This window comes from Anolis carolinensis, chromosome 4 (assembly GCF_035594765.1).
Source record: "Anolis carolinensis isolate JA03-04 chromosome 4, rAnoCar3.1.pri, whole genome shotgun sequence".
Taxonomy (NCBI): domain Eukaryota; kingdom Metazoa; phylum Chordata; class Lepidosauria; order Squamata; family Dactyloidae; genus Anolis; species Anolis carolinensis.
The window spans coordinates 155250000-155538357 of NC_085844.1; the positions used below are offsets into that span (position 1 = coordinate 155250000).

General features: G+C 41.6%; 4 protein-coding genes across 16 annotated transcripts; 1 reads left to right on the forward strand and 3 right to left on the reverse strand.

Moving 5' to 3' along the window:
- Positions 1 to 6345: 6345 nt before the first annotated feature.
- LOC100557949 (calcium-activated chloride channel regulator 1-like) lies at positions 6346 to 47646 on the reverse strand. Of its 8 annotated transcripts, none has more exons than XM_062978058.1 (14): positions 46671 to 47643; positions 45539 to 45679; positions 43778 to 43928; positions 36560 to 36668; positions 31826 to 31994; positions 31087 to 31308; positions 29414 to 29638; positions 27840 to 28017; positions 26117 to 26223; positions 20891 to 21121; positions 20352 to 20622; positions 19671 to 19838; positions 17698 to 17787; positions 6346 to 7068 (listed from the first exon to the last, which is right to left on the reverse strand). In XM_062978058.1, the coding sequence occupies exons 1-14, from the start codon at positions 46824 to 46826 to the stop codon at positions 6674 to 6676; spliced, it is 2613 nt and encodes an 870-aa protein (XP_062834128.1). In that variant the 5' UTR covers positions 46827 to 47643; the 3' UTR covers positions 6346 to 6673. The 8 variants fall into 8 exon arrangements, 3 of the variants coding, with proteins under 3 accessions (XP_062834128.1, XP_062834129.1, XP_016848478.2); XR_010005345.1 differs by having other exon boundaries at positions 6933 to 7068; positions 19802 to 19838; positions 46671 to 47646; XR_010005349.1 differs by lacking the exon at positions 19671 to 19838 and adding an exon at positions 20080 to 20177 and having other exon boundaries at positions 7021 to 7068; positions 46671 to 47645.
- Positions 47647 to 55601: 7955 nt separating this feature from the next.
- Positions 55602 to 96176, reverse strand: LOC100558144 (calcium-activated chloride channel regulator 1). 2 transcript variants are annotated; one of them, XM_062978060.1, is made up of 14 exons: positions 94932 to 96167; positions 93755 to 93895; positions 92004 to 92154; positions 87521 to 87629; positions 84869 to 85037; positions 84129 to 84350; positions 82069 to 82293; positions 79818 to 79995; positions 78116 to 78222; positions 64173 to 64403; positions 63633 to 63903; positions 60987 to 61154; positions 57978 to 58271; positions 55602 to 56324 (listed from the first exon to the last, which is right to left on the reverse strand). In XM_062978060.1, exons 1-14 carry the CDS (start codon positions 95085 to 95087, stop codon positions 55930 to 55932), a joined length of 2817 nt encoding a protein of 938 aa, XP_062834130.1. In that variant the 5' UTR covers positions 95088 to 96167; the 3' UTR covers positions 55602 to 55929. The 2 variants fall into 2 exon arrangements, with proteins under 2 accessions (XP_062834130.1, XP_016848479.2); XM_016992990.2 differs by lacking the exon at positions 55602 to 56324 and having other exon boundaries at positions 58136 to 58271; positions 61118 to 61154; positions 94932 to 96176.
- A 2727-nt stretch (positions 96177 to 98903) lies between these two features.
- Positions 98904 to 152393, reverse strand: LOC100558339 (calcium-activated chloride channel regulator 1). Its single transcript, XM_062978062.1, has 14 exons — positions 150740 to 152393; positions 149307 to 149447; positions 147606 to 147756; positions 144264 to 144372; positions 138913 to 139081; positions 138154 to 138375; positions 127240 to 127464; positions 125628 to 125805; positions 123908 to 124014; positions 121253 to 121483; positions 120101 to 120371; positions 119130 to 119297; positions 104681 to 104968; positions 98904 to 99610 (listed from the first exon to the last, which is right to left on the reverse strand). The coding sequence occupies exons 1-14, from the start codon at positions 150893 to 150895 to the stop codon at positions 99153 to 99155; spliced, it is 2874 nt and encodes a 957-aa protein (XP_062834132.1). The 5' UTR covers positions 150896 to 152393; the 3' UTR covers positions 98904 to 99152.
- Positions 152394 to 170746: 18353 nt separating this feature from the next.
- On the forward strand, positions 170747 to 234384 carry odf2l (outer dense fiber of sperm tails 2 like). Of its 5 annotated transcripts, none has more exons than XR_010005350.1 (18): positions 170747 to 170895; positions 173755 to 173925; positions 174867 to 175030; positions 177924 to 178050; positions 185284 to 185415; positions 192229 to 192291; positions 193496 to 193567; positions 199154 to 199270; positions 203216 to 203401; positions 208213 to 208322; positions 212205 to 212340; positions 212974 to 213084; positions 215185 to 215289; positions 215406 to 215564; positions 218143 to 218228; positions 218320 to 218482; positions 225269 to 225456; positions 225923 to 226048. XR_010005350.1 is itself a non-coding variant. In XM_008109297.3 (18 exons), the coding sequence occupies exons 1-18, from the start codon at positions 170803 to 170805 to the stop codon at positions 228106 to 228108; spliced, it is 2250 nt and encodes a 749-aa protein (XP_008107504.1). In that variant the 5' UTR covers positions 170747 to 170802; the 3' UTR covers positions 228109 to 234384. The 5 variants fall into 5 exon arrangements, 4 of the variants coding, with proteins under 4 accessions (XP_008107504.1, XP_008107507.1, XP_008107506.1 ...); XM_008109297.3 differs by lacking the exon at positions 225269 to 225456 and adding an exon at positions 227980 to 234384; XM_008109301.3 differs by lacking the exon at positions 225269 to 225456 and adding an exon at positions 227980 to 234384 and having other exon boundaries at positions 170763 to 170938.
- The last annotated feature ends 53974 nt before the right edge of the window (positions 234385 to 288358 follow it).

Consider the following 288358-nt stretch of genomic DNA (forward strand, 5'->3'; position numbering starts at 1 on the left):
GCTGAAATGGTTAATTTTCTTAATAACTTTGACTTAATAGCTCTGCAAGAATCGTGGGAGGTTGACGGGGGTGATCAGTTACAGCTACCTGGCTATGACATTTGGTATAATAACGCCCAAAAATCAAAAAATAAAGGGAGAGCATCTGGGGGTCTAGGGATTTTGCTGAAGACAGAACTAAACTGGAAAGGTACCAAATTATATGAGGAAGATGACTTGCCACAAGTTCTGGTTGTAAAGTTCAGTTACAGGAATAGTGACCTAATAATGATTAATGTGTATATTCCACCTTTCACATCCCCATATCATAGACCTGAAATATGGGTGCAGTTAGAAGCCATGATTCTAGACATCTCACTCCTTCACCCACACACTGTAATTATTATGTTGGGGGATTTTAACGCCAGACTAGGCCCTTCACCTAAGACCTTTGCGTCCTCTATAGGCTTACCCAGTCCCTCTGCAAGCGGGATACCCTGTTGGTCTTCCTGCGACACAAAGACCAATGCAGCAGGTGCAAAACTTTTGTCACTAATCAGCAAATGCAGCCTGCTCATCCTAGGGGGCAATGATCCTAACTTCAAATACCCCTACACTTACCATGGCATACACACAAGTAGTGTACTTGATTTCATCTGTGTCTCTGCTGGAAAAGATTATCTCTTTTCACAAATTGAAGTTCTTCCCAGAGCTGATAGTGATCATCAATCAGTCAGTGTTAAGATCAGGGTACCATCGGACCTTAGATTTACTAATGAGCTGGATCAACGGATTACAAACAACACCGAGGTACAACTAAACAAAAGAATCAGGTGGCATAAGGTCAACACTAATGAGATAAACAAGTCCCTTAATTCCTCAGACTTTGATCATTGGTCAGCTACAATACAAACCTCCTCATCCGATTGGATGGCAGTTGGAGAATATATGCGGCCAACTAAAAAATCATTTAACTGAGAATGCTACCCCATCAATTACCAAAAGATATAGAGCGGATTGGTTCAATACTGAGTGACAATCCATTAGGAAAAGACTTAAGAGCCTAATGAGAAAGGCGTAGGGGTCTCAGTCTAAGACTAACAACAATAAAGCTCCTGGAGAAGACTTTTTACCACCAGAGATTTAAATCCAACCCTGACTGGTGGGCCCCCCTAATAGCAGGTCTATGTAATCATATAAATAACACTGCCAACATTCCTACAGATTGGAAATTGGCAATAATTATCCCTATTTACAAAAAAGGGTGCAAAAAAGATTTTTTAAAAACAGCCTAATAGATATAGTGGCCAAAATCTACTCTAAAGTACTTCTTTCTAAATTAGAGCTTTGGGAATATGAAAATAAAATCCTATCAGAAGAACAAGCTGGCTTCAGATCAGGACGATCCACCATGGATAACTGTTTTATCCTAAACCACCTAATATATAAACATCAAAAAAGAGAGTAGACTTTATGTTGCTTTCATTGATCTAAAAGCAGCCTTTGACAGCATCAACAGAGAGCTCATCTGGGAAAAACTAACTAACTAACTAATAATAATAATAATAATAATAATAATAATAATAATAATAAACTTTATTTATACCCCGCCACCATCTCCCCAACGGGGACTCGGGGCGGCTTACATGGGGCCATACCCAGAACAATACAATATAACAGAATATAAAAAGAACAACAAATCATAACACATTGAACAATACAATAAATGATAATATGCATTACAACGCAACGGTACATGGAATAGACCATAGATTACTACTCCTGATCAAAAGTTTATACTCCAACAACCATATCCAGGTTAGGACAGGAATCAGTGGTGCCTTGACAAAGAGAATTGACTCCTGCAAAGGTGTAAGACAAGGCTGTTTATTAGCCCCTTTACTTTTCAACTTTTATATCAATGACCTGCCAGACAACCTCAGCAGCTCCGAGGGCCATAGGCCTATAATTGGTAACAGACACATAAATACTCTTCCATATGCGGATGACATGGTTCTGATGTCTAATACCCAAATAGGTTTACGAAGATTACTGATTAAACTTAACATCTACACCCACAAAAACGAGCTGACAATAACCAAAACCAAGTCAAAAAGTTCGGTGTTCGGAAAGTTTATAAAGCAAAAATCCTCCCCATGATACTATATGGAGCAGAAATCTAAGCCTAAGCAAACTACCAATACTAGAACAAACACAATCAAACTTTTTAAGACAGATACTTGGCGTTGAAACTAAGACCACCGCTGCCGCAGTTAGAGCAGAGTTAGAAATACATTCTATCGAAGGTCTTGCCAAAATCAGGGCCTTTAACTACTGGTCTAAAATAAAAAAATCTCGAAAACAACAGACTGCCAAAATTGTGCTTCTTAGAACAATCTAATGGCTTTAACCAAGACTCCTGGGCAAAAAAACTATCCAGGTTTCTTTGCCCCTGCGGATTACAAATTACTTCCATTATCGGCTGGGTTCGGGGCTCTCTGGTTAAGGGTGAACTACAACTCCCAGATCCGAGGTCAATCATCCTCAAACCAGGCCTGTATGCACAGTTGGCCATGTTAGGTCTGTGTGCCAAGTTTGGTCTAGATCTGACATCAGCTGGGTTTAGTGCTTTCTGGATGTAGGTAAGCCATAACTCCCAAAATCAAGGTCCATTCTACTAACCCCATGCAGTATGTTCAGTTGGTCATGGGGCTTCTCTGTGCCAAGTTTAGTCCCAGTCTATTGTTGGTGGGGGCCACAGTATCAGTGAAGGTACTTCAAGTCTCATTATCCATGGCAAGTTTGGTCTAGATCCATCGTTGGTTGGGTTAACAATGCTCTCTGGATGTAGGTCAAGTACAACTCTTGTAAATCATTGTGAATTCTCCCCAAACCTTTTGTTCAGTTGCTGATCAATTCCTCTGTTAACTGTGGGCCATAGCAAAGGGTAGGAAAGGGTAAAGGTAGAGGCAGTGGGCGGGGTCATGCAAATTAAGGAACCATGAGACCTCCATTCTGGAGGAAAAACAGAACAACTAGGGTTAAATTGTCCTTGCATGAAAGCTTTCACTTGGGTGGGGGGCAGAATGGTATTTGTGGAGGACACTGGCAGGGTTTAGGTTACATGTCCATGGCGCTCACTATAACCTGCATGTCAGTGGAGGAAGTGCCATTGGTCTCCTGCTCAGTGGGAACTATAGCTGTTTGTGGAGGCACTAGGTTGTCTGCGTAAGTAGACACCTCTGCCACATACACACATACACATTTTTCACTTTTATTATGTGTATAGATTTTCCATTCTGCAGAATGCCCAAATTAAAGGCTGGTTGATCTATATATATAAAAGAGTGATGGCATCACGGCAGCGGACAAAACAACAAAAGTAAACACCCCACAACCTCGAAAATTGACATCACAACCCCTCATCCATGCCTCTAGGTTGATACAACAAAAAGAAAAGAAAAAGAAATTCCTAATTAGAGGGAGAGGAATAATTGTTTTTATCCAATTGCTGCCAGTTAGAAGGCTAAGCTCCGCCCACTTGGTCTCCTAGCAACCCACTCAGCCCAGTGTTAATAAAATAATGATAAAAAAATAAATACAAATATTTATTGATTGACGGGCGGCAAGGCGGGGCTTGTGTGGGCAGAGAGAGGCCTGTGAGGCCACAGACAGTATAATAATATATAATAATGCTATAATATAATCATATTATAATGAAAAATAGTTATAATGCTACACTATATGATAGAATAATTTAACCATTGCGATACATGAGAATTCCTTCCTTCGTGACGGACGGCCCAGCCAAGCCCGCTTCCCTTCCACGGCCTCACGTGATTATTTTACAATGGAATATATTTTTATGTTATAATAGAATTGTTATGTTTTAGAAGTACAGCAGAGTCTCGCTTATCCAAGCTAAATGGGCCGGCAGAAGCTTGGATAAGCGAATATCTTGGATAATAAGGAGGGATTAAGGAAAAGCCTATTAAACATCAAATTAGGTTATGATTTTACAAATTAAGCACCAAAACATCATGTTATACCACAAATTTGACAGAAAAAGTAGTTCAATACGCAGTAATGTTATGTTGTAATTACTGTATTTACGAATTTAGCACCAAAATATCATGATATATTGAAAACATTGACGACAAAAATGGCTTGGATAATCCAGAAGCTTGGATAAACGAGACTCTACTGTATATATTATTATTATTATTATTATTATTATTATTATTATTATTATTATTATTATTATTATTATTATTTATTATAATATATTTCAATATTATTTTATGATAAATATATTATAATTGTATTATATATTATGTCATTATAATATATTACTATTATTATACTAGGGGCCCCTGGTGGCGCAGTGTGTTAAAGCGCTGAGCTGCTGAACTTGCAGAGCGAAAGGTCCCAGGTTCAAATCCCAGGAGCAGAATGAGCGCCCGCTGTTAGCCCCAGCTCATGCCAACCTAGCAGTTCGAAAACATGCCAATGTGAGTAGATCAATAGGTACCGCTCCGGTGGGAAGGTAACACTGGCACTCCATGCAGTCATGCCAGTGGCCACATGACCTTGGAGGTGTCTATGGACAACGCCGGCTCTTCGGCTTAGAAATGGAGATGAGCCCCAACCCCCAGAGTCGGTCACGACTGGACTTAACGTCAGGGGAAACCTTTACCTTTGACTATTATTACACTATCATCTATATATATAAAAGAGTGATGGCATCAGGGCAGCGGACAAAACAACAAAACTACAGGCCCCCCAACCTCGAAATTTGACAACACAACCCATCATTCCCGCCTCTAGGTTGATACAACAAAAAGAAAAGAAAAATAAAGTCCTAATTACAGGGAGAGGAATAATAGTTTTTATCCAATTGCTGCCAGTTTGAAGGCTAAGCTCCGCCCACTTGGTCTCCTAGCAACCTACTCAGCCCAGGGGACAGGCACAGTTAGGCCTCACTTAGGCCTCTTCCACAGATTATCAGATTTTAACTGGATTATATGGCAGTGTAGACTCAAGGCCCTTCCACACAGCTATATAACCCATTTAGAATCTTACATTATCTGCTTTGAACTGGATTATCTTGACTCCACACTGCCATATAATCCACTTCAGTGTGCATACTAAACATAAAGACTACCATACAACAGACATTCAATACCACCACTACCTCAACAATTTCTCACCAACACCACCAGACAAGGCCACAGCAACGCGTGGCCGGGCACAGCTAGTTTCCTATATTTTGAGGGGTTATTTTTTTAATCCAAAAGTACACTTCAACAGTTGTAAAAGCTGGACAGTGAGGAAAACTGACACAAGACTGCTAAAAGAACAACTAAATGGGTGCTAGAGCAAAATCAAGCCTGAACTCTCCCCAGAAGCCAAGATGACCAAACTCAAACTGCTGAACTTTGGCCATATCACGAGAAGACATCACTAGGAAAGACAAGGTTTTGGAAGTTCATAGGCAATAGAAAAAGAAGACCACATTCCATGTGGATAGATACAGTCAAGGAAACCACAGCCTGGAGTCTGGAAAACCTGAGCAACGCCGTTGATGATAGGGTGACTTAGAGGTCTGTCATTCATAGAGTCGCCAGGAATCAAATTGATAACAACAATGTAAACTTCTGGTTCTTATGTCACTGAATGAGATGAACATAAGCCATATGAGAGGGGAAATAAGAACCTCCAACAGAAAGAAGATCACAATTAAATAGGACACTAAATACGTTAAGCCAATCCCAATATTTATCAGAGTTCGGTCCCCCTGGTGGTGCAGCAGATTAAACTGCTGAGCTGCTGAACTTGCTGATCGAAAGGTTGGCGGTTCAAATCCGGGGAGCGAGGTAAGCTCCCGCTGTTAGGCCCAGCTTCTGCCAACCTAGCAGTTCGAAAACATGCAAATGTGAGTAGATCAATAGGTACCACTCCGGCGGGAAGGTAATGGCGCTCCATGCAGTCATGCCAGCCACATGACCTTGGAGGTGTCTAAGGTCTTTGGTCAATGCCGGCTCATCAGCTTAGAAATCGAGATGAGCACCACCCCCCAGAGTCGGACACAACTAGACTTAACATAAGGAGAAACCTTTACCTTTATCTTTAGCAGCTAATACTTAGATGATTTCTTGTCACCAAAACCAGAGTTTGCATAAATAAATTAGCATCAGAGATATAAATAGAGTGGGGAAATTTTAACTACCTCACACTGATATACTAAATAACTTTAATATTAAACCCATAAGTCAGGGAACAGATAATATAAGATTAGTCCCAATTGCTTTAAATATAAAATGTCTTGACCCCCTTGGCATTATTTCATTTAATGATGAAACTTAATTCACAAAATTAATTAGCAGTTTATTTTTGTAACTTTGAAGAAATTTTGTTCCTACAACAATTCTTAAAACAAACTCAGGTTTTTTTCCTTTAATTAAATTTTCCATTTAATTTTTTTAAGTTTTAGTCTAAAAAGAAGAAAGATTTTATGTCTAGGCAGTGCCTTCATAGTGTGAATTTAGTCATACATGCAGTCATTCATGAGATTATACATAAAAATACAGATGAGCTTCATGCTGCTGATCTGTTGTTTTTTACACAATGTATGTAGAACCACCAATGGAAGGTAAACATGTAGTATTCAATTAACATTTCTACTGGTCGCAGTTTAATCCATGCTAACCATGCTCTCACTACGACTTTCTTTCCACTTATGTAAAGCATATAATGCTATGCCAAAAACAGCACACATAACGGCAATGCATATAATAATCACAATGAAAGGTGGGGTAGAAGTACTAGGAGGCTCAGCACGAAGGAGCAGAGTGGCCCTTGCAATATTGGATACTTCTCCAACATTGTCGCTTGCATCGATGGCACGAATGGCAAAGTAGATTAGGGTGCCATTTTCTTTTGCGAGTTCATCTGGCTTATACCGAAAGGTTTGTTTGACTCCAGAAAATTCAGGTATCAAAGCAGAAGTTTCCAAAGAGGTGGCACTCGCAAAGTTAGCCTCTGTTAAGTCCAATGGGTTTCCGCTCATTTTTATTTCATATCTGTCAGCTGAAAAACATGGGAGAGATGACACATTCCCATTAGGCTAAAAATACTTAATTATGATTCTAAACCAGATGTGGCCCTCCAGATGTTTGGGCCTTCAACTCCCAGAAGCCCTAGCCACCTGATCCAATTGCCAGAAACTCTGGCACCTGAAGTCCAGCACACCTGGAGGGCCACAACTCTGACACCATTGCTCTAAACAAACTGTGAATTAACAGTAGTACAGTAGAGTCTTGCTTATCCAACCTTCGCTTATCCAACGTTCTGTATTATCTAACGCAGTCTGCCTTTTAGTAGTCAAAGTTTTTGTAGTCAATGTTTTCAATACATTGTGATGTTTTGGTACTAAATTCGTAAATACAGTAAATTATTACATAATATTACCGTGTATTAATCTGCTTTTTCTGTCAATTTGTTGAAAAACAAAATGTTTTGGTGCTTAATTTGTAAAATCATAACTTAATTTGATGTTTAATAGGCTTTTCCTTAATCTCTCCTTATTATCCAACTTTTTTGCTTATCCAACATTCTGCCGGCCTGTTTATGTTGGATAAGCGAGAGTCTACTGTACTGAATTTCCCAAAAAATAAGACCAGGCCTTATAGCAATTTTTGCTCGAAAAGATGCATTAGGGCATATTGCTTTAAGCAGGCGGTAGTAAAGCCGTTATTAAAAAAGACCTCCTTAGACCCATCTGTATGTAACAACTACAGACCAATTTCCAACCTCCCATTTTTGGGCAAGGTTCTGGAGCGGGTGGTTGCCACGCAGCTCCAGGAGTTCCTTGATGGCACTGATTTTCTGGACTGCTCGCAGTCTGGCTTCAGGCCTGGGTACAGCATCGAGACGGCTTTGGTCGCCTTGGTGGATGACCTCCGCAGGGAGCTGGACAGGGGGAGTGTGACCCTGCTGGTTCTCTTGGACATCTCAGCGGCTTTCGATACCATCGACCATGGTATCCTTCTGGGGAGGCTCGCCGGGATGGGACTCGGTGGCACAGTTCTGCTGTGGCTTCAGTCCTTCCTGGAGGGCCGTTCCCAGATGGTGAAGCTGGGGGAAACCTGCTCGGACCCCTGGCCATTGACCTGTGGGGTCCCGCAAGGGTCTATCTTATCCCCCATGCTATTTAACATCTACATGAAACCGCTGGGAGAGGTCATCCGGAGTTTTGGAGGGCGTCGCCATCTCTACGCGGATGACACGCAAATCCACTACTCGTTCCCATCTGACTCCAAGGAAGCCCCTCGGATGCTGAACCAGTGCCTGGCCGCTGTGGCGGACTGGATGAGGAGGAACAAGCTGAGGATCAATCCTGACAAGACAGAGGCTCTCCTGGTCAGTCGCTCATCTGATCGGGGTATCGGGTGGCAACCTGTGCTGGACGGGGTTGCACTCCCCCTGAAATCACAGGTCCGCAGTTTGGGGGTCCTCCTGGATTCAGCGTTGACGCTTGAGGCTCAGGTGTCGGCGGTGGCCGGGAGGGCTTTCGCACAACTCAAACTTGTGCGCCAACTGCGACCATACCTCGTGAAGTCTGACTTGACCACGGTGGTCCATGCCCTAGTTACCTCTAGACTGGACTACTGTAATGCGCTCTACGTGGGGCTTCCCTTGAAGACGGCTCGGAAATTACAACTGGTCCAACGCTCGGCTGCCAGATTAATAACGGGGGCGAGTTACAGGGAGAGATCTACTCCCCTGTTTAAGGAGCTCCACTGGCTGCCGTTCACTTTCCGATCCCAATTCAAGGTGCAGACCATCATTTATAAAGCCCTAAACGGTTTGGGACCCACCTACCTTCGTGACCGTATCTCCTACCATAAACCTGCCCAATCTCTTCGATCATCAGGGGAGGCCCTCCTGTCGCCACTGCCTGTATCCCAGACCCGCCTGGTGGGAACAAGGGAGAGGGCCTTTTCTGCTGTGGCCCCCCGTTTGTGGAACTCACTGCCCATCGAAATCAGGCAAGCCCCCACTCTTTTAGCCTTCAGGAAAGATTTAAAAACCTGGCTTTTCCGATGTGCTTTCGGAGAGTAACTATTACACACTTCTTTTGTTACTCCCCCCAACATCTATCCTCTAGATTGTTTTTCTATCTTATGTCCCTCTTCCCCGTGGTTGTATTCTTATCCTTTTCTCACCCCAAGTTTTAACTAAGTGTCTCATGTGGCCCGCCCTGTTATATTGGTTTTTTTTTATTTTGTGTTGCACTGTACATGATTATTTATTGTATTGTTTAATTGTATTATGATATGTTGTTTTTATATTTTGCTATATTGTACTGTTCTGGGCATGGCCCCATGTAAGCCGCCCCAAGTCCCCGTTGGGGAGATGGTGGCGGGGTATAAATAAAGTTTTATTATTATTATTATATGATATTTTCAGGGACTGTCTTGCTTGTTCATGTACAAAAAGCTACATTTATTCATGTACAACAATCTACATTCATGTCAATTTCTTCTGGAACACCGTTGCAATATTATATCAATAATATTATTTATATTGAACTAGCTGTGCCCGGCCACACATTGCTGTGGCGAAATATGGTGGTATGGGAAAGTATTGAGGAATTGGTGGTAGTTAAGGTTAAGGTTAAGGTTAAGGTTTTCCCCTGACGTTAAGTCCAGTCATATCTGACTCTGGGGGTTGGTGCTCATCTCCATTTCTAAGTCGAGGAGCCGGCATTGTCCGTAGACTCCTCCAAGGTCATATGGGATGACTGCATGGAGCGGCGTTACCTTCCCGCCGGAGCAGTACCTATTGATGCACTCACATTTGCATGTTTTTGAACTTCTGGGTTGGCAGAAGCTGGGACTAACAGTGAGGGCTCTCTCCGCTCCCCCAATTCAAACCTGTGGCCTTTCGGTCCAGAAGTTCAGCAGCTCAGCGCTTTAACACGCTGCGCCATCAGGGGATATTATTTCCTAAAGGTTGTGAATATACAATATTTCTGATTCGTTTTTTTTGTCTGTTGGAGGCAAGTATGAATGCTGCAATTAGGAAAAATGATTAGGATGTAATGGCCTTGCAGCTTTAAAGCCTGGCTGTTTCCTCCCTGAGTGAATTTTTTGTTGGGAGGTGTTAGCTGGCCCTGATTGTTTCCGGTCTGGAATTCCCTTGTTTTCAGAGTGGTGTTGTTTGTGATATTTTATGTGCTTCTACTGTCTGTGGCCCTGAGAAAACAGGATTTTCCAGACTTTGATGATGGGAATACTTTGTTGGGAGGTGTTAGCTGGCCCTGATTGTTTCCTGTGTGGAATTCCATTGTTTTCAGAGTGTTGTTCTTTATTTAGTGTTCTGATTAAAGAGATTGTATTGTTCTGTTTTATTATACCACATTAATTTTTATATATTCAGATTTTAGTGTTTTTGAATACTTGGAGCCAGATTGTATTCATTTTCACAGTTGACCGCAACACAATAATAATAATAATAATAATAGTAATGATAGTAATAATAATGACTTTGGTAATACACAGTGCTTCACTCCCTTCTCAGCTTCCTTTCTGGAAGAATCCTTTCTTGGGAGGTGTTAGCTGGCCCTGATTGTTTCCTTTGTGGAATTTCCAATTTCCCTGCTTTCAGACTGTTGGTCTTTATTTACAGTCCTGGTTTTAGAGATTATATTGTTCTGCATTATTCTATCCCAGTAATTATTTTGTATTAAAATAGAATCTCACTTATCCAACATTCGCTTATACAGTGTTCTGGATTATCCAACGTAGTCTGCCTTTTCATAATCAATGTTTTTGTAGTCAGTGTTTTAAATTCATTGTGATATTTTAGTGTTAAATTTGTAAATACAGTACAGTAGAGTCTCACTTATCCAACAAATGGGCTGGTAGAATGTTGGATAAGCGAATATGTTGGATAATAAGGAGGCATTAAGGAAAAGCCTATTAAACATCAAATTCAGTTATGATTTTACAAATGAAGCACCAAAACATCATGTTAGACAACAGAAAAAGTAGTTCAATACGCAGTAATGCTATGTAGTAATTACTGTATTTATGAATTTAGCACCAAAATATCACGATATATTGAAAACATTGACTCCAAAAATGCGTTGGATAATCCAGAACATTGGATAAGCGAGTGTTGGATAAGTGAGACTCTACTGTAATTACTACATAGCATTACTGCGCATGGAACTACTTTTTCTGTCAAATTTGTTGTATAATATGATGTTTTGGTGCTTAATTTGTGTAACATTACCTAATTTGATGTTTAATCGGCTTTTCCTGAATCCCTTCTTATTATCCAACATATTCACTTATCCTGCCGGCCTGTTTATGTTGGATAAGTGAGACTCTACTGTATATTGATAATCTTATATTATCTGCTTAGAACTGGATTATGAGGCCCCTTCTTCACAGCTGTAGAAAATGCACACTGAAGTGGATTATATGGTAGTGTGGAGTCAAGATAATCCAGTGCAAAGCAGATAATATAAGATTATAAATGGGTTATATAGCTGTGTGGAAGGGCCTTGAGTCCACACTGCCATATAATCCAGTGCAAATTAGATAATCTGTGGAAGAAGTCTAAGTGAGGCCTAAATCTGCCTGTCCCCTAACTGAACCCTGGCTGTCCCTTGGTTGCTAGGAGACCAAGTGGGCAGAGATTAGCCCTCTAAACTGGCAGCAATTGGATTAAAAAAATTATTGCTCTCCCTCTAATTAGGACTTTATTTTTCTTTTTTGTTGTTGTATCAACCTAGAGGCATGGATGATAGGTTGTGTTGTCAAATTTCGAGGTTGGGAGGCCTGTAGTTTTGTTTTTTTGTGAGTTGCCATGATGCCATCACTCATTTATATATATAGATTATATATTATTTTATAATTCAATTCATCTCTCGTGTGTCTCAATAGATGTCCTACTAGTTAATACATCTGACTGGCAATTTTAACTGGGTCTTATTTTTGGGATAGGGCTTATTTTCAGGGAAACAGGGTAGTAGTAGTAGGTGTAATAGTAGTAGTAGTAGTAGCAATGATAATGATAATAATGATAATTGTTACCTGCCTCTCCTTACGGCTCAGAGCAGGCTACAACACAATTAAAATGCCCAGAAAAAAACATAATATTATAAAATACAAAGAGATGACAGCCACATTCTACAGAATAGTGCAGGGGTCCTCAAACTTTTAAAGTTGGGGGCCGATTCATGGTCCCTCAGATTGTTGAGGGGCCGAATTATCATTTGAAAAAAAAAATGAACAAATTCCTATGCTCACTGCACATGTCTTATTTGTAGTGCAAAAAAAAAGCCCCCAGCAACAATTACTTATTTATTTATTTACTACATTTATACCCAACCTTCTCTCACCCTGAAGGGGATTCAGAGCGGCTTACAAGTTGTATGTAGCATTATATAATACTACTAGCTTTGCCCATTGCTGTGGCTTATGGGAATCCTTTGTTGGCCAAGTGGAATAGCAGTGAATAGCCTTGCAGTCTCAAAGCCTGGCCGTTTTCTGGAGTAGCTGGAGCTTTTTGTTGTATGAATGCAGAGGCATGGATGAGGGATTGTGCTGCCAAGTTTAGTGTTTCTGGGATGTGTAGTTTGTTGTTTTGTCCTAGGCCGAAATTTCATTACCCTTTTATATATATAGATATTGTACTATACCATTATACCGTAATATTATTAGTAATATTACATTTAATATATAATATATAATTAATATTATTATATTATACAATATTATTATATTGTATTATTATTATTATTATTATTATTATTATTATTACAGTAGAGTCTCACTTATCCAACATAAACAGGCCGGCAGAATGTTGGATAAGCGAATATGTTGGATAATAAGGAGGGATTAAAGAAAAGCCTATTAAGCATCAAATTAGGTTATGATTTTTCAAATGAAGCACCAAAACATCATGTTAGACAACAAATTTGGCAGAAAAAGTAGTTCAATACGCAGTAATGCTATGTAGTAACTACTGTATTTACGAATTTAGCACCAAAATATCATGATATATTGAAAACATTGACTACAAAAATGCGTTGGATAATCCAGAACGTTGGATAAGCGAGTGTTGGATAAGTGAGACTCTACTGTATTATTATTATTATTATTAGACACCCTGAGTCCCCTATTGGGTGAGAAGGGCGGGGTAGAAATACTGAAATAAATAAATATTATATTATCAATATTATATGTATACACAATACATTATATTATTACCATATCATTCACTTACAATATTTCATTTACAATATTAGTAAATGAAAGAACAATACAATACTTAAAAATAAAAATAATTTTAACCAACATACTGTAAACTTATCAGGATTTCAGTGGGAAGTGTGGGCCTGCTTCTGGCCAATGAGATAGTCAAGTTAAGCAGGGTTGTTGTTCTTGTGTGCCTTCAAGTCATTTCAGACTTTGGGCGAGCCTAAAACTGAGGGCGGGGGCCAGGTCAATGGCCTTGGAGGGCCGCATCCGGCCCCCGGGCCTTAGTTTGGGGACCCCTGGAATAGTGGATAGTACAATTATAAGCATCTCTTTTTTTAAAAAAAATATTTTATTATGGATATATAAAAGGGAAAAAGGGGTGGGGAATGGGGGATGGAACAGGAAGGGAAAAGATGGGGGTATTTTTTTAAACAGGTAAAATGGGAGAACAATAGTATTATAGGAAAGTAGGAAATCTATAAAGAAAAAAAAAAGAAAAAAAGAAAATTATATGTGTATATGTATGTATATATATGTATGTGTGTGTGAAAAACATTAATAATAATAATAATAATAATAATAATAATAATAATAATAATAATAAATACTGGTATTGACTTCCATCTAGCTTTTTGCGATTTTGACTTTAACTATATATATATGGTCTATTTTGAGGATAGAAAAAAATATTTAAAAAACCTAGAACAATGGTAAATCGGCTCTTCTTGTTTCTTACTTTGAGGAGGAAAAGATGTCCACTCTAATAATTCTTTGATTTCCCCTTTTTTTTCGTATTCCTCTATTTTGGACCAATCTGTGTACTTAATTGGGTTTCCCGTATTTTTTTTTTAATAAAAAGGTTAATTTGTCCATGTCATTAATCTCTCTCAATTTCTTTCTCCATTCATCTTTGCTGGCAAATTTCATGAATTTTCTCCCAGTACATTTTGGCTTCTTTACAAGTCCACCAAATATGAAAGAAACCACCCTTGTGTTCCTTACATTTCGAACATTTCTTTGTGTGTATTTTTGTACATTAAACTTAATTTTCTTGGTGTAATATACCAGCGGTGGAACATTTTTAACCAATTCTCCTTCAAATCCATTGCATATGTATATTTTAATTTTTTATTCCAAATTAATTCCCATTCTGAGAGAGTTATTGTTCTTCTCAGGTTTTCTGCCCATTTGATCATGCAGTCTTTTACTGTTTCCCCTTCTGTTGACCACTCTAATAGTTTATTATAAACCTTTGTAATTGTCTTGCTTTCACTTTCTAAAATTTTGTCCCAGAATTGCTCACTCTGAGTAAAGCCTATTATTCTATCTTTATTATAAAGATCCTTGATCTTTTGGTGGATTTCAAACTTTCTTTTCTCAGGAAATGCTGCTGGTTTTTAATGAGCATTTTAATGTATGTGTGAGGGGTATGTGTGGGGTACTGACATTGAGGCTCCTTCTACACTACTTTTATATCCCAGGATCTGATCCCAGATTTTCTGCTTTGAACTGGATTATATGAGTCTACACTGGCAGATAATCTGGGATAAGAAGATAATCTGGGATCAAATCCTGAGATATAGGGCAGTGTAGAAGGGGCCCAAGAAAGCAAGAGAGGGAGAATTCTTTCACTCTACATGGGGCCCTATCTAAATTCATTTCCATTAGCTTCCATATCATATATCCCTGAAGCATGACCTGAGTGGCAAGATATAATGCACATACCTAGTTCACACTAAAGGGTCCTTTGTTTCTTATTTTTCCTTCCATTGGCCATACAGGCTTCCCAACTATTACAATTCAAAATAACCCCATTTCATGGCTGTAACCGAACAGTTCCTTGCATTTTGAATAAATAAGCTTGCCACTAGAACAAGTAATGGGCTTCTTTCTTCCTGTGTGCCCACCTTTCCTTCTTTTTTCTGCGTCTATATATCTTTAATCTTGATTTAACCAATTCGTCAAAAAGTTTCTAAAGAATTTGTTTCCTGAAGATTCTCAGACCATACTTGAATAGCATGTTGAAACTGAATCCAGACAAGACAGATGACCTCCTGGTCAGTCGTAAGGCTGAACAGGGAATAGGGTTACAGCCTGTGTTGGACGGGGTCACACTCCCCCTGAAGACACAGGTTCGCAGTCTGGGTGTTCTCCTGGACTCATCGTTGAGCCTGGAGCCCCAGGTCTCAGCGGTGGCCAGGAGAGCATTTGCACAACTCAGACTTGTGCGCCAGCTGCGCCCGTTCCTTGGGAGGTCTGACTTGGCCACGGTGGTCCACGCTCTGGTTACATCTCGTTTTGACTACTGCAACGTGCTCTACGTGGGGTTGCCTCTGAAGACAGCCCGGAAGCTCCAACTAGTACACCGGGCAGTAGCCAGATTAATAACCGGGGCAGCTTACAGGGAGCGCACCACCCCCCTGCTAAGGCAGCTCCACTGGCTGCCGATATGCTACCAAGCCCAATTCAAAGTGCAGGTCCTGACCTATAAAGCCCTAAACGGTTCTGGCCCAATCTACTTGTCCGAACGTATCTCCTCCTATGAACCAGTAAGATCACTAAGATCATCTGGAGAGGCCCTGCTCTCGGTCCCACCTGCCTCACAGGCGCGGCTGGTGGGAACGAGGGACAGGGCCTTCTCGGTGGTGGCTCCCCGGCTGTGGAACGCCCTCCCTGGAGATATCCGACAGGCTCCTACCCTGCTGGGATTCAGAAGGGCTGTGAAAACATGGTTATGTGACCAAGCTTTTGATGAGTAAATGACAAAGTTGACATGGCCTGATTTAAGGATGAAGCATGAGGATCTCGGACGAATTGAATTAGTTATATATACGTTTTTAAGATTTTTATAATGTGTTTTAACAATGTTATTAATGGATCTGTTTATATTGTTTTGTTTTTATGATTGCATTTTGGGCATTAAATTTTGCCAATTTTTGTAAGCCACCCTGAGTCCCCTCAGGTGAGAAGGGCGGGGTATAAATGTTGTAAATAAATAAATAAATGTTATGGATTCCAGGGATGCTTCCAGACAGGGCCTAAACCCATGACGATGCAGGTTTCAGAAACCTGCTTTGTCATGGGTTGAAGTTCCCATGCCCTTCCAAAAAACCTGGGTTTTCCTGTGGGGGAGTGTCACCATGCTCTCCCAGTAACTACCAGCAGGGCATGGGGTCACCCCAACGCCACCGAAAAGACTTTAAAATAAAAGAAAACTTACTGGGCCACTATTACTCCTCTCTAGCAGGCCTCCTGGCATGTAAAAATGATGCACCGAGAGACTGGGGAGGGGGGGGCACCTCCTGGCACATCATTTCTACACACAAAGAAGCAAGATGGGAAGTGGGGAGTGACTACTAGATACAATTTTCTTTATTTTACTTCCAATTTTAGTTTTGTGTATGTGTGCGTGGCAGAAGTGGTGATGAGTTGTTCATCCCCATCCCACGGTAAACCCAACTTCCCTTCCAAGTAGCACTGGACCAACTTGAAGGTTAATATCTATTATATTATTATTACTGTTATTGATATTATAATAACAATTATTATCATCATCATCATCATAATCACCATCATCATTTTACTTTTTCTCTTCAAAAAAATACATCCAAAATGGCTCACAATAAAACCAAGTACAGGCAGCCCCCAATGGTGAGACAACAGAAAGTGAGAAAAATATACTCATCAGAAGGGATATTCACTCCTGAAAGAGTTACCATGGGGAAAAGGCGTCTCCACTGAAGCTTTATCACCAATCCTGGTTTCCACAACAAGCCATGTTTTTCAAAATCTAATTCTCACTGGGACAAAAAGAGGGGCGAAATCTTCTGAACGGGGGAACAGGGAGCAAAACAAACACCACAGGGCATTAACCTTTCCCTATGCTATCCAAAGCCTGTGTGTGTGTATTTAGCTGGAGTTACACTTAAAAATGTGCCTGTTCTGACTTAACATGCAAATTCAACTTAAGAACAGACCTACAGAACCTATCGTATTCATACCTTGGGGACTGCCTGTACATTATAGTTAAAACTTAAAGACTTCAATTAAAACTACAGCAACAGTATAATACTACTCTTAAATGTTAAGGAAATTGAATAATTAATGTAAATAGAACTGAAAACAGTATTTCCTCTTTATAATGCAAAAAAGTCAACTTATTGAACTGATGGGCTCATAAGTTCAACCGAATCAGAATTGTACATACCTTGCCCAAAATCATAATTGTCCCCAGGGGCTGTCCAAGTCAAAACAAATACATCATTCTCATTGAATATTACTTCAAGATCGGTGATTTTATTTGGTGGGAAGACATCTCTGTATGTACTTCCTCCTCCTCCTCCTCCTCCTCCACCACCACCACCACCTCCTCCTCCTCCTCCTCCACCACCACCACCTCCTCCACCTCCTCCAGCAGGAACACCTGTTACCATAAAACTACCTGCTGATGATATTCTGTCAAAATTTCCTAAGCCAAAACTGGTATCCGTAACATTAATCACAGGTCTTGGTGGGTTCAGAACTATTCCACCTGTGTGAAAAAAAATGGAAAAACCTTCATTTTTCTACCTGATTATTTCCTTTCATGGATTTTTTTTTTTGATAATGTCAATTTTGCAGATGACAAATTTTGTTACATTTTGCTCTCGCCCCACAAATGTTGATTCTTCAAAAGCATTACTAATAATAAGGATGAACTAGTTTCATATCTAGTCTCATTATTGAATATGTTATTGTAAATTTATTTCCCACATGCTTAAAATTCCAGGGCAAATGCTACTGTTTCTTTCATTTTTGTAAAATATATAAAGCTGTGAATCTCCACATGATGAGAAGTTTTTCTGGAAGTAGAAGATGATTGGAAATCAAAAATACATGCAGATCATTCAAGAAGACCACCATTATGACACCAAAATTTAAAAGCAATTCATTTATTTATCTTTGGAACCATTGAACTGCTTAAATAAGTCCATGACTGTAACATTTCAAGCTTATTTCTGTGTAATCCTGTATATCTTCCGCACTCTTCCGGTAGCTGTAGCTGAAACATTCATTTAGCTATATTGCTCATGTTTAACATGTCCACGGGTAACTGTGCACCAAAAATACCTCAAAGATTAAAAAACCCTTGCTCAAATCTTGCAAAAAAAAACCCTACATTTTGATTAGATAACTAAAAGATTTGCTAAAAAATACGCTCACAAACATTGACAAGTGTGTCATGAAATATAGAATTATGATCAGTCAGAAACATTAAATTTTCATACAGCAGTACTAAAATTGTGGGTTTTATTTTCATTTTAGTTTGTGAAAAATTATTTTAAAATGAACTTTTCAGTTACCCCATTCTGATAAATGTTTTTTCCTTTATTGTCAATTTTAAATCTTACTCACTGAAAATCATTTTAATAGAGATAACATTTGGCTCGAACAGGTTTTATGTGGAGGGTTTGGAGGCAATTACAAGCAGTCCCCCAGGTGATGAACAGTTAAAACCATTAAAACAGATATTTAAAAAGCATTCATAGCTAAAACCACAGCACCCCTTGACTTGATCTTTTTAAATTTATTTTTGAAAATAAATTTGGCCATTTTGAGAATTTTAAGTTGGAAATGGAGGGGGATTGAAAGAGTGGGAGGGCACATTTACACATTTGCTTCACATCGGAAGGTAAGGCCTACCCATGTCAAGATGCAGCATGCATCATTTGCTGTTTATGGCATCAGGGATATCTCCACTTTGCAAGGGGGGATAAAGGCCTCCAGAGGCCTGGGTTGGCCACACACTTAGCCACATTTTGCCCACTTTTTATTTATGCCATTGTTACCTGGCCCAAACCACAATACAGAGAAAATTTGAACTAGACCTTTGGCTGGCAAATTGACACAGAACACCTGACTATTAGAAAGAACCTCCTGATAGTTAGAACTGTTCGGCGGTGGAATATGCTTCCTCAGAATGTGATGGAGTCTCCTTCTTTTGAAGATTTTAAACAGAAGCTGGATGGTCATCTATCGAGAGTGATTTCACCTTGTGTGTTCCTGTATGGCAGGGACTGGATGGCCCTTGTGGTCTCTTTCAGCTATGATTCTGATTCTACAGCTCTTTAGAAAGGCAAAAAGGCTGCCAGAATATTATTTTGAAACACATGTAAGAATGAAGGAAATGTTTAATTGAAACCCTTCCAACATATTCATTTGGCATGCATTATTAGAAAGCACAACTAATAGGATTACAACAGACCGAGTGTATGCTCACCCTTGTTGCAAAATCAAATCTATACAAAATCAACCAAGGAAATTGGAAAAGGAATGGTAAAAAGCCCCTGCATTTCCATAAGGATTTCACACCCTCAGAATTTCTATTGCCATTACGATAATGCTCTACAGTTTTCCTAGAATTTGGTTACTTACCAGTACTATCTACATAACCCGATACATAAATAGCTTGATTTTGCCTATGGATCCTTCTAGAAGTTTTATCATGCCCGTGAACACTCACTTTGATACTGTATCTGCCATTGTCACTGAAAGCTATGAAATACCTTGAATAGATCCCGTCATGCTTTATAATATCAGCACCTTAATACATAAAATAATGAGAATTAATAATTATCTATGTACATTTTAAAGTCAAAATATCTACATATTTATGTATGTAACTATGAATGTATTTTTCAGAGTGGCTCCTACATCCAGAGAGCGCTGTGACTGAGCTTAAGCAATTCAGGAGCAGAGTCAAGATTAAAAGTTATAAAAGACATTATTCAGGGAACTACATATCCAGACAGGAAAGTTAAAAGGACCTTGCTATTTAACTCACCGCAGATATCTTGTCTCTCCATGTTCACAGGAGAAGAACAAAAGAAAAACGAAATGGAGGACTCTAGCTTTCATGTGCTCAGAAAAAGAGGCCTGTCCCTGAAATGTATCAATCATAAGAAAGATGAGGAGAGAAAAGAAGACAGGCAGATGGAGAGGCCAATGGGAGAAGGACTTCTCATTGCCAACAAACTCATCTGCCTATCTAAGTTCTAGGTGAGGACGACAGGATGTTTCAATAATTATAACACAAGCACTTGAAAATAAACTTACCTGCACCCTCATCATATAGCGCTAACTCTACAGGTTTACCAGATGTGGATTCAACTGTGGCCATGACTTTGGCTCCAATAACTGGCAAAAATCCTTGGCTGACAACTGCATAAATGATCATTGGATTAGGAAAACTGTTGTTACTGTTACTAATGTAGGTCTTCACAGTTACTGGAGGAACAGTGGCAGATGCTGCTCGGGTGGTGACCGTTAGCGAAATGACTTGATCTGCTGAGTCAGTATTCTTAATTGAATAAGACCAGTTTCCTGTCTGCAAATCAAAGTGTTGAAATATGAAATCTTGCATGTGAAACTTTTGGAAGTAGTTATCTCCCATTTATACAATCTGTCATGGTGTTTTATCTGCAGCTAGCAAAGCTGTAATTCCAGAAGTTTTGCAAGACATATGTACACTTAATTTAATATCCATTATATATAGTCATTTTAATTACTGAATATTAAATTAAATATACATATACAGTATATAAATGTTCATTCAATGTAATTGGAATAAAATTGAAAGAAAACCCTATTTTTACCTTTGCAGTTCCAGAAATCTTCAGCACAGCTGTTCGGATATTGGAATTTTCAATTCGGAAGTCTTTATTTAAGTACTTTTTTTCTTTGGGATCTGTCAGGGAAATTTCTGGTGTACTTGTACTTGAACTCCATGCAATCAGAAATAAAGTGTCCTTTCCCACAGTTTTATCAATAGTAACAACACCTTGCAGCCATTTCATATAAGCGATTTTTTCTGCCTTACTTTCAAGCTGTTGCGGGGGAGGAGAGAGAAAAGTGTTTTAATATAGGGGAAAAGTGAGCACACTGATACCTCCCTCGTGTGTGTGTGTGTGATCAGGACATTGGCTCAGTAGACCCTATTTGCACGTATGGTTGTATCAAGACAAATAGGTTGATATCCAGCCTGAGGCATGCAACAGTTGGCTTTTTGCCCCCTCCCTCCTTTTTTTTACAGCTTTGCCCAGTGATAAAGACATGCTTTGGGTGGTTTTCCCAGCACTGCGAAGCAAATTTTGTGGTTTGTGAACCTGAAGCAAGGAGAAGGGATTATGCCTGGTCTAGTGGTTCTGGATTCTGCTCTGCAGAAAGCTAGTTGGAACATATCCCACAATGTTCAAACATACATAAATGCTGATATGGCAGCCATGAGATTTGTCTTGTGCTGCGCAAATTCCATTTGTCCAACAATGATCAAACTTAAATCATATAGCAAATAGACTGAGATTGGTTATAGAAGGAATAATAAATGAGGATATAGAATAGCTAAAAACAGATACGAAGAAAGTAGAGGAAGAAATCTGGAATATTTTTAAAAGAGTTTACAAGAAAAGAAATTAGGGAAATTGATAACCCAATATGTATGAGATATATGGAACAAATATAAGAGAAAGTTAATCGTGGATGGTTCATTAATAACCCCAATTATAATGGAAAGGAAATTTCCAAAAAATCTAAAAAACATAATGGATAAAAAATTAAGGGAAAATTATGGATAAAATAGGGGATTGGGTAAAGGTTGAAATGAAAAAGGAAAGAATTATGAAAAAATTCAGGGAAATAAAATTGTCATGGTTCCACTGTATACAACTAGAGCAATGGATCAAAAACTGGGTAAAAAATAATAAAAATGATAGTAAACTTAATCAGTTTGAACAATTAATACAAAATGGAAGAGACAGAGAGGAACATAAAAATGTGAAAGTAATAGGGTTGTTGTATGTCTTTCGGGCTGTGTGGCCATGTTCCAGAAGCATTCTCTCCTGACGTTTCGCCCACATCTATGGCAGGCATCCTCAGAGGTTGAAAGTAATAACCAGTAAAATATATAAGATAATAAATGAAATCAATAAAGGAATAATAAAAAATAAAAATCTCAAGGAGATTTAGAAGGAAGATTTAGGGACAAAAATAAATAAAATGGAATGGTCACAGTTATGGAGGCAGAGAAATTTGAAAAATTTATAAATACAGGTTAAAGAAAATAATTATATGTTGATAAGTAAATGGTATTTAACACCAATAAAAATAGCAAATATAAACAAAAACTATTCAAGAAATTGTTGGAGAGGATGCCAAAAAGTGGGTACATATACATATGTGGTGGCAATGTAAATATGTAAGTGAATTTTGGGGAAAGGTATTTAAAGAGATGGAGGAGATAATGAATATCAAGGTAGAAAGAAGCCCTAGTATAGCTTTATTATCTTTATATACAAATAAACAGTTGAAAAAAGAAGAAAAAGATGCAATATCAAATTTATTAATAATAGCAAGACTGTTGATAGCAAGGAAATGGAAAAGAGAAATAAATATACAAATAGAAGAGTGGTATAAGGAAGCATGGAAATTAGCAAAAAAATGATAAGCTGATATGTTAATTAAAAGTTTAAAGAGGGTTATGGAAAAAATAATAATTTTGATGTTGTATGGAGAAAATTTATTGAAAGAGGACTTAAAAAGAAGGATGGAAAATTACCTCCACAAGAGGAAATGAAATTTTGGACAGATGATGTGTAAAAGAAATTGCTCGGGGGGGGGGGGGGGGGAGCATGGTGTTGTGGGATTATAGATAGATAGATAGATAGATAGATAGATAGATAGATAGATAGATAGATAGATAGATAGATATAAAATAACAGTGGATGCAAAAATGTGTTGTAGAATTGTATTGAATATTGAAAATTGAATAGTGATTACTATGGGTTAGCTGTATAACAAATGATGTATAAATTTTTTTAATAAATATTATTTTAAAAAAACGCTAAAATCATATAGAATCATAGAGTTGGAAGAGACCCCAAGGGTCATCCATTCCAACCCCCCTGCCATACAGGAAAAGAACAATTAAATCAACCTCAACAGAGGGTCATCCAGCCTCTATTTAAAAGCCACCAAATAAGGAGCCTCCACTACACTCCAAAGCTCTTCCTAATGTTCAAGTAGAATCATTTCCCCTTATAATTTGAACCCAATGCTCTGGGTTCTATTCTCCAGGGCAGTAGGAAAAAAAAAACCCTGCTCCCTCTTCCTTATGACATCCTTTCAGGAAGAAAGTTGTGATTCATTTCAGGTTTTACTCCAGACTTTATTGGCATTCCCCAGGCTGCTGAGCCTTAAGGCTCATCCAGACAGTCCTTAAAACCAAGACGTGTTTTACCGGAGGCGTACTAATGATGCCTCCGGTAAAACCAAATTAATTTGGAACAAAACAGGGTTTATGGAGACTGGTATGTTTCAAAAAGTTTTAAGGGATTATTTTGGGAGACTTTGGGTGGCTGCATGCCATCCCGTTTTTTACCAGGATGGCATATACCGTAGACCCCCTCCAGGGTCTAGTATGAAAGTGCCCTTAATTATAAAGAGATTCAGCATCCTGGATAATTCCTTAAAAGATGGAATGGGTTCATTGCTCTAACTGACATAGGAAACATCGGCTGCCACTGCCTTAAAGCTAAACATAGGTAAGCTGTTGAGCAGCCACATCCAATATCTAAGAACTGTTGCAAATGTATTCCAATACCATTACTTCTAAGCTGATTTAAGTAATATTTTTCTGTACTGCTATAGTTTCTGTATCATCATGTGTGGAGCCCCTGATGGCACAACAGGTTAAACCGCTGAGCTGCTGAACTTGTTGGCCAAAAGATTGGCAGTTTGAATCCAGGGAGCGGGGTGAGCTCCTGCTGTTAGCCCCAGCTTCTATTCTACCAACCTAGCAGTTCAAAAACATGCAAATATGAGTAGATCAATAGGTACTGAGTCCCCCTGGGGGAGAAGAGCAGTATATAAAATAAATAAATAAATAAATAAATACTGCTCTGGCGGGAAGGTAACACGTGCCATGCAGTCATGCCGGCCAAATGACCTATGGACAATTTGGACAGAAAAACAAGAAAACTCATGACCATTCATCATTCACTGCACCCTCGCAGTGATGTTGACCGGCTATATCTGCCCTAGAAGATCAGGGGGCAGAGGACTCTTACAAGTCAAACAAGCAATCAAAGAAGAAGAACATGCCCTGACAGGATATGTAAAGCAAAGTGAAGAACCTGCTTTGATTGAAGTCAAAAATCAGAAACTCCTCAAAGCACAGCAGACAAAAAACCAGTACAAGAAAACCGCATTACAAACTAGAGCTGACAGCTGGCACAACAAAACATTGCACGGAAAGTTCCTTGACAAAATTGAAGGAAAAGCTGATAAGGAGAAGACCTGGCTCTGGCTCACAAATGGGACCCTGAAGAAGGAGACAGAAGGCCTGATCCTTGCAGCCCAGGAGCAAGCCATCAGAACAAATGCAATTAAGGCCAAGATCGAAAAATCAGCTGATGACCCAAAATGTAGACTGTGCAAGGAAACCAATGAAACCATTGATCATATCCTCAGCTGCTGTAAGAAAATCGCACAGACAGACTACAAACAGAGGCACAACTATGTGGCCCAAATGATTCATTGGAACTTATGCCTCAAGTACCACCTCCCTGCAGTAAAGAACTGGTGGCATCACAAACCTGCAAAGGTTGTGGAAAATGAACACGCAAAGATACTGTGGGACTTCCGAATCCAGACTGACAAAGTTCTGGAACACAACACACCAGACATCACAGTTGTGGAAAAGAAAAAGGTTTGGATCATTGATGTTGCCATCCCAGGTGACAGTCGCATTGACGAAAACAACAAGAAAAACTCAGCCGCTATCAGGACCTCAAGATTGAACTTCAAAGACTCTGGCAGAAACCAACGCATGTGGTCCCGGTAGTGATGGGCACACTGGGTGCCATGCCAAAAGATCTCCGCCGGCATTTGGAAACAAGAGACATTGACAAAATCACGATCTGCCAACTGCAAAAGGCCACCCTGCTGGGATCTGCGCGCATCATCCGAAAATACATCACACAGTCCTAGACACTTGGGAAGTGTTCGACTTGTGATTTTGTGATATGAAATTCAGCATGTATATCTTGTTTGCTGTGTCATACAATAAAATAATAATAATAATAATGCGTTGTTGAAGGTTTTCATGGCCAGAATCACTGGATTGCTGTGAGTTTTCTGGGCTGTATGGCCATGTTCCAGAAGTATTCTCTCCTGACGTTTCGCTCACATCTATGGCAGGCATCTTAAGAAGTTGTGAGGTATATTGGAAACTAGGCAAAGGAAGATCCAGGTGCTGCAAGACTTTTCAATGTTAACCAAGATGATTAATTGCAACATTCACACTTGCCTCCAACAGAAAATAGTTCTTTCTCCCATCCTGGACCTTCCACTGATATATATAATTGAATAAAACTAATAGACATATAAAACAACAACTTAAGACTCAAATTTAAGCAAATATACAAAATATTAAACAAGTAACTTAGCAGAATGTTTCAAAGGTATCAAGCACTACACATGATAACAGTAATATGCAAAAATTAAAACAGGCAAGACTTCCAAACTGATGCATTATTTAGGTCATGTAATGACATAAAAGACATAACTTTCAGGAATAGCATACAATTACAAATGTATGCATTAAAATGTGTAGCTTATCTCTTAACAAGCAATATATCAAAAACTGGACTATGGAATTATTATTATTATTATTGTTATTATGTTAGTCACATACCCTCATGGCTTGTGGCAGGGACAGCTATGGTTTAATGTTTGCTCACTACCTAACAATTGTAAACATGCTGCTAATAATCACTAAAGCTACCAACAAACCCTACTTAATTTCAAATCTTTGAAATTCAGACCTGAATAGATTGTTGACTGGCATCTCCACTTCCAGATGAAATCCCACCGAAAGCATCTATGAGGCCATTGGAATCCAAACTATCTGTGGCATAAAATGTCTTACCTCCTGAAATAGGATTGGAAGAATAAACGAGAACAGGTTGCAAACTGGAATAAAAGATATGTTTTGTAGTAGTAAAACCAAAACAACTTATACAAGCATAACTACCCTATTCCCCAGCAGTCCAAAGTCCTCATCAATGGTTCTCATCTCCCATGTCTGTTCCCAATGCTAATTTTCCTCCAGGTGTATTTTAGATTGTGAATAAAGGCCAGACCTAACTGTTCTTAGTAAAGCATCATGTACATACTGAGCCTCCCTCACCTTCCTTTCATTCTCTCTCTATCCCAACACACAGACACAAAATATCACTTCATTTCCCACCTGTATCTTGAGTTGTGATAAACTGAAAAGGACATGCAGTATTATCAGAAATCACACAGAGCACACGCTTCCCATATGTTGGTCCGTCCAAGGACATAATATATGAGCTGGAGGAACTCTGCAAGTCCTCATGCAAAGCCACAGACTCCCAAGTCAGTGGAAAGCATGGAAACATCCAAAGCAAGGATGTGTAATTTGAAGAAAAGGTGCTTAATTTTAAAAAGGATATACTTCTGTATTAAAAATCTGGATTCAAAACAAATATAGGAAATATATGGTGGTAAGGCTCCTCTTCCCAGTACGCTTAAAGATATTGTTTCTCAGGAGTCCAGATTCAAACTCTCAGTGGCAGCATCTGTCCATTTCTACAGCAGAGATCTCAAAGGATGTAGAACACCAAATAAGAAGGCCAATAAAGGTTCTTAAGGTAATAAATAACACTGCTTTAACAATGCAGAAGAAAGACTGGTGTAAAATTATTTTATAGCAACAACAAGGATCACCACAGTCCCAATTCAGGCTGGAAGTGGAGACACTGACGTGAAGAAATCTAATGTCATTTATTCAGCTATTTTATTTATTTAATTTGCACCCTGCCTTTCTCTCAATCTGAGATTCACAGTGGCTTTCACAGTGAGTTAGAACAGAAGATTCTACCAAATACAGGGGAGGAGGAGAATTGCATGGAAAAACATTAATTTTAGACAGTTTACGTAAAAAGACTGTTGAAATGATAAAAGATACAGCATACCCCAATAAAAAGACCTTCTGCTCCAAACTGGACATACAAAGGCCTGAGAAATCAGAAAGGCCTTCTCTTTCCATTAGACTGTGAGCAGAGAAAGGGGGCAAACCAACTTCTTACAGCAAGAAATTCCAAAGTTATGGAATAGCCACCGAGATTATTTTCTCTTGAGAATTCACCAGACATGCCTATAATGTTGGTGGTATCAAAAGAAAGCTTTCACTTAAAAGATCCTAAAACGCAGACAGACAAATTTCAGAAAAAAATGATTTTCAGGTAGTCTGGTCCTTAATTTGTGATACTGATGTGAATCACTTGTCTCAATCTGTACCAAAAGTGTTTCCATACTTTTTTGTGCTCAGAATCTGATGCACATCTGTATTTTCCTTCAGCAACTGGACATCCCATTTTTTATCATGATTGTTAGGAATTGTTCCATGTGTGGACAAGGACATTGTGAAGTACATTGAAACAATGGCTGGGTAGCAACCTACCCAGCTGGCATTATAGAGCACAGAAGAAAAAGCCTTTGATACTTGGCTTGCTCATTCACCTGTCATATCTGCCAGCTTTTCTAGTTCATTTGAAGCCTTTGAACCAAAAGCAATGGTATGAATGATAATCTCTTGGCTTTGATTCTTAGAAAGACAAGGGCTAAGGTCCGAACCTTCACCATTTGTCAAAAGTACAATTTCACAGCCTTCTGTACTCGTTAATTTTTGCGAAAATACCTAGATGGAAAAAAAAGACATAGACTTTTAGCAGCAATGGAAAAAATGTAGGAAGCCAGTTGAAACTCAAGTATTAGAAAAACATTTCAACAATGTATTGCATGATGTGGTTTGCACATGAAATAAGGAGGGTGACTTTACCTCAGAACAAGCAGCAAAGTGGATTAGTCTCAATTTCCCCACCTCCCCTCAACGTAGTGGTGAGTTGCAATCCTTTTCTAAGAAAAAGAAGTGGCTCCTCATTTGCCTCCACTGCTCTTACTTTCTCTTTGCCACTGGGTTGCCTCTGTCCATTTCCCTCATTTCGCTGTGAAAACCTCACAACAGCTTCATGGTGAAGCTACATTTCTCCCTCATAAGTGAGTGAAATGAACAGCACAATGTTCATGGTTTTTCCTACCATTCTCTGTGTTTTTAGCCCTGTTTTTAACCATTTTATGTTGTGCGCTGACTTTTATAACAGTTTATTGATGTTATGTTTTTATTGATGCAACATTGTTTTATTGCCGATCTTGTTTTATTGTTTTATTGCTGTTATTGTATTGTTGTCGGGCATGGCCCCATGTAAGCCACTCCGAGTCCCTCTGGGGAGATGGGGCGGGATATAAAAATAAAGTTGTTATTATTAATATTATTATTATTATTATTATTATTATTATTATTATTATTATTACCAGGGGAGGATGAGATGACAGAGGTAACCCATAAGCAGAGAAAAAAAAACGGAAAGTCATGTTTCTCACAAGCCCTCACAAGAGCACAGTGCAGAGCTGGCAGTTTTGCCACCAGATGAGGAGACAAAGAGAAAGGAAAAACGATGGAAGGAAGAACTACCCCCTTCTTTCTCTAAACCAACCAATGCAATGTTAGTCAAATATAACCTGGGGCCCAAGAATCCAACCTACCTAACTAAAAATTTAATACCCCTTAACATTTCATATCCACTCTCCATTACGCCAAACTGAGTCCAACAATCTTCCCAGGCTGCGTTTACATCCTCACTAGATCTATTGGTGGTACTCCCTTTGTCACAGGTTAGTTTGGCAACTTTGGTACATGCAGAAAGGAAATGTGTAAAAGTAAAATACTTGGAGGTTCCGAGTTGGTTGCTTCCGATTGCTACTCTGCATTTGTGCTGCATGTGACCTCCCTCTCTAAGGCTGAGGCTCAAAGCTTCTGCGAGCTGCAGAGGCTGCCCTTCATCAACATACTAAAAGTGAGAGAATCACTACTGCTGGAAACTCACAGGGATATTCTATGGCTCTTTCAGTCAACCTTCATAGAATAGGATGCAATTGCTAGGCTTTAAAATTCCCTTGAGTGCTCTTCCTTGGGTTCACCTATTTTGCAGTAAGGTGGGATGTACACAATGCTTTTGAAAAATCTCCTCCTTCACCTGAAATGCTGCATTCACTCCCTCACATATGTTACAATCTCCAGCAGCTGTGGTTGGAAGATGGCTTGTAAGACCTTCACGTTCTATGTCACTGAAAATCCTTTGCAACCCAGCCTGGATATTTCCTTTGCTATTGAATGTTACAATTCCAACCCAGGATCCTTTTTCAATAATATGGAGAAGAAATAGTTTTGCAGCTTGAATCAGCCGACTAAGGCGATTGTCCTGCATGGGGATGGGGGTGCATAAAAGGAAATTAATCAAATTTAGACAACTCCATAACCAGTATGTATATGCTACATAATTTAACCTATGTTGCAATTTGTGTCAAAAACATGTTGAACACTTTTCCAATATAGTATCTATGTGTCCATTGCTTTACTCATTACATTCTCTCTTGTCTGTTGTCCTCATCAGCCACATTTAAGAATGTAGCTGGTGGCTTCTGTATCAGTATAACTGAGTCATTAGTCTTTGCTAGTTGCTACACTTCAACCTGACACAAACAGAGATATGAGGCCACTTCCCAACATGCTATCTTCCTCCTTTGCAGTGTACACTTTCAAAATAGTGGCTGTTGGTGGCTTCTGTGACAGTAGAGTGGGGCATCTGCTCTATAATTTAGCCACTTGTCCTTCCATCAGTTCAATCCCAGCTGCTGGTGGACAAGACATGACTGAGCTGTGTCTTTCTGGCTGCCCCCCCTTCACTCATATCTACATCTACATCTATATAGAGAGCTTTGGATAGGGAAGGGTTAACACCCTTGTGGTGTTTGTTTTGCTATCTGTGCCCTGTTCAAAAGATTTCACCTCACTTTCTGTCCCTATGACAACTGGATATTGAAAAGTATTAGCTTGTTGTGAAAACAAGGATTGGTAATAATGCTTCAGTGGAGACATCTCTTCTCCATGATAACTCTTTCAGGAGTGAATATCCTTTTTGAGAGGTAGATTTCTCACCCCCATTCTTAACTATGAGTCGGATGTAAGTCAGATGTTTGTTACTCAGGAAAGCACTTTTGATCTGGTTCTTAAACATCAAAAGGCACTTTCAAGGAAATATTATTATCCTGTGTTGCCCCTGAATTCTAGTGGCAAATCCTATAATGGTGGTGAGATCTGGAGCAACTAAAATAGAGGGAAGGAGGCCTAAATAGCCCATGGGCAGATGTTCCCACCTCATCTTAGGGGCTCTTATTTCCTCCTGCCCCACAAAACTTCTGACAATAAGACAGTTTGCCTTTTACTCATAAATGAGGATTGCAAATATTCTAGCTGTTTATTACCAAAGAGCTGGATTATCTATCGCACCCATTTAGTACCGAAGAAACTCTATGAACTTCATGGGGTCACTGTAATGCAAGGGGTGATGTGAAGGCACATGCACACATGAAACATCACTGGGTTGATATCCTTAGAACTAGGAGTTGATGGTGGCTGATATATCTAAACATTACCATGGTGACAATACTATTTGGGAAATAACATTTAGCACATGTTTGGGGAATTTAGCACCTTGAATAGCTTTAAAATTTAGGATAAACCTGAGTGGACTTACTACTTGACTATTGCCTAGAACAATTCTTTTGTACATATCTATCACTGTATCCAGAACAGCATATCCAATCAGATACAGAAGCAGTAGACACAAACAATAGGAGATAAACTTACCTTTCCCATCTGTGCAGAAGCATCGAGTACTAGACACACAATTCTCTCCTGCGTTTTCATCAAATGAATTATGGGGTCAGGAGGAGGAGCACCTAATGGACGTGAACTAGCAAAATCGGCGGAGCCTGAAATCACTTCCCATGTACTTTTGTAGCTGCACATTTTGTTCTGCATGTTTGGTGCCATAAGGTTATGATTACTTTTGTCACAAAACTGAGAAACCTAAATAGGCAATAAGAGTAGGACATGATTGCGGCCTCATTAGGAATTCCTAGTTTAAAAAAACTGTCCCTATTTTATAAAATAATAGTACAAATATGGAAAATCTGTGCCACACAAACAAGCTACAGAGACTCTGTGGATTTTTAGTTTGAAATATGCTATGTCTATGGTCATATAAAAATATAATGAAAAAAATTTGTTCCAGTTTACCTAAAGTTCTGAAATCCCACAAAAAACTACTTCAAAAAGAAAGAGAATTGCATGAGAAGGAATGGGGAAATCTAGAAAGAACAAGAGAAAAAGAAGGCAAACATGATTTAATATCTGTGATTATTAATAAAAACGTCTAGAAAGCTCTGCTTCCAAATTTGCATTAGCTGCACAATTTCATGCTTTAGTCACCTGAAACAATGAAACAAGTTTCCATTTGGCAACAAGTTGGACAATATTTTCTATTTTTGAAGACAGACATTAAACAAATTCCTATAGTAACCCCACAAACAATAGTCATACTTACTGAAGACAGACTTTGCATGAACATTATCGATGCCAGTGAAGTTTGCTTTTTATAGGGAATAAACAGGCATCCAGGCTCATAAAGCTCAGTGTGGCTTTCAATTCTGCATTTTCTGGTTCTGCCTCCAGTAGTTGCGAATATATATTGGCCAGTGATACTAGCTGAGCATCTGAAGAATATTAAAAAATACAGTTACTGTATACAGTCATATATAAGTTGAGGGCATGTTTGAAGATCAAAATTATGGGTTTTGAAATGACACGTGGATAGGTCAAAAGTGGAGAGGAGAAAACATCAATGTTGCCTCCGGGGTCCAGCGGTCCCTGGCAGCTGCTACTATTTCCCTGCACAGTCATTCAAAAAGGCCAGGAATGGCTTCATGATGGAGAAAGTAGAGGGGGGCTCTACGTCTTTTAGATCCTCCCAGGATGAACTAAGGCCCTTTCTACACTGCCATATAACCCAGATTATCAAAACAGATAATCCACATTATCTGCTTTGAACTGGATTATATAGTAATAATAATAGTAGTAATAATAATAATATACTTTTATTTATACCCCGCCACCATTTCCCCAAGGGGACTCGGGGCGGCTCACAGAAGCACTACGAAGTACCACATATAAATAAATAGTAACATAAGCATATAAATAGCAACATAAATTTTAAAACAACAAACACACATAAAATCCCATCTGATAACAGTGTAAAATTCCTAAAATGCAGTAGAACCTGCGAATAACGCTGGCTGTCTACAATAACAGATCAAAGTGCAAAGTGAAGCAATTGGTGGATCTTCGAATCTGGCCATAGATTACAACAGGTCAAAGGCCTGCCTAAAGAGCCATTTTTTTAAACTAGCACAAAAGGCTTGTAGAGAGAGTAGAGGGGGGGCTGTACTTCTTTTAGATCCCCCTAGATGAACTAAATTTTTGCTTTTTGCCATTCTATTCAAAGAGTATAGTTCCTTTTTTCTGTATGTGTGGAGGTACAGTATTCACAGTGACCCATAGATAAGTCACCCCAGGCTTTTTGACTAAATTTCTAGACTTATACATGAGTGTGTATGATAGCTTATTAAAAAGTCAAGAGATGATGACTTTCTAGCATAAATAGAATACTTTTGCTTTTGACAAAAATCCTGATAATATATAATAATAATAATAATAATAATAATAATAATAATAATAACAACTACTTTATTTTTCTACCCTGCCCCATCTCCCCAATGGGGACTCGGAGTGGCTTACATGGGAACCAAGCCCAGAACATACAACAATAAAATGATAATACAATTAATCCAACAGTAAAACATCAATATCAATAAAACCATCATAGTAGTCAACATATAGCATAAAATATTAAAAGCAGGAGAGTAAAACAAGGATCTGGGCCAAGGTGCAAAATATATCAAAATGGGAGAGGTAGTTTCTCAGTAAAGTGCAAAATAGTAGTGGCAGAAAAACCTGTAGTTGAATGGGCAGATAGTTCAACCTAATAATTAGTCGTCGAAGGCCTTTTGGAAGAGCCAGGTTTTTAGGCTCTTCCGGAAGGAGAGGAGGGTAGGGGCCTGCCTGATTTCCCTGGGGAGCAAGTTCCAAAGTCGGGGGGACACGACAGAGAAGGCCCTCTCTCTTGACCCCACCAACCGCAACTACGAAGGTGGTGGAAGCGAGAGGAGGGCCTCACCCGACGAGCGAAGAGAACGTGCAGGTTCATAGGGGGAGATGCGGTCTCTAAGGTAGGTGGGTCCCAAACCGTTTAGGGCTTTGTAGGTGATAACCTGCACCTTGAATTGGGCCCGGAAAGTAAACGGCAGCCAGTGGAGCTCCTTGAACAGAGGCGTAGAATGCGCCCTGTAATTCGCTCCGGTTAGAAGCCTGGCTGCCGAACGTTGTACTAATTGTAATTTCTGGGCCGTTTTCAAAGGCAGCCCCTCGTAGAGCGCATTGCAATAATCCAGTCTAGAGGTAACTAAGGCATGGACCACCATGGTCAGATCAGACTTCTCGAGGTATGGTCGCAGCTGGCGCTCAAGTTTTAGTTGTGCAAAGGCCCTCCCGGCCACGGCCGACACCTGAGCCTCAAGAGTCAGCCTCAAGTCCAGGAGGACCCCCAAGCTGCGGACCTGCGCCTTCAGGGGGAGTGCGACCCCGTCAAGCACAGGTTGCCACCCAATACCCCGATCAGACATACGACTGACCTGGAGGACCTCTTTCTTGTCAGGATTAAGTCTCAGCTTGTTCGCCCTCATCCAGGCCAACACAGCAGCCAGGCACTGGTCTAGAATCCGAGGGGCTTCATTGGATTTTGGTGGAAAAGAGTAGTAGAGTTGGGTGTCATCCGCGTAGAGATGGCACCGTACTCCAAAACTCCGGATGACCTCACCCAGCGGTTTCATGTAGATGTTAACAAGCATGGGGGACAGAATAGAACCTTGCGGGACCCTACAGGTCAAAGGCCAGGGGTCCGAGCAGGTATCCCCCAGCTTCACCAACTGGGAACGGCCCTCCAGGAAGGACTGGAGCCACTGTAGAACAGTACCCCCAAGGCCCATCCCGGAGAGCCATCCCAGAAGGATACCATGGTCGATGGTATCGAAAGCCGCTGAGATGTCCAAGAGAACCAGCAGGGTCACACTCCCCCTGTCTAGTTCCCTGCGGAGGTCATCCACCAAGGCGACCAAAGCCATCTCGGTACTGAAACCAGGCCTGAAGCCAGACTGCGATTGGTCCAGAAAATCCGTATCTTCCAAGAAACCCTGGAGCTGAGAGGCGACCACCCGCTCCAAGATCTTGCCCAAAAATGGAAAGGTTAGAGATTGGTCTGTAATTACGGAGGTCAGGCGAATCCAAAGAGGCCTTCTTCAAAATCAGCCTAACCACAACTTGTTTGAGGCTGGATGGAAATTTGCCCTGCGCCAGAGAAGCATTGATTATCGACACAAACCAACTAACCCCCCCACTGGCCTGTTTTAAAAGCCAAGATGGGCAAGGATCCAGGGCACAGGTGGTCGCCCTCACCTCTCCAAGAATCTTATCCACATCATCAGGCTGCACAAGCTGAAACGAATCCCACAAGATCGAACAGACATATGCCTCGGTTACCTCACCTGGCAATGCATCAAGGCTGGCTTCTAAGTCGGAACGGATCTGAGCGACTTTGTCTGCAAAATGGTGAGCGAACTCGCTACACCGAGTTGCCGAGATGTCAGGTGCCCCCCCATCCCCGGGAGGGTGGAGGAGCTCCCCATCAATCCGAAACAACTCTGAAGATCTGTTAGTTGCAGACTGTAACTGTATAACTGTAAAGATGTAACACAAAAATCGTAGGTGAAGGTTAATGTTGAACTGTTGATCAAATTGTGCAAGAAAATGATTAATCTTCAGTCTAAATATATTTGAAAGAGTTGTTCACAAAGATCTTTGCTGCATTAATGACATTTGGTGATAGTGTAATAAACTCATACTTTTACCCATCGCAAATCCTTTTTTGTTCAAAAACGGAATGTTACACTGAGCACCCTGTGGACTAACTGATTAAACTCTAACATAACCATTTACATTCCATTGCAGCACCTCTTAGAAGCAAAGCAAGTTGGAACTGCTATAATTATTGTCTTTTGCATGTAATGTGAATTATTATACATACAATATACTGATTTTAGTTTGCATTCTAATTCTGAAAATCAAACACATTAATAGTTTCATCTTTTCTACCAATATGTTTTAGCCTTGGTACCAATTTTAGAAAAACCAGTGTGGTGTTGTGGTTTAAGCATTAAACTGTGACTCTGGAGGTCAGTGGTTTTGTCCATGCTTGGCAGAGGGGGCAAAAGCATAACACCCTCTGAACAAATGTGGTCAAGAAAATTGTGTAATAAGTTCACCTTGAAGGCACATGACAACTACCATTTTTTAAATTACTGGCCAAAGCAGTTTGATGACTTAAAAAAAACTATGATGACTCTTCTGAGAGAATTTAAAAAAATTGTTTGGCTTTCTTCCCTTCTTTCTCACCTTGTCCTGCCACTTTCCCCTCTTTTTCAGGTCTCTTTTTAGTCCTCTTGTCCTTCTTTCCCAACTTGTTGCATTCACACTGTCATCTGACTACCTCTCCTTCAAGACAAGGAGCAGGAAGAAAGATGAGATAAAGCAAGGAGAGAGTTGGGGCAGCAAGGCAAGATGGGGAAGAGAAAAAGTGGCAATTGGAGACCCTAACTTCCCATTATAAAATTATTTTTTTCTAAAAATAAAATTATACCAAAACCATAATGGAAAACAACAGATTATCTGGAACATAAATTCTAGTTACTGTGCTGCACTTCTACACTCCTTTGTTGTATCCCATCTTTTTCATTCTAATGTTTGCACAGGAGCCCCAACCTCCAGATGTGGACAAAACCTGAAGTATGAAATTCACAAATGTGTTGCATACAAACCATTGTCTTTGTTCATATCTCTGCTAATGGGTTAGACTTTGTGAATATAACTCAATCCAGCCATTTCTCTTCCTTTGTAATTTCCTTGTTCAAGGATGACACATTGGCCCTCAGCTGTGGCCTTTGAACAGGGTTGCAGCCCTTGAACAAGGAAAGTGGATTCATAGTCAAAAATGCTCTTACAAAAGTAAAAATCAGTTACTGTTAAAGCTGCTCCCACATTTCTTTTCTCTCCATTCCTTCCTGCTTTTTAATACTACAAGGGAATAACATGGCTAATTCTTGTATGGTACCTTGTTGCTTCAATTTTGTTTATTCCAGTAGAATAAAAAGGTGCATCATAACTGTATTCTTCAAAGACACCCCATCTGAGATGAGCCCATTCATGAACTAAGATTCTGCCTGTGAAAAGCCAATAAAAACAAATCTAAGTAGAGCAGCGTTATTGCTGTTACATATTCTCCTGCAACCTCCCTCCAAAGATCTAAATAAGATTGGAAATTAATTTGTACCAGAAACTAAATAGCCATGAGATGACAAACAGTCAGATGCCTCCTTTTACTTTAACGTATGTGCTCTAAGACAATATTGGAAAGCTAATCTATACTTCCATTATTCAAGAGACAGATACATTTCAAAGTAACAGTCAAAATCCTTTAAACTACTAGAATAATGCAAATGTACACAAGTAAAGTTACTCTGGATTCCAGTGCTGTGAAATAGACATCATGTGCCTGTACTCATTGGGCAATTTATTTTATTTCGTGTCAAAAGTATTGTATAAAATATGTTTAAAACTGATAAAATAAAGGAATCACAAGAAGCTAAGTAGTTTTAGACCAATTGGGCAATATAATCAGGGGTAGCCATGTTGGCCATGAAGTAAAATGAAACAAAAGATAAATATAAAAATCCACAAAAGAGTGATACCTTTATTGCCCAACCACAATGTACTTGGAAGCTTTCTAAGCTAGGCTGGCTTCTTTCTCAGGACCAAGATATTAGGGAAATAATGTAGTTATGAGCTAGATATCCCTTTTTGGAGCCCTCTCCTCCTCCACCATCTCCCCTACCACAAGTCCCTCTCAAACCCTCCTGCCACTCTTTTTTCTCTCTTCCCTGCCCTTCATTTTTTTCTCCACCTCCCTATGATGTAACCACCCTTTGGATGGCCTATAATACAAGCCTCAATGGCATTGGCCGAGGGAATCATCCTTTTCATGACAGATCCTCAGATTGGACGGACCAGGTGTCCATTGTAAGGGAACAAGACACACACTCTCTGTGTGCTGAGGGATGTCTCCCCCCCCCCCCTTTCTGGTAGTGCCACAAAGCAGTGGTAGTGGGCAATGGGATTAAGTCGAATATCTGCTTGGAGATCAGTAAACTCAACCCTAGCTTTCAGGAAAATAAAGAGGGGTTCTCTGGTATGTCTCACAGTTAAGATTTTTACTTCTAAAAATTTACAGTTGTTATACGGTGCGGAAGTATGGGGACAGGGTAACACAAAGCAGGTTGAGTGTATCCAGAATAAGTTTGTAAGAGCTCTTTTAGCACTTCTCCCAGGGACATCATCTGCCTTGTTAAGACTTGAATTGGATTTTCCTCACTTAAGGCCAGAATACATATGCTCAATATCTCATATGGGAGGAGACTTTTGGAAATGGAGGATGAGAGTATAACAAAGCAATGCTTGATGGAGCAATATAAGCGGGGAAGCTGGGCTCAATATTGGTTGACCCTGCGCCATCAGTATTTTGATGGATCAACAACAAACATATTGCAGTTGGACAAGGAGGCAATTAAAGATAAAATCTTTGAGATGGATAAATCTGACAACGTGCTGGCTAGTAAACCGCAAGATTTCACTACTTGGTATTCCCTAATAAAGAATGCCCAATATAGCCAACAATATCTTCAAGACTTGACGTTTGTAGTCCTCAGGAAAGCATTTACAGACCTGCGCTTCCAGACAATGCCATCAGGCTGGCAAGAAGTGAAATATAGAGGGATCCTGCTTGCATTTGTGGGTTGGGCAAAGAGAAGATTTAATATATTATCTATTACATAGCCCTTTGTATAATGACCCCAGAAACAATCTCTTGGGAGTCCTTCTGGAAGAAAGTGCAGCATGGTAACTATCAGCAATTATCTGTGACCTGTTGGCAGATTATTCCAAAAATATAACATTAAAGGTTGCCACATTTGCAGTTCCAGCCCAAAAAAATCTGAGCTAAATTTGTAAAGTCCACAGTGGAGGCTAAAAATGGAAATGGAAACAGTTTGGGATAATACAAATCCCCCTCGATGGATTGTCACCTTGACGTGGTGAGAGGGCTTGCGTGTTCCAATGAACCTGTGGGCACAACCACGGGAGTCACGCACTCCCAGGAGTGGTCACAGGGGAGGATCCAGACCAATCGAACCAATCCGAAGACCCAAAGACCTCAACGGCGGAGCAGGCGGAGGATAACATGGTACATGTTACAACGGCTGTGAAGGCAGAAGAAGGCTGCAACAGACTGAGAAGCCACTCTCATTGTGTTAATCACACCACTGCTGGGACCTCAATCTGTGAAGACTGTGTGTTGACCGGCCGTGCACCGACCTCCACCCCTTTAAAAAAAAATCACGCACAGGCGTCTTCCAAGAAATGGAGGACCGTCATCTTCGAACTACGAGGGATCACCTAAGTAAAGTAAGTAAGTAATACAAATCAGATTTTGTTATTGTTATCATGCCTACAGGGATTGTCACTGCTACTGTAATTTAGAAGAGCTAGTTTTTAGAAAAAGTTTTAATGTTTATATTGGAAAGTGTATACTGTACCTTTAAAAATGGTATATTGTTTGATGTCATGGCCTAAGGCTAGTATAATAAACAACTGTTCATAAGTCAAATGGGGCCAGAAAGGAGGAAGAGAGGGGACGCTTTGGGTGACTCCCTCAAGCAAAAGTGGAGGCTAGGGATGGGGGCAGGAGCGTGTGTACGAGGCAGAGGCAGCACAAGCATCCCCTTCATCAACCACTGATGAGGAGAAAGAGGAAGGGAGGTAACAAAAAAAATGGTGTGGTTTGGGGGGAGGAATGAAATGGATTAATAGCATTTCAGTTGAATTTAATGAGGAAATCTAATTGGATATACGAGGAAACTGAGTAACGAATTTGGTCACAAAACAAATTAAACTTGTTTGTCATGGTGTTACCGTACAAGGCTTATGGATATGATGTCTAGCTTTAAAATGTCATTTAACCTTTCTCCAGCCTTAGAGCCACAAGAGCTTTTGGGTTGCAATTCCCATCATTTCCAGTTTGCATGGTGACAAAAAATAAACAAAAAGGATATCAATGTAGGCAGAAGCCTCTTCCCTTTTGTGAGAATGCGGGGAGTGAGACAAGTTTATATGATTTTAAACATTGGAACTTCAAAGTGTGCATTATTGAACAATGGTCAATTATCTCCTTCTCCCAAGCTAGTCAAAAGTGTGATAAAGAGTTGTTAAATGTGCTTGCAACAAGTTTGGATTCACTAGAGACCACACATATGTAACTGATTGCACAACTATTTTCATACTAGTATAGCGGTAAATACGATCCCTGGGGAAGGCAATGGCAAACCACCCCAGTATTCTTGCCATGAAAACTACGTGGATCAGCACAATCAGAGAAATGTCAGTATACCATCGGAAGATAGGACTCCCAGGTCGGAAGATGGTCAAAATGCTACTGGGGAGGAGCAGAGGACTAGTCCAAGTAGCCCCAGATGTGATGACGCAGTTAGCTCAAAGCCGGAGGGAAGGCTAACGGCCGACGGTGCTGGAGGTGAAGGACAAATCTGATGTTCTAGAGATCAACACACTATAGGAACCTGGAATGTAAGATCTATGAGCCAGGGCAAACTGGACATGGTTATCGGTGAGATGTCAAGATTAAAGATAGACATTCTGGGAGTCAGTGAACTGAAATGGACTGGAATGGGCCACTTCACAAAAGATGACCACTAAATCTACTACTGCGGACAAGAGGAACAGCGAAGAAATGGAGTAGCCTTCATAGTTAATAATAAAGTTGTGAAAGCAGTGATTGGATACAACCCAAAAAATGATAGAATGATCTCAATTCGAGTTCAAGGCAAGCCGTTTAACATCACAGTGATCCAAATATACGCCCCAACCACAGCTGCTGAAGAAGCAGAATTAGATCAGTTCTATGAGGATCTGCAGCACCTACTGGATAACACACCAAAAAGAGACATTATTCTCATTACAGGAGATTGGAATGCTAAGGTGGGCAGTCAAATTATAACTGGGATCACAGGCAAGCATGGTCTGGGACAACCAAATGAAGCAGGACGTAGGCTGATAGAATTTTGCCAGGAAAACTCTCTGTGCATAACAAACACTCTCTTCCAACAACCTAAAAGACGGCTTTACACATGGACTTCACCAGATGGTCAACACCGAAATCAGATTGACTACATCCTCTGCAGCCAAAGGTGGTGGACATCCATCCAGTCGGTGAAAACAAGACCTGGAGCTGACTGTAGTTCAGACCACGAACTTCTTATTGCAAAATTTAGAATCAGACTAAAGAGAATGGGGAAAATACACAGACCAATTACATATGATCTCACAAATATTCCTAATGAATATGCAGTGGAAGTGAAGAATAGATTTCAGGGACTAGACTTGATAAATAGAGTCCCAGAAGAACTATGGACAGAAGTCCACAACATTGTTCAGGAGGCAGCAACAAAGTACGTTCCAAAGAAAAAGAAAACCAAGAAGGCAAAATGGTTGTCTGGAAGTAGCTCAAGAAAGAAGGAAGGCGAAAGGAAACAGCGATAGGGGATTGTGCAATTAAATGCACAATTCCAGAGGTTAGCCAGGAGAGACAAGGAACTATTTTTAAACAAGCAATGCATGGAAGTGGAAGAAGACAACAGAATAGGAAGGACAAGAGACCTCTTCCAGAAAATCAGAAACATCGGAGGCAAATTTCAGGCAAAAATGGGCATGATCAAAAACAAAGATGGCAAAGACCTAACAGAAGCTGAAGAGATCAAGAAAAGGTGGCGAGAATATACAGAAGATCTGTATAGGAGGGATAAAAATATAGAAGATAGCTTTGATGGTGTGGTGAATGAACTAGAACCAGACATCCTGAGGAGTGAGGTTGAATGGGCCTTAAGAAGCACCGCTAACAACAAGGCAGCAGGAGACGATGGGATACCAGCTGAACTGTTAAAAATCTGGAAAGATGATGCTGTCAAGGTGATGCATGCCATATGCCAGCAAATATGGAAAACACAAGAATGGCCATCAGATTGGAAAAAATCAATTTACATCCCCATACCAAAAAAGGGAAATGCTAAAAAATGTTCAAACTTCCATACAGTTGCACTTATTTCCCATGCCAGTAAGGTAATGCTCAAGATCCTACAAGGCAGACTTCAGCAATACATGTAGCGAGAGCTGCCAGATGTCCAAGCTGGGTTCAGAAAAGGCAGAGGAACCAGAGACCAAATTGCCAATATCCGCTGGATAATGGAGGAAGCCAGGGAGTTTCAGAAAAACATCTACTTCTGCTTTATTGACTACTCTAAAGCCTTTGACTGTGTGGACCATAACAAACTGTGGCATGTACTTGGTGGTATGGGGATACCAAGTCACCTTGTCTGTCTCTTGAGAAATCTGTATAAAGACCAAGTAGCCACAGTAAGAACAGACCACGGAACAACAGACTGGTTCAAGATTGGGAAAGGAGTGCGGCAGGGCTGTATACTATCGCCCTACCTATTCAACTTGTACGCAGAACACATCATGCGACGTGCTGGTCTTGACAAATCCAAGGCTGGAGTTAAAATTTCTGGAAGAAACATTAAGGTATGCAGATTATACCATTCTGATGGCTCAAAGTGAGGAAGAGCTGAGGAGCCTTATCACCAAGGTGAAAGAAGAAAGTGCAAAAACCGGGCTGCAGTTAAACATCAAGAAAACCAAAATCATGGCAACCAGACCGATTGACAACTGGCAAACAGAAGGAGAAAACGTGGAGGCAGTGACAGACTTTATATTTCTAGGTGCAAAGATCACTGCAGATGCAGACTGCAGCCAGGAAATCAGAAGACGTCTACTTCTTGGGAGGAGAGCAATGCCAACCTCGATAAAATACTGAAAAGCAGAGACACCACACTGGCAATGAAGGTCCGCATAGTGAAAGCAATGGTATTCCCCATAGTAACCTATGGATGCGAGACCTGGACCATAAGGAAGGCTGAGCAAAAGAAGATAGACGCTTTTGAACTTTGGTGATGGAGGAAAATCCTGAGAGTGCCTTGGACTGCAAGAAGATCCAACCAGTCCATCCTCCAGGAAATAATGCCCGACTGCTCACTGGAGGGAAGGATATTAGAGGCAAAGTTGAAGTATTTTGGCCACATCATGAGAAGACAGGAAAGCTTGGAGAAGATCACGATGCTGGGGAAAATGGAAGGAAAAAGGAAGAGAGGACGACCAAGGGCGAGATGGATGGACGGTATCCTTGAAGTGACTGGCTCGACCTCGAAGGAACTGGGGACGGTGACAGCCAACAGAGAGCTCTGGCGTGGACTGGTCCATGAGGTCACGAAGAGTCGAAAACGACTGAACAAGTGAGACGACGACGATAGCGGTCCAACAGGATTCTAAACAACATATATATATATATATAGTCAAGGAAAGCAAAGGGAAGTGTTTGATGACTTTAGATTAAGATGTGCCATGGAAAAGGCAGAAAACTACATGGACGCATTCTGTTTTTATCACAATAGTGACCTCATCATATTAATCAGGCCATCCCGCTTTGCCTGGCATCCAGAAGGATAGACAAAGCAGAGGGCCAAATCTGTCTCCGCACAGACAGCTCCCCCTCAAGCGATGCTTTCCATATCACAAGAGGAAAACGTTGTCATTGTGGAGAGGCCCCATGCTAGTTCCAATGGAGCTCCATTGGAGCCAGCAGAACAAGGGAAGCCTCCCATGTTGAAAGTGAAGTGTCCAACGATGCTTCCACTTCAGTTGGAGGAGAGGCTTCAATAGGAAGCTCCTCTGTTTCATCTGATAGGCGGCATGCCCATCCAACTTTCAGCTGGAGTGGAAGCGTTGTAAGACACAATTCTGTCTATCAATATCATGCTGAAACACCTTGCTCCTAGCACATCATGTGCGCAATGATAGGTGTGGCCAAATCATTGCCTGGCAATGATTGTTGTTGTTGATGATGATGATGATGATTATTATTATTATTATTATTATTATTTATTTATTATTTATATATATTATTATTTACCACTTGCAAATGTATTGAAGAATCAAATTATGGAATATTGCTAGTCCATGCTACATTTAGTATCCTTTAGAGAAAGGACAGAATGTAAGATGAAATTTGTTTTCATGGCTTTCCTAATTCTGTGATTTTTTTTTGAAACCTTGACTATAAGCCAGCATTTGAGCTTGAATTAAGAGATACTACCTCGTGACCCATAGATGTTGACCAAAGAGTCATTTGTCAGGAAGTTAGAGGTGAAATGAATGTAGCGTCCCTTTTTGCCACACCCTCCATATTGCGAAGTGTAAGGTTCATCTCCATATTTCACAAAAGGTTCTGCCACTATGATATCAGCCTAAAACAAAATAGGACCCATTTTAGAGAACACCATCACAAATAGATGTATAAGTAGCAGATGCCAAAGATGAGGAGGATGAAGACAATGATAACTATGAATACTTGTTTAGAATAATGTGTTCAGTTTATATCCAAATAAGAATCACAATGTTTGAACTTAAGACAAGTCTTGCAAAATCAGGTTAAGAGTAAATAAGTCAGCATCTAGTTTTCTTTCTTTTCTTTTTTTAAAAAAAAGTTATTAAAAAGCTTTTAAAAGTTACATAAACAATAAACTGACTCATGACATTAAATTTGAAAAGGGAATATGGAAACAAACTTATTTTTAAAACGTATGGGTTTTTTTCGTGTCAGGGACAACTTGAGAAACTGCAAGTCGCTTCTGGTGCGAGAAAATTGGCTGTCTGCAAGGACATTGCCCAGTGGACACCCGGATGTTTTTTGAGATTTTACCATCCTGTGGGAGGCTCCTTTCATATTCCCGTATGGGAAGCTGGAGCTGACATATGGGAGCTGACCCTGCTCCCTGGATCCAAACCGCCGACCTCTCAGTCAGCAGTCCTGCCAGCACAAGGGTTTAACCCATTGTGCCACCGGGAGCTCCAACATATGGGGTAAATTTATTGAGTTTATATCCACTGAAGGAAAGGGGAGTAAACCTGACACAGAAACAATTACATTTTGGATTTAAAGAATGAGATGAGTTGGTCCAGGTGGAGGAGGTACAAGAAAAGTGTAAGGGATAAGGGAAAGGGAGGAATAAAACAAAATGTACTTAAGTGGATGGAAGATTGTAACAGAATTATAAGCATAGTATGTCTTAAGCGGGGAAAGTTCTAAACTAGATAAGAAGCATTTAATTATTATGTTTATTGTTATTTTAGATTATCAACTATGTAAAATATTAACATTCTTAATAATTTTATGTATAAGCTGGATTAAGACATCAACAATTCCTCTTTTCTTTTTTTTAAAAAATACAATGTACTTTCCTGACTTAGGTACCGTTCTCAAAATGGTTGATTGTATATGCTGTTGGAAATAAATTAATTTAAATTTTAAAGTTACATGAAAAGTCAAAAATGAATCAAAAAAGAAATATAGAGTAAAAACGCAAAAAAAAAAAAAAAAAAAGGGGGGGGGGGGGGAGAACAAGTAGATGACCTCAGATCCATCATCACTTAAAACTAGTCAAAGCAAAACTAGTAAATAAACTTCTTGTTTCCAAGATACTTTTTGGACAAGTGTAAATACAATTTGAAACCTACCAGTACTTCCCTATTTTACCTTAGTAACTGATCTTTAGAGGCATATGGACCCTGTGTAAACCTGGAAGTTATCTTTTGTTGTTTTGGCTTCAAAGATGCCTATTATCAATACTCTATTCATTGATCTGATGAATCCTTCTTTAAAGCTATTATCACATCCATAAGAACATTATATTGTTCACAAACCAATTCTCTCTATACTTACTATAAAGAAAGTCCCCCTGCAATCAAAATATTATAATGCTATCTAGAATTCTTATTTTATTCTGCCATTCTCCAATATAGGGACAACAATAATGGGGCAAACATTGCATATAGATTTGAAAGGATTTCCACTTACATTCGCGTAAGATTCTCTGGATGCCCGTTTATATTCAGGTTTTGATGCCCATGTTAGAGGTATTACAATTTTTACAGTCCTGAAATAAAACCTCCGTTGTGAAGCAAGGAAGAGATAAGACGAAGCCTCTTTCAACATATCCTAACAAGAACAGACGGGGGGGGGGGGGGGGGGAGGGAGGTTGTAGAGTGAGTCACATCTTTGCATCTCATCCTTCTAGTAGATCCCTTATAACTTTGACAACACAAAAAATTACACAAAGCTGCTCCTGATATCAAGAAAATTGGTGGGAAGAAACCATTTCTGATAGTTGAGCTACCACCCCATCTATACTAACCATTTAATGCAGTTTCACCCGCGTGTATTAAGGGCTCTATTTTGTGGAGGGTTTGTTCAAACTGCATTAAATGGTCAGTATAGATGGGGCCTCTGTTACCACACTTACACCCATCCTCAAAATCCTCATGCTCTGTGGCCAAAGATCAGTCAACAACTTGTAGAAAATAAGAGGAGAGCAAAGAAGTGGCAAGAAAGTGTGGCAAGAGAAATGGAATAAATTGCCTTGGGACATGGCTGGCTGACAAAAGAGTGCACAGAATATTATTTTGCTGCAGCTTTGTGTTGCAGGCCCTACTTATGGCTTTAGGTGACTGTGGGCACTTCCACAGATTCCTATATCCCAGAATATCAAGGCAGAAAATCCCACATTATCTGTGGACTCAGATAACCCAGTTCAAAGCAGATATTGTGGGATTTTCTGCCTTGATATTCTGGGACATGGGGTTGTGTGGAAGGGCCCTGTGAGAGGATTTACAGTAACAGCCCAAAACACACATCTGTGGTGACTGAACTTGTGATGATGATGATGATGATTATTATTATTATTATTGCCCCCCTCACCTTGTGGTTCCAGTTAGCTAAAGGGCCCTTCCACACAACCACATAATCCAGAATATCAAGGCAGAAAATCCCACAATATCTGCTTTGAACTGGGTTATCTGAGCCCACACTGCCATCTATTCCCATTCAAAGCAGAACATGTTGGATTTTATTCAGCTGTGTGGAAGGGCCCAAAGTCACCAGTGGCTACTCTGCTACAAGTCAAGACATCAACAAAATGTAGTGAAATTACCTTTATGCTGTTAATGATTTTGGCATTTTCCGCTATTTTAGGGTGAATTCCAATCACAACATCTTCATATCCACCATTGTGGAGCTTTACAAGGCTCCCCTTCACGTCAAGGAGCAGCAGCAAGGCCACGAAAAGGTCCCACCATTTCCGCTCCATCTTTGCTTGTGCCAGGCTGTGTCTTGGGCAGAAGTGGTGTCGTAGAGGGGTAACGTGGGTGTAAACACGTACAAAGAGACACCCTCAGTTACGTTTAATCAGTGTTTCACAACAGACTTTGTTCCATCAACACAGTTCAGGCACTTGCTCCTGTCACAAATACACCTGTCACCATTCCTTAAGAATATCTCTTAGGAAAATGAAGATAAAACCTCCGCCTCCCTTGGCTTCCTCTGCTGGGTGCTTTGGAGCGGCCCTGAGGCAGACTTGTGGCCGGCCTTGCTTTCTATCTCCATGAGGCTGATGCTGAATCTGGCCTGTGGTTTGCCCCCAATCTCTATGCTGCTGAGGGGAGGCCGGCCGTGGGGGACCGGGGCATGGGTAGGCCTTGCAGGCTCTGCAGCCCCTGCTCGCCCTCCTACTGGGAGGAGTGTGGGGAGCCTCAGGCCTTGCAGGCCTCACTAGGCCCCTCCTAGGCCTGCTGTCTTCACAGTGGGCCACATGGGAAGGGCGAGAGAGAGAGGCCCCTGTCCTGCCTCAGGTTCCCAGCCTGAGAATTTCTCCAAAAAGGCTTCTAGGAATATATACCTAGGGTTCATCTATACCAGGCATGGGCAAACTTTGCCCCTCCAGGTGTTTGGACTTCAACTCCCACAATAAATCTACAACTCCTACACTTCCATAGTAATGATCCTGGGCAGTTCAAGTAATGGGTAGTTGTGCATTTTCCGGGCTGTATGGCCATTGTCCAGAAGCATTCTCTCTTGACATTTCACCCACATCTATGGCGGGCATCCTCAACTACTACTACTGCTACATCACACAGTCCTAAACACTTGGGAAGTGTTCGACTTGTGATTTTGTGATACAAAATCCAGCATATATATCCCATTTGCTGTGTCATACTATGTCTTTGTGTCAATAAATAATAATAACTATTTTTGTACCCTGCCTCCATCTCCCCGAAGGGACTTGGGGTGGCTATCATGGGGCCAAGCCCAGATAATTACAACAAACTGAAATAAAATTAATACATAATACACATCATCAGCAGATAAAATACGTCAAGATAAAAACAATTATACACAGAAATATAGTAAAATACTAAAATAGTAACAATAGCATAATAAAAAATTATTTAAAACCAGAACAAGAACAAGAAAACTTAAGGAAGGGAGGTTTATATATCTGTGTAAGGTCCAGGATGGGAGAAAGAACTCTTGTCTGTTGGAGGCCAGTGTGAATGTTGTAATTAATCACCTTCATTAGCATTAATGGCCATGCCAGCTTCATTCCTGCCTGGGGGGATCCTTTTTGGGTGAGAAGGGCAGAATATAAATATTATAATAAATAAATAAATAAATTTGTTCTGAGCTGTTAGCTGCCCCTGATTTATTTATTTATTTATTTATTCATTTCTATCCTGCCCTTCTCACCCGAAGGGACTCAGGGCGGCTTACAAAACTGGCAGAATTTGATGCCAATATACAACAATACAAAAGAATAAAACATAAGCAATATTCATGTCTGTATTCCTCTGTTTTCAGAGTGTTGTTCTTTATTTACTGTTCTGATTCCCCCAGGCAGGAATGAAGTTTGCAAGGCCATTAATGCTAATCAAGGTGATTAATAATTGCAACATTCACACTGGCCTCCAACAGACAAGAGTTCTTTCTCCCACCCTGGACCTTCCACAGATATATGCTGTTTTCCAATATACCTCACAATTTCTGAGGATGTCTGCCATTGATGTGGGCGAAACGTCAGGAGAAAATGCTTCTGGAACATGGCCATACAGCCTGGAAAATGCACAACCCAATGATTCCGGCCATGAAAGCCTTCGACAACACAGTTCAAGTAGTGTCAAACGGCATTAATTCTGCACTTAATCTTCTAGGACTATACACCTAGGGTATATAATTAACGCAGTTAGTTACCATGGCTCGATGGTATTAAATTACGGGAGTTTGGTGAGACCTCAGCATCCGCTAGCAGAGGTTAAAGAAATTGTAAAACTACAACTCCCACGATTCCATGGTATTGATGCAGGGCAGTTCAAGTGGTGTCAAACTACATTAATTCTGCACTCTTCTTCAGCATTTGTCCAGATCAAAGCTTTTCCAACTGTGTTTCATGATGTCTTAGTGTGTTGGCTGCAGTGTGTCACATTAATGTCCGTTATTATATTAGAAATCACATTAAAATACTGTATGAATGGAAGGTTTGCATGAGATATATTGTGTCCCCATATATACGGTCATTACAATTTACATGTGGGCCCATATATCTTTTAAAGGGTTGGCTTAACCTCCGGTTTGCTAAAAGAACTGAATTACTGTGTTGTGAAATGATGCATGCCTAAAAAGTGTATCACTAACATGAAATATTTGGAAAGCTCTGGTCTAGATAATGGAATAAGATTACCTCAGATATGCATTATATGTAGCTCGGTCATATCTATGAAATTTGTAGGCCACATGTATTGTAGGAGTGTGGGAAAGCATGACACTTTTAATACTACATTTCTTTCATTCTTAGACACACTTTTCCCCATACAGACATCCCTAATAACTGGTGCAATTTAGGCGTCTTCTACACTTCCATATAATCCAGATTATCAAATCAGATAATTCATTATCTGCTTTGCACTGGATTATATGAGTTTACACTGCTATATAATCCAGTTCAAAGCAAATAATCTGGATTTTATATGGCAGTGTAGATGGGGCCTTAGAATCACAAGGGCTATATATAAATATACCCTTTCCCCTGTTGGTGGTACTGCATTTTGTGTGTGCCTTACAATTGATGGTGTCTTAGAATGGAAGAAATACGGTATTACTAGAGTGGAGAAATTGTAACTGTCTCACACTGATATACTACCGTAAATAAAGGTAAAGGTAAAGGTGAGCTGTTTTGAGTTGTTAGGACAGAAAAAGCCAGAATCTCCAGATGGGAAAGAGCAGAGCTCCAATGAAATTATAATTCCTGGCTTCGACAGCCGGCAGAGGAGTGTGGAGGAGTGCCAGAGTCCAGATAAACCGAACTTTTAACTTTTAACATTGTTTTCAGAACGTTTTAAGAATTTTTAAAAAGTTTTTTTAAAGAATGGTTTATACAAGGAATAACTACAGGGAGAAAGCCTTACCTTTGCACAGCTCAATACAAACACTTGCAGCTAAGAAGCCACAGCTTGCCAAGGTAGATGGGGAGAGAGAGAACTTTGTCAAAGGAGGCGAAACAAAAAACCACAAGTACTCAGCCAAGACAATCTAGGAACTACAAACGAGGCCTAAAGAAATAATTTGCACTCATCCCACCCTCAAACCCCACTGCAATGGGTAGGAGAAAAAGTAAAAAAAAAAAAAAGTACCCCGAAGCTAAGAAATAGTGCCATTAGACAAGGCAAACTGGACAGCTCCAGACCAACAAATCCAGGGTACCAAAAGATCAACAACATGGCAACACAAACCCACTGGATTAACCAGGAAATCAATATTTTTTAAACAGGTTCCTATCCAAAAGGTCCCCGATGACACAATGTCAGCAGAGCCACAGGGCTCGGGCTGTGGCGCAGCCTGGAGAGCAAGCCAGCTGTAACCAGCTGCAATGAATCACTCTGACCAGAAGGTCATGAGTTCGAGGCCCGCTTGGAGCCTATGTTTGTTTTGTCTTTGTTCTATGTTAAAAGGCATTGAATGTTTGCCTATATGTGTAATGTGATCTGCCCTGAGTCCCCTTCGGGACCTCATAGAAAGGTTGGAGGTGCTAAGTTGTCTTTTGAAGAAAATTAATATAAAATGCCAGTACTCAAATGAAGAAGGTCTTAAGGAAACAATTGAGCAGCAGAGAGCAGTTCCAGATAGCACAAACTGGCTAGAGATGAGATTTTTATATCCTGAGGAGAAAGATGAGACCATCACTAAACACTTCCCACTGTCCCTGAATATCAATATTATGAAAACCCAAACTACTAACCCCTGTGTTTACACTGAAAATTCCTTTATCATACATTCAGGCGAAACATCCCTAGATAGTGAAGTAATGGGCAAGGGGTCAAGCGTGGAAATAGCTTGAAAGCTACACAGCCACACGGGGTCCCAGGAGACCTCCCATCCAAAGATCATCCCCTGGAATGAATGACATGAAGATCCTGTCGTGGAATGTGGCTGGGGAGGGGGTAAATTCAAATGCAGAAATGGTTAATTTTCTTAATAACTTTGACTTAATAGCTCTGCAAGAATCATGGGAGGTTGACGGGGTGATCAGTTACAGCTACCTGGCTATGACATTTGGTATAATAACGCCCAAAAATCAAAAAATAAAAGGAGAGCTTCTGGGAGTCTAGGGATTTTGCTGAAGACAGAACTAAACTGGAAAGGTACCAAATTATATGAGGAAGATGACTTGCCACAAGTTCTGGTTGTAAAGTTCAGTTACAGGAATAGTGACCTAATAATGATTAATGTGTATATCCCACCTTTCACATCCCCATATCATAGACCTGAAATATGGGTGCAGTTAGAAGCCATGATTCTAGACATCTCACTCCTTCACCCACACACTGTAATTATTATGTTGGGGGATTTGAACGCCAGACTAGGCCCTTCACCTGAGACCTTTGCATCCTCTATAGGCTTACCCAGTCCCTCTGCAAGCGGGATACCCTGTTGGTCTTCCTGCGACACAAAGACCAATGCAGCAGGTGCAAAACTTTTGTCACTAATCAGCAAATGCAGCCTGCTCATCCTAGGGGGCAATGATCCTAACTTCAAATACCCCTACACTTACCATGGCATACACACAAGTAGTGTACTTGATTTCATCTGTGTCTCTGCTGGAAAAGATTATCTCTTTTCACAAATTGAAGTTCTTCCCAGAGCTGATAGTGATCATCAACCAGTCAGTGTTAAGATCAGGGTACCACCGGACCTTAGATTTACTAATGAGCTGGATCAACGGATTACAAACAAAACCGAGGTACAACTAAACAAAAGAATCAGGTGGCATAAGGTCAACACTGATGAGATAAACAAGTACCTTAATTCCTCAGACTTTGATCATTGGTCAGCTACAATACAAACCTCCTCGTCCGATTAGATGGCAGTTAATTCGGCGATGGAGAATATATGCGGCCAACTAAAAAATCATTTAACTGAGAATGCTACCCCATCAATTACCAAAAGATATAGACCGGATTGGTTCGATACTGAGTGACAATCCATTAGGAAAAGACTTAAGAGCCTAATGAGAAAGGCGTAGGGGTCTCAGTCTAAGACTATACATAACAATATGTTAGAACTGAGAAGGAAATATAAGCAAACCATTAGAGCAAAAAAGACAACCCATCCATCTGAATGAGTTAGAACTCGCTGCTAAAGGGAGGAACACAGTCCTCTTCTGGAATTCAGTAGCTGGAATTCTTAAAGAAAGGAAATATGCATTTGATGCCCCTATTCCTGCAGCAAATTGGCAGATCCACTTTTCACAACTGTTTGCCCCTTCCAAAGGAGATCTTACTCCTAGTATAGACAGCCCCAAAAATCTGCCAGACTGGCCCTGACTACCGTATAGGAAATAAAGAGTATAATTGAAAGCCTTAACAACAATAAAGCTCCTGGAGAAGACTTTTTACCACCAGAGTTATATAAATCCAACCCTGACTGGTGGGCCCCCTTAATAGCAGGTCTATGTAATCACATAAATAACACTGCCAACATTCCTACAGGTTGGAAATTGGCAATAATTATTCCTATTTACAAAAAAGGGTGCAAAAAAGATTTTTTAAAAAACAGCCTAATAGATATAGTGGCCAAAATCTACTCTAAAGTACTTCTTTCTAAATAAGAGCTTTGGGAATATGAAAATAAAATCCTATCAGAAGAACAAGCTGGCTTCAGATCAGGAAGATCCACCATGGATAACTGTTTTATCCTAAACCACCTAATATATAAACATCAAAAAAGAGTAGACTTTATGTTGCTTTCATTGATCTAAAAGCAGCCTTTGACAGCATCAACAGAGAGCTCCTCTGGCAAAAACTAACGGTAATAATAATAATATTAATATTAATAATAATAATAATAATAATAAACTTTATTTATACCCCGCCACCATCTCCCCAATGGGGACTCAGGGCGGCTTACATGGGGCCATGCCCTGAACAATACAATATAACAGAATATAAAAAGAACAACAAATCATAACACATTGAACAATACAATAAATGATAATATGCATTACAACACAACGCTACATGGAATAGACTGTAGATTACTACTCCTGATCAAAAGTTTATACTCCAACAACCATATCCAGGTTAGGACTGGAATCAGTGGTGCCTTGACAAAGAGAATTGACTCCTGCAAAGGTGTAAGACAAGGCTGTTTATTAGCCCCTTTACTTTTCAACTTTTATATCAATGACCTGCCAGACAACCTCAGCAGCTCCGAGGTCCATAGGCCTATAATTGGTAACAGACACATAAATACTCTTCCATATGCGGATGACATGGTTCTGATGTCTAATACCCAAATAGGTTTATGAAGATTACTGATTAAACTTAACATCTACACCCACAAAAACGAGCTGACAATAACCAAAACCAAGTCAAAAATTATGGTGTTCAGAAAGTTTATAAAGCAAAAATCCTCCCCATGATACTATATGGAGCAGAAATCTGAGTCTAACCAAACTACCAATACTAGAACAAACACAATCAAAAATTTTAAGACAGATACTTGCTGTTGAAACTAAGACCACCGCTGCCGCAGTTAGAGCAGAGTTAGAAATACATTCTATCGAAGGTCTCGCCAAAATCAGGGCCTTTAACTACTGGTCTAAAATAAAAAAATCTCAAAAACAACAGACTGCCAAAATTGTGCTTCTTAGAACAATCTAATGGCTTTAACCAAGACTCCTGGGCAGAAAAACTATCCAGGTTTCTTTGCCCCTGCGGATTACAAATTACTTCCATTATCGGCTGGGTTCGGGGCTCTCTGGTTAAGGGTGAACTACAACTCCCAGATCCGAGGTCAATCATCCTCAAACCAGGCCTGTATGCACAGTTGGCCATGTTAGGTCTGTGTGCCAAGTTTGGTCTAGATCTGACATCAGCTGGGTTCAGTGCTTTCTGGATTCAGGTAAACCATAACTCCCAAAATCAAGGTCCATTCTACTAACCCCTGCAGTTTGTTCAGTTGGTCATGGGGCTTCTCTGTGCCAAGTTTAGTCCCAGTCCATTGTTGGTGGAGGCCACAGTATCAGTGAAGGTACTTCAAGTCTCATTATCCATGGCAAGTTTGGCCTAGATCCATCGTTGGTTGGGTTAACAATGCTCTCTAGATGTAGGTCAAGTACAACTCTTGTAAATCATTGTGAATTCTCCCCAAACCTTTTGTTCAGTTGCTGATCAATTCCTCTGTTAACTGTGGGCCATAGCAAAGGGTAGGAAGGGGTAAAGGTAGAGGCAGTGGGCGGGGGTCATGCAAATTAAGGAACCCTGGGACGTCCATTCTGGAGGAAAAACAGAAAATCTAGGGTTAAATTTCCTTGCATGAAAGCTTTCACTTGGGTGGGGGGCAGAATGGTATTTGTGGAGGACACTGGCAGGGTTTGGGTTACATGTCCATGGCGCTCACTATAACCTGCATGTCAGTGGAGGAAGGACCATTGGTCTCCTGTTCAGTGGGAACTATAGCTATTTCCTATGATTTCCTATATTTTGAGGGGTTGTTTTTTAATCCAAAAGTTCACTTCAACAGTTGTAAAAGCTGGACAGTGAGGAAAACTGACACAAGACTGCTAAAAGAACAACAAGATGACCAAACTGAAACTGCTGTACTTTGGCCATATCACGAGAAGACATCACTAGGAAAGACAAGGTTTTGGAAGTTCGTAGGCAATAGAAAAAGAAGACCACATTCCATGTCGATAGATACAGTCAAGGAAACCACAGCCTGGAGTCTGGAAAACCTGAGCAACGCCGTTGATTATAGGATGACTTGGAGGTCTGTCATTTATAGAGTCGCCAAGAATCAAGTTGATAACAATAATGTAAACTTCTGGTTCCTATGTCACTGAATGAGATGAACATAAGCCATATGAGAGGGGAAATAGAAACCTCCAACAGAAAGAAGATCACAATTAAATAGGACACTAAATATGTTGTTAAGCCAATCCCAATATTTATCACAGAGTTCAGGCCCCCTGGTGGTGCAGCGGATTAAACTGCTGAGCTGCTGAACTTGCTGATTGAAAGGTTGGCGCTTCAAATCCAGGGAGCGAGGTAAACTCCCGCTGTTGGGCCCAGCTTCTGCCAACCTAGCAGTTCGAAAACATGCAAATGTGAGTAGATCAATAGGTACCACTCCGGCGGAAAGGTAACGGCGTTCCATGCAGTCATGCCAGCCACATGACCTTGGAGGTGTCTTTGGTCAATGCTGGCTCATCGGGTTAGAAATTGAGATGAGCCCCATCCCCCAGAGTCAGACACAACTAGACTTAACGTCAGGGAAACCTTTACCTTTATCTTTAACAGCTAATAGTTAGATGATTTCTTGTCACCAAAACCAGAGTTTGCATAAATAAATTTTCATCAGAGATATAAATAGAGTGGAGAAATTTTAACTATCTCACATTGATATACTAAATAACTTTGATATTAAACCCAAAAGTCAGGGAACAGATAATATAAGATTAGTCCCAACTCTGATTGCTTTAAATATAAAATGTCTCGACCCCCTTGGCATTATTTCATTTAATGATGAAACTTAATTCACAAAATTAATTAGCAGTTTATTCTTGTAACTTTGAAGAAATTTTGTTCCTACAACAATTCTTAAAACAAACTCAGGTTTTTTTTCCCCTTTAATGAAATTTTCCATTTAATTTTTTTAACTTTTCAGTCTAAAAAGAAAGATTTTATGTCTAGGCGGTGCCTTCATAGTGTGAATTTAGTCATACATGCAGTCATTCATGAGATTATACATAAAAATACAGATGAGCTTCATGCTGCTGGTTGTTGTTTTTTACACAATGTATGTAGAACTACCAATGGAAGGTAAACATGTAGTATTCAATTAACATTTCTACTGGTCGCCGTTTAATCCATGCTAACCATGCTCTCACGACGACTTTGTTTCCACTTATGTAAAGCATATAATGCTATGCCTAAAACAGCACCAATAACGGCAATGCATAAAACAATCACAACGAAAGGTTGGGTAGAAGTACTAGGAGGCGCAGCACGAAAGAGCAGAGTGGCCCTTGCAATATTGGATACTTCTCCAACATTGTCGCTTGCATCGATGGCACGAATGGCAAAGTACATTAGGGTGCCATTTTCTTTTGCAAGTTCATCTGGCTCATACCGAAAGGTTTGTTTGTCTCCAGAAAATTCAGGTATCAAAGCAGAAGTGTCCAAAGAGGTGGCACTAGCAAAGTTAGCCTCTGTTAAGTCCAATGGGTTTCCACTCATTTTTATTTCATATCTGTCAGCTGAAAAACATGGGAGAGATGACACATTCCCATTAGGCTAAAAATACTTAATTATGATTCTAAACCAGATGTGGCCCTCCAGATGTTTGGGCCTTCAACTCCCAGAAGCCCTAGCCACCTGATCCAATTGCCAGAAACTCTGGCACCTGAAGTCCAGCACACCTGGAGGGCCACAACTCTGACACCATTGCTCTAAACAAACTGTGAATTAACAGTAGTACAGTAGAGTCTTGCTTATCCAACATTCTGTATTATCTAACGCAGTCTGCCTTTTAGTAGTCAAAGTTTTTGTAGTCAATGTTTTCAATACATTGCGATGTTTTGGTGCTAAATTCGTAAATACAGTAAATTATTACATAATATTACCATGTATTGATCTGCTTTTTCTGTCAATTTGTTGAAAAACAAAATGTTTTGGTGCTTAATTTGTAAAATCATCACGTAATTTGATGTTTAACAGGCTTTTCCTTAATCTCTCCTTATTATCCAGCATTTTCTCTTATTCAACATTCTGCCGGCCCGTTAATGTTGAATAAGCGAGACTCTACTGTACTGAATTTCCCAAAAAATAAGACCAGGCCTTATAGTAATTTTTGCTCCAAAAGATGCATTAGGGCATATTTTCAGGGACTGTCTTGCTTGTTCATGTACAAAAAGCTACATTTATTCATGTAAAACAATCTACATTCATGTCACATCTTCTGGAACACCGTTGCAATATTATATCAATATCATTTATATTGAATTATATATTATTATTTTATAATTCAGTACATCTCTCGTGTGTCACAATGGATGTCCTACTAGTTAATAAATCTGACTGGCAATTTTAACTGGGTCTTATTTTTGGGATAGGGCTTATTTTCAGGGAAACACAGTAGTAGTAGTAGTAGTAGTAGTAGTAGTAGTAGTAATGATAATGATAATAATGGACCAACTTGAAGGTTAATATCTATTATATTATTATTACTATTATTGATATTATAATAACAATCATCATCATCATCATCACCATCATCATATTACTTTTTCTCTTAAAAAAAAAAGAGATCCAAAGTGGCTCACAATAACACCAAGTACAGGCAGCCCCCAATGGTGAGACAACAGAAAGTGAGAAAAATCTACCCCTCAGAAGGGAAATTCACTCCTGAAAGAGTTACCATGGGGGAAAGGTGTCTCCACTGAAGCTTTATCACCAATCCTGGTTTCCACAACAAGCCATGTTTTTCAAAATCTAATTCTCACTGGGACAAAAAGAGGGGCGAAATCTTCTGAACGGGGGAACAGGGAGCAAAACAAACACCACAGGGCGTTAACTTTTCCCTATGCTATCCAAAGCCTGTGTGTGTGTATTTAGCTGGAGTTACACTTTAAAAAATGTGCCTGTTGTGACTTAACATGCAAATTCAACTAAAGAACAGACCTACAGAACCTATTTTGTTCATACCTTGGGGACTGCCTGTACTTTATAGTTAAAACTTAAAGACTTCAATTATAACTACAGCAACAGTATAATACTACTCTTGAATGTTAAGGAAATTGGATAATTAATGTAAATAGAATTGAAAACAGTATTTCCTCTTTATAATGCAAAAAAGTCAACTTATTGAACTGATGGGCTCATACGTTCAACCGAATCAGAATTGTACATACCTTGTCCAAAATCATAATCATTCCCAGGGGCTGTCCAAGTCAAAACGAATTCATCATTCTCATTGAATATTACTTCAAGGTCGGTGATTTTATTTGGTGGGAAGACATCTTTGTATGTACCTCCTCCTCCTCCTCCTCCTCCTCCACCACCACCACCACCACCTCCTCCTCCTCCAGCAGGAACACCTGTTACCATAAAACTACCTGCTGATGATATTCTGTCAAAATTTCCTAAGCCAAAACTGGCATCTGTAACATTAATTACAGGTCTTGGTGGGTTCAGAACTATTCCACCTGTGTGAAAAAAATGGAAAAACCTTCATTTTTCTACCTGATTATTCCCCTTCGTGATTTTTTTTGATAATGTCAGTTTTGCTGATGACAAATTTTGTTACATTTTGCCCCCCCCCCCCAAATGTTGATTCTTCAAAAGCATTACTAATGATAAGGATGAACTAGTCTCATATCTAGTCTCATTATTTAATATGTTATTGTAAATTTATTTCCCACATGCTTAAAATTCCAGGGCAAATGCTACTGTTCCTTTCATTTTTGTAAATTATATAAAGCTGTGAATCTCCACATGATGAGAAGTTTTTATGGAAGTAGAAGATGATTGGAAATCAAAAATACATGCAGATCATTCAAGAAGACCACCATTATGACACCAAAATTTAAAAGCCACTCATTTGTTTATCTTTGGAACCACTGAATCGCTTAAATAAGTCCATGACTGTAACATTTCAAGCTTATTTCTGTGTAATCCTGCATATCTTCTGCACTCTTCCGGTGGCTGTAGCTGAAACATTCATTTAGCTATATTGCTTATGTTTAACATGTCCTCAGGTAACTGTGCGCCAAAAACACCTCAAAGATTTAAGAACCCTTGCTCAAATCTTGCAAAAAATAAAACCCCTACATTTTGATTAGATAACTAAAAGATTTGCTAAAAAATACGCTCACAAACATTGAAAAATGTGTCATGAAATACAGAATGATGATCAGTCAGAAACATTAAATTTTCATACAGCAGCACTAAAATTGTGGGTTTTATTTTCATTTTAGTTTGTAAATGGGGCCTCAGGTGGCACAGTGTATTAAAGCGCTGAGCTGCTGAACTTGCGGACCAAAAGGTCCCAGGTTAAAATCCCGGGAGTGGAATGAGCGCCCGCTGTTAGCCCCAGCTCCTGCCAACCTAGTGGTTCGAAAATATGCAAATGGGAGTAAATCAATAGGTACCGCTTTGATGGGAAGGTAACAGCACTCCATGTAGTCATGCTGGCCCCATGACCTTGGAGGTGTCTACGGACAATGCCGGCTCTTCGGCTTAGAAATGGAGATGAGCACCAACCCCCAGAGTCGGTCACGACTGGACTTAATGTCAGGGGAAACCTTTACCTTTACCTAGTTTGTGAAAAATTATTTTACCCCATTCTGATACATGTTTCTTCCTTTATTTTCAATTTTAAATCTAACTTACTGCAAACCATTTTAATAGAGATAACATTTGGCTTGAACGGGTTTTGTGTGGAGGGTTTGGAGGCAATTACAAGCAGTCCCCAGGTGATGAACAGTTAAAACCATTAAAACCAATATTTAAAAAGCATTCATAGCTAAAACTACAGCACCCCTTGACTTGATCTTTTTAAATTTATTTTTGAAAATAAATTTGGCCATTTTGAGAATTTTAAGTTGGAAATGGAGGGGGATTGAAAGAGTGGGAGGGCAAATTTACACATTTGCTTCACATCGGAAGGTAAGGCCTGCCCATGTCAAGATGCAGCATGCATCATTTGCTGTTTATGGCATCAGGGATATCTCCACTTTGCAAGGGGGGATAAAGGCCTCCAGAGGCCTGGGATGGCCACACACTTAGCCACATTTTGCCCACTTTTTATTTATGCCATTGTTACCTGGCCCAAACCACAATACAGAGAAAATTTGAACTAGACCTTTGGCTGGCAAATTGACACAGAACACCTGAATATTAGAAATAACCTCCTGATGGTAAGAACTGTTCAGCAGTGGAATATGCTTCCTCAGAATGTGGTGGAGTCTCCTTCTTTTGAAGTTTTTAAACAGAAGCTGGATGGTCATCTATCGAGAGTGATTTCACTGTGTGTGTTCCTGCATGGCAGCGACTGGATGGCCCTTGTGGTCTCTTTCAGCTATGATTCTGATTCTACAGCTCTTTAGAAAGGCAAAAAAGGCTGCCAGAATATTATTTTGAAACACATGTAAGAATTAGGGAAATGTTTAATTGAAACCCCTCCAACACATTCATTTTGGCATGCATTATTAGGAAGCACAACCACCCTGTTTCCCCTAAAGTAAGACATCCCCAGAAAATAAGACCTAGTAGAGGTTTTGCTGAATTGCTAAATATAAGGCCTCCCCCGAAAGTAAGACCTAGCAAAGTTTTTGTTTGGAAGCATGCCCACCAAACAGAACACCAGAGCATGCAGGATCGGTAAATGTACGTACCATAGATGGTTGTACATAGAAATAATGGTAGTAACAAGAAATTCTTGATAGGATTCACAGCTTATCTGGTTATGCTGGTTTGTGATGACAACTACTGTACAGTATATAATAAATGTTCATTATTTTTGTTCAACAATAAATCTGAATTCTTCTTCATGGAAAAATAAGACATCCCCTGAAAATAAGACCAAGAGCATCTTTGGGAGCAAAAATTAAAGTCTTATTTTTGGGGAAACACGGTAACAGGATTACCACAGACATGTAAGAATTAGGGAAATGTTTAATTGAAACCCCTCCAACACATTCATTTTGGCATGCATTATTAGGAAGCACAACTAACAGGATTACAACAGACCAAGTGTATGCTCACCCTTGTTGCAAAATCAAATCTATACAAAATCAACCAAGGAAATTGGAAAAGGAATGGTAAAAAGCCCCTGCATTTCCATGAGGATTTCACACCCTCAGAATTTCTATCGCCATTACGATCATGCTTTACAGTTTTCCTAGAATTTGGTTACTTACCAGTACTATCTACATAACCCGATAAATACATAGCTTGATTTTGCCTATGGATCCTTCTAGAAGTTTTATCATGCCCGTGAACATTCACTTTGATACTGTATCTGCCATTGTCACTGAAAGCTATGAAATACCTTGAATAGATCCCGTCATGCTTTATAATATCAGCACCTTAATACATAAAATAATGAGAATTAATAATTATCTATGTACATTTTAAAGTCAAAATATCTACATATTTATGTATGTAACTATGTATGTATTTTTCAGAGTGGCTCCTACATCCAGAGAGCCCTGTGACTCCTGCCAACAATGGAACTTGGCACGCAGACCTCCCATAATCAACAAAAAAATACTACAGGAGTTTGGGAGTTATAATTCATCCCACATCCAGAGAGCATTGGGACTACTACCAACAATGGATCTGGACCAAACTTGGCACACATGCCCACCATGACTAACCTTAAATACTGGTAGGGTTTGGGAGGGGGTGCTTGACCCTGAATGATGGGAATTGTAATTCATCCACATCCAGAGAGCATTATGAACTTCCCAAAGATGGATCTGGACCAACCCTGGCACCCATACTCATCATTACAATTTTAAAATACTGGTGGGCTGTTTTTTTTGGGGGGGGGGAGAGGGGAGGGGAGGGGAATTGACCCTGGGTGATGGAAGCAGTAGTCCAACCAACATCACTGGTGTATATTCTATATCTGAAGAGCCGTATGTATTTCTAATGGGACCGCTCATAAAATCCACAACCAAACAATGACCAATTCTAATATTTATCATTTTAAAATACCTAACCCAGGCATCGCTGGGTACCTAAGCTAGTCTACAATAAACATCTTACTTATGGTCAGTTTTAAAAAATCATATCAGATGTATGATATGTTCACATCATGGTATCTTCTCCTGTTTTCAGGGAAATAAAGAACAAATAATCGTTAGGGGTAATTTCCGAAAAAGAAAAACCATTCAAAAATAGTAAAGCAGCAAAAACAGTAGTAGCAGCAGCAGTTCAGCAGCCTCTAGTGCCAGTAATAGAGCGACTGAGCTTAAGCAATTCAGGATCAGAGTCAAGATTAAAAGTTATAAAAGACATCTCTACGCGGATGACACCCAACTCTACTACTCTTTTCCACCTAAATCCAAGGAAGCCCCTCGGATTCTGGACTAGTGTCTGGCCGCTGTGTTGGCCTGGATGAGGGCGAACAAACTGATTTAATCCCGACAAGACAGAGGTCCTCCAGGTCAGTCGTACGTCTGATCGGGGTATTGGGTGGCAACCTGTGCTTGACGGGGTCGCACTCCCCCTGAAGGCGCAGGTCCGCAGCTTGGGGGTCCTCCTGGATTCGGGGCTGACGCTTGAGGCTCAGGTGTCGGCCGTGGCTGGGAGGGCCTTTGCACAATTAAAACTTGTGCGCCAGCTGCGACCATACCTCGAGAAGTCTGATCTGACCATGGTGGTCCACGCCTTAGTTACCTCTAGACTGGACTATTGCAATGCGCTCTACGTGGGGCTGCCTTTGAAGACGGCCCAGAAATTACAACTAGTACAGCGTTCGGCAGCCAGGCTTCTAACCGGAGCAAATTACAGGGCGCGTTCAACGCCTCTGTTTAAGGAGCTCCACTGGCTGCCGTTTACTTTCCGGGCCCAATTCAAGGTGCAGGTTATCACCTACAAAGCCCTAAACGGTTTGGGACCCACCTACCTTAGAAACCGCATCTCCCCCTATGAACCTGCACGTTCTCTTCGCTCGTCGGGAGAGGCCCTTCTCTCGCTCCCACCACCCTCACAGTCGCGGTTGGTGGGGACGAGAGGGCCTTCTCCGTCGTGGCCCCCCGGCTTTGGAACTCACTCCCTAGAGATCAGGCAGGCCCCCACCCTCCTCTCCTTTCGGAGGAGCCTGAAAACCTGGCTCTTCCAGAAGGCCTTCGATGATTGACCCTTGTAGGTTCGACCTATTTGCCCACTGAGCATAGACCCATAGGTATGCCTTCTCAGTATTACACTTAGCACTTTAATGACTACGTCAGCTGGTTAACTACCCCTCCCTGATGACTTCTACATATTTTGCACTTTGGCCCAGATCCGTGAATTCAACTCATGTTTTTAATACCTATTTTGTATGCTGACCTTTTATGACTGTTTTTATCTGTTTTGTTGTTTTTATTGTTGATTGATTTGTTTTATTGCATTGTTCGCTTTTATATTGTTATGTCTGGGCATGGCCCCATGTAAGCCGCCCCGAGTCCCTTCGGGGAGATGGGGCGGGGTATAAGAATAAAGTTGTTGTTGTTGTTGTTGTTGTTGTTATTCAGGGAACTACATATCCAGACAGGAAAGTTAAAAGGACCTTGCTATCTAACTCACAGCAGATATCTTGTCTCTCCATGTTCACAGGAGAACAAAAGAAAAACAAAATGGAGGACTCTAGCTTTCATGTGCTCAGAAAAAGAGGCCTGTCCCTGAAATGTATCAATCATAAGAAAGATGAGGAGAGAAAGGAAGACAGGCAGATGGAGAGGCCAATGGGAGAAGGACTTCTCCTTGCCAACAAACTCCTCTGCCTATCTAAGTTCTAGGTGAGGACGACAGGATGTTTCAATAATTATAAAACAAGCACTTGAAAATAAACTTACCTGCACCCTCATCATATAGCGCTAACTCTACAGGTTTACCAGATGTGGATTCAACTGTAGCCATGACTTTGGCTCCAATAACTGGCAAAAATCCTTGGCTGACATCTGCATAAATGATCATTGGATTAGGAAAACTGTTGTTACTGTTACTAATGTAGGTCTTCACAGTTACTGGAGGAACAGTGGCAGATGCTGCTCGGGTGGTGACTGTTAGCGAAATGACTTGATCTGCTGAGTCAGTATTCTTAATTGAATAAGGCCAGTTTCCTGTCTGCAAATCAAAGTGTTGAAGTATGAAATCTTGCATGTAAAACTTTTGGAAGTAGTTATCTCCCATTTATACAATCTGTCATTGTATTTTATCTGCAGCTAGCAAAGCTGTAATTCCAGAAGTTTTGCAAGACATATGTACACTTATTTTAATATCCATTATATATAGTCATTTTTAATTACTGAATATTAAATTAAATATACATATACAGTATATAAATGTTCATTCAATGTAATTGGAATAAAATTGAAAGAAAACCCTATTTTTACCTTTGCAGTTCCAGAAATCTTCAGCCTAGCTGTTCGGATGTTGGAATTTTCAATTCGGAAGTCTTTATTTAAGTACTTTTTTTCTTTGGGATCTGTCAGGGAAATTTCTGGTGTACTTGTACTTGAACTCCATGCAATCAGAAATAAAGTGTCTTTTCCCACAGTTTTATCAATAGTAACAACACCTTGCAGCCATTTCATAGAAGCAATTTTTTCTGCCTTACTTTCAAGCTGGTGGGGGGGGGGGGGGGAGGAGAGAGAAAAGTGTTTTAATATAGGGGAAAAGTGAGCACACTGATACCTCCCTCGTGTGTGTGTGTGTGATCAGGACATTGGCTCAGTAGACCCTATTTACACGTATGGTTGTATCAAGACAAATAGGTTGATATCCAGCCTGAGGCATGCAACAGTTGGCTTTTTGCCCCCTCCCTCCTTTTTTTTACAGCTTTGCCCAGTGATAAAGACATGCTTTGGGTGGTTTTCCCAGCAGTGCGGAGCAAATTTTGTGGTTTGTGTACCTGAAGCAAGGAGAAGGGATTATGCCTGGTCTAGTGGTTCTGGATTCTGCTCTGCAGAAAGCTAGTTGGAACATATCCCACAATGTTCAAACATACATAAATGCTGATATGGCAGCCATGAGATTTGTCTTGTGCTGCGCAAATTCCATTTGTCCAACAATGATCAAACTTAAATCATATAGCAAATAGACTGAGATTGGTTATAGAAGGAATAATAAATGAGGATATAGAATAGCTAAAAACAGATACGAAGAACGTAGAGGAAGAAATCTGGAATATTTTTAAAAGAGTTTACAAGAAAAGAAATTAGGAAAATTGATAACCTAATATGTATGAGATATATGGAACAAATATAAGAGAAAGTTAATCGTGGATGGTTCATTAATAACCCCAATTATAATGGAAAGGAAATTTCCAAAAAATCTAAAAAACATAATGGATAAAAAATTAAGGGAAAATTATGGATAAAATAGGGGATTGGGTAAAGGTTGAAATGAAAAAGGAAAGAATTATGAAAAAATTCAGGGAAATAAAATTGTCATGGTTCCACTGTATACAACTAGAGCAATGGATCAAAAACTGGGTAAAAAATAATAAAAATGATAGTAAACTTAATCAGTTTGAACAATTAATACAAAATGGAAGAGACAGAGAGGAACATAAAAATGTGAAAGTAATAACCAGTAAAATATATAAGATAATAAATGAAATCAATAAAGGAAAAATAAAAAATAAAAATCTCAAGGAGATTTAGGAGGAAGATTTAGGGACAAAAATAAATAAAATGGAATGGTCACAGTTATGGAGGCAGAGAAATTTGAAAAATTTATCAATACAGGTTAAAGAAAATAATTATATGTTGATAAGTAAATGGTATTTAACACCAATAAAAATAGCAAATATAAACAAAAACTATTCAAGAAATTGTTGGAGAGGATGCCAAAAAGTGGGTACATATACATATGTGGTGGCAATGTAAATATGTTAGTGAATTTTGGGGAAAGGTATTTAAAGAGATGGAGGAGATAATGAATATCAAGGTAGAAAGAAGCCCTAGTATAGCTTTATTATCTTTATATACAAATAAACAGTTGAAAAAAGAAGAAAAAGATGCAATATCAAATTTATTAACAATAGCAAGTCTGTTGATAGCAAGGAAATGGAAAAGGGAAATAAATATACAAATAGAAGAGTGGTATAAGGTAGCATGGAAATTAGCAAAAAAATGATAAGCTGATATGTTAATTAAAAGTTTAAAGAGGGTTATGGAGTTATGGGGGGGAGCATGGTGTTGTGGGATTATAGATAGATAGATATATAGATAGATAGATAGATAGATAGATAGATAGATAGATAGATAGATATGAAAATAACAGTGGATGCAAAAATGTGTTGTAGAATTGTATTGAATATTGAAAATTGAATAGTGATTACTATGGGTCTGCTGTATAACAAATGATGTATAAAAATGTTTTAATAAATATTATTTAAAAAACCGCTTAAATCATATAAAATCACTAGCTGTGCCCGGCCACGCGTTGCTGTGGTGTTGTCTGGTGGTGTTGGTGAGAAATTGTTGAGTTAGTGGTGGTATTGAATGTCCGTTGTATGGTTGTCTTTATGTTTAGTATGTATTTGGTTGTTTGTGTAATGTGAAAGTGGTGAGAGTAGAGGGAGTCTTTGTCGCTGTGTAGTATTGTATAGTATGCATACGTTGTCCAAGTGTTGTGAATGGTTAGATTGTGTCTTGGTGCATAGTAGAAAGGGTTGGGGTGGATGGCCGTTAGGGGTGTCTCCAAATTATTGGATGGTATAGTTCTATGATTATTATTCTTATTATTGTTGCTGTTATCATCATGATTATTATCTTTATTATCATCATTATTATTATATATTGGGTGGATGGCCATCTGTCAGGAGTGTTTGGATTCTGTGGTATTGCATGGTAGAAGGAGGTTGTACTGGATGATTCTTAGGGGTGTCTGCAAACATTAGGATTCCATGATATTGTTATTAGTATTATTATTATCAAGAGGCTGTATGGCCATCTGTTGGGAATGTTTGGATTGTGTTCCCGAAGGCAGGAAGGGGTTGGACTGGATGGGCTTTAGGGGTCTCTCCTATCTCTGTGACTGTAGGATTTTATTATAGTTTTAATGGTGGAGATTGTGGAGATATTGGATGGCCATCTGTCATGCAGCCAGATCCCAGGGCTGAATTTCCAAGCCCTGAATCTGACTTCATAACATAAACATGCGAGCACCTGGCGGGAGAAGATAAAATGAGCCTGGGAACTCAGGGGTGAAAGTATAAACAATTATAATTGCTGTAGTGTGGGGGGGATAGAAACCTTGGTGGAAATGTGATCCAGAAGGTGGGGTTTGATGATGATATTTGCGTGTGATATTACGTTGCATCAGAAGTGATAAAATTAGATGTATGTAAACATTAGGTCATTCTCGACTTTTCCAAAGTCATGTATTCTTCAATAAAGATTGTGTTTGAGAGCAGCTGTCTTTGATCTGCGTTCAGACTGGTCCTTTGAAGTAAGCCTGACATTAAAGTCGAGAATCCCATTTCTCACCCTCCTGCGGAATTCGCAGTGAAGTGATAATGAGCGAGGAAGAAGATCAAAGCCCAAATGAGGCAGAGAGGCCTTTGCAAGGGGCCCGGCCGAAGAGAGAAGAGACGCTGCAAGCCATAGCTTCCTCTACGGGGTACCCCAAGCCGAACGGCGTGACCCAGAGAATTCCCAGGCTCGGAAGAGGCGTCTCTGCAGCTGCAGAAACCAGTTGGGGATCTGGAGGAAGTATGCCGGAGACCGTGGCCCTGCGGTTATCCATCCTGGAAACTAATTTATCCAGGCTGTCGGAAACCGTGGGGAGATTGGTGCCATTATTGGAAGAGAATCTCCAGAAGGAGGCCAGCCGATATGGCGCCGAGAGAGAACCAAGCAAAGAAGGAGATTGGAGCCAGAGGGGCCAGCGGGCGTCAACGCAGAGCCCCGTGGCGGCAAGGGACGAGGGAGATGAGGAATACTGGCAGGAGCTGCAGTTCCGGGACAGCATGGCGCGAGAAGTGGAGCGTCAGCGGGCCCTGGGGACCCTGAGGCCGCCGTCTCCAACAGAGCTCCCAACCCCCCGAATGGGCGTCGGGGTGGAAAGGCCACTGGGGCCAGGGATCGGGTCCAGTGGATTCGCAGACGAAGGCGGAGAGGAGCGGGGGGTCCAGGAAGAGGAGGAGGATGTGCCGTACGACGAGGAAAGGCGAGATGAGGGGGCTACAGCTAGGCCAGTATGCGGATGGGCGGAAGAGCCAACAGCGGCGGCAGACTTCCAGGAGCCGCGCAGAATGACCACCGGAGTGGGGCGCGGCGTGTTCCAAGGAGCCACCCGAGGAAACCTGATGCAACCCTTCCCCATGCCGCCCAGACAATATCAAAGGGCTGCAGAATGGATGCCTAGAAGGGAAGATCTCAAGCTGGAATACGGAGGGGAATCAGAGGAACTGAACTTTTTTCTAATTAGCATTAGAGGATACATGGAAGACAACGCACACACATTTCCCTCCGAAGCAAGCAGGGTTCGAGCCATCGGCAACACACTAAAGCGAGGAGCAGCCAGCTGGTATGTGCAATTGCATGCCAGACGCGACCCATGCCTGAGGTCAGTGCCCCGCTTCCTCGCCGCACTGGAGAACCGGTTCAGAGACCGGCTAGAGCAATTGAGGGCTCGAGACCAGCTGAAAGGAATAAAACAGAGGGACAAAACGGTGCCCGAGTACGCAGAGGAATTCCTCCACCTCGCGGAAAGGGTACCGGAGTGGTCTGAAGTAACCAAAGTGGAACTATTTAAAGAGGGACTACGCCCCGAGATTTTCAGCTGGGCAGCGCACAGAGACGACCCCGAGACGCTCCAGGGATGGATTCAACTAGCGGGGCGCGTCGAATCTACCCTGGCACAAGTAAAGCGCTTCAGGAGCAGCAGCGGCCAGCAAAGACCGGTGGCGAGAGGTCGAGGAGAAACGAGGAAGCAAGAAAGACCCGGAGGGAGGCCGGGGATTCCCTCCAGAGGAGACGACAACAAACCTAAACCGGGATGCTTTGTATGTGGGAAGACGGGCCACCGAGCAGCGGAATGCTGGGCCCGGAAGGGGGAGCCGCCAAAAGCCCCAAAGCCCAAGCCAGCAACCGGGAGGCGTGCGGAGGAGGAGGTGCAGGCCCCAGAATCTTCGGAAAGATTGGTGAGTCGGGACAAACGCATGATAGTAGTACCAATTTGCCTCTCGGGGCTAGAAAATCGGGCCACCTGCAAGGCGTTTGTAGACTGCGGGTGTTCTAGGAACATTATAACCCCAGAATTAGCAGGAGCGCTGAAATGCCAGCAGATGGCACTTGACTCCCCAATTGCATTTTCGCAGCTAGATGGATCAGTCGCTGCTGGGGAAGTATCTACAAAGGAATTACGGGGAGTTCCATGCAAAATAGGCAAATGGGGAGGAAGAATATCCTTTGTGATAGCCCCTATTGCCACATACCATGTAATATTGGGGATACCATGGCTCGAACAAGCGAATCCTGAAGTAGATTGGAGAGGAAAAAGCTTAGCATTTAAAGAACAGCAGATGCAATGGGAAATAAGCAAAATTGCAGAAGAGGAGGACGAGGAAGACGAAGCAGGGGAAATAGACCCACAGCTATTGCCACCTGAATACAGAGACTTTGCGGATGTTTTCAATCAGAAAGAGGCCAGTAAATTGCCTCCCAAAAGAAATATAGAAGTAGGGATTGAAATAACCCCAGGAGCAGACTTACCAAAACCAAAAGTGTATCCCATGTCTGTGCAAGAGAAGGAGGAATTGAGAAAATACATTGATAAAAACCTGGCTCGAGGCTTCATTAAGCCATCTAATTCTCCTCTCGGGGCTCCAGTGTTATTTAGGAGAAAGAAAGACAATTCCCTAAGATTGTGCATTGATTATCGAAATTTAAACGCAATTACCAAGGACAATAAATACCCTATGCCCTTAGTCAAGGATTTAATTACCGTATTGAAGAAAGGGAGCATATTTACTAAACTGGATTTAATTGAAGCGTATCATAAATTAAGGATCAAACCGGAGGATACTTGGAAAACCGCATTTTCCTGCGCATTCGGCCATTTTGAATACGAAATTTTGCCTTTCGGGTTAAAAAATGGAAGCGGCTGCTTTATGCAGCTTATAAATGAAATACTACACCCGTTATTGTACAGAGGGGTGTTCATATTCCTTGATGATATCTTGATCATTTCTGAAGATAAGGAAAAGCACGTAAAATTGGTCCGGGAAGTTTTGCAGAGACTAAGAGAAGCAAAGCTGTACGCAAAACTGTCCAAATGTGAATTTAATAAAACTCAAATTGACTTTCTGGGATATCGGATGTCTCCAGAAGGGTTAGCTATGGATCCAGCTAAAGTAGCAGATGTGAAAGAATGGGGAGTGCCTCAAACAAGGAGGCAATTACAATCATTTCTGGGGTTTGCAAATTTTTACAGACCCTTCATAAAAGGCTTTGCACAAATAACCGCACCCCTTACAGAACTTTTAAAAACAAAAGGGAAAGGGGAGACAGCAAAAGTGAAAGCTCCCGGCGCCAAACTGAGTTGGACGCCAGAATGCCAAAAGGCATTCGAGACATTAAAAGAATGCTTCACTGAAGGACCCATCCTAAAACACCCTGATATCAGGAGCCCTTTCATAATCCATTGCGATGCCTCAGACTGTGCGTACGGGGCAGTGCTATTGCAAAAAGATCAAAATGGGAACTTAAAACCCTGTGGATATTTGTCACGGAAGTTCAGCGAAACTGAAAAAAGTTGGCCAATATGGGAAAAAGAGGCATTAGCCATATTAAAAGCCTTAGAATGCTGGCGACACTTCCTCGAAGGAAGCGGAATCCCATTCGAAATTTGGTCTGACCATAAGAATCTCCAGTATTTAAAGTCTCCTAGAAAATTGTCCCCCAAACAAATCAGATGGGCGCAATACTTCAGCAGATTCGATTTCCAATTAAAGTTTTTTCAAGGGAAACAGAATGTCTTGGCAGATGCTCTTTCACGCATGCCTCAACACGAAGGCCTAACCACAGCAAAGGAGGGGACAATATTCTCTGACAAACAATGGGGCTTAGCTGTCAGGACAAGAGCACAAACCCAAAAGGAGGACACGGCTTTTGTCGAACTCGGCGGGGAAGATAACTGGGGAAATGAACTAAAACAGTCTTATAAAGGAGATCAATGGATCGCGTCCAACGCAGAAAAGGGGGACCAGAAGGGGGGATTTTGGTTTGTAAACAAGAAACTGTATATCCCAGCAATATTAAGGATTAAGATTCTGCATCGTTTTCACAACAACCAGAGCGCTGGTCATACAGGAATTACCAAAACAACAAAGGCAATAGCAAAACATTGTTGGTGGCCAGGAATGAGGAAGGACATAAAGAATCATGTTGTCCAATGTGATGATTGTGCCAGAAATAAATCGGGAGGAGGGAAGCCTATGGGATTGTTACAGACAGTAGCGGAACCTACCAGGCCTTGGGAATGTGTAGCTATGGACTTTGTGGGAGAACTGCCAGTCAGCAAAGGACATCGTTATATTTGGACAGTATTAGACCTGTTTTCTAAACAGGCCCACTTTATAGCACTGACGAAGCTACCATCGGCTGAGAAACTAGCTGAATTGTACATAAACCATATTTACAAATTACATGGATGTCCAAGTAGAGTAGTCAGTGACAGAGGAGTACAATTCACAGCAAAATTTTGGGAAAAATTCTTGGAAATGCTAGGAGCAGAAAGGAGTTTAAGTTCTGCTTTCCACCCCATGACAAACGGGGCGGTAGAACGTACTCAGCAAACGCTTGGGCAGTTCCTTCGAATGTACTCTAACATGAGACAAAATGACTGGTCTAGGTGGTTGGCGTTTGCGGAACTAGCCTTTAATTCAACTATACATTCAGCAACAAACAAAACCCCCTTTGAAGTAGTTTACGGGTATGAAATACAACCTTTACCCCAATTGCCGAGGTGGACAGAAAATGAAGGAACAGAGGCAGGGAAATGGAAAACGCAAATGATGGAATGTTGGAATCAAGTGACTGCTTCGTTAAAAGAAGCACACAAAAAGTATAAAACGTTCGCAGACAGAAAGAGGGTGGAAGGCGATAAATTAGATAAAGGAGATCTAGTGTGGTTAAGTACCCAAAACATCAAATTGGGGTTACCTTCAAGAAAACTGGGCCCCAAATATATTGGACCATTCAGAATACAGGGTGTTATCAATGAAGTGACTTTCCAATTGGCATTGCCAAAAAGTTTAGGGAAAATACACCCAGTCTTCCATCGCAGCTTGCTGAAAAAATATATGGGGACTTTAGACAAAATGGACCCATAGAGTTATTGTTTGATTTGTTTCAGGACTATGGTGAAAGAAGAACCGAAGAGGAGGACGAAGAAAACGGGGGCGCCATGTCATGCAGCCAGATCCCAGGGCTGAATTTCCAAGCCCTGAATCTGACTTCATAACATAAACATGCGAGCACCTGGCGGGAGAAGATAAAATGAGCCTGGGAACTCAGGGGTGAAAGTATAAACAATTATAATTGCTGTAGTGTGGGGGGGATAGAAACCTTGGTGGAAATGTGATCCAGAAGGTGGGGTTTGATGATGATATTTGCGTGTGATATTACGTTGCATCAGAAGTGATAAAATTAGATGTATGTAAACATTAGGTCATTCTCGACTTTTCCAAAGTCATGTATTCTTCAATAAAGATTGTGTTTGAGAGCAGCTGTCTTTGATCTGCGTTCAGACTGGTCCTTTGAAGTAAGCCTGACAGCCATCTGTCAGGAGTGTTTGGATTGTGTGGTCTTGCATGGTAGAAGGAGGTTGTACTGGATGATTCTTAGGGGTGTCTGCAAACATGAGGATTCCATGATATTGTTATTAGTATTATTATTCTCAAGAGGCTGTATGGCCATCTGTTGGGAATGTTTGGATTGTGTTCTCCAATCCAGGCAGGGATTGGACTGGCTGGCCTTTAGGGGTCTCTCCTATCTTTGTGACTGTAGGATTCTATTATTATTTTTATGGTGGAGATTGTGGAGTTATTGGCTGGCCACGGAAGATGGGCGGGCGCTAGGACCCAGGGGACAGCTTTTCCCATTGCCTGCCTTTCCTGTTGCCGGCGGCCATTAAGCTTTCTCTTTCCCTCCCTCCCGGCATGGCTCCTGATGTGCGGTGGGTTCTGTCCATGTGGAGGTGCGTGAAGTGATTTTGTGTTGTTTCAACCTTAAGGCGTGGATGATGGGTTGTGTTGTCCAATTTCGAGGTTGGGGGGCCCGTAGTTTAGCTGTTTTGCTCGGTGCCGCGATTCCATCACTATTTTATATATATAGATAGAGTTGGAAGAGACCCCATTCCAACCCCCCGCCATACAGGAAAAGAACAATTAAATCAACCTCAACAGAGGGTCATCCAGCCTCTATTTAAAAGCTACCAAATAAGGAGCCTCCACTACACTCCAAAGCCGTCCGGCGGAGCTGTTTCGAGTTGTCAGAGGTTTGTTATATCCCGCCCCCATGGACGGGATCCCTGACAACTCGGCAGCCTGCTGTGAAGCATTTGCTCGATTCTTTGTGGACAAAGTAGCTTCGATCCGCTCTAGCTTTGACGCCATATTAACGTCAGTCTCTGGGGATGTAACATGAGCACCTGCTTGTCCCATTTTGATGGATTCTTTTCAATCTGTTCAACTCGAGGACGTGGACAAGGTGCTTGGAAAGGTGAGGGCTACCACATGCATCCTAGACCCCTGCCCATCCTGGCTGGTGAGAGAAGCCAGAGGGGGATTGGCCGAGTGGGTGAAGGTGGTGGTGAATGCCTTCCTTCAGGATGGCATATTTCCAGCGAGCCTCAAACTGGCTGTGATCAAACCGCTGTTGAAGAAGCCATCACTGGACCCCACTCAATTGGAGAACTTTCCAATCTCCCCTTTTTGGGCAAGGTCGTGGAACGTGTGGTGGCTGCACAACTCCAGGCATTCTTGATTGACACTGATTTTCTAGATCCAGCACAGTCTGGCTTCAGGCTGGGGCATGGGACCGAGACAGCCTTGGTCGCCTTAGTCGATGATCTACGCCAGGAACTGGACAGGGGGAGTGTGTCCCTGCTGGTTCTGCTGGACCTCTCAGCAGCCTTCGATACCGTTGATCACGGTATCCTTCTGGGGCACCTCGCTGGGATGGGGCTCGGAGGCACTGTTCTGCAGTGGCTCCAGTCCTTCCTGGAGGGGCGTTTCCAGATGGTGTCATTGGGGGACACAACTATTGTCTTGTGGGGTTCCGCAGGGGTCAGTACTGTCCCCCATGTTGTTCAACATCTACATGAAGCCGCTGGGAGAGATCATCCGGAGTTTCGGAGTGCGGTGTCATCTGTACGCAGATGATGTCCAGTTCTGTCACTCCTTCCCACCTGTCACTAAGGAGGCTGTTCAGGTCCTGAACCGGTGTCTTGCCACTGTGTCGGACTGGATGAGGGAGAACAGATTGAAATTGAATCCAGACAAGACAGAGGTCCTCCTGGTCAGTCGTAGGGCTGAACAGGGAATAGGGTTACAGCTTGTGTTGGATGGGGTCGCAGGTTCGCAGTCTGGGTGTTCTCCTGGACTCATCGCTGAGCCTGGAGCCCCAGGTTTCAGTGGTGGCCAGGGGAGCATTTGCACAACTAAGATTTGTGCGCCAACTGCGCCCGTTTCTTGGGAGGTCTGACTTGGCCATGGTGGTCCACGCTCTGGTTACATCTCGTTTGGACTACTGCAACGCCCACTATGTGGGGTTGCCTTTGAAGACGGCCCGGAAGGTCCAACTAGTACAACGGGCGGCAGCCAGATTAATAACCGGGGCAGCTTACAGGGAGCGCACCACCCCCTTGTTAAGCCGATATGCTACCGAGCCCAATTCAAAGTGCTGGTATTGACCTATAAAGCCCTAAACGGTTCCGGCCCAATCTACTTGTCCGAACGTATCTCCTCCTATGAGCCAGCAAGATCCCTGAGATCATCTGGAGAGGCCCTGCTCTCGGTCGCACCTGCCTCAGAGGTGCGGCTGGTGGGAACGAGGGACAGGGCCTTCTCAGTGGTGGCTCCCCGGCTGTAGAACTCCCTCCCAAGAGAGATGCGTCAAATTCCAACCCTGTTGGGCTTCAGAAAAGCACTAAAAACATGGCTGTGTGCCCAGGCTTTTAATCAATAAATGGTGAAAATGTCACGGACTGAACTATAGGCAAAGCATGAGGAAGAACGGATCTGATTTTATGTTTGAAATGTATATTTTAATTCATAATATATTTTAATAGTTTTAACTGTTTTATGTGCTGTTTTATATTGGTTTGTATGGGTATCTAATTGTTGCCACAGTTGTAAGCCGCCCTGAGTCCCTTCGGGTGAGAAGGGCGGGATATAAATGTGAGAAATAATAAATAAATAAATAAATAAATAAATAAATAAATAAAAGCTCTTCCTAATGTTCAGGTAGAATCATTTCCCCCTATAATGGGAACCCATTGCTCTGGGTTCTATTCTCCAGGGCAGTAGAAAAAAACAAACCCTGCTCCCTCTTCCTTATGACATCCTTTCAGAATGAAAGTTGTGATTCATTTCAGATTTTACTCCAGACTTTATTAACATTCCCCAGGCTGCTGAGCCTTAGGGCTCATCCTTTAAACCAAGTCCTTTAAACCAAGACCTGTTTTACCGGAGGCGTCCTAATGACACCTCCGGTAAAACCAAATTAATTTGGAACAAAGTAGGGTTTATGTAGACTGGTATGTTTCAAAAAGTTTTAAGGGATTATTTTGGGAGACTTTGGGTGGCTGCATGCCATCCCGTTTTTTACCAGGATGGCATATAGACCCCCTCCAGGGTCTAGTATGGAAGTGCCCTTAGTTATAAACAGATTCAGCATCCTGGATAATTCCTTAAAAGATGGAATGGGTTCATTGCTCTAACTGACATAGGAAACATTGGCTGCCACTGCCTTAAAGCTAAACATAGGTAAGCTGTTGAGCAGCCACATCCAATATCTAAGAACTGTTGCAAATGTATTCCAATACCATTACTTCTAAGCTGATTTAAGTAATATTTTTCTGTACTGCTATAGTTTCTGTATCATCATGTGTGGAGCCCCTGATGGCACAACAGGTTAAACCGCTGAGCTGCTGAACTTGCTGGCCAAAAGATTGGCAGTTTGAATCCAGGGAGCGGGGTGAGCTCCCGCTGTTAGCCCCAGCTTCTATTCTACCAACCTAGCAGTTCAAAAACATGCAAATATGAGTAGATCAATAGGTACTGAGTCCCCCTGGGGGAGAAGAGCAGTATATAAAATAAATAAATAAATAAATAAATACTGCTCTGGCGGGAAGGTAACAGCGTGCCATGCAGTCATGCCGGCGAAATGACCTATGGACAATTTGGACAGAAAAACAAGAAAACTCATGACCATTCATCATTCACTGCACCCTCGCAGTGTTGTTGACCGGCTATATCTGCCTAGAAGATCAGGGGGCAGAGGACTCTTACAAGTCAAACAAGCAGTCAAAGAAGAAGAACATGCCCTGACAGAATATGTAAAGCAAAGTGAAGAACCTGCTTTGATTGAAGTCAAAAATCAGAAACTCCTCAAAGCACAGCAGACAAAAAACCAGTACATGAAACCGCACTACAAACTAGAGCTGACAGCTGGCACAACAAAATATTGCATGGAAAGTTCCTTGACAAAATTGAAGGAAAAGCTGATAAGGAGAAGACCTAGCTCTGGCTCACAAATGGGACACTGAAGAAGGAGACAGAAGCCCTGATCCTTGCAGCCCAGGAGCAAGCCATCAGAACAAATGCAATTAAGGCCAAGATAAAAAAATCAGCTAATGACCCAAAATGCAGACTGTGCAAGGAAACCAACAAAACCATTGATCATCCTCAGCTGCTGTAAGAAAATCGCACAGACAGACTACAAACAGAGGCACAACTATGTGGCTCAAATGATTCATTGGAACTTATGCCTCAAGTACCACCTCCCTGCAGTAAAGAACTGGTGGGATCACAAACCTGCAAAGGTTGTGGAAAATGAACACGCAAAGATACTGTGGGACTTCCGAATCAAGACTAACAAAGTTCTGGAACACAACACACCAGACATCACAGTTGTGGAAAAGAAAAAGGTTTGGATCATTGATGTTGCCATCCCAGGTGACAGTCGCACTGACGAAAACAACAGGATAAACTCAGCCGCTAACAGGACCTCAAGACTGAACTTCAAAGACTCTGCCAGAAACCAACACAGGTGGTCCCGGTAGTGATGGGCACACTGAGTGCCGTGCTAAAAGATCTCCGCCGGCATTTGGAAACAATAGACATTGACAAAATCACGATCTGCCAACTGCAAAAGGCCACCCTACTGGGATCTGTGCGCATCATCTGAAAATACATCACACAGTCCTAGACACTTGGGAAGTGTTTGACTTGTGATTATGTGATATGAAATACAGTATGTCTATCTTGTTTGCTGTGTCATACAATAACATAATAATAATAATAATAATAATAATAATAACAACAACAACAATAATAATAATAATGCGTTGTTGAAGGTTTTCATGGCCAGAATCACTGGGTTGCTGTGAGATTTCTGGGCTGTATGGCCATGTTCCAGAAGTATTCTCTCCTGACGTTTCGCCCACATCTATGGCAGGCATCTTAAGAAGTTGTGAGGTATATTGGATACTAGGCAAAGAAGGTTTATATATCTGTGGAAGATCCAGGTGCTGCAAGACTTTTCAATGTTAACCAAGATGATTAATTGCAACATTCACACTTGCCTCCAACAGACAAGAGTTCTTTCTCTCATCCTGGACCTTCCACAGATATATATAATTGAATAAAACTAACAGACATATAAAACAACAACTTAAGACTCAAATTTAAGCAAATATACAAAATATTAAACAAGGAACTTAGCAGAATGTTTCAAAGGTATCAAGCACTACACATGATAACAGTAATATGCAAAAATTAAAACAGGCAAGACTTCCAAACTGATGCATTATTTAGGTCATGTAATGACATAAAAGACATAACTTTCAGGAATAGCATACAATCACAAATGTATGCATTAAAATGTGTATCTTATCTCTTAACAAGCAATATATCAAAAACAGGACTATGGAATTATTATTATTATTGTTATTATGTTAGTCACATACCCTCATGGCTTGTGGCAGGGACAGCTATGGTTTAATGTTTCCTCACTACCTAACAATTGTAAACATGCTGCTAATAATCACTACAGCTACCAACAAACCCTACTTAATTTCAAATCTTTGAAATTCAGACCTGAATAGATTGTTGACTGGCATCTCCACTTCCAGATGAAATCCCACCGAAAGCATCTATGAGGCCATTGGAATCCAAACTATCTGTGGCATAAAATGTCTTACCTCCTGAAACAGGATTGGAAGAATAAACGAGAACAGGTTGCAAACTGGAATAAAAGATATGTTTTGTAGTAGTAAAACCAAAACAACTTATACAAGCATAACTGCCCTATTCCCCAGCAGTCCAAAGTCCTCATCAATGGTTCTCATCTCCCATGTCTGTTCCCAATGCTAATTTTCCTCCAGGTGTATTTTAGATTGTGAATAAAGGCCAGACCTAACTGTTCTTAGTAAAGCATCATGTACATACTGAGCCTCCCTCACCTTCCTTTCATTCTCTCTCTATCCCAACACACAGACACAAAATATCACTTCATTTCCCACCTGTATCTTGAGTATTGATAAACTGAAAAGGACATGCAGTATTATCAGAAATCACACAGAGCACACGCTTCCCATATGTTGGTCCGTCCAAGGACATAATATATGAGCTGGAGGAACTCTGCAAGTCCTCATGCAAAGCCACAGACTCCCAAGTCAGTGGAAAGCATGGAAACATCCAGAGCAAGGATGTGTAATTTGAAGAAAAGGTGCTTAATTTTAAAAAGGATGTACTTCTGTATTAAAAATCTGGACTCAAAACAAATATAGGAAATATATGGTGGCAAGGCTCCTCTTCCCAGTACGCTTAAAGATATTGTTTCTCAGGAGTCCAGATTCAAACTCTCAGTGGCAGCATCTGTCCATTTCTACAGCAGAGATCTCAAAGGATGTAGAACCCCAAATAAGAAGGCCAATAAAAGCTCTTAAGATAATAAATAACACTGCTTTAACAATGCAGAAGACAGATTGGTGTAAAATTATTTTATAGCAACAAGAAGGATCACCACAGTCCCAATTCAGGCTGGAAGCGGGGACACTGACGTGAAGAAATCTAATGTCATTTATTCAGCTATTTTATTTATTTAATTTGCACCCTGCCTTTCTCTCAAACTGAGATTCATAGTGGCTTTCACGATGAGTTAGAACAGAAGATTCTACCAAATACAGGGGAGGGGGAGAATTGCATGGAAAAACATTAATTTTAGACGGTTTACGTAAAAAGACTGTTGAAATGATAAAAGATACAGCATACCCCTATAAAAAGAGCTTCTGCTCCAAACTGAACATACAAAGGCCTGAGAAATCAGAAAGGGCTTCCCTTGCCATTAGACTGTGAGCAGAGAAAGGGGGCAAACCAACTTCTTGCAGCAAGAAATTCCAAAGTTATGGAATAGCCACCGAGATTATTTTCTCTTAAGATTACACCAGACATGCCTATAATGTTGGTGGTATCAAAAGAAAGCTTTCACTTAAAAGATCCTAAAACAGAGACAGACAAACTTCAGAAAAAAATGGTTTTAAGGTAGTCTGGTCCTTAATTTGTGATACTGATGTGAATCACTTGTCTCAATCTGTACCAAAAGTGTTTCCATACTTTTTTGTGCTCAGAATCTGATGCAACTGGACATCCCATTTTTTATCATGATTGATAGGAATTGTTCCATGTGTGGACAAGGACATTGTGAAGTACACTGAAACAATGGCTGGGTAGCAACCTACCCAGCTGGCATTATAGAGCACAGAAGAAAAAGCCTTTGATACTTGGCTTGCTCATTCACCTGTCATATCTGCCAGCTTTTCTAGTTCATTTGAAGCCTTTGAACCAAAAGCAATGGTATGAATGATAATCTCTTGGCTTTGAATCTTAGAAAGACAAGGGCTAAGGTCCGAACCTTCACCATTTGTCAAAAGTACAATTTCACAGCCTTCTGTACTCGTTAATTTTTGCGAAAATACCTAGATGGAAAAAAAGACTTAGACTTTTAGCAGTAATGGAAAAAATGTAGGAAGCCAGTTGAAACTCAAGTATTAGAAAAACATTTCAACAATGTATTGCATGATGTGGTTTGCACATGAAATAAGGATTAATGAATGTGCTACTTGTAACAGATGTAATGTTTGATGAGACAGCTGAATATGATGGACTGCCAGTTTTGTTAAATTAACGACATGGAGCATTTCTCCATATTATGGATCAGGAAAGCCTTCTAAATAACTCTTCACAAAATTGATTTCCCAGCCCTTTCTCCCTAGTTGGAGTCCCCGTGTATAGTATCTAGATCTGGGGAAGTCATGCTACCCCTCTATTTTGTCTTAGTCAGATCACACCTGGAATACTGTGTCCAATTCTGGGCACTGCAATTGAAGGGAGATGTGGGCAAGCTAGGATGTGTCCCGAAGAGGGCAACTAAAATGATCAAGGGTCTGGAGAACAAGCCCTATGAGGAGCGGCTTAAAGAACTGGGCATGTTTAGCCTGCAGAAGAAAAGCCTGAGAGGAAACATGATAGCCATGTACAAATATGTGAGGGGAAGTCATAGGGAGGAGGGAGCAAGCTTATTTTCTGCTGCCCTGGAAACTAGGATGAGGAACAATAGCTTTAAATTACAGGAAAGGAGATTCCACCTGAACTTTAGGAAGAACTTCCTCACTGTGAGAGCTGTTCGGCAGTGGAACTCTCTCCCCCAGACTGTGGTGGAGGCTCCTTCTTTGGAGGCTTTTAAGCAGAGGCTGGATGGCCATCTGTCGGGGGTGCTTTGAATGCGATTTCCTGCTTCTTGGCAGGGGGTTGGACTGAATGGCCCATGAGGTCTCTTCCAACTCTATTATTCTATGATTCTAGTTGTTCTTCTGCTACAACTGCAATACAAGATTCCTGCAGTCTCCTGTCTACATGAGTGGACATAAAACAGGGCACATTCCCTTGACCAGGCTTGCATAAAATGGCAGTAATAAGGGGCTGAAATTAAATAGACTAAACCTCTTTGGACTGCAGATAGGTTTTTAGCACTTTACTTGGGGTTTGCAGGAGGGTGACTTTACCTCAGAACAAGCAGCAAAGTGGATTAGTCTCAATTTCCCCACCTCCCCTCAACGTAGTGGTGAGTTGCAATCCTTTTCTGAGAAAAAGAAGTGGCTCCTCTTTTGCTTCCACTGCTCTTACTTTCTCTTTGCCCCTGGATTGCCTCTGTCCATTTCCCTCATTTCGCTATGAAAACCTCACAACAGCTTCATGGTGAAGCTACATTTCTCCCTCATAAGTGAGTGAAATGGACAGCACAAAGTTGAGGGTTTTTCCTACAAGGGGAGGATGAGATGACAGAGGTAACCCATAAGCAAAGAAAAACAAGGAAAGTCATGTTTCTCACAAGCCCTCACAAGAGCACAGTGCGGAGCTGGCAGTTTTGCCACCAGATGAGGAGACAACAGAGGCAAAGAGAAAGGAAGACAGCTGAAAGGAAGAACTGCCCCCTTCTCTCTCTAAACCAACCAATGCAATGTTAGTCAAATATAACCTGGGGCCCAAGATTCCAACCTACCCAACTAAAAATTTAATACCCCTTAACATTTCATATCCACTCTCCATTACGCCAAACTGAGTCCAACAATTTTCCCAGGCTGCGTTTACATCCTCACTAGATCTATTGGTGGTACTCCCTTTGTCACAGGTTAGTTTGGCAACTTTGGTACATACAGAAAGGAAATGTGTAAAAATAAAATACTTGGAGGTTCCGAGTTGGTTGCTTCCGATTGCTACTCTGCATTTGTGCTGCATGTGACCTCCCTCTCTAAGGCTGAGGCTCAAAGCTTCTGCGGGCTGCAGAGGCTGCCCTTCATCAACATACTAAAAGTGAGAGAATCACTACTGCTGGAAACTCACAGGGATATTCTATGGCTCTTTCAGTCAACCTTCATAGAATAGGATGCAATTGCCAGGCTTTAAATTCCCTTGAGTGCTCTTCCTTGGGTTCACCTATTTTGCAGTAAGGTGGGATGTACACAATGCTTTTGAAAAATCTCCTCCTTCACCTGAAATGCTGCATTCACTCCCTCACATATGTTACAATCTCCAGCAGCTGTGGTTGGAAGATGGCTTGTAAGACTTTCACGTTCTATGTCACTGAAAACCTTTTGCAACCCAGCCTGGATATTTCCTTTGCTATTGAATGCTACAATTCCAACCCAGGATCCTTCTTCAATAATCTGGAGAAGAAATAGTTTTGCAGCTTGAATCAGCCGACTAAGGCGATTGTCCTGCATGGGGGTGGGGGTGCATAAAAGGAAATTAATCAAATTTAGACAACTCCATAACCAGTATGTATATGCTACATAATTTAACCTTTGTTGCAATTTGGGTCAAAAACACATTGAACACTTTTCCAATATAGTATCTATGTGTCCATTGCTTTGCTCATTACATTCTCTCTTGTCTGTTGTCCTCATCAGCCACATTTCAGAATGTAGCTGGTGGCTTCTGTATCAGTATAATTGAGTCATTAGTCTTTTCTAGCTGCTACACTTCAACCTGACACACACGGAGAGAGATATGAGGCCACTTCCCAACATGCTGTCTTCCTCCTTTGCAGTGTACACTTTCAAAGTAGTGGCTGTTGGTGGCTTCTGTGACAGAAGAGTGGGGCATCTGCTCTATAATTTAGGGCCTTCCACCCTGCTCTTTATACCAGGATCTGATCCCGGATTATCTGCTTTAAACTGGAATATATGAGTCCTCACTGTCAGATGACCTGGGATAAACAGATAATCTGGAATCAGATCCTGGGATATAGGGGCAGTTTGAACTTTTAAAAGACATCAATTAAAGGATCTATCAATGTTGCCCTCTTTTCTCCATTCTTTAAAGATCAGTGTTTTAACTGTTAATATCAAACCCACAGGCAGTCCCCAAGTTATGAACAAGAAAGGTTCTGTAAATTTGTTCTTAAGTTGAATTTGTATGTAAGTTGGAACAGGTCCATTTTTAAGTTTAATTCTATGTGTGTCTGTGTGTGTGTGTATGTGTATATATATTTCATACATACATACACACATATACTTTTATTCCTTTCAGATTTGTTGTCGATCCACTCCTTTGTGCTTCACACAAATCTACTATTTGTCAAAATGTATCATCCTGTGCTATTCTTTTCAATTTCTGGCCGAATAGTTTAAATTCAGGTAATATTTTGACTTTAGTATTTTAGTAGTTTTGCAGCAGTGTCGTTTGGGTTGCTAGCCCTTGCAACCTTACAGCCCAGGCATGAGCAAACTTTGTCCCTCCAGGCATTTTGGACTTCAACTCCCACAATTCCTAACAGCCTACCAGGTGTTAGGAATTGTTGGAGTTGAAGTCCAAAATACCTGGAGGGCCAAAGTTTGCCCATGCCTGTTATAGCCACTTGTCCTTCCATCAGTCCAATCCCAACTGCTGGTGGACAAGACATGACTGAGCTGTGTCTTTCTGGCTGCCCCCACTTCAATAATATTTACATCTACATCTATATAGAGAGCTTTGGATAGGGGTTAACACCCCTGTGGTGTTTGTTTTGCTATCTGTGCCCTGTTCAAAAGAGTTCACCTCACTTTCTGTCCCTATGACAACTGGATATTGAAAAGAATTGGCTTGTTGTGAAAACAAGGATTGGTAATAATGCTTCAGTGGAGACATCTCTTCTCCATGATAACTCTTTCAGGAGTGAATTTCCTTTTTGAGAGGTAGATTTCTCACCCCAATTCTTAACTATGAGTCGGATGTAAGTCAGATGTTTGTTACTCAGGAAAGCACTTTTGATCTGGTTCTTAAACATCAAAAGGCACTTTCAAGGAAATATTATTATCCTGTGTTGCCCCTGAATTCTAGTGGCAAATCCTATAATGGTGGTGAGATCTGGAGCAACTAAAATAGAGGGAAGGGGGCCTAAATAGCCCATGGGCAGCTTGAATAGCTTTAAAATTTAGGCTAAATCTGAGTGGACTTACTACTTGACTAATCCCTAGAACAATTCTTTTGTACATATCTATCACTGTATCCAGAACAGCATATCCAATCAGATACAGAAGCAGTAGACACAAACAATAGGAGATAAGCTTACCTTTCCCATCTGTGCAGAAGCATCGAGTACTAGACACACTATTCTGTACTGCGTTTTCATCAAATGAATTATGGGGTCAGGAGGAGGAGCACCTAATGGACGTGAACTAGCAAAATCGGCGGAGCCTGAAATCACTTCCCATGTACTTTTGTAGCTGCACATTTTGTTCTGCATGTTTGGTGCCATAAGGTTATGATTACTTTTGTCACAAAACTGAGAAACCTAAATAGGCAATAAGAGTAGGACATGATTGCGGCCTCATTAGGAATTTCTAGTTTAAAAAACTGTCCCTATTTTATAAAATAATAGTACAAATATGGAAAATCTGTGCTACACAAACAAGCTACAGAGACTCTGTGGATTTTTAATTTGAAATATGCTATGTCTATGGTCATATAAAAATATAATGAAAAAAATTTGTTCCAGTTTACCTAAAGTTCTGAAATCCCACAAAAAAAACTACTTCAAAAAGAAAGAGAATGGCACAAGAAGGAATGGGGAAATCTAGAAAGAACAAGAGAAAAAGAAGGCAAACATGATTTAATATCTGTGATTATTAATAAAAACGTCTAGAAAGCTCTGCTTCCAAATTTGCATTAGCTGCACAATTTCATGCTTAAGTCACCTGAAACAATGAAACAAGTTTCCATTTGGCAACAAGTTGGACAATATTTTCTATTTTTGAAGACAGACATTAAACAAATCAATTCCTATAGTAACCCCACAATAGTCATACTTACTGAAGACAGACTTTGCATGAACATTATCGATGCCGGTGAAGTTTGCTTTTTATAGGGAATAAACAGGCATCCAGGCTCATAAAGCTCAGTGTGGCGTTCAATTCTGCATTTTCTGGTTCTGCCTCCAGTAGTTGCGAATCTATATTGGCCAGTGATACTAGCTGAGCATCTGAAGAATATTAAAAAATACAGTTACTGTATACAGTCATATATAAGTTGAGGGCATGTTTGGAGATCAAAATTATGGGTTTTGAAATTACACGTGGATAGGTCAAGAGTGGAGAGGAGAAAACATCAATGTTGCCTCTGGGGTCCAGCGGTCCCTGGCAGTTGCTACTATTTCCCTGCAGAGTCATTCAAAAAGGCCAGGAGTGGCTTCATGATGGAGAAAGTAGAGGGGGCTGTATGTCTTTTAGATCCTCCCAGGATGAACTAAGGCCCTTTCTACACTGCCATATAACCCAGATTATCAAAACAGATAATCCACATTATCTGCTTTGAACTGGATTATATAATAATAATAATAATAATAATAATAATAATAATAATAATAATAATAATAATATACTTTTATTTATACCCGCCACCATTTCCCCAAGGGGACTCGGGGCGGCTCACAGAAGCACTACGAAGTACCACATATAAATAAATAGTACGTTAGCATTTAAATAGCAACATAAATTTAAAAACAACAAACACACATAAACTCCCATCTGATAACAGTGTAAAATTCCTAAAATGCAGTAGAACCTGCGAATAACACTGACTGTCTACAATAACAGATCAAAGTGCAAAGTGAAGCAACTGGTGGATCTTCAAATCTGGCCATAGATTACAACAGGTCAAAGGCCTGCCTAAAGAGCTATTTTTTTTAAACTAGCCCAAAAGGCTTGTAGAGAGAGTAGACGGGGGGGCTGTACTTCTTTTAGATCCCCCCAGATGAACTAAATTTTTGCTTTTTGCCATTCTATTCAAAGAGTATAATTCCTTTTTTCTGTAAGAGTGGAGGTACAGTATTCACAGTGACCCATAGATAAGTCACCCCAGGCTTTTTGACTAAATTTCTAGACTTATACATGAGTGTGTATGATAGCTTGTTAAAAAGTCAAGAGATGATGACTTTCTAGCATAAATAGAATACTTTTGCTTTTGACAAAAATCCTGATAATATAACTCTAAAGATGTAACACAAAAATCGTAGGTGAAGGTTAATGTTGAACTGTTGATCAAATTGTGCATGAAAATGATTAATCGTCAGTCTAAATATATTTGAAAGAGTTGTTCACAAAGATCTTTGCTGCATTGATGACATTTGGTGATATTGTAATAAATTCATACTTTTACCCATCGCAAATCCTTTTTTGTTCAAAAATGAAATGTTACACTGAGCACCCTGTGGACTAACTGATTAAACTCTAACATAAACATTTACATTCCCTTGCAGCACTTCTTAGAAGCAAAGCATGTTGGAACTGCTATAATTATTGTCTTTTGCATGTAATGTGAATTATTATACCTACAGTATACCAATTTTAGTTTGCATTCTGATTCTGAAAATGCAACGCATTAATAGTTGCATCTTTTCTACCAATATGTTTTCGCCTCGGTACCATTTTTAGAAAAACCAGTGTGGTGTTGTGATTTAAGCATTAAACTGTGACTCTGGAGGTCAGTGGTTTTGTCCATGCTTAGCCATGGAGATCCAGTGGATGACCTTGGGCAAGTCATGCTCCCTCAACCTCAGAGCGGGCAAAAGCATAACACCCTCTGAACAAATGTGGTCAGGAAAATTCTGTAATAAGCTCACCTTGAAGGCACATGACAACTACCATTTTTTAAATTACTGGCCAAAGCAGTTTGATGACTTTAAAAAAACTATGATGACTCTTCTGAGAGAATTTAAAAAAATTGTTTGGCTTTCTTCCCTTCTTTCTCACCTTGTCCTGCCACTTTCCCCTCTTTTTCAGGTCTCTTTTTAGTCCTCTTGTCCTTCTTTCCCACCTTGTTGCATTCACACTGTCATCTGACTACCTCTCCTTCAAGACAAGGAGCAGGAAGAAAGATGAGATAAAGCAAGGAGAGAGTTGGGGCAGCAAGGCAAGATGGGGAAGAGAAAAAGTGGCAATTGGAGACCCTAACTTCCCATTATAAAATTATTTTTTTCTAAAAATAAAATTATACCAAAACCATAATGGAAAACAACAGATTATCTGGAACATAAATTCTAGTTACTGTGCTGCACTTCTACACTCCTTTGTTGTATCCCATCTTTTTCATTCTAATGTTTGCACAGGAGCCCCAACCTCCAGATGTGGACAAAACCTGAAGTATGAAATTCACAAATGTGTTGCATACAAACCATTGTCTTTGTTCATATCTCTGCTAATGGGTTAGACTTTGTGAATATAACTCAATCCAGCCATTTCTCTTCCTTTGTAATTTCCTTGTTCAAGGATGACACATTGGCCCTCAGCTGTGGCCTTTGAACAGGGTTGCAGCCCTTGAACAAGGAAAGTGGATTCATAGTCAAAAATGCTCTTACAAAAGTAAAAATCAGTTACTGTTAAAGCTGCTCCCACATTTCTTTTCTCTCCATTCCTTCCTGCTTTTTAATACTACAAGGGAATAACATGGCTAATTCTTGTATGGTACCTTGTTGCTTCAATCTTGTTTATTCCAGTAGAATAAAAAGGTGCATCATAACTGTATTCTTCAAAGACACCCCATCTGAGATGAGCCCATTCATGAACTAAGATTCTGCCTGTGAAAAGCCAATAAAAACAAATCTAAGTAGAGCAGTGTTATTTCTGTTACATATTCTCCTGTAACCTCCCTCCAAAGATCTAAATAAGATTGGAAATTAATTTGTACCAGAAACTAAATAGCCATGAGATGACAAACAGTCAGATGCCTCCTTTTACTTTAACATATGTGCTCTAAGACAATATTGGAAAGCTAACCTATATTTCCATTATTCAAGAGACAGATACATTTCAAAGTAACAGTCAAAATCCTTTCAACTACTAGAATAATGCAAATGTACACAAGTAAAAGTACTCTGGATTCCAGTGCTATGAAATAGACATCATGTGCCTGTACTCATTGGGCAATTTATTTTATTTCGTGTCAAAAGTATTGTATAAAATATGTTTAAAACTGATAAAATAAAGGAATCACAAGAAGCTAAGTAGTTTTAGACCAATTGGGCAATATAATGAGAGGTAGCCATGTTGGCCATGAAATAAAATGAAACAAAAAATAAATATAAAAATCCACAAAAGAGTGATACCTTTATTGCCCAACCATAACGTACTTGGAAGCTTTCTAAGCTGGGCATCTTTCTCAGGACCAAGATATTAGGGAAATAATGTAGAGTGCATGTGTCAAACTGAAGTCCCACAGTCCAAATTTGGCCCTCCTTGTCATTTTATGTGACCCTCCAGATGCTGGATTACAAGTCCTGTATCATTAGATGTGAATACCAGGGTTGATGGCGGTTGTGATACAGTAATATCTGTAAGGCTGCAGTTTGCTCTGTTTAGGTAGGATAGTAGGCTTTGAATTTACCGTGATACCTTGACTTATGAGCAACCCAACTTAAGAGGTGTTTTGAGATATGAGCAGTCGCTCGTCTCATTTTTTGCCTCGGAATACAAACGGAGATCCAAATTATGAGCTAGATATCCCTTTTTGGAGCCCTCTCCTCCACCACCATCTCCCCTACCACAAGTCCCTCTCAAACCATCCTGCCACTCTTTTTTCTCTCTTCCCTTCCCTTCATTTTTTTCTCCACCTCCCTATGATGTAACCACCCTTTGGATGGCCTATAATGCAAGCCTCAATGGCATTAGCCGAGGGCATCATCCTTTTCATGACAGATCCTCAGATTGGACGGACCAGGTGTCCATTGTAAGGGAACAAGACACACACTCTCTGTGTGCTGAGGGATGTCTCTCCCCCCCTTTCTGGTAGTGTCACAGAGCAGTAGTAGTGGGCAATGGGATTAAGTCGGATATCTGCTTGGAGATCAGTAAAATCAATCCTAGCCTTCGGGAAAACAAAGAGGGGTTCTCTGGTATGTCCCATAGTTAAGATGTTTACTTCTAAAAATTTACAATTGTTATACGGTGCGGAAATATGGGGACAGGGTAACACAAAAGCAGGTTGAGTGTATCCAGAATAAGTTTGTAAGAGCTCTTTTAGCACTTCTCCCTGGGACACCATCTGCCTTATTAAGACTTGAATTGGATTTTCCTCACTTAAGGCCAGAATACATAAGCTCAATATCTCATATGGGAGGAGACTTTTGGAAATGGAGGATGAGAGTATAACAAAGCAATGCTTGATGGAGCAATATAAGCGGGGAGGCTGGGCTCAATATTGGTTGACCCTGCGCCATCAGTATTTTGATGGATCAACAACAAACATATTGCAGTTGGACAAGGAGGCGATTAAAGATAAAATCTTTGAGATGGATGCATCTGACAACGTGCTGGCTAGTAAACCGCAGGATTTCACTACTTGGTATTTCCTAATAAAGAATGCCCAATATAGCCAACAATATCTTCAAGACTTGACGTTTGTAGTCCTCAGGAAAGCATTTACAGACCTGCGCTTCCAGACCATGCCATCAGGCTGGTAAGAGGTGAAATATAGAGGGATCCTGCTTGCATTTGTGGGTTGGGCAAAGAGAAGATTTAATATATTATCTATTACATTGCCCTTTGTATAATGACCCCAGAAACAATCTCTTGGGAGTCCTTCTGGAAGAAAGGGCAGCATGGTAACAGTCAGCAATTATCTGTGACCTGTTGGCAGATTATTCCAAAAATATAACATTAAAGGTTGCCACATTTGCAGTTCCAGCCCAAAAAAATCTGAGCTAAATTTGTAAAGTCCACAGTGGAGGCTAAAAATGGAAATGGAAACAGTTTGGGATAATACAAATCCCCCTCAATGGATTGTCACCTTGACGTGGTGAGAGGGCTTGCGTGTTCCAATGAACCTGTGGGCACAACCACGGGAGTCACACACTCCCAGGAGTGGTCACAGGGGAGGATCCAGACCAATCGAACCAATCCGAAGACCCAAAGACCTCAACGGCGGAGCAGGCGGAGGATAACATGGTACATGTTACAACGGCTGTGAAGGCAGAAGAAGGCTGCAACAGACTGAGAAGCCACTCTCATTGTGTTAATCACACCACTGCTGGGACCTCAATCTGTGAAGACTGTGTGTTGACCGGCTGTGCACTGACCCACACACATTAAAAAAAAATCACGCACAGGCGTCTTCCAAGAAATGGAGGACCATCATCCTCGAACTACGAGGGATCGCCTAAGTAAAGTAAGTAAGTAATATAAATCAGATTTTGTTATTGTTATCATGCCTACAGGGATTGTCACTGCTACTGTAATTTGGAAGAGCTAGTTTTTAGAATAAGTTTTAATGTTTATATTGGAAAGTTTACCTTTAAAAATGGTATATTGTCATGGCCTAAGGCTAGTATAATAAACAACTATTCATAAGTCAAATGGGGCCAGAAAGGAGGAAGAGGAGGAAGAGAGCAGACGCTTTGGGTGACTCCCTCAAGCAAAAGTGGAGGCTAGGGATGGGGGCAGGAGCGTGTGTACGAGGCAGAGGCAACACAAGCATCCCCTTCATCAACCACTGATGAGGAGAAAGAGGAAGAGAGGTAACAAAAAAAATTGGTGTGGTTTGCGGGGAAGAATGAAATGGATTAATAGCATTTCAGTTCAATTTAATGAGGAAATCTAATTGCACATACGAGGAAACTGAGTTACGAACTTGGTCACAGAACAAATTAAACTTGTTTGTCATGGTATTACCGTACAAGGCTTATGGATATGATGTTTAGCTTTAAAATGTCATTTAACCTTTCCCCAGCCTTAGAGCCACAAGAGCGTTTGGGTTGCAATTCCCATCATTTCCTGTTTGCATGGTGACAAAAAATAAACAAAAAGGATCTCAATGCAGGGAAGGATCTCAATGTAGGCAGAAGCCTCTTCCCTTTTGTGAGACTGCGGGGAGTGATTTTAAACATTTTTTACCGGATGAAGAAAACATTGGAACTTCAAAGTGTGCATTATTGAACAATGGTCAATTAGCTCCTTCTCCCAAGCTAGTCAAAAGTGTGAGAAAGAGTTGTTAAATGTGCTTGCAACAAGTTTGGATTCACTAGAGACCACACATATGTAACTGATTGCACAACTATTTTCATACTAGTATAGCGGTCCAACAGGATTCTAACCAACATATATATATAGTCAAGTAAAGCAAAGGGAAGTGTTTGATGACTTTAGATTAAGATGTGCCATGGAAAAGGCAGAAAACTACATTCTGTTTTTATCACAGTAGTGACCTCATCATATTAATCAGGCCATCCCGCTTTGCCTGGCATCCAGAAGGATAGACAGAGCAGAGGGCCAAATCTGTCTCCGCACACACAACTCCCCCTCAAGCGATGCTTTCCCCATCACAAGGGGAAAGTGTTGTCATTGTGGAGAGGCCCCATGCTCGTTCCAATGGAGCTCCATTGGAGCCAGCAGAACAAGGGAAGTCTTCCATGTTGAAAGTGAAGTCTCCAACGACACATGTTTCAACTTCCATGTTGAAAGTGAAGTGTTCAGTTGGAGGAGGGGCTTCAATAGGAAGCTCCTCTGTGTCATCTGATAGGCGGCATGCCCATCCAACTTTCAGCTGGAGTGGAAGCGTTGTAAGACACAATTCTGTCTATCAATATCATGCTGAAACACCTTGCTCCTAGCACCTCATGTGTGCAATAATAGGTGTAGCCAAATCATTGTCTTTTACATAGTTTGAAGACATATGATAAGGTATCCTGGCAAACAAGGCAAATCCACTTGGCTTGAAGATGATGATGTTGTTGTTGTTGATGATGATGATAATTATTATTATTATTATTTACCACATGCAAATGTATTGAAGAATCAAATTATGGAATATTGCTAGTCCATGCTACATTTAGTATCCTTTAGAGATAGGACAGAATGTAAGATGAAATTTGTTTTCATGGCTTTCCTAATTCTGTGATTATTTTTTTTTGAAACCTTGACTATAAGCCAGCATTTGAGCTTGAATTAAGAGATACTACCTCGTGACCCATAGATGTTGACCAAAGAGTCATTTGTCAGGAAGTTAGAGGTGAAATGAATGTAGCGTCCCTTTTTGCCACACCCTCCATATTGCGAAGTGTAAGGTTCATCTCCATATTTCACAAAAGGTTCTGCCACTATGATATCAGCCTAAAACAAAATAGGACCCGTTTTAGAGAACACCATCACAAATAGATGTATAAGTAGCAGATGCCAAAGATGAGGAGGATGAAGACAATGATAACTATGAATACTTGTTTAGAATAATGTGTTCTGTTTATATCCAAATAAGAATCACAATGTTTGAACTTAAGACAAGTCTTACAAAATCAGGTTAAGAGTAAATAAGTCAGCATCTAGTTTTCTTTCTTTTCTTTTTTTTAAAAAAAAACTTTATTAAAAAGCTTTTAAAAGTTACATAAACAATAAACTGACTCGTGACATGAAATTTGAAAAGGGAATATGGAAACAAACTTATTTTTAAAACGTATGGGTTTTTTCGTGTCAGGGGCAACTTGAGAAACTGCAAATCGTTTCTGGTGTGAGAAAATTGGCCGTCTGCAAGGACATTGCCCAGGGGACACCCGGATGTTTTTTGCGATTTTACCATCCTGTGGAAGGCTCCTTTCATATTCCCGTATGGGAAGCTGGAGCTGACAGATGGGAGCTGACCCTGCTCCCTGGATCCAAACCGCCGACCTCTCAGTCAGCAGTCCTGCCAGCACAAGGGTTTAACCCATTGCGCCACCGGGAGCCCCAACATATGGGGTAAATTTATTGAGTTTATACCCACTGAAGGAAAGGGGAGTAAACCTGACACAGAAACAATTACATTTTGGATTTAAAGAATGAGATGAGTTGGTCCAGGTGGAGGTGGCACAAGAAAAGTGTAAGGGATAAGGGAAGGGAGGAATAAAACAAAATATACTTAAGTAGATGGAAGAATGTAACAGAATTATGAGCATAATATGTCTTAAGCAAGGAAAGTTCTAAACTAGATAAGAAGCATTTAATTATTATGCTTATTGTTATTTTAGATTATCAACTATGTAAAATATTAACATTCTTAATGATTTTATGTATAAGCTGGATTAAGACCTCAACAATTCCTCTTTTCTTTTTAAAAAAAAAAATACAATGTACTTTCCTGACTTAGGTACTGTTCTCAAAATGGTTAATTGTATAATGCTGTTGGAAATAAATTAATTTAAATTTTAAAGTTACATGAAAAGTCAAAAATGAATAAAAAAAGAAATATAGAGTAAAAATGCAAAAAAGGGGGAAAAAAGAACAAGTAGATGACCTCAGATTTATCATCACTTAAAACTAGTCAAAGCAAAACTAGTATATAAACTTCTCGTTTCCAAGATACTTTTTGGACAACTGTAAATACAATTTGAAAGCTACCAGTACTTCCCTATTTTACCTTAGTAACTGATCTTTAGAGGTATATGGCCCCTGTGTAAACCTGGAAGTTATCTTTGGTTGTTTTGGCTTCAAAGATGCCTATTATCAATACTCTATTCATTGATCTGATGAATCCTTCTTTAAAGCTATTATCACATCCATAAGAACATTATATTGTTCACAAACCAATTCTCTCTATACTTACTATAAAGAAAGTCCCCCTGCAATCAAAATATTATAATGCTATCTAGAATTCTTATTTTATTCTGCCATTCTCCAATATAGGGACAACAATAATGGGGCAAACATTGCATATAGATTTGAAAGGATGATTTCCACTTACATTCGCGTAAGATTCTCTGGATGCCCGTTTATATTCAGGTTTGGATGCCCATGTTAGAGGTATTACAATTTTTACAGTCCTGAAATAAAACCTCCGTTGTGAAGCAAGGAAGAGATAAGACGAAGCCTCTTTCAACATATCCTAACAAGAACAGACCGGGGGGGGGGGGGGGGGGGTTGTAGAGTAAGTCACATCTTTGCATCTCATCCCTTATAACTTTGACAACACAAAAAATTACACAAAGCTGCTCCTGATATCAAGAAAATTGGTGGGAAGAAACCATTTCTGATAGTTGAGTTACCACCCCATCTATACCAACCATTTAATGCAGTTTCAAACCCATATTGAAGAAAGCAGTGTCACTTTGCAAATGATTACATAGGAAATCCTGAAACCAGTTTTAGTCCTTGATGGCGGTGCCACAAATCACAGAGCACCCGCGTGCATTAAGGGCTCTCTTTTGTGTAGGGTTTGTTCAAACTGCATTAAATGGTCAGTATAGATGGGGCCTCTGTTACCACGCCTACACCCATCCTCAAAATCCTCATGCTCAGTGGCCAAAGGTCAGTCAACAACTTGTAGAAAATGAGAGAAGGAGAGCAAAGAAGTGGCAAGAATGTGTGGCAAGAGAAATGGAATAAATTGCCTTGGGACATGGCTGGCTGACAAAAGAGTGCACCGAATATTATTTTGCTGCAGCTTTGTGTTGCAGGCCCTACTTATGGCTTTAGGTGACTGTGGGCACTTCCACAGAGTCCTATATCCCAGAATATCAAGGCAGAAAATCCCACATTATCTGAGTGTGGACTCAGATAACCCAGTACAAAGCAGATATTGTGGGATTTTCTGCCTTGATATTCTGGGACATGGGGTTGTGTGGAAGGGCCCTGTGAGAGGATTTACAGTAACAGCCCAAAACACACATCTGTGGTGACTGAACTTGTGATGATGATGATGATGATGATTATTATTATTATTGCCCCCCTCACCTTGTGGTTCCAGTTAGCTAGAGGGCCCTTCCACACAACCACATAATCCCACACTGCGCCCACACTGCCATCTATTCCCATTCAAAGCAGAACATGTTGGATTTTATTCAGCTGTGTGGAAGGGCCCAAAGTCACCAGTGGCTACCCTGCTACAAGCCAAGACATCAAAAAAAATGTAGTGAAATTACCTTTATGCTGTTAATGATTTTGGCATTTTCCGCTATTTTAGGGTGTATTCCAATCACAACATCTTCATATCCACCGTTGTGGAGCTTTACAAGGCTCCCCTTCACGTCAAGGAGCAGCAGCAAGGCCACGAAAAGCTCCCACCATTTCTGCTCCATCTTTGCTTGTGCCAGGCTGTGTCTTGGGCAGAAGTGGTGCCGTAGAAGGGTAACGTGGGTGTAAACACGTACAAAAAGACACCCTCAGTTACGTTTAATCAATGTTTCACCACAGACTTTGTTCCATCAACACAGTTCAGGCACTTGCTCCTGTCACAAATACACCAGTCACCATTCCTTAAGAATATCTCTTAGGAAAATGAAGATAAGGTCTCCATGAGGCTGATGCTGAATCTGGCCTGTGGTTTGCCCCCAATCTCTACGCTGCCGAGGGGAGGCCGGCCTTGGGGGACCGGGGCATGGGTAGGCCTTGCAGGCTCTGCAGCCCCTGCTCGCCCTCCTACTGGGAGGAGTGTGGGGAGCCTCAGGCCTTGCAGGCCTCACTAGGCCCCTCCTAGGCCTGCTGTCTTCACAGTGGGCCACATGGGAAGGGAGAGAGAGAGAGGCCCCTGTCCTGCCTCAGGTTCCCAGCCTGAGAATTTCTCCAAAAAGGCTTCTAGGAATATATACCTAGGGTTCATCTATACCAGGCATGGGCAAACTTTGGCCCTCCAGGTGTTTTGGACTTCAGCTCCCACAATAAATCTACAACTCCTACGCTTCCATAGTAATGATCCTGGGCAGTTCAAGTAATGTGTAGTTGTGCATTTCCCGGGCTGTATGGCCATTGTCCAGAAGCATTCTCTCTTGACATTTCGCCCACATCTATGGCGGGCATCCTCAGGTTGTGAGGTATACTGGAATAATACTAATAATAATAACTACATCACACAGTCCTAAACACTTGGGAAGTGTTCGACTTGTGATTTTGTGATACGAAATCCAGCATATATATCTCGTTTGCTGTGTCATACTATGTCTTTGTGTCAATAAATAATAATAACTATTTTTGTACCCCGCCTCCATCTCCTCAAAGGGACTTGGGGTGGCTATCATGGGCCCAGATAATTACAACAAACCAAAATAAAATTAATACACAATACACATCATCAGCAGATAAAATACATCAACATAAAAACAATTATACACAGTAATATAGTAAAATACTAAAATAGTAAAAATAGCATAGTAAAGGTAAAGGTTTCACCTGACGTTAAGTCCAGTCGTGACCGACTCTGGGGTTTGGTGCTCATCTCCATTTCTAAGCCCAAGAGCTGGCGCTGTCCATAGACATCTCCAAGATCATGTGGCCGGCATGACTGCATGGAGTGCCGTTACCTTCCCGCCGGAGCGGTACCTATTGATCTACTCACATTTGCATGTTTTCAAAATGCTAGGTTGGCAGAAGCTCGAGCTAACAGCGGGCGCTCATTCCGCTCCCGGGATTTGAACCTGGGACCTTTTGGTCCGCAAGTTCAGCAGCTCGGCACTTTAACACACTGTGCCACCAGGGGCCCCCAACAATAGCATAATAAAACATAATTTAAGACCAGAACAAGAACAAGAAAAGTTAAGGAAGGGAGGTTTATATATCTGTGTAAGGTCCAGGGTGGGAGAAAGAACTCTTGTCTGTTGGAGGCCAGTGTGAATGTTGTAATTAATCACCTTGATTAGCATTAATGGCCATGCCAGCTTCATTCCTGCCTGGGGGAATCCTTTGTTCTGAGGTGTTAGCTGCCCCTGATTTATTCATGTCTGTATTCCTCTGTTTTCAGAGTGTTGTTCTTTATTTACTGTTCTGATTCCCCCAGGCAGGAATGAAGCTTGTAAGGCCATTAATGCTAATCAAGGTGATTAATAATTACAACATTCACACTGGCCTCCAACAGACAAGAGTTCTTTCTCCCACCCTGGACCTTCCACAGATATATAAACATCCCTTGCTTAGTTTTCCAATATACCTCACAACCTCTGAGGATGCCTGCCATTGATGTGGGCGAAACGTCAGGAGAGAATGCTTCAGGAACATGGCCATACAGCCTGGAAAATGCACAACAACCCAGTGATTCCGGCCATGAAAGCCTTCGATAACACAGTTCAAGTAGTGTCAAACGGCATTAATTCTGCACTTAATCTTCTAGGACTATACACCTAGGGTATATAATTAACGCAGTTTGATACCATCTGAACTGCCATGGCTCGATGGTATTCAGTTACAGGAGTTTGGTGAGGCCTCAGCATCCTCTAGCAGAGGTTAAAGAAATTGTAAAACTACAACTCCCACGATTCCATGTTATTGATGCTGGGCAGTTCAAGTGATGTCAAACTGCATTAATGCTGCACTCCTCTTCAGCATTTGTCCAGATCAAAGCTTTTCCAACTGTGTGTCATGACATCTTAGTGTGTTGGCTGCAGTGTGTCACATTAATGTCTGTTATTATAGTAGAAATCACATTAAAAATACTGTATGAATGGAAGGTTTGCATGAGATATATTGTGTCCCCATATATACGGTCATTACAATTTACAGTTTCCTAATAAAACTGAATTACTGTGTTGTGAAATAATGCATGTCTAAAAAGTGTGTCACTAACACGAGATATTTGGAAAGCTCTGGTCTAGATAATGGAGTACGATTACCTCAGATATGCATTATATGTAGTTCGGTCATATCTATGAAATCTGTAGGTCACATGTATTGTAGGAGTGTGGGAAAGCATGACACTTTTAATACTACATTTCTTCCATTCTTAGACAAACTTTTCCCCATACAGACATCCCTAATAACTGGTGCAACTTAGGCCTCTTCTACACTTCCATATAATCCAGATTATCAAATCAGATAATTCATTATCTGCTTTGCACTGGATTATATGAGTTTACATTGTTATATAATCCAGTTCAAAGCAGATAATCTGGATTTTTTATGGCAGTGTAGATGGGGCCTTAGAATCACAAGGGCTATATAAATACAGTAGAGCCCGGTTAACTGAGCTCTGGTTAACCGAGGCTCTGCGTTATCCAAGGCACCGCCGGGGCACCCCTCCCTCTCCCTCTCCTCTCTGGTTTGAGAGAAGGAGAGGGAGAGGGAGGAGGAAGTGGCCAGTGATCCCTGCTGTCTAGCAGCGATGGCGAGGCGTTTCCCAATGGGCGAGGTCCCACGGAGGGACGTCCCTGGACGAGACTTTGGCCCAGGCAAGCCCCTCGCAATTGCTCCTGCCTAGACAGGAGCGATGGCGAGACGCTTCCCAAGGGGCGAAGTCTCACGGAGGGACGTCCCTGGGAGAGACTTTGGCCCAGGCAAGCCCCTCGCTATTGCTCCTGCCTAGACAGGAGCGATGGTGAGGTGCTTGCTTCCCAAGGGACGGTCTCATGGAGGACGTCCCTGGGCAAGACTTTGGCCCAGGCAAGCCCCTCACTATCGCTCCAGCCTAGACAGGAGCGATGGTGAAAGGCTTCCCAAGGGGCGAAGTCTTGCGGAGGGACGTCCCTGGGCGAGACTTCGGCCCAGGCAAGCCCCTCACTATTGCTCCTGCCTAGACAGGAGCGATGGCGAGAGGCTTCCCAAGGGGCAAAGTCTCGCAGAGGATGTCCCTCCGCGAGACTTCACCCTATCCGAGCCATTCAGTTATCTGAGATGGGGCCTGCCCCTTTATCTCGGATAACAGGGGCTCTACTGTATACCTTTTCCCCTCTTGGTGCTACTGCAATTTGTGTGTGCCTTACAATTGATGGTGCCTTAGAATGGAAGAAATACGGTATTACTAGAGTGGAGAAATTGTAACTATCTCACAATGATATACTACCATAAATAGCTTTTATAATAAACCCCTAAGTCAGGGCACTGAGAATTTAAGAATAGTCCCAACTTTGATTGCTTTAAATATGAAATGACTTGATCCCCTTGGCATTATTTCATTTAATGACGAAACATAATTCACAAATTCAATTAGCAGTTTATTATTGTAACTCTGAAGAAATTTCGTTCCTGCAACAATTCTTTAAACATATGCCATCACTCTCCTCTGAGATTTGATTTCTAGGCAGTGCCTTCACATTGTGCATTTAATGATAAATACAGCCATTCATGAGATTATGCATTTAAAAAGCAGACCAGCTTTAAGCTGTTGATGTTTTGTACACAATTTATGGAAACTCACCAATGGAATGGAAACATGTAGATATTCACAGAACATTCATTTGTTCCACGCTAGTTATAGTGTGAGTGCTTGCAGGATGCCTTTTTTTACGCTTATTTAAAATATATAATGTTGTGCCAGCAATGGCAGAAAGAATGACAATGGTGCATACTATGCTCAAAATTATGGTAATGTATTTGGATAGACCACGGGGAGTAACAATAGTTGGGGTAGTAGGAGTAGTAGGTGGTGCATCAAGAAACAGAGTGGCCCTTGCAATATTGGATACTTCTGCAACATTGTTGCTGCCATCGATGGCACGAATGGCAAAGTAGAAAGAGGTGCCATTTTCTTTTGAGAGTTTTCCTGGTTTATATCGAAATGACTGTTTGGTTCCAGCATTTTCAGGTATCAAATCAGAAGTGTTCAAAGAGGTGGCAATAGGAAAGTTAGCTTCCGTTAAATCTAATGGATGTTCACTCATTTTTATTTCATATCTGTCAGCTGAAAAACATGGGAGAGATTACACATTCCCATTAGGTTACAGGCGCTCAATCATGACTCTAAATTAACTGTGAAGTAATAGTGGTACCATATTTCTCCAAAAGTAACGTATCTTAATTTTTGCTCCAAAAGACGCATTAGGGTTTATTTTCAGGGGATGTCTTTTTTTCATATACTGTACAACAATCCACATTTATTCATGTATTCAAATACAGTCATGTCATCTTCTGGAACATCATTTTAATATTACATCAATTATATTATTTATTTATACTTAATTATATCTTAATATTATTTTATAATTCAATAGATCAGTTGTGTGCTGCAATGGGTGGACTTAATTTTGGTGTTGGGCTTATTTTTGGGAAAACTACTACTCCTAATAATAATAATAATAATAATAATAATCTATATATATAAAAATGTAATGTGACCCTTTATTATGGAGTAAACAGCAAAACCAGTGAACCCAATCACACCAAATTTGGCCACAAAAGACATAGTCATCGAACCTGTGTTTTTCAGTCAAAACGTTCTAGAAAAATAAAGTCCAAATTAGAGGACAAGGAAGAGCCATTGTCATGCCACCAGAAGGCTCTCACCCTCTGCCCTGTCCCTTTAAGGTTCTAAGGGTGCGGAGCTTAGCCTCAGCACCTGCCAGCTTCCAAATAGCAGTTATTTTTGTCAGTTAGGATTTGTCAGTTAGTGTAGCACTAGAAGGAAGCATAGGAAGCTAGAAGGAGCACAGAAATTCACGTCATGTCGGATCTGTATTAACTGAAGTCATGTCTGAACTGTATTAATTCAAGTCACATCAGAATTGTATTCAAATTAGATTAAAAAGCCATATAAGACAGGGATACATAAAGTCATGTCAACATTGTATTAAATTCAGTGCAAAGATATGTAGAATTCAGTCATGTCGGGACTTTATACTGTGTAGCAATAACTATCCAGAACTGAATAGACTTCAAAGATTTCCTTTCCTCAGACTTTTGATTTCCCAAATACAGTCTCCAATCTGTCCTTTGTGCTATAGTGCCTTCCAGTTCATTTAGTTAAGCACAGAGGCAGAATAGCTGTTCTCCCCCTTGCTACCAGTCAGAAGGGTAGGCCCTGCCCCCACACTGCCTATAAAATACAGATTTTCTGATTTGAACTGGATTATATGGCAGTGTAGACTCAAGGCCCTTCCACACAGCTATACAACCCAGAATGCCAAGCCACATAATCCACAATATTGGCTATGAACTGGATTATCTTGAGTCCACACTGCCATATAATCCAGTTCAGTGTGGATTTTATATAGTTGTGTAGAAGGGGCTTCATATAATCCAGTTCTAAGCAGATAATATAAGACTATAAATATAATATATAAAATTACTGTGATATAATAAAACAGAACATTTAAAAACTCTAAAACCAGGACTGTAAATAAAGAACAACACTCAGAAGACAGGGGAATTCCAGACAGGAAACAATCGGGGCCAGCTAAAATTTCCCAACAAAGGATTCCTCCAGGCACGAAGGAGCCAGGCTTTGAAGCTGCAAGGCCATTAAATGCTAATCAAAGTGACAAATTACAGCATTCATACTTGCTGCACTGAGACTATTAATTGCCATTCAACCTGGGCAACCAAGGATTGCACAAGGTAGAAAGTGGTCAAGCTTACAAGCTGTGACTATTCAGTGCAATTCAAGCTGGCCAAACAATAATTCCCCTACAAAGCAAATAGCCATGCTTTGATTGAGGGTGCTATTCCAGCTTGCCAAACAAGAATTCTCCTAGCTATAACATAATCAGGCATTGAAGCTATTCAGTGCAATTCAACCAGACCAACAGAGGATTAACCTTGGTAGAAGACGGCCAGGCTTTGAAGCAGCGATACTACTCTGTACTATTGAATCTGACCAACCAAAGATTCCCCTAGGTAGCAAGCAGCCAGGCTTTGAAGTAGTGAGGCTATTCATTGCAATTCTAGCAGCCCAAAAAACCATTCCCCTAGAACACAAGTACCCAGCCTTCCAAGCGTCAAGCCTATTTCATTGTATTTCAGCTCACCAAACAAGGATTCCCAAAAGAAGAAAACAGCCAGGCTTTGAGGCTGCAAGGCTATTCACTGCTATTCCACCTGGCCATCAAATGATTCCCATAAGCCACAGCAACGCGTGGCCGGGCACAGCTAGTAATAATAATAATAAATTGCTTGTTATCTGCCTCTCCTCATGGATCAAAGGGGCCTACAACACAGTTAAAATGCCCAGAAAAAAATAATGTCATAAAATACAGAGAGATGCCAGCCACTTTCTGCATAATCAGGGCAATACAGTCATAAGCATCCCTTTTGGTGGATTTCAAACTTACTTTTCTCAGAAACTGAAGATTTTATAGTATGTTTTAAGGTGGAGTGGCATACTGACATTGAGAAAAAGAGAGAAAAAGAGAGAGAGAATTATTTGTTTACTTAGGGCCCTATTTAAAGTTATTCAGATCAGCTGTCATATTATACAACCTTAAAGTGTGACCTGAGTGGCAAGGCATAATGCACATACCTAGTTTCCGCCAAACAGAGCCGGCCCTAGGTATTTGGTGCGAAGGTGGGTCTGCGCCGGCCGGAAAGCCCAGCACGGGCACTAGGAGGCCCAGCGTGGCCGCCGGAAGGCCCAAAAAGAGAAGGAGGTGGAGAGTGGTGCCCTCCTCTCAGGACGATGGCGCCCCTGGGACGATGGCGCCACAGGCAAGTGCCTAGTTCGCCTTATGGTTAGACCGCCTCTGCCGCCAAAGAGTTCTTGGTTCCTTTGTTTTTTCTCTCAGTGACCATACATGCTCCTAACTATTACAATTCAAGTAAGCCTATTTCATAGGTGAAACTAAACAGCACTTGGATTTTGAATGGATAAGCTTGCCACTGGCACAAGCCATGGGCTTGTTTTTTCGTTTGTGCCTACCTTTCCCTCTTTTCTCTGTGCCTTTTCTGTATAGTTTTAATCTTGATTTAACCAATTAGCACAAAAGTTTCTAAGGAATTAGTTTCCAGAAGATTATCAGAGTATACTTAAATAGTGTGTTATAGACTCCAGGTCTCCATTCAGATGGAAATGATTCTGTTGTTGTGGGATATCCCAGGGATCTTTTCCAGTAAGAGATCTTTTCTAGTAAGATTTCCTGCCAGGGATCTTTTTCAGTAAGTTTTGGAGCCTCAGGGGAGGGGGTGGGAGCTATCCCACTCCTCCAGACTTTTCAAAGCCCAAAGAAGCGAGATGGTAGTGAGTTCCCACAGGCCCAGCACCTCATTAGACCCAGGCCTTTCAGGAAGGCCCAGATTTAATGAGGTATTTAATAAGTATGGAATAAACCAAAGAAACCTTAGTTTACTCCACATTAATTCACTTTTTCCGGACACCTCCAGTAAAACTGAGAAAGGCTCCGCTTTTTGGGCCTGCCTGGATGGGCCCTAACATGATGTTCCCTGACTCTGAATTGAGGAGACTATAAAGTACAGCCCACAGCATAAAGAAAACACACCCCGAACGGCAGCAAGCAACACCTCCAAAAATAATTTAACTGTGAGATGAAACCATTTGCCCTCTACTAAAACAAATGAGGATATCTTTGGCAGGTCTGAAGGACTACAACTTTTGTTCAAAGGAACCCATCATATGATGCAAACCTCCTCATCCCTACCCCATTGTCACAGAACACTGAAAACTGAAACTAAAAAATCTGTTTCATAAATACAGGCAGTTCCAAAGTTACAAACAAGATGGTTTCTGAAGGTTTATTCTTAAGTTGAATTTGTTTGTAAGTCGGAACACGTATCATTCAACTATCTATAAATATCTATATATCTCTATCTATCTATCTATCTATCTATTAGCTTTGGATAGCATAGGGAAGGTTAACACCCCTGTAGTATTTGTTTTGCTGGCTGTACCCTTATTCAGAAGATTTCACCTCACTTTCTGTCCCTGTTATAATTGGATTTTGAAAAATTTGGCTTGTTGTGGAAACAAGGATTGGCAATAAAGCTTCAGGAGAGACATCTTTTCCCCATGATAACTCTTTCAGGAGTGAATTTCCCTTCCTAGAGGTAGATTTCACTCACTTCCTCTTGTCTTACTCCCCTTTCTAACTATGAGTTGTTTGTAAGTTGAATGTTTGTAATTCGGGGACTGTGTATAGTCCATTTTAATTTTAACAGAATTCACTTAGAATCATAGAATCGTAGAGTTGGAAGAGACCTCACGGGCCATCCAGTCCAACCCCCTGCAAGAAGCAGGAAAACCTCATTCAAAGCATCCCCGACAGATGGCCATCCAGCCTCTGCTTAAAAGCCTCCAAAGAAGGAGCCTCCACCAGTCAGAGAGTTCCACTTCCGAACAGCTCTCACAGCGAGGAAGTTCTCACTAAAACATTTTATAAGAGAAACACACCTACTATGTTGATCTTTGTACCCTGTATTTTGGTGTAAGTGTTCATACTGGTGTGTCTTTGTATGTATATTATGTTTATATGTTTTGACTTTGTTGTACTCTGTCTCAAGCCATTAGAAAGAGGCAGGTAAGAAATGAAATGTATTTTTTGTTGTTGTTTTTGAGGAAGAGAGGCCGACCAAGGGCAAGATGGATGGACGGTATCCTTGAAGTGACTGGGTTGACCTTGAAGGAACTGGGGGCGGTGATGGCCGACAGGGAGCTCTGGTGTGGACTGGTCCATGCAGTCACGAAGAGTAGGAGACGACTAAACAACTGAGCAGTTGTTACCAAAGTACAATTTTCTTTATTTTAGTTCAAATAATTTTAAGTGTGTGCAATGCTGATGGGTTGTCCACCCCATCCCACAATAAACCCAAGTTTACTAGCAAATAATTCTGAACCAACCAACTTGAGGGGTGAAACCCTTTTTTTACAGCAACAATGCAATACTCCTTTAGGATGCTAAGGAAAGGGAATAACTAGTATAAATAGAAAATACAGAAAACAGTATTTTCTCTTTATACTGCAGAAAAGACCACCTATTTAACTGATGGGCCCATAAGAGAATTCAGTTTGAATCCAAATTGTACTTACCTTGTCCAAAATCATAATCATCCCCAGGGGCTGTCCAAGTCAAAATGAATTCATCATTCTCATTGAATATTACTTCAAGATCGGTTATTTTATTTGGTGGGAAGACATCTTTGTATGTATCTCCTCCTCCTCCACCACCACCACCACCACCACCATCTCCTCCACCTCCACCAGGAACACCTGTTACCATAAAACTACCTGCTGATGATATTCTGTCAAAATTTCCTAAGCCAAAACTGGTATCTGTAACATTAATTACAGGTCTTGGTGGGTTCAAATGTATTGTACCTGTGTAAAAAGGTTGAAGAAAAGGTTAACAGAATAAGTAACCGAAAGATTTGCTAACAGGAAAGCTCACAAGCGTTGTTAAATGTATCATGGAAATATAGATTGATGATCACTCAGAAATATTAAGTTTTCATGCAGCAATAGTAAAATTGTTGATTTTATTTATTTTCATTTTAGTTTGAGAAGAATACTTTTAAATGCTGTCATCAGCTATCTCATTCTGATAAGGTCAAATTGCTAACCTGTAACCATGTTTCTTCGAGTGTACTCTGTGAATTCACACTAATGGAGAGACTGCGCCTGCGTGGGATCCAACGGAAAACTCTTCCAAGGTAAAGTTTTGTAAGGGAACAGCGAGCTGTCCCTATTTCTTACCAACCGGGATCTTGCTGAATCGCTATGGATGACCATTCAGAGCCTTTCATGACCATCACCCCATTCCTTTTAGAAATTATGAGACAAGACAATGGTCAAGAATTGACCAAAGCACAAAGTCAATTTAGAGCTTTTTTTTATCCGGAAAAAAAATCAATGGGTTTTCACTTGTATTTAACTCCTCGGGGAATTCTTTAAACACATGCCAACAAAAATTTTATTTCATATTTTTTTGGTAAAGTTTCTCCCTGTCTGTTCTGGGAACAAGCACCATGCATTTTCAATGCCAACATGTAGGAGTCAGCCAGAGACAAAAACTCCCATCACGATTAGCATTAATGCCGCACGGTGGATGGTTGAAATTTAGACAAGTTTGACAATAACAAAAATCCCTTTTTGGTCGAAGTGTTTTACATTCAGTCCCATGACTATTTGTCTCATCCAAATCATTCTGTTGTCCATTTCGACCAGACAAACAATCTCAAGACAATGGAAAGTGACTTGAAACATATAAAATATATCTAAGCCCATCTATCTTTTAAACCCATATATCTTATTATCTTTTCATTATTTCTCATTAAATCAACTCACTCATGCAAACAACCTCATAGTATTATTATTTTCTCACACATGTATATCTTCACATGTTTCATCTACATTTTTACACATGTACCCATCTATATATGCATATATCCACACATGTATACATTCACACATGCCGGCATATCCATTCTACATTTATTCACCAAGTTTAATCAACTAAAACATTCGCACTTATTTTATCTTGAACATTTCACAACACATAAAATCCACACTTTCTAAAGATACACAGGCACTACAACAAAAGAAAGTATTTCCCCCCTTCTTTTTCAAAATCACAACCACACAGCAATCTAGTGATTTTAACCACAAAAACCCTCAATCGTATCCTTATTGTTCCTGGAAAACCAAATATATCTTTTTTTTTTGTTCTATTATTTAACACTAGGTTTTTGTCCTTAATATATGTAAGACTTAAATTGCCACTAAGAGACAAACAACAACACACAACAACTAGATTATAAACCTGACAATTGACAATATTTGCAAGCAAACTTTTATCCACTGAAAAGTCGACTTCCTCTTTCTATCCTATCAGCTCTGCTAGAAACAGACAAACAACAAACTTTTCATAAACTCTATTTTCTAACACTATTTTTCCACATTCTTTTTTCCAACCTTACAGCCATTTTTACTTTTTCTGTATATTTATTTTGCTGATGTTTATCTAATTTCTTATCTCTATCAAAGATGTTTTTCCAACATTTCTCAAATCCCTATCTGTAAATTCATCAAAAAGTGGAAGTTGTCCTCTATCAACAGATAAACTCTATCTAATCTGTCACTGATCCTTTTCTAACATCCACCAACCTTCTTACAACATCCATTGTGCACTCATTTTTCCAATGTCCTTCCTGATGGCATTTAGCACATTGGTTTGGTCCCAATGGCAGTTTGCTTCTTTCTCGACCTCTTTGTCCTCTCTCTTGCCTGCTATCTCTCTGACCTAGCCAACTGGGTCCACCATCCTGCCTCTCTTGAAATCTTGCCAGCGCTATCTCATCCTGAGCCAACCCAGTTGCTATCGGGCCCCAAGAGATAAGGCCTCCTAGCCCTGTGGCCATGTCTTTTTCCTTTCCAATTTCTTTCTAGTGCTCCTTTTCCCTGTCCTTCCACAACATTTGCTGTGCCCTCATTTTTCCAGTGACCCTGCTTGTGACATCTTGCACACTCATTCGGTCCCAAAGGGGGCCTGTGGCACCCTCGGGCTTTCTCCATCTTACCTAGTCCTTTTCCTTTCCATCCTGACCCATCGGACTCCCTTTCCTGACCCTGTTGCGATGTAACTGTCAACAACCTTGCTTTCCTACACACCGTCGCTTTCTCCTGTTTGTCCTGAGTCACCTCACATGACATGTAAACTTTATTTGCCACTTTTGTCATCCTTTTTAATGTCATATATTCCAACCCAGGGTCTCTCTGGAGCTTTTCCTGAATATCTGGAGCACACTGACCAACAAAGACACTCTTTAACATCACTTTCCCTTTGGCACAACCATCCTGATCATCCATATCATAAGGAGAATATCTCCTGAATGCCTTTTTCAACCTTTTCAAAAACACTGCTGGACTCTCATCTTCTTCCTGCTTCATCTCAAAAATCTTTCCCAAATTGGGGATCCTTGGGGATCCCTTTCGCAAGGCTCGAACAACCAACTGCTGATACAACTTCAAAGAATCCCTATGTTCTCTCTCATTAGGTTTCCAGTGGGGATCCATCCTCACTGGATACACCTCTTCCTGATATACATCTGCTGCAGTCTGACTCTGTATGCAAGCATGTTCCCTCAAGGCTTCCTGTTTTCATACCTGCGTCAACAACACTCGTTCTCCTGCTGTTAGCAACATTTCCAACAATTGTTTCAAATCCAGCCAACTAGGATTGTGAGTCTGAATTATGCCTTCTACCAAATTTGCCATTCCTCTTGGATCCTCTGTCCAGGAAGGTCGTGATGCCTTCCAGTTCAGAAAATTGGAAGAAGAGAAGGGCAAATGCTGATACACTTCTCTGGTCTCAAACTGTGGTCTCCCTTGGTTGTCTGGGGACATGGGAACAAGCTGAGGAACCATTCTTATAGGGCACAATGCCTCAGCTCCCTGCAACTTTTCTGTTCTGAAAGCCTCCTGTTCCTTTTTCTTGATAACCCTTGTAGTAAAAGACACAACTGCCGGTCTTTGACCATAGGGGACATTACACAATTATTCTCTATTTTTATCATTCCTGGAAAGACAAATTCATCCTCTCCTCTTGTTATTATCACTCCAAGTTCCTCCCTCGGGGGTAGGTTTGGTCCAAAACTGGAGTCCAACCTGGGCTCCTGCGAAGGCAGGGACATAGTGGCGGCTCCAACCACACCCAAACCCAGTGGAGGTGACAATGGGGGATAAAATGAAATAACAAACAAAATAACATACAACCGAGCCAGCTGGAGCTTATCCTCCCCCCCCCCCCCCAAATTTTCTCTTTAGTGTTCTAAATACCCACTGGAGATAACTAACAACTCTATTTAGAATCCTACTTATCTAAACTTATATTTTAAAGACAATTTGTAACATTTCTACTAAATCTCCAAAACACTAAATCTCCCCTGGAGATGTGGCAGGGAGGAATCTTTTTATCCCACCGCTGCCACCAAATGTGGAGATCTCAGGCAGAGAGGAAATTTTTTTTCTTTATTCTTTTATTCTTTCTTATTCTTATTCACATTAGATGGTAGCGTTACTTAGTTTTGAATATAGGTGATAGAGACTTGGATATTGAAGAACAAAAACAAGTTTATTTCAGGCACAGAGCTTAGTGGTTACAGTAGCTTCTTTAAAGGCACTTAGATAATGGTTGCAAAGTTGTTAACTGATCACTTTGGATCTAACTGGGATTGCTTTCCCTTCCTACTCAGACGCTACAAATAAACCTAAACACGTCACCTAACTTGCTTAATTTAACACCACTAGAGATCTGAGTTCCCCTGGTTTCCCTAACCTGGAACCAGTGTCTTCCCTGTGACTAAAATCACAGACTGACTTAAAATAAGTCACCACTTATTTTAAAATTGACCCAAAATGTCCAATCCTTTGAGGCACCGTGATCCCTTAACCAGAATCAGTCTCTCTATACCTCATAAGGGCACCGACTCTAAAACTAACCTTCCCTGTGGTTTACTGACCACAGACTAAACTGTTTTTTAAAACATTCCTTCCTTTTTCTTCAAACGCCGGTTGGCTCCGCCCTCGTTACTATGGCAACCTGCCTCAGAATGCTGAGCTGGTTACCATCCCCCACGCACTGGTGACTAATACCCTTTTAAACATAGTAAAACTTGACTTTTAAAACGAAATTAAACATGACATCTATAAATCAAAATAAAAACACACTTCTTTACTTTTCATATGAACCTTTTGATAAGGCAACTTAAAATTTAACAATTTTAAATGAAAATCCAATCTTTATCTCAAAATTTGAGTTTCAATTACAAATAAGCTTTAAAGAAGATGCTAAAAAGGGATTCAATCAAGAACGGGGAACATGGGAAATTATAATGAAAAAAGACCAAAAGTTAATAAAAATATTATACCAACAACTACTAGAATGGGCAACAGAAGAGGAATACATAAAAGAATGTATGATAAAATGGGCAAAAGACATAGGCCATAGTTTGAATTTGGAACAATGGGAAAAAATTGGAAAGAGAAACTAAAATATACAGCTGCAACGGATATTAAAGAAAACTGGTGCAAGATGCAATACAGATGGTATTACACCCCAGAAAAATTATCAAAATTTAATAAAAAGAAATCTAATATATGTTGGAAATGTGGGAAAAATTGGGACATTTTATCATCAGTGGTGGACTTGCGAGAAATTAAAAGAATTTTAATACAATACATCAAATAACACAGGAAATCGTAGAAATCAAATTTAAATTAGAACCTGAAATGTATTTACTAAGTTTTACAAATTCAAAATTTAAAAAAAAATGAGGACAGAATATTTTTCTACATAAGCACAGAGGCCAGACTAACAATAGCGAAAGTCTGGAAAGGGAAAAAACTTCCTACTCCCGAGGAATGGTTAATCAGAATCTTGGACATGATACAAATGGATAAGCTAACACAAAAAATAAGAGAGGGTAAAAATAAAACAGACTGGACAAACTTCATAAAATTCTTGATAAAAAGAAGAATGGACTTCACGATAGACTTATCTACAATATAAAACAGTTTAAGCGAAAAGAGACTAAGGGAAAATACCAATATGTAATCAACGAAAGAGAAAACTCCAAGGTCAAGATGGGAAGTCAACCATTTTTTTAAATTCTTTTTTTTCTTTTTTTTCTTCTTTCTATTCTTTTCTTTTCTTTCTTTCCCCCCCCCCTCCGTTTTTCTCTCTTCACCTACTTTCAGAACCCCTTCACCTCCCTCACTTTCCTATCAATATATTGTTCCACCACTTTCGATGTATTATGTTTCTTTACAAAATAAAATAATGAGTAGAAAGAAAGAAAGAAAGAAAGAAAGAAAGAAAGAAAGAAAGAAAGAAAATTTGAGTTTCTTGTGTTTGAAGTGGTTCCCAAGTGGCCATCCTGGGAACCCCTTTCAAAATACTGGTAATTTAACACATACACACACACACAATTTTTTTTCTTTCTCTCTCTCTCTCATGCACAGTAAGCAACTTCTTAAATTGTTTCAAATTATTTACTCTATACCGAAGGAGGAAATTTCCCGTTTTAACCTCATAAACAAAAACCTAGAGCTCTGTTCCTAACTTTTGTTCCTCCTTCAGCCATGACTTAACTGTAGGTTACCCTTCCAAACCTAAACCTTAGAGCTCTATTCCTGCCCTTTGGGGATTTATGACGTTTTCTTGTCCACCCAAACAAAGGGTTTCAACCGGATCACTGGACTCCCAACATTTTTACCCAGGCACACACTTTCAGACTCCCAAGGACCCCTCTCACAGGTATTTATCCCAGGCCTATTAAAGTGTAAGAAGACACACACTTTCGGACCTCCAGGTACCCCTACCACAGGTAATCTATGCCGGGCCTAATAATGCATATCAAGAAATTCCACTTGCCTGTTTTCACTTTTGTCCAGGTCCCTTGGCGGCCGTCCTCCCAGATGGTGGTTGTTTCAAAACTCTTTGCTTTGGAAGAAGGGGACACTCACCCTTCCTCGAGTGCCTCGATGGGAACCACCGGTTTATGTTGATGTGGCCGCTTCTCGGTGCGAACCGATCGATGCGCCCCGGGAGGGCAACACCTGTTCTCAGCTCCCAAGAGCAGCTCCGAAATGGGATCGCAGCGAATCTTCAGCTTCTGGGTTCCCGGTCAGGGAACCAGGAAATGTAAGGGAACAGCGAGCTGTACCTATTTCTTACCAACCGGGATCTTGCTGAATTGCTATGGATGACCATTCAGAGCCCAAATTGAGTTAAGAACAAAACACCTTTATTGGCAGACAGACAACATATCCATTACATTTTTATGTTGTAGGCTAAGCTGCCGCCCCGAGCATCTGAACTCAGGGTTTCTTGTATCCCAGTTGTTTACTACCTAAAGTTCCTCTTTTCTGGTATCAAACATTACAAAGTTTAGCAACTACTTCCTTTGACGTAAACAACACCCGCTGCAAAACATATATTTATTTATTTATTTTTTATTTGCGCCATTTATATACCGCCCTTCTCACCCCGAAGGGGACTCAGGGCGGTTTACAAGTATATATACATACAATATATTATATTATACAACTATATCGCAATATTATTAGTAATATTGCATGTAATATAAATATACAATTATAATAGTGAATTATAATTATTATTACATTGTATTACATCATAATATTATTATTAATATTACATGTATATACAATGTATTATAATATTAGTATAGTACATTTATTGCGTACATTTTCCAGTAAGTAGCTGACCATAATCGGCCGACCACAAACTGTCAGAACATTCTTGTGACACTTGCCTTTCCTCTGGAGAAGGCAGGTTGCAATCTTTAATATTAGACTTTTAAAGCATACATTCTAATATTCAAGCAGGCAACAATAGACAAAATGGAGACACTTTGGTTGACTGTTCTTCACTGCTCCCTTCAGTTTGAATTTTGGCGGTAGCCACGCCCCTCTCCCCACTGGGCATATAAGGCAGCCCTGGGCATCCGCCGCAAAGGCAACAAGAAAGGAAGAGGTTTGCCAGCGGGGATGGAAGGGCGGGCTTGTGTGAATTCACAGAGTACACTCGAAGAAACATGGTTACAGGTAAGCAACCTGACCTTTTTCTTCGTATACTCTGTGAATGCACACTAATGGAGACTAGCACGCTGAGGTCCAGGACGGTGGGACAGAGCAAACCCGACAATGAGTTGAATGTCCAAACCCAATTTTTATTAGGACACATCAAAGAGAAATAGGCACAAAGTGAAAGGGAGGTCAGGATATCTACCAAGTGCATAAAACATGAGACATAACCATGTTGAGATGTATCCCTGTTAAATGGGCAGTAAGATAGCCCAGGGAAGAAGGTGCAAATAGAACAACAGTATCTCCTGAGGGAGAAAAAAACACAGTGTAACCTGTCCTAGAAAGGGACCGAAAGTAAACAGACCTCTAACAGCGTAAACCATTGCATAAGAGAAAAGAGCAATGTGAGAAACATTGGCATAGTGCAATCACATAAACAACGTGAAAGAAGAGCGAGAATAAAGCTTGTTATGTAAATAGTAACACCTGGAATGAGATTAATTCACTTCCTCCCATTCCCACTGTATGCATGTCCCCTCTTATCCTCTCTATTTTTACAGGTAAGTATTCCATAGTGAAAAACCGATGTCCTCTAATATAAGCAGGAGGACAAAACCGATCTAGCAAAAGCAGAGTCCTTTTGGGCCCTCGAGTCCATTCTATAGTGGGAAACGAACGTCAAAGGGTTCGACCAATTCGCTGCTTTACAAATGGAGTCAAGAGGGATGCCCCTGAGAAAAGCAGTAGAGGTGGAAAGGCCCCTCATTGACCTTGGACGAATCGACGGGGGAGGAGGGCGCTTAGCCAGTTCATAAGCAAGTTCAATAGCTTGTGCAATCCAGTGGGAGAATCTCTGGGAGGAGATTGGATTACCCAATTTGTCCGGGGCATAAGCGACAAAGAATCTTGGTGTTTTGCACATTGCCCTAGTACGGTCTCTACAGAAAAGAAGTGCTCTCCTCACATCCAGGAAGTGAAGTCTCCGTTCAATAGAACATGAGGGGTTGGGGGAAAAGGCTGGGAGCACAATGTCCTGGTTTAGATGAAAAGCAGAGACTACCTTAGGAAGAAAGGTGATATCCAGACAGAGGACAGCGCGGTCATGGTGGAAGCGAAGGTAAGGTTCATCCACTCTAAGAGCTGCCAGTTCTGAAGGCCTACGGGCCGAGGTCACAGCAACCAAAAAAGCTACCTTCCATGAAAGTAGGTGAAGGTCAGCTGACGCCAGTGGCTCGAACGGCGAGGATGTGAGCTGGGAGAGCACGAGCTCGAGGCTCCAACCAGGTGTTGGTGGCTGTGTCGGAGGGCAAAGATTGTTGCAGTCCTTCAGAAAGGTCTTTATGAGATTATCACTAAACAGGGACGGCTGACCGTGGCGTTGGAAGCACCAAGATAGGGCAGCTAGATAGGACTTCATAGAGGCGAGGGAGAGCTTTCGCTCTGCAAGGGTCAGCAGGAAGTCCAGGACCACCGATACCGAGGTCGGAAAGGTGTTGATGTTTCAGGACTGAAGGAAAGTACGAAACCGAGAGATCTTATAGGCATAAGCTCTGGTTGTAGCCGGCTTGTGTGCTGCACGGAGAACCTGTTGGAGATCCAGGTGGAGGGAGTTAAGCAAGAATCCTCCTAGCAGTGAGATGTAGAGAGGAGAGGTCCGGATGAAGGATTTGACCGTTCTCCCTGCACAGAAGATGCGGCAGAAGCGGAAGAGAGCAAAAGGTCCCTCTGGAGAGATGAAGAAGGGCTGGGTACCACGGTTGTCGCGGCCATGCTGGGGCCGTGGCCGAGGCCAGACGAAGTCTCTCTAGGACCCTCGGTATCAGAGGGAAGGGAGGAAATAGATAGAGTGGTCCCGATGACCAGTCTAGAAGAAAGGCGTCCCCGAGGCATCTGGGAAATGAGGCCGGAGGGAGCCTCACTCTGCATCGAGGTAGCTGCACGTTCTGAGGAGAGGCAAAGAGGGTAGGCCATCTCCAGTCGCGAAAGAGATCATGGAGAGTGTCAGGATCGAGCTGCCACTCGTGGGAGGAGCTCGTCATCCTGCTCAGGGCATCAGCTAGGCCATTCTGGAGACCTGGGAAATGGAGTGCCAATAGGTGGATCTTGTAGCCTACACATCAGTGCCAGAAGTGGGTGGAGAGAAGCATCAGCTTGCTCGAGCCCATGCCACTCTGTTTGTTGATGTAGAATACTGCCACTGTGTTGTCTGTTTGAATGAGAACAGTTCTGTGGAGGATCAAGCGGGCAAAGGCCTTTAGGGCCTTGAAGACGGCTAGGAGTTCTAGGAAGTTTATATGACTGTCCTTCTCGCGAGGGGACCAGGTCTTGGAAGGTGAGGCTGTCCATGTGAGCTCCCGAGGCATAGTTGGAGGAGTCGGTGGTTATGGTAATCGACGGGCGAGCGGGATGGAATGGTAAATCTTTGCACACGTTGGATCAGGATTTCCACCAAAGAAGGGACCGATGGATGTGAGACAGTACGGAGAGGAACTTTGAGCTGGGGTGGTGAGAGGGTTTGAAATTGAACCACCTTTGTAGAGGCCTGAGGCGTAGTCTGGCAAAGTCTGGCAAAGAGGGTAACCAGAACCGTAGATGCCATATGACCGAGAAGAACCTGGATGGATCGGGCCCGAACCCTCTGGTTGCCTTTGCAAAGAGTGAGGTGATGATGGAGGGAGAGAAACCTGTCGGATGGAAGGGAGACAGTCTGGGCGATGGAGTCAAAGAGGGCACCGATGAAGCGGATTTCCCTCGATGGAATGAGGAGAAACTTCTCGGCACTGAGCTGGAGGCCAAGTGAGTCCAATAGTTGGAGGATGTGATCAACATGGCGCCGCAGCATGACTAAGTCGGGCCCAACAAGAAGCCAGTCATCCAGATACGGGAAAACCGTGAAGCCTTGCAGTCTGAGGTGCGCCGCAACTACGGCCACCACCTTGGTGAAGACCCTCGGTGCCGTGACAAGACTGAAGGGTAAAACGGTAAACTGGTAGGTCTGGTTGAGGACCTTGAAACAGAGAAAGCGTCTGTTGGCTTTTCGTATTGCGACGTGGAAATACACATCACGTAAGTCTATGGACACAAAATAGTCTCCTCACTGAAGCATCGGGAGAATGGATGCAATGGACACCATCCGGAATTTTGTTGGACGAACGAAGAGGTTCAGGGCTCTTAAGTCTAGGATGGGACAGAGACCCCCTCCTCTCTTTGGGACCGTGAAGTATCTGGAAAAGAAGCTTCGAGGGTCCTGTTCGGATGGAGAAAGCCGAATAGCCCCTTTGGCAAGGAGGGAATCGATTTCAGCGAGGATCTCTGGGGAGGGGTTGGTGAGGAGAACCTGACCTGTAGGAGGGAGTTCTTCGAATTCTAAGGCATAATCCTCTTGGACAATGCGGAGAACCCAAGCATCTGAAGTAATAGACTCCCACTGGTGGTAGAAAGGAGCTAAACCGTCTGTGAAGAGGCAAAGGTGTGGAAGCGGCGGGACAGAGGGTTGTAGAGGCAACATGTTGGCTGCACCGGTACCGAAGGTGGAGGTTGGGCAGGGAGGTACGGCGTCAGGTACGACAATGGGCCTGAGCAGGGGCAGAGGTGGCTCGACCGCGCTGCTTTTGAGCTTGAGCAGAGCAGCGAGGTTGGTGCTGGTTTTGGTGGTTCGAACTCAAAGGCTTGCTGTCGAAAGGGCTGAGGTGGGAAACGGCGAAAACGATGAGGGAACCATCGAGTGCGCTGGGTGTGAGGTTATTCGACTCCACACTTTGAAACCAGAATTTTAAAATCATGGTTGGATTTAAGTTTGTCATCAATGCCGGCGTTGAATAGACCCAACGCATCGAAGGGTAAGTCTTCAATGACCTGTCCAGAAGAGGAGGAAAGACCCGACGACCTGAGCCAGGAATGACGACGGATGGCAACCACATGGGCAATCATTTTGCCAGCAGTGTCCCCAGTATGCTTAGCCCTCTGGATCTGATGATGGGCTAAGGAGTCAGCTTCTTGTTGAAGCGTGGTAAGGACCGACTGATCTTCGTCAGAGAGCTTTGCAAAGAAGGGCTGGGCCTTTTCCCAGAGGATTTGCTGGTAGGCGCCCATACAGGCCTCATAGTTAGCCATCCTACAGAGTAGGAGAGCTCCAGAATAAAGTTTTTGACCTACGGCATCGAATCTTTTGCCCTCTCTATCAGCTGGAGTGTTGGACTGACGACCTGAAGACTGAGAGGCCTTGACGACCATAGAGTTAGGGTTGGGATGGTGCTTGAGCCATTCCATAGCATCGTCGTCGGTATGGTATCAGGCCTCGATCCTTTTCGAGGTAGGTAGTATCGAAGATGGCGTTTTCCAAGAAGCTTGGATAACGTCCAGTAGATACGGTAAAAATGGTAAAAGGGTAGCCGGAGGAGCTTGGGCCTGGACCCTTTTGAAGACAGGGTAGGTCACCACCTCAGAGGTCTGCTTGATTTCCATCCCTAGGGTGTCAGCCATTCTGACCATGTGATCAGAGAAAGCTGGACATTATCTGTCGGAGAAGGAGGGTCGACTTCGTAGGCATCGTGAGGAGGAGAAAGGTCAAGGCCCAAAGAGACGACAGAAGCCGAAAGTACGGAGTCTGGTCGATCGACATCGGTCTCATCATCCTCGGCCCCTTGAGGGGACCGAGGGGAAGATGAAAGCACAGTCTCTGGAGGAGGCCTAACCTCAAGAGCAGGAGCAGCTGGTGGCCGAATGTCTTTGGAGGCCGAGGCTTGAGCCGCTCAGGCTAAGCGGGCCATCTGTCTCCCCCGCTCCAGAGTCAAGGTTGGGAGAAAAAGTTGTTGCCAAGATTGTTGGCGGCCTATGACGGGTTCAACCATCTGTACCCTGACCACTGTTTGGATGGACTGGTGGGGTGAGTTCTGTATTTCGCCTTCAGACAAGTGCTGAGGGGAGGGACTGAGAGACATCCCGAGACTGCTGGGCTGGTTCAATCGGCAAGGATTTCCTTGACGAAGTCACTGAGGAAGAAAGAACATCTCTCCTCGAGGAAGCCGAGGAGGAAGAGTGTTGGGTCATCCGCCTCTTAGCTGGCGGCTGTTTAGAGGGCGCCCTCATCGATTTGCCTGGTGTCGGAGGAACTGCTGTTGAGTCAAACTGGGCTCGACAAAATTCCTCTTGGGCCCTCTTAAAAGCGATCTTCATCGCCGAGGTCGAGGAGGGTCCCACGTTTCCGGACTGAGTCGACACCGTAGCCATGGTCAGCATGTATGGCAGTTTAGAGGGCTTGGCCACTCTAGAGGACCTTGAGGCCCTGGAGGAGACCGAAGAAGCCTTAGCGGCTGGCGCCGACATCGCTCTCAAAGTGGAAGGAGTAGGGTCTGGCGCGAGCGAACTCTCGTAGAGCACCGTCCTCAGTCTTGCCGCTCTGTTTTTCCTCGCCTGTGCCGTGAGAGCTAGGCAAAAGTGGCAGGTAACGACAACATGGGCCTCGCCAAGGCAAAGGAGACACTTAGCATGGCCGTCTGAGCCGGGAATCTTAGCAGCGCACTGAGTGCAACGCTTTAAGCATGTGGTAGACATAAGAACGAAGAGTCCGAAGTGAGCCTTGCGGCGGAAAAAAAGTAACTGGAGAGCGGACACACAGGGCTGCCTTATATGCCCTGCGGGGAGAGGACGTGGCTACCGCCAAAATTCAAACTTTAGCTTGGAAGAGTTTTCCGTCGGAGCCCGCGCAGGTGCAGTTTCTCCATTAGTGTGAATTCACAGAGTACACAAAGAAAAAACATTTTTTGTTTTTTGTAATTGTCTGCGTAATTTGCCCATTTTAATCAGAATAGGAGTTTACTGATGATGGAGTCCTGGCCTTCAGCTTTCCTACAATTTCCCAAAGCCCTGGGATTACAGAAATAATAGCAAAGACAAGAGCAAGGAGCTTTCCTGTCTGCTCCCTTAAAGCCCTGCTTAAGATGGTGGGTGGCATACTCTCAGGCTCTCACGCTAGCTCGTAACTGGGCTTGCATATTAAAGTAAAAAAATGACTGAGTGACAGCTTGTATCTCAAAAACTCGTAAGCTGATTCACTTGTAAGTCAAGGTTTCACTGTATATATTTAAGAAGGGACTGGAGCAAGCAAGGAAGCATGGAAGAAAGAGGTGGGAGTATTAACAGGTGAGGGACAAGATTTTAAGCTGGGAGTAGAGGGGGGTCGATGGGGCGGGTACATTTCTACATTTGTTCCACATAAAAAGCAAAGACTTGTCCATACAGTGGTGTAGCATGCATCATTGGCTGTTTAAGACATCAGGGATTTCTGTACTTTGCAAGGAGGATAAAGGCCTCCAGAAGACTAGAATGGCCATACTCTTGGCCACATTTTGCCCACTCATATTTCAGTCATTGTTGTTTGGGCCTAAACAGCAAAACAGAGACAATCTGACCTAGACCTTTGGCTGGCAAATGGACACTTAACTTTTAGGAAGACCTTCCTGGCAGTGAGTGCTGTCCAGCTATGAAATATGCTTCCTGGAGAGTTTTAAATTGAGGCTGGATGGTCATCTGTTGGCAGTGCGTTAACTGTGTGTTCCTACATGCCAAGGACTAGATTGCTCTTGTGCTGCCTTCCAACTATGATTCTATGATGCTAAAGTGCTTCAGAAACGCAAAGAAAGGTTGGCAGAATATTCTTTTAAAACCCATGTAAGAATTTTAAAAATGTTTGATTGACACCCTTCCAATATTCTGAGTTTGGGACACTATGGTATGAAGCACATGACTGATAGGATTACAACAGGCTGTGGGTATGTATTGGATTTATACAAAATCAGCCAAGGAAATTGGTAAAGGAATGGTAAAAAAAGCTCCTGTATTCACATAAGGATTTCACACTCTTGGAATTTTTATCACCACTAACACCATACTCTGCAGTTTTCAAAGAACAGAATACTATTAGAGTACTTACCATCATCTCCTATAAAACCCGGCAAATATATAGCTTGACTTTGCCTATGGGTCCTTCTAACAACCTTGTCTTCTCCATGGACACTCACTTTGATGCTGTATCTGCCATTATTTTTGAATGATGTAAAATACCTTGAATAGATCCCATCATACTTTATTATATCAGCACCTTAAGACATAAAATATTGAGAATTAATATCTATCTATCTAAGAAATATATCCATGTATGTATGTATGTACGCACGCATGCAAGTATGTATTTTTCAGGGTGGCTCCCACCTCTAGATAATTGTGTGGCTCCCACTGACGATGACTCTGGACCAAACTTGGTACAAATATCCCCACAATTAACAGAAAATACTGGAAGAGTTTGGGGATACACTGTTCCCTCACTACTTTGTGGTTCACTTTTCGCGGATTCGCCATTTCATGGTTTTTCAATAAACTCTAAAAGACTATTATGAATTATAAAAAATTACAATTTACAGCCTAAGGAAGGGAGGAAGGAGAAGCCAAAAGGAGAGAAAAGGAGTCCAAGCGGCAACAGGAGGAGGAGGAGGCGATTTATCAACACACAATTGGTTGATAAAGACTTAAAATAGTGTATAACTACTAATGTATAAATATTGAAATAAATATAGCGTCCCTACTTCACGGATTTTCACTTATTGCGGGTGGTCCTGGAACCTAGCACCAGTGATAAGTGAGGGAACACTGTATTGTATGTATGTATTTCATAAAATTTCATTCTTAAAATCCAAATGCAAACAATGACCATTTTAATATTTAACATTTCAAAATACCTAACCCAGGCATTGCTGGGTACCTAAGCAAGTTTACAATAAACATCTTACTGTTTGTCATTTTTAAAAAATCCTATCAGATGTATGATATGTTCACACATGATATCTTCTCCTGTTTACAAGGAAATAAAGAACATATATTAACACAAGCACTTGAAAATAAACTTACCTGCACCATCATCAAGTAGCTTTAGCTCTACAGGTTTATTAGATGTGGATTCAACTGTGGCCATGACTTTGGCTCCAATAACTGGCAAAAATCCTTGGCTGACTTCTGCATAAATGATCATTGGATTAGGAAAACTGATGCTACTGTTACTCATGTAGGACTTCACAGTCACTGGAGGAACAGTGACAGATGCGGCTCGAGTGGTGACCGTTATGGAAATGACTTGAGCTGCTGAGTGAATATTCTGAATTGAATAAACCCAGCTTCCTGTCTGCAAATCAAAGTGTTACAATATGAAATGCTGCATGTAAAACTTCTGGAAATAGTTACCCCGCATTTATACAATGTTATGGTGTTTTACCTGTAGCTAGCAAAGCTGTAATTCCAGTAGCTTTGTAAGATAGATAGATAGATAGATAGATAGATATTGCAATACTTAGTCACAATGCTTCATATAAGAACAAGCACATTTTAATTATTAAACTAGCTGTGCCCGGCCACGCGTTGCTGTGGCGAAGTATGGTGGTATGGGAAATAAAGTATTGAAGAATTGGTGGTAGTTAAGGTAAAGGATAAAGGTTTCCCCAGACGTTATGTCCAGTCATGTCTGACTCTGGGGGTTGGTGCTCAACTCCATTTCTAAGCCGAAGAGCCAGCGTTGTCCGTAGACTCCTCCAAGGTCATGTGGGATGACTGCATGGAGCGCCGTTACCTTCCCGCTGGAGCAGTACCTATTAATCTACTCTCATTTGCATGTTTTTGAACTTCTGGGTTGGCAGAAGCTGGGGCTAACAGTGGGGGCTCTCTCCGCTCCCCCAATTCAAACCTGCGACCTTTCAGTCCAGAAGTTCAGCAGCTTAGCGCTTTAACACGCTGCGCCATCAGGGGATATTATTTCCTAAAGGTTGTGAATATACAATATTATTCCTCTCCCTCTAATTAGGACTTTGTTTTTCTTCTTTTTGTTGTATCAACCTAGAGGCATGGATGATGGGTTGTGTTGTCAAATTTTGAGGTTGGGGGGCCTGTAGTTTTGTTGTTTTGTCGGTCGCCATGATTCCATCACTCTTTTATATATATAGATAGTAAATTAAACACATTTATGAATGTATGTTCAATTGAAATAAAACAGAAATAAAACCCTGTTTTTACCATTGCAGTTCCAGGAATCTTCAGCCTAGCTGTTCGGATGTTGGAATTCTCAATTACAAAATCTTTTTTTGTGTACTTCTTTCCTTTGGGATCTGTTAGGGAAATTTCTGGTGGATTTGTGCTTACACTCCATATAATCAGAAAGAAAGTGTCTTTTCCCACAGTTTTATCAACAGTAACAATACCACTCATCAATTTCATACCACCAATGCTTTGTGCCTTACTTTCAAGCTGTTGGGAAGAAGGTGAAAAATAAAAAGTGTTTTAATATAGTGAAAAAGTTGAGTATAGAGACCCACCCAACACCCCCCCCCCCCCGGCCCACACACACACACACACATGATCAGGAGATTGCCTCCGTGGACACTCTTTCCGCATTCTGTTAGAAATGTGGAAATCCAGCATGAGGCATGCAACAGTCAACTTTTTGGCCCTTATCCTGTTATCTGCAGCTTTTCCCAGTGATAAAGGCATGCTTTGGGTGGTTTTCCCATCACTGTGGAGCAAGTTTTTGCAGTTTGTGGACCTGAAGAAAGGAGAAGGGACTGTGTCTAGTCCAGTTATGCTGGATTCTACTCTACAATCAGAAAGGCTTGGTGTTTCCCAAGATGCTAAGCCTTAGTCATAAACAGATTTGGCACCTTGAATAACTCCTTAAAAGCTGGAATGGATTCATTGCTCCAACTAAAACTGAATCTACACTGCCCTATAACCCAGGATCTGATCTCAGATTATCTGCTTTGAACTGGATTATATGAGTCTACACCACCAGATAATCTAGGATAATCTGGGATCACATTCTGGGATATAGGGCAGCCTGACATGGGAATCATCAGCTGCAACTGCCTTACAGCTAAACATAGTTAAGATGTTGAACAACCATATTTGGCACCCAGAAGCTGTTACAAATGCGTTTCAAAACCATTGTTTCTAAACTGACTTAAGTAATATTTTTCTGTATTGCTATAGTTTCTGTGTTTATACATTATTCTCATCTATAAGGTCTTGTAATTTTCAAAGCAAAAGTTGGAGAGATATTTAAGCAAATATACAAAATGCCAACCAACGACTTTAGTAAAATGTTTCAAAGGTACATGCTAATTACTACACATGATAACAGAAATGTGCAAAAACAGGTGAGACCTCCCAAGTAATGCATTATTTAGGTTATTTAATGATTTAAAGCACATGTTTTTTGGGGATAGCATAGAGTCACAAATGTATGCACTAAAATGTGTAACATGTATGTTAATAGAATGAAACAAGCAATAGTAGCAAAAACTGGACTATGGAATTATTATTATTGACACAAAGACAAAGTATGACACAGCTTAGGCGATCCCTTGTAGTTCGAGGATGATGGTCCTCCATTTCCAAAAAGACGCCTGTGCGTGATTTTTTTTTTAATGTGTGAAGGTCGGTGCACAGCCGGTCAACACACAGTCTTCACAGATTGAGGTCCCAGCAGTGGTGTGATTAACACAACAAGAGTGGCTTCTCAGTCTGTTGCAGCCTTCTTCCGCCTTCACAGCTATTGTAACATGTACCATGTTATCCTCCGCCTGCTCCGCCGTTGAGGTCTTTGGGTCTTCGGATTGTTCTTGGTCTGGATCCTCCCCTGTGTCCACTCCTGGGAGTGTGTGACTCCCATGGTTGTGCCCTCAGGTTCACTGGAACATGCAAGCCCCCTCACCATGTCAAGGTGACAGTCCAACGAGGGAGATATATATGCTGAATTTCGTATCACAAAATCACAAGTCGAACACTTCCCAAGCGTTGAGAACTATGTGATATATTTTCGGATGATGTGCGCAGATCCCAGTAAGGTGGCCTTTTGCAGTTGACAGATCATAATTTTGTGAATTTTAATTGTTTCCAAATGCTGACTGAGATATTTTGGCACAGCACCCAGTGCAACAATTACTACTGAGACCACCTGTACTGGTTTATGCCACAGCCTTTGCAGTTCGATCTTGAGGTCTTGATTATTATTATGTTACCCACCTATCCTCATGGCTCAAGGCGGGAACAGCTATGCTTTAATGTTTGCTAACTACCAAAAATTGTAAACGGGCTGTGGCACAGGCTGGTTAGTAGCCAGCTGCAATAAATCACTATAACCAAGAGGTCATGAGTTCAAGGTCAGCCCCTGTCAGAGTGAGCACCCAACCATTAAAAAAAATAGTACTACTCGTTGTTGACCTAAGCAACCCGAAAGATAGTTGCATATATCAAGTAGGAAATTTAGATACCACTTATGTGGGGAGGCTAATTTAACTAATTTACGACACCATAAAAATCAGCCAGCAGCCTTTGGAATGAGGAAGTATCCAAGGACTAGGCATCACAGTGGATGATGAAGCAGCTGCTCCCCCTGTGGCCAGAATTGAGCATACCCTCAGAAAGCTGGAGAAGGTTAAATTGCCTCTGTGTCTATGTCTTAAATTGCCTCTGTGTCTGTGTCTCTCTGTTCATATGGCATTGAATGTTTGCTATGTATGTGTACATTGTGATCCGCCCTGAGTCCCCTTTGGGGTGAGAAGGACGGAATATAAATACTGCAAATAAAATAAATAATAATAAATAAACATTATGCTATTTATCACTACAGCTACCAACATATCCCAAATCCTTCCAAAGCCTTGATATCCAGACCTGTATAGATTGTTGACTGATATCTCCACCTCCAGATGAAATCCCACTGAAAGCATCCATGAGGCCATTGGAATCCAAACTATCTGTGGCATAAAATGCCAAACCTCCTGAAATGGGATTGGTAGAAGAAATTAGAATAGGTTGCAAACTAGTATAAAAATAACGTGTTTTGTAGTAGTGAAACCAAATGAAGTTTTACAAGCATAACTGTCCCATTGTCCAAAAGCCTAATGTTTCTCACCTCCTGTATCTATCTATCCCCAATGCTCATTTTCCTCCATGTCTAGTTTATATTGTGAATAAGGGCCATACATAACTGTTCTTAATACAGCATCATGTACATACTGTGTTCCCTCCACCCTCCTTTCCTTCTCTCTCTATCCCAACACGCAGAAACAAAATATCACTTCACTTCTCAACTGTATTTCAAGATGTGATAAACTGAAAAGAATAGGAAGTATTGTGAGAAATTACACAGACAACACTCTTCCCATATTTTGGTCCATTCATGTCACAATGACATAATATATGAGCTGGAGGAACTCTGCATCCCATCATGCAATGTCACAGACTCCCATGTCGGAAAGCATGGAAACATCCAGAGCAAGGATGTAAAATATGAAGAAAAGGCACTTGAGTTTAAAAAGGATGTACTTAGTATTAAAAATCTGACTCAAAACAAATATAGGAAATATAAGGTGGTAAGGCTCCTCTTCCCAGTATACTTAAAGATATTGTTTCTCAGGAGTCCAGATTCAAACTCCCAGTATCAGCAACTGTCCATTTCTGAAGCAGAGAGCTCCAAGGATGGAGAACCCAAAATAAGAAGGCCAAGAAAGGTTCTTAAGGTAATAAATAATACTGCTTTAACAATGCAGAAGACAGATTGGTGTAAAATTATTTTAAAGCAACAACAAGGATTACCACAGTCTCGTTTCAGGCTGGAAGCGGAGACATTGACGTGAAGAAATCTAATGTCATTTATTCAGCCATTTTATTTAATTTGCATCCTGCCTTTCTCTCAGTCTGAGATCCAAAGTGGCTTTCAGAGTGAGTTAGAACAGTAGATTATACCAAAGATAAGTGCGGGGGAGGGGGGCAACTGCATGGAAAAACATTAATTTTAGAAATTTTAAAAGGCTGTTGAAATAATAAAAGACAATGCATACCCCAATAAAAGGGCCTTCTGCACCAAATTGAACATACAAAGGCCTGAGTAATCAGAAAGGTCTTCCCTTGCCATTGGACAGTGAGCCAAGAACAGGGCAACCCAACTTTTTGCAGCAAGAAATTCCAGTTATGGAATAACCACTGAGATTATTTTCTCCTGAGATCTCACCAAACATGCCTATAATGTTGGTGGGATCAAGAGAAAGCCTTCACTTAAAAGATCTTAAAGGCAGACAGGCTCATTTCGGGAGAAATTGGTTTTCAAGCAGTCTGGTCATTAATTTATGATATTGAATGAATCACTTGTCTCAATATGTATCAAAAGCGCTTCCTTACTTTTTTGTCCCCAGTATCTGATGCACATCTGTACTTTTCTTCAGCAGCTGGACATCCCATTTTGTTAACATGATTGCTAGGAATTGTTCCATGTGGGGACAAAGTAGCAAAGACATTGTGAAGTACATTAACACAATGGCTGGGTAGCAGCCTACCCAGCTAGCATTGTAGAGCACAAAAGAAAAAACTTTTGACACCTGGCTTGCTCATTCACCTGTCATGTCTGCCAACTTTTCTAGTTCATTTGAAGTCCCTGAACCAAAAGCAATGGTATGAATTATAGACCCACTGTTCTGAATCTGAGGAAAACAAGAACGTATGGCCGGATCTTCACCATGTGTCAAAAGCACAATTTCACAGCCTTCTGAACTTGGATATTTATTCAGAAATACCTATTTGGGAAAAAAGACTTAAGAGTTTTAGCAGCAATGAAAAAAGTAATATAGGAAGCTCGTTGAAACTCAAATGTTAGAAAAAACATTTCAACAACTTATTGCATGGTGTGGTTTGCGCATTATGGATCAGGGCAGCTTTCTAAACAACTCATCACAAAATTGATTCCCCAGCTCTTTCTCCCTAGCTGTTCTTCTGCTACAACTGCCATAGCAGATTACTGCAGTCTCCTGAAAGACAAGAATCTACACGAGTGGACATAAAAACAGGCACATTCCCTTGACCAGGCCTGCACAACATGGCAGTAGTAAGTGGCCAAACGTAATTAGGCTAAACCTCTTTGGGCCGCAGATAGGTTTTTAGCACATTACTCAGGGTTTGCAGGAGAGCTCTTTCCTTCAGAGCAAGCATCAAGGTGGATTAGTCTCAATTTCCTCCCTTCCCCTCAGTGTAGTGGTTAGTTGCAATCCTTTTCTGAGAAAAATAAGAAGTGCCTCAGCTCTTGCCTCCACTACTCTCCCTTTCTCATTGCCTCTGGATTGCCTCTCTCCATTGACAGCCCCACAACAACATGCTGAAGTTACGTCCTCCCTCACACAGGAGGGAAAGAAATGGCAGGGAGTTGGTGATTTTTCTTACTGGAGGAGGAATAGACAACAGAGGCAATCCTTAGGCAAAGAAAAAGGAAGAGCAGTGAAGCCATGTTTCTCACAAGCCTCCACAAGCGAAGGGTGCGGCATTGGCAGTTTTGCCATCGGATGAGACGAAAACAACAGAGGCAAAGAGAAAGGAAGAGTGACAGAGTCAAGAACTGAGTTCTTTCTTCTTTAGCGCCTTCTTCTCCCTCTAAACCAACCAATCTAATGTGAAATTTGAACATATCTGAAGCCCAAGAATCCAGACTCCTTGACTAAAGATCTGATACCACTTAACATTTCATCCCCATTCCCCATTATGCCAAACTGAGTTTAACAATCTCCATCTTGGCTCTATCGGTGTTGCTCCCTTTGTCACAAAATAGTTTGGCAACATGGGTGCATAACGAAAGTAAATGTGTAAAGTACTTGGAGAAAGGAATCGTTTTCAATTGCTACTCTGGTGTTGTGTTGCATGTGACCTCCGTCTTTAAGGCTTAGACTCAGAGCCTCTGCGGGCTCCAGCCCCTAGGTCACATGTTGTGCAGGCCTCCCCTTGACCAACATATTAAATGGGAGAAAATCACTACTGCTGGAAACACAAAGGTATATTCCATTGCTCTTTCAGTCAACCTTCACTGATTAGGATGTAGTTGCCAGACTTTAAAATCCCTCTGGGTGCTCTCCATTGGGTTCATCTATTTGGCTGAGGTGACACATATGGAGCTTGCAAAAATCCTCTTTTTTGCAGTAGAGTGGGATGTATACAATGCTTTTGTAAAAAATTTCCCCCTTCACCTGAAATCCTGCAAGCACTCCATCACATATTTTACTTTCTCCAGCGGCTGTGGTAGGAAGATAGCTTGTAAGAGTTTGGCGCACTCCGTCATTGACAATCTTTTGCAATAAAGTCTTGGTGGCTGCTTCGTTATTGAATGTTACAATTCCAACCCAGGATCCACTTTCAATAATCTGGAGAAGAAACAGTTTTGCAGCTTGGTTCAGCCGACCAAGGCGATTGTCCTGCATTTGGGGGAGGGCGATGCGTAAGAGGACATTAATCAATTTTAGACAACTCCATAAGCATTCATTTCAGTGAGACATGGAATGTGCTTTTGTAAACTCTTTTCCAATATACTATCTCTGTGTTCATTGCTTTGTTTGGCACATTCTCTCTTATCTGTTGCCCTTATCAGCCAAATTTCAGAATGTAGCATATGTTAGGTTCTTTTTATTCGTCTCACACAGGCTTCTCCTAGGCCATGGTCAATGGATCTGTTGGATCACAGTTTCCATAATTGCTACTTAATGCTGGTTGGGAATGAGGAGCACAATAGTCCAGGGTGAAAAATTGAGGGGACGTCAACTTAGGAAGGGTAACCCCACAATCTTTTAGTTAGCTTTAAAGATTTATACTCAACCTTTCAATTATGATACCCTAACCCAGAGATGTCAAACTTGTGGTCCTCCAGTTGTTTGGGCTTCCAGCTCCCAGAAGTTCAATGGCCAGCTTATCCAATGGCCAGGAATTCTGGGAGCTGAAGTCCAAAATTCCTGGAGGGCCATATATTTGAATAAAGGAAAAGCAATATAATTAAGTTATTCAGACTATTGACAGACGCACTCTCTGTCTCTAACCAGGTTCTATTTTCTGCTATGTTTCGCAAAGACCTTTCTAGCGATTGTGGAACTTCCTTCCAAGTTCTTTTTTTAAATAATATTTTTATTGAATATTTCCAGATTTTTTTCACACCAGAGGGGAAAATGGAACTGTTGGGGGAAAAGCAAAAAAAGAAGGGTGGGGTAATTGAGTTATTGTTAGTAGGTTAACTCTTTACAAATAGCTAGTATGTCGCTGGGGAAGAGGGAGGGGGTTGAAGGGATGGAGGGAAAGACATTGTACAAAATTATAGTTGTTACATCTAATTCTTCATCTCTATTACCCTTACACATATTACTTCAAGTATTAAAACTGTCACAAATTCCATATTTTGTCTATAACAAAAAGAGATAGTATTGTCCTCTAATTAAAAAAACTCAATAGTCGTATCTTCTTATATTTTCTGTATTATTCCATGTTCTTCTTGTCTTCTTCTTCATTAAAGGTTCGTCTTAATTGATCTTATTTAGATTATTTTTAAATCTTTTAACTCTTTTATCAAATTGTAATTATTTTCTAAATAATCTAAATATTTAGTTTAATCTGCTAGTTAGTAAATTATCATTGTGCAGATAAAATTTTACTATGTATCACTATAGGACCCCCCCTCCCCCAAACAATCCAAATCTAGTTAGAGGACACCAACTTCTCTATTATCCAGAGATTCTTAAGTGAGGGGTTAATAAGTATTATAAAGTGCATATGTAGGGTAATAATAGTATTTTTTTAGCCAACAAGTCCTGAAATCTCAATATTCTTGAAATTATTTTGTGTGTTTATTAGTTTTATTGCTGAAATTAGTTTGTCTATTTCGAGCATTTCACAAACTCTTATACTCTATCCAAAGTCTTTCAAAATTAGTTTTCTTGACATCCATTTTTACATGATCCCCTTGTTTCCATCTGAGGATGAGTCTCTTAATCTCTTCTTGACAGACAGCCATATCTCTAAACATTTTTTTCTTATAGCGAATTTGCCCCAAAAGATCTGGTCTGTCTGTTTCTCCACATCAAGTTCTTGAGTTCCCCCCCCCCCCCCAATGAAATTTTCCAACTTTTCCAACTTTGAGCCACATCAGGAGTGCCTCCCAGTCTGACTTGAGACTGCTCCTGCAGACCATCCAACCACTTAATCTGTACTTTTCCTTGCAGAACTCCCATTTCGGGATCACTCTGCTGTTGTTCCAATTGGTCCCTTTCTACTTAATTTTGATCTTGTGTGTCATCCATTTGATCTTTCATTATCTCCACCTCATTCGGTTCCCTCCTCGCATCCTACTGCATCATCTTTGGTCAGTTTCATGAACTAGAGATTCCAGCTCGATGTCTACTGATTGCCTCTTATTGGAGATAGCATCTAGTATGTCCAACCTATTATTAACTCTGTGTTGTCGAAGGCTTTCATGGCCGGGATCACAAGGTTGTTGTATGTCTTTCGGGCTGTGTGGCCATGTTCCAGAAGTATTCTCTCCTGACGTTTTGCCCACATCTATGGCAGGCATCCTCAGAGGCTCTGAGGATGCCTGCCATAGATGTGGGCGAAACGTCAGGAAAGAATACTTCTGGAACATGGCCACACAGTCCGAAAGACATACTACAACCCTATTATTAACTCTGTTCACCAGTTCATCAGAGTTTCAAGCTGTTGCCTCATGAACTGCATCCAATCATCTCTCTCTCTCTCTCTCTTGCTCTCTTGAGCCTTGGAATTAGTCATCACGTCAGTGTTGGAGTGTTTGAAGAATAATGAGACTGAGGACCCATCCAGACAGGCCCAAAACACAGGATCTGTCTCAGTTTTTACCGGAGGCGTACAAACAGCATCTCCAGTAAAAGTGAATTAATTTGAAATAAACCAAGGATTCCTTGGTTTATTCCATATTAATTAAATACCTCATTAGATCCAGGCCTTCCAAAAGGGATTGCATTCTGTGACACCAGGGATCAATCCACACAGCCATCCTGCACCTTTGGGCTCATGGAGCCAAAGATGTGAGATAGCACCCACTTCATCCCCTCCAGTCCTCATTTAGGCCACCAAACTCACCTGAGAGGCCTGCCGGCAGCAGAGGCCTCTCCCTACAGTCCTTCTGATGTGAGAAAATGGTGCTTCAGGAGGTGTGTGTCGGGGGGGGGGGGGGGGAATGGCTGGTGGTGGCTTCTATGACAGTGGAATGGGAAGTCCACTCTGTGTTTTAGGCCCTTTCTACACTGCCATATATGTGATGAACCATGGGCCTTGTAGTCCTGCTCAGGACATTGTAATCCCTGATGAAGATGAAAACTTGGGTTTTTTACCTTCCCAGTCTGAACTGGATTCCTCTCAGCCAGATCCTTCCCAGGCAGATCTGGAAACCTTGCACCTGCAAGAAAGTTGTGCCCCAGAAGTATGTCAAACAACCCCAGAGCCTACTTCTCCCGTGTTCTTGCGCCGGGAGTTTTGTAAACAACAGAGAAGTTTGGATTCAGCTTCGCGCAGGAGTGCGAGGATAGCAGCTAAGAATGTTGCCAATTAACATTGGTTCTCGTGAGAATCTTTAAGGAGTTTAACATCTGGTCTCAGAGTTTAGCTTTCGTTTCTGATTCCCAGAGAACCGCTTTGGTGAGAAAGTTGGACTCTATATAGGTGTTTTGCCCGCGTAGCAACTTCGCGGAGTCAATTCGTCAGCCTACGGAGCGAGTTGTGTTTGGACAGCGCGCTCCGATTCAAGCCTCGCTTCAGCTCAAGCCTTGCCTTGCTATCCAGCCTTCGCCTTGCTTCCCAGCCTTTGTTTACCTACGGACTTTGCCTTGTTTCCCAGGACTAATCCTTGCCTTGTTTCACGGATTTTACCAAGTTATTCCACGGACCTTGTTCTTGTTCTTAGTTACCTTGTTCCACGTTCAAGCCTTGTTTCAAGTATCAAGTTATTTCCTAGCCACGCTCAAGTTTTATGGACTAAGGACCTTGTCATCTCCCCTCACTTTGCTTGGCAAAGTGAGTGTTTCGGTTATTGGATTACAACTTTGGACCTTAATATTTCTTATTGGACATTGCTTTTTTGGACTAATTCTGACCTTTCCTGAAGGGTCTAATTCTGGACTATTTTCTATACTTGTTTTTATTAACTTTATATATTCCTTCAATAAAGATATTAGTTAGATTCTGGCCTCTGTGTATGGTTATTGGTGCCTCTGCCGCCTGGGTCGTGACAGTTTGACTCCGCCACCCATAAGCACCAACTAACCGAGGCCAGGATGTCTACCGGAGCCGCGCCGGCTGGACAGCCGCTCAGCTACACCATCAGCAAGGACGAAGTGGACCGCATCCGTGACAGACTCAACGCGCAGGATGGAGAAATAAAAGGGTTGAGGGAGCGCGGAGTTCGCCTCCCGGCCATGGCGTTGCCTACCAAGTTTTCTGGAGAAGCTGCTAAGGTTCATGTTTTCCGCCGCCAATGTCAAGCTTATCTAGAGGCCCGTGATGCCGAGTTTCCCCAAGAAGACATCAAGGTGGCGTGGGTCTACAGTCTTCTAGACGGACCAGCGGCTAGCTGGGCGACGGCCCTGTTTGATCAAGCCTCCCCCCACCTAAGTTCAGCACAACGCTTCTTGGATCACCTTAAGGAGACCTGGGGAATCGAGGACAATTTGGAGGCAGCCGGTCACAAACTCCGGCGCCTCCTTCAAGGAGACAGACCCATGTCTCAGTACATAGCCGAGTTCCGCGTGCTGGCCCACAACACCGGCTGGAACGATGTAGCCCTCAGAGGACAATTTCGGGAGGGTCTCAACATTGAAATGCTGGAAGAAATCTCCAAGGTGGATCCTCCCCAGACCCTCGAGGCACTCATTGATCAATGTTTACGGGCTGAAGTCATGATTGCCAACAGGAAACAATGGGTTCGAGGCCAGGGCGGTAGAGCCGGGGCAAAACCCCCCGCTCCCGCCAGTGTTCAGCCACGTCCGGTGTGGAGACCCCCGCCGCCAACCCCATACCCCAGAGGAGGCGAGGAGGTGCCGATGCAGTTGGGCAATGTGCGTCCCAGACTAGATGCCGCCGAGAAGGCCCGTCGTCAACGCTTGAACCTCTGCTGGTACTGCGGGAACGGGGGCCACTTCGCCAGAGAGTGCCCAGCCAAAGGGAAGCCTGCCGCCCGTCTTGCGGCGGCGTCCTCCACGGAGTCGAAGGCGTCTGAGCCGACTGGCACACAGCCGGCGGGGGAAGCCAACGACCGGGTGTAGAGAGGCTCGCCAACCCGGTCAAAAAATCCATCCAAGAGCCGCCAACCGGGGTCCTGTTCCTTCTCGTGGTCACATTATGGTCAGCAAAAAGGGGACCCGTCATGATCCACGCCATGATAGACTCTGGAGCTACCAACAATTTCATCGATAGAGAGTATGCCGACTCTCTGGGATTACAATATCATGATTTCAAGAATGCCCGTGTGGTGCAAGCCATAGACGGCCGTCCCCTCAAGACGGGCCCCGTAAGCCAGTGGTCGGAACCCACCAGGATGTGGATAAGGGAACATATGGAAGAGATTTCCTTCTTTGTTACCGAGGTTCCCCATTTCCCTGTGATTTTGGGAATTCCATGGCTGACACTCCACGACCCTAACATCTCCTGGTCCAACAGAGAACTGCAGTTTGCTTCACCGTACTGCCAAAACCATTGCCTCGTAGCCAAGGTATGCCATGCCACAGACTCCGAGCCCATCATCACCTTGCCAAAGAAGTACTCCGAGTATTGGGATGTATTCAATGAGAAAGAAGCCGAAAAATTACCCCCACATAGACCTTATGACTGTGCCATTGACTTGGTGGAGGGGGCCCCGATCCCGCGAGGGCATCTCTACTCCCTGACTGAACCAGAGCAAGAAGCTCTCAGGGAATTCTTAGAGACAAACCTTCGCAAGGGGTTCATCAGACCCTCTCAATCCCCAGCCGCCTCCCCAGTGATGTTTGTGAAGAAGAAGTCAGGGGAATTACGCTTGGTGGTGGACTACAGAGCATTGAACAATATCACCAAGCGGAACAGCTATCCCCTGCCCTTAATCTCGGATCTACTGGACCGACTTCGAGGAGCCAAGGTCTACACCAAGCTGGATCTTCGGGGGGCTTATAATCTAGTTCGCATCAGAGAAGGGGACGAGTGGAAGACCGCCTTCCAGACTAAATTCGGATTATTCGAGTCCCGAGTTATGAATTTCGGTTTATGCGGAGCTCCCGCAACGTTCCAGCATTTTGTCAACGATATTTTTCAGGACTATCTAGACAGATTCTTGATAATCTACCTGGACGATTTTTTGGTGTTTTCCAGATCACAATCAGAACATGAGAACCACGTCAAAATGGTGTTGCAACGACTGCGGGATCATGGACTTTATGCCAAGCTAGAAAAATGCGCTTTTGATCTACAAGAGGTAGATTTCCTTGGCTACCGCATCTCGCCTCTAGGGCTTTCCATGGATCCAGCCAAAGTTTCAGCAGTATTGGAATGGCGGGCGCCAACTAACAAGAAAGAGGTGCAGCGTTTCTTGGGGTTCGCGAACTACTACCGCAAGTTCATTCCAGATTTTGCCCGCTGGTCCGACCCCATCACTAGCTGCATCCGTGGAAAGCAGCCTTTCCGCTGGACTGATCAAGCAGAGAAAGGGTTCCAGCAACTGAAGAAACTATTCACCTCCCAGCCAATTCTACAGCACCCAAATCCTGGAACCCCTTTTGTGGTGCAAGCGGACGCCTCTGATGTGGCAATTGGGGCTGTACTCTTACAACCGGTGGGAGATCACCTCCACCCCTGTGCCTTTTATTCTCGTCAACTAACCACACCAGAGAGGAATTACACCATTTGGGAAAAGGAACTACTGGCCATAAAGGCAGCCTTTGAAACTTGGAGACATTGGCTAGAAGGGGCCAAATTCCCCATTGAAGTCCACACTGATCATCGTAATCTAGAACATCTAAGAACTGCCCGCAAACTAAATCAGAGGCAGCAACGTTGGGCTTTATTCTTTGAACGTTTCAACTTCCAGATCCATTATGTGACCCCAGCTCAAACCAAGCAAGCAGACGCCCTGTCACGTAAACCGGAATACGCTGCAGGACGCAAGGAGACCTTTGAATCCCAACTGCTACAACCTGAGAACTTTGCCACGCTCACAGTGGGGAACACCAAATCCAGTCCCATTGGTTCAACTTCCCCTACTCCAGGACCCATCTGTGCTCAAGAAATCAGGGCTAGTCAGCAAGCAGATGCCTGGGCGCAGGACCAACTTCGCCAAGGTCTGCATTTTCCCTTTTCGCTTAAAGATGGGCTGCTCTGCTATAGAAATCATGTTTATATCCCACCCGGACCGGGCAGGGAAAAAGCGCTTCGTCTGTGTCATGACTGCAAACCAGCAGGACACTTCGGACTATTTAAAACCATGCATTTGATCCTAAGAGATTTTTGGTGGCCCAAGATCCGCAAGGATGTGGAAAAATATGTCAACACCTGCCCAGTATGCCAGCGCTCCAAGATACGAAGGGAGAAGCCCTCAGGGCTTTTGCACCCCCTTCCTACCCCATCTCGCCCATGGGAAATAATTTCCGCGGATTTCATCACTGACCTACCACCTTCCTGTGGATTCACCACGATCTTAGTGGTGGTGGACCTATTCACCAAGTTAGCCCATTTCATTCCCTGCGAAGGCCTCCCCACGGCCAAAGAAACTGCGGATCTATTTCTTCAGCATGTTTTCAGACTACATGGATTGCCCAAGAGTTTAGTCACAGACCGTGGATCTCAATTCACCTCTCGTTTTTGGAAGGCACTACAAAAACTACTGGGCATAGACTCTCGTTTATCTTCAGCTCATCATCCCCAAACAGATGGGCAAACGGAGCGCACCAATGCCACTTTGGAGCAGTATCTTCGCTGTTATGTAAACTACCAACAGGACAATTGGGCTTCTCTGTTACCACTGTCTGAGTTTGCCTACAATAATGGAGTTCAAGCTTCTACAAAAGAAACGCCGTTCTTTGCAAACTACGGTTTCCATCCACGTTTCTTTCCCCCTGTCATTGAAACTTCAGAAGTTCCCGCAGCAGAGGATTGGCTGCAGGAACTCACAGCGGTGCAACAACTTTTGCTCCAGCAACTGGACCAAGCCAAGGAGGACTATAAACGCCACGCTGACAAGCACCGCCAGCCGGGCCCCGAAATCAAGGTAGGAGATCGGGTTTTTCTGTCCACTCGCTTTCTGCCCTCCCACCGCCCATGCCGGAAGTTAGATGCCCGCTTCATTGGCCCCTATCCAGTGGTGGCGCAATTAAACCCCGTGACTTTCAAACTCCAACTTCCGCGTTCAATGCGCATTCACCCAGTGTTTCACCGTTCCCTGCTCCTTCCGGCGGATGGTGTGCGTCCTGATACAGACCAACCGGCCCCCCCTCCTGTTTTGATGAATGGGGAGGAGGAGTTCGAGGTTGAGGACATTTTGGATTCTCGCTTTCATCGCCGCCGCCTACAATATCTCATTGACTGGGTGGGTTTTGGGCCTGAGGAACGCTCTTGGGAAGACGCCTCCACAGTCCATGCTCCTGATCTAACCCGTCGCTTCCATCTGACCTATCCCACCAAACCGCGACCTCGCGCCTCGGGGAGAGGACCCCAGTTTGGGAGGGGCCCTGAGGAGGGGGATAGTGTGATGAACCATGGGCCTTGTAGTCCTGCTCAGGACATTGTAATCCCTGATGAAGATGAAAACTTGGGTTTTTTACCTTCCCAGTCTGAACTGGATTCCTCTCAGCCAGATCCTTCCCAGGCAGATCTGGAAACCTTGCACCTGCAAGAAAGTTGTGCCCCAGAAGTATGTCAAACAACCCCAGAGCCTACTTCTCCCGTGTTCTTGCGCCGGGAGTTTTGTAAACAACAGAGAAGTTTGGATTCAGCTTCGCGCAGGAGTGCGAGGATAGCAGCTAAGAATGTTGCCAATTAACATTGGTTCTCGTGAGAATCTTTAAGGAGTTTAACATCTGGTCTCAGAGTTTAGCTTTCGTTTCTGATTCCCAGAGAACCGCTTTGGTGAGAAAGTTGGACTCTATATAGGTGTTTTGCCCGCGTAGCAACTTCGCGGAGTCAATTCGTCAGCCTACGGAGCGAGTTGTGTTTGGACAGCGCGCTCCGATTCAAGCCTCGCTTCAGCTCAAGCCTTGCCTTGCTATCCAGCCTTCGCCTTGCTTCCCAGCCTTTGTTTACCTACGGACTTTGCCTTGTTTCCCAGGACTAATCCTTGCCTTGTTTCACGGATTTTACCAAGTTATTCCACGGACCTTGTTCTTGTTCTTAGTTACCTTGTTCCACGTTCAAGCCTTGTTTCAAGTATCAAGTTATTTCCTAGCCACGCTCAAGTTTTATGGACTAAGGACCTTGTCATCTCCCCTCACTTTGCTTGGCAAAGTGAGTGTTTCGGTTATTGGATTACAACTTTGGACCTTAATATTTCTTATTGGACATTGCTTTTTTGGACTAATTCTGACCTTTCCTGAAGGGTCTAATTCTGGACTATTTTCTATACTTGTTTTTATTAACTTTATATATTCCTTCAATAAAGATATTAGTTAGATTCTGGCCTCTGTGTATGGTTATTGGTGCCTCTGCCGCCTGGGTCGTGACAATATAAAATCCAGATTATTTGCTTTGAACTGGATCATATGGCAGTGTAGACTCATATAATGCAGTTCAAAGCAGATAATGTGGATTATATGCCTTGATATTCTGGGTTACAGTATATGGCTGTGTGGAAGGGCCCTTAGTTTGAACTTTTAAAAGACATCCATTAAAGAAGCCATCAAGGGTTGCAAAGCAGTCTTTTCCCCATTCTTCAAATATCACTACTTCAGATTGTTGTAATCAGTTATACTTCAAACGGAAGCACTTTTGATCTGGTTCTTAAACATCAAAAAGCACTTACAAGGAAATAATGTTATCCCGTGTTGCCCCTGCTCTACTGAATTTTAGTGGCAAATCCTAAAATGGTGGGAGAGATCTGGAGCAGCTAAAATGGAGGGAAGGGAGCCCATGGGCAGAAGTTCCCACCTCATCCTAGGGACTCTTCTTTCCTTCTGCTCCACAAATCTTCTGACAATAAGGCTCCTGCCATATAATCCAGATTATCAAAGCAGATAACCAACATTATCTGCTTCAAACTGGATTATATGACTCTGCACTGACATATAATCCAGTTCAAATCAGATAATCGGGATTTTATATGGAATGTAGAAGAGGCCTTCCACACTTCCATATAATCTAGGTTGAAGCAGATAATCCACATTATCTGCTTCCAACTGGATTATATGAGTCTACACTCCTATATAATCCAGTTTAAAGAAGATAATCTGGATTTTATATGGCAGTGTAGAAGGGTCCTAATGCCCAAATCAGACAGGCATCTTGCCTTTTACTCATAAATGAGGATTGCAAATATTTGGGAAATAGCATTTAGCACATGTTTGGGAAATTTAGCACCTTGAATAGCTTTAAAATTCAGGCGATATCTCAGAGTGGACTCACTACTCGACTAAGATGGAAATCACTGTGTGTTTGTACCTAGCGCAGGGGTCCTCAAACTAAGGTCTGCAGGTCAGATGCAGCCCTCCAACATAATTTATCCAGCTCCTGCCCTAGACTTAGGGTCGCCCAAGGTCTGAAATGACTTGAAAGCACACAACAACTAATTTACATGACTATCTCATCAGCCAAAAGCAGGCCCACACTTCCCATTGAAATACTGGGAAGTTTATGTTGGTTAACACTGTTTTTCGTTTTAAATATTGTATTGTTCTTCTATGGTTTTTCCACTACAAATAAGATATATGCAGTGTGCAAAGGAATTTGTTTACATTTTTTTTCAAACTATAGAACACCTCTCTAACAGTATGAGAGACCATGAACCAGCCCTCTGCTTAAGAGGCTTGAGGACCACTGGTCTAGAACAACTCTTTCGTATATATCCATTGCTGTATCCAGAGTAATATATCTAATCAGAAACAGAAATAGTAGCTTCATATAATGGGAGACAAACTTACCTTTCCCATCTTTCCAGAAGTATCAAGAACTAGACACACAGATCTCTCCTGCATTTTCATCAAATTAATTGTGGGGTCAGAAGGAGGAGCACCTAATGCGCGTGAACTGACAAAATCAGCAGAGTTCATAATCACTTCCCATGTGCTTTTGTAGCTGCACATTTTGTTCTGCATGTTTGGTGCCATAAGATTATGATTACTTTTGTCACAAAACTGAGAAACCTAAATAGGCAATAAGAGTAAGACATGATTGCAGCCTCATTAGGAATTCCTAATTAAAAACAGCTGTTCCCATTTTATAAAATAATACTACAAATATGAAAAATCTGTGCCATGCAAACAAGCTACAGACACTCTGTGGATTTTTAATTTGAAATATGCTACATCTTCAGTCATATAAAAATATAATATAAAAATCTGTTCCAGTTTACCTAAAGTTCTGAAATTTCATAGAAAACTACTTCAAAAAGAAAGAGAATGGCACAAGAAGGAAGGGGGAAATCTAGGAGAAGGAACAACAAGAGAAAAAGGAGAAGGTAAACATGACTGTATATCTGTGATTATTAATAAAAACATCTAGAAAGCTCTGCTCCCAAATTTGCATTAGCTAGATAGCTACAGAATTTCATACTGTAGTCACCTGAGGCAATGAAACAAGATTCTATTTGGAAACAAGTTGGACAATATTTTGTATTTTTGAAAACAGACATAAAACAAACGAATTCCTATAGTATCCCCACATACAGCAGTCGTACTTACTGAAGGCAGACTTTGCATGAACATTATCGATACCGGCGAAGTTTGCTTTATATGAGGAATAAACAGGCATCCAGGCTCATAAAGCTCAGTTTGGCGTTGAATTCTGCAATTTCTGGTTTCGGCTGTACCAGTTTGAAATCTATATTGGCCAGTGATACCAGCTGCACATCTGAAGAATAGTAAAAAAAATAGTTAGCGTGTGTATAGTCATGTATAAATTGCCCTTATGCATACATTGAGGGCAGGTGTGGGGATCAACATTATGGATTTTGATATGACATGATAGTTCAAGAGTCATTCTGTGGAGAGGGGAAAGGATCAGTGCTACCTCAGGGGTCCATCTGCCACTATTTCCTCATCTAACATATGAAAAGGCCTGGAGTGCCATCATGATGAAGAAAGTAGAGGAGGCTGTACTTCTTTTAGATCCTCCCAGGATGAACTAAGGCCCTTTCTACACTGCCATATAACCCAGATTATCAAAATAGATAATCCACATTATCTGATTTGAACTGGATTATATAGTAATAATAATAATAATAATAATAATAACAACAACAACAACAACAACAACAACAACAACAACAACAACAACAACAACAACCGACAGGTCCAACCAAGCTAGAGAAGTCTCAGCTGAGGAGTGGAACTAAGAGCACCTAACCCATTAGCATTATGGAGAATCAAACCAAAATGAAGTCTATACTGGCTCGGTCGTCGCCCAGGATAAAAAGGACCGTGGTGGATGCTGCTGATTCTGGACATCCATCGACAAGTGGGCTATGGAATCAAAATACAAATGAACAGTCACAGAAGCGGCAGAAATATACAATGCCAGAAAACCGCACAGTTATGAAATGCTATTACAAATCTGAACCTCAAAAACGTGGCTACCAAAAAAGGATGCATCAACTGTGGAAATAAGAATACCCTGACTCACAGATAACAGAAACCGACTGGCTGACCAACGAAGATTCATAATCAGAAACAAAGTGTTCAGTAAAGTTGAACTTGAAGAAATCCAGTAGATCTGCAAAGCAAATTACCATCAGGTCACAGCACAGACAGCAGCAGAGACTCCAGCAACACTTGGAATCGTGGAACAGATTGAACCAGAAGAAAGTGTGGAGCTTTTGCAAGAAATTGAAGAACCAGCACTTGAAACACCTGTTGAACCACCAGGAACCTTGACAGCAAGACAACAAGAGCTCAAGGATAAGATCATGGCTCATGCTGCAGCAAATACAGTAAGAAAGCGGCTCCCAACTCTAAAAACAATGCCGAAGAGACACCTGGCACCTCTCATGAAAGATGTGAATACAGTACTCTTCACTGTCCAAATAACATCAATTGAACAAACAAACCAGTATGCCTACAGTGCAGCAGTGATAGTAACAGAAGAGCTTGGGCTCCTACAACCAAGGCAGCCCCAAAGAAAATCGACTGGAAAACCAAAGTGGAAGGTCAGGCTAGAGTTGAAAATCAAAAAACTTAGATCAGATGCAAGTAACCTGAAAAATATGAAAAAGAAAATACTGAAGAATGACAAAATCAAGCAAGACCTCATCAGAAAGTACAACAACACAACCACACCACAAAACCACAATCCAGACACACAAAACTCACAACAACACATTATGACTATAACAACACAACTAAAGGCCCCAGAAATACAAAACTTGGCAACACAACACAAAAGCCTTGCCTCCCGGTTGTAACAACACAACCACACCACAAAACCACAATCCGGACCCATAAAACTCACAACGCATCGTGACTATAACAACACAACTAAACGCCCCAGAAATATGAAACTTGGCACACAACTAAACGCCCCAGAAATACGAAATTTGGCAACACAACACAAAAGCCTTGCCTCCTGGTTGTAACAACACAACCACACCACAAAACCACAATCCAGACCCACAAAACTCACAACAACGCATCGTGACTATAACAACACAACTAAATGCCCCACAAATACGAAACTTGGCAACACAACACAAAACCCTCCCTCCTGGTTGTAACAACACAACCACACCACAAAACCACAATCCGGACCCAAAAAACTCACAACAACGCATTGTGACTATAACAACACAACTAAACGCCCCAGAAATACGAAACTTGGCACACAACTAAACGCCCCAGAAATACAAAACTTGGCAACACAATGCAAAAGCCTTGCGTCCCGGTTGTAACAACACAACCACACCACAAAACTACACTGGACCCACAAAACTCACAACAACACATTATGACTATAACAACACAACTAAAGGCCCCAGAAATACAAAACTTGGCAACACAACGCAAATGCCTTGCCTCCCGGTTGTAACAACACAACCACACCACAAAACCACAATCCGGACCCACAAAACTCACAACAACACATTGTGACTATAACAACACAACTAAACCGGATAGGTTTGGGTGGGTTCTTCCTCCATGAGGAAAAGAAAGAAAGGGGTTGGACTGGATGCAAACTACAAATTCCAGCACCCCATGGCATGGAGTCCATGCATTTCAATTAGAGGCCTCTTCCTTCTCCCTTTTCCCACCATCCAACCCACTGACCCAGTTCCATGGCTCCGCAGGCAGGAAAGGCTAGATAGAACGGATAAAACGAAGAAAGGAGGGAGGGAAGGGAAGCAAAGGAACGCCAAGGACAAGAGCCCTCCCTCTCTGCCCGGAAGGCCAAGAGCAAAAGGGAGAGAAAGACCATTGATCCGATTATATTTACCCTCCTTTCTGACCGGTGAGTTTTTATCAGCGAACTCAGGATCAGAGCAGAGAAAGGGAACAGCATAGGAATAAAGGAAACAAGGAAAGCACCCACTCTATCTCTATCCATCCACTCATCTATCCATCCACTCACCCACTAATAATAAACACCTACACAGGCAAGAATGAGCCACGCACTGAGGCTACAAGGCCATTCAGTGCTCATCCACCTCCCCAATCCCTACATTCGCACTTGGCCTCCAAAAAAAACCAATTACAATAATAACAATGACAACAACAACAATAAGAACCAACACCATCACAGGCAAGAAGCAGCCAGGCACTGAAGCTGAGAGGCCAGTCAGTGCTACATTGGGCCTCCAAAAAACAAGACAGTAGCATCTAACTTATCCAACCTTCAGGACCACTACAACAACAACAATAATAAACACCTACACAGGCAAAACAAAAAAAAGACTATTGTACCACAATAAAAATATAAACCGCACTCAGCAAAATCAGACATCACAATCAACAACAAACCAAAGACAACAGGGATCTCAAGCAATTATCAATCAACAGAAAAAGGTAACAGACTTCAAATACTACTACTAATGTGAGTATAAAGAAGGGTGGAGGTCACAGCATAAATACAATCTAATGTAGACTGACCAACACCACCAGACTAAGCCACAGCAATGCGTGGTCGGGCACAGCTAGTGATAATATATTTTTATTTATACCCCACCACCATCTCCCCAAGGAGACTCGGGGCGGCTCACAGAAGCACTACGAAGTACCACATATAAATAAATAGTACATAAATTTATAAATAGCAACATAAATTTAAAAACAACAAACACACATAAAATCCTATCTGATAACATTGTAAAATTCCTAAAACGCAGTAAGGTAAAGGTAAAGGTTTCCCCTGACGTTAAGTCCAGTCATGTCTGACTCTGGGGGTTGGTGCTCATCCCCATTTCTAAGCCGAAGAGCCGGCCAAGGTCATGTGGCCGGCATGACTGCATGGAGCGCTGTTACCTTCCCGCTGGAGCGGTACCTATTGATCTACTCACAATGGCATGTTTTCGAACTGCTAGGTTGGCAGAAGCTGGAACTAATAGCGGGCGCTCATTCCGCTCCCCAAATTCGAACCTGGGACCTTTCGGTCTGCAAGTTCAGCAGCTCACCGCTTTAACACACTGTGCCACCGGAGGCTCCCTGAAACGCAGTAGGACCTGCGAATAAAGCTGGCTTTCTAAAATAACAGATCAAAATGCAAAGCGAAACAATCGGTGGATCTTCGATTCTGGCCATAGATTACAACAGGTCAAAGGCCTGCCTAAAGAGCCATGTTTTTAAACTAGCCCGAAAGGCTTGTAGAGTGGGGGCTAACCTAATCTCTCTAGGGAGAGTATTCCAGAGCCAGGGAGCCATGACCAAGAAGGCCCTCTCTCTCATCTCCACCAACCATGCTTGAGATGGTGACAGGACTGAGAGAAGGACCTCCCCGGCAGATCTTAATGCCTGCACCAGTTCATAGAAGGAGATGCAGGTTGGACCCAAAGCATTCAGGGCTTATATACGCCATATAGTCCAGTTCAAAACAGATATTCTGGATTTTATTTTATTTTATTTGTCAGTGTAAAAGGGGCCTCAGTTGTTGCCTTTTGTCATCCTATTCAACAACAACCATTTTTTAAAAATTACTAGCCAAAGTAGTTTGGTGACCTTTTTTTAAAAAAAAAAAACTGTAAGGACTCTTCTGAGAGAATTAATATAAATTGTTCAGTTTCCTTTACTTCTTCCTCACCTTGTCCTGCCACATTTCCTGTTTTTCACCTTCGCCCATCTACTCCATCTCCCACTGTCCCTCCCTTCTCTCAACTTACTGCTACGCCATGCCATCCTCAAGTGCATTTTCAGCCCTCTTTTCCTTCTCTCCCACCTTTTTTCACTTCACATTGTCACCTGCCTACTTCTTCTTCAAGGCAGGGAACAGGAAGATAAAAGGGGCAAAACAAGGAGTGAGTTGGGCAGCAGGGCAAGATTGGGGAGAGAAAGAGTGGCAATAGGAGACCCTTAGCTTCCCATTATAAAATGGGATGTTCCTATAAATAATTTAGTATATCAAAAAAGGAATGGAAAACAACAGATTCCCTGGGACATAAATACTAGTAACTGTGTTGCATTTTTTACACTGCTTCATTGCATCCCACCTTTTTCATTCTGTTCGCACGGCAGCCCCAACCTTCAGAATAACCAACCAACCACAAGAATTAAAATTACGAATGTGGAAGTCTGTTTGTATAAATATATATGGTGTATTGTGAAACCATTGTCTTTGTTCATATCGCTACTAAAGGGTTAGACTTTGTGAATATAATTCAATTCAGCCATTTCTCCTCCTTTGTAATTTCCTTGGTCAAGGAACACACCCTGGTCCACGGTTGCAGCCCTTGAACAAGGAAAGTGGGTCCTTATTCACAAATGCTCTTACAAAGATAAAAAAGCAGTTACTGATAAAGGTGCTCCCACATTTCATTCTCCCCCTTCCTTCATTCTTTTTAATACAAGGGACTATCATGGCTACTTCTTTGAAAACAACGCTTTTAGTATGGTACCTTGTTGCTTCAGACTTGTTTGCTCCAGTAGAATAGAAAGGTGCATCATTACTGTATTCATCAAAGACACCCCATCTGAGATGAGCCCACTCATGGACTAAGACTCTGCCTGTGGAAACCCAATAAAAATCTAAGTGGAGCAGCATTATTTCTATTACATATTCTCCTGCAACCCCCTTCAAAGATCTAAATAAGATTGGAAATTATTTAGACCATAAACTGAATAGCTATGAAACAAATAGACCACCAGATGACTTTTGTTTTTAACAGAATGCAAATGTACACAAGTAAAGTTACTCTGGATTCCAGTCTTGTGCCATCACGCGCCTGTACTCACTCACTGGGCAATATATTCAGGGCTAGCCATGTTGGCCATGAAGTAAAATAAATCTGAAAAATAAATCCACAAAAGTGTGATACTTTATTGCTCAACAACAATGTACTTAAAAACTTTCAGAGCTTGACTGGCTTCTTCATCAGACAAAATATGCTAAAAAAATACTCAAGGCCTGGAGGTCAAATTGGGCCATTATATCATTTTATGTGACCCTCCAAATGTTGGATTATAACTCCTATATCATGAGACATGAAGACTAGAGCTGATGGGAGCTGTGATACTGTAATGTCTGGAAGGCTGCATTTTGCTCTGTTTAGTCAGAATATTGTGTTTGAATTTAGATACAAGGCTAGTGGGTAGGATATCTGACTTTAAAATGTCATTTAAGCTTTCCCCAGCCTTAGAGCCACAAGATCTTTGGGGTTGCAATTCCCATCATCCCCAGTTTGCATGGGGGATAAACAAAAATTGAGCTGTCATTTAATAACATCTAGGGACCCAAATTGGGTGAAAACTAAAGAACACTGACTACTATGATACAAAATTATAGTTGGCTCCCTATATCAATAGATTCTCTGTCCATGGATTCGGTGGCCTTTTGAAGTCAACCATAAGGCTCAGGTGGCCCTTGGTGAAAATGAGTTTGACGTCCAAATGACGGCTGAGGTAAAAGCGAATTCATTCGGCACAAAGCAGGAAAAACCTGCTTTTTGCCAAATTAATTTGACACCTCCTCGCCCCCCCCCCCTCCTTTCCTCTTGCGCATCATTTCTACGTGCCAGGAGAGGGCCAGCAACAGAGTAATGGTAACCATGTAAGTAATTTTTTTTAACTTTTTAAGACTTTTCGGGGGGGGGGGGTGTCTGGATGTCCTGCCAGAAGGTCCAACAGGACATCTGGACACCCTCCCAGGAAGGTGTAGGCTTTTTGCCAGTGTGGAGACAGAAGTCCGGCCTGACCGGACATGAGTCAGACACGACTGGATTTAATGTCAGGGAAAAACTTTTACCCTTTACCTTAACTACCACCAATCCATTCATCCAATGAATGGCACACAAACAGATTCCCAGAGCATGGAGGAAAACTAAGATAATTGCCATCTTAAAACCTGGTAAAGATGCCTCCAATGCCAGGAACTATCGACCAATCTCCCTCTTATGTCATCTATATAAAGTCTATGAGAGGATGCTATTAAATTGACTAGGACCTGTTATCGAACCCAAGCTTATTGCACAACAAGCAGGTTTCAGACCAGGGAAAAACTGTTCAGGTCAAATTCTTCATCTGACTGAACATATTGAGGAAGGCTACGAGAAAGGCTGCATCACGGGAACAGTTTTTGTGGACCTCACGGCAGCCTATGACACGGTGCAACATAGAAAAATGCTGCATAAAGTCTACCATATCACCCGGGACTTTGACTTTACAAAAACTGTCCAGACCCTCTTAGAAAACCGCAGCTTCTATGTGGAGTTTCAGGGCCAGAAAAGCAGATGGAGGAGGCAAAAGAATGGTTTACCCCAAGGCAGCGTTCTTGCACCAACCTTATTTAATATCTTCACGAACGACCAGCCACAACCACCACTCACAAAGAGCTTTATATATGCTGATGACCTTGGCCTTACAACACAAGCAAAAGATTTTGAAACAGTTGAAAAGCAACTCACCAATGCCTTGAAAGATCTCTCCAGCTACTACAGAGAGAACCACCTGAAGCCTAACCCTGCCAAGACACAAGTGTATGCTTTCCACCTACGTAACCGCGAAGCCAACAGGAAACTGAAAGTTACTTGGGAAGGCCAAGAGCTCGAACACTGTTTCCATCCTAAATACCTTGGTGTCACCTTAGACCGAACACTAACATATAGGAAACACTGCATGAACACCAAGCACAAAGTAGCTGCACGCAATAACATCCTGCGGAAACTGACTGGCAGCGCATGGGGAGCAGACCCACAAGTAATAAGAACATCATCCCTGGCCTTGTCTTTCTCAACTGCAGAGTATGCCTGTCCTGTTTGGCACAAGTCTGCCCATGCAAAGCAGGTGGACATAGCACTGAATGAAACATGCAGAATCATAACGGGATGCCTTAAACCTACACCTATTGATAAACTCTACAAGTTAGCTGGCATTGCCCCTCCTGACGTGCGACGGGAAGTTGCTGCTAACGGTGAGAGAAAAAAGGTTGAACATTGTGAAAGCCACCCACTGCATGACTATCAGCCTCCTCCCAGTAGACTCAAATCAAGGAAGGGCTTCATGAGAACCACTACTCCTCTTGATGTTCCTCCAGCAACAGCAAGGGTGTCTCTCTGGGCAGCTAAACCTGGCAATTCTAACTGGATGGCCCCCCAAGAGGGTCTTCCTCCAGGGGCAAACCAGGAATGGGCAACTTGGAAGTCCCTGAACAGACTCAGAAGTGGAGTGGGCAGATCAAAAGACAACTTGGCAAGGTGGCACTACCTGGAGGAATCCTCCACCTTGTGTGACTGTGGAGCTGAACAAACAACTCAGCATATGTATGCTTGCCCACAATGCCCTGCCTCATGTACGGAGGAGGAGTTGTTTAAAGCTACAGACAATGCGGTTGCTGTTGCCCGCTTTTGGTCCAAAACTATTTAGTTGCTTGTGATTTCTTTTCTTTTCTATTTTATTCCCATTATTTGAAATGTATTTGCTGTACCAATGCTTTTGACACGAAATAAATAAAACTACCACCAATTACTCAATACTTTATTTCCCATACCACCATACTTCGCCACAGCAACGCGTGGCCGGGCACAGCTAATATAATATAATATTAAAACATTTCTTGAGACTCCACAAGAAACCTTTGCTTCAAAAATGGTTCAGGGGCAGAAAACGTTTGGGAACCCCTGTTTAGAGAAAGGACAGATTGTAAGATGAAATTGTGTTTTCATGGCTTTTCTAATTCTATGATATATTTTTTGTTGAAAACTTGACTATAGGCCAGCATTTGAGCTTAAATTAAGAGATACTACCTCGTGGCCCATAGATGTAGACCAAAGATTCATCTATCAGGAAGTTGGAGGTGAAATGAATGTAGCGTCCCTTTTTGCCACACCCTCCATACTGCAAAGTGTAAGGATCATTTCCATATTTCACGAAAGGTTCCGCCACTATGATATCAGCCTAAAACAAAATAGGACCTGTTTTAGAGAGCACCATCAAAAGTAGATGTACAAGTAGCAGATGCCAAAGAAGAGGAGGAAGAAGACAATGATAACTATGAAAATTTGTTTAGAATTAAATCTCAACGTGATAAGGACAGTGCTTGAACCTAAGGTAAGCCTTATAAAATCAGGTTAAGGGTGTAAATAAGACAGGATCTTGTTTCCAAGATACTTTTCTGGACAACTGTAAATACAATTTGAAAGCTACCTCTCCACCCTTTCTCCTCACCTCCCACGCTGTCCAGGCTCTTATCCTTGCTAACCAGATCCTTTCCCCCCGCCTTAAGTACTGCCCAGACGCTTTTCCTTTCCACCAAGACCCTATGTTCAGCAACAGACAAGAGGGACCCAAACACAAATCAAGGAACATGAAAGGCACTGCCAACTAATTCATCCAGAGAAGTAGATCACGTGATGTTAATGGATCACGTGATGTTAATGGATCATGTGATGTTAATAGTTTTAATTGTGTTTTAATTGTATTTTAATGTATATTTTAAATGACTTTCTTTGTATTTTGTTTTAAAAGGCATTGAATTACTGCCACATTGTCAAGCTGCCCTGAATCCCCTCTGGGGTGAGAAGCATGGGGTAAAAGTATAGTAAATAAATAAATAAGTCAGCCATAGCAAAGCACTTGATGAACCAACCTGGACACAGCAGATTATTTGAAAACGGAGAAATGCTGGACCACTCTAACAACCACCAAGTCAGACTACACACACAAGGCATTGAAATCCAAAAGCACGTGGACAATTTCAACAGAAAAGAGGAAACCATGAAAATAAACAAAATCTGGCTACCAGTATTTTAAAAAACTCTATAAATCAGGACAGTAAATAAAGAACAACACTCACAAAAAGGGGAATTCCAAACAGGAAACAATCAGGGCCAGCCAACACCTCCCAACAAAGGATACCCCCGGGCAGGAAGCAGCCAGGCTTTGAAGCTGCAAGGCTATTCAATGATAATCAAGTTGGCCAATTGCAACATTCACACTTGCCTCAAATAGACAAAAGTTCTCTCCCACACCCTGGACATTCCACAGATATAAACCCCACTGGCCTGGTTTTCAACAGACCTCACAACCTCTGAGGATGCCTGCCACAGATGTGGGTGAAACGTCAAGAGAGAATGCGCCTGGAACATGGCCATATAGCCCGAAAAATTCGCAGCAACCCAGTGATTCCAACCATGAAAGCCTTTGATAACACATACTTCTCCACTGTTCCCCATTTTACCCTTGCAACTGATCTTTAGAGGCACATGGCCACTATGTAAACCTGGAAGTTATCTATGGATGTTATGGTTTCAAAGATGCTTATTATCAATATTCTATTAATTGATTTCATGAATCCTACATTAAGGCTGCTATCAAATCCCCCTGCATTCAAAACATGATAATTGTATCTATAATTCTTGATTTTTATCCTGTCTTTCGTCCGATATAGGGATTAAAACAACAAGGGAAACATTACATTTACATTTGAACAGATGCTTCTCACTTACATTCTCATAAGATTCTCTGGATACCCTTCCATATTCAGGTTTGGAGGCCCATGTTGAAGGTATTACAATTTTTATAGTCCTGAAATAAAACCTCTGTTGTGAAGCATGGAAGAGAAAAGATGAAGCCTCTTTAAACATCTCCTAACAAGAACAGGAGAAAACATTATAGAGTGAGTAACATCTTTGTATCTCATTTCTTTCCTAGCATGATATATAACATCATTCTGTTTGTATTTTAATATCATTGCTGGCATTTTTTTTAGTCATGACCTCTTTTTAAAATGATATGAGTTGGCCTGGTCCAGGTATAGGGAAAAATTGAATATCAGTTAACAAAAGAATCATTTTAGAATCATGGAATCATGGAATTGGAAGAGACTCGGGGCCATCCAGTTTAACCGCCTGACTTACAGTTAAAACACAATCAAAGCACCCACATAAATGCCCATCTAGCCTCTGTTTAAAAGCCTCCAAAGAAAGAGTCTCTACCACACTCCGAGGCAGTGAGGCTAGATCTACACTGCCATATAAGTCAGTTCAAAGCAGATAAGCAGGATTTTATATGCCAGTGGGGCCTAAGTTCCACTTTGAACAGCTCTTATGGCCAAGAAGTTCTTCATAATGTTCAGGTGGAACGTCCTTTCTTATCATTTGAACCCATTTGCTCCGAGTCTTAATCAAAGGGGGCTATTTGTACCGTTACCCCAAAAATAAGACATCTCCTAAAAATAAGACCTAGTAGAGGTTTTGCTGAATTGCTAAATATAAGGCCTCCCCCAAAAGTCAGACCTAGCAAAGTTTTTGTTTGGAAACATGCCCACCAAACAGAATAACAGAGTATACAGGATTGGTAAATGTATGTACCATAGATTGTTGTACATGGAAATAATGGAGTAACAAGAAAATCTTGATAAGATTCACAGTTTGTCTGGTAATGCTGGTTTGTGATGGCAACTACTTACAGTATATAATAAATGTTCAAATTTTTTTGTTCAACAATAAATGTGAATTCTTAATGGAAAAATAAGACATCCCCTGAAAATAAGACCTAGCGCATCTTTGGGAGCAAAAATTAATGTAACACACTGTCTTATTTGCGGGGAAACATGGTATTTTGCCATATAAAATCCATATTATCGGCTTTGAACTGGATTATATGTAGGTGTAGACTTCTATAATCCAGTTCAAAACAGATAATGCAAATTAACTACTTTAATAATCAGCATGCTTTAATAATCAGCCTATGAGAGGATTTACAATAACAACCTAAAACACCCATCTAGGGCCACTTAATCTTGTGGATTAAGTAATAAATAATAAATGATGATGATGATGATGATATATTTATTACCCTCTTCTCCTTGTGTCTCCAGTTAGCTAAAGTCACCAGTGCTGCTACAAGTCAAGACATCAACAAAATGTAGTGATATTACCTTTATGCTGTTAATGATTTTGACATTTTCCGCTATTTTAGGGTCAATTCCTATCACGACATCTTCATATCCACCATTGCGGAGCTTTACAAGGCTCCCCTTCACGCCAAGGAGCAGCAGCAAGGCCATGAAAAGGGGCCACCCTTTCTGCTCCATCTTTGCTTGTGCCAGGCTGTGTCTTGGGCAGAAATGGTGGCACAATGGAGTAACCGAGGCAGCTGTGTGTGCACAAACACATACAAAAAGAAACCCTTGGTTTCATTTAACCAGTATTTTACGACAGACTTTGTTCCGTCAACAATGTTCAGGCACTTGCTCCTGTCACAAATCCTGTCACCATTCCTTAAGAATATCTCTTAGGAAAATGAAGATAAGGCCTCTGCCTCCCTTGGCTTCCTCTGCTGGGTGCTTTGGAGCAGCCCTGAGGCAGACTTATGGCCGGCCTTGTCTTCTGTCTCCATGAGGCAGATCCTCAATCTGGCCGGTGGTTTGCCACCAATCTCTATGTTGCTGAGGGGAGGCCGGCCTTGGGGGACTGGGACGTGGGTAGGCCTTGCGGCCTCTGCAGCCCCTGCTTGCCTTCCTATTGGGAGGAGTGTGGGGAGCCTCAGGCCTTGCAGGTCTCTCTAGGCCCCTCCTAGGCCTGCTGTCTTCACAATGGGCCACGCGGGAAGGGCGAGAGAGAGAGGCCCCCTGTCCTGCCTCAGGTTCCCAGCCTGAGAGTTTCTCCAAAATGTCTTCTAGGAATATATACCTAGGATGCATCTATGCCAGGCATGGGTAAACTTTGGCCCTCCAGGTGTTTTGGACTTCAACTCCCACAATAAATCTACAACTCCTACGCTTCCATAGTATTGATCCCGGGCAGTTCAAGTAGTATCAAATGGCATTAATTCTGCGCATGAGACTTCTAGCAATATAGAACTAGAATATATAATTAACACGGTTTGATACCATCTGAACTGCCATACCTCAATGGTATGTAATTACAAGAGTTTGGTGAGGCATCAGCATCCTTTAGCAGAAATTAAAGAAATTGTGAAACTCCAACTTCAATGATTCCATGGTATTGATGCAGGGCAGTTCAAGTGGTATCAAACTGCATTAATTCTGCACTGTAGATGCACTCCTCTTCAGCATTTGAGTCCCCTCGGGTGAGAAGGGCGGGGTAGAAATGTTATAAATAAATAAATATGTCCAAATCAAACCTTTTCCAACTGTATTTCATAGCATGTCCACTTTTTGAAAAGAGTTAAAAACGTGGATGTTCCACTGTGCCTCTAAGTAGACAACTCATAGCTAGCCCCAGATGGGACCAAAAACCTGTCCTCGCACTTTACTATTGCTCTTATCTTTATTGCTGCCATATGACCTATGCACTTGTCTTATTAAAGGTAAAGGTAAAAGTTTTCCCCTGACGTTAAGTCCAGTCATGTCTGATTCTGGGGGTTGGTGCTCATCTCCATTTCTAAGCCGAAGAGCCAGCATTGTCAGTAGACACTTCCAAGGTCATGTTACCTTCCCGCCGGAGCGGTACCTATTGATCTACTCACATTGGCATGTTTTCAAACTACTAGGTTGGCAGGGCAGAAGCTGGAGCAACAGCGGGCGCTCACTCCGTTCCCGGGATTTGAACCTGGGACCTTTCGGTCTGCAAGTTAAGCAGCTCAGTGCTTTAACACACTTCACCACCGGGGCTCTTGTTTTATTAGCCTATCCTAAATCATTGTTGCACTAGTCCGTCCACCTATGACAATAAGTGAAATTGATTTTGGTTGCTGGTTTGATGGCTTTTTATATATTGTTTTAATGTTATTGTCTTATTTTGTCTTACATTGATGTAAATGCATCTTTATGTAATTACATTTAAAACTGTGTTGTTCGGGCTTGGCCCCATGTAAGCTGCCCATCTTTGGGGAGATGGAGGCGAGGTACAAAAATAAAGTTGTTGTTGTTGTTGTGAGGCGAGGTACAAAAATAAAGTTGTTGTTGTTATTATTATTATTATTAGAAACACAACAAGATGAGTCCACAGCAGATACTCTGCTGGCTGTTGTATTGGATCACATGTCGGACATTTCCCAAGTGTCTAGGACTGTGTGATGTATCGGCGAATAATGCGTGCAGATCCCAGTAAGGTGGCCTTTTGCAGCTGACAGATGGTAATTTTGTCAGCGTCGATTGTGTTTAAGTGCAGGCTAAGGTCTTTAGGCACTGCACCCAGTGTGCCGATCACCATTGGGACCACCTTGACTGGCTTGTGCCAAAGTTTTGTAATTCGATCTTTAAATCCTCATATCGTGTCAGCTTTTCCAGTTGTTTCTCCTCAATCCTACTGTCACCTGGGATTGCAACATCGACAATCCATACTTTGCTTTTTTAACACGATCGTGAGGAGTATTGTGCTCCAAAACCCTGTCTGTCTGAATTCGGAAGTCCCAGAGTAGCTTGACATGTTCATTCTCTGTAACTTTTTCCGACTTGTGATCCCACCAGTTCTTGGTCACAGGCAGACAGGCCCAGCCCAACACGGCACGCTGACCACGCCCCCGCATTGGGCGCTACCTTCCCAGGGGCGCTATTGAGCCCCTGGGAGGCGGGGCCACACCTGGCGGAGGCGGGGTCGTGTGATGCGGGAGGCGTGGCCAGGTCTGGCCCCGCCTCCCGCGGGGCGTGCCCTGGCGCAGCCAGGCTGCGTGTGGCGGCAGTCCTTCCAGGCCGCGACAAAGGCCACGGCCTGGAAGGACTCCCACCGCACGCAGCCTGGCTGGGAGGCGGGGTCGCGCGCCGTGGGAGGCGTGGCCAGGTGTGGCCCTGCCTCCCGCGGGGTGCGCCATGGCACAGCCAGGCTGCGTGTGGCGGCAGTCCTTCCAGGCCGCGACGAAGGCCGCGGCCTGGAAGGACTCCCGCCACATGCAGCCTGGCCGCCCGGCCAGAGAGCATCCCACAGGAGGCAGGACCGGCCACGTCTCCCACGGCGCATGCCCGCTGTGGAGGGAGTCCTTTCAGGCTGCGGCCTGGAAGAACTCCCGCCACAGCCTGGCTGAGCCAGGCCGTGCGCCGCGGGAGGCGGGGCCACGTCTGTCCCCGCCTCCCGCGCCGCGCACGCCCTGTCTCCGCCTCCCGCGCCACAGGAGCCGTGGCCGCCCGGCACGGGAGGCGGGGTTAGGGTGCGGGAGGTGGGGCCAGTCCTGGTCCCGCCTCCCGCGGCGCGGGGGAGGGGGCGCAAAAAAACTTTTTGCGTACCCCTTTAAATTTCCTCAGGCAGGCAGATGGTATTTGTGGCACAAGTTCCAATGAATCATCTGAGCAACGGTGTTATGCCTCTGCTTGTAGTCTGTCTGTGCGATCTTCTTGCAGCAGCTGAGGATGTGATCTATTGTTTCATCTGCTTCCTTTCAGAGTCTACATTTGGGATCTGTTGTCGACTTTTCAATTTTGGCTTTGATGGCATTGGTTCTAATGGCTTGTTCTTTGGCTGCCAGAATCATGCCCTCCGTCTCCCATTTGTGAGCCACAGCCATGTTTTTTCTTTGTCAATTTGGCTCTCAATTTTTCCCATGAACAGTCTGTGGAGAGCCTTCTTTCAGCAGTTTTCTCTTCTCTGGATTTTGTTTTTACGGTATTCACTCTTTGTCTTTTGCACTTGAAGCAGTTTACTACTATTGACTTCCCTCAACGTTGGTTCTTGACTGCCTTTCACATAATCTGCCAGGGCATGTTTCTCTTCCTCTACCATTCGTTTCACTTGCAGAAGCTCTCTGCCTCCTGATTTTCTGTCTGTCGACATCACTACGCGGGTGTAATGAGTAGTGGATTGTCATCAGTTTTCTTGTTTTTCTGTCCAGATCATCTAGCTCTGTTTGTGTCCAGTTTACAATTCCAGCAGTATATCTAATGATGGGTGTGGCCCAGGTGTTGATAGCCTTGATCGTATTTCCGTCATTTAATTTGCTCTTCAAAACCTTTCTGATTCTTTAGATATATTCCCAGGGCAAGCACCCCCAAATCTTGCCAGTATTCACAGTTGGCCATATTGGATGTGTGTGCCAAGTTTAGACCAGATCTGCTGTCGGCTGGGTTCAGGGCTCTCTGGATAAGGGTGAACTACAGCTCCCAGATCCAAGGTGAACCACCCCCAAACCAGGCCTGTATGAACAATTGACCATGTTGGGTCTGTGTGCCAAGTTTGGTCCAGATCTGACATCAGCTGGTTTCAGTGCTTTCTGGATGCAGGTGAACTATAATTCTCAAAATCAAGGTCCATTCCCACTAATCCCTGCAGTATATTCAGTGGGCCATGGGGCTTCTCTGTGCCAAGTTTGGTCCCAGTCCATTGTCAGTGGGGGTCACAGTATCAGTGAAGGTACTGCAAGTTCCATTACCCATGGCAAGTTTGGTCCAGATCCATCGTTGGTTGGGTTAACAGTGTTCTCTGGATGTAGATCTACTGCAACTCTTGTAAACGATGGTGAATTCTCCCCAATCCTCTTGCTCATGGTGAATTTCACTGTTAACTGTGTGTTATAGGAAAGGGTTAAGGTATAGGCAGTGGATGGGGTCATGCAAATTAAGGAACCCTGGGATGTCCATTATAGAGGAAAAACAGAACATCTAAGATGAATTTGTCCTCACATGAAAGTCTTTACTTTGGGGGGGAGGGATGATGTTTGTGGAGGACACTGGCAGAATTTGGGCTACATGTTCATGGTGCTCACTATAACCTGCATGTCAGTGGAGGGAGGGCCATTGGTGTCTCCTGCTCAGTGGGAACTATAACTGTTTGTGGAGGCAGTAGGCTATGTAAGTGGACACCTTCTCCATATACACACATACACACTTTTCACTTTATTATGTGTATAGATATCCCCATATACTTTGTCATTACAATTTGTCTCCTGAAGGATTAATTTAACCTCCTGTTTGCTAGTACAAGTGAATTACTGTGCTGTGAAATGATGCATGTCTAAAAAGTGTGTCACCAATGTTACCAGGGCAGGGTAGGTTTTCCCCCAACACGCCATGCTACTTTGAAAGCCAGGAAACATGGCCAGATTTGAAGACAATAACAGAAGTTTTATTCACTTGGCCAGATGGATGTCACACAGCGTAATCACTCCAAATAACTGACATAACTCTTACTGAAAAATGCAGCACATTTTATACAGTTTGGCAGCTATTCAAACCTCCTGCATCCTCCCCTGGCTGGTCAGGAAATGCCTGTCATCAATGCTCTTTTAATTGATCTGATAATGATGTGCTTCCTAGGATCTGCCTTCTCATTGGCTGAGACTTCCTCCTGACATCACAGACTGAGGCGGAGAGGAAGAGAGAAGAACTGGGATTGATGGGGATTAAAATTAAATGTCTATTGCTGTGCTCACCTTTGAGGCATGTGGGCCTTATTTGTCCAACTAGAAAGAGCGTATTTAGCACTAATGAACTTTGGAAGCTTGGAATAATCTCTACACAATGAGTGAGGAAACCAGAAAGTGATCCAAGTAGGTAAACAAAGTCCTTATTGAGTTCTGGGTCCTGGGGGTTGCTGGCAAGCAGTCTCTCAGCAGTGTAGATCCATCCTGAGAGCACATTACAGCTGTTTTGCAGTGGCCTGATCTGCAGACCTTTGCTTCAGTTAGATCAGTGATTCCCAAAGTGTGCGCTACCGCCCCCTGGTGGGCGCTGCAGCGATCCAGGGGGGCGTTGATGGCCACAGATGCATTTGCCATATGCATTAATACATATATCTTTCTGTTTAATTGCTATTAAAAAATTTAAAAATTAATTTCCAGGTGGCACTGAGTAATATTTTTTTCTGGAATGGGAGCAGTAGGCCAAATACGTTTGGGAACCACTGAGTTAGAATAACAAATTGAATCGGCATCAATCTGGGCAACACCCATTAAATTCCCTAGAATTTAATAAACATCTAAATAGCGAATTCATGCATCATCTTATTTGACGCATAGCTCAAGACTCTAATTTCCATATATGTGTACCTAAAGTATATGTTCAAGCTTATACAAATTTTCATTTAAAGAAAGGAACAGAGTACATTGTACAGTCTAGGCTTTCATCATTAAAAAGACTGATTCCATGCCAAGCCTGTGCTAAAGTTGATGTGATGCAAGGAGAAACTTTATCCTAAATTTACAGTGACCAATTATGTAAAGGAAGCTCTCTACCTTCCCAATGCCACAACCCTTTAATACAGTTCCTCATGTTGTGGTGACCCCCAACCATAAAATTATTTTTGTTGCTACTTCGTAACTGTAATTTTGCTACTGTTATGAATCGTAATCTAAATATCTGATATGCAGGATGAATTTCATTCACTGGACCAAATTTGGCACAAATACCCAATACGCCAAATTTGAATACTGATCCAAATGATTTTGTCATTTGGGAGTTGTAGTTTCTGGGATGTATAGTTAACCTACAATCAAAGAGCATTCTGAACTCCGCCAGTAATGGAATTGAACCAAACTTGGTGCACGAATCTCCCATGACCAACAGAAAATACCGGAAGTGTTTGGTGGGCAATGACCTTGAGTTTTGGAGTTGTAATTCACCTGCATCCAGAGAGCACTGTGGACTCAAACAGTGATGGATCTGGACCAAACTTGGCAAGAATACTCAATACGCCCAAATGTGAACACTGGTGGAGTTTGGGAGAAATAGACCTTGACATTTGGGAGTTGTAGTTGCTGCGACTTATAGTTCACCTACAATCAAAGAGCCCCTTGAACCCCACAAACTATGGAATTGGTCCAAACTTCCCACATAGAACCCCCATGGCCAACAGAAAATACTGGAGGGATTTGAGAGAAAATGACAGTGATTTAGAGGAGAGTTAATTCACCTACCTCCAGAGAGCACTGTGAATTAATATGCATTTTCTGATGGTCTTTAGCAATCCCTCTGACATCCCCTCGCGATCCCTCCAAGGGTCCCGACCCCCTGGTTGAGAAACGCTGCCCTACTCAAAGACCTATTAATAAAGGCCCCTTCTACATTGATATATAATCCAGAATGTCAAATCAAATTATCCACATTATCTGCTTTGAACTGAATTGTGAGCCTACACTGCCATATAATCCAATTCAGATCAGATAATCTGGATTTTATATGGCAGTGTAGAAGGGGGCTAAATTCAGCTGTAGTCTTGTCAATTTTTTTGTCCACTAAAAAAACTGCATGATCCTCTGGTACAGGCATGGGCAGACTTCGGCCCTCCAGGTGCTTTGGACTTCAACTCCCACATACTGGCTCTTAGGAATTGTGGGAGGTGAAGTCCAAAACACCTGGAGGACCGAAGTTTGCCCATGTCTGCTCTGGTGGCACACTATAATCAAAAAAGGATGGCTGCTCCAAAATCCCTATAGCTGTTACTGGCAAATCAGATTGCCGCTCTTGTGAAAGAACAAAATTTAGAGGTATACACTGAGCTTGGAAAGCATTACTTTCTAAGAATTCCCATAATCTCCAGTCAGCACATCATTTTTCCTGTAGATTATGTAATCCAAAAGTTTACAAACATTTGGGAAACACAGGCTAATTACATCGATATTTAAACATGGAAGAAAGCTTATGAAGGTTTTACATTTGTAAATCCTTCAAGAATACCTTCTGAATATCCTTCCCTTCCCTCTGAGTTTAAGCTGCTATATCACTGAGGCAAACAGTATTTTATCAAACTGTAAAATCTGGCAAAAAGTTTAAATTGGTTTCTTTTATAAGACACATGCATACAGTCACCTTGAGCTAACAAAATAATCAATATACCCATTTTACGATTATTCTATTTAAATTCTATGACTCAGTTGAAAGGCAGTTTTATATAGACTGCCGCTAGGAGGGACATGCTACAAGCAGGCTTCATCTCTCCAATCTTGCATAATGCATACGCTGAAGGGGGAAAAGCCACCCAGATTCTAATCAGATAAGGAGCAGCAATAGTCTCATGGTTAATAATTTAAAATCCTACTAAGAAGGTTCTTTTGACAAAGTTTCATTTCACATAGGCCCCTTCCACACAGCTGTATAAAATCCATGTTGGACTGGATTATATGGTAGTGTGGAGTCAGATAGTCCAGTCAAAGCAGATATTGTGGATTAACTGCCTTAATATTCTAGGTTATATGGCTGTGTGGAAGGGCCCATATAATATTAGGTAATTCTTCTTGGCAGGGGGTTGGACTGGATGACCTGTGAGGTCTCTTCCAACTCTATGATTCTATGATTCTAGGTAGTCAGTCCCCACTGGCCCAATACCCCATTAGACACAGGCCATTCAGAAAGCCTCGGATCTAATGGGGTATCTAATTGGTTTGGAACAAAGCAGGGTTTACCTGCTTTGTCCTAAATTAATTTGCTTTTACCGGAGGCGTCATTTGGTTTGGCCAAACCGGGGGGGGGGGGTAACCTCTGGTTGACCCGGAAGGTCATGTAGCCACCACCCCACCAGGGAAAGCACAGAGGTTGGGAGATGTGTGAGAACTAAATCCCGGGAGGAACTGGGATTAAATATCCCAGTTCCTCCTAGGATTTATCCCTGTCTGGAAGGGCCGTATGAGGAAGTCAAAGCATTCAGCCTCAGCTATGTAGCTGAGAAAGGCTTCTATCTGAAACTTTGGAAAGAACCATGCATGATCATAATTTAGTTATGAATTTACAGTAGAGTCTCACTTATCCAAGCCTTGCTTATCCAAGCCTCTGGATAATCCAAGCCATTTTTGTCGTCAATGTTTTCAATATATCGTGATATTTTGGTACTAAATTCATAAATACAGTAATTACAACATAACATTACTGCGTATTGAACTACTTTTTCTGTCAAATTTGTTGTATAACATGAAGTTTTGGTGCTTAATTTGAAAAATCATAACCTAATTTGATGTTTAATAAGCTTTTCCTTAATCCCTCCTTATTATCCAAGATATTCGCTTATCCAAGCTTGGATAAGTGAGGCTCTACTGTATTTGCTTTATTTTTATCCCACCTTCCTCCTGACGTAGGGACTAATTCTGTAGACAAATGTGTACTGCAAATATGCATTAAAATGATCTTATCACATCTGAGTTACTTGTTCAAAGATGAACACACAAACCCGATCCATTAAATGTGTTTACATGAGCTTCAGCATTCAGTATCTGACAATTTCTGGTTAAAGATTTGTATTTTAATTATAACTGTGAGAATATAGTAGTTCAAAAAGCCAACCCGGAACAAATCAGTTCTTTGCTTCAATACATTTTAGAGCATTTGTGCTACAGAACTCAAAGGTGGTACATCTTCCAATGGAAGATGCAAACCACTGAGGGCCCTTCTACACAGGACCAAAAGTGCAGAAGAATCCAGGATAAAGAGGGTGGGTGGCTAAATGATGTTTGCCAAAAATGTGTGCTGGGTCGCATTAACAGCCAAAAAAACATGTGTTAAAAAGGTGTGCTTAAAATCCATTTCGGCCAAAAATATGCATATTTGCATCACTCTATATCCCTGCAGTCAAGGAAAACACATGACTTCATTCCTATGCTCTAGTGTGAACTGCTCCAGCACATGTCTGCCTTTTAAAATCCCAAAACAACTGGTGAGGGCTGTTAACAAATGGAACCATGGACACACATGTGGCTAAATGGAAACACAATTGGAAAGCAATTCCCATGAGAACTCTCTGTAACCATTCCTTTGTTCTAATGTTTATGAAATTTAACAAATCTTGAATGTACACAGTGTGCACCAGCATGGCAGGCCAGTGACCCCAAAGGGAAATGAGTTTCAAGAGGGAAAAAGTAAAGACAACAGGAGGGTGAGGATAGATAATGATAAGAAATCTACTTGTGTGCATGTTCTGACAGCTGTATTAGTGCTTATAAAGTACAACACATCTTGGAGAGTCTATTAAAAAAAGCAAACTTCTGGCAGATGTCCCCCATCTATCTTGCAGATTTCTAAAATCTTTCTTGCAGATTTCTAAAAGATGGAAGGGGACCATTTACCGGAACTGACAACTCCATGTTTGGACTTTCTATCAGGTACCACAAATTTTTGCCTGGATTATGAAGCTGTCTGGAAGTAAAGGTATCCAAAAGATTGACTTCTCCTGCATCAACCTGCTTGCAATTTAGGGCCCTTCCACACAGCCATATAATCCAGAATATCAAAGCAGAAAATCCACAATATCTGCTTTGAATCCACTTCAATGTGGATTTTATACAACTGTGGGGAAGGGCCTAAAGGGGCCTTACAGTTTTCAGTGAAGTTATTCTGCATCAGTCAGCTGCTGAATTTGCTGAATGAAAGGTTATTGGTTTGTATCTGGGGAGCGAGGTGAGCTCCCACTGTTAGACCCAGCTTTGGCCAACGTGGCAGTTTGAAAACATGCAAATGTGAGTAGATCAATAGGTACCACTCTGATGGGAAGGTAATGACGCTCCATGCAGTCATGTCAGCCACATGACATTGGAGATATCTACAGACCATGCCAGCTCTTTGGCTTAGAAATGGAGAGGAGCACCAACACCCGGAGTTGGACACAGCTAGATTTAATGTCAGGGGAAAACCTTTACCCTTTACCTATTCTGCATCACCCTACTAAAGAAAATTAAGATGCTTGGAGTTATGGGTAACAGGTTGGTGGAGTTTTCTTTGGCAGCAAATTGAATATGGAACTCCATCCTTTTGATGGTTGCTGTGGCTCCAAACTTGCCTGACTCTAGAGATGCCACTGAAGGTGGTTTTCTTTAGATCGGTATTAGATTGCCTCCCTTGGGGTTTTACCTCTGTGCTTCCTGGAAGCCTTTAAAATATTGGTGTCATTTACTTCAAAGAAATTAGCTATAGGGAAACAGATGATATATATGTGGCTGAAGGTCAGTTTCTCTCTTGAATGAGCAATAATAAGTTCAGGAGAATGTAACCTTTGGTATATGTCAAAGCATTCACCACCTATGCCTTTCAGTAAGACCCGAGATCAATTCATACTACAAAATTATAGCAATATTGTTCCATTTTAGCTGTTCCTTCTCATGGAAGCCTGGGATTTGTAGTTTCGTGAGGGACAGAAGCATTCTGGCTGATAGTTCTACATGCCCCTATCTAAACTTCGTCCCAAAATCCCATAGGATGGAGCATGGCAGATAAAGTGTAATAACAAGCCTATAAATGTGTGCTATGAATGAGGCCCAGACATGGGTGGTGAATGCTTGGGCGTATGCAAAAGGGTACAATCAGGAGCAAACTCTTCCCAGAATGTTCCTCACGGTCCACACCTCTTCTTGTTATTGCCTATCAAAGAGAGATAACTGACCTTCACCCACAGATATATTGTATTTCTCTTTATAGCTATTTCTATGCGGAGAGGATTATAGATGCATTTGATAGTACAATAAAATGCGCATATTCAAAAAGTGAGCAAACAGGTGGGGTTGGAAGGATCTCCTTAAATATGTGTTTTTGTCCACTTGTATAACGGGGTAAAATACATAAAACATTTATGATTTATAGGCAATGTACTATATTCTTACATAAGCAGTGTCATTACCTGACAGTTCGCCTAAAAAGAAGAGCACGAAGTCTCCTCTGTTGTGGTGTGTGGCAGTCCATCCTAGCAGGATAGCATGTTTTACAAAGGTTTTGTAATACGGATCCCATCTGCCACAACCAACCAGATTGATGCTCAGGTATGGTAGGAGGAGTCATCCAAAATATCTAGAGGGCACTGGGTTGGGGAATGGTATCTGACACCATTTCTCTGCTGCTTTGTGTGCCATATTTCTCACAAACACCAATCTGGGGTAATAGGGCTCAAGGGATCTTTGCCCCCATACCTCTCTGAAATGTCAGTTTCATAGGATTGCACTGCCAAGCTTTAAACCTGCTCTGAAAGTCCTCAAACTACAAAAATAGTGAAGGATCTGTATACATATTTTTATTTCTTTTGAATGTATGCCTTTATAAAAAAAAATCTCCCTGTTTCAATGCAATTGTTACATTTTTCCTTTTTCAAATCTTTTTTCCTAAATTACCAAGCATCAGTCTACATCTGTTAATAGTTTTGCGAAATCCTAGATAGATGGCCTGGCAAGATGCATCCTAATGGTAAGTTACAGCTTTTGCCCATCCCGATGTTTCTTTGTTTTTGTTTTTTCATAAAGGCATACCAATAAAAATATCTTCACATACGATTGCTCTTTCAAATTGAAAGGCAGAGCCAAAAATAACTTTGATTGTACTTACATTAAGCTATGCCAAGCTAAATATAACTACTGTATCGCTCATATTAAACCAGCTTGGTTTGTAATAGGCAGTCAGGCCCTTTCTACACTGCCATATAAAATCCAGATTATCTGCTTTGAACTGGATTACATGGCAGTGTAGACTCAGATAATCCAGTTCAGATACTCTGAATTAATAATAATAACAACAACAACTTTATTTTTGTATGCCTCCTCCATCTCCCCAACGGGGACTTGGAGCAGCTCACACGGGGACAAGCCCAATACAGTGGAAAAGAGTAGTAGAGTTGGGTGTCATCTGTGTAGAGATGGCACCGTACTCCAAAACTCCGGATTTGATAATCTGGATTATATGGCAGAGTAGAAGGGGCCTCAGTTCACAGGGGTTGCCTCTAAGGACCCTTCCACACAGACATATAACCTAGAAGATCAAGATAGAAAATGCCACAATATCTGCTTTGAACTGGGTTATCTGAGTCCACACTGCCATATCCCAGTTCAAAGCAGAAAATGTGGGATTTTATTCAACTGTGTGGAAGGGACCTAAGGCTGGATCTATACTACTCTATATCACAGGATCTGGTTCCAGTTTATCTGCTTTGAACTGGATTATATGAGTCTACACTGCCAGATAATCTGGGATCAGATAATGAGATATAGGGTAGTGTAGAACCAGCCTAAGGGTCATATAACATAGAATATCAAGGCAGATAATCCACAATATCTGCTTTGAACTGGGTTATTTGAGTCTACACTTCCATATAATCCAGTTCAATGTGGATTTATACAGCTGTGTGGAAGGAGCCTAGAACACACACAGACATCCCGCTAACAAGCATCACCGGGGGCCCTAACACCCTTTCACACAGATGTATAAAATCCTAATTTAACTGGATTATAGGGCAATGTGGATTCAGGGCCATTCCACACAGTTATATAATCCAGAATATCAAGGCAGGAAATCCCACAATATCAGCTTTGAACTGGGTTATCTGAGCCCACACTGCCATATATTCCAGTTCAACGCAAAAAGTGCGGGATTTTATTCAGCTGTGTGGAAGGGGCCTAGGATACACATAAAACCTGGGATCAGATCCTGGGATATAGGGCCTGTCTGGAAAGGCCCTAAGTCAAGATGCTTGGCCCATTATCTTTAGTTATGAGGGTGATGGGGAATGATCTCAGGACAAGAGTATGAGTACACTGGACAAAAAGTATGTGCAAAAATCCGTTCCTGACATGGAGTTTTCGATCTGAATGTTATATTCCGTCCAGCTGTGGTTGATACTTCCATGCTTACGTCACCATACTTCCTGATCGCAAATCCCGGAATAATCTTGACCTACTCCTTAACCCTGCATAAATTTGCATGAAATAATACAGTAAATGAAATTTCTATCTTGAGAGATAGAACAAAGGTAGGTAATATCACTACGTTTCGTTTTTAAATATGCCATTCCTGGCAGTGAGATCATAAACTCAACAGAAGGCCACGTATTCGAAGAACTTTGTACTTCTATCTTATCAGGATAACCCTTTGCTCACGGAGGGGGACTACATAATATGAGGATTGGTTGGCGTGTCAGCTGTCAGAGTAACTGATTTTGAAATGAAATAACCTAACATAGACTCACAGCTAGCATGGTGTAACGATTGGAGCGTTGGACTATGACCCTGGAGACCAGGGTTTAGTTTCCTGCTCATGGGTGACCCTGGACAAGTAACACACCTTCGTCCCAGAAAACAGGTTCACCAGGAGTCAGAACTGATTTCAAGGCAAAAAACAACACATAGCCCTACTGAATACAAGCGATCCTACTCCCAATAAAGCATGGATGGGAGTGCAACCTTACTGGATCATCAGAGCATTGATATTCTAATGCATTTGTTCTGATTGATTACACTGACCTCCCTGACCTGGTAGTGGGCAGACTTATTGTCTGGAACAGATTTAGTATGCGGATTTTGTGGAAGATATTTGTGTTACTGCACCTTTCCCATGGGGTCCTATGTATCTTCTACATTTCATCAGTTTGGCTGGCTTTCAAAGAGGCATACGGATTATTTTTTTCAAAATAACATGCATTCTTCATAACGTGTCAAAACACGGGGTCCTGCTTAATCTTAATGCATTATTCTTCCTAGTTAAGCAAAAGTAATTACTGAATGTGGTTAATCTTCTTGGCGCAAATGTAGGTTCTGTTGGAAGTGAAAGGTTTATTGAAGAATTCCCATGGCCTATCCTTGTCAGAAAGAAATAATAATAATAATAACAACAACAACAACACACCAAACATCACAGTTGTGGAAAAGAAAAAGGTTTGGATTATTGATGTCGCCATCCCAGGTGACAGTCGCATTGACGAAAAACAACAGGAAAAACTCAGCCGCTATCAGGACCTCAAAGACTCTGGCAGAAACCAGTGCAGGTGGTCCCAGTGGTGATGGGCACATTGGGTGCCGTGCCAAAAGATCTCAGCCGGCATTTGGAAACAATAGACATTGACAAAATTACGATCTGCCAGCTGCAAAAGGCCACCCTGCTGGGATCTGCGCGCATCATCCGAAAATACATCACACAGTCCTAGACACTTGGGAAGTGTTCAACTTGTGATTTTGTGATATGAAATCCAGCATATCTATCTTGTTTGCTGTGTCATAATAAAATAATAACAACAACAACTACTACTACTGCTACTACTTTATTTTTGTACCCCGCCTCCATCTCCCCAACGGGACTCGTAGCGGCTTATGTATGGCACAAGGTGCCTAAAACATCGCATAAAATAAACACACAGTCCAATACAAAATAAAACCACAAGTATATAAAATAACAATTTGAACTCAGAACAGTGCCAATAACCTAGTGTCATCTGATGTATCCTGTATAAATCCTGTATAAATCTGCTTAGAAGCAAGCCCCCTTGAATTCAATGGAACATAGCTCCCTTGTGGCAGCAAAAAATAACGTTGCTATCTTACTTTTATGCACAGGTACAATATGGGACATTAATGGAGTTTCCTATTACCTTGCAAGATGCCTGATAGTGGTCTGTATGCCACCCCAATACGCTAGTAGGAAAATAAATAAGGAACACAGATTCGGCCTTGATTATATGGCAGATTCTCAGGCCCCTTCTAAACAGCCATATGTTCCAGATTATCAAAGAAGATAATCCACATTATCTCCTTTAAACTGGATTATCTGAGTCTACACTGCCAGTTAATCTAGTTCAAAACAGATAATCTGGATTTTATATGACAGTGTAGAAGGGGCCTCATTTAACTGAAACTTCAGCAACCAGCCAAAAATTGAAGCAATAATGCAAAGCTGTTCTTATAATAGAATTGAACTGGGTTACATTCAGTTAAGTTGGTCTTCATTTGCTCTCTACACAGAGAAGCCACTGAAATCCACAAGTATGTGGACAATTTCAACAGAAAGGAGGAAACCATGAAAATGAACAAAATCTAACTACCAGTATTAAAAAAAACCTCTAAAATCAGGACAGTAAATAAAGAACAACACTCTGAAAACAGGGGAATTCTAAACAGGAAACAATTAGGGCCAGCCAACACTTTCCAACAAAGGATTCCCCCAGGCAGGAAGCAGCCAGTCTTTGAAGCTGCATGGCCATTCAAGCTAATCAAGGTGGCCAATTGCAACATTCATACTTGTCTCAAACAGACAAGAGTTCTTTCACCCACCCAGAACATTCCATAGATATGTAAACCCCACATGACTAGTTTCCAATAGACCTCACCATCTCTGAGGATGCCTGCCATAGGTGTGGACGAAACGTCAGGAGAAAATGCTTCTGGAACATAGCCATACAGCCTGGAAAACTCACAGCAACCCAGTGATTCCGGCTATGAAAGCCTTTGACAAAAAAATAACTGTTTATTTATTTATTATCCACATCTTAAAGCTTGAAGCGGGGCATGACTTAACCAAGATCACCCAGTCAGGTTTGCTATAAGGGGAAAACTGAGTGCAGAAAATTGTTTTTGGTGATAGGGTTCCGATTTAAATGCAAAGTGAATTCAAAGACATGGGAAACCACATATTTGAATGCAACCACTAATGGATACAAGGGGTTTGGCCTTGCCACAAGGCAGAGGGAGAATATGGGTCTCATCGGCCACAGCCAATGGTACGTATCTAGTTATCACATTTATAATCCTGCAATGAATTCAGAATGATTTGCAATAGGGTTGTCCTATTCGTAATGCAATTTTATGCATGTCTACTCAGAAGCAAGTCGTATTTTGTTTGATGGGGCTTCCTTCTGTGTACATATATCTACTCCCCAGAGGAAATCCTATTTACTGAACTGATAGGATTTTGTTTAAAATTCCCTTACGGTTCCTCTGATAAAGCCACAATTTACTGGAAGCTGCGCATCTAACTACTGTACTGGAATTGAGAAGTGAGGGCGCTGTCTATGGAAAATAGATGACTTTGGTCCCTTCGACACTGCCATATAAAATCCAAATTATGTGCTTTGGACTGGATTATATGGCAGTGTGTTATTTATTCATTCAGTTGCTTCCAACTCTTTGTGACCTCATGGACTAGCCCACGCCAGAGCCCTTGTTGGCTGTCACCACCCCCAGCTCCTTCAAGGTCAAGCCAGTCACTTCAAGGATACCATTCATCCATCTTGCCCTTGGTCGTCCTCTCTTCCTTTTTCCTTCCATTTTCCCCAGCATCATTATCTTTTCCAAGCTTTCCTGTCTTCTTATGATGTGGCCAAATACTTCACCTTTGCCTCTAATATCCTTCCCTCCAGTGAGCAGCTGGGCATTATTTCCTGGAGGATGGACTGGTTGGATCTTCTTGCAGTCCAAAGCATTCTCAGGATTTTCGTACAACACCAGATTTCAAAAGCATCTCCTCCTTCTTTGCTCAGCCTTGCTTATGGTCCAGTTCTCGCATCCATATGTTACTACTTAATTAACTACTGTTAATATCATTGCTTTAACTATGCGGACCTTCGTTGTCCATGCGATGTCTCTACTCGTCACTGTTTTATTGAAATTGGTCATTGCTCTTCTCCCAAGAAGTAAATGTCTTCTGATTTCCTGGCTGCAGTATAGCTCTGTAGTAATCTTCACGCCTAGAAATATAGGGAAAGGAACTAGCAGTAGGAAAAATGTTCGCAAGGCTAAAGTGCAAAATGAGCTCAGGATTGCCAGGGACATCAAAAACAACAACAAAAAAGGCTTTTTTGCTTACGTTGGTAGAAAAAGGAAGAACAAGGAGACAATAGGGCCTCTGCAAGGAGAAGATGGGTGATGATGACAAGGGACAGAGATAAGGCAGAACTATTGAATGCCTTCTTTGCTTCGATCTTCTTACAAAAAGAAAGCCATTTTCAACCTCAGCAACATGGAATGGACGAAGGATTCGGGGAAATCCAACCCCAAATAGGGAAACAAGTTGTCCAGGAACACCTGGCCTCTCTAAACAAATTCAAGTCCCCAGGGCCAGATCAGCTACATCCAAGAGTATTGAAGAAACTAGCTGAGGTTATTTCAGAACCACTGGCAATTATCTTTGAGAGTTCTTGGAGAACAGGAGAAGTCCCAGCAGATTGGAGGAGGGCGAATGTGGTCCCTATCTTCAAGAAGGGAAAAAAGAACGACCCAAACAATTACCGTCCGGTCAGCCTCACATCGATACCAGGCAAGATTCTGGAAAAGATCTTTAAGGAAGTGGTCTGCGAACATCTAGAAACAAATGCAGTCATTGCTAATAGCCAACACGGATTTACCAAAAACAAGTCATGCCAGACTAATTTGATTTCTTTTTTCTATAGAGTTACGAGTTGGATCAATACAGGGAACGCTGTGGATGTAGCCTACCTGGATTTCAGTAAGGCCTTCGACAAAGTCCCCCACGACCTTCTGGCAAACAAACTAGTAAAATGTGGGCTAGAAAAAACTACGGTTAGGTGGATCTGTAATTGGCTAAGCGAACGAACCCAAAGGATGCTCACAAATGCGTCGTCTTCATCTTAGAAAGAAGTGACGGGTGGAGTGCCGCAGGGCTCCGTCCTGGGCTCGGTTCTGTTCAACATCTTTATTAACGACTTAGACGAAGGGTTAGAAGGCACGATCATCAAGTTTGCAGACGACACCAAACTGGGAGGGATAGCTAACACTCCAGAAGACAGGAGCAGAATTCAAAACGATCTTGACAGACTAGAGAGATGGGCCGAAACTAACAAAATGAAGTCCAACAGGGACAAATGCAAGATACTTCACTTCGGCAGAAAAAAATGAAATGCAAAGATACAGAATGGGGGACGATGCCTGGCTCGACAGCAGTACATGTGAAAAAGATCTTGGAGTCCTCGTGGACAACAAGTTAAACATGAGCCTACAAGCTTGTTTTCTGCTGCCCTGGAGACTAGGACATGGAACAATGGCTTCAAACTACAGGAAAGGTGATTCCACCTGAACAATTAGGAAGAAATTCCTCACTGTGAGAGCTGTTCAGCAGCGGAACTCTCTGCCCCAGAGTGTGGTGGAGGCTCCTTTTTTGGAGTCTTTTAAGCAGAGGCTGGATGGCCATCTGTCGGGGGTGCTTTGAATACGATTTCCTGCTTCTTAGCGGGGGGTTGGACTAGATGGCCCATGAGGTCTCTTCTAACTCTACTATTCTATGATTCTATGATTCTATAAAGCCTGTCACTGTAAAGGAAAACCTTCACCTTTACCTTATTCGCAGTGCAACCTTATGGTCAGAAGCAAGTCCTGTTTCATTTGATGGGGCTTCCTTCTGTGTGCGTATATCCACTCCCCACATTGGAAATCCTACTGAACTCATAGGACTTTTTAAAAATTCCTTTAAGGTCCCTGTGAGAAGGCCACATTTTACTGGAAGAGGAGCTCCTCACTGCTGGAATTGAGAAGTGAGGGCGCCCTCTATGGAAAATAGATTACTCCGGTCCCTTCTACACTGCCATATAAAATCCAGATGATCTGCTTTGAACTGAATTATATAGCAGTGTAGACTCATATAAGCCAGTTCAAAGCAAATAATGTGGATTTTTTCTGGTTTATCTATATTGTTCAATTTGAATTTTGTTACTTCCACATTTAACATATAAACTATATAATTATACCAAAGTGTCAGAGTCCGTTTTATCTTTCCACTCCCTCACCATTTGAGCACACACTATTAATTTGTCAACCACCTTTCCTTTTGCACATTATAAACTCCTGGTCTCCTTGCATGCAATACATTTATATTGGCTATTATTATTTGTCGTATACAGGGAGTGGAGTGAGCTCCCGCTGTTAGCCCTAGCTCCTGCCAACCTAGCAGTTCGAAAACATGCAAATGCGAGTAGGTCAATAGATTATTATTTGACGGTTTAACATTATATTAATTTCTTCTTCTATCAACACACCTGTCCGCTTTGAACTGGATTGAGTCTACACTGCCTTATAATCTGGATTTTATATGGCAGTGAAGGTGGGGCCTTAGGGAGCGTTTACTGTAGAATGAATGCAGTTTGGCAGCCTTGCAACTGCTATGGCTCAATGCTATGGGGAATCCTAGAATCTGTAATTTGGTGGGGCCTGGGCGCCATCACTTTTTGCAGACCTTGTAAAACTGCAAATCCCAGGATCCCCCTATCCTTGAGCCATGGAAGATCAAGTGGTGCCAAACTGCACTGATTCTACCGTGTGTGGATGCACCTTTAAGATAATGATCGAGGGAGTGGGGCGCCCATTCTTCTCTATTAGAGACCCAGGAGGGGAAGAGGGCCAAGTCAGGGCGAGTGCTGGCTTCAGAGGGGCGAAGTGCGCATGCTCGCGGACGCTTCCGGGATGGAGGGAGCCAAAGAGGCGCCGGCGCCGCTCTGTTTTCGCGCCAGAGGATCGGCCATGGAGGGCAGCGGGGTAAAGAAGGCGCAGGGAAAAGGGAGCAAGGCGTGGAAGTGAGGTGTGGGAGGGAAAGGGAAAGCTGGGCTCTGGAGGGGTTGATTCTCCTCCCCTTAAGCCACTAAGGGTGCATCATTCTATAGTGTGGAATGACTGCAGCTTGCTACGGAGCCTTGGAAGTTGTAGTTTTGCAAGGCCTGAGTGTCGCCTTCTCTGCTGGCACCTCGCCAAACTACAACTCCCACAGCACACAGTCATTGGCCAAAGTGCCTTCATTCTACAGTGAACGTGTCAAAATGAAAGGCTGTGTTGAAAAACATATTTCCTCAGAGCATGGGCAAAGAGCATTTTTTATTGCCAGCAGTCCTCCCTTTTCTTATCTCCCCCTGAGATAAGGAAGGGCACTGGCGCTGGGTTTTCCTGCCATCCTGTGATGATGCCCCGAGGCAAAGGATCTCGTGTGTGTGTGTGTGTGTGTGTGTGTGTGTATACTTTCAGGACACCTGTGGATCTGAATTTCTGAGGACAGGAATACTCCACACAGCTGAATAAAATCCCTCATTTTCTGCTTTGAACTGGAATATTTGGCAGTATGGGCATTGGGCACTTCCACACAGCCATATAATTCTGAATATCAATGCAGAAAATCCCACAATATCTGTTTTGAACTGGAATATCTGAGTCCACATTGCCATATATTCCAGTTCAAAGCAGATACTGTGGGATTTTATTCAGCTGTGTGGAAGGGGCCTCAGGTTACCCAGTTCAAAGCAGATAATGTGGGATTTTCTGCCTTGATATTCTGGGTTATATGGCTGTGTGGAAGGACCCTTAGAATACAGAATCTGGTTTGTATTATCACTGAAATAAATTGTGTAAATATTCAAAAACAAATATGTTCTGGAAACAGGTACTGTACGTTCATATCTCCTTGGGGTTTTTTTGTTTTTGTGGGGTAAACTTAGCTGTATGAAACAACTTGCTTCACATCCTCAGTTAACCAAACTGAACCACTTCACTCAAATATAAACTCACTGCTAACATGCAAGTGGCAGCAATTATATGTGTGGAATGTCCAGGGTGGGAGGAAGAACCCTTGTCCTTTACTTGAAAGCAATGTTGTAATTAGCAAGTTTAAATTAGCATTGAGTAGCTATGAAGCTGCAAGGTCAATCAGTGGGGGTATCTGCATAGAGGTAGCCTGGCCTCTGTTCCCTAGAGGCATCCTCTGTTTGGGAGGTGTTAACTGACACTTGACAGTTTGCTGTCTGGAGTTCTCCTGTTTCTGAGTGGTGTTCATTATTTACTGTCTTGATTCTGGTGTGTTTTTTTTTAATACTGGTAACCAGATTTGATTCATTTTCATGGATTCCTCCTTTCTGTTGAAATTGTCCATGTGCTTGTGGATTTCAATGCTTTTCTGTGTAGTCTGACATGGTGGTTGTTAGAGTGGTCCAGCATTTCTGTGTTCTCAAAAAATATACTGTGTCCAGGTTAGTTCATCAAGTGTTTTGCTATAACTGACTTGGCTGGTTGAATTCGTCTGCAGTGCCTTTCATGTTCTGACAACATTTATATCAGACTACACAGAAAAGACATTGAAATCCACAAGCACGTCAACAATTTCAACAGAAAGGAGGAAACCATGAAAATGAACAAAATCTGGTTAGCAGTAATGAACATCACTTAGGCCTCTTCCACACAGCTGAATAAGATCCCACATTATCTGCTTTGAACTGGGATACATGGCAGTGTGGATTCAGATAACCCATTTCAAAGCAGATATTGTGGGTTATTCTGTCTTGATATTCTGGGTTATATGACTGTGTGGAAGGTCCCTCAGGAACAGGAGAACGCCAGACAGTAAACAATCAAGTGCCAGTTAACACCTCCCAAACAGAGGATGCCTCCAGGCAACAGGAACTAGGCTACCTTTATGCAGATACCCTCACTGATTGACTTCGCAGCCTCATGGCTACTCAATGCTATTCAAGCTTGCTAATTGTAACATTCACACTTGCTTTAAACAGACAAGGGTTCTTTCTCCCCCACACACACTCGCTTCACTGCCAATAGAACCTCTGAAGATGCCAGCCACAGATGCAAGTGAAATATCAGGAGAAAGGCTACTGCAACATGGCCATACAGCCTGAAAAACTCACAGCAACCCAGGCCCCTTTTACACAGCTAAATAAAATCCCATATTTTCTGCTTTGAACTGGGATATATGGCAGTGTGGACTCAGATAACCCAGTTCAAAGCAGATATTGTGGGTTATTCTGGGTTATATGGCTGTGAGAAAGGGCCCCGGTGATTCAGGCCATGAAAGCCTTCAACAACATATTAGAGCATCTCTGTCAACTTTATGTGGACAGAATAGTGATCTGTCCCATTATCAGCAGAAGCTGTTTTCTTCTAGCAATTATGGGGTATATTAGAATAAAGTTTGGTTTTGGAATTATGTTTGGTCCTACTCCATACAAACGTACTCCCCATAAACATGGCCTAATTCTTGTCCTTAAGTATAATATATTTGCTTTGGCACGACGTGTACTTCCAAATGAGTTGGTGCAGACACATGCTTTTAGGAAGTACAATGGAATATGTCACTTTTTCCCTTGGAAAAATTAAAAGTACAGTATTTCTGTGCCACATCACAAATTGTTTTTGAAAGGCTCATAATTACAGACACTATTTGCTATTCCTTTCAAGGGAAGAATTGCCATGAGAATCATGCAAATACAGTCAGCTGTCTGCATCCACGAATTCTGCATTCATGGAAAATATTGCTGTGATACGAATTTCTCTTGTGTATAACATGATTACCTTTGCTGTTTGTGTAACTTTGATGTGGTTTACATGTTGCTTGACTTCTAGGAAATAAGAACGATTCCATGCCTTACCTCTGAGGAAGCAGACAGACTTTGCTCAGTTATTGAGTCCTGTGATTTGAGTTTTAAAAGCGATGAACTTGGGATAGAAACATCCAGCCAGCTGGGAAAGTATATGAGTTCTCAAAATGAAGAAGTGGACGACTCAGACAACCATGTAAGGGGCAGAAATAGCATTAATGCAAATGTTGGTTATTCCCTAACTTACAATTACCAGTAGGGCCCCTTCTACGTTGCCTTATAAAATCCAGATTATCTGCTTTGAACTGGATTATATGGCAGTGCACACTCATATAATCCAATTCAAAGCAGATAATCTGGATTATTTTCTTTGATAATCTGGATTATATGGCATCCAGCCCCAGTTATGGAATAATACTCTCCCCGCAGAGACCTGATTGGTCACAACATTGCTTCTGTTTAAGCAACAAGTAAGCATAGATATTTATTAAAGCTTTTTGAGCTTAATTAATTTCACAACTCCTGTGCAATTCACTGAGCTTTAATTCATTTTAAACTATTTTAAGACAGTTTATCTCTTTCAACCTTTTTTAATTATTTAGTAAGTGTTTTGTCTTTTAAAGGGAGCCTAATAATTGTATTTTAATTTTTATAATTCTATTTCATGTCTGTGTTTTATGCCTAAGGCACTGTATAAATGCCGTTTGTAAGCCTCCTTGAGTCCCCCTCAGGGTAGAGAAAGGAGGAATATAAATATGATAGACAATTATTTGAAATTTGTTAGATTGATTTTATTGTACGCTATCCTGAGATTTTCAGGTAAATGGAAGGCTATAAATATTTTTTATATTTAAAAATTAGGGTAGCATATAAACAGCTTGAAAGTAATGAGTTCAGAGCAGCGTACAGTATGTCCCCGTATCCACTGAACGTACTGTGGAAACAGGAGGCCATGGATTATAGCGAACCCTATTCAAATCAATAATTTCCAATTATAGTTGCCATTGAGTTGCATTGGAGGACTAGAAAATTCTTAGGGCTTTCTTGGGGGGGGATGCTGTTATATGAAACTGTATTGATTTAATGAATAATATTTTCTAATTACTAAGGAGTAAAACAAAATCAATATTTTAAAAGCTTCCAGGCAACACTGAGGTGGAATCCTTGAAGGAGGACTGGAGTTCTTACGACAGACTTGTGGATAAACACCGAACCAAGATGAAGGAATTGCTGCCATGCCTTCAAGGCATGCCCCGGGATAGCTCCATGGAAGCAAACTCAAGTGAAGGTGAAACAAAATGGTATGCTTTACGCTCAGGTGACGAGATTACCTATGTCCAGCTTGGAGATTTTCTATAATTTATATTTTGTAGGATTTATTTGTATTTTGTTCAAAGAACTGTCATGCCTGCCTGTGGTACAATATGGCATGCATTTACAGGCAGTCCCCATATTACAAACAAGATAGGTTCTGTAGGTTTGTTTTTAAGTTGAATTTGTATTTAAGTCAGAACAGGTGCATTTTTAAGTGTAACTCCATCTATGTATCTATCTATAGATAGCTAATTTTCAATAGCATGTTTGTTTTGCTCTCTGTGCCCTTATTCAAAAGATTTAAACTCACTTTCTGTTCCTGGCTTGGCTTGTTGGAAACAAGGATTGGTGAGAAGGCTTCAGAGGAGACATCTTTTCCCCATGATAGCTGTTTCAGGAGTAAATTTCCCTTCCTAGGGATAGATTTCTCTCACTTTCTGTTGTCTCACCCCTGTTCTTAACTATGAATTGTTTGTAAGTCAGATGTTTGTAAGTCAGGGATTATCTGTGCCTCCTAGCACTTGACCCATCTCCTTCAATATGGTGCCATCTGTACTGTCCAGCTGAATGGGACTACAGCCCCACCATCCCCATGCTGGCTAGGAATAATGGAAGTTGTAGTGCAAGACACTTGCAGAAATCTAAGTAAAGCCCAACCTACACTGCAATATAAAATCCGTATTATCTGCTTTGAACTGGATTATATGACAGTGTAGATCCAGCCTTATGCCCCTTCCACACATCTGAATAAAATCCCACATTTTCTGCTTTGAACTGGAATATGTCGCAGTGTGGACTCAGATAACCCAGTTCAAAGCAAATATTGTGGGATTTTGTGCATTGATATTCTGAGTTATATTACTTTGTGGAAGGGCCCTTAGACTGCCTGAAGAGACAGGCTTAAATTTAAAGGTGTTCTGTGGGTTATTTAGAGCCCTCAGTGGCACAACGGGTTAAACCACTAAGCTGCTGAACTTGCTGACTGAGAGGTCGGCAGTTCGAATTCGGGGAGCGGGGTGAGCTCCCACTGTTAGCCCCAGCTTCTGCCAACCTAGCAGTTTGAAAATATGCAAATGTGAATAGATCAGTAGGTACCACTTCTGCAGGAAGATAACGGCGCTCCATGCAGTCCATGGCCACATGACCTTGGAGGCATCTACGGACAATGCCGGCCCTTCGGCTTAGAACTGGAGATGAGCACCACCCCCAGAGTCAGATATGACTAGACTTAATATCAGGGGGAACCTTTACCTTTATAGGTTATGTTCCAGATTTTATTTTTAATGTTGAAAATTACATGAAATCATATTTAAGTTCCAGAGATATTTAAACAAACTGAAATACTGTTTTAAACCCTAAAATTCACCTCAATTCTTTTTACCCAGTCTGAGTTAAGGTAGTGGGAATGTTTGCTAAATGACTGCTATGTACGTCACTGGTGAGCAACATGTAATCCTCCAGATATTGTCTGACCTTCTTACATGTGGATTTACTACACGATACTGAGCTATACAGAATGGCACCATTGTTGCATATGAGCTCTAGATAGCACGGGCAGTGGTTAGAAATAATAGTTGTTGCAGTACAGTTGCATATGCTGTGCAGCTTAACCTTGGAGTAGGTCATAGTTGTGGGAGAAGATTTTGAACAATCTGCAATACGTAGAGCTGTCTGTTGTATGAATTTTCCATTTCTGCCTGCAGGATATATCTTTCACCAGCCTCTACAGAGTCAGTTGTGTGCCAAAACATGGTCTATAAATGCTGGTAAAGCCACATGAGTGGAAATCGGCCATATGCAGACTGTTTGCAATTCCCATTTGCCAGCAACACCAACGGGCACGCCTTTAGTTGCAAAACGTTACTTACTAAAATGAGCGAGTACTCCTTAGTGCTTGTTGTTTTATTTGTTCAGTTGCTTCCATCTCTTTGTGATCTCATGGGCCAGCCCACATCAGACCTCCCTGTTGGCTATCACCACTCACAGCTCCTTCAAAGTCAAGCCACTCATTTCAAGGATACCATCCATCCATTTGGCCCTTGGTCGGCCCCTCTTCTTTTTTCCTTCCTTTTCCCCCAGCATCATTATCTTCTCCAAGCTGTCCTGTCTTCTCATTATGTGGCCAAAGTACTTCATCTTTGCCTTCAAGAATGCTACTTGCAGGGGAAAATGTTGCTTTATAAAAAGTAATTTGAATTTAAAATATAGGATCAGTTTAATTTTCTGATTTGCTTTCTGGCTTGTGTGCTTCATTCAGACAAACTCTTATTATTAAGATAGATATTCTGTGAAATTAAGAAATCATGAATATTTAAATGATGGCTCTGTGAAAAGACTCCTATGTTTACAGATTACTTCTAAAAGTTCACCTGCTTCTTACCAAAGAGACAGCACAAGCCACATTGCATTTTAAAAGAAGCATATAGCCTAGGAGGGCCATTCATAATGTACATTTTCCATCTATAAATCACTGTTCTAAGGAAGAAATATGACAACTGCATGCGGGTTATCAAATGGAGTAACTGCACATGTGTTTTGCTTTTTTTTTTGTTGCAATCTCTGAACCTCCATGGCTTTACAATGCATCAGTACTTTGTGGGCACAGGCCATACATATGCACACAATATGTCAAATTTGAGGCGGTCTCTAAACAAAATGTTTCTCCATTGAAAGTACTTGCAGTGCTAGGCAAATGAAAGTTTAAATCAGACAAAAAAATCTTTAATTGAAAGCAAAGAGTCCTTGTCCAGGTCCAAAAGAACAGTTAACCTTCCAAAAGCATTGTTTTCATGCAGAACTAGTTATGGATTTGTGCTAGCAAGTACGTTTCCGTAGTTTTCAATGTGCCTTATCCTTTTGTTTATATCTTCTCCTAATTAGGTTGTGGAAAGATGCCATAAATGACAAAGTCACTTTCCAGAAAAGGCTTCACGAAGCAGAGTTGGCAATCGGATCAGCAGAGATGTTTTTGCCCTCATTTAAAGAAACTCTTGCTCGAATTTCAAAAGTAAGTTGTACTGGCAAGGAAGAAATTTTCCTGATTTAAACATATTGCAAAATATCCTGTGGCGGATATGCAAACATGTGACCCTCTAGATATGATAACAGGGATCAGTACACATTTTGATGCCTCAGACCTGTTTCCAGGTATATTTGACGTATTAATTCCAAAAAAAAAAAAAAAAATGGCACCAAGGTTCTTCTATCTGCTCTAGTTTTTGAGATACAGAATATATGTCATCTACCAGTTGCCATCTGCTCACCCATAGAAAATCATGATAACCATACCCAAGAAACTAGAGCTGAAGCAGTCTGTCCAATGCAATTTTCTGAAACAACCTCAAGAATAGGTCTAAAATCAATACACACCAAGAAAAAATTGCTTTGTTGGGCTGTGTAATCATATCATAAGGGATATGATTAGATTGCAGCGCTCACCAATCCTAGCCAGTGGTAAGGATTCATAGGATTTACAGTCCAACATGTGTCTAGGAGCCTTACATTATTTTTCTGGAACTGGATTTTCCTGCCCATTCTCCCTTCAAGATCTCTGTGGCCCCTTCTACACTGCCATATAACCCAGATTATCAAAGCAGATCATTCACATTATCAGTTTTGGATTGGATTATATTAGTCCACACTGCCATATAATTCAGTTCAAAGCAGATAATCCGCATATTATATGGCAGTGTAGATGGGGCCTGAGGCCGCTTTTACACTGCCAGATAATCCAGATTATCAAAGCAGAAAGAACTCCCAAGTCAGAGTGGTTTGAACTGTATTATTTTAGTCTACACCACCATATAATCCAGTCCAAAGGAGACTATGAATGGGCCTGAGTTTGCACTGGCATATCATCCAGTTCAAAGCAGGTAATGTGGATTTTATATGGCAGTGTACATAGGACCTTACCTTCTTTTTTTGGAGCCAAGTGAAGACCCTTTTATTCTTCCTCATGGTGTCTGTGAAATGAGCACATGTGGTAGTAATTGCACCTAAGCATTACTCTCGGAACCTTTTAACAGCTGTTAGAGGTACTTTGGCTGCAGCCCCGCCTTCCTCCCAGGAAGCATATATTGCAGAGTTGGGGCTGTGGCCTTAGTTCCTTTTTTTTCCGACGCCTCACAGCAGCTCTCTAGGAACCTCTCGGTTAGATTATTGATTCTTGACATTGGACTGTTTATTTGACTATTCTACTAATTCTATAAAGTACTTTGGCTTGACTTGGACTTCTCTACACTATTCTACCTTCTGGCTCCCTGACTTCGGAATTGGTATGGCTTCTTCTATTTCAAAGAACTGTTTGGCCTGTGGCTGTAAGCTGCCTGAGGCAGATGGCCATGATAAATGTCTTGTATGTTTGGGGGAGGCTCATGGAGCAAAGAATTGTTTGGTTTGTGCGGCCCTTACACCGCAAGCCCGTAAAAGCAGGGAGGAAGCGCTGAAAGCTCTTCTCTTGGAGCGAGCTCTCTTCCCGGCCCCATCTACAAGCGGCTCCCAAACGCCACGGCAGGGTAAGCCAGCTGAATGCCGGCAACATACTTCCTCAGCAGTCTCGCCGGCTCCAAAGAGGGCACGTTCCACTCCTCCTGCTCTCCCTACTCCCCAGAAGACCTCCGGTGCTGCGGCTGAGAGCCGCAAGGGGAAGAAGAAGCGTGCAGCGTCTGAGGCATGCAGCGTGGCCACGCCTACTGTGCTGACGTTGCCAGAAGGGATATGGCCGCTGGCTCTGCCCACATCGGGGCAAGAGCATGGAGGCAAGGCGTGCATTATGCCGCCAACGCAGGCCTCGCCAGCTCCGGTCATGGGTGTGGCCCTGCTCCCCGAGGTGGAGACAGCCCACCCGTCGGGAGAAGAGCTAATGCCGCCCACTCTCCCTGCGGGGATGGGAGAAAGCCACAGGGCGAGGAAAAAAGCGGCTGAGCCCACTGCTGGGCAGCCTGCTTCTGGAGAGGCCAGTGTAAGGAGTACTATGTCTCCGTTTCTCACTGCCTCCCAACCTATGGATCTTCCTTGTGAGGAAGGGGTATTGTTTTCTCCGCAGCCAAGTGCTGCCTCTTTTCTTTCACATACTCCATTAAGCCGTAGCCATAGCCAAGGCTTTTTTCCATCGCCTCCTCAGAGGCAAACACTGAGCACTGTCCCTACAGAGTGGAGTAGACCATTTACTCCCCGGGCAGATTATGTTCATCGCTCTCCAGGAGGAAGGGCTTATTTTTTCGGTCCCATATTGGTCCAAGACCAACAGCTGCCTCAACCAACCTCAATCCCAATACAAGCAAATCCTGTTGTACAATCTGCGCATCAAGGCCTCAGCACTGCTATCGTTCCGACTTTAGGAGCTGATATTCCATCATATTCTGCATCAGAATCTGACTCTGATGAAGGAAAGGAGGATGTGCAAGCAGTGGAACTCCCAGTGGACCCAGAGACATCAAGTTTTATAACCCTGATGTCACGCCTGTCTAGGGCACTGGAATTGCCTGTCACTGAGGCAAATCAGCCCTTGGCATGCCATCTTTTCCCAGCAGAAGAGCAGCGTCAAGCAGCTCATTCAGCTACAGCTTTGCCTGCAGTACCATATTTATTGCAGCTTGCAACTGCACAAGACATTGCCCCATCACTGATAGGCGCAGTTCCACGAAGGAGCGATGCCTTGTATAAGATAGACCTAACTTCTGCTCAATGGGTCGCAAAACCGCCTAGACCTAATTCGGTAGTCACCAAGGTAATGCAGAAAAAACGTTCAACGAAGACCCATTTGACACCCTCAGATAAAGAGGGCAGGAAATTGGAAGCAGTAGGCAAGAAAGTACACTTAGGGGCAGGATTGTCAACACGTTTTGCACATTATGGAGCCTACATGGCAGCCTACCAGGAGTATCTATGGCAAAAGATAGCCCCTTACTTGGAGGCTTTGCCACAGGACAAACGTGCTCTTGCTAAAGTTATCCAGCAAGAGGGTCTGGCCTTAGCCAAGTCACAAAAGGAAATGGCAAAAGACACAGCAGAGGGAGCAAGCAGAATGTTTGCAGCTGCGACTGTTATCCGCAGACATGCTTGGCTACGGGCCTCCACACTATCTGAAGAAGGCAAGCTTCTAGCAGAGGACCTACCGGTCAATGACAAGTGTCTCTTTGATCCCGAGACAGATGCAAAGCTTAAGGAGACCCCGGAGGTTCGCCAGGCGGCGAACAAATATGGTTTTCCTCCAGCGTCCCGCTATCGGGGCAAATCATATCCAACTGTCTCTTATACTAGGAAGCAGTATGACACCACTAGCAAACCCCTTCCACAAACCTCTCAGACAACTTACACTCGGCCAGCGGCACCATCTAGGCCCCGCTCGCAGGGTAAGGGGAAATATCAACCAAAGGGGAAGCGGCGCTTTTAGCACTGCTTGTCCCCATTGCTCAATTCCTTTAGCACGGCACACAGGTGATCACGTCCCTTCTCTTTCTCCATTGTGTTCCCTTCCTGGGACACAACATGGAGATCGCGAAACACTTCCTGTTAAATTTGGAACCCGACTGGCAGAATTTGCTTCAGTTTGGAAATCAATAACTATGGACAAGTGGGTCCTAGAAATTATAAGTTTTGGTTATTCAATTGAATTTTTTCATGAGCCGCACATAGGCTCTGTGAAGACCACCCTGTCCTCAAAGGTCTTGCAGGACGAGATAACTACTTTGTTGGAGAAAGGGGCAATTGTTCCCCTCCACCCATCCTTCTATTCTCATGCTTTCTTTTCAAAATACTTTTTAGTTCCAAAAAAAGATGGTGGTCAGAGGCCAGTATTGGACCTCAGAGACCTTAATTACTTTATTCATTCTCGTAAATTTAGAATGGTGACACTTGCAACCATTCTTCCACTTCTGCCAGACGGGACGTGGTCAATAGACCTGAAGGACGCATACTTCCACATTGCGATAGCCCCTTACCATCACAAATACTTAGCATTTAAGGTGGCACAGCAGGCTTTTTGTTTTAGGGTGCTTCCGTTTGGGATTTCTACCGCACCAAGGGTTTTTACTAAATGTATGGCCGTGGTGGTGGCGCACCTCCGCCTTCAGGGCATCACCGTTTATCCTTACATAGACGATTGGCTATTAGTTGCACACTCCAGAGAGGCTCTGCTACGGGATTTAGACTACACACTATCCCTTCTCAATGATCTCGGGTTGGTAGTCAATCAAAAGAATTCACATCTTGTTCCTGTGCAGAGAATACGATTCATCGGAGCAGAGCTGGATTCCATCACCAGTATGGCATATCTGCCGGAAGATCGCTTCCGATCCCTACGAATAGCATTGCTCCGTCTCGTGCACAATGTGGCGCCAAAGGCCAAAGATGTACAGTCAGCCCTGGGACACATGGCTTCAACAACATCTGTAACACCATATGCACGCCTGAGAATGAGGCCTCTACAAGCCTGGTTTCTCAAGGTGTTCAATCCTATGCTCCACAGTTCACATATTCGTCTGTCTCTTCCGTCACATGTTCGCCAATCACTCCAGTGGTGGTTGTCTCGGACGAATGTGTGCAAGGGCATTCCATTCAGGCATTGCGAACCAACAGTGATGGTGACGACGGATGCCTCTCTGGAAGGATGGGGCGCCTATTCTGGCTCCCTAGTGGTCAGTGGCAAGTGGACGCCTCAAGAGTCTCAAAGTCACATCAACTTGTTGGAAATGGTGGCAGTGCAAAGAGCCCTCCAAGCCTTCCAGGACATATGTTGTCACAGGGTGGTCCAGTTGAGGACAGACAATACCACTGTGGCATGGTACGTCAACAAACAAGGAGGCACACGCTCCCGCTCCCTCCTGAACTTCACCCTGCAGATATGGGAATGGTGTTTGCTGAACCATATCCATCTGGTAGCCATTCATGTTCCTGGTCAAGAGAACAAGATAGCAGATCGTCTCAGCAGGGGAGACAGTACCACCCACGAATGGTCTCTGTCACCAACAGAAGCAGCTTCTCTTTTCCAGAGGTGGGGCAATCCCCAAATAGATCTATTTGCAACAGCAGAGAATGCAAAATGCAATTTTTTCTGTGCAAGACAAGAACCCAACCAGCAGATGGGGTGTCTCGGGAATGCATTCCTTTTCAGATGGACAGGGCCCCTGCTATATGCATTCCCACCGATTCCTCTCATAGCCAAGGTAGTGGCAAAGCTCTACTGCGACCAGGCAGATTGCATAATTTTGACTCCATGGTGGCCGAGGCAGCCTTGGTTCTCACTTCTTCACACAATGGCACGGGGTCAACACTATCCCCTCTCGCACCGCCCAGACCTTCTTACTGCTCACCAAGGCTGCCTGCGCCATCTGGACATCAAGCAGCTCAATCTCACAGCTTGGCGGATCCGGCCCGACCATTTTCACAAGCTGTGTGCAGCGCGCAGGCCATCAACGAAACGATCATATTCCTACAAATGGAACAAGTTTGCCAAATTTGCAAACAACAGAATGTGGATCCAGTCACTGTTCCCACATCAGTCATTTTGGAATTTCTTGTTTCTTTGATGGATACCGGACTAAAGTTATCCTCCATCAAGTGTTATCTTGCAGCAATATCTGCTTGTCGTAAAGATGAGGGATACTCCTCCTGTTTCCAAGATCCCCTAATCCAACGCTTTCTGCGAGGATGCAGGAATACTCGACCTCCTGTTACTCCACCTGTCCCAGCATGGGACCTCCGGTTGGTGTTATCAGCCCTTCAGAAGCCACCTTTTCAGCCTATGGCAGAGGTGGAAATTTCATATGTGTCTTGGAAAACAGCATTTTTGTTGGCCATCACAACGGCCAGAAGGGCAAGTGAGCTCTGTGCACTACGGGCAGATGCTCCTTATATGCGCTTCCACTCTGACAAGGTGGTCATGCGTACAGATATCTCCTTTCTCCCGAAAGTAGCCTCAAATTTCCATTTGGTTGAAGATATTATTGTACCTTCTTTTTTTCAAAATCCATCTACTCCGGTGGAACGGGCTCTGCATCTTCTGGATGCTAGAAGAGCATTAGCATTTTATGTTGAAAGAACAAAAGATTTTAGAGCTTCACCTAAACTTTTTGTCAAATATAGGACAGACACTAAAGGTCTTCCAGTATCTTCACAAAGGTTGTCAGGATGGATCACAGCGACTATAAAACTGGCATATCAACTGGCACATCAACAGCCTCCATTCGGCCTAAAGGGCCATTCCACCAGAGCAGTAGCCACCTCCATGGCATATAGCCGAGGAATACCGCTACATGAAGTTTGTAGAGCAGCCACATGGGCCACCCCTCTGACATTTGTGACCCATTATAAGGTGGATCTGCTCTCAAAGAAGCAAGCAGCGTTTGGCAGAGCAGTTTTGGGATCAGCACTGTCATGACGCCCACCAACCACGGTGAGTAGCTTGCTAGTCTACCACATGTGCTCATTTCACAGACACCATGAGGAAGAAAGATTGGTTGCTTACCTGTAACCGTGTTTCTTCGAATGGTGATCTGTGAAATTAGCACATCCCCGCCCTTCCTCCCCTCTAATCGTCATGCCTTCTTTCTCAAGCCGCTGTTGGCGGCGGGGAACTAAGGCCACAGCCCCAACTCTGCAATATATGCTTCCTGGGAGGAAGGCGGGGCTGCAGCCAAAGTACCTCTAACAGCTGTTAAAAGGTTCCGAGAGTAATGCTTAGGTGCAATTACTACCACATGTGCTAATTTCACAGATCACCATTCGAAGAAACACGGTTACAGGTAAGCAACCAATCTTTCTGGCAGATCTTGGATTTTTTAAGGAAACAAAGGCCATGTATAATGTGCTGGATTTTTATTTGATATTTTAATTGTTTCTGTTTAAACTATTTTAATTTTTATATAGCTTAATTGCTTTTTACTTTCTGTATACAGTGTCTTTTTCATTATGTTTGATTTAACTGTTGGAAGCCACCTTGAGTTGTGAACAGGGAAAGGTGGGATAGTCTTCCTTTTCCTAGTATTGTAATATTGCTACAATTCAAACAAAAGTCCAGTGAAGGTTTATTTTTAGTTGAATGGGTGATTGTGCCTCGCTGTAAGATAAATTGCAGCATTATATTTGAATATCCATATATTTGCTTCATATAACAGTAAGTTTTTCTTTCCAAGTGACCACCTTCTGGTGAAATCGTGTTAGCAAAGTACAATTTTTTTCCTATTCATTTCATCTTGGAAAAAAACCAAGTTACCATAATTGCATTTTAATATTTTGTCAGGCTTGTTACATTTCTGCATCAGATATAATAAAGATCTCTGTCCAAGAAGACTTGCTGCTAAAGGAGCTAGATGTTCTCAGGAATATGAAGGGACTGTTACAGCAACTACTTAGAGTGAGCAAGGACAAGGAAGTAAGAGGATGTCCAGAAAACAGGATCGAGGCATAGCACTGATCCACTTCACACTTAAGTATTGTTAAATTGTTTGGGGTTAAGATAATAATACCAAGCTGTCTCTAATTCTCCCATTTCGTCTTGGAACTATCAGAGAAAAATGCTCAAGTTTTGTCACCCTTCCCCTGTCCTGAAAACTATCTCTGTTGTTTTATATTCCTGACTAGTTCACATTAGCCAGGGGTTATGGAAGAGCTTATTACATCCATTTATAAGTAAGGACTCTACTTTTCTGATTTACATATACAGCTTTTTGACCCAGATGGCCCTCACATGTGATCAAGAAGAATACGCTAAAGTTTTTTTTGCCATAGTACCTTGTTGTACTGTAAGCCCCTCAAAACTGTTGGATCCATACCTGCAGTTTCATCTACCTGCACCTGGGGGAAATAGTTAATTTATCGTATGTTTCCCCTGGAAATTACCAAACAGTTTCCATGGGGTATCCAGAAATTTCCTAGAGAAGATATTTAATGCCCCTTCTACACTCAGCAGTGGCTAGGGGAGCCTTCACACAATTAAAACTTGTGCGCCAGCTGCGACCGTACCTTGGGAAGCCGAACTTGGCCACGGTGGTCCACGCTCTTGTTACATACCGTTTAGACTACTGCAATGCACTCTACGTGGGGCTGCCTTTGAAGACTGTTCAGAAGCTTCAATTAGTCCAACGGGAGGCTGCCAGGTTAATAACTCGAGCGGCGTACAGGGAGCGTACTACTCCTCTGTTACGCCAGCTCCACTGGCTGCCGATTAGCTACCGAGCACAATTCAAGGTGCTGGCTTTAGCCTATAAAGCTGTAAACTGTTCCGGCCCAGCTTATCTGTCCAAACATGTCTCCCACTACGACCCACCTCGAAGCTTAAGATCGTCAGGTGAGGCCCTGCTCGTGGTCCCGTCAGCCTCACAGGTGTGGCTGGCGGGGACGAGAGACAGGGCCTTTTCAGTGGTGGCTCCCTGGCTATGGAACGCCCTCCTCGTTGAAGTCAGACAGACTCCCTCCCTCCTGTCTTTCCGAAAGAGAACAAAAACATGGTTATGGGACCAGCATTTGAGCATGAGTAGCAGTAAAAATGAGATATGAATATATGACCTACTGACAGACCCCACCTGGACATGGGAAGCACCTTAAATGTATATTTAAATGTATAATTATGTATATTTTTAATGTATATTTTTAATTTTATTGTAATTTTTAATCTTGATGGATTTTTAAATTTGATGAAAACTGTTTTTTGATGTGTATGTTTATATTGTAAGCCGCCCTGAGTCCCCTGATGGGTGAGAAGGGCGGGGTAGAAGTGATGTAATAAAATAAATAAAATAAATACACTGCCAGATAATCCAGATTGTCAAAGCAGAAAATCCGTATTTTCTTATTTGAACTGGATCCTTTTAGTCTACACTGCCATATAATCCAATTCAAAGCAGATAATGTGGATTTTATACAGCTGTGCAGAAGGATCCTCAGTCTTTATACATCTCTAACTTCTCCAGAGCAACTATTAGGTATGCTGGGACCAGGCACCCTCAGTCTCGTCGGGATACAGGGGTCTTATTGTACTGTGTTCTGTAATAAACTGAGATTTTCAGTCTCCTCCAAAAGATTTCTTAGGGTGGATCTAAGTTGCCCTATATCCCAGGATCTGATCCCAGATTGTCTGCTTATCCCAGATTATCTGGAAATGTAGACTCATATAATCCTGTTCAAAACAGATAATCTGGAATCACATCCTGGGATATAGGGCAGTGTACATCCAGCCTCAATGGATTGTCATCTTGCCATGGTGAGGGGCTTGCGTGTTCTGATGAACCTGTGGGCACAACCACTGGAGTCATGCACTCCCAGGAGTGGCCGCAGGGGAGGTTCCAGACCAGGCACAATCCGAAGACCCAAAGACCTCAATGGCAGAGCAGGCGGAAGATAACATGATACATGTTACAACGGCTGTGAAGGCTGCAACAAACTGAGAAGCCACTCTCGTGTTAACCACACCACTGCTGGGACCTCACTCTGTGAAGACTGTATGTTGACCGGCCATGCACCGTGCTCCACACATAAAAAAAAATCACGCACAGGCGTCTTCCAAGAAAAATAAAACAACCCAAAAAAGTCCCATGGCGATCAGCGAGTGGCTACAGGGGCAGGACTGTGAAATCTGGAAGCTCCTAGTCACAGACTGGCACATGGGCAGTGTATATAGACTCAGTCGTTCTACCTCAAGGTCCGAGGCAGTTGAGTAGTCCGGCATCTGTATCCATGACTGAGCAGCCCTTTTTAGGATCCGCTCTTCTCACCCCACATGGGGGAAAGGGCTAGAAAAGGTGCCCTAAACATAGTCTGCCTCTCTTATCCCTGACTGGACTGCCGCGTCCAGAGGGGTCACCACTCTGCAGCCAAAAAAGAGAAATGAACTTTGGAACATGGAACGTACGGACACTGTTGGATAACACTGATAGCAAATGCCCCGAATGCAGGACTGCTATCATTGCAAGGGAGCTGGGACGCTTTAAGATCGACATAGAAGCCCTTCAGGAGACCTGGAGAACAGGAGAGGGTCAGCTGAAGGAAGAAAAAGGAGGCTACACCTTCTTCTGGAAGGGACTGTCTGAAGAAGAGCGAAGAATACATGGAGTTGGCTTTGCTATCAGAAATGACCTGGTGAAGCACCTGACTGAAGCACCCACTGGCATCAGCGAACGACTCTCAACCCTCCGAATTAACCTTGCCAAAAACCAACAGGCAACCATCATATGTGCCTATGCACCAACTCTAGATGCTGACGAAGACATCAAGGAAAAATGTTATTGTCAGCTGGACACCATCCTATCGGAGATACCTAAGAAGGACAAAATCATCCTCCTGGGGGACTTTAATGCAAGAGTTGGAAGGGACTCCGACCTGTGACCAGGGATCATAGGAAAAGATGGGGTCGGAAACAGCAACTTGAACGGCATCTTGTTTCTCACCAAATGTGGAGAGCACAACCTTGTCATCACCAACACGCTCTTCCACCAGAAAAACAAGCTCAAGACATCATGGAAGCACCCCCGGTCAAAGCATTGGCACCTCTTGGACTATGTAATTACACGTGCCAGAGACCGCCGCGATGTGCTTCTCACAAGAGCCATGACAGGTGCTGATGACTGCTGGACAGACCACAGGTTAATCTGATCCACGATGGCTATCAAGATCGTCCCCAAACTCCAAGGAAGAAAAACAAGACGTAAAATGAACACCCAAGCCCTTCAGGAGCCCTCCAAATGAGCCCATCTCCAAACAACACTCAAGGATCATCTACCCACAGAACACCCCGAAAATGTTGAGGAACATTGGAACAAACTGAAGACCTCCATCATCACAGCCTGCGAAGAAACCATTGGATACCAAACTAAGAAACATCAAGACTGGTTTGACGATAACGACAAAGAGATCCAACAGCTAATTGATAACAAAAGGAAAGCCTTCCAAACATGGCAGAGAGACACCAACTGTGCTGCCAAGAAAAAGATCTATGCCAGTGCAAAAGCTGAGGTCCAAAGAAGGACCAGAGAACTCAAGAACATCTGGTGGACAAAGAAGGCTGAAGAAATCCAACACCTTGCAGATACCCATGATGCTCAGGGATTTTTCAAAGCCACAAAGATCATTTACGGACAAGAAACCATGGCATACAGCCCCTACACTCATCAGATGGAACCAATCGCAGCTCCAATGTCGACGAAGAGACCCTCTCACAAATCCTGCAACAACAAGCCAGGGATGAGCTTGCAGCACTGCCTAGTTTGGAAGACGTTAGCAATGCCATCAGCCAACAAAAAAACAACAAAGCCAGCGGACCTGATGGGATTCCTGCTGAATTCTTCAAAGTGGGTGGACCTGAGGTGATACAACAACTCCACCAGTTCATTGAAAAGGTGTGGGTGACTGAGAAAATCCCAGCAGACTTCAAGGATACCACCATCATTACCCTTTTCAAGAAAGGGGATAGAACAGACTGCGGGAACTATCGCGGTATCTCCCTTCTAACCTCCGCTGGGAAAATCCTCGCAAGATTCCTTGCAAATCGCCTTCTCCCTGTTTCAGAAGATACCCTCCCAGAATCCTAGAATGGCTTCCGTCCCTCCAGAGGAACAGTGGACATGATCTTCACTGCACTACAGCTCCAAGAAAAATGCAGGGAACAAAACCAACCTCTGTACATGGCATTCATTGACCTTGCAAAGGCATTCGACACAGTGAATTGCAGCGCTCTCTGGACCATTCTCCAAAAAATTGGGTGCCCTGACAAATTTGTGATCATCCTGCAGCTCCTCCACGATTACATGATGGCAACAGTCTTGGACAGCAACGGCTCGCAAAGTGACCCATTTAAGGTGGAATCAGGTGTCAAGCAGGGATATGTTATTGCCCTTACCTTATTTTCCATCTTCATCGCTATGATACTTCACCTTGTTGATGGAAAGCTTCCCACCGGAGTGGAAATCATCTATCGGACAGATGGCAAGCTATTTAACCTCAGCAGACTGAAAGCCAAAACCAAGGTCACCACAACATCTGTTATAGAACTCCAATATGCCGATGACAACGTAGTCTGTGCTTATTCAGAAGAAGACCTACAAGCCACTCTAAACACCTTCGCAGAAGCATACGAGAAGCTCGGCCTCTCACTGAACATCGAGAAAACCAAAGTGCTCTTCCAACAGGCACCAGCTAATCCCTCTGCAAAGCCAGGAATACAGCTTAACGGTGTAACGTTAGAAAATGTTGACCATTTCTGCTACCTTGGCAGCCACCTCTCCACAAAAGTCAACATTGACACTGAAATACAACACCGCTTGAGCTCTGCGAGCACAGCATTTTTCCGAATGAAGCAGAGAGTGTTTGATGACCGGGACATCCGTAGAGATACCAAGGTTTTTGTTTACAAAGCCATTGTCCTCTCAACCCTGCTCTACGCCTGCGAAACGTGCACGGTCTACAGACATCATACCCAACTCCTGGAATGTTTCCATCAGCGTTGCCTCAGAAAAATCCTGCAAATCTCTTGGGAAGACAGGCGGACAATGTCAACGTGCTTGAGGAAGCAAAGACCACCAGCATTGAAGCAATGCTTCTACGCCATCAACTTCGCTGGACTGGCCACATTGTCCGAATGCCCAATCACCATCTCCCAAAGCAGCTACTCTACTCCGAACTCAAGAACGGGAAACGTAATGTTGGTGGGCAGGAAAAGAGATTTAAAGATGGGCTTAAAGCCAACCTTAAAAACTGTGGCATAGACACTGAGAACTGGGAAGCCCTGGACCTTGAGCGCTCTAATTGGAGGTCAGCTGTGACCAGCAGTGCTGCGGAGTTCAAAGAGGCACGAATGGAGGGCTTAAGGGAGAAACGTGCCAAGAGGAAGGCCCGTCAAGCCAACCCTGACCGCCTTCCACCTGGAAACCGATGTCCTCACTGCGGGAGAACATGCAAATCAAGAATAGTTCTCTTCAGCCATTTATGGATCCATCCCCAAGATAGCGAAGATGGAGGACCATCATCCTCGAACTACGAGGGATCGCCTAAGTAAGTAAAGATCCAGCCTTGGATCTCCTTGCATTAGGCTGCTTGCACACAAAAACTGGCTGCCTACATTAAACATAAGATGTAGAACTCTTAATTTTGCCCATTAGCCCACTTCAGAGAAGGACTGCAGTTTACCACTTAGAATCACAGAGTGGGAAGAGACCTCGTGGGCCAACCAGTCCAATCCCCTGCCAAGAAGCAGGAAAATTGCATTCAAAGCTCCCCCGACAGATGGCTTTCCAGCCTCTGCTTAAAAGTCTCCAAAAAGGGAGCCTCCACCACACTCTGGGGCAGAGAGTTCCATTGCCGAACAGCCCTCACAGTGAGGAAGTTCTTCTATGATTCTATGATTCCAAGGTTACAAAGAAGTATTTTTTCTTGCCTCTGTCATCTGTCAACTTAAAGTCTTCATTAGCTGTATTGCCACCCCATCATCACATTACCCTCCCCTCCCCATCTTTTGTGTCTTAGTTTGGATGTGATAGTGATGGCTTATGAAGAAGGAGTGGCTAAACCCACAGGATGCCTCCACCGCTGTGTGTTAACACTGGCCCAGGAACCCCAAGTTTGTTGCCTATCTATCAAGACAAGATTATAATCCAATAACAAATTCTAGTTTATTATTCTGGTTTCTCGGCAGAGCAACAGGGCAGAGTTTTCAATTCTTGTTTTAAATTGCTCCTGGGTGAAATTAGTTTAGTTTAGTCTCTGTCTGAGAAGAGAAGCCCAGCAGGTTCACTTAGTAGGGTGAATGCTCAAACTTGAGATTCTTTTGTCTGAACTTGTTAGAGTTAATTAGACACTCATGTTTATCCTACTTTGACAAGGGTGGGCATTTTGGCCATGTTCCTGTATGTTTGAATTGTGTTATTTTGAGAGTTTGTGGTCTGAAGAATGATTAATGTAAGCCTTACCGCTATAAATAATGACAGGGAAGCAGTTTTCATTACTTTCTCACACACTCTGTTTTCTCTTTGTTAACCCCCCTTCCTCATTTCATCAGTTTTATACAAATCAAGTTTTTATTAATGGTGTTGGTTTCCTAATCTCTATCAATGAAGCATAATCTCTTTTCTTCTTTGTCCATACTTATAAAAATATATTATGATGATTTTAGAAATTTGGAGAGTTTATTAAATTGTAGTATTCCTTATGGCCTTAACTGAAGTTTAATCCTTTTTGCCCAATTCTTCTTCTGTTTCAGATTATCAGTAAACAGATTGAAGAATTGATACATGGAATAACTGATAATGAAATGGAAATTGCAGTAAGTTTGGTTTTTAGTACATTCTGTTGTCTCCCAGAACAAAATCCAAGTTCCTTGTAGATAATCCGGGTTTTTCCAGATTCTTCCTTCCCTTTTGGAATGGGTTTTGAGGCATTGTGTTACGCCGGGTTGGGGAAAAATGTTCCATTGTGTTAACGGGAACCAACATTGTTTTAGACCCTTGTAATCTTAATTAAAACATTGAAGAAATATGCATGGAATGTACATGGTTGCTGTTTTCTTTTCATTATTTTGGGGAAAGGATAAATGGCATGGCAACAGGGTGACTATGGAGTTGTTGTGTGTTTTCCAGGCTGTATGGCCATGTTCCAGACGTTTTGCCCACATCTATGGTAGGCATCCTCAGAAGTTGTGAGATATAGGGTGACTGAACTTTGGTATCTAAAGTGGGTCCTTGGTATCTGCTGGGATTTGGTTCCAAGGCCCCCTTGTCTATACCAAAAACTGTGGATGCTGGAGTCCTGTTATATATAATGGTGTAATAAAATTGTATCTCTTATATATAAAAGCAAAATCAAGATTTGCTTTTGGAATTTTTAAAAGTATCTTGGCTAGGTAGATACATACCTTGAATACGAAGAACTTGACTGCATATTTAACAAATTCTCATTTACTTTTTATATGCATATTTTCTATTCTTTTTCCTATCCACAAGTAAATGAACCTTAAGCCATAACAATTATGTATTTATTATTTATGGACTACAGGCAGTCTCCAACTTATGAACGAGATAGGTTCTGTAGGTTTTTTCTTAAGTTGAATTTGTATGTATATCAGAACAGTTACATTTTAAATGTAACTCCAGCTCTATATCTATCTAGCTAGCTAGCTTTGGATAGCATAGGAAGAGTTAACACCCCTGTGTTGTTTGTTTTGCTGTCTGTGCCCCCATTCAGAAGATTTCACCTCACTTTCAGTCCCCTTAACCATGGATTCTGAAACATTTGACTTGTGGAAACAAAGATTGGAGATAAAGCTTCAGTGGAGACACCCTTGTTCCATGATAACTTTCAGGAGTGAATTTCCCTTCTGAGGGGTAGATTTCTCTCACTTCTGTTTCACATCTGTTTTTAACCGAATCGAGGGTTTTTTTAAGTCGGATGTTTGTAACTTGGGACTGCTTGTATACTTCATCATCTTTATTTAGTGAAAATATTAATGTGTGTGTTTCCCCCACTTGAAGAATATTAGAAGTGAAACAACTCAAAAAGAGAGGCGTATTTTGGAACTTTCAAGTCAGCTTGATCAAGAAAAAGTAAGTGAACAATTCCCTTTGAATATACAAGATGTGTATACATTTTATAGTTAGCCTCAGCATTCCGGTCTCTTCAACTTGTGGCCTCCCAGCTATTTGGGCCTCCAACTTCTAGAAGTCCTAGCCATCTTGTTCAATGGTCTAGGGAACTGAAATCCAAAACACTTTGAGGGCTACAGGTTGAAGGGGTCTGATCTATATCAATATATCTAATCTATATCACTTCCCTGTTTAATGATTTCTGCAGAGGCTAGTGCCTTTTGATTTAGTGCACACTTTTTCTTGGGTTGATTTTTTTTGAAGTGCTTTTGACTGATTACTTACTTCTCAGAGCCCTTCTACACCACCATATAATCCAGATCAAAGTGTATAAGCCACTTATCTGCTTTGAACTGGATTATATGAGTCTACACTGCCATAATATCCAGTTCAAATCAGATAATCTGGATTTTATATGGCAATGTAAAAGGGGCCTCAGTCACATTGAAGGTGTGTAGAGCAATTGTATAACTCTACTCAAGAGTAAATCAAACTACATTCAGTGAAGTTCATGGGAAGAGGTGTATAAGAATAAAATTATTATTTTATTGTATGACACAGCAAACAAGATAGATATGCTGGATTTCGTTTCACAAAATCACAAGTTGAACACTTCCCAAGTGTCTAGAACTGTGTGATGTATTTTTGGATGGTGCGTTCAGATCCCAGTAGGGTGGCCTTTTGCAGTTGACAGATCGTAATTTTGTCAATGTCTATTGTTTCCAAATGCCGGCTGAGATCTTTTGGCACGGCACCCAATGTGCCCATCACCACTGGGACCACCTGCACTGGTTTTTGCCAGAGTCTTTGAAGTTCAATCTTGAGGTCCTGATAGTGGCTGAGTTTTTCCTGTTGTTTTTCGTCAATGCGACTGTCACCTGGGATGGCAATATCAATGATTCAAACCTTTTGCTTTTCCACAACTGTGATGTCTGGTGTATTGTGTTCCAGAACTTTGTCAGTCTGGATTCGGAAGTCCCACAGTATCTTTGTGTGCTCATTTTCCAATACTTTTGCAGGTTTGTGATCCCACCAGTTCTTTGCTGCTGGGGGGTGGTACTTGAGGCATAAGTTCCAATGAATCATTTGGGCCACATAGTTGTGCCTCTGTTTGTAGTCTGTCTGTGCGATTTTCTTACAGCAGCTGAGGATATGATCAATGGTTTCGTCGGTTTTCTTGCAGAGTCTGCATTTTGGGTCATCAGCTGATTTTTTGATCTTGGCCTTAATTGCATTTGTCCTGATGGCTTACTCCTGGGCTGCAAGGATCAGGCCTTCTGTCTCCTTCTTCAGGGTCCCATTTGTGAGCCATAGCCAGGTCTTCTCCTTATCAGCTTTTCCTTCAATTTTGTCAAGGAACGTTCCATGCAATGTTTTGTTGTGCCAGCTGTCAGCTCTAGTTTGTAGTGCGGTTTTCTTTTCTTTCTTTTTTTAAATTTTTAATTAGATTTTCAATTAAAGAGCTTACAGTGAAAGTGTGAGAACAATAGTTTCCAAGGAAAGAGGTGAAAGAAAGAGAATAGACTTCAGGAAACAAAAAAATAAAAAAAATAAAAAAATAATAATAATAAAAATAGTAATAACAATAATAATAGTAATAAGTGAAGAGTAAAAATGAAAATTATATTAAGAAAAAGAAAAAATAAAAAAATAAAAAAATCTATAATAAAGACTTCCATCTCATACACAGTTATTTAATAAAGTTTGTTATTCTTCTTCTTGGTCATTTTTACTTCTTCCTTCAACTAGGTGACGGCGTCTTCTTTACCTTCACTTTGTATCTACAAACCTTCTATATAGATTAAATTAGTACCTTCGTTTGTATTTCTATCAAATAGTTCTTTACCGGATCCCAATTTGTTTGCTTTCTTGGAATTCCATAGTTATTTTTTAGTAGGTATGTCAATTTGTCCATATTCATTATTTCCAAAATCTTTGTTAGCCAACAACTTACTTCGGGGATTTCCTTCTTTTTCCAATATTTAGCATATATTATTCTAGCCGCCGTGGTGAGGTAATTAAAAAGAATCTCTTTATTTTTATCGTTTTGAATATTAAGCATCCCCAGGAGAAAATATTTTGGATCTAGTTTTATTTTAATCTGCAACATCTTTTGTATTGTAGTGCGGTTTTCTTGTACTGGTTTTTTATCTGCTGTGCTTTGAGGAGTTTCTGATTTTTGACTTCAATCAAAGCAGGTTCTTCACTTTGCTTTACATATTCTGCCAGGGCATGTTCTTCTTCTTTGACTGCTTGTTTTACTTGTAAGAGTCCTCTGCCCCCTGATCTTCTAGGCAGATATAGCCGGTCAACATTCACTGCAAGGGTGCAGTGAATGATGAATGGTCATGAGTTTTCTTGTTTTTCTGTCCAAGTTGTCCAGTTCCGCCTGTGTCCAATTTATAATGCCAGCAGTATATCTTATGACAGGTATGGCCCAGGTGTTTATGGCCTTGATGGTGTTGCCTCCATTGAGCTTGCTTTTGAGAATTTTTCTGACTCTTTGTGTGTATTCTTTCCTGACCACAGTCTTCACATGTTCATGCTTGATGTGGTCCAGCTGTAATATGCCCAGATATTTATAGGCCTCTGGCTGGTGACACTTTATTGTTTGGCCATTAGGCATATTTATGCCCTCACTTTCAGTGATTTTTCCCTTCTTTAATGCCACTGTCGAACATTTGTCCAAGCCCAACTCCATGCTGATATCAGTACTAAAAATTCGGACAGTGTTGGTCAGAGACTGGATTTCAGTTTCCGTTTTCCCATACAGCTTCAGGTCATCCATGTACATCAGATGTGAAATTTTGTGAGATTTCTTAGATGTTTGATAACTGAGATTTGTTTTTTGTAAGATTGTTGACAGAGGGATCATGGCAATAACGAAAAGCAGAGGGCACAATAAATCTCCCTGGAAAATTCATCTTCTGATGTTGACAAGTCCATAGCTTTCATTTCCAACAAACAGTTCAGTTTTCCAGTGCTCCATCATGTTTTCAATAAAGGTGCCAACATTTTTACAAATCCTGATGGCATCCAGGCACTTGATGATCCAGCTGTGTGGGAGTGAGTCAAAGGCCTTTTTGTAGTCAATCCACGCCATGTGAAGATTAGCATTTTGGCTTTTACAGTTCTCCAGAATCATTTTGTCAATCAATAACTGGTCTTTTGTGCCCCTGCTTTTCCATTTGTTGCCTTTCTGTTCATCTGGCAGATGTTTTTTTCTTCAAGATAGTCTTGAATTCTGTCAGCTATGATGCCAGTCAGTAGTTTAAACATAGTGGGCAGGCACGTTATTGGCCTGCAGTTTTCTGGTGCTGCTCCTTTTGCTGGATCCTTTTGTATCAAGTATGTTCTTCTAGTTGTTAGCCATTCACTGATACTTCCTTTTTGCAGCATCTCATTGAATTGTTGGGCCATTTTTCCATGTAAACTAATCAGATGTTTGAGCCAAAATCCATGAAGTTGATCACTACCAGGTGATGTCCAGTTTTTGACTTTTTGCGCTCGTTTGCTGATCATTTCAGTTGTTATTTCCATCTGTTCCATTTTGTTCTGTGAGAATTTTCCTTCAAACTTCTTTATCCACCCAGCGTTTTTGTTGTAGCTCTTATTATTTTCCCAATGTTCTTTCCAGAACTTCGTTGTTGCAGTTTTCTCTGGCTTTATGGTTACTGTGTCTGTTGTTTGGTTCAGGCTCTGGTAGAACTGTCTTTGGTCTGATTGAAATAATTGATTTATTTCAATTATTGTTATTATTATTATTATTATTATTATTATTATTATTATTATTATTATTATTATTGCACAATCCAGTTCAAATCAGATAATGTGGATTATCTACTTTGATAATCTGGATTATATGGCAGTGTAGAGGGACCTCAGTGGCTTTTCATGGCCAAGTGAGGATTCATATCTTGGGCTAGATCTACACTGTCATATAAAATCCAGATTATATGCTTTGAACTGGCAGTGCTAACACATATAACCAGTTCAAATCAGATAATGTGGATTATCTGCTTTGATAATCTTGATTATATGGCAGTGTAGACCCAGCATTGGTCCTACAGAGTCTTGGTCCAACATTCAGACTGGTACACCAGTACACATGTGGCATCCATAAATATGGAGTTTGTTTCCAAAAGGTCCCAAATCCAAAAAGAAAAGAAAAGAAAAATGAGCTATAGGAGTAGAATATTATGTACAGATCAAAACAATCAAAATCTTATCAAATCATTTCAATATAGGGAAAATTGCATTTTATAGCAAAAGAATACATAACGTCAGTATGTTTGTTTCCTTTCCAGTAAAACATGTTCAGATGGTTCTACAAGTGTAGCCCCATCTTATACTTTCGTATGTGCTTTTTTAGGCCATTGCTTCAGTTGGTATCCCCCTTTCCCTTTGCAACAACACATATCACTCCCCCAGCACTATATCACTGCAATAGCTGGTACCCAGTGACCGTCCCATTACTAATGGAGCATAAAAAAGATGAAGAAATGTCTGTCTGGATCTCCATGGCCAAACATAGACAACTGCATCATCTACTGAGTCTTGATCCTGGTGGATATTAGCAGAATATGTCCTCAGTCTGGGACTAGTTCTGGAAACATATGCAGACACTTTTTGCCATGGAATGGCTGTCGACATTAGCCTCAACTTGATGAATCCTGGAGATGTTTAATAGAGGAACCATAGCAGAGTTTTGAATGGGAAATTTTCACACCATATAGTATCTTGGCCCCAATGTATGTGTGTGTTTTTAACTTAGGTATTGTGTTTAATAATAATAATTATTATTATTATTATTATTATTATTATTATTATTATTATTATTATTTTGGAAACAATAGACATTGACAAAATTACGATCTGCCAACTGCAAAAGGCCACCTTACTGGGATCTGCACGCATCATCCGAAAATACATCACACAGTCCTAGACACTTGGGAAGTGTTCGACTTGTGATTTTGTGAAACGAAATCCACCATACCTATCTTGTTTGCTGTGTCATACAACGTTGTTGTGTCAATAATAATAATAATAATTTATGCTGCCGGGTTATTGTTTATTGAAATATTTTCATAATAAGCATTCATTGATTTTTGTCATTACAGAATTTTGTATTTTTATTTTTACTCATTTATACTTGCACTTACTAGTGTCTTTTTCTTAGGCATTGAAATTATATGAATGGTTTGTTTTGTTTTCATATATTATCAATTGCTTTGAGCTTAATGGTGGAAATGAAGCATACAACATCAAAACACAAGTGATTTAAAAATAGGATGCAGAACATTGAATTCCTGTCCTAGACTAAAAGATACTAAACTATGAAATAAGATGTGTTGTTTGCTGGCTTGCTTGCTTCTCTGATCCTCAGGTAGGTGCTGAAATATAGGTTTATAAATTGATTTTTAAAGTTAAGACCTCTATCTTTCCTACATATATGAAATTCTTTTCATGGTATGGCAATTAGGATTTAATTGATAGTGTATGAAGGTTTATTCTACATTGACTTTGGCTTCTCTTTTGATATTTCAGGCTAATGTGCTAACAGTGTCACGTCGTTCTGAATCAGTCCAGTCAGTGCAAACCCACCTGCAGTGCCAGATAGGAAAAAAGGAGGTGGAGAATAATCAATTGAAAACAAAATTCCAGGTGAACACTTGGAATAACTTTCCTTCTTTAGTAAATCCACGGGCATAAGAAAACATTTTTAAAGACAGCAAAAGAATAAAGGTAGTAATTACTCAATATGTTGTCAAAGGCTTTCACGGCCGGAATGTAAATTCCAGTCTTTTTCACTGCCAGATTTCTTGAGTTCATTATAGGGAAGGGAGGCTATTTTAAAATGGAATAGACTGGAATTTATATTGTAGTTATGGATTTGCAAGCTAGAGTATAACTGCTCTGTGTTTGGTATGATTGTGAAGCCTTACAGTTGGACTATGTAAATGCCTCCAGCAGCAACACTGGGTAAAAGGAATCTGTGCAGCTGCTAATAAGGGCGGGGGCAAAGAGGATGGCTTTTGTAGCTCCTTTCCCAACAGTGAGCAACCCTGTCTCAATTCTTTGTCATAGCCTTGTTTGCAGGTAGGAGCGGACTTGAAACAATACCCCTTGCATCTCAATTGGCATATGAACAGACTTCCTTTTCTTGATGCAACCATTGTCAAGGTGAGCTGGAAGGAGGTCATTTGGTTAGGTGAAATTATTTAGTTATGCATACATAAACAGGTAAGGCCCAAGAAGTTTTGAAATACAGTAGAGTCTCGGTTATCCAACATAAACAGGCAGACAGAATGTTGGATAAGCAAAACTGTTGGATAATAAGGAGGGATAGGCCTCCCCTCACTCACCCACCCTCCCTCCCTCGCTCATTTGCTTACCCAGCCAGGTCCTGGTTCTGCCACCGCTGTCACCACTGCCTTTGCCGCTAAGACCCAGCCTGGTGATGAGCGAGTGAGGGAGGGAGGGCAGCAAAAGCAACAGCCTGGCCGCCTCTTCCAGGCATCTGCTTCTGCCACTGCTGTTGCCTTTGCAGCCTGTCCTTCCTCCCTCTCTCATTCACCAGCCAGGTCTTAGTGAGGAGGAGGGAGAGGGGAAAAGAAGGCAGGAGAGAGAGAGGGGGGGGGGCAGGCAGGCAGGCAGGCAGACTGACTGCAAAGGTGACAGCAGCAGCAATAAGAGGAGCCTGAAAGAGGCTTCTATTGCCGCTGTCGCCTTTACAGCCTGCTTCCCTCACTAAATCACTCACCCGCCCTCTTTTTACCTCTCCCTCCTCTTCACTAAGACCCCTCGGATAATACTGAGTGTCAGATGAGTGGAAGTTGGATAACCGAGACTCTACTGCAGGGGTCCCCAAACTAAAGCCCATGGGCCAGATGCGGCCCTCCAAGGTCATTTACCTGCCCCCCGCCCTCAGTTTTAGATTTAGGCTCATCCAGTCTGAAATGGCACACGACAACAACAATCCTAATTAACTTGACTATCTCATTGGCCAGAAGTAGGCCCACACTTCCCATTGAAATCCTGATAGGTTTATGTTGGTTAAAATTGTTTTTATTTTTAAATATTGTATTGTTCTTTCATTGTTGGGATTTTTTTTGCACTACAAATAAGACATGTGCATAGGAATTTGTTTGTATTTTTTTTTCAAATGATAATTTGGCCCCTCAACAATCTGAAGGATTGTGGACCGGCCCTCTGCTTAAAATGTTTGAGAACCCCTGCTCTATTGTTTAGGTTGAGCATCTCTTACCCAGATTCCTGAAATCCAAAATACTCCATGGGTGGCAGCGATAGTGAGGCCTTTGCTTTCTAATTGGTTCAGTGTACACAAATTTTGCTTCATGAACAAAATTATGTAAAACACTGCATATAAAATTGCCGTCAGGCTTTGTGTATAAGGTATATATGAAACATAAATGAATGTCATGTTTAGACTTGAGTTCCATCTTCACGATATCTCATTTTGTACATACATGAAAATACAGGTATTCCAAAATCCCCAAAAAAATTCTGAAATCCAAAACACTTCCAAGTCCCAACCATTTCAGATAAGGTATACTCAATCTGTACTTCCACTTCCAAAATAGAGGAAAAAGTGATTTTCCGTGAGATTTTTGATCCATTCTTGTAAACATGTTTAATTCTTAAAACAGAACACCAATGTTCATGATGAAGAATGGTTTTCACATAAACTATAAGCAATTTCTTTAGACAGTGTTCCTAACTAACACATCATCCAAAATTACATTTAGCTGATATGAATTCTTCAACATAACCAGACTTAAAACCGACTGGTTTTTTTGAAGCTTGTGTTCAACTTGCTGCAAGAATACTAGCACTGTACTGCTGCCATCGTGTGGTGATGAGGGAAATAGCTGCATTTTCTACTTATGATGGGATATTTCCATTAGTTGCTGGACCAGGGCCAGTATAACTTGTAGTTTACCAACCTCAACACAGTCCATTAGCCACCTTTTGTTGCTAATAAGTATCTATGGTCAACCCAGAGGAACAACTTTTTATCCTTTAGTGTAGTGGTTGCATCGTTGCCATATGCCTTCAAGTAATTTCTGACTTACGGTTAACCTATCATGGGGGTTTATTGGAAAGATTTGTTCAGAAGGTGGTTGCCTTTGCCTTCCTCTGAGGCTGAGAGGGTGTGACTTGCTAAAAGTCACCCATTTTGTTTCCATAGTCAGGCAGGGATTTAAACCCAGAGTCAAAGCCCACAGTAAAGCATACCACCCGTATATGCAATTGCAAGCAGGCGGAAAAACAGACGTTTATCATGGCTTTTTTGGGCTTCCATACGTTATAGGTAGTCTGCATTTGGTTTGGCAGGGCTCAGTGTCTTCAGGCATGTTTTCTCAGAGGTGTTAGTGGCTTGTTTGAGCTCACAGAAGCACATGTATTGAAACAGTACGTTTGTGTTGGACCCGTGGGTTAAAAATGTTGCTGCAGGCAATGTCATCGAACGGGGCACTCCAATGCAGATAATACCTCTGCACCTCTAAAGCTTGCTTTGTTTGTTGGTGGTGCTGTTGATACTAAATGATTTTGCTTGCAGACTTTCCATCGTAAAGATAATTGGATCCACACCTTGGCATCCTCACAGGGCTGGTGTCAGCAGGATTGCTTCCTCGAAGACCACCCTGTCCTCTGTGTGAAAGAAACACAGTTTAATTGCCCTTGCTTTTGAATTATAAAAATAGCAATGCAGCCTCAGCACGCTTCAAGTCTGTCTATGAGATGCTGGGGAAAACCTCTTGCAAAATACCTTGCAAAATCAGTGCGGTATTATATGGTGTTGATGGGGGTTCTGGCAAACATTGTCCATAGAGGATATAGAGGTTCCTAGAGACAACATAGTAATCAAATCCATAAAAGGCTTAACCTGCAAGTATGAGCTCCAAATATGCAGTCTATTTCTATTATGGTCTTGAACAGCAAGGAGAGGTGGGTAATAAATGTATTATTGTTGTGTTGTTGAAGGCTTTCATGGCCGGAATCACTGGGTTGGTGTGAGTTTTCTGGGGTGTATGGCCATGTTCCAGAAGCATTCTCTCCTGGTGTTTCACACACATCTATGGCAGACATCCTCAGAAGTTGTGAGGTTTGCCTCTGAGGTTGCCTGCCATAAATGTGGGTGAAATGTCAGGAGAGAATGCTTCTGGAACATAGCCATATACCCCAGAAAACTCACACCCACCCATTGTTGTTGTTGTTATCATCGTCGTCATCTTAAGTCGGTTCATGGGATCATGGTGCCACCAATGCTTCAGTTTTTCACCATTCTGCAGAGCTCCTTCTAAATATTTCAGCATGTGTTCAGCTGTAAATTTTAAGCAGCTTTGCCAAACTAATTGAACTAACCCATATGTGTAATGTAAATCAGTTGTCTAAAATGCTCTGATGAACTGAGTTTTGATGCCTTTAACTGCCTTTTAAAAAGGAAAAAAATGTTGCTTTAATTACCAATGCATCCATTTGCACACACATCCGTGTGCACTCAGTTTCCACTCTCTTAGCCAGACCAAACAGTGTGCGTTTGCATTCGGATTATATGATGACGTTTCCTTCCTTCTGCTTCAGACTGTTGAAAAGAAGATTGCTGAATGGAAGCTACAAATCAGAGAGCATAAGCAGCACATTTTGGCTGAGAAGGAAAGAAGAGAGGAGAGAAAGAAGGCACTGAAAAGGGCAGCTAGTGTTCAAAAACAGAGAGCTGAACATTTGAAAGCAGTTGTGGAGAGCTTAATTTCCAAAATTAGGGACAAGGTGAGTAGTTAGCAAGGAACCCGTTGTTTCAAAAAAAGGAAGACAATCTCTATAAAAAATTATTGCCTGGAATACATAGTACAGGAATTTTACTTTCAAGAATGTATTTTGTTGGTTTTGTCTACCCCATGAAGTTTATCAAGTTTGAATAATATACTGGGGTTTGTTTCTAAGACACTCTGTGGATATCATAATACGTGGATGCTCATATCCCATTATGCACAGTGATATAGTCAAATGGTGCCCCTTATATAAAATAGCAAAATCAAGGTTTACTTTTGAGATTTTTTTAGAAAATTATTTTCAAGACATGAATGATGGAATCATGAATTCAGGATCCATGGGTATAGAAGGCCGACTGTACAGGCTTATAAAGTGGCAGGCTGCTATGGCCTCATTGGTGACATCAAGTTGAAGGTTGCTCTTCCAGGTGCCACAAATGCATTCAGGTTGTGATTGTCCTGAGAACTTTAGAAGGATTATTTCACCGAACCATAGTCTACAATAGTGGTGCCTTTGCTTAGGCCCCAGTGTCAGGCAGTGCCTCAAAAGGTCATTTATCTAAAGTTCATCTAGGGAATTGGAAACATCTAATCTTACCACAATTAATGTGAAGCAATTTATGGATGGGAAACTATGGATAGTTTTTACTCAATCCTCAGCAATGCTGTAGAGCCATGGTTCTCCACCTTGGTCCTGATTGCATTGGATTTCAGTTCCCAGAAACACCAGCCAACATAGTACAGGACCTTTAAGTGTGGAAGTCCAAAAAAAATGGAGAACCAAAGGAATCTCTGCCCTAAATGAGCAGTAAGGCTTCCTGTGTGTGTGTGTGTGTGTGTGTGTGTGTGTGTTTGGCAGGTGTCTCCTCCTGACTCCTTCCAAAAAACATAAATACAGTAGAGTCTCACTTATCCAAGCCTCGCTTATCCAAGCTTCTGGATTATCCAAGCCATTTTTGTAGTCAATGTTTCAATATATCATGATATTTTTGTGGTAAATTCGTAAATACAGTAATTACAACATAACATTACTGCGTATTGAACTACTTTTTCTGTCAAATTTGTTGTATAACATGATGTTTTGGTGCTTAATTTGTAAAATCATAACCTAATTTGATGTTTAATAGGTTTTTTCTTAATGGCTCCTTATTATCCAAGTTATTCACTTATCCAAGCTTCTGCCAGCCCGTTTAGCTTGGATAAGTGAGACTCTACTGTACATAGTTGGATTCTGGCCAGTCAAATATTTCTTTACAATATTTCAGTCTCTAGACTCTCTAGACCATTTCTGTGAAAAAGTGATACATAATGGACCACTTGAGTTGTGTAATTTTTTATCCTTTTTTTCCTTTGCTCATTCAAGTGCTAATCTTCTAGATTGATTTGAAAGAGTAGATCTTACAGATCTAGAGACTAAATGAAGTCAAAAACTATGTATTGTTACTAAAGGACCAGCCCTTGATAATCAGCTTCTAAAGCTTAGTTTCTTGATGCACACCCATGTCATATTTTGTGCTATCTCTATAAAATTAATTGCAATGACGTTGCCCAGGGGACGTCCAAATGTTTGATGTTTTACCATCCTCTGGGGGGCTTCTCTCATTCCCGTATGGGGAGCTATAGATGACAGACGAGAGCTCACCAAGCTCACCGCGTTCCCCGGATTCGAACCTCCGACCTTTCAGTCAGCAGTCCTGCCAGCACAAGGGTTTAACCCATTGTGCCACTGGGAGCTCCAGTTAATCTAATACAAATGTATCATTACACTGCTTCAGTTAGAAACCAGATGGTTTTTAGAGCACTCTGAATTGTGGAGGTACACTTAGTCATTGATTGTAAATTTGTATCTTTTGGGACACCTTGAAAGCTTCTTGTCTCCAGATCTCTGATGGTTTTTGGAAAAATGAAGATCTGCTTATGAGTTCTTCAAAAGAAATGGAAGTGGCCAGTCAGAAATACATCTACAGTGTATTTTCTTCCTTCCTTTTACTTTCTGTTTTTGCTTAATTGAGGGCAAGCTTTCACTTGATGAAATTAGTATACATGTTGTAGTTGCACATTTCGGTCATGTGGTTGGTGTCCTTACTCTATGCAAATTACTTCCAGTTTTTATGAATTGTTTCCTTTCCTCACAGTGATATATAGTTGATTTGTTGCAAATGTGCAGTCATTTAAAGAGAAATGAAAACATTGGTTGCTGTGTGGATTGTATTTTCTCCTCTCTAGTTTGAAATCGTTTGGGGGCATTTGTTTAGGATGATGTTGAGTGAAACATCCCAGATTTCTTAGAACAACTCCAATTGACTGTGGTCTTGGTGGTGATGCTGTGCAGTTTTAACAACTGAAATCTTCTTGACTTGTTTTTCTTTGTGTTGGGCTGTTTTTCTACTCTGTTTATTCTGGTTAGCTAAAATGAGACTATTTTAGCTTTGTAAATAAGTCCACAAAATTTACTGTCAAGCAAAGAAAAACATTTTTAGCTTGACTTGTGGCCTGGCAGAGGAGGCATTGTGTTTCTAAAGTGGGGATTGAACAGAGAGCCTCCTTATTCTAGTAAATGGTTGCTTGGTTTATATCCTGAATGCAATAGAGGAATGGATCTAGAGATGTAGAAATCTGTCAGTCTCATCTGTATTTTTTAGAAGCTTATCACCGTCCTTGTTCTGTCTCAGGTCCAGGCTGTCAACCCTCCACATTCACTAGGGTTCGGAGCAGAGAACTCCCATCAAAGTGAAAAATCGCAAGAAAGAAATCGCTAATTTTTTTTACCAGAGAGAACACTAGAGGTGTGTGAAATGGCTGAATCTGATTAATAAGTTGTTTTGGGGATTTGGAAGGTTCAGGGGAGGAGTCCCATTTTGATTCATAATTCAAATATCCAAATCTTTGTGATTGCTTCATTAAGATTCATTCCATTAGAATCAGTGGGGAAAACCGCGAGGCTCATTTCTCTGTTATTTTTATGGCTATCAGGACGAAACTTGGCACACCTGTAGGCAACATTTACAACTTTAAACCTGCCAGCTTTTAGAACGTTTTGGTCATACACTGATTTTTAGGCATTTTTTTACAGTTTTTGAAAATAATTATTTTTAAACAGCAAAAGGTGTCTCCTAGAATTTGTGCACAATGGGACAACATAAGCAAGGCATCAATCCTGCAAAGTTTTGGAAATATTTGTTCATTTACTAATTTCTATGAATTTTTAAGTTGTTTCAATTAAATAATTTTTTTAAAAAACTACAAGAGATATCCACTCAAATCTGTAAATTATCAAACCCACAAAAGTCAGAACTACAAATGTGGAGGGAAGACTGTATTTGGTTATCAAATTTTATGTTCTTTTCACATAGTAACTCCTAGACATTTCCATACACATTTTCCTTAATGTAACATGTTTCTTAGGCCTGAACCCACTTGTTCATCCCACCTATAATAGACCCATTGAATTAGTGTGAATTATTTAGGTGTTGGTTGCGATTTAGCAATTGATTCATCAGGTCTACTGTAGTTGGAAGTAGCAATTGGATTTAGGCCAAGAACAAATCTTAATAAAGCAATCACGAAGATTTGATATTTGGATTATGAATTGAAACGGGACTCTCCTGAACCTTCCGAATCTCCAAAATGAGTTATTAATCAGATTCAGCCATTTCACACACCTCTAGTGTTCTCTCTGGTAAAAAAAATAGCAATTTCTTTCTTAGGATTTTTCACTTTGATGGGCCCTCTGCCCCGAACCCCAGTGAAGGTGGAGGGTTGACAGCCTGGACCTGAGACAGAACAAGGATGGTGATAAGCTTCTCAGAAACACAAATGAGACTGACAGATTTCCACATCTCTAGATCCATTCCTCTATTGCATCCAGGATATAAACCAAGCAATCATTTCCTAGAATAAGGAGGCCCTCTGTTCAGTGCCCACTTTAGAAACACAATGCCTCCTCTGCAGGCCACAAGCCAGGCTAAAAATGTTTTTCTTTGCTCGAGAGTAAATCCTCTCTTGCCACAAGTGCTTTTGCTCACATTTTCCAAATACATGCCCATTTTTCAAATTTACATATGGTTTGCTCCAGATTTTTCTTTGCCAAGTACATTGAAAACCTTGGAAAGGTATGGATGCCCAAAGCAAAATTTGTTACGTTCTATTGTTGTGGGGAAAATGAAATGGATTTTTTCATAAAGCAATGTAGAATTTCCTATAAGGAGTGCATGGTCCTGCTTCCACCAGACTGATCAGTTGCCTAAATGGAATTCTTTGTTGCCTTTGTTGCCTGAATACTACAAGGCTGCCCAATGACCTGGGCCAGGAAGAGTGGTTTTAGAATCCTCATTGTGATGTTATGTTCTTTCTTGTCAATGATGTCATGAGTTCTACCCAATCAGGAATCTGAGGCAGTTGAAGTGCAAGCTCCACTAATTCTTGTCTTCAGGCACTTGGAAAACAGTGACGGAAATTTAATCTACACAATCCTCTGTAAATAAAAGTTTTCAGGCATGTCCTCACTTTGCGTTGACAAAGTTTTCAGAATCTATTCTTAATTAGGAATATGCTTCTAGTGACTTTAAAATTTATGCTTTTTTACGAGGTTAGGAAAACATAGATCCCTGATGATTCCAGTACATTAGAGTTTTTCCAGGTTTTGTAGTGGTATGTTTATGTTAAGAATTGAGTTTATATTATTCTGTCCTCCTGCAGGAGACTTGGAAACCGCCTTGAATGAAAATACCTCCTGTGTTTAGGGAATTGGACAGAATTAGAAAGCAAGTTCTTTATAATACATGGTCTATGTTTTTGCACACTCTCCAGGAAATCCAATTGTCTGAGGTGCTTTCGGCTTCAAATGTCTGGAAAAGTCATCATGAGACAGTAGTAGATGAAAAAAACAGGTTAGAAGTTCAAGTTGAAAGTCTGGAAAAGTAAGTGCCTGTATTATAGCCCTTTGGAAAGAATCAGTCTATTTATATATGTATTTATTTTAAAATGCAGCTTGGCGAACAGGTTTGCTCTTCTCTAATATGTTTGTTAGTTTATTCTGTAAATTTCATGCAGAATTTTGTATGCACAAGTTCTACACAATACAGATGATGTATTTTGACAGTTGAAACATTTCTTTTGGCTTCAGTTCAAGGTGCTGGTGCTTACTTTTTAAAAACTCTATAAAGCTTAACACTTTGGTACCTCAAAAACTTGCATTTCCCACTGTTTTAAGTTCTTCTGGTGGGGCCTTCTCCAGGGGTCCTTGGCTACTAAGATCAGTTGAATGGGGACAAGAGAATAAGCCACTGCTGACAGTGCCTTCAACCATTGTGTCCATACATCTGGTACTTAAGCTTTCGTCTTTATAGTGAAAGTAGAAACTGAGCCTCACCCAATGAAATCCATAGAAGAAACTAGAAACACATATTAAAATACTTGAAAGATGGTTGTTTTATTGGTTAAAAGGCCCTTGCATTCATTTTCATGATTCCATTTATCCATATAAATTGTTTGAGAGTTCCTGAATTAGAAATGCTAGATTCTAAATAACCTCCAATGAAGATCTCAGAGTATCTTGAGATGTTTCTCCATTTTTTTCTGCAGATCAAAGGTAGTTCTGCTCAGCCACGTTCTTACTCTGTTTGAACATATTTTACTGCATTTTTATCAAAGGGTTATCCATTGTATTTCTTTTCTGTTACTCTTTTTTAATGGGATGTATATTTGTTAGCAAGGGTGGAAAAATAGTGTAAAGTTTTGTTGTGTATTTTGTGTTTTATATATATTTTTTGTGCTCCCATTTTATGAAGAGATAGGGTAGGGATGTATAAAATAAAAACAAAAAAATACATAATTTGAGCCACATCAATATGTCAAGGAAATTTAGTATTTTTTTCTTGAGCTTTAGAAATAAAACAGGCATTTTTTATTTATCGTGTCAGAAGCAAACTGAGGGTACATTTTGTAATGTGTTTGAAAATACTAACGAAGTTTTTAAAAACTTGGCATTACACTAAATGTACTAAAAGTAGCTGGCCACTTGGGAGTGCCTCTGGTGTTGCTATGAGGAGGTCCTCCATTGTCCATGGAGGACCTTGCAACATATAACAGGTAATAATAGTAAACATTGTGTCTTTGTATTACTCCTGAGCAAAAGAAATTCTTTTGCAGCATCTCTATTTTATTCTTTTCATCTGAATGCTTGCTGTTGCTTTACTGTCGCACTGTCACCATTCCTGGAGTCCCTGGTGACGCAGTGGGCTAAACCCTTGTGCTGGCAGGACTGCTGGCTTGAAGGTTGGGTTGCTGACCTGAAGGTTACCGGTTCAAATCCAACCTGGGGAGAGTGCGGTTGAGTTCCCTGTATCAGCTCCAGCTCCATGTGGGGACATGAGAGAAGCATTCCACAAGGGTGGTAAAACATCAAAACATCCAGGTGTGCCCTGGGCAACGTCCTTGCAGATGGCCAATTCTCTCACACCAGAAGCAACTTGCAGTTTCTCAAGTCGCTCCTGACACACGCACACACAAAAACATTCCTATTAGCTAAAAGCACAGCCTTGCACTTGGTTCCCATATTTTATTCCCCTGTCTGTGCTCTGCTGAACTTCAGAAGCAATGAATAAGTCTCATACACATATACCCCAGTTAACAAAGGAGATGTGTCACTGAGCATTACTTCTTTACCAGAAAATTTGATACCGGAGGGGGAAAAATGTAGAAAGAATAGAGACATGTTCTGTGCCACAAAAAAGAAGAGAACTTCTGTTGAGGCACAATGCCTTTAATTCCTAGTCTGTGTTCCCAATTAAGACTAGTAACAAGGAGATATTTAAGATTTACAGTAGTTTATTCTGCAGAAGAATTAAGGGTTGGTCTCTAAATCAAGCCAGGTCAGTGCCACACAGAGAAAGGAAATGGCTATGTGGTTTTAAAAACGCACACCACACTCACACAATTTCTTACCCCTTCACGCCTCCGCCTTCCTTCAGGCAATCTGAGCATGCACTGCAAAACATCAGTGAGCCTTTTGTTGATTGTTTAATATGCTAGAAGTAGCTAGTGAGGCACGCTTAAATGCTTTTTCCTCTTTTCTCTGTTATCTTGCTCATGCATGTGGTGGATGCTGCACTGCTTACCCTACCTGTTTTAGGGAGGCACACACAGCTACAATTAGAATCCAGTTCCTTCCCAGGTCAAACGGCATCGTTTACTGTTGATACACTTTTGCAACCTAACACCAGAAGTCAGGAGGGGGTATAAAAGGACTTTGTTAAAAAAGCTTCCTCATCTGGAGTTTTGTTAAAAGAGGTATGCCTATATCTAATAATGCACATAGTTGGTACAGTCCACAAGGAAATCAATGTGGCTAAGTGAGCGGTCTGTCAGAGAATGAGTCAAGCCATTTTAGTGGAGAGAGTGGCAGGCAGACAGTCCTTTTTCTACCAACCTGCTGGATTTCTGTGCTGAATAAGGCCCTTTCTATGTTGCCATATAAAATCCAGATTATCTGCTTTAAACTGGATTATGTGGCAGTGTAGAAATAATAATAATAATAATAATAATAATAATAATAATAATAATAATAATAATAATAATAATAATAATAATAATTTGGATGCACTCCGAGAAGAAAAACAGAGAAAGGCAAACTAATAAAGCTACAAGAAGGATAAAAGAACTCTTTTTGGGGAGGGGAGTGTTTGGGTTTTCGTTTTGGAGCGTGTTCACTAGCCTGTTACAACTTAGTAGCTCATTTTTCCATGCTTGCACAACAGGAAAGGTGTTTTCCTTCCCATGGCCACCATGCAAATATCGGCAGTTGGGTATTGGCAGATCAGTAATTTTTGTCAATATATTTACAAAGCTACAAAAGAGCCCTTCTTTTGAACTAGTAACATTCATGTTCAGCTGTCCTGAATTAGTAACCAGATAAATTAACAACAAAGACGCACATACTGAATTGGTAAAGGTAAGAATGGATGTCATCATTTTTTTGTGGTTGGAAATATAAATTACAGTTAGGCGATTAATCTTAAATGCAAGAAAGGATGCTTACGGAGTTGAAATGGGATTCATTTGGGATGTTTCCTTTTTTAAAAAAAGTCGTTCACTGTTTCTGGAAATTAAAATATACAGCATATTCATTTGGTATTTTGATACTTGACATAATGTATAAGAGTGCTCTGGAAAGTAATGGCCAAAATGAATAACCACAATCCATGGTTACATTTGTTATTTTCTAAAACATATAGGGCTGTATTTCATCTTGTTTGGAACTTTCTGCAAACTTTGCTAAAAGCTTTGAAATGAAATTTCAGTAGCTGAAAAACTGTCAAAACATTTAAATGCTCTGTGACAAACTAGCTCCAACTTTTAAAACTGTTTTCTCCTGAGCTATGCTATTCTCAATCTTTTGAGCAAGATCAAGAAATCTGAAACATGCATTTATGCCTTTGAACCCTATCCGTTTCTTACTTGAATTTCCATCCTCTTCCCCTATGTCAGGAGAATGATATGACATCATTGTTGCCCCAAGATTTAAAACTACCCATAGGGTCAGCAAACAACAATAACCACAAAGTGTAGAGTTACTGTATTCTGGAGATGACCTCTAGCAGTGCTTTTAGGCATTTCAGTTCCTCCATCATCACCACTAATTTTAAAAGCTGAAATATTCTCCCTCCCCACTAAGTACTACTTTCATAGCATGAGATAAATATGAAAATGCACATCATGGTGAAAAGCAAAGTTTAATTACTGTTGACGAAATGGCTTTGTGTGTATTGAATGCTGCAGAAGTTGTGTTTGACTTATTAAAGGCAGATCACAGACCATATGATGGACCTCAGAAGAATTCAAGATGCTCTGAGCAAGTCGAGGAATGAGATTCTTGAAAAGATTAATGTTATCGTCTCAGAAAATGAAAAGATTTCCCTTGAAAATGCAACATTAAAGGTAACTTCATCAACAGTTTGCAAATAGGTGGCATCTCATTTTTAATCTCTTAATTTCTAGCAGACATTTAAAATTAAAAGAAAACTGTTTTCTCAAGGGGCTTAATTTCAGCTGTCATTCTCATTAATATTTTTAAACCACATTCTGAAATATCTGTACATATTTTATTTAATGTTCATTTATTGTTACAATCCCCCTTCGAGTTAAAAAACTCACGTTGACCCTATCCTAAGATTTTCTTGGCTAGATTCGTTGAGAGGAAGTTTACCACTGCCTTCCCATTGTCTTAAATGGAACTATAAATCAATCCGCAGAGGAATGTTTTCCTCGTCTTGGTACTTATGTGGAAACTTATTTGGCTAATGCATATTAATCTCAGTTTTCCATATAAAACTAATGGAACTATAAGTCAATCTGCATAAAAATGTTTTTCTCATCTTAGTATTTAATTGGAAACCTATTTGGCTGATACATATTAACTTTAGTTTTACATATAAAACTTAGTTTATATCTAAAACTACATGATATTTTAATAATTTTATATATACTGTACAAAACATCTGCAGGTTCTGTTTTCATGATGCAGTTAAACCACTTCTGATAGCATTCATTCAAAGAGTATTCTTATTGTAGGCATCTCTTGCTGCTTTGGAAATGAGTGTTACTTCTGCAGAAGCAGAAGTTGTAGACCTACATATAAAGAAACAGCAGCAAGAAAAGCAGGTTGAACGTTATAAAAAAGAGGTAAGATGTACAGCTGCTTGTATAGGCTTTTGACCCTTTCTGGCTGGTTTTCCCACTCTGTGCACAGAAGGGAGGGAGAGTATGTCTAGCCCACTCCCCTGTCCAAAGGCCTTTGGATGTCCACATTGGGATTGGGGGGGGGGTATGAGTTTTAGAGGCCACTTTAAAAGTATTTCACTTTTTAAACTTGTCTAGTGTGGATTGTTAGCTGCCTTGAGACCCCACAGAGAGAAAGGTGGGGTATAAGGATGATGATGATGATGATGATGATGATGATGATAATAAATGTTGAACGTAGCATTTTACATTCCTATATAGACATCCAAAAGCCCCTGAAGCATTATTATGATTTCCAGAGGGCTTTGACAGTCTGCTAAAGTAAAGACATTGTTTTCAAAGCAAGAGTAGGCACATCAAAACATCCGGGAGTCCCCTGGGCAACAGCTTTGCAGATGGCCAATTTTCTCACACCAGAAGTGACTTGCAGTTTCTCAAATTGTTCCTGAAACAAAAAAAAGCCCTGGACCACACTTTTTTATCTACTGAAGTCCTTCCCTCGTCATACAAATATTGGAAAGCTAGAGGAACTGAAGGCTTGGTCTTACTCACAAAATTTTCTATTAAAATTGTGCCTTTTTTTTTTGCCAGAAATCCACATACGATGCCCCCGAAATATATGAAAACACTGCCCACATAACTGCTTTACCCACACACTACCCCAAGTTACTATCCTCTACAGTCCCTTTCAAAATGGTAACATTCACAGTTGCCATTTTGAGAAGGACTGCAGGGAAAAACAAAAGTATTTGTACTTATCATGGATGGATGAAGTGCAGCCTATGAGGGAAGTGTGGAAGCAATTGATCCTTTCCCCCTACTCAGTTCTACTGCTGATTTAAAGGCTTATCCAGCTTCGTACATGCCTTCCTGGATAAATATCAATTTATTCAGATCTATGGAGAATTGCCACAGTTGCCTCAGATTACATGACACCCCCCCCCCCCAAAAAAAAACTTGGTGTTTTGCTTTTTAGATCTGTTTCTGTGGTTGTGTGAGTTGCTGATCAGAAAATTGCATTGGATAGACTGCATCAGCTGTAGTTTCAAAGATATGGTTATCATGGTTTTCTATGGGTGAGCAGATGAAGACTAATCAACAGCATGTGTTCTGTCTTTCAAAAACTAGAGCTGATATGGGAAAACTGGTGCCATTTTTGGAATCAGCAGGTCAAATATACCCAGAAACAGGGCTAACATTTGAGCCACCAAAATGTCTTTTGGCCAGTATTATCATACATATGTGCGTGTGACGTAACAATGTGCCAATATGGGAAATACCCCTCACATCTGATGTAGAGGATGTGAGTCCATGAAACTAAAATTGGCTTGTCTTCAAGGTGCCACAACCCAGGTTTTAACCCAGCATATCTATTTACAAATTGTCTGACTGAGTTCTGTACTATTTCTGAAACTTCAGTTCTTTGTGGTCTCTGTGAATCACACAAATTTTTTTCATCTGACTCTTTTGTTATGATACATCATTCAGAGTGAATGAACCTTTTTGATTTGTACCAAAGGTGATGGTCTGCTTTGTGTCATGACTCCCACCTCCAATAACTTTTGGTTGTTAGTCACCCAACTGCATGATTCACAGAGATCACGAAGAAGAAGTGATAAATTCATCTATAAATTCACACAATCATACCCATTCACCCCACACGGGTCTTGCCACCTCAGGTCTTAATAAGGGCTGCTGCTGCGGCCTAGCACTGTGGGATTTCGGCAGCTACAAAGCCTTATATAGCCTTGGGATGGTGAATGGGGTTACCATCAAAACCATGCTGCCTAATGATTCTAGAAGGTTCCAAACAGTGCTCTGTGCCTGCGCAGATTACCCAATTGTATGAATTCACAGAAGACGACTTGAAGAAATATTCTTACAGATAAGCAACCTGTTCCTCTGCAGCTCAGATTTAAATTTGTTAGAGTGTATGTGTGGAGAATAGTTATTTCACACTCTTAACAAACCTTTGTGTAAAAAAAAATTAATTTCTATGACCCACACTAAATATATTCTCTCTAAACTCCACTTTTATTGTAGGTAGTGAAAAGAGAAATGGAAGCTAGGGAATTGAAAACCAAGTATGAAAAAGTCCTCAATGAGAGCAGAATGATAACAGAAGACATAGATAATGAAATGGAAGCAGTAAGTGCAGGCAACCTTTTGTGTATTTTGCTTATGTTCCATGTTTTATAGTTGTGACAGCTTGAACCTTATTTCTTTCTCTCTCTCTCTCTTCTGCCCCCGTCATGGCTGCCTAGGTGAGGGACCAGACAGAGGCCTGCTTGAAGGACTTAGAACGTGTCCGTGACACACAGAAAGCAGCTGAAGGGAAACTGTGGACATGTCAGGAAAGCCTACTGTCCTGCCAAAAGAGCTGCCTAGATAAATCCAAAGTCATTAGGGAGCTACAGGTCCAGGTGCTTGGTGGATAATACTTGATCTGTAAAACATCTAAACCTTTGTGGAAGGAGCTCACGGGGCTGAACTCCATTGCTAATGCCAGCTAAAGTAAACTCGTTAAATTAGTAGAGTTTTATAACTATTAACTCAACATTCAGTAATTCATTGGGAACTGTGTGGCATTCCCTATGCTACAGTACTGCTGTTCCCAGCAGTAAATGGTGAGTGCTGGGAGCTGCAGTTGGACAATATTGTAGAAAAATATACAGTTCTCACCTGTCATCTAAGCCTAAAATGTATGGTATTCCACATGTGCAGGTTTACCTTTTTCTCTAGGAATCTTTAAATCAGACTGCCAACATGCAGCCCAGGACAACCACACAAAATTGTAAACATACTTAAAACATACTTAAAACATTTGTATGTTACTCGGTTACATAGTTCTCAAGCATGAACTTTGTAGATCAGTGGTTCCTCATCTTTTTGACTCGCAGAGCTCTTTTTAGAATCAATTTCTATGGCGGAGTTCCTTAGGTCTCCTCAATGACAAGTTAATGTTGTTTAGAAGTAGTTATGAGGGGAGGAAAAGAGGATAGATACTAGATAGTAAGAGAATTGCGCAATGTCCATGCAGTGAAATTGTATTTTGAAAACTTTGAAAAGTGTGAAATTCAACTTAACAAATTTCCATTCAGAATGTAATTTCTAGATTTCTTATTTTGATTCTACTTGTTTCTTATTTTTATTATTGTTCAGTTTGTATTTATTTTACTTTCTTGGAGTGACTGCAGAAGTGGAATCATAACACTATAACTGTGTGGTGAAAAGGCCTCCTGAGACAAGCATGGCAACAGGAAAAAGGTCCATTGCTTTCGAAGAGAATGGGACACAGAATAGAACCACAAAAACTGGATTTACCAGTAATCTCCAAGTACAGTGGGATGAGCTTATGCTGTGCCCAACTTAGCCATGGATATATTAGATCCATATTTTCTGTTTATGTTACTCTAGACCTGCAATTCCTTTTTACTTGATGAATTTTTACACAACCCAGGTTATATACTATCTTTATTTGAGTATAATGCACCATCAAATAGAATGCACCTCAGTTTCAATGGTGTGCATTACAAAAAAAGGATGTACTGTCAAATGTAGTGCAAGGAAGTATGAATATTTGTACAGCTGAAGCATTTGCTTTACATGGGTGGTTGTGAGTTTTCTTGGCTGTATGGCCATATTCTAGAAGCATTCTTTCCTGATGTTTCGCCCACATCTATGGCAGGCATCCTCAGAGGTTGTGAGGTATATTAGAAACTAAACAAGGGAGGTTTATATATCTGTGGAAGGTCCAGAGTAGGGGAAAGAACTCTTGTCTGTTGGAGGCCAGTGTGAATGTTGTAATTAATCACCTTGATTAGCATTAATGGCCTTGCAAGCTTCATGGCCTGGCTTCTTCCTGCCTGGGGGAATTTTTTGTTCTGAGGTGTTAGCTGCCCCTGGTTGATTCATGTCTGGAATTCCTGTTTTCAGAGTGTTCTTTGTTTACTGTTCTGATTTTAGAGTTTTAAATGGCTTACATAGTTGCTAACCGATTCATGTAAATGTCTAAAATAGCCACTAGGTGGCAAGGTGCACAATTTTTTTCAACCCACATTTAGTTAGGGCACACGTGTAAAACTCAAGGCCTGTGGGTTGAATCCAGCCTGCCATAACATTTTATGTGGCCCTCCAGCTCCTGTATTACTCATCATTAGACATCATGACTAGAGTTGATGGGAGTTGTGATACGGTAACATCTGGAAGGCTTTAGTTTAGTAGTGTTTGAATTTAGATACAAGGTTTGTAGATATGATGTCTGATTTCAAAATAGCCTTTTACCTTACCCCAGACTCTGATCCACAAGTGCTCTTGGGCGTCAGTTCACATTATCCCCAGTCCACCTGGTGGATAATCAAAAGTGATGGGAGTTATTATTCAGCAATATCTGGGGACCCCAAATTGGATGCAAAAACTAAAGAACACTGACTTCTATGTAAAAAAAATGTAGTTGGCCTTCTGTATCCAAAGACCCCGGATTCAGTGGCTCATTGAAGGCAGCCATAAGGCTGATGTGGCCCTCAATGCAAATGGGTTTGACACCCTTGACTTAGGGCAGTGATTCTCAACCTGTGGGTCCCCAGATGTTTTCGCCTTCAACTCCCAGAAATCCTAACAGCTGGTAAACTGGCTGGGATTTCTGGGAGTTGTAAGCCAAAACACCTGGGGACTTAAAGATTGAGAACCACTGTCTTAAGGGATCTCAAATGGAGTTGCGACCCACAGTTTAAGAAGCTTTGCTCCAGACAGACAAAACTAACCTGTTCGTCTTTGCTTTGAATTACTACATGTATTGCTATACAGGATTATTTTGAGCAGGCTCAAAATAATACTGCCCTTGCCAGCGAAGCCTCTGGACAGGAGTTATGGGAGTTGTAATCCAACAGTGAATTTGAAGGCAACTGTTTTTCATTCCTGGCATAAAGTTTTGCTTGCCAGCAATTTGTTTTCTCTGCTGTTTTATATGATATGTTAGAATGTGAAGCACTGTCTCTACAGGTAGGTGACAGTGGTGAATTCCTGAAACAACTTTCTTTAGAAGAGGAAAATTGCAACATCCAGTTGAAATATGAAGAACTTAACAGGTAAGTGTGTGCCTTTCTGCTGCCTTCAGAATTTGTTCTGTCTTCTTTCATTCTTTGGTAACCTTCTTTTTTATGTTTACTTTACTGAAAGAAAACTGGAAGAAATGGAACTGCAAAACAAACAACTTCAAAATCAGTTCGCAAACCAAGAAGAGAGTCTTCAGAAAATTGAATTCCAGTTCAAACAAAAAGTTGCAGACAGTGAAGCTTTAACCAGACAGCTGGAAGCTGTTTTAGAAGACAGAAGGAAAAAGGTAGAAATAGTCATGAATGTTTCTCTGTTCCCTCTTTGAAATTAGAAATCCATCTATCTTAAGATGAGGCTTTTACAAAACAGGCAGGTGGCTGTATTCTAAAAAAAATCCACAAAGGTCTTTTGGAGGAGAGTGGGAATGGTTATCTTTCTGTGAAGCCATGCTAGCTATACAGTTGATTGGAATAACCTATTTTATCCCATTATACAGTCTCTCATACTGCAACAGAATCTCTGGTATATTGCAATACTGTGCTGGGAGACATTTCTTATTTGCTCTTGTGGAGAAAACATGTGGGACAGCACTAATGCATTTTCTCCTTGTTAAACTTTGGAAACAAGCCACCAATTGCTCACTGGTGAGGCAGAAGTACTCTATACATGCCCAAAGGCATTCTTTTCTCATGACTTTGTACATTTTCCAAGGTGAGCACTGACAATGGAAATTGGTTCCAGAACTAGATTCTGGTTCCAGTTAAGCATCAGGAATGAACACCTTGAACTGATCTGTACTGTAGACCAGACCCCTACATTGATTAATGGTGTTGCTTCCCCTTAGAAATGCAAATGTTTTGGGGAAGCCTTTTCCCATGTGTTTCAGGCATTTTTTTTATGGTGGCACAACTTAAAATGACCTGAACCACATGTGGAGCATTATAGATAGCCATAAAGTTAATGCTCTTTTCTGATCTTATCTTTGCCCATCCCAGATTTGGCATTTTTAAAGACTTGTAGCTATATGAATTTCTCCCCCAATTTTTTTCAAAACTTGTGTAAACTGTGTGAAACAGTATAACTACAGTAGAGTCTCACTTATCCAACATAAACGGGCTGGCAGAATGTTGAATAAGCGAATATGTTGGATAATAAGGAGGCATTAAGGAAAAGCCTATTAAACATCAAATTAGGTTATGCTTTTACAAATTAAGCACCAAAACATCATGTTATACAACAAATTTGACAGAAAAAGTAGTTCAATATGCAGTAATGCTATGTAGTAATTACTGTATTTACAAATTTAGCACCAAAATATCACGATGTATTGAAAACATTGACTACAAAAATGTGTTGGATAATCCAGAACATTGGATAAGCGAGTGTTGGATAAGTGAGACTCTACTGTACTTACATTTTATTTTTTGTGTGTTTCTTCCAAACAATCCTGCTTGGAACTCCGTAGAGTGAGCATATGTGGCCTTCTGTTTGACTGTAACTCCAACCATCTTAGCAAGGAGAGATAGGAATTCCAATCCAATAATAATATATGTAATATAACAGCGCTCCATGCAGTTATGCCAGCCACATGATCTAGTAGATGTCTACGGACAACGCCGGCTCTTCGGCTTAGGAATTGAGATGAGCACCACCCCACAGAGTCAAACTCGACTGGACTTAATGTTAAGGGAAAACTTTTACCCAGGGCCGGCCCAACACGGAGGCCGCGTGAGGCTGCCGCCTCGGGCGCAGGCCCGGGGGGGGGGGGGCGCCGTCAGGCGCCCTGGCCCCGCCTCCCACGCTGCGTGAGAGGCGGGGTCAGGGTGAGCTGCACGGGAGGCTCCCGCGCAGCTCAGCCTCACCGGCCTGGCCTTTTCCAGGGGGCCAGACTGCAGCAAAGGTCCTTGCAGGCCGCGATCGCGGCCTGAAAGGACCTTTGCTGCAGTCTGGCCCCCTGGAAAAGGCCAGAGAGCGCTGGAAGGGAGGCAAGGCCCCGTCTGGGCGGAGCCTCGCCTCCCGGCCTGCGCGCCCTGGCCCCGCCTCTCACGTTGCGTGAGAGGCGGGGCCAGGATGAGCTGCGTGGGGGGCGGGGCCAGGGTTGGCCTCGCCTCCCGCGCAGCTCAGCTTGCCAGTCCGCGATCGTGGCCTGCAAGGACCTTTGCTGCAGTCTGGCCCCCTGGAAAAGGCCAGACTGGCAAGCTGAGCTGCGCGGGAGGCGGGGCCAACCCTGGCCCCGCCCCCCACACCCTGGCCCCGCCTCTCACGCTGCGTGAGAGGCAGGGCCAGGGCGCGGGAGGCGGGGCCCGCCGGCGGGGCGCAGGAGGCGGGGGGGGCGCAATTTCCCCTCCCCGCTTTATATAAAAAAATATGTCCGGCCGGTCCTGCTTTTACCTTTACCTTTAGTAACATATGGATCTGGTGTAGGGGGGGCAGCATGGTATACAGTGTTCCCTCACTACTTTGCGGTTCACTTTTCGCGGGTTCACTGTTTCGCGGTTTTTCAATAAACTCTAAAAGACTATTATAAATCATAAAAAATTACAGTTTACAGCCTAAGGAAGGGAAGGAGGAGAATCCAAAGGGAGAGAAAAGGAGCCCAAGCGGCAATGGGAAGAGAGGGAGGCAATTTATCAACACACGATTGGTTGATAAAGACTTAAAATAGTGTATAACTACTGAAATAATGGATAAATATTAAAATAAATATAGCATCCCTACTTCACGGATTTTCACTTATTGCGGGTGGTCCTGGAACCTAACCCCAGCGATAAGTGAGGGAACACTGTAGTGCTTTTACATTGGAGACCAGAGGTCAAATCCCCACTCAGCCATAAGTAACCTTAGCCATGAGTGACATTCTCGGTCTAAGAAGGCAAAATCCCTCTGAACAAGTATTGCCACGATAAGCCCATGATAGATTCACCTAAGGGTTGCCATAAGTCAGAAACAAACTGATGGCACACAACAACAACAAAAACTTTATGTTGTAAAACAGACCTGAGTAATTTGTTCTTTATTTCTTAATGTAAAGCACTAGGTAAACAGTGTTATGAAGAGAGAGAAAATTCCTAGCTCCAAAACTGATTGCAGGAGAGAGGTGAATGCGACCTAGCAATATATGAGACAGCATAACAAATTTAGACGTAAGAACATCACTCCATGTCAATATAATGTTGGCATGTATTGTCCAGCTAGCTTTGTAACCATGGTGCAACTAGCAATTGGATGAAGGTACATGGAGACACTAAATTAAGGATCCCCAAACTAAGGCCTGTGGGCCAGATGCAACCCTCCAAAGTTTTACTCAACCCCTGCTCTAAACGTTAGACTTAGGGTCACTTGGAGCCGTGGTGGCTCAACGGTTAAACCCTTGTGCCGGCTGAACTGCTGGCCTGAAGGTTAGGTTGCTGACCTGAAGGTTGCCGGTTAGAATCTGCGAGATAGGGTGAGCTCCTGCCTGTCAGCTCTAGCTTGCAGAGATATGAGAGAAGTCTCCCAACAGGATCCGGGCTTCCCTGGGCTGTGTCTCTGTAGACAGTCAATTATCTCACACCAAAAGGAACTTGCAGTATGTTCTTAAGTCACTTATGACACGATTAAAAAGCCCTTAGACTTAAAAGCACATAACAAAAACAATCCTCATTAATTTGACTTTCTCAACAGTTAAGAGCAGGCCCACACCTTCCACTGAAATACTGATAAGTTTATGTTGGTTATAATTGATCTTCATTTAAAATATTGTGTTTTTTCATGAGGTTTTTTTGCACTACAAATAAGATATGTGCAGTGTGCATAGGAATTTGTTCGTGTTTTTCAAACTAGTCTGGCCCCACAACAGTCTGAGAGACCATGAATCGGCCCTCTGTTTCAAAGGTTTGAGGACCCCTGCACTAAAGGCTCCACATCCTTCTGATCATTGAAGCAAAGCAATGTGTCCCTGTTAGTAACTATTTGGACAGTAGACTCAATAAATACCAGTTGTTGTAGGCTATATTTCTTAGGAAGGAACTGGCAAAACTACTTCCTAAGCAAAGCCTATGAAATTCCAAGGTAGATGCAGCTCTCAGTCCTTCTTCCAACAAGCCCCAAAAGGTTAGTAAACAATTTTTTTGCAGGCCAGGAGTTTTGAGCAGTTGTTCACAAGGTTCCGATGATGATGATGATGATGATGATGATGATGATGATGATGATGATGATGATGATGATGATGATGATGATGATAGAAATATCAAGTTTTAGACACTAATTTTTGTAAATTGTGTTCCAATCCACATCTGGACTAATTCATGCATTGCAACATACCGACTCTTAAAGTTTACCTCTACAGGTCTTCACTCAAAGGAGTACTGTATCAGAATTTATTTTTTAAAGCCTGTTTTGGATTAAACCCATTTAAAATATGTGATCAAATAACTTCATAACTGCAGATGGGGAAAACGTGTGCAGATCTTCATGCAGATGAAAAAACCCCATAAATGATGGCATGTGAAATTGACATGCACAGGAAATGAACTGGTTAGCCCACCCTTAGTCTAGAGCTGCTTCACTCCCCTATCATATTTGGAAGATATATGTGGGAAGACAAGTGGAAAATAGACCTTTCTGTTATGTGTAGAGCCTTTTGGCCACACTATAGTGAGGCGTGTATTTGTCCAAAACTCTTGACCTTTTGTTGTTGTTCAGATATTGCCAATGCCCCTTTATGTAGCCTGCATTTCCAAAGATCTACCTTTTATACTACTACTCCGACATTGCTCTTTTTGTGTGTATTCAAGTTGTTTCCCACTTCTGGCGACCCTAAGGTTAACCTGTCAAAGGGTTTTCTATGGCAGGGAGTGACTTGGCTAAAGTCACTCGGTTTTCATGGCCGACTATATAAGAAATGCAAACCCTAAAACAGCTTTCCAAACTTTTTGTGTTGCTGCCACTCTTTCTAGACATGGAGCCTTTTGTGACACAGTAATTCAGTTTTAAACCAATCCCTTATAAGAGTTTCATACAATATATATAACATAAAACATTATGTGAACCATATATATATATATATATATATATATATATATATGATTCACATAATCTTTACTGTTTAAATGAGGTTTAGATTTTTTTTCCTTCTTATGCCCTACAGTTAATTCTTATGTCTTTTCTGTTATAGCCGCTTCATGGGGTTCATCACAAGCATCATTGTCAACAGATTTTCTTAATTAGATATTTATCCATTTTAGTAGCAATTACTGAAAATTGTGCAAATTATAAATGTAATAACATTTCCTACATTAAACATATCATCACTCCACTTTTTTAGTGACCTGGGGTGGGTGGGGAGTAAACAGTGGCTGAATGGCCACCCAGGGGTGCTTTAACTGTCTTCCTGACTGGCTGAAGGGGTTTGGACTAGATGCCCTTTGGAAGTCCCTTTTCCCTCCACCTCACGTTCTTCAGCACTGCCTTTGTTGAGGGGGGCATTTTTCAGGCGATACACTAGTTTCGAAAGCTCTGCCTTAAAAGAAATGAGGTGGGAGAATAACTGGAAAAGTTAGGTCAGAGTAATCAATGAAAAGAAAGGCAATTAAGAAAAATAACCTTGGGGTCTCACTCTTGGAAGAAATTTACTTGGGGCTCTTTCACACCTCACAAGGGAGATGTATTTAGAATTTTCAGCCTGCTATAATTTCTATTTTTGGCTCTGCTTTAAAAGAGGGCAAGGTGGTATCAGAGTTGAATTTTGAGCCCTGTCGTTTGTTTAATATTTACCTTATTTTTATTGCCTTTTTGTTTGTTTTACTGTTTATGGCAAAGTTTTTGGATTATGTTGTGTTGTAATAATTTGCCTTTTAAGCAGTACAGTAAATCAGAACCCGTTTGAGCATTGGAATGCAACTTTAAAGACCAGGGCTTGAATCCCTGCTCAGCCCCGTACACCCACTGTGTAACCTTGAGCAAGTCACACTCTCTCAGCCTCAGATGAAAGCAAGAGGACCCCCCCCCCCCCCCGATGAACAGATATTCCCAAAAAAAACCTGTGATAAGGTCTCTTTAGGGTCCCCATAAATCTGAAATGACTTGAAGGCACACTTAATCACTGATTACTATGTTCTCTCTTTGTGAGCCCTGTACTTTCAATTTTAATACTTCAATTACTGAAGGGAGCATGTGCCTAAGAAGATCAAAATTTGGCTTAGTTTAGCATAGCAGAGGAGAATGAAGACAAGTATTTGCACTGGGGTCAGGAAATGTTTCTTGCCAAAAAATTTGTGGCCGACCCCAGAAATTTTGTTGGATGCAGCCATGATACCCTGTTTCCCTGAAAATAAGATATCCCCAGAAAATAAGACCTAGTAGAGGTTTTGCTGAATTGCTAAATATAAGGCCTCCCCCGAAAGTAAGACCTAGCAAAGTTTTTTGTTTGGAAGCATGCAGGATGTACATACCAAAGATTGTTGTACATGGAAATAAAGGTAGTAACAAGAAATAATAATAATAATAATATTGTAATAACTTTTTCTTGTATCCCACCTCCATCTCTCAGAAGGGACTTAGGGCAGTTTACACAGAGACAAGCCCAACAACAACATAAATTTACATATGAACAGAAATTTAAAACAGTAATTTAAAAACAGTATAGCAGTAAAATATAATATAGAAATTCTTGAAAGGATACACAGTTTGGTTATGCTGGTTTGTGATGACAACTACTGTACAGTAGATAATAAATTTTCATTTTTTAAAAATTCAACCATAAATGTGAATTCTTCTTTGTGGAAAAATAAGACATCCCCCGAAAATAAGACCTAGTGCCTCTTTGGGAGCAAAAATTAATATAAGACACTGTCTTATTTTCGTGGAAACAGGGTAGAGGAGTCATAATGCTATAATGGGTTAGTGTAAAAGGGCTCCATGATGTGAAATTATTGAGGGAGTGATCAGCCTAATTCCAGGTGTATGTATATATATGAGATATATATGGGGTATAATTCATTTATATCAGCAGAATTCACACACAGATAGTCCTGCAAGGCAGGTATTTGGTGATTTTGTTACCTGACACAAACAGGTTTGTTTTGTTTTGCAGACAGTAAAAAGGCTGGGGAAAAATGTCCCATCAAATCTGTGTTTGCATTGGAAACCATTTTTGCAAACAAGGAAAATTGACATCTGCTTGTAAGAAAGCTTTTGCCTTATGCCAACATGTGTTTTCTGGTTTGGGTGTTTCAGTGCCATGGAATATCCTTGATTTTATAACCACAAATAATTCTGTGGGTAAGGGACATCTTTATACTTTGCAGTAGTTTTCTTTCTATGGAGCATTTTTATATTCCACAATAAATTGGAATCAGAAAACCTCACAGATTAAAACCCCACAGGCACTTAATAGAAGTTTTGTAATCAACACAGATGAGGGTTTAGGACCAGATCCACCCTGGAAACAGACTAGGAACTGTCATAATTATTTCATAATTAGAAGCAGACAAAACATATTAGTTTTGCTTTCTGTTGATTTTTATTATCTCAACTACATTTTGCCTTATTAATGAAGAAATATGAATGGCTTGATCATCAAATAAAGGTAATCATTTCAGGTTATTTTGTTAATAACAACAGATAATTTTAATCATATGAAAGGGTTACATGTTTAATTTGATACCACATTCTGTGGGCTGCAGCTCACTGCATTAAATGGTTGTTTTTAGAACAGTGGTACAGATCTCAACTTTTATTTTTGCAGTTAGCAGAAGAGATGGAAAAGATCACTTCTAGAGAGCAGTCACTTCAGTTGAAAATATTGGATCTAGAAAATGCATTGAGAAAGAAAAAAGAAGAGCGGGAACAACTAACTAGAAGACTGGATGCTGTAAGTAGACTGTTCACTGTTTCCTCACATCTTTGGCATCTGGGCTAGAATTGATTGCTTTTGATAATGGTTTCTTAAAATCATTTCAGTATTCTTGTAAGCCTTCTTATATATTTCGGATTGAAAAGCAAAGTGCAATATCCTTTTTTTTGTACTTCACCCATACCAAAGCTATATAAACATAATACAACACACCCAGATTCTAGCACATAATCTCTATCAAATTCAAATGCATTTCTATGTTAGAAGAGGCTAATTTAGTTGTTACACCCTGCTAACTTGCTAGATGTTCCAGCTTCTCCCAAGTTATTTCACTTTTTTACTGTCTTTGAATGCCAACAAAATAAGCATGTATTTGTAGAACAGAGGTTCACTTTCGACAATATCCTTTGATTTCTACTCATACAGTGCACATTTCTTCCAAAGTTGGGCTAAAATAGCTATGTGTGTTATTAGCAGATGGGTTGTCTGCAGTGGTGAGAGTGGAGAAAAGTGTACAGGGCACTTTGTTCTTTCACAAAATGAGGCAGCAGATATTGGGAGGTGAGCCAGATATGTATCACTATATGATGCTGCTTTGAAATTGTCATAGCTCCATTCTAGTTTGCAGAGGAACCTTACAGTCCTCTGCTAGCAAGAGTTATAGTCCTTTTCCTTACCTAAGTACTCTGAGAAAAGATACTTAGGATCAAATTAGTTTAATTATCTAGTGTAGATGGGCACCAGCTTTTACTTTCTGAGGAACATGAACTGGCTTCCTCTTCGTAATCCTAGCAGAAAGTGAAAACTTTCTGCAGACTTTAGGGAACTGATTGTGAGCAGAATAATTTATTAATAGTGTTGTCATATTTTCTTTTAAGGAATATGTTTTAACTTGATCTTACCTCTAGAGGTAATGGATTATAGTTTAACAATAACCTTTGGTACGTTTTATCTATATTTTTATATGGTTTTAATTTTGTAAGCCACCTCATGCACTATTATGGAATATGAATAAATAAATATTGATGGGAGTGGTGATGCCTAGGATTGAACTTGGGTCTTTTTAACTGGTAGGCATATGTTGTACCAGTAAGTTAAAGTCCTTTCTGACTTAATTTATTTATTTATGTATTTATTGGCTACATTTATATCCCGCTCTTCTCACTCAGACTCAGGGGACTCAGAGCGGCTTGAAGGTGCCCAGGGCTCAAATGTGTCTCGCTTTCAGAATTGTTTGTGGAATTTTGTAGACATGATCAATAGCCACCTACATACATTTAATTTGTTAAATTTCATTAATCATTGCAAACCACTCCATCTGAAGGCACAGCTAAAGTGAATCACAACTTTCCTAATACTTTTTCTCCAACAGAAGTGCCCCTTATCTTCCATTTGTTAGAGCTAACCTGTTAGGCATTTCCCAGTACAGATTTATTTGATCTGACAGTTAAAAATAAATATGAAAGTAATCTTACTCGTGTTTGAGTGTCATTGATTTAATACAGAACATATTCATTATTGTTGTTCTTCAGTTATAGACATATATATGTATGTCTGCTTGGGAATACACAGGCCAGTGCATGCATGTCAATAGAAATGAAAAACACAGAGCAAACTATTCTTTTGGTGAGGGGAAATTGTTGGAAGCAGGGAAGAATTGTAAATGCGTACAACTGTGCTCAGGCTTATTAAATTTTTGACTATTAAAAAGTATCATGGTAAAAGAAAAGGCCAAAAAAAGTAATTCGTTCAAAGATTGCATGTAAAAAAAATACCCAACGGCTACAAATTCTGGGACAGTGATGACATCTATTTTACCCATATGTATTTTTAAAAGATTATATTTTAATGTGTTAAGATATTTATGTTAAGATATTTGATTTACCTGAAGCATTTTTCAGCTTCACAGGTTGTTAAATATTAGTCAGCATGTTTTCCTTTTTTTCCAGAGAGAAAAACACCATGAATTGTCTTTGAAAGAACTAGAACATGGCCTTCAAAGATCAGAAAAACAGACTCAAAGTATCCAGAATTATGTAAAGTTTTTGAGAACTTCATATGTAGCCATGTTCAGCTGAACTTTTTTGCTCGTTTTAAAATTGAATATCATCTCTCAGGAAAAATGTTTGTGTTTGTGCACTTCCACTATGTTATCTGAAAGACATATGTTGTGTTACCTGGTAGCCATATATAAAGGTAAAGGCTTTTCCCTGACTTAATGTCCAGTTGTGTCCGACTCTGGGGGTTGGTGCTCATCTCCATTTCTAAGCCAAAGAGCCAGGGTTGTCTGTAGATGCCTCCAAGCTCATGTGGCCGGCATGACTGCATGGGTTACCTTCCTGCCGAAGCGGTACCTATTGATCTATTCACATTTGCATGTTTTCTAACTGCTAGGTTGGCAGAAGCTGGGGCTAACAATGGGAGCTCACCCCGCTCTCCGGATTCGAACTTCCCACCAACCTTTTGGTCAGCAAGTTCAGGGGCGCAGCCATACATACCACACACACACACACACACACACACATATATACTTATACAATCTTTTGAAAAATATCTCCTTCAGACATATTGGGAGGACACCAGTTTGGGTAAAAGAAAAATAATTGAGCAAATGGATGTGTGTTGGTATGCTACATTTTCTTGACACCACTGTCAGTGATGAATGGCTTTGAAATCATAAAAGCTATTTATTTGTGCTGTGAAGTGAGTGTGTTTGCCCACCACTGCTTTGGAAGGCTGCACATGTTCAAAGGAAGTTTTTATTAATGATGCTTCAACTTTCTGAAAATGGTCCTTATGGCCTCAATATGTGGTCATGTTGTTCTTTCTAGTTTGCCCTGCTGAATTAGGCAGAGTGATATCATTTGGCTCCAGATTAACATAAATTCAACTAATTATACTTCAAGGGAAAAGGAATGGAGTTTTCACAGTGTTCTCTATTGTGAACAGGTAGATAGACTCCCTAGAATCAGATGTCAGGCTCCCACTTGTGCCTAATATAAATATTCATAATGAGATGGAATGTCAGCTGCTTCTCTCGCAAAGCTGCTATTTGTGCAGTTGCCTGAACAGCAATTACCGGGGAGAAGGTTAGACCAGAAAACATCAGTCTGAGTAAAGGGAGCTGAACCTTCTGTTCTCCAGAACGCCTTTCTTGACTAGCACCCCACCCTCCAGAGTTGCTTTGAATTTACAAAAAAAATTGAGAGATTGATCACCCCTGTCTTATATGTTTGGTCCAGATTATAGCATGCAGACCAAGTGGAATGAGTTACTGGTGTCTTAAGAGCCCTTTTTACAGAAAATCGTCATTATTTCCAAAATATAGTTTGGGGTTTTGTTTTTGTAACTTCTTGAAAACTGTAAATTATAATTATCTAAGAAAATAGACACAGCACAAAAATGTACACATTCTTTTTTACCATTTGGTACTTCTTAACAGAAATTTGCAGGGGTGGGCATACTTTTATTGGTAAAAGAAATGTGAATTTGATTAGGATTTCTTGTTCAGTGTTTCTGTAAAGTCCCTTTTAAAAGCCCCTTTGCCTCTCCTTCTCCTGCACTCTCTTTGCACATAAACTTATAGCAGGCTGCATCACATATTCCACCTTCTTTATCATGGCGAGATCTCTGTGGTGTGTTGCCCCAGCCAATGTCACCAGCTGCATCCTAGCTTCATTTTAGACCCTCAGCTAGGACTAAGTTTACTCCAGGACTGAAATAGGAGTTAGAAGCATGCTAAATGAGTTCAACATAGTCAACTCTCCAATGATGGGAGCAGATTCAAGAAGAAAGACCTAAAGCTTCTATATTCAATAGTATAAGAAGGTAGGTTTCAGCACCCTGAATCCCCCAGCCAGTATAACCATCAACCTACTGGCCGCAAAATTCAGAAAGCTGTAGCCCAAAAACAACGTGTGTGTTCGTAGATGTCTGTTTCCCAGAAAGGAGAAGCAATGCTTAATCAAAGATGCCAGATGGGGGGGAAACACCCAGTCAATTCTAGAAAATATGCTTCATCAATCATTTCCTGAAAACGGGTGACAGCCAAACTCAGGGTAGGAAAGCCTCACTGAGAAGAAGAAAAAACTGATCCAACTGCAAAATAGAGGGGGTTGTGCCTTTTGGAGACAACTTAAAGACTATGATTCACATTCTCCAGATTTATGTCCATGCTGAATGTTTCTTCTTTATTTACTATATTTATACCCTGCTCTTCTCACCTCGAAGGGGACTCAGAGTGGCTTGCAATTGTTGGCAAGATTCAATGCCACATCATACATAAAATAAATACAATTTTAGCAAAAACAAAACATATAAGTGAAGTAAAACATTTAAAACAATGCCTAGTTCTATAATCATCTATCACTCATTTATTAATCTTTGTTTCCATCATGTGATTATTAAATTGAAGCGTCAATCTGCATGTGAATAAGGCAACAATATTACGAGGGTTGAATGAAAAGTAATGCCTCCACCGTCGCAACTCCTCAACAGATGGCAGTACTGGTATGCGGCAGGTACTGGCTTGTTCAGTAGACTCCTCTACAGTTCCATTTAGCAGGAACCCTTAGCATTGAACAGTTGTGTTGTTAAAGTGCGAAGTATGGAACCCTGCGCAGACAGTCGGTCAATGCGACTTAAGCAATGTGCAGTCGTAGAACTTTTGACAGCAGAAGGTTTCACCCCAAAGGAGAGTCATCAGAGAATGCAAACTGTTTATGGTGATTGTGTTGATGAGAGTACTGTGCGTCGTTGGGCAAGTAAGTTTAAAGATGTTGAGGTGGGATCATCTGACTTGCGTGACGAACAAAGAGTTGGATGTCCTGTGACAGCAACCACCAAGCTTCACAAGCAAAAGGTTGACAGATTGATTCAGGACGATTGTCATATCACTCTGAGAGAAATTTAAAGCGTAATTGGCATTTTACAAGAATGTGTGGGTCACATTATTGCTTTGCTTGGCTATTGGAAGATCTGTGCACGATGGGTACCCAGGATGCTGACGCCTGAAATGAAAGCGCACAGACTTGAAATTTGCCGGGAACTCCTCTCGCATTACGAGAATGAAGGTGGTGCCTTTCTCCTTTGGGGTGGCACCTCCTGCTGTCAAGAGTTAAATGACTGCACATTGTTTAAGTCGCATTGACCGACCGTCTGCGCAGGGTTCCATACTTCGCACTTTAACAACACAACCGTTCAATGCTAAGGCTTCCCGCAAAATGGAACTGTAGAGGAGAGTCTACTGAACAAGCCAGTACCTGCCACATACCAGTACTTCCATCTGTTGAGTTACAAAGGTGTAGGCATTACTTTTAATTCAACCCTCGTAATTCCACCTACAAAGTAGAAGGAAGATCCGGGTCTTCATATACCCAATGGAAGAATGACTGGCTTCATCAATGATCATGACTATGTATTTGATTAAATCTGCAGATGATGCAGAATCGCTTCCAACCCAAGCAAAGCATCAGGATTTTCAAAGTCACCTCTTCAAATTGGATAACTAACAAAATGGTGAATAAGAATAAGTGTAGGTACAGGTAAAGGTTTCCCCTGACGTTAAGTCTATTTGTGTCTTGACTCTGGGGGTTGTTGCTCATCTCCATTTCTAAGCCGAAGAGCCGGCGTCTGTAGACACCTCCAAGGTCATGCGGCCGGCATAACTGCATGGAGCGCCATTACTTGTATATTATGTTAAAAGTGGATATTAAATCCTAAGGTCTTGTTCAAGCCAACATGACCCACGCTGTAACTCATACTTCTCAACCATTGATTATCACCCATAATAGGCCAAACTAAATCTGGGAAACATACTTGGGATGGGAAGTCCTATTTCACAGGTCCTTCCTACTTAAATGTCACACAGCTTGGAGGATGACAAATGAGAAAGGAAGACAAATGGATGGCTTCTACAGATGATGAAAAAGGGCATTTTTTCCTACCAATCATTTAAAGTGGAACAGCATGGAACCATTATATTTGGACTTAGTGGTGATGCTGGCTGGAGGATTCTAGGCACTGTCGTCCAAAGGGGAACATTTCCCAGCTTAGCTGTGAAGACACAGTAGTGAAGGCTTGGATTCCAACTAGAAAAATAAAGTTCCCATATAAATAATAAGATTGTAAGAACTATTTGGGGCCCCTGGTGGCACAGCAAATTAAACTGATGAGCTGCTGAACTTACTGACCGAAAGGTCAGCAATTTGAATCGGAGGAGCGGGCTGAGCTCCTGCTGTTAGCCCCAGCTTCTGCTAACCTAGCAGTTTAAAAACATGCAAATATGAGCAGATCAATAGGTACTGCTCCGGCGGGTAGGTAATGCCACTCTATGCAGTCATGCCAGCCACATGACCTTGGACACTGGTTCTTTGGCTTAGAAATGGAGATCAGCACCAACCCACAGAGTCGGACATGACTAGACTTAATGTAAGGGGAAAACCTTTACCCTTTAAGAACTGTTCAACAGTGTAATAGACTGTCTTAAAGTATGGCGGACTGTCCTTGTTTGGCAGTTTTTAGAAAGGCTGGGTGGCCATCTCTCAGCAGTTTTGTATTTCCACATGGAAAGGGGTTGGACTAATGGTCTTTGTGATGAATTCCAACTCTATGGTTCTACGAGGGTTGAATGAAAAGTAATGCCTCCACCTTCGCAACTCCAACAGATGGCAGTACTGGTATGTGGCAGGTATGGACTTTTTCAGTAGACTCTATAGTTCCAGTTGGCAGGAAGCCTTAGCATTGAACGGTTGTGTTGTTAAAGTGCGAAGTATGGAACCCTATGCAGACAGTCGGTCAATGCGACTTAAGCAATGTGCAGTCATTGAATTCTTGACAGCAGAAGGTGTCACCCCAAAGGAGATTCATCAGAGAATGCAAGCTGTTTATGCTGATTGTGTTGATGTAAGTACTGTGCATCATTGGGCAAGTAAGTTTAAAGATGTTGAGGTGGGAACATTTGACTTGTGTGACAAACAGAGTTGGACGTCCTGTGACAGCAGCCACTGAGTTACACAAGCAAAACGTTGACAGATTGATTCAGGACGATCGTTGTATCACCCAGAAATTTCAAGCATAATCGGCATTTCACAAGAACGTGCGGGTCACATTATTGCTTTGCTTGGCTATCGGAAGATCTGTGCACGATGGGTACTGTGAGACACTGGTTGCGGAAACACAGTGTCGACTTCTTCCGTGATGGCTTCAGAAAACATGTTCATCATTGGCAGAGATGTATCCAATTGCCTAGTGGTTATATGGAAAAGTGGATAGTGGTGGTTAAAAAGCACGTTCTAAGGATTATTTCTGTGTTTATTAAACTATTCCCATCCAAACCCAAGTAACGAGGGTAGAGGCATTACTTTTCATTCAGCCCTCACATTTATATTATCTACATGGGTCTCAAGAGTATACTACAAATGGTATGCAAATATGACTTCTCAGAAAGAGTACAATCTTGGAAGAAAAGGCACATTCCAACAAAAATACTTAAAAAGGAAAACTTGTTTAAGACCATTTATATAGACCTTTAGTGAGTAGATAGGCTTCATCATCTATACCAGTGGTTCTCCACCTGTGGGTCCCCAGATGTTTTGGCCTTCAACTCCCAGAAATCCTAACAGCTGATAAACTGGCACGGATTTCTGGGAGTTGTAGGCCAAAACACCTGGGAACCCACAGGTTGAGAACCACTGATCTATACCTCTGTAGGAAGCATACAGAAAACCATATTTGGCCATCTAGCTGTTTAGGGTTTCTCAGGGGAAGGGCAATGTAGACACTCTTTGCCCCAGACTCCATAAAATATTCTAGATGACCTTCCCAATAATCTAAGTTTCAGTATATCATAAATATATTTCATCACCTCCTACTACCACCTTTAAGTGGTTACTGTGAAGAACCTGGCCATAAACAGCAGGTCTTACCACTCAGGTACATAGTTTCTCATTTTCTTTCTAAGAAAGGTTCCACAATTCATATTCTGATTCTTAAATTTATTAAATCAGTCTATAAAGCACAAGGATATGTGAAACCTTTTGGATTCTTTAGCTCTCTTCATCACACCTGATGTTACAAGAAGTCTGTGATGGGAGAAGGTAGAATTGTTCTTATAGTCATGGTTGGCATAGGAAAAAGCATTAACACAATATGGATTTGGCTTTATGGCCAGCCCAGCTACATTTACTTTTTGTATCCCTAAGCGAGACGGTGTGGTGCAGCACTTTGCATGTCGGACTATGACCATCGAAACCCATTGATGGGCAAACCTCTGTGTTTGAAATGTATTGTAGAAACACAACAACGGGAATAATGTCATGTCTAATATGCTTTTATAATAAAATAGAATAACTATATTGGCATTTAAAGAAAGGACTTTAGAGGGTGCTGTATTGCTTTCTAACTGTTTAGATGTATGTTTTCAGAAATGACTAGAAGACACATATAACAAGGAATGTCCAAGTTAAGGTGCATATCTGTCACCACAAGAGCTCAAATTGGAAAAAGAAACCAAAAAACTCTGATGTGAAGTTTCTATCATTAGACCTAATAGTAGTGAGCATTACTGGACCGTTTGTTGGTAGCAAATCCTCAGTCTGCATAAGCAGTTACTTTAGACTGATTTGGAAAAAAGATGGATTTCTGACCAGCTGTCTATAGTCCAACTAACCACAAATCGGGTCCCATGGGACTATAGCACTTGCATGTTTTTGGCTTTGGAGAAGAGATGCTTAGCCCATTATTATTGTGCTTGTCCCTCAGCTTGGGAAGAAGAGAAGACTGGTGCAGAAGAGTGCTCCTATTATCATGTGCTTTCGATTTGCTAAATGTCTGAGAAAGCCAAATTTAAAGCATAAGCCCAAGTCTCTTGCAGCAACTTGGGGCCCCATCCCCTTTAATCCTGTCTGCCAAATAAACTATTACTAGTATTTCAGAACTGATACAAAACTTTTATCTCTGCTTCCTATCCGGGGCATGAAGCTGCTATAAACCTTATTGTTAGAATGTATCCAGACATATAATAGGAACTTAATGGCTTCTAAATGTAAAATGCATTGCCTCAAGGAATTTCATACAGTATGAAACATGTAAACCCACACTGAGTTCCTTGCACTGGAATCATCCTGCATATATTAGTTTAAGGTATCAAATCTATTTTTCTTAAATAATCCAGGATGATCTGAACAGCATTCAGACAGCTTTCAAGTGAAATCATCCCATTACAAATAGCACTGTTGAGGATTAGTGTGACATTTTGTAAGTGTGGCTGCATTTGGAAATGGCCCCGCTACATCAGTTCTCACACACATGAAATGGCTGTTTTAGTACTAATTTGGACTGGGCATTATTTCGGTGATACTTTATCATCTTGATTGCTTCCTGGTGCTTTTAAAAGACCTGTTCAGGTTGCTGATTTTGTGGATCTTTTAAAAAAATATTCAAAGGGTTTGACAGTTTGATATATATGGGATTGATTCTTCCCAAAAATTGGTAAATATTTCTCCAGGCAGTGTTGAACATGAAGTACAGATCCTTTGAGGCATGCACTACCTACACTGAATCTTTGGGCAAGCAACCCTGTTGTATCTAGTTTTCTCCTTGTTGTTCCTTCTTTGCTCCTAATTGTTCTTTGGACCTCTCACTTCCCAAGTCTTGAGGCTGCCATCTGAGATCTTTCCAATCTTCCAAGGGCTTTATCTCATGAGGGTGGCAAACCAGCACTGAAGCAAGACCAACACTTTTGTAAGAATCCCAATCACATGCTTGTGCATCTTACTGCTAGTCTATCTTTTCCCTACCTACCTGGTGCAATGGAGTCATTTTATTTCTATCTTGGCATGCTGACAAAGAAGGGACATCCTCCTCTCCCACTCTCTCCCACCCCTAAGGCTGTAATTTTTAATTTTCAGCAGTTTATAAAAAATAACCATAGCTGGAATTGTGAAATTGCTTTACTAAAATGAATTAAAATGATTATAAAACAACAGAAGCATAGGAAAATGAGAAAATGAATATGTGTTAGTACTACCATGCATTGGTGAAGTAGCACAATTGTGCAAATGGTAATGAGGGTGCTCATGCCAATATACAGCTACTGTCGTACATGTCTGGTTGTTGTGAGTGAAAGAGACTTTTCATTGCTGGCTACACAGGTCTGAAATATCTTTCCCAGATAACTTTGTCAGCTCCTTACCATAATATCTATTTATGGTTGGTGTGTACTTTCAAGTCCCTATCATGTGTTTGCTTGGCAAGACTTGAGCAGAGGGTTTCCCATTGCTCTAAGGCTCAGAGATCTGCCAGCAGGAATTCAAGGCCTCACTTCAAAAATCATTGTCCAATTCTAAAACCATTACACCATGTTGGTTAAAAATAATATATAGTCAAGTCCTTTTAATTGATCTTATGGTTCTTATTTCTATATGGATTATTATTCCTTTGGGGTGTGTGTGTGTGTGTGTGTGTGTGTGTGTGTTTTGGTCTTTTTTAAAGGCTACATGGTATACTGGTTCAATGTTGAACTCCAGAGACCAGGATTCAAATCCTTGCTCAAGTCAACCCCTTCTGAACAAATTATACCATGAAAACCTCATTATAAGTTTGCCTTAAGGTCACCATAAGTCAGAAATAACTTGAACGCACCCAGCAATAACAAGAAGTTTTCTCTGGTGTTTGACGTCTTGCAAATAGACTTTTACTCTGCCCTTTCTTTTAAAATGATGTGTGAATTTTGTAATTGTACTAGTTTTTAAAAAATATTGTAGTTTTGATTATTTTCATCCTTATAAACTGCCCGGTGAACAGCAGTTCTAGGACAGTCTGTATATGGCATAAATAAAATCTGGGACCCTCGGCAAATCCTTAAACATTACTGATTTTAAAAGTCAGACTCTGCACAGTAGGGGCTGCAAGATAGTTTTTTAAACATGGCTTTCACTTCCTGCCAAAGGAACTTTATTTGAATGGTGGGACTGCAATGGAAACAGTTGGCCACATTCTTCTCAAAGGAATAATATTGCTCCACAGCCAAGTTTAACGGAAGGAGAAGAATAACACAATTGGATAACTTTTCAGCAGATACGAGCTTTGTGCATCACGAACAATATCACAAAGGAAACTACCTTATTTCTGTAGCAATTTTATAGTTATTTTTAATGGTGTTTTGTGGGTCTACATTAATAAGGTGATGAACAATGATTTAAATTAATGGACTTTAAATTATGTACTTTAAAGAATGAAAACAGCCCACCTGAAATGCAAGAAAAACTAATGACTGAACCAGTTCTCTATATTCTGTTCTGCACATCTGTTGACTGTATTTTGAAAGCAGAAGGAAGCTGAGCTCATCCCATGGGAAACAAATCAAAATTCTGGGGCTCTAAATATACATATGTACCTATTCTGGATTAAAGGACAGCTTCTGAAACACTAGTTAATGTGTTCACAGGGCATGATAATGTTAAACAGGACTGAGCTATTAACAAAGAAGAGTAGAAGTTGTCTACAATCTTTACGAGAAATAAAACTACAGGTATACCCCAGTTAACAAAGTAAATACTTTGTGTTTCTGAACATTATGTCTTTGACTAATTGTTTGGTACCAGTGGCAGGAATAATGTATAGAATTGGGATATGTCCCTGCACCATACACACACACACACAGCTTCAAAAATATTTTAAACAATATGCATATACAGTAGAGTCTCACTTATCCAACATAAACGGGCCGGCAGAACGTTGGATAAGCGAAAATGTTAGATAATAAGGAGAGATTAAGGAAAAGCCTATTAAGCATCAAATTAGGTTATGATTTTACAAATTAAGCACCAATACATCATGTTATACAACAAATTTGACAGAAAAAGTAGTTCATTATGCAGTAATGCTATGTAGTAACTGTATTTACGAATTTAGCACCAAAATATCACGATTTATTGAAAACATTGACTACAAAAATGCGTTGGATAATCCAGAACGTTGGATAAGCGAATGTTGGATAAGTGAGACTCTACTGTACGTGATGAAACAATCTAGTCCAAACCACCTTGTATAAGTAAACAAAAACACTATGAATTTCTAAGAGACCAACTGAGAGCTTGATCTGAGGAGAGCCCAGCCGAGTCTCAGCTGCTTCTCTCTGCAGAGGAAAGAGATTGACTCCTTTATTGGCAGAGAGCGAGATGTTTGGCTCCACATAGATGAGCTTCCTGCAGGATTTGGAATCCAGGGACAGGAAGGCTTTCAGGAGAAATACAGACTTCACCCCAACATATGAATCTTCCCTCCGGCTAGACTCTGGCAACAGCTGAGGTGGATGAGAGAAGATGTTGTTGTTAATCCCGCTTTTATCTCTTGCGATGGTAGTGAGACCAAGAAAAGGGGTCTCTCCTCTAGATCTCAGGGACCAGGCAGGTTTGTGTCAGAAGATATGATCTGCCAAATAGCCTGGACTAGAGCCATATAGGGCATATACAGTACAGTAGAGTCCCACTTATCCAACATAAACGGGCCGGCAGAATGTTGAATAAGCGAATATGTTGGATAATAAGGAGGAATTAAGGAAAAGCCTATTAAACATCAAATTAGGTTATGATTTTACAAATTAAGCACCAAAACATCATGTTTTACAACAAATTTGATAGAAAAAGCAGTTCAATACGCAGTAATGCTATGTAGTAATTACTGTATTTACGAATTTAGCACCAAAATATCACGATGTACTGAAAACATTGACTACAAAAATGCGTTGGATAATCCAGAATGTTGGATAAGTGAGTGTTGGATAAGTGAGACTCTACTGTATTTGAATTGTGGCCAGAAACAGACAGACAGCCAATGGAACTGTTGCAACAGGGGGGTTGTGTGCTCTCTATAGCCAGCTCCAGTTAACAGTCTGGCCACAGCTCTTTGGACCAGCCAAAGTTTCAAAACTAAGACATGTACCACTGTGGTCAGATCTGATATTTCAAGGAATGGGCACAGGTGAGGCACAAGGTTTAAATGCACAAAGGCACTCCTGGCCACCACAAAAATCTGGGCCTCCAGGATCAATACTGAGTACAGGTGTACCCTCAAACTGCAAACTGGGGAGGAGTGTAACCCCATCTAGCACAGGCTGGATACCTATTCCTTGATCTGCCTTTCCACTGTCCGGAAGCACCTCTTACCTTGTCTGGATTAAGTATCTATTTGTTGCCCCCATCCAGTTCATTACTGGTGACAGATACTGGTTTATGACCAGGACAAGTTCCTTGACTTTAAAAGGAAACAGTAGTAGAGCTGGGTACAGTACTATCTATCAGACTGGAAGGAAGTCTGAAAATTACACACAAATCATATTATACCAAGAGTCCCAGAACCAATCCCTCACATAGTATGTGGGTCTATAATAGTTTAAAAAGTAAAACAAAACCAAAAAAATCTAATCTTGTTGGGTCACCTTTTCTCGCATTTCTCTGTTATGAGGATTGACCACTTATATTCCTAATTTCTTTTCTTAGTTTTTTAACCAGTTTTCAGACCAGAATGAATCATATCTAAAATAGATTCAATGATATCAGTAAGTCATAAATAACTTGTCTTAAATGGGTCTACATTATGACCACATTGGGATCCAACCCACTAATTTATAACATAACATGGTTGGGAAACATTTGGCTTGTTGAATGTTTTGGACTACAGTTCCCACAGTTTTTTTTACCATTGGCCATGCTGATGTGATCTTTAAGGATTAAAGTCCAAAAGATCTGGAAGAACAACTCAACTCCCCCTCCCCCCCCCCCCCCCATCTTGTCCTCCAGCAGAAAACAAAACAGCTCTAAAAGACTTGTGGCAAAATAGAGAGTCTTAAAGGAAATCAGTGCGGAATCTTTCCTGGCTCATTCATACCGTCTAATTTTTAGAGTAGTTTTTAGACACCCAGCAGCCACCTGCACGACTTTAAGCCTCCTCCGCCAAAGCATCCCTCGTGCCAATTCCCCTTTTTAATTATCACCCAGGCCACAGGATTATTCTTGGCCAAGGCACTTCCTTCCAGAGATGCAGCATGCTTATCTGCGGTGACAATCCACGTACCAATTTGCCAGCCCCACCCCAAAAAATGCCATTGTGAATTATAAACTCCCCAAAGTAAACATGTATTTTTAGCAGCTTTAATTTCACAGTTGTGGTTTATGGGGCGAAAAATATGTTTTTGACAGACGTGAAATGCTAGGTTGGCATTTTTAGGTTATTCTGAGAATCTGAAGTGATGTTGCAGGCTTGTTAGAGAGAAATCAGTCTGGAATAGCTGAAAAACCAAGAACTCTCACACAAAAGCACAAGTAAAGTTTAACAACCAAAGGACAATTGTGGGGAAACTCTGTGGCAAAATACTTATTTTGCAGCAAAACATCCCAGGATTCATTCTCCAGGTAGTCAGGAAGGCAGGCAGCCTACACAATTCTAAGGCGAGATCTATATTGTCAAATAATGTAGTTTAACTGCATTCAACTGGATTATATGAATATATACTGCCACTGAGCCCCCGGCAATACAGCGAGTTAAATCTCTGAGCTGCCTAAATTGTTGGCTGAAAGGTTGGCAGTTTGAATTCCAGGAGTGGAGTGAGCTCCCACTGTTAGCCCCAACTTCTGCCAACCTAGCAGTTCGAAAACATGTAAATGTGAGTATATCAATAGGTACCGCTCCGGCAGGAAAGTAATGGTGCCCCATGCAGTCATGCTGACCACACGACCTTGGAGGCGTCTACGGACAACCCCAGCTCTTTGGTTTAGAAATGGAGATGAGCACCAACCCCCAGAGTCGGACACGGCTAGACTTAATGTCAGGAGAAAACTTTTACTTTACTTTTACCTTATACTGCCATATAATACAGTTCAATGCAGTTAAATTGCATTCTGAAACTGCAATATATGGCAGTGTAAATCCAGCCTGTGCTAGCCAGTTGAGCCAATTTGTACAAAAGCATGTTCCTGACAACCAAGGAAGAGAAATACATTTGTGTGCGAGCAGAACAAAAAATATAAAGAATTGCTGATTTTCCCTCTTCAAACTAGATATGTAATCCAAATATAGGTGCCCCTTGCTTTCTGCCCTAAATTTTCACTTCATAATTTTATATACATTGAGATCATAATCTGGAAGTAACATGCTGTTCTTTTTAAAAACAAGGGAATTAAATGGCACAACATAATTATCAGCATCAATTTTTAAAATATGATAAATAACACTGGCCTATTGTTTGGAAGGTAGGAGGAGTCATTTGGCATTAATTTTTGTACAATAACATTGCAAGCTCTATTTGAAATAAACAATATAGATATAATTTGCGTAATTTCCAATAATCACAAAATAAACAAACTCATCAAGCTTTTCTTGTGTAAAATTTAAAAACTTTTCTAAATTGCAACATACTGTTTTTGAAATCACTATGATCCTCTCCACCTGAATACAACTAAATTTGATATATATTCATTATTTTTGGCAAATTTCCCTCCCCCTAAAAATAGATATATTTTCAGCATTATTGATAGTATGGGGGAGAGTTGTTCTGCATGCAAAAGAGTTGCATGGTTCAATATTTTGTGTGGTTTGTATGCCATGCAATCAGCTCCAGAAGGGAAAACACTTTATAGAATAATAGAGTTGGAAGAGATCTCAGGGGCCATCCAGTCCGACCCCCTGCCAAGAAGCAGGAAAATCACATTCAGAGCACCCCCGACAGATGGCCATCCAGCCTCTGCTTAAAAGCTTCCAAAGAAGGAGCCTTAACCACAGTCCAGGGCAGAGAGTTCTACTGCTGAACAGCTCTCACAGTTAGGAAGTTCTTCCTAATGGTTGTTGTATGTCTTTCAGGCTGTGTGGCCATGTTCCAGAAGTATTCTCTCCTGACGTTTCGCCCACATCTATGGCAGGCATCCTCAGAGGTTGTGAGGTATGGATAACAACCTTCCATACCTCACAACCTCTGAGGATGCCTGCCATAGATGTGGGCGAAACATCAGGAGAGAATACTTCTGGAACATGGCCACACAACCCGAAAGACATACAACAACCCTGTGATCGCAGCCATGAAAGCCTTCGACAACACATTCTTCCTAATGTTCAGGTGGAATCTCCTTTCCTGTAATTTGAAGCCATTGTTGTGCGTCCTAGTCTCTAGGGCAGCAGAAAACAAGCTTGCTCCCTCCTCCCTATGACTTCCCCTCCCATATTTATACATGGCTATCATGTGTCCTCTCAGCCTTCTCTTCTGCAGGCTAAACATGCCCAGCTCTTTAAGCCACTCCTCATAGGGCTTGTTCTCCAGACCCTTGATTATTTTAGTCGCCCATATTTCAGCTTGTCAACATCTCCCTTCAATTGCGGTGCGCAGAATTGGACACAGTATTCCAGGCGGACTAGAGGGGTATCACGGCTTCCCTGGATCTAGACACTAGACTCCTATTTATGCAGACCAAAATCCCAATGGCTTTTTTTGCCACTGTATCACATTGTTGGCTCATGTTTAACGTGTTGTTCACGAGGACTCCAAGATCTTTTTCACACATACTGCTGTCGTCCCTCATTCTGCATCTTTGCCTTTAATTTTTTTCTGCCTAAACAATACATAACCATAAGTATTACTTAACAATTGTATCTTTGTAGTCTCCTGTCCCCTACTTTGTGATGCCTGGAATAGCGTGGTATAAAAAGCTAAACACAACCTACCTATTTTTGTGTATTTATTTCATTTATTTCCCACTTTTCTCCAGAATGGGACTCAAAACTTGAAGGGACATCATTTTCCCCGAATCTTGTAGCACTTTTACTTCCTGTACCTTGTGACAAACAAGTGCCCAAAAAGAGCCTTCCTGCAATTGAAATGCATTTCCCAGCTTTCTTTTTCCTATCAGCAATGCTCATAAAACATTCCATATGAACCACTTGGAACTAAGAGAAATGTGTGATACAAATACACTTAAGAAATCCATATGCTTCTTTCAGACTTACTGCTTGGCAAATTCACATAAGCTGAAATAGAGTGGCTTGCCATCTATTCCCACTCGTTGGATGAATGATGTTGCCTGAGCTGGTTACTGGAAGCAGTCTTAGGTTATTGGCTTTCGCTAGGAATAAAGGATGCCTCTCCCGCAAACCTTTGATAGATCCAAAAGTTTGTGTAAGCCTTTTCTGGATTGTGGATGCAACTTGAACAAGATGTCTCAGGGATTGTTTCACACAAACATCCTGTACTTTAAAGCAATATTTTGTTGATCTTAATCCACATGAGAACATCAAACTTTTAAAAAATACGAATTGTCTTTTGTATACAGAACTTAAACAACCTACAGAACATTAAAGGTATGCACATACTCATACTGCTTTCTTTCTCTCTTTTGTAATGCTCACTGCAAGTTTGTGCTGTTCAGTTCAGTCTGGTTATTTGACTCAACAACCTTTAAGGCCAAATTTTCATTCTCCACAACCTCCTTAGAAAAAGGGTGGTATTAAAATATAGCAATATTTGATGTCAGTCTTGGGATGCATCCACATCAGGTGAAATACTCAGGCACACACCTACCAGTGTGGAAACACCTTGAAGCCCTTTTGGCCTCCTCACTGGTGCCACCGCTGCTCTTTCAATGAGCAGAAGCAGCTCCAACTAGCTCCATGGCAAAGTCTTGCTGGCAACATCTAGTGAGGCCACAACGGTGATCGCTAGAAGTCATGGCACCAGCAAGGTTCTGCCAGGAAATTGTTTGGAGCTGCTTCTGGCTGGTAAAACAGCAGTGCAATCTGGGCACTGGATTGCTCCAGATCCAGCCCAGTGCAGCTGCCCATGTGTCAAAAATACAGGGGTCACTCTTGAGTATCCTGGAAGCTTTGAAGTTAGTTGCAGTTCTTCTTGGACCTGATGAACAGATGGAAGCAGCATTTCTGTTGCAGAACCAGCCATATGCCATGTAGGCTGTTCACAAGGGTTTCAGAATGTGTACATTTTATTTGGTCCACATGCCCATGGGGCTAATCAGTTCAGAAATACAGGCCTTGGGAAGGAAATAGCTGTCTCTTTATAACTCATTAGAAGCTGAGGAGCCAGCAAATTGTTTCTTCAGGAATCATGATACCAAAGACCATCTGAAGACTGTATTTTATCTTCCCCTTCTTCTGTTTATTTATTTACAACATTTATATCCTGCCCATCTCACCCTGAAGAGGACTCAGAGCACCCTACAAGTTATATGTGCATAAAGGTAAAGGTTTCCCCTGACAAGTTCAGTTGTGTCTGACTCTGGGGGTTGGTGCTCATCTCCATTTCTAAGCCGAAGAGGCGGCATTGTCCACAGAAACCTCCAAGGTCATGTGGCCGGCATGACTGCATGGAGCACCGTTACCTTCCCGCAGAAGCGGTACCTATTGATCTACTCACATTTGCATGTTTTTGAACTGCTAGGTTGGCAGAAGCTAGGGCTAATAGTGGGAGCTCACTCTGCTCTCCAGATTCGAACTGCCAACCTTTCGATCAGCAAGTTCAGCAGATCAGTGTTTAACCTGAGCCACCGGGGCTCCTTTATATGTACATACAATATATTATTAGCATGTAACAATATTAGCATTATATATTTCTATATTGTACTATACCACTATACTACATTATTAGTAATATTATATGTAATCTATATATATAAAATGGTAATGGAATCCCGGCACCGAGCAAAACAACAAAACTACATATCCCACAACCTCAAAATTTGCCAGCACAACCCCTCATCCATGCCTCTGGGTTCATACAACTAAAATAAACAACAGGAACCACCACGGGGCCTAAAAACAAAAACGCTCCATGTGCGCCTCCGCCACAACAAACCCCAGGCACGGAGAGAACAACCCCCACCCCTCCCCTCAACAGGCGCTCCCGCGCGCTCCCCTCTTCCTGCTCCGAGGCACCGCGACCAAGAAAAACCTCACCCAGCGGCCCTCAACATGGCACCAGGGAGGAGGGACCAGCAAGGCCTACACAGAGCCCCCCACCGCCGCCCTCCCCCTGGCGAGGCCTGGCCGGGACTGGGGCCGGGGGACGCGGCCAGGAGAGGGCCGGGAGGCCAGGCCTCCTCCCCGGCCACCCTCCTCCGGGACGACCTCCTCCTCATGGTCATCAGGGGAAGAGAGCGAGGTGGGAGGGAGGGAGGGAGGGAGGGAGGGGCCTTGCCCACGTCGCCCCCTCAAACAGGCACACCGAGGAGGCCACGGAGGGGCGGGGGCCAGAAGGGAAGCAGGAAGAGTTCTCCCTCAATTACTTTCAGTTTCTCCTCCTCTACACCTCAATTCCAATACAGTAAAGTCTCACTTATCCAACATTCTGGATTATCCAACACATTTTGGTAGTCAATGCTTTCAATATATCGTGATATTTTGGTGCTACATTTGTAAATACAGTAATTACTACATAGCATTACTGCATATTGAATTACTTTTTCTGTCAAATTTGTTGTATAACATGATGGTTTGGTACTTAATTTGTAAAATCATAACCTCATTTAATGTTTAATAGGCTTTTTCTTAATCCCTCCTTATTATCCAACATATTTGCATATCCAACATTCTGCTGGCCCGTTTATGTTGGATAAGTGAGACTCTACTGTAAAAACAATCACAACCACAACAATAATCATCAACAGCTTCACAGGCAAGAACCACCCAGGCACTGAAGTTGCAAGGCCATGCAGTGCTAATCAAGCTCGCCAATGGCAACATTCACACTTGGCCTCCAAACAGACAATACAGTAGAGTCTCACTTAGCCAAGCTTCACTTATCCAAGCCAGTCTGCCATTTAGTAGTCAATGTTTTCGAATTACATGTTGCAATGTTTGCGTGCTACATTCCTAAGAACAGTAATTAATACATAACATTACTTTATATCATATGTAATAATTACTATGGTCTAATAAGAAAACAGAACAATAGAATCTCTAAAATCAGGACACAAAATACAAAACAACACTCAAAAGACAGGGACATTCCAAACCCGGGAATTCCACACAGAAAACAATCAGGCCCAGCTAACACCTCCCAACAAAGGATTCCCTCAACCAGGAAACAGCCAGGCCTCGAACCTCCAAGGCCATTCAATACATTCAAAACGTAACTAATTGCAACATTCATACTTCCTGCACTCAGACTATTCATTGCTATTCGACCTGCCCAACCAACAATTCCACAAGGTAGAAAGCGGCCAGGCTTCAAAGCACCAACACTATTCACTCCTCTTCAACCTCTCAAACCAATGTTTCCCCTACATAAAAAACCCTCACATTTGGAAGCCATCACACCACTCCGTTCCATTCAACCAGCCAAAGCAAGGAGGCCCATATATACAAAGCACCCAGGCTTGGAAGCAGCGAGGCGATTCAGTGGAATTCTAAATGGCCACAGCAACGCGTGGCAGGGCACAGCTAGTTTATAATATATTATTATTAGTATTATATTGGTTTGTGTGTTTTCTGAGCTGTATGGCCATGTTCCAGAAGTATTCTCTCCTGATGTTTTGCCCACATCTATGGCAGACATCCTCAGAGGTTGTGTGGATGCCTGCCATAGATGTGGGCGAAATGTCAGGAGAGAATACTTCTGGAACATGGCCATACAGCCCGGAAAACACACAGCACCCCTGTGATTCTGGCCGTGAAAGCCTTCGACAATACAGTATTATATTGTATTACATTATAATATTATTATCAATATTATAGGTGTATACAATATATTATATTATTAGCATTGCACGATGTTGGCATTATATATTACTGTAGCGGAACCTTTGTGCTCCGGTCCTTGTTTGAGCGCAGTGGAGGAATGGAGACGGACAACTGAAGGAATTCCAAGAAAGCAGTTTTATTTCGCTAATGGCCACTAGGGTTCCCCCTAGCACAAAGTAAGTGCTTCTCCAGGGGAACCCCCAGTGACGGGCTGAGAAAATATTTATACACACTACAGGGTTCGGGTTATGCCCGCCCACAAGCAAATTCATTGGCTTAGAGTTGTGACGCTGCCCAATCAGTGCTGACCAGCAGGCCGGCTGCACTCTTTCTGTGCCGTGCTCACAAATCATTCAGAGCGCCTGCGTACGCATGCGCTGTTTGTTTATCTTTAGCTTTCATTTCTTCAGAAACACATGATTTCCCAGAAGTCACATGTTTCTGTGAGTTTATGCACCCGGGTCGCTAGCTGTCGCCATCTCTGCCCATATATGGTATTTCCTGGGGTTCTTTAACCTCCCGCCTCACTCCCCCATTTTCTTTTTGCGAAGCGCATGTACAAAAGCTGAAGCAAAGCATTATGGTTCCATCCAATCCCGCTTGGCTTGGAGTATGGCTATCTTTTTTTCAGGTAAGGATTGTGTGACACACCTAGTACACATTTGCATCATTATTGGAGTGCAGCACATAACTATGAGAACAATGAACAATCCTAAAATCCCTACCAACAATATGTTCTTCAACCATTCTATTGAGGGTAACCAGCTAGTCACCCAGGAGAAGGGAGACCAACCTTCTATCTCCTGGACATTATTGTAAATTAACTTTTGTAATGACTCGATGTCATCTTCAATAGTACTATTCAAGTTATGAAATTTCACTACACAACGCCCTCTAACCATGGCGCATAACCCCCCCCTGGCCGCCAGTAGGTAGTCAAGGGCCAACTTATGCTGTAGGGCCATCTGGCTGATTTCTTCTACTTCAGACTGGATTTCCCGGAAAATTTTACCAGTGGCATTTATGGACTTTTCAAGGCGGCAAGTCAGGCCTAGAACACTTCTACGATTTGCTTGAGCTACAATCCCTGGGTAAGCACCCAGGGTCAACAAGCCTGTGATCAGGCCTCCTCCTACACGGGAGGCTTCTGAACCTGACAGGGCCTTGTTAATAATGACCTCATCCGAGCATTCTGGTCCTAGAGGGCCTGTTTGCACAATGTCCCGTTTCAGGCGCTGATGCCTTTTGTGTAAGACCTGAACTGGGAATGTCAAATAACCCACACCGACACACTGGTAGTTGCCGGGGTGATAATTTGTGGCCCATTTATCAAAGAAAAACCATAGATTTGGATCCCTAATTTGCCATAACGGACAGAGGCTTTTACCTAGGCTCAGTTGGGTTAATTGTTGCAGTATGTTCATATAAGATTTTAGGCCCTCAATAGAATCATTCACACTAAATGTGGGATAATCTGGATACATGCTAGCCCACTCGGTTGCGGTTAGATTTAATCGTGAGACATAAGATGTATTAAATCGTCCATGTAGATAGAACCGGTCTCGACAATGGGAATAATTGCCTAATCGGGAAAAGAACGCCTGCCTAGTTCCCCAGTGTTTCCACTCAGAATTCCATATTCCCGATCCTCCACAACAGAAGCACAAACCCCTGGTGGAGGTATGGTATCTAAACCGTCGAAACCGAGTTTTATTTATCTTTTGCGGTATGCTAGAAAACACGGTAGGTGGACCCTCCTGAGCCTTGGACAATCCCTCCAACACAATCTGTGGTTCATCAATTAAATCGGGAAGAAATGAAAAATCTCCTACGGTGAGGGGGTGTTCATATATTAATGCTACCTCTTTCCCGTGCTGCTCAAACATATAATTGGCATGTTCTTTTATCCAATTCCCATGTGCTCTTTTTCCAAAAGAGAGAATAAAACTCAGCACAAATAATATACCAAACACAGTGCGCTTTCCTCCCCTCCTCATAACTTGTCTCCCACTTTTTCCTCTCAAAATGTCTAGCCACCATCTCCCGGAGAGCGCCTTTGTTGGGCCATGCTGCGACATACTTGACCACCGACGCTCCGTTGCACCCGAAGGGATCAGCTTCATGGCCTTGTTGACCCCTTAGGGAGTTGCCGGATGATCCTGAGTCTCAGGTCCTCACCAGGAACTCGCTCCGTCCGCCACTCCTCAGGTGCTAGTTTTACACGGGTGTAATGTATCCACGGCTTAATCTCCTTCACCTTCACTGCAGTGGGGGTAGACAGGAGCACAACATAGGGTCCTCGCCACTTGGGTCCCAATGGCTCAATCTTCCAATCCTTGACCAGAACCTCGTCACCTGGTGAAAAACAATGTAGAGGTGTGGTAGGGAATGGTGGGTTCAATTCAGAAATGTATTTTTCTAACTGCTGCATTTGTCTGCCCAAAGCCTGAACCTGGGCCAATGTCTGTTTCTCTCCTATGAGGTGTTGCTCAGCTCCTGTCTCTAAGGCTCCCTTCAAGTTCAAAAGGGGTCGTCCATAGAGTCTTTCAAAAGGGGAGAGTCCTGTCCGTTTGTGTGGTGTACATCTGATTCCTAATAATGCCATGGGCAAAACCACCGTCCACGGCAATCCTGTCTCTTGGCAAAGTTTCCCAAGCTGAGCCTTTAATGTCCTATTCATTCTTTCCACTTTTCCAGAAGATTGGGGTCTATATGCACAATGTAACTTCCATTTTATGCCCAAAATTCTACATAATCCTTGCACAGCCTGTTGAATATATGCGGGGCCATTATCTGATCCAATTTCTAAGGGTATGCCAAATCTGGGAATAACATCTTTCATTAGAGCTCTTGACACCTCTACAGCCTTCTCAGTCCTTGTAGGGTAAGCCTCCACCCATCCTGTGTATGTGTCCACGAACACCAGTAAATATTTGTATCCTTTGTATGGGGGCATTTCTGTAAAGTCAGTGACTAAAGCTTCAAAGGGTACCCCACCCACATGTTGGACTCCTGGTGGCTTGAGGGGTCCTTCTCTGGGGTTATTTTTGATACATGTCCAGCATCTTCGGGCTGCTGCTGCCGTTAGGCTATGTAATCCATCGATATACAACTGTCGTCCTAGCAGATTTGCCAATGCCATTTTTCCTAAATGTGTGTTTTGGTGCATGTGTTGGACTAAGTGCCATGCCAAGTCCTTAGGGACGTAGACACGGGCGTCTGGCATCACTATGAGTTCTCCTGACCACTGACCCTTCTCCTTTAAGGCCCATTCTTCTTCCTCTGGTGTATATGTAATGTTATGTTCAGTTAATTCTACCTGTAGGGCCATTACCTGATGTTCAATATAGGGCAGCCTAGCTGCCTCTTTGGCTGCCAGATCAGCCTGCCTATTTCCTTGCACTACGGGATCGTCTCCACGTTGGTGCCCTTTACAATGCATCACAGCCACCTGCCTTGGCTTCCAAACCGCCTCCAGGAGATCCACAATCTCTCCAGCATGTTTCACGCACTTTCCTCCAGACGTGAGGAGCCCGCGCTCCTTGTACAGTGCTCCGTGTGCATGGAGGGTAGTGAAAGCATATTTTGAGTCTGTGTAGACGTTAACCCGCTTTCCGCTTGACAATTCCAACGCTCGGGTCAGGGCAATCAATTCGGCCTTCTGGGCAGAAGTCCCCGGGGGCAGTGACTCTGCTTCCAGCGTCTCTCCCCCCCACCGAACAACCGCATAACCTGAGTGTCTTTGATTATTTTCCATAAAGGAGCTTCCATCTGTGAACAGAGTGTCGTCCACCTTAGTTAGTGGCACATCCTTCAAATCCGGTCGGCTGGAGAATACCTCATCCATCACCTGGGCACACTGATGGATCGTGGTGTCTCCTGGAGTCGGGAGCAAGGTGGCCGGATTCAGAGTGGAGCAAGTCTCCAGGGTCACCAGTGGGTTGTCACACAACAATCCCTCATATTTCATTAACCTCTCACTTGTGAGCCAGCGCGGTCCCTTAATGTCTAACAGTGCCTTAACGCTATGGGGCACCTTAACTGTCAGTGGCTGTCCTAGGGTCAATTTATTCGCTTCTTTGATTAAATCTACTGATGCTGCCACAGCCCTCAGGCAAGGTGGCAATCCACGAGCCACTGTGTCCAATTGCTTTGACAAGTAGGCAATCGGCCTTTGCCATGAACCTAGTGGTTGGGTCAATACTCCAACCGCTGTTCCTTCCCGCTCTGCAGCGAACAGAGTGAATGGTTTTTCCAAATCGGGCAGTCCTAATGCTGGAGATGACATCAATGCTTCTTTTAATGCCTTAAATGCCTGTTGACATTCTTCTGTCCACTCAAATGGATCTTCTCTTCCACCTCTCGTAGCCTGGTACAGTGGTTTAGCCAACACGGCGTAGTTGGGGATCCACTGTCTACAATATCCTGCTGATCCCAAAAATTCCCGCACCTGTCGCCGGGTGCTGGGAGTGGGGATGGCACAAACAACTTCCTTTCTTTCAGCTCCTAACATCTTCTTTCCTTCGGTCAGATGGAACCCCAAATATTTCACCGTGGGACAGCACAACTGGGCCTTTTTCTTTGACACTTTGTAACCCTTTTCTTCCAATGTCTTGAGTAATCTCAAAGTATGCTCTCTAGTGCCTCCTAGTGTCCGGCAAGCGATAAGCAGGTCATCTGCATATTGAAGCCAAATTCCCTCTTCCTTAGGTATTACAAAATCCTGTAAGTCTTTGGCCAGGGCTTGACCAAAAATGGTCGGGCTGTCCCGGAACCCCTGAGGAAGGCGTGTCCAAACATACTGGGTCCTTTGCCCTGACTGCTGAGATTCCCACTGGAAAGCAAAGATCGGTTGGGATACAGGGGCCAATCGAATGCAAAAGAATGCATCCTTTAAATCCAATACAGTAAACCATTTGGCAAATGCTGGTACTAGACTCATCATGATGTATGGATTTGGCACTACCGGGGTTAGGGGAACGGTGACTTGATTTACAGCCCGCAAATCTTGAACTGGGCGATATTCTCCTTGTCCTCCTGGTTTCTTGACTGGGAGCAGGGGCGTGTTCCATGGGGAACTGCATGGTACCAATATCCCATGCTGCAGAAGTCGCTCTAGATGCTTTCTGATCCCCTGCACTGCCTCTCGACTGACGGGATACTGTGGCTTACATATGGGTCCCATTCCTCTTTTCACTTCCACCACCACCGGCGGAACATATTTAGCTAATCCTGGAGGATTATCTTCTGCCCACACTAAAGGAGTCTCATGCCATGGCCATTGTATTTCTTCAGTAAAAATTCTAACTTGAAACAGTCTCCATTCCTCTTCCATGGGAAATGATAGCTCCATTTGTCCATTCTTCATGAACTGGAGTTGTGCTTGTAATTTTGATAAAATGTCCCTTCCCAATAAAGGGACTGGGCAGTCTGGGAGATATAACATCTTATGCTTGACCTGATGTCCGGCCAGATTGCAGGTGCGTTCCTTAAGGAAGGGGCACTTCTGGGTCTTCCCAGACACCCCTATTACTTTCGTAGTTTCCCGAGTTGGTGGACTAATTTTTGTATTTACTACTGATTTTTCGGCACCTGTGTCCACTAAAAAGTCCAATTGTTGGTCCCCGATTTCAAGTGTGACCATCGGCTCCCCGGGGTCCAACAAAACAAGAGCCTGGCTTCCTCATTCCTCTCCTCCATCCATATCTTCCCATTCTTCTTCCATCACAGCTGCTGCAGCTATCACCTCTCTTGCAGGAAAAGGTACGTAGTTCCCACGCCCTCTTCCCCTTCCTGGGTTTCTTCCTCTCTCAGGCCTTCCTCTTTCTCTCGGTCCTTCCTGACTTCCTTCTCTTCCTTCTGGGCATTCACCTTTCCAGTGTCCAAACTTCTTACATTTAGCACATTGGTCTCGACCTAACCTCCGAGGGGGCCCTCTTCTTCCTCCTTGTCCCCCTCTGGCATATCCTCCTCTTCCTCTCTGTCCACTTGCACTTTGTTCCATCATGGTAACTAATGCTTGGTATTCCTGCTTCTTCTTCCTGTCCTTCTTCTCTTCTTCTACCTGGTCCCTCGCCATATAAACTTGATCTGCGAGTGCCAACAATTCATTCATAGTCTTTCCTAGAAATCCTGGTTGCTTTTGAATCTTTCTCCGGATGTCAGGAGCCGCTTGACTGATAAAAGACTGTTGAATCGCCCTCCTACCGTTTTCATCCTCCAAATTATATGGGCTATACTTTCTATATGCTGCCTCCAGCCTTTCCAAAAAGGCTGTTGGTGACTCAGATTTTTCCTGTACCACTCCCTGAATTTTTACAATGTTGACGGGTCGCGGCGGGCCCCTCTTTACCGCTTCTACCAATATACGCTGGAATCCTCTCAGTCTCTGCAAATGTCCTTCTTCTGCGGTGTCCCATTGGGGATCTATTTCCACAGGAAACCTCTGTGCTCCCCACTCGGCTGCATCACCATCTTGTGGGGCACCAACCTGGGCTATGGCTACCCCATTATTCAACACTGCTCTTCTCTCCTCTGATGTGAACAACATATTCAACAATTGTCTGCAATCTTGCCAGGTGGGATTATGGGTTGCCATAATCCCTTCCAATAGCCTAGCCATAGCTTGGGGTTCTTCACTATAAGGTGGAGTATTATTTTTCCAATTCAAAATGTCACTACTACTGAAAGGCACTACCTGGTATGCTTGAACTATCTCATTCCTGTTGTTTATCACAGGCACCGTTCTCAAGGGCATCTGGAGGGCCGGTCCGGTCGGTGAATCACCAGGCCACACCGGAGCTCCATGTCTCCGAGTTTGTGCCGGAGAAGCATCACTGGGCATCCGTTGTGACTTCTTCTTTTCCTTTGTTTCCTCCTGATATTTTTCTAGGCTAGGATAGTGTTTCTTGGCCGCTTCGGTTGACTCCGAAGAGTAGGGTGGGGGTCTCGTTCCTAGTGTAGGTGCACCGGGGGCTGTTCCCTGGGGTGGGGGGGGGGGCGGTGGCAAGGGTGGCGGCAATAATTCCTGTTGTCTAGCCTGTACACTCAACTGTAAATCTGGGTAGTCCTCCTCATTGGATTGGAAAACTTCCTTCTTTTTCCCCTCCTTCTTCACCACCATACATTTGCCATTCCTGCACTGTCGAACTCAACCTGGATCTTCTCTAACTACCCGTTCCCACGTAGCAATATAGACCCACTGGTTCGGATGATTCACAGCACAATATTCTTCCACTGTTCGGATCAGTTTGAGATCCCACGTTCCTTCTACTTGCCAACCTAAACCAAACTCTGGCCATTCTCCCTGACACAAATTCCTCAGTCTATAATCTCTCAGGTCCCTTGGATTCCCTGCTACGGCTCTGCTAGCAAAAGAGCCAAAATTATCTAAGATGCATTGTAAGGGAGTGGAGCTCTTTGAATTTTTCCCTCCCATCCTGCCTAATAGAGGGGACTGTCCTGGCCTGGGCACCCGGCCACTCACGGCATGCGTCAGGAAACACAAGACAGAACCCCTTTCTACCTCCCTGGGAACTTTTTTTTTGTCCCTCCCAGCGCTGGCGTTCCCTTAATATCTCATGCAAACCCCTATACTTGCCAGATTTCTGTAGACGTCGGACCAACCTTCGCCCCTGGGCTTTTTTCCCTGGATCCTTTTCCTCCTAGCCGGTTTCTGTGGAACCTCGCTGATGTTGCAGCTCTCACCGTCAGTCGGCGTTGGCATCAGAGGCAAGCACCGTAGCCGGTCTTGTAATATTCAGGGGCCCCTTCTCGTCTCACGGTAGTTGCCTCAGGCCCCCACCGCTGAGTTGAGGCCGTCCCGCCAACGGGATCCGTCTCCAATCTCCTGGCCCGTCTTATAGGAAATCACGTCGGGGTCACCAGAAAATGTAGCGGAACCTTTGTGCTCCGGTCCTTGTTTGAGCGCAGTGGAGGAATGGAGACGGACAACTGAAGGAATTCCAAGAAAGCAGTTTTATTTCGCTAATGGCCACTAGGGTTCCCCCTAGCACAAAGTAAGTGCTTCTCCAGGGGAACCCCCAGTGACGGGCTGAGAAAATATTTATACACACTACAGGGTTCGGGTTATGCCCGCCCACAAGCAAATTCATTGGCTTAGAGTTGTGACGCTGCCCAATCAGTGCTGACCAGCAGGCCGGCTGCACTCTTTCTGTGCCGTGCTCACAAATCATTCAGAGCGCCTGCGTACGCATGCGCTGTTTGTTTATCTTTAGCTTTCATTTCTTCAGAAACACATGATTTCCCAGAAGTCACATGTTTCTGTGAGTTTATGCACCCGGGTCGCTATCTGTCGCCATCTCTGCCCATATATGGTATTTCCTGGGGTTCTTTAACCTCCCGCCTCATTACTATATTGTACTATGCCAATATACTGTGGTATTATTAGTAATATTACATGTAATATATAATATATATTTATACCTCACTTTTTCTCTCCACAAGGAGACTTAATGTAAGTGGCTTACATTAAATCATTTCAATACAATTTACAATCTATACATATGCAAACATTAAAACATAATTAAACATCGATGGTATTTTAAAAATCACAATACAAATCCATCAAAACATATTCAAAGCTAAAAATCACAGCACCCCTTGACTGATTTGCTCTTTATTTGTAGATAGAAACATAAAGATTGCATGAATTCTCCCCTAATCGCCAATGCTATTCTTATTTGCCTATCCTTATGGCTCATGAGAGTAAGAGTTGAACGGAAACCCTTTGGGACAGGAGCTACTTTTAACTTGATTGAGCCCATAGCCACAAGTTAATTGTCTTCATCAAGGGATTGTTCACTTATTTTCACATATACTTGAAAAAAGCTGAGAAGGTCCAGTGTGGCTGGTTAATTCTCAACACATCCTCCAGTGGTGTGGAGTAGTGTCATTCTGGATGCTGTTCTCTCTGTGTGTGCTATGTATGCACGAGATGGACATAAATAAGTTATCTTTGTTCGTAGCAGAAGGCAGGGTTGCTTTCTTTTTCTTTCTTTTCTTTTCTTTTCTTTTCTTTTTTTAAAAAAGCTTCCTAAAGACTGAATCCTCCTCATTAACGTTTGGGTGGGTATATCCAGATAAAAATATCACCTGTGGGAAATAGTAATGCGGTATGTAAGAAACGATGGATTGCAGAAATGCTTTAAAATAGACAACATGCAGGGAGAAAGAGAAAGAGAAAGAGAAAGGAAAAATACACAGATCTTCATTCACTAACCAGAGTAAGGGAGACAGCAGCTAAGAGATTTAGTGGTGCTGCCAAATTGTCTCCCTGAAACAGTTCAGCTTTATTGCTGAGGCTGATGAGCTCTTTGACGTTTTATGGTGGTCGGTGGTCCCTATGACACTAGGAGGAATTTCCTGAGTTTTCCCTCTTGGTTGTGTCATTGATTAGCCTCGCAGAAGCACAAGAGCAGGAATCTGGAACAAATCATTTCTGTTTAGCATTTTTTGCACTGGAACTGATTAATTGTTCTTTGAACTAGATTGCTCCCATAGCTATATGCTGCTTATTTGCACATAACCAATCAAAATGCTGTTTTTAATATAAACCTGTGTGGTGCTCAGCAAACCTTTTTGATATGATACCCCTACATGGACCATTTCACTTCTGGAAGGCTTCAGTATGCAGTGAAAGGGAAATACTGCATTATTTAGTGTTATATTGCAGAGAGTCGTTACAAGAGAACGGACTTTTCATCTTTTGTTTTGTGCTTTGTTAACAGTTTTTATTGGATAAAAGTTGCACACAAGTTCCTGGCTATTTGGTAATTCTGTAAGGATATATTTTTAGCCAATACAATAGTTAGCTTGTGGGGTTTGGTTGCCAATTCCTATACACACACAAATATTTTATGATTCACACAATTTGTTATATTTGCTACAAAGCAATATGTAACAGCTGCTCCCATAGTGAAGCAGTGCTCTATTAATGCACTACAACTGGGTCATTGGCACTGGCTTCTAATCACAAAGCTCTTGCTTCCTGTACATGTCAAGACCAATGGCACTCAAACTAGGAATCATGTTGTGGCTTGTATCAATGTCCCATTCCCATATCACTTCTGCTGTTTGTTGATAAAGGAACTAGAGCAGTAGTTCTTAACCTGGGCTCCCCAGATGTTTTTGGCCTTCAAATCCCAGAAATCCTAACAGCTAGTAAACTGGCTGGTATTTCTGGGAGTTGTAGGCCAAAAACATCTGGGGACCCCAGTTTGAGAACAACTGAACTAGAGGCAGGTGCCAATGGAAGAACATAAGAAGAACAGAACAGTGCCAATGGAAGTCATTTATGCCCTCCAACAATTTGCAAATGAAAACTGAGATCCATGTAGTTCAGCATTTCTTAACCTGGGAGTCGGAACCCCTGGGGGGGGGTGTTGCAAGGGGAATTTCAGAGGGGTTGCCAAAGACCATCAGAAAACACAGATTTCTGATGGTCTTAGGAACCCAAATCCCTCCAGTATTTTCTGTCGGTCATGGGGGTTCTTTGTGGGAAGTCTGGCCCAATTCTATCGTTGGTGGGGTTCAAGGGGCTCTTTGATTGCAGTCAAACTATAAATCCCAGCAACTACAACTCCCAAATGTCAAGGTCTTATTTCCCCAAACTCCACCAGTGTTCACATTTGGGCATATTGAGTATTCATGCCAAGTTTGGTCCAGATCCATCATTGTTTGGAGTCCACAGTGCTCTCTGGATGTAGGTGAACTCCAACACTCAAGGTCAGTGCCCACCAAACCCTTCCAATATTTTCTGTTGGTCATGGGAGTTCTGTGTGCCGAGTTTGGTTCAGTTCCATTGTTGGCGGAGTTCAGAATGTTCTTTGACTGTAGGTTAACTATAAATCCCACTAACTACAACTCCCAAATGACAAAATCAATCCCCTCCCAACCCCACCAGTATTCAAATTTGGGCATATCAGGTATTTGTGCCAAATTTGGTCTAGTGAATGAAAACCCATCCTACATATCAAGATATTTTACGATTCATAACAGTAGCAAGATGACAGCAATGATAATAATGTTATGGTTGGGGTCACCACAACATGAGGAACTGTATTCAGTTCGCGGCATTAGGAAGGTTTAGAACCACTGATGTAGGTCAACATGGAAGGAGTTATTAGAGAGGAAAAATAGACATGCTAGGAGAGGCTGCAACAATTTGCTTCCTCTCTCCCCCTTTAAGTTAATTAAATGCAAACTACTTTGGGTCTTTGAACTTAGTTTGGAGCAACTGAAATAAGCTGAGCACAAAGGGGGAAAGTAATACTCAGGTAATTAATCTCACAGAACTGGAAGAGGCCACAAGGGCCATCCAACCTCCTGCTATGCTTGGGACATTTTAAAAGCTATTGGAAAGGGGCCGGGCTGTGGCGCAGGCTGTTGAGCAGCTGCAATAAATCACTCTGACCATGAGGTCATGAGTTCGAGGCCAGCCCGTGGCGGGGTGAGCACCCATCAATTAAAAATTAAAAATAGCTCCTGCTCATTGCTGACCTAGCAATCCGAAAGGTAGTTGCATCTATCAAGTAGGAAATAAGGTACCACTTATAAAAAAAAAAGTGGGGAGGCAAGTTTAAGTAATTTACGACCTGGAATGAGGAAGTGCCGTCAGAGTGGACGATGAAGCAGCTGCTCTCCCCTGTGGCCAGAATCGAACATCCTCTCAGGAGAAGGTTAAATTGCCTCTGCATCTATCTGTCTCAGTCTCTGTTTGATGTGTTTATGGGCATTGAATGTTTGCCCTATGTGTGTATAATGTGATCCGCCCAGAGTCCCCTTCGGGGTGAGAAGGGTGGAATATAAATACTGTAAATAAATAAATAAATAAATAAAAGACGGGGTGACAGGTTAATCAAGATGGTCCTCAAATTGAGATAGTTGGAGGACACAGATATTCTATTGCCAGAGCTGGCATAAGATGATATAATAGCGGGTGAATTTTTAATTCTGTGTTGATCTCCAATGTACACCAAAATATAGTATTTGCTGAATCCATGCAGCAGAACCTTTAAGACACACCAAGAGCACTGTGTTTCACCAAGATGAATGGATAGGGACATGTGGCCACCCAAGATGGCTGCCTCACTATAATTATTAGTAGAGTTGGCCCTGAACCATCACATTACAGAATTCTCATGGTTCCAAAAATGAACCAATTGTAGACATATTTTGCCATTGCCTGTTATATGCAGAGTTCCAAGCTGGTTGCATTCCTATAAATTACTAAACTCATTCTTGGTGCTTCCAATGAGTATTTGCAGAGCAGATATTTCCTTGGTTAAGATGTCAACCAAATTGCTGGTCCAGTTTTTCCGTCTCTCTCAAACTGCTTTTCCATCATGTTTAGCAAAGGCAGTGGTTCACAACCTGAGGGTCCCCAGATGTTTTGGCCTACACCTCCCAGAAATTCCAGTCAGTTTACCAGCTGTTGAAGGCCAAAACATCTGAGGACCCACAGGTTGAGAACCACTGAGCTAAAGAGTATCTCATCTATCTTTCTATTTTCTCTTTTTGTTTTGTTGTATGGGAGTTGTTTGGTTTTTGATGAGGTGAGCCTGCCACTTTTCTAGATTCATCTTCAGCTAAATGAATCCAAACTCAAACTTCAATAATTCTCTTGCAACACTCTGCCAATATCCTTATTTAAGTGTCCAGAAACCATTAGCACCACAAAATTATAAACTGAATGAAAACACTTAAGAGTTCTATTTAGATATCTTTACTTGCATATAACATCTATTATAATCATAAGCAAATTGTTTAAATTACCTCTAGATCCTAAACATATAGACAAGTGAAGGGAGATTTCCCCCCAGGATAACTTAAGCATAAGAAATGGCAGCATACTTGCTACTATAAAGACGTGTTTGTAATATGAATATGAAGCATGCATCATGCAGATATATTTATAATAAGCTGTTTTACTCAATCTTATTTATTTATTTCATTTATATATCGCTTCTCTCGCCCCTAGGGGGACTCAAAACAGTTCACAACATAATAAGTGGCAAAGATTCAATGTGTCATAACTATATAAAAGAAACATTACAAGTCTAAAAGCAATACATATAACCATAAATTAGCTCATTTAAATTTCCTTTCTCTGAACTCCTTTTGCAATCCTTATAAGTCCTCCTTTTATATTTCACAGAGCCAGCCCTACCATTCAGACAAATGAGCTGACTGCCTTTCAGACAGGCCCAAAACGAAGGACCAGTCTCAGTTTTCCCTAAGGCATCCAAATGCCTCAGGAAAAACTGAATTAATCTGGGGAAAACTGAGGGTCCTTCGAGACAGGCATTAATCCTGGGAGGAACTGGGTTTAAGTAACCCAGTTCATCTCAAGATTAATGCCTGTTTGAAAGGACCCTCAGGCCTCAGATTTGGGGTATCATGGAAAGGAAGCAAATAACTATGAGGTGAAATTAAAGAAGGGATTTCAGAAGATGTTGCCTGTGCTGAAATTCTGCTTTCCACACAATTATTAAAGAGACAGGAGCCTTGTCCTTTATTTCACCTAGCAACCAAGTAACTATTTTTTAATTTTTTTTAAATAATGAGAAACCATTAGGGCTGTTAGATCTTAGGTACTTCGAGTCTCTACTATGCATGGATTTGCCCTGGGCAAAAGATAAGGGTTCAAATTTTCTAGTTTTCATGTGGCCAGGTCCAGACAAGAGACAAGACTAGGTGCAAACCTCCATCACATTCTGCGTTTAGCCTGCTTGCTTGCTTGTGTGCGTGCGTGCGTGCATGCTTGCTTGCTTGCTTGCTTTCAGGTTTGGCTCGGAATCTCAGATGATCCTGGGATGATCCCTAAACATGATAACATGTCTGATTTTAAGTAAAGTTTGACCCTGAGATCAACAGGGTATATGCTCCTGAACCTACTGCTGAAATGTAAATCAAAGATAGTACTGAAACTTATTATAATGAACAATGTCTGGCAGATGTTGCCCATAAAGTCACACTGGAAGATCTAGAAAATACTTTGAAAGAATTCCTCTAGAATTTCTAGGTCATCCAGCCATGACTTTATGGTCAACCTCCAGAGGAAGTGTACCATATAACTGGAGAACCTAGAAAGAACATATTGGCTCACTCCTTCTTCCTGGTTATGTGAGTGCCTCTGTTGATGTCAGCATGAGATGCTTGTGACAACCAATAGCTCTCGTTGATCTCTGTGGTTAATTGGGAATGACAACACCAACATGAACAGTAAGGGGGTGGTCCAATGGGACAGATGTGGTCTCAGCCTCACTGGACTGATTGGTCACTGCCAGAAATTAGGAACAGAGTTTATGACCATCTCCAGAACCTCTGGGGCCAATCCAGAGTATTACTTCTCCAGACTGGCTCTGGGTTAACCAACCAGTGTAGATGAGCTCTTGTGCTGCTAGCTTCTTTTCTAAAGTACTACAAGATTCCTTTGTATGAGATGTAGCCAAAGTACAATTGATTATGTCTTTGAGGTGAATTTATAGCCTCCCAACACAACCCATGTCATCATGGAGAACGTGTCATTTTGAGGGTCTTTTCAAAGCTATCACTAATGTGAAATATGTTGGATAAAGAACAGGGAAATCATGTGCAAGATGTCTGTTCTCAGAGTGTTATGATTCCACCTGAAGATAGTTCAGTGAATTCTTGTAAAAGTTTCTTTTCAGACTAGAGCTCTCAGTAACAAGCAGGGATTTGGGTAAATGTAGGTCAAAAATGCATTTTCTAACTTTGGTGAAGGAACATATTTCCATGTTATGTTTGAACTGCACACCTGCCCTTGGCTGACTGCCAGGTATGACCATCATTTTGAAATTATGGACAACAGCTTTACAGTTGTTCTTTGACATGAAACTCTTTGAGAAGCACATATTGCTGACAGCTGTGTTATTCTCTAGGCAATGAAACACTAAATGCTGCTATATTTGGAGTTTTCTCTCTCTCTTTTAGTGTGTTTGTGTGCGTGCACACATATGGTTGTTGCTTGGGGGTGGTTAAAAGTAGGTCATAATGTTTTTAATCCCATATGAGGTAATTGAAAGTCTGATATCTCCTTAGCATCGTATTTGACCACTTTGTTAACTCCATAGATATTTATATAGATAAGCAGTGCTAACTTGTTGTGCAACTCATCTTGCACAACCAGTGCAACACAATAGAAATACATTTAATAATGAAAGTTCGGGTGCTGCTATTGTTGATAAACAGACTTATCTCATTCTTGATTCTGAAATTTGGTCCTGTCATACATGGCATGTATCTGGATGTGAGGGTGATCTGGCTGTGACATCTGTCACCCCATTGATCACCAGGGTTGATTTGGCTGATCTGGCTGGCTGGGCGGGTGTCCCTTCCTTCCTCACAGCTCCATGTGCGTCCCTCCCAAAGCTAAGCACTCGGTGGAAGAGGACGATGTCCCAGGTATAAAAGGAGTGTACTGTGGTCTCCAGTGTTCAGTCCTGGGTATACGATAGCTGTGCTCCCCTGCTAGAACCTCCAAACAAGCTCAAGGCATGTATATTAGAAAAGCCCTGAAAACATGGCTATGTGCCCAGGCTTTCAAAGAATAAATGATAAAAGACGACCCCGGACTGATTTACGGCTACAGCACGAGGATTTTGGAGGAATGGATTTTAATCATATGTTTTATATTTTTATATTGTTTTAATTGTTTTATTGGATTTTCATTGCTGTTTTAATTATGTGTAGGCATTGAATTGTTGCCAATTTGTACGCCGCCCTGAGTCCCTTCGGGTGAGAAGGGCGGGATATAAATGTTGTAAATAAATAAATAAATAAATAAATATGGTCCCTATAGATACTTCTTTTCTTTCACTGTGATCACAGAAATGACTGCCACTATCACCTTCTGGTTCACAATAAAATTTCTCCATGCTATCACATACTTTGGCACATGTTCAAATGGAGAAAATAATATTTGCATGAACAGCCATGATTTGTGATATGATAACAAACTCTTTCCAGAAATGTCAAGATCAGGACAATCTTACATCACAAGTCAGGGAGAAGAAGGGGTGCTAGTTAGGAAGTAACAGGAGGCTCTTATCTGTGTTGCTGTGAATACAGAGCACAGTATTCAAAAATATTTTTAAATGTGTTTCAAATGTTGAGAAGTCCTAACAAGAGGAATCCTGAACCGATGACAGTGTTCATGGTTTGATACTTATTCTGCACAGAATAAGTAATTACTTTGTGCAGAAAAAGCAAAGGAAATAGCGCTTCTGTGCAAAAAATATTGTCTGTGTAGAAAATGTTGTTATTTGGGACTTATTTTGTGCAAAATTTGTGTGTGGTTGAAATATTTCTTGCATAGATATATTATTGTCTATGCAGAAAAAATGTTTCCCAGACAGAAAAATTCTGTTTTATGTGCAAAAAAAATTGATATGTGAATGTTGTGCTGAATAATTCTTGAATTACAAATAGGCTTTAAAAACTGGTGTTTACAAAGTGGGGATAAATGCTTAAATTGCTTCCTGCAAGAAGAAAGTCAGTGAAATATTACATCTGTACAAAAAACACAAAGATATGATCTTTGCAGGTGCATATATGTGTGTAGGTGTAAGATAAAAGAGCTTTCCACATGGAGAATTTCCATGGAGAATTATTTTCTTTTAAGTCCTTTATTTCTATCTTTCTCATGCTCATCCTAGCATATGACTTCAGTTCATGGAATAATACTTGCACTGCACATTTACAAATGAGGCAGATAATAGAAACAACAGTGAAAGTTTTCCATCGACTGGAGCCCCAAATATTCAGATCCACTAGATTGCTGTAAACTCCTATCTTGATGTGCTCCAACACTCACTTTTTGCTGTAAATGCCAATAGCAGAGTGGCAGGATAATGCAAGTTTCTGCATTTGCAACAGAGAAACCTGTTAGTCTAGATGACAATTTCAACAATTTTAAAAAACAACCCTGAATGGTTACTAAAGCCACTTCTGTCCACTCAAGATTTTGAAGATGTGTTTCAATAATGAAATTGTGTCTTAAATATAAAATCCCATGTATTAAATCTTGTCCTGCTTTTGTGCATTTGGGTACTCTAGTAGTTGTCAGTATGTCTTGCAAGAAACTTCGAGAAGCTTGTTGGGATTGATCAGAAATGTAACGTCCCTGTTACAAGCACCTCTAGAGGAGTGTAAGGTTAGTTTTAAAATGAGTTTTTCATTAGGGATATAAGAACATCAGTAGTACTAGAATTGTGAGCGTAGAGCTGTTGAACAAGAATAACTACTCTAAAGGGTTATAAAAAGTTTTAAAAGAGAAAACGTTCATTTGTTGTTACAGAAAATCCACTGAAAGATGGTGCAGACTCCCTACTCCCCCATAAAGCTGGATTCCATGTGTGGGAAATAGTTCAGACACAAATTTTTGGAGACTTCATTTTTCACTTGCCTCTCTCTAGCCTGCAGAAGGAAGTGAAGTCATTAAAATAAGGAATGAACACACGGCTCTAGAAAAAGCAAAAGGAGAAAACATGAGGGGCCATCTATCCCACTGTTTTAGCTTACTTGCTAAAGAAATAATGCTTTAATCACGTACCATAATAATGAGGTTTGTGGAGTTGGATAGTGTTTCTCATGAACTGATTATAATGTTCAGTAACAGAAACAGGGTGCATCTACAATGTAGAATGAATGAAGTTTGACACTACTTTAACATCCATGGCTTAATGCTACGAATTCATGGGTTTTGTATTTTGGTGAGGCACCAGCACTCTTTGGCAGAAAGGCTAGAAAGCTTTGAAAATTACAACACATGTGGTTCCATAGCATTGAGCCACGGCAATTAAAGTGGTGGCAAGCTGTATTCTACAGTGTGGATGCAGCAATAGTTTCTTTGATTGTCATGAGGCGTAGGGTGCTCAAATGACCCTTCTCAGATCATACTTTCATTTTAATAATTTCTTGCTATGCATAGACATGATATGAAAACACTGTACCAGATACAATCTTGATACATTTTACTAGTATTCCTCGCTATATTCAAGAGTTCCAGAGGTGAAATTATAAATATGTACAAAGAACATGGGACTTTCCAAATTCATGAAATTTCCAGAGATGAACAGTGAATGGTTTCTCTGCAAATAGCCTAACACTTAACACATTTTGGTTGCCTGCTTTTTATAGCTGACCCCACCTAGCTGTGATTTGTCTGGTCTTCACTGGTACCAGATGTTTTGAAAGGAATTCCTCATTTGATTAATATCAACACTCAATTTTTCTAGACATCCTTCAGCCATCATATACAATTATTATATGCAACTGCTGTATATCCCTAACCCCGGCTGTGTATTTCCAAAAGCTAAACAATAGTTCCAGTGATTGCCAGAAGGCAAGCCTGAAGTGGTTCAAAATATATAAACATTCTCATCAGTATAGAACGAAGCTGCAGTCTGCCTCCATGCATCTGTTTTGAAAATAAGTGATCTCATACATATTGTTTTTAAGAACCTGAAAAAATTGACAATCTCCTATCAGTTTTTTCCTTAAGTGAAAAACTGGATTCAGTTTCACTAGATTTGGACTAGCATCCCCCCAACTTAGTGCCTTCCAGACATATTGGACTGCATCTCCCATCCTTTGCACCTAATATGTTGAGTGGAGACAACAGCCTTCATAGAGCATACTACTAAAAGCTACCACTCTGGAGAAGGGTGATTGTCACTTTTTTAAAAAGTAAGTAAATAATAATAATAATAATAATAATAATAATAATAATAATAATAATAATAATAATAATAACAACTATTATTATTATTTATATATTGCCCTGTCTCCCCATGAGGACTCAGGGCAGTTTCCAACATAAGGCAAAATATTCAATTGCCAAAAAGGAGACCATACAACAAAATAAAACAAAAACATACAATCCTTCTAAAACAACCACAAAAATTTAAAATCCAGTTTCAAATTACTCCAACAGACAGACTCAAAACACCATTGGCTAGAATTTCAGAATTGACATGGTCAAGTATGAAAGATTAGGCAAGGCTAGTGCGACAGAGTATCATAGGGCTGGGAAAGTGGATAAAGTGCAGTGGAGGGTCCTAGTTGGCAACCAAGGGAGGGGTCTAGGGACTAATCATGCTCAAAAACCTGCTGAAAACCACCAGTTTTTCAGGTCCTTACAGAAGGAGGACAGAGTAGGGGCTTGCCTGGTCTCTCTGGGGAGGGCATTCCAAAGTCAGGGGGCTGCCACCGAGAAGGCCCTCTCCCTTGTCCTTACCAGCCGCGCTTGTGATGGTGGCGGGAATGAGAGGAGGGCCTCCCCGGGAGATCTTAGAGTCCACGCTGGTTCATAAAGGGAGATGCGATTGCAAAGATAGACAGGGCCCTAATCATTTAGGGCTTTGTGGGTCATCACTTGCACATCCAACTAAATATTTCCCGCCAACATCAAAACTAGTTCGTCTCTTTCCTTTTATGTAGGGACTGATATATCGCTTCATTTACCAGCTTCTTCTATTTGAGGAAGGGTGGGCAGATGAATGGATAAACACAGTCAGATGCCAGCTGAGCAGCATTTTTAGGAGATTCCCTTGGGACCCCAAACAGCAAAGAATACATTTTGCAGCTCCCCAGGAACTACTGTGCCCAGTAATAGCAGTACTTGATAGAAAAGTAGTTATTTAATATAATGGTTAGTGCCAATTTCTGCCGTCTATGAACTTTCAAGTTCTTCCAATCCATAAAACATAATGAAGCACTTGTGATCTCATACTAGTGGGAAGTATCCCAGATCAAAGGCATCCTTTTCATGTTCCCTTCATTTCATTATCCAAACTTTTCATTCTATGTTCTGGGAGCCATAGTATATATAAAAAGGCTTAAATTAAAAGTTTGTAAGAGCAGCAAAATCCTTATGCAGCTTACTTCAAAGCACTGAGTTGTCCAATAGATTGTATTTAAAGCTAAGCTCAGAATCTTCATTTACCTTTTAAGTGATATGCATTAAAATATATATTATACGCATAACCTGATGTAGGAAGTTTGAGATTACTCTGAAATTACACTCCTATTGAAGCAATGATCATATGTTAGAGTTAGGAAAATAAAATCTCTTGTCCTGTTCAAAGCCATAGCAACCTGTATTCTCTGTGCTAATTGATGTTTACTGACTGGAGACTGATTGACTTTTCATTAACCTTCTGCTACAGCTATAAATAAATCTCTATTGAAAATACGTGTTTTCCATCTTCCAACATCTCTAGAGGTCAAAATTATTTCTCCCAAGTAGGAAAATATACCTAAAAGCAACTGCTGCTACTTTAATCCCCTTGACTGTGTTTTTGTTAGTCAGTAATCATTCACTCTCCTTACTTGGATTTCTACTTGTCTACAATGGCCCCGAACCCTAGTGGCCTAGACATCATTACTGTATGTCAGTGATGTCTAGCAATTTCCAGTATTTAATGCGAGGATGGCCAGGTTGAACTGGTTTAATCTCATGCTAAGGAAAATTGGAAAATGCTCACGCAGGCAAATTTGGACAGCAAGACCAGCTCTGATCCACATGGGCCAGTGCCATCATCTTCTTTTCTTGTGTTTGTTAGTGTAGGAAAAAGGGGACAGATTGGACCATTGTTGTTATTGTCACTGCTGACTGCCACAGAGATCTAGGGCAGCTTTTGGCCATTGCTGACATTAGCAGAGGGACCCACAGAACCAGGAAGAAGGAGCAGGGAAGGAAAGTTCACAGCCCAGGCAACCAAATTGGTGTAGACTTGGCCCTGTCACTGCAGATTGGACATGGAGCATGTAAACACCACCAAGGCCTCTGGGACCAATTTGTAACATTTCTGCCCATTGTAGACAAGTCCAAAATCTATGCATCATTCTTTCCCAACTTTGGGATCCTAGTTGTCAATGAGTACAACTAGTCTCATTCCCCATCAGCATATCCAAAGGGCAGCAATAATGGAGGTTGTAGTAAATAGTATGGAGCATAAAATGCTGTAGTGCTCAGTTTCTTAATGGAACGTTCCACATTTCTTGAAAACAAAAAAAAAAAACTCCTCCATAAAATTGATTAGAAACACAATTAGTACAGATTTTAAAGCATGGGAAAACTGACACGTCTATAGCCAGAGATTCCTTCAGTGCAGGAGAACATCATTCAAATGCTCTGAATCATATTTGCCTCAATCTGAATTTGAACAGATGAAGGCAAGTTCTTCTGCAGCGATTGACAGTGAAACAAGAAGTCTCCCAATGATCTCATTTGAAAGGAGATCTAAACACTGGTAGGAAATAGATAAGTGGACAAATAAGGAAACTGCCTGATTCATAATTATTCCAAAATTAGTGTCAGGAATGCTTTTGCTCCTTGCATTTAAACAAATTTGGAAGACAGGTATTCCAGTTTCTACATGAAACCTTAGATTTGATTGAATGTTATATTTAAACTATATTAAGTATGCTTTACTCTTTTTTCTTAATCAAACATTTGAGTTCAAATATTTATTGTTTTGTGATACATGAAAAAGTTTTGATTAAAAAATACAAATCAAATAAATATGCTACATCAGATCACATTCAATTTGAGGTATTGGAAAATTTTTCAGAAAACCTATATCACTGGTTGTACTCCAACAAGATCTGAGGATACAAGTTTGGCAAGACTGTTTTGCACTCTACGGAATAACCATGTGTTGTGAGATGAAAGAATCAGATGGTGTTGTTGTCCATTTATTATCCTCCCATGTTTTTCTATGACTTCTTCCATCTTTGCTATATTTTAGAAAAAAAAGAAAGAATAATATGAAGGCAAAGACAGAATAACTGCATGATGCCTTGTGGTTCACCTTGACGCACCATAGGTTTTTAAGTTGCATGATCATATACTACCTCTTGCCCAAAATCACAGGTTCCAAAATTTGGTAGCATCATCACTCATTTCTATCTATAGTGGATAGATTAACAGAAAGCTAAGAAAATGACTGATGTATATTTCCCGCTGCATATTTAATTTGAAATGTCTTATTTCAGATGCAGCAACAGCAGAAGGAAGATCTTACAGATGATATAAACATCAGGCTAGCTTCTCCAGCTGGAAATAACTTTCTTGGTTTGCAAAATACTACAATAATGTCCAAAGCAAACCTCTTCAGTTTTCACCATCTTTTATTACCAAATGGAAAGACCAGAAATACAGGTGGGAAGTAGATACATGGGCTTCCTCCATTATAAAGCCTGAAATATTCCTCAGTCCCCAGTGGAAAACACTTGGTTCGACTAGCCAATTTTCAAACTATTTTTAATAAAATGGATATACTTCAGCTGGTAAAGAAACAAAACAAATATATGCCTCTCAATCACAAGAGAGTAGACATGGGCGCACTGTTCTTTCTTTCTGTCATTAGCTGAGAATAGACAAATTCAGGAGGCAAAGCAGTCAGGGCCGGCCCAAGGAAATTTTCAAGTGTAAGCGAAACAGGATTTTGGTGCCCCCCCCCCCAAAAAAACCCAATCACCGAGAAATAAAAGGTAGAAGGTAGAGGTGAATAGAATGGATAAAAGAGTTTACCTTACAACCAGAAGTTTATTAACAACATTATGTTCATATAGTAACATTACATAGAATTAACACCAATCTTGCATTTTAATAAATAAATATTTTAATAAACTTTGCAACAATTTTAATTTTTTTGTTATTTCTAGTCTACAAGTACTACACAAAGGTCCTGGTCATGATATCTCTTCAGAAGATTTTTCAGACTTCAGACTAGCTTCAGATCAGTTTTGTTTGGGAGAACGCAGCCCCAGGAGAATAGACACTTCCTTTCTCTGGAAGTGAACTCTTGTCCTTCAGAAGTGCCACGCCAGCGTGGACCATTGTAATGGGTGTAGCAAAGCAGGGGAAATCCAGTCATGAATCAATCAGGGCCAGCTAACACCTCCCAACAAAGTATTCCCATCATCAAAGTCTGGTAAATCCTCTGTTTTCTCACGGCCACAGACGGCAGAAGCACATACCATATCGCAAAGAACACCACTCTGAAAACGGGAATTCCAGACAGGAAACAATCAGGGTCAGCTAACACCTCCCAACAAAAAATTCACTCAGAGAGGAAACAGCCTGGCTGTAAATCTGCAAAGCCATTACATCCTTATCATTTTTCCTAATTGCAGCATTCATACTTGCCTCTAACAGACAAAAAAAAAAAAATCAGAAATATTGTATATTCACAACCTTTAAGAAATAGTATCCCCTGATGGCACAGCATGTGAAAGCGCTGAGCTGCTGAAATTCTGGACCGACAGGCTGCAGCAGGTTTGAATTGGGGGACCAGAGTGAGCCCTCGCTGTTAGCCCCAGCTTCTGCCAACCCAGAAGTTCAAAAACATGCAAATGTGAGTGCATCAATAGGTACTGCTCCAGCGGGAAGGTAACGCCACTCCATGCAGTCATCCCACATGACCTTGGAGGAGTCTACGGACAAGGCTGGCTCTTTGGCTTAGAAATGGAGATGAGCACCAAACCCCAGAATCAGACATGACTGGACTTAATGTCTGGGGAAAAACATTTACCCTTTAGGTATGTCTTTCGGTCTGCGTGGCCATGTTCCAGAAGTATTCTCTCCTGACGTTTCGCCCACATCTATGGCAGGCATCCTCTGAGGTTGTGAGGTCTGTTGGAAACTAAGCAAGAGAGGTTTATATATCTGTGGAAGGTCCAGGGTGGGAGAAAGAATTCTTGTCTGTTGGAGGCAAGTGTGAATGTTGCAATTAATCACCTTGATTAGAGTGAAAAGCCTTGCAGCTTCAAGGTCTGGCTGATTCCTACCTGTGGGAATCCTTTGTTGGGAGGTGTTACCTGGTTGTTTCATGTCTGGAATTCCCTTTTTCAGAGTGTGTTTCTTTATTTACTGTCCTGATTTTAGAGTTTTAAAATGATGTTTGCCAGATTTTGTTCATTTTCATGGTTTCCTCCTTTCTGTTGATATTGTCCACTTGCCTCCTCCTTGCCCAATTCTCCCTTCCTGGACGCGGCCGCAGGTCGCCAGGGCGAGCTGCGGCCGCGTCCAGGAAGTAAAGGAGGATTGGGCGATCTCTGCTGTGTGCATGCACACAGCAGGGATCGCCCAATTCTCCCTTCCTGGACGCGGCCGCAGGTCGCCAGGGCGAGCTGCGGCCGCGTCCAGGAAGTAAAGGAGGATTGGGCGATCTCTGCTGTGTGCATGCACACAGCAGGGATCGCCCAATTCTCCCTTCCTGGACGCGGCCGCAGGTCGCCAGGGCGAGCTGCGGCCGCGTCCAGGAAGTAAAGGAGGATTGGGCGATCTCTGCTGTGTGCATGCACACAGCAGGGATCGCCCAATTCTCCCTTCCTGGACGCGGCCGCAGGTCGCCAGGGCGAGCTGCGGCCGCGTCCAGGAAGTAAAGGAGGATTGGGCGATCTCTGCTGTGTGCATGCACACAGCAGGGATCGCCCAATTCTCCCTTCCTGGACGCGGCCGCAGGTCGCCAGGGCGAGCTGCGGCCGCGTCCAGGAAGTAAAGGAGGATTGGGCGATCTCTGCTGTGTGCATGCACACAGCAGGGATCGCCCAATTCTCCCTTCCTGGACGCGGCCGCAGGTCGCCAGGGCGAGCTGCGGCCGCGTCCAGGAAGTAAAGGAGGATTGGGCGATCTCTGCTGTGTGCATGCACACAGCAGGGATCGCCCAATTCTCCCTTCCTGGACGCGGCCGCAGGTCGCCAGGGCGAGCTGCGTCCGCGTCCAGGAAGTAAAGGAGGATTGGGCGATCTCTGCTGTGTGCATGCACACAGCAGGGATCGCCCAATTCTCCCTTCCTGGACGCGGCCGCAGGTCGCCAGGGCGAGCTGCGGCCGCGTCCAGGAAGTAAAGGAGGATTGGGCGATCTCTGCTGTGTGCATGCACACAGCAGGGATCGCCCAATTCTCCCTTCCTGGACGCGGCCGCAGGTCGCCAGGGCGAGCTGCGGCCGCGTCCAGGAAGTAAAGGAGGATTGGGCGATCTCTGCTGTGTGCATGCACACAGCAGGGATCGCCCAATTCTCCCTTCCTAGACGCGGCCGCAGGTCGCCAGGGCGAGCTGCGGCCGCGTCCAGGAAGTAAAGGAGGATTGGGCGATCTCTGCTGTGTGCATGCACACAGCAGGGATCGCCCAATTCTCCCTTCCTGGACGCGGCCGCAGGTCGCCAGGGCGAGCTGCGGCCGCGTCCAGGAAGTAAAGGAGGATTGGGCGATCTCTGCTGTGTGCATGCACACAGCAGGGATCGCCCAATTCTCCCTTCCTAGACGCGGCCGCAGGTCGCCAGGGCGAGCTGCGGCCGCGTCCAGGAACTAAGGGAGAATTGGGCAATCTCTGCTGTGGCGCTATGGGCTGCTGTCGACACCTCGACAGCGCCCCTAGCGGCCAGCGCCCGAGGCCGCCGCGTCAGCAGCCTCATATGTCCAACCGGCCCTGAAAGCAGTTAATCTAAGTACAGTAGAATAATCAAGATCAGAGGAAAAGAAAGCAGAAAGCAGATGAAGCTATGACTCTGACTGCTAATCAAGGGGTGCAGAATTATAGCAGTTTTGCACCACTGTAACTGCTGTGGCTCAAGGCTATAGAATTCTAGCATTTTTATTTTGTTGTGGTATAGGAGTTCTCTGACAGAGAAAGCTAAATATCTCACAACATTATGTTGCCTGATGTGAATTACCTCCTTGTCCCTGTTCCAAATGGATTTGCATTCATACATTTCTTCACCATTGGCAATCGAACCGCTTCCTTCCCACATCTGAGAGAGCAAGCTAGTTTTGGGCTACAACCCAGGTCCCATGCCACACAGAACTCCTTACTGGCATTTTCAGTAAGGAGTTCTTCATCATCTTTCGCACTGACTGGTAGCTTTCCTCTGCCTAATAGTAGGAGAGCAGTAGGAATGGAAGGAGGACAAATAAGCAAAAGCAATCAAAATTCTGAGAAAACATTGAGGAAATTAATTTGTTTCATGAGGTATTTTCCCATGATATTTTTATTGCTGGGAATGCATTCTTGTTGGTAGAAAAATATATTGTGACAAAATATATTGGGGTGGCCTAAAAACAAGTAACATCTTAGAGGAAAAGTCTCTCTGTCTTTTATCTCCAGGTTAAAAATTGTGCACCCCTTACCTTAATTCCTGGAAATGATGTCACAGTTAAAGAGTTCTTGGTCTAAATACTTTAGTTTTGGGTTATTTTCATAAACTGGTGTTGTATGTTCTACAGCTACCACCTCAGCGTTTTCTCTTTGCAGAAGTAGTGTATATACCCATGCATAAGTCTAGTGTGATAAAACAAACAAAAAAACCTCTAGGTTTAACTCTTGTTGACGTTCTTCCACTTTTACACCACAGTAGTAGCAACAAAGGATTTCAGTAACTGCATCAATGTTTCCCAGAGCAGTAAAAAATGCAAAAACAACATCTGGAAAACTCCAGGTCAAAATGAAATGTCATTTTCTCCTTTTTCTGCTGAACAGCTTAAATAAGTGCACTTGTTCACATCTGGTATATAGGAATATATATGGGGAGTGTGGGTGTGGATTTTCACATGTTACTTTGAAGATGTGAAAAGTGAGTATTGGAGCATTTTCAGATCTACAACTGGATTTTAATATATACCACGTGTAAATCCCAGTAAAGCTGATGTAAGGCTCAATAGTCAGATAGTTGGTTGGGTCAGGTGACAGTAAAGATAATGTAATATTTCCCCAGCATTAGCAAAATTTAGGTATAAAGAAACCTCTAAAGACAGGCAAAAGTACATCCAGTTCCCATGAAGAAATGGAGTAACAATTTTTGAATGTGTAAGATAAGGATGGTAAAGTTATTATGGAACAGCTGCTTGAAAGCTGAAGTTACTGTTTAAATTTCAAAACAGACCAGTTACATTCTTTGTTAACTGCCCCTAGTTCCCATGTCTCAGAGTGTTGCTTCTTATTTACTGTTCTGATTTTTGAGTTTTTTTAATACTGGTAGCCAGATTTTGTTCATTTTCATGGTTTTCTCCTTTCTGTTGAAGTTGTCCACATGTTTGTGAATTTCAATGGCTTCTCTGAGTAGTCTGACATGACAGTTATTGGAGTGCATTTCTTTGTTCTCAAATAATATACTGTGTCCAGGTTGGTTCATCAAGTGCTCTGCTAAGGCTGATTTCTCTGGTTGAGTTAGTCTGCAGTGCCTTTCATGTTCTTTGACTTGTGTTTGGGCGCTGCGTTTGGTGGTCCCTATGTAGACTTGTCCACAGCTGCATGGTATACGGAAGACTCCTGCAGAGGAGAGAGGATCCCTCTTGTCCTTCGCTGACCGTAGCATTTGTTGGATTTTCTTTGTGGGTCTGTAGATGGTTTGTAGGTTGTGCTTCTTCATCAGTTTGCCTATGCGGTCAGTGGTTCCCTTGATGTATGGTAAGAATACCTACTATTATCTGTGTTATCTAATAAACCTGAAAGATCATTTAAGTAATCAAAAGTCATACAAATGGAAGTTTTATTTACATAAATATGCAACTAGCCTGTAGGACAGTGGTTTTCAACCTATGGGTCCCCCAGGTGTTTTGGCCTACAACTCTCAGAAATCCCAGCTGTTAGGATTTCTGGGAGTTGAAGGCCAAAACACCTGGGGACTCACAGGTTGAGAACGACTGCTGTAGGAGGAAGAGGGCCAAAATTACCTTGGATGTCCCAACATGAAAATTGTCAAATGGACAGTTCCTATTATGATTTACTGTTATGAAGCACAGGTGGCAGTAAGGAAACAGTTGAACATTCATGTCAAACATATTCCAGTTAAGTGAAGTCCAAGATGCTCAATTTAATGCTCCAATCCCATGAGGTGTTTATGTTTGGACTGCACATTTGAGTAATGAATAGATTCCTTTCATTGGAAATACTGATTTCCTAAGGATGTCACAGACACACTCTATCAAATGCATTTTGATTCACTTACAGGACTTTTCCTTAACTAATATTTACTTATTCATTGACTGCTACTGGCCATTCATAACTGTCAGCTGTTGGCCTTGCTCAGTCACAAATATGAATGTTTCCCCTTTTGTAGACTTACATCTGCAAAAAATGTTAGCTGCTGTTAAAGGGAGGCCTGCAGGATTGCTCTTATTTGCTAACAAAATTATGCAGTACTCATTTTGTACATACACATCTGGTCTCATAAAAAACATTCTAAAGTTCTTTTGTTGTTGATTTTAAGATGGTTTATATTGATACCTGCACTAAATGTGAGAAGAGAGGTTAAAACATGGTGTACTGTAAAGGTCGCAATCACACTTGGCAGCACTTGTGTTCCCAGTCACCTGGAAAACCTATGGCTTACCCAAAACATCTAACTCACCCACAGTTGATTAAAGAGGCATTTTGATTAGGGGATGGGTATAGCAAAATACCCTCATTTCAGGGTAGGGAGATGGAAGCATTTAAAACAGCTCAGTTACCATTTGGAGCTTTTATTTGTTTTGCACTTTAAAAAGTACTATTTGTGTTGGAGCCACACCTGGAGCAAGGCTCCAACCCCTCATTCATTACAACCAAGAATACTATGGGTCTGTACAATGGCACCATCAAAATTAGGCATCCCCCCCCCCCGAGAACTTTATCACAATATGCACCTAATTTAAGCCCCTGAAATGTTGTCAACAAAATTATGCCGTCAAACCCAGGCACCTTTTAAAGCTTTAAGATGTGCTTCTTCCTTTGCCCAGGTGAACTGCGGGAGCCTTACTTAGAAGCTCTGGAAATCCCAGTAACCAAAGGCACTCCAAGTTGAACAATCAAACAAAATTTTATTTTCACAAAGTCCTTGGCAGACTTGGCACACGTAGTTAAGGTTGCAAATATAAACAGTCAACTTATAAAACCTTGCAGATGTTCCTTTCTTGCTTTTCCCCTTTAGTTGCTGGGTTAACTTTCACCAAAGGTGAAGAGATCCTGAGATCCTCTTTACCCTAGCCCTGAGCTGCTATATATATATATATATATATATATATATATATATATATATAAACAGGTCTATCACTATATAAGCTCAAAGCTAGTTTTTGAGGCGAAGTTGGTAGGGCTTCTTCCAGTGGCAAAGAAATCCAGAGATGTTCTCTGCCCCAGTGCTAAGCTACTATTTTTTAAAAAGCGCAGGTCTTTCCCTATTTATGCTCAGCACTGGTTTTAAAGGCAGGTCAGTACTTATGATGGCTTTGTTAAAGATGGCCTGGCTTGGCCACACAAGCACATCTGAGTTCTTTTTCTTTCTGTCTAGAAGACAAGAGGCTTCTCAAAATGGAGCCTTCTTTCCCCAGGAAAAGGGGCGGTCTCCAGAACAAAAAGATACATTTGCAGGCTACAAGCAGCAACGCTTTGCAAACAGGCTACAAACTCTGCTAATGGCTAAACTAACAGGTTGCTGCAGAATCTGCAACAGCCCCAGAAGAAATGCAAACAAGTGCTATTCCTGCAACTGTGGGCAACTTGTAAAATCAAAACCCTGGGAGACGGAACAAAAATAGTTTGTTCCATCTCTGTGTGGAAAGAGATAAAATACTCAGGGTTTGGCATAGGACTAACAAATACAAACTCATTCCCTCCCCACTCACCCTGTGAATGCTGAGATACAATGCTCAAAATAGGGCTTAATTGGAGCAACAGTGAAATGAGTTTCATGAAGTATTTTCACATTCTTATTAAAGTTTTTCTTTTTTCCTTTTTAAAAGTAGCAATGTTAACTACATTGTATTTCTTCTTGCTTATACTTAAACTCTGAAAAATAATGAAATTGTTATTGTGCACAATGTAATGGTCTGAGAGCTGGACTGTGGCTGTAGAGTTTGAATCCCTGTTTGGCCACAGAAACCCAGTGGGTGACTTTGGACAAGTCATATTCTCTCAGTCTTGATGGGAGGCAAAAGCAATACCTCCCCCTTCCCCCCCCCCCCACTCCAAAATGGTGCTAAGAAAACCCCGTAATAATTACATCTTAGGATGTTTTAAAAGAAAAGTTTTTAAGGTGCACAACTAGCTTGTGAAAATAGTTTGCCTACTAGGCATCCTCCCTGCGGCTGAATGGAAGTTTCAACTCTCAACTCAAGAATGGAAAATGGAACGTTGGTGGACAGGAAAAGAGATTTAAATATGGGCTTAAAGCTAACTTTAAACACTGTAGCATAGACACTGAGTACCAGGATGCCCTGGCCCTCAAGCGTTCTAACTAGAGGTCAGATGGTACCAACAGTGCTGTGGAATTCAAAGAGGCACGCATGGAGTGCAAAAGGGAGAAATATGTCAAGAGAAAGGCGTGTCAAGCCAAACCTTGTCGGAGCCCTCCTCTCTCTGGCAATCAATGTCTTCACTGCAAAAGAACATGCGGATCAAGAATAGGTTTCTACAGTCACCTACAGACCCACTGCCAAGACCCTACACTTGGAAAGCAATCATACTCAGCCACAAGTGATAGCCTATGATGATGGTATGGAAGTTTACTACCAGATGTTCCTCGATGAAGAAATAGCAAATCATGACCAAGGGCACATCTACACTGACACTTAAGTTGGTGCCAATTCAGTGTGCTTCGCACCATATTGACATTGATTAGCATCCTCACAAGGTGCTGTAGAGGTGTAAGGGAGTCCCGTGACAAGGGGGGTCAAGAGGGGACATTTTGGGTGGCTATCCAGCCCAGCAGCATCGGATGCAGCTTTGTGCTCCTGGACTGGGTAACCACCCAAAATGTCTCCTCTTGGCCCCCCTGTCACAGGAGTCTCTGGCTGTGACACAGCACTTACCTTTGTCCCATTGCTTCCTCTGATGTCAGCCAGAGTGACAGGGTGAAGGGGAGAGGGAGGAAAGGAGGAAATCCCCCCTCTTCTTTCTCCTTCTTTGCCAGCGCTCCCCATCACTGTGGCTGACATCAACGAAAGCAACAGGGGAAAGGTAGGTGCTGTGTTGTGGTTAGAGACCCAGAGACACGGAGGGCAAGGGGGAAAGGTGACTCTCATCCCATGTCCCCGGGCTGGCCGAGCCTGTGGAGCACAGAATGGCAGTTGGGACAGTTGAGGCTGTTTTCAACCATCCTCATTGGCCCCAAATCAAGATATACTCTAAACTCTGGGTCAGAATTCAGAGTATTCTCTGACTTTTGTCAACACGGGGCAAGAGTGCGTTAAGGTGGCCTTGCCCTGCGTTACTGCAGAACAACTCCATATGTAGCCATCACAGAAATTATCCAAATCTACACCAACCTAAGTGTTCAATGTATATGGAGGCTCAGAGGTGGTTTGTCTGAGCATGCAAGAAAGAAATTCACAACAAAAATAGCATCACTGGTATTTAACAATTAAAAGAATAATTTTAGAACTGCTGTTGAAATTTTTAAGGCATTGAGGTGACAAACAATCCCAGTGTCTTGCATTATCCCCCTCTACACACATGCATACACAAGCCACATCTCACCTGGGAAGTACAGAATATAGGTGGGAATATGTCTGAACTTTTCCTTACTTAAATACACCTCCCTGGATGTCAAGGAGAAAGTTATGCTAGCCAGCTTTCCATCGCTAAGGAGATTTTGGCACAGAGGATTATCAAATCATGCTGTCTTCCACCTACACGCAATCATGATTAAGTCCTGGGGGAACTGCGGCACAAGCTCTTCTTTCTTTGTTTTCCTTCTAATTTGCCAAATGAAGAAAACATGCATAAAGGAAATGTGGCATGTCAGAGATTCAAAAAGGTCATCATCATGAATTTGTTAATTTTTAACTGTGAAGACTTGGTATTCTCCTGAACTTATGAAATAAAAAAGCACACTTTTTCTTGGTATTTGTTTAATTTTTTGAATCTTGATACAAGTTTTTCTTCCCAAAAGACCTGACCAGCAGAAGTTTGGTTTTACTTGGACAGCAGTTTTTGAAGAGTAAAAAAGGGGGGGGGAAACGAAGACTTCATTCTGGTTCTTTTGTTTCAATGGATGAACCACAGTCTTTTCCACTTCCTCTTCTAAAAGAAAACTGGAAAATAGATTAGAAGGATACATTCATTCATTTTAAAACTGTAATTCAGGCATAGAAGAAAGATGGGAAAGTAATTTGCCGAGAGTATAGAAGACTTTGTGAGAAAATGTACTATTTAACACTCCAAAGGACTATTATTTTGGATGCTTTATTGAATAGGTAGTTCTGTTTCCCTTATAGAACTACAGCAAGACTACAGGGATAACCTTTTTATGTAGAGCATGTTTCACACTAGATTACTGGTTAATCTTGTATTGTCCATTCATGAGGCTACAGGAATAACCATATTCTCAAAAACGTGTTTTGCATTAAGTTACTGTTTGATCTGGTATTGTCCATTCAGGAAACAATTTTAGGATTGTCATACACTTGATTGAACCACGTTTTAACTTTTTTGAGGACATTCTAACTGGAATCCATTTGGACAATCATCTGGTTTTAATTTCTAGTGATGTATAAGCAGTTATGGTACAAAATATACAGTTGCCCTGCCTTTGAGTGTTTAGCCAGTCAACGAAATTTCACACAGTACTAATAGAGTATGCTAGAGATACACATTAGCCAAGCCCCACCTCAGTCTTCAGCAGTTACACAAAACTAGATATTAATGATGCAATAATATTTTTTTATTAAAATGTTTTTAGATGTGTGTATGGTTCTTCTTTAATATATTAGATGAGCTGACCAGAAGGTCTGCAGTTCGAATTCGCAGACGGGGTGATCTCCCATTGTTAGCCCCGGCTTCTGCCAACCTAGCAGTTTGAAAACATGCAAATGTGAGTAGATCAATAGGTATCACTTCAGCAAGAAGGTAATGGCACTCTATGCAGTCATGCCAACCACATGATCTAGGAGGCGTCTACAGACAACGGCGGCTCTTTGGCTTAGAAATTGAGATGAGCACCAACTTCCAGAGTTGGACTCAACTAGACTTAATGTCAAGAGGAAACCTTTAGGGATTTTTTTTAATAACCCAAGAACAAAAAATGGTGTTACATAGCATAATTCTTCTCCAAGTAGTCCTCTGACATCTCACATGCTTTTAAGAAGTCCAGATTCTCTCTTATGCTTTCATCTCCTTTCCTTTCTTCTCACCTTACCTCAAAAGCTACAGATGGAGTTTGAAGTGCAAACAGGGGGTTGAGTAGATGATAGGGCCCTTTCCAATAGGTGCAGTCTCTCCTAGCTTGTGTGTTTTATTCATTAATAAGATTTGCCATCAGGAGAACACTGATGTTGTTCTCCTGATTTTGATCTGTAAAATTTTGGAAGATATGATATTCTGAGTCCCTTTCTATCACATTTAGTATTAATCCTCTTTCAGAGACCAGACAATCAAATGAAACTCCATAGATATAATCACTGCTTCTAACTGCAAAAGGAAGAATCAATAATAACCCAGCTATATGCAACATTCTCAGTTCTTGCTTTTGACCCATATAAGAAGAGTTTCCAAAAATAAATATCCCAATGGAAATTATGAGTTTTCATAGTTTCTAGTTTAACAGCAAGTTGTTATACTGTGAACCATTCAATTTCCACTGCAGGAGTCTGTCAGTTTGTGTTAATTTTACTGAAAGTGAATAGCTCTGATACACATAGACATGACATGCCTGTGCAAGAAATCTTTAAGCATTAGGCTCCTTAAAGGTATATATATGAAGAAATGCTCTAGGTTTTAAAAATGTTCTGTGCATCAAAGGACAGGCAGGTCATTACAGGTAGAAATACCTATGGAAAGAGGATGTGCTTATTCGATTCACTTAGATTTAGCTTCAAGTAAAATGGGAGAGGGAAAGGGAGGGAAAGCAAACTCTAAAAGCTCTTTATAATGTAAAAACGGACAAATGTTTCACATCTACCGGTAGTAAGAATTCTGCCTTGGCCTCTCGTCAGCTGCAAAACATTATTTCCTCATTGTTCAACCACTTTGTTTTGTTTGTTTACATGATCCATAACTCTACTAGAGGAATTACCTGTATTTTTCCTGACCTCATAACACAGTTGTGAAAAACGGTCAGACTTGTGAACTCATGGCTTCCTTTGGACATCTTCCATTCTTTCCATGATTTATGCAGTCAGGAGTAGTGTTGCCAGGGCAGGACTATGTCTGAATCTGAGATATTAGGGCCAAAACCTGAAACCTAGATATGATCAACTGGAAAAATTCAGCTATCCTAATATTTATTGGACATCAAACTCTGCCAAGAATAGACGATCCAACCAATCACTGACTTGCTTTGCAGTTCTTGAAACATTGTCCTATAAGGAGCCTCTTAGGAAACTGGGTATGTTTACCCTGGAGAGAAGAGAAGATTATGAGACATGATATCCATGTTTAAATATTTGAAAGGGTATCACAATAAGAAGGGAGCAAGCTTGTTTTATGCTGCTCTAGAGTCTGGGACACAGAACAATGGATTCAAATTTCAGGAAAAAAAAATATTCCACCTGAACATCATGAAAAACATCCTGACGACAAAAGCTGCTTGACAGTGGAATATGCTGCTTCAGAGTATGGTCCGCATAGTTAAAGCAATGGTATTCACCGTAGTAACCTATGGATGCGAGAGCTGGACCATAAGGAAGGCTGAGCAAAGGAAGATTTTGAACCGTGGTGTTGGAGGAAAATTCTGAGAGTACCTTGGACTGCAAGAAGATCCAACCAGTCCATACTCCAGGAAATAATGCCCGACTGCTCACTGGAGGGAAGGATATTAGAGGCAAAGATGAAGTACTTTCGCCACATAATGAGAAGACAGGAAAGCTTGGAGAAGATAATAATGCTGGGGAAAATGGAAGGAAAAAGGATGAAGGGTCGACCAAGGGCAAGGTGGATGGATGATATCCATGAAGTGACTTACCTTACATTAAGCATCAACCACAAGTGCACAGAGCATTTCTTCAAAATAAGAACACCAAGTATAATAAGATATATATATATATATATATATATATATATATATATATATCCCCATCCCTGTACCCCTTGTCCTGAAAACTAGGGAAGAGAGACCAAGCCCTGAAATACGGTAACCTTTTATTGAAACTTCAGTAAAAATGCCTCATTGCTTCTGAATCAGGGATGTCAGTTAATCTGACTACATATGATGCCTGTAGCTCAATTGTAGCAGCTTTTTGGAAGAAGTACATTCTTGAGAATATTAAAAAAAACCTGGAATTACATGGAAAATGTCATTTTGAAGCATCATTATTGGGTCAGGCTTTCTTATCCAGAATTTTGAAATCCAAAACACTCTAAAACCTGAAGTGGTTCATATGCCTTTGTAAGATACTGACACCTTTACTTTCTGGTTTGCTTTCAATGTACATAAACTTTGTTTAAGGCACAAAAGTATTTTAAATATTATGCATAAAATTACCTTCAGTCTATATGTATAAGGTATATGAAACAGACTGGAATCTACATGTCTTGTTATGTATATAGGTTTCCTAAAATCCAGAAACACCTCTGGGCCTGAACATTTCAGATAAGGGATACCCAACATCTAGTAGGCTAGAGATTACCATTAGCCTCTGAGAGGTCATCCATGTATTGCAATAGATGTCTAAAATGTGCTTTTTTAGGGGATCAGTTTGACTTCTTGAAATGATATAATGAAGATAGGATTCTTTCTACTAGTAAATCTGAACACATTTAACAATTTTACACTAATGTGCAGCTCATTTAGTTAGAAGTAAGTCCAAGATTGGACAATGCAATTTATTTCTGTGGTTCTGAATAGCTGTGTAGCTTTCATTTCATCAATGTTCATTAGACAATTTAACATCACATTTCTACTCATATGTAGTACAAAAGCACCACAGGCATTCAACATCAAGAATTTCCTCAATTCAATTTTATTTTCCAGAGCTCTAGTGGCCCCACAATACTAAAAAAAAAAAATCCCTACCAGAAATGTCAAAGCTTGGTGGTGATTTTTTTCAGAGTAAAGCATAGTTTTGGTATTTAACTTCTCAGAAACATAAATTCAGGAGCAGGACCATAACTATTGCATTGTCCTGATCATGATGTTATATGTATCATGTGCCATCTATTCCATCATCAGATTGTGGATGTCTGCACAGACTTTTCTTCATGTACACAATAAGCAGAAAACCTAAATAAAGCTTAAGTGGGAAAAAGCATAGCAAATGTATGTGACCAATCATAATTTGTGGAGAAGAACATCATACAATTCTGGGTAGTTTCTGGTGGGTCATGCCTTCCTAGCTATTTTAAAGGATGAGCTTAGCCTACCAAGTTATTATGTTTACTTTGTGGTGGATGCACAGGAATGGAAAACAATATACATATTGAAGAAATTAGATTTCACTATGTACTCCATCTGTTAAGTGGCTTGTCTTGGTAATATGCTACATATACACATGTTATATATTTACAGAAGTGGCATAAATACCCTAAAGGTACTAGATCCCATCTCATTTTTGGAAACTAAGCAGGGTCAGCTCTAGTTAGTGCTTTGACGGAAGATTGCCAGTGAATACCAGGTGCTGCAGGTTATATTTCAGAGGAAGGAACTGGCAAAACCACCTCCAAAAATTCCTGGTGTAGGAAAACACTATGAACCTCTGGAATTGTGAGGATGAAGGCACATACACACACAGGGATTTTATGACTTCATGTGCAATCTGTGGATAAATTCATGTGAATAAGTTATTGGTTTTACATATAGTGCTTGTAGCATGATCACAATGCCTTCATATTATCATGGGGAATTAACACCTTCTCAATTGAAAACCAACCTCTGGTTGTAATTCTTATGCTTTAATCTTGAATGTTGTTAAACTAGAGATGTTCCGTTGAAGTTCAGCTCAATTTGTTAATGGTTAAGATGTAGAATGTGAGCCTTTTATTCCAGATCAGTACCTTTTACATCATACTTATGCTTGATTCAAATGCAGCTATGCAAGAATGCAAACAGAAAATACATTGTTAGAAGATTCAACCACAATAAAGTATTGGGAACAGAAATGTCAATCAATTATATCATTCTCACTGGAAAAACCATTACTTGGGCTACAGCTTCCAGAACATCCCCGATTATATAACCCTAAGAAAAGAAAATTTTCCAAACTTTTTTTCATTTAAACACTCATGGTGGAGTGGAAGGATGGAAACTAGTAATTCTTTGGAATACAAAATAATTATTCCCATAATCTAATATTGGCCTCCAGACCAGGGAAAACAGAATGTCACCACACTCCTTCTCCCAGGACAAAACCCTAGCGTATTAGGAAATTCTTCAATATAGGGTCTTATGCAAGTGGACTTAGAAATAAACCCCAGTGAATCTGATGAGATTTAAATTTCCACTGCTTCCAAATTTAAAGTGTGTGGCCTTGCAGCCTACCTGCTCTAAAGTGAAACAGTCTGAAATAGCTTCCTTTCTGATGCAAAGAATACCATAGCTGTAATATGGAAACAGAACTAAATTGCCAGCTGATAAGACAAAATAAAATGTTTTGTTGAGTAAGCAGCTCCCAGCAGTTGAACTTCTGCACAGCATGAAAGTAGAAGGGTCTACTTTATTCTTGTGTTCTCCAACGTTTAAGCAGCTGCAAAATAAATCTGTCCCCAAATACTCCAAATTTCAAGGGTGTACTATGGATAATTTTGGCACATTTGGGGCTATTTTCATTACTGGACAAGTTTCTCATTCAACATGAGTTCAACAGTTGAGCACTTACTGTTTGAAAAAGATAGTCTGTTCTGGGACTTCATCACATGGGGGGGGGGGGGGTTGCAAGCGTCGTAGGATGCTTGCACCCCAGTTGATCCACAGAGCCCCACAGTGCCCATCACACAACGCATGCTGACTTCTGGCAGGGCTCCATCAATCAACTGGGGTGCAAGCATCCTACGAAGCTGCAGCCAGAACAAGGGAGGCTTCCTGTGTTTCATTAGGAGCAGGGCCAGCGCAGGGGGCAGCTGTGCAGCGATGCTTCCCCACATGTGATGGGGAAGTGTCACTGTGGGCGAGGTGGGGCGCTGGGCACTGGGATTCCCTGCTGCCCTGACGATTCACCACAGAGGACGGTTAATCACTACACGTGACCTCATCAATGCAATGAGGTTGCTGATTTTAAAATATGACCTCCCCAATGCTTCTATATTCAGCAAAATACCCTAAACAATCTCCATAGATACTTAAGTGTGCACCATGGGCAATTTGAGGGCAAGTAATTGAGGCTCTCCATTTTTGGTGTGGTATTCACTAGCATCTGGAGTGGATGATACTACCCCATGATCCAGAGGGAGAAAAATGTGATTCTGCCCATCACATATGCCTTCTTGAGTCATCCCTGCATGCCAACAAAGCCAACATGGAACTCATCCTAATCTACACTGGTCTGAGTGGTCTGTATAGATGAGGCCTCAGTTAAAGTCGAAAGGTTGCCTCTTAGCAATTGCTTTTAAGTCATCCAGTAGCACTGTTCAAAGCATGCAATATCTTTTTGTTTACCAAACACTTCCAGATGAGTTCATGAATAACAGATATACCACCCACAATTCACAAGTGTCTCGTTGTTGTAGCTTCCTTTGATAGAGCAGTCCAAACATTTTAGCATTCCTGTTATTTGTTCGGTACAAATGACTGAGCTGAAAATCACACGGGTGAAAGCCAAAGAGGAACTCAACAAAACAGCCAATGAATAAAGACTAAAATGTCTATAAAATGCATTTATTAAAATAATATGACACACATATTTTGGCATCTGTAGAGTCAAAGGTGGCAACTTAATTGATTGAAATGTGTCATCAAAAGACAGAATGTAGTGGAATACAGATTAACATTAAATATCCAAATTCAAATGTATATGTATAAATGTAAATGCGGATATAATTGTTGTTGTTATGAAGTTATCATCAGTGTAGGGAGATTAATTATTAATAGATATACTATGAATAGCCCTGCTGACATCATGCAAACTCAAGATGATAGCTTTCTTGAGCATATCAATCCAACATTAACATGGTCTTCCTTCCAGTTTACTGCAAATTAAGATCTTTCCGAGGAGTCATGTTGTCTTGAGAGATGAGTCAAGGGTACAATAGCCCCAGTTTGGTAATTTTGACTTTGGAGCTCAAGTTTGATTTTCTCTCAGGCCAATTTATTTGTCTTTTGGCAGACCATGGTATCTGTAGAACTCTCCTCCAGTACCACCCTTCAAATAAGCTTACCCTTTTTTTTACCAGTCAGCTTTGTTCACTGTCCAGAGTTCACATCTGTACATAGAAATAAAAAAGATTATGGGATGAATAATCTTAACTTTATATTCCATTATATCTCTCTGCATGTGAAGTTCTTATCTTGTTTTTTCACAGCGTTGACTTCTTCTGGTATCTTGGTTACAGTCTCTTCTGCGGTCTTTTATTATTTGTTTTCTTAATATTCAGGTAATTACATATATATCCAGGTAATTTAAAAGGTAAAGGTTTTCCCCTGGCATTAAGTCCAGTCATGTCCAACTCTGGGGGTTGGTACTCATCCAGGGCCGGCCGGAGATAATTTAAAATATTAAGCGGGGGTGGGGAAAAGCGCCCCCCCCCACCGGCCACACCTCCCGTGGCACCGGCGGGCCCCGTCTCCCGCGCCCTGGCCCCGCCTCCTGCCCTGCTTGCCCTGACCCCACCTCTCACGCAGCGTGGGAGGCGGGGTCAAGGTGAGTAGCGCAGGAGGCGGGGCCAACCCTGGCCCTGCCTCCCGTGCTACTCGCCCTGACCCCGCCTCCCATGCTGCGTGAGAGGCGGGGCCAGGACACGCTGGGTGGGAGACGGGGCACCGCCCTGACGGTTCCCCGCCTCCCGCCCAGTGCGCCCTGGCCTGGCTGGCCTTGCCCAGCCGGCAGTGGCCATGTGGAGCTCGCTCGTCGCGGAACAGGCCTTCCTGTTCACCAGCGAGCGAGCCCATGGTCCCCACTGAGGCGGGGGAAGCCTGACGACGCCCCCCGGGGACCTGCGTCCGAAGCGGCCGCCTCACGTGGCCTCTATGGTGGGGCCGGCCCTGTACTCATCTCAATTTCTAAGCCGAAGAGCCAGCGTTGTCCGTAGACACCTCCAAGATCATGCGGCCGGCATGACTGCATGGAGCGCCGTTACCTTCCTGCTGGAGCAATATCTATTGATCTACTCACATTTGCATGTTTTCGAATTGCTAGGTTGGCAGAAGCTGGGGCTAACAACGGGAGCTCATCCTGCTCCCTAGATTCAAACCGCTGACCTTTCAATCAGCAAGTTTAGCAGCTCAATAGTTTAATCTGTTGCACCACTGGGGGCTCCTATCCAGGTAATTACTTTAATTAATATAGAAATACAATAGTTCTCATCATTGTAGGGAAACATGAATAGGTGATTTATGTGCCTACCGAATCTGTTGTCCAAAGTTGGACCTCTTGATGGGTATCTCCAAGAAATCTTCAAGTTACTCTATCCATGTGGCCATGCGTCTTTTTCTACTGTATTTTAAAGAGTGATTAGAGAACAAACTTGTTTTTGAAAGCATCTTCCATTTGAAGGGCTGTCTAGCTAGCCCAGTTTGAATATGAACTATCTTAGAAGATGCAGCATGAACCTTTTATGATTATAAATAAATACATAAAATAATAAAAGGTTTCTGCTGCATCTTTTAAGATATTTCATATTCAAACTGGGCTTGCTAGGCAGCCCTTCAAATGGAAAATGTCTTCAAAAACAAGTTTGTTCTCCCATCACTCTTTAAAATACAGCAGAAAAAGACACATGGCCACATGAACAGAGTTACTATCTCCAAAGACTACATGAAGGATACTTTGTGAACATAAAGTTATAAAAACCTTAAGGTATTTATTGTTGTTTAATGTGAACATGGAAGAACATGGAAGCTGGCAAAGTAATCTATCCTCAATGGCATCAAAGAATAGGCCTTCCGTGCTCTGTTTAGCTTTTTATCCCTCCCTTTGACTACCAGAAGCTAAACAAACCATGTAAATTAAACATGAGGATTGAAATATGTTTGAGTACATAATTTGTACATGCCACAGCTTTGCTCATGTCTATGCTGTTTGGCATAGAATGTGGATGTCTTTTGAAGTATGCACTACACAAAACCACAATGATAGAAAACAAGAATGAAACATCTACTTGGCACTTTAGCTATATGAGAGGTTGAGTTTCAGACTTTCTAGACTGGTGCTGTGTACAGAGGAAAGTACATAGGAAGAAATATCCTTAGCAGTATTATGTTATGGGCATAGAACAAATCCAGTCTAGAAGAAAATATTACACGCAGACATACACACGTACCACTGGATTGCAGTTTGTTCCTGCTGAGGAATATAAGGGGCAGTTTCTCAACTTAGTCCTTGTAATTTGCCCCTGTGCATTCCCCCTAAACATCAACTATATCTCATCTTCAGATCAGAAGTACTGGTTTTTATGAGTGATTACTGAGGACATACTTATCCTTTCCTATAAACCCACCATATGGAACCCATTTTAAATCATGGCTGTATTCTGCTTTGGGA

Coding starts and splice junctions, on each gene's coding strand:
- LOC100557949 (XM_062978058.1), bottom strand. CDS start 46,826: ATGGAGCGGAAATGGTGGGACCTTTTCGTGGCCTTGCTGCTGCTCCTT. Junction 31,309..31,825: donor TCATGCAAAGTCTGTCTTCA/GTAAGTATGACT, acceptor TTGCCTATTTAG/GTTTCTCAGTTTTGTGACAA. Junction 21,122..26,116: donor CCAGTCAACAATCTATTCAG/GTCTGAATTTCA, acceptor CCCCCGCAACAG/CTTGAAAGTAAGGCAGAAAA.
- LOC100558144 (XM_062978060.1), bottom strand. CDS start 95,087: ATGGAGCAGAAATGGTGGGAGCTTTTCGTGGCCTTGCTGCTGCTCCTT. Junction 92,155..93,754: donor CCAGAGAATCTTACGCGAAT/GTAAGTGGAAAT, acceptor ATTTTGTTTTAG/GCTGATATCATAGTGGCAGA. Junction 87,630..92,003: donor CAACATCTATGGGTCACGAG/GTAGTATCTCTT, acceptor GGCTTTTCACAG/GCAGAATCTTAGTTCATGAA.
- LOC100558339 (XM_062978062.1), bottom strand. CDS start 150,895: ATGGAGCAGAAAGGGTGGCCCCTTTTCATGGCCTTGCTGCTGCTCCTT. Junction 149,448..150,739: donor AAATCATTAACAGCATAAAG/GTAATATCACTA, acceptor TGTTCTTGTTAG/GAGATGTTTAAAGAGGCTTC. Junction 125,806..127,239: donor GAGTGCTTGCAGGATTTCAG/GTGAAGGGGGAA, acceptor TTTCCCAAATAG/GTATTTCTGAATAAATATCC.
- odf2l (XM_008109297.3), top strand. CDS start 170,803: ATGCTCGCGGACGCTTCCGGGATGGAGGGAGCCAAAGAGGCGCCGGCG. Junction 215,565..218,142: donor TTAGGGAGCTACAGGTCCAG/GTGCTTGGTGGA, acceptor CTGTCTCTACAG/GTAGGTGACAGTGGTGAATT. Junction 218,229..218,319: donor AAATATGAAGAACTTAACAG/GTAAGTGTGTGC, acceptor CTTTACTGAAAG/AAAACTGGAAGAAATGGAAC.